Source organism: Saccopteryx bilineata, chromosome 6 (genome assembly GCF_036850765.1).
Source record: "Saccopteryx bilineata isolate mSacBil1 chromosome 6, mSacBil1_pri_phased_curated, whole genome shotgun sequence".
Lineage (NCBI taxonomy): Eukaryota > Metazoa > Chordata > Mammalia > Chiroptera > Emballonuridae > Saccopteryx > Saccopteryx bilineata.
Window position 1 is genome coordinate 201,662,612 of NC_089495.1, and position 285,014 is coordinate 201,947,625.

Here is a 285,014-nt window from a genome sequence, read left to right on the forward strand (position 1 = left end):
TTCTCCCCTCCATATGATTTCTGGCTCTTGTCCGACCATCTCAGCAGGGAGGCCAGTCCACAGCAGGACCCCAGTGTTGGGGGGGACAATGAGTCCTCAGGTACTCTGGACATAGAAGGGTCTAGAAGGGCTTTTAATGAAAACAAAGCCTGCTTGGGCCAGAGGTGTTGAACTCTGAGATGAGGAAGGACTGCGGGCAGCAGGAGCCTTAAGAGAAGAGGGTTCTGCGGAGTCAGGGGACCATACCGCCCCCAGGATTAGCAGGTGGCTCAGGCGGCCTTCCCAGCTCCAGAGTCAGGGGACCATACCGCCCCCAAGATTAGCAGGTGGCCCAGGCGGCCTTCCCAGCTCCACTCTGCTGTAGACCTGGCAGGCGTGACCCCGGGAAGGCCTTGCCCTCTGCATACACTCTGCACCTGCAGCTCCCATCTCGGTGGGGGACGGCATCTCGGTCAAGCCAATGTCGGGTCAGTTGGAGGGACCCACCCGTCACTATGCCCCGGGAATACTGCATCCTCTTTACAAGGGGATGACGCCGGGGAAATAATTGCGGACGGCAAGAGGCAATCAGTGGCAAGATCTCCTCCACCGCTCAAGTGGTGGGAAATTAGACAGGACGGCGCTCTGAGCAGCAGCAAGGGCTTGTCACGGGGACCGCGGAAGAGGTTGGAAAGTCACTACCTCTGCTGATTCTGTTAATAGGATAAAGCAGCCTCGCAAATAAGAGCCAGACCCCAGGAGGCCTGCATTTGAGTGGATTTAAAAATCAGGCCAGGTCCTGCCAATAAGCTTCCCTTTTAGATGTGTTAGAGCTGCAAGGGAGCTTAGAGATCAGCGAAGCCACTGGTTCTTTGGAAAGTTTCTGCTTTCCAAAAATACTGCAAGTGCTAGGTAATAATTAACTTGTTGTCACATTTTTAAAAAATTCATCAAAGACACATAAAGGACTGTCAGCTGGGGCAAGCGGGAGAAGACACAGGGCTGATGACACCCCAGTTCCAACCGAGAGACCTATTGTTTTCTGACAGCCCAGCCATCCCATCCTGTGGAAACGTCGCTTCCCTTTCGAAAACATTAAAAATAACATGAGGGTCCACTTTTAAATACCTGAGGGAGTCTGGAGTATCTATGTCAGAAACCCCAAATCCAAACCAACTCTCTTATTTATACAGAAGCAGACGGAGGCCTAGGGGATGTAAGGGGTCTGCTCCAGGTCACACAGGGGCTGTCAACAGGGTCGAGGCTAGTGTTGGGGAACAGGGAATGGGGCCGGCTGTCCTGGCTGTGCCAGGGCACAGAGGGAGCAAGTCACAGCAGTGCACGCAGTGGCTGAGCATGGGCTGTGCACAGCAGCGGGCCTGGGCTTGCCTCTCTTGTCCTTAATCCTTACCTGCTGTGGGATCCCTGCAGAATGGCCAGCGCTCTGAGCCCATTTTCCTATCAGTAGAACGGGGATAATAGACCTTACCACATATTGTTGTGAGGATTAAGTGAAGTAAGAGAACAGAGCACTTTGTAAGTAGTAGCAACTTTTCCTTAACCTGTGTGTGTGTGTGTGTGGTGTGGTGGTGGTGTGGTGGTGTGGTGGTGTGTGTGTGGTGTGGTGGTGGTGCTTGTGGTGTGTGTGTGTGTGTGGTGTGGTGGTGGTGTGGTGGTGTGTGTGTGTGGTGGTGTGTGTGTGGTGTGGTGGTGGTGCTGGTGGTGATGTGGTGGTGTGTGTGTGGTGTGGTGGTGGTGGTGCTGGTGGTGCTTGTGTGTGTGTGTGTGTGGTGTGGTGGTGGTGTGGTGGTGTGTGTGTGTGTGTGTGGTGTGGTGGTGTGGTGGTGTGTGTGTGGTGTGGTGGTGTGTGTGTGGTGTGGTGGTGGTGCTGGTGGTGTGTGTGTGTGTGTGTGTGTGGTGGTGTGGTGTGGTGGTGGTGGTGCTGGTGGTGTGTGTGTGTGTGGTGTAGTGGTGTGTGTGTGTGTGTGTGTGGTGGTGTGTGTGTGTGTGTGGTGTGTGTGTGTGTGGTGGTGTGCTGGTGGTGAACAATCTGTGTAGACCTAAGAGCAACAACCCTGAAGAACAAGGTCACATGACCCCACTCCCAGGTGCTGCCCTGACGATGCCGCTGGGAGACAAGTTCTGTCCCGACGCGGATCTGGGTACCAAACTGCAATGCTGCCACTTCTGGGCAGTTTCTCAGAACCGGGCCGTACCCAGACTCACTGCCTCTCCATCCCTGCAGGACGGGACTTGTGAATCTGCACTTTTAAAGATTATTGAGATACAATTTACATGCCATAAAACTTATACTTCACAGCGTACCCACTTCCAGTGGTTTTTAGTGTATTCGAAAGCCTGTGTAACTATCAACCCTCTCTCATCCCACAACCTCTCATCGCCTCAGAAACTCCGTCCCCACTGGTGTCACCCCTACTTCCCACTCCCCGTCCCTGGCAACCCCTAATCTCTCTATGGAAGTGTCTATTCTGGACAATTCAAATGAATGGAATCATATAACGTGTTCTTTTATGTCCGGTTTCCTTTGCTCAGCACAATCATTTCAAAGTTCATCTCCAGTGTGGCATAGAACAGGGCTTGGATCTCTTGGAACCTGCACTTATCAGGCGTTCCCCAGGTACTTCTGACGAGTGGGCTTTGGGAGGAAAAGAACAGCAAACTCACACAAGGTGAAACACTTGGTTATTAGACACGGGGCCTCGATCCTGGCAGCTGTGCCTGTATCAGCCCCACTGGCGACAGGAGGCAATACTGGCAGCTCGCCTCCTCCAGAGACTGCAGAGGTGGGGCGCCTGCGCACTGGTGCTGAGCGGGGGGGGGGAGGTGTGGTATGGACAGTGGCCTCACTGCCCTGGGAATTGGGCAGATGAACTGCAAAAGAGACTCACACAAGGGGATTTAGTCTTAACTCAAAGCCTTTAATGTACATTATGCTCTTGGATAAACATCTCCAAGGAAACAAGTGGAACCAAAAGTCTTTAACCAGCAGGAATTCTCATTTAGAAATGTGGTGTGAGCTGCAGCCTTAATCGAAGCATCACAGCTTGCAGTGTGTGTGTGTGGGGGGGGCGTGCCCTCAGGACTCCCAGGACACCCGGGCGTCATTCCTCTGTGGCTGACAGCTCCACAGCAGGACTAGAAAGGTCCAGGTCCAGAATAAAGGCACAGAACTCCAACGGGGCCAAACCATTCTGTTGTTGAATCTCCAGGTCACCGGCAGTCATGGTGGCTCTGGTGAGGAATGGGGCCACAGAGGAGGGTGGTCACGTCCCACCTCTGGGTCTGAGAGTCAGGACAGAACCAACAGGAGGTGTGGTGCTGGGGCCTGACAGCCTCAGGAAGGTTTCCCACGGGGGCTCCTGGACAGGAGACAGGAACTTGGACGGACAAGGCAGGGGCTGACGACTAGCCAGATCCAACCCGCTGTGACTCCCGCCTGCTGGCTTCCCCAGCCTGGTCACACGCCCTGTTGTCTCTGATGGACTACCGCTCAGCAGGACGCAGGCAGGAGTCCGGCTCGTTTCCCTGCTGCCCTCGATTGAACTTAAACGTCACCAATGGACATCTCAGACCCCCTGGCTGTGCAGGGTTTCCTGTTCTCTAGACACCCTGTGGAATGAGCGATCAGGCTCGTGGCTTTTGGCTCAATTTCTTCTTGTTCAGAAGGAGAAGGCTGCTGCCCAGGCAGGTCTGTCCCGAGAGCTTTCGTAAGAGTCTATCAGTCGGGCTGGCACCAAGGCCAGGCTGATGGGAGCCAACGATGAGCCTTCAGGGTGACACAGCCTCGGGGCCGCGGAAGGAACCTGTTTATTTATTGGTGAAGGAGGCTAGTCTGGCTCCATCTCTACAGAACTCGGTGGGGCCAGGCCCCGGCGCGCCCAGCGGAGGGGTGAGTGAAGAGGCCAGGGCTGTGGCGGCGGGAAGGGGCCTCCCTGGCTGAGCGGCCCCCAGCTAGCCGGTCTCCACACCCTCGGGGAGCTCCACCACCACCGGGGCGCAGTCCTCGGGCTCCGCTTCAAAGTCCCACCGGAACTTCTTGGTCAGATGAGCTTGGAACTTTTCAGCTTTCTGCCTCAGGGTGGCATTCACGGCAGCGCTGCAGGCAGAGGAAAAGAAAACCTACGGAGAACAGAGGGCAGGTCACTCCTGAGAACAAACACGGGCCGAGAGAGCTGTGGAAATTTCCTGGTGGTGCTCAGCTCTCCGGGGTAGGTAAGCTGCTGGTGGCACGGGCCCAGGACACCTGCTGTGCTCCCCGCAAACTGAGAAAGAAGGCCCAAACCTGCTGAGGAGCCAGGGCAGGACTAGAATGGAAAATTACTGCCCTGGGCAGAGATGCCCTGCCCACAGCAGGGCCACTGCGCCATCACTCCTGCCATGCCCCTGCGGAGACCTACTGGGCGCCTGGGCAGGAACTCGGAGAGGTGGTAGCCACACCAGCTGGTACTAGAAGGGCTTGGGGGTGCTCATAAACCCCTGGATCCCATAAAGTCAGGCCCTAAGCCAACAAGGCTGAATTGCTGCTCTGAATTAAATGGCCACAGGCTGCCAGTTTGAAGTCCCTATTCCCCTTAAAAGCTGTCTTTGATGTACTTTTTCTAAAATTGTGATAACATATACATAGTAACACAAATCTACCATTTTAACCATTTTTTACATTATCATTTAAAAAAACTGTTAAATACATATAACAAAATATTTACAAATTTAACCATTTTTAAGTGTACAGTTCAGTGGCATTAAGTATAGTTATTGGTATGCAACCATCACCACCATCCATTTCTTGACCTCTTTCTACCTTTCCAAATGAAACTCTGAATCCATTACATACCAACCCCCGGCCTTCCCCTCCCCAGGCCCCGGCAGCTGCCACGACGCTTTCTGTCTCGGAATCTGAGTATTTTAGGTCCCTCATATAAGCGGAAGCATAGAGTACTTATCTAGGAATCTGAGTACTTTAGGCCCCTCATATAAGCGGAAGCGTAGAGTACTTATCTAGGAATCTGAGTATTTTAGGTCCCTCATATAAGCGGAAGCATAGAGTACTTATCTAGGAATCTGAGTATTTTAGGTCCCTCATATAAGCGGAAGCATAGAGTACTTATCTAGGAATCTGAGTACTTTAGGCCCCTCATATAAGCGGAAGCATAGAGTACTTATCTAGGGATCTGAGTATTTTAGGTCCCTCATATAAGCGGAAGCATAGAGTACTTATCCTTTGGTGGCTGGCTTATTTCCCTTAGCACAATGTCCTCAAGGTTCATTCATGTTGTGGCCTGTGTCAGAGTTTCCTTCCTCCTGAGGCTGAATGACATTCCACTGTGTCTACACCACCTCTTGTCTTCCCTTTGCCTGTCAATGGCCGTCTGGGTTATTTCTGCCTTGTGGCTATTATCAGTAATACTGCTGAGAACATGGGTGTAAAAATCTCTCTTGAGAGTCCCTGCTTTCAGTTCTTCTGGGCATATACCCACAAGCAGAGTTCCTGGACCGTAAGAAAGTTCTGTTTAATGTCTGAAGGCTCGCTATACTGTCTCTCCCAGCGGGTCTGCCAGCTTACATGCCCCTCAGTAATGAACAAGGGCTGCAGTATCTCCACATCCTTGCCAACATGGTTTTCTGGGTTTTTTTTTTTGGATAATAGCCATCCAAATGGGTGTGAAGTGGCATCTCACTGTGGTTTTGATTTGCAGTGCCCTAATGATTACTGATGTTGAACATCTATTCATGTAGTTTTTTGGCCATTGGTACATATTCTTTGGAGAAATGTCTATTCAAGCCCTTTGCCCATACTTAGCCTGTTTTTGTTGTTATTGTTGAGTTATTGGAATTCTTATGTTTTGAATTGTAATCTCATTTTGATGTTCTTTTTAATTTGGTTTTATCTAATATAAATATGGGCAGGGGTCAGAACAGCGTAATTTTTTCTACATCTAGAACTCCATTCTAGACTGCCTAGATCCCAAACCCTTCTAAGAATAACAGCAAACCTATTAACTCCTTATTCTATTTTACTATTTCCAAAGAACTTTCAGTGTCCCAGTAGGTCCTGAAAGCGCCCGGGATGACACCCCAGAGTGCCTGCATCTTAGAAATGGCGGCTGAGAGGGATTAAAGGACGAGGTCAGAGCTGCATCCTGGGTCCTCTGCACCCCAGGCCAATGCTACAGAAAGAAAGAAGTTTTCCCAGACGACCCATCAGCTGCCCGCAGGACCCCCGCCCCCCAGACACAGGAACATGAGGGTGGAAGAGCTCTGATCCACACTGCCGTGTGCCACAGGGGCCCCAGACCATGGACGGAACCTGGGCTCCAGGGGCCCTGACCCGGCAAAGGGAACGGACACATGCGGAGCTGACCCCTGGGCGGGGCCCCTTCCACCTGCTGCCCCACCGCCTTCCTGTGAGCAGGAGCATGTCATTTTCAGGGGTCTTTGTTCGGAGCCATCTCGGAGTAGCAGGGTGAGTTATGCGGGTGGGGTGGAAGCAGAAGGGGGTTCCAGGATTTGGTTTCACTGACTGGGGAATCAACTAAATAGAGGAGCAGGAAGCAGAGCCACAACAAAGTACCAGATCCATAACTAGTTAGAGGGCCGTGGGAGCCGGCTGCCTGGCTGTAGGCAGCTAATGGAGCTGGCCATGGAGCGCTGAATATGGCACCCAGCGGGGACCTGGGGAAGGCCTGGTACGGGGAACAGAGGCCTCGTTTCAAACAGCATCAGCTCCGGAGGCCCCGCACACCCATGGGTCGGTCCCCAGAGGTCCAGGGGAACCTGCCCCCTAAGTTACTAACAGCCTCTCCCTGTTCCCCTCCTTACATGGTAAATTACACTCCTCTCTACACAGCCCTCTCTCCAACCACACTGAACAGTGCCCCCACTGTGCTCAACTGCGTACACACATGTGTACACACACACGCCATTTTGCCTGTAACACCCTTCCACGTGTTTCCTCCTCCCTCACCCAGCTCATTTCTACCAGGAACTTGGGCTCAGCTCACACCCCCTCTGGGGAGCCTTTCCAGATGGAACGGGCTCCTCTACGCTGCCCCAGCACCCAGGGTGACCTCGACTAGAGCCTCAGCCTTCGCTACGGAACAGTCCGTCTACAACTGAGCTCTCCCAAGAGACGAGGAGCAACACTCCAAAGCAGTGACTAGGGACTCACACCCGCATTCCACGCCCGCCACAGAGTCCGACACAGAAAAAGGACCCGTTAGATGTCTAATGAAAAGGATAAAGACTGCAGGTTCCATGAAAATCCATTTTTGGCTCACTTTTATACTATGCCTGGCGTCAAATAATTGCTCAATGATTATACGATGGCGCTGGACAGAGTAAGGGGCTCATACTGCGGAGAAGGCGGCGTCTCGATCAGGCCTCCGCATGCCGCCTCAGGCACGCCTCCTATAGAAGGCCAAGTGGAACCAAATGGCGCCACCCGTCCCCCGCCCTGTGCCGAGCTTCTCTTCTCACATTTCTTACTGTGTTTGTGTCACACTTATCCGTGATATATATATATATATTTTTTTTTTTTTTTTGACAGAGAGAGGGATAGGGACACACAGGGAGAGATAAGAATCATCAAAATTCTTTGTTGTGACACCTTAGTTGTTCATTGACTGCTTTCTCTTATGTGCCTTGACTGGGGGGGGGGGGCTCCAGTAGAGCAAGTGAACCCTTGCTCAAGCCAGCAACCATGGGGTCATATTTATGATCCCATGCTCAAGCCAGCGACCCTGTGCTCTCGCCAGATGAGCCCACACTCAAGCCAGCGATCTTGGGGTTTTGAACCTGGGTCCTCTGCATCCCAGGCCGATGCTCTATCCGCTATGCCACCGCCTGGTCAGGCCTAACCAAGATCTTCCTGTGCTGACATAGACTTCATACACCCTTCATGTTGTTAGCACTGCCCTGTGGGGAATCTGGGGGCTTGGAGACCAGGTGCTTCTGAAACTGTTCTCTCTGCAGTCTCTAGGATCCAAGACACAGCCCAGGCTGACTTTTTAAAACAATGACTAACCCCCCCACACACACACAACTTTATTATGATATAATTTACATACTATTAAATACCCTTTTTAAGTGTTTGATTTTTTGGCAAGTGTACACACCCATGGTATCATCAAGATGGCCAGGTACTCAGTTCCCCTTCTGGCACGCAGCTGTGAGTACAGAGGCTCATATACCATCGCCCTCAGGATATGGAATAGTGCCCTCAGGATATGGAATAGTGCCCTCAGAATATGGAATAGTGCCCTCAGAATATGGAATAGTGCCCTCACTCGAACACACTCACTCAAGCTGCGCTTCAGTGGTCAAACCCTCCCCTTTCCCCCGACACACAAGTTTGTTTTTATTTTTGTCCCTATCGTTTACAAACTTGATGATTTAAAAACTCACAATTCATAAAAGAAGATGGTTAGACAATACTTAGTTTTCAAGCACTAATTCACTTTGATTCTCTTCTTTTTAGATTAATTTAATGCTTTCTTCAGGAAACTGTAATGATCTGGTTATTTCCTTATCAAAATGAAATCAAGTAAACACGTTTTAGTGTCACTGGGAAATGAATCATCTAAATATAAGATTAATCCTGGTCCTTTAAAAATACTTTGAAATAGGATAACATTCACAAACAGCTGCATTTATTAAAAACTAAAAGCACTCACTGGGTATTTTTCTTTAAACACAAAAAAGGTAGTATTACTTTCATCGTTAAGTCTGTGAATTCTAGAATTACAAATAACTTCAGTCAGACATGTAAAAGCTTTCTCTTAAACCCAGTTAAATAGAGTTCAGTCAGGTCACCTTGAGAAATACATACACACATATAATATATATATATATTCTTTTTTTTTTACAGAGACAGAGAGTCAGAGAGGGATAGATAGGGACAGACAGGAACAGAGAGAGATGAGACGCATCAATCATCAGTTTTTTGTTGTGACACCTTAGTTGTTCATTGATTGCTCCTCCACATGTGCCTTCACCATGGGCCTTCAGCAGACCGAGTGACCCCTTGCTTGAGCCAGTGACCCCGGGTCCAAGCTGGTGAGCTTTGCTCAAACCAGAGGAACCCGCACTCAAGCCAGCGACCTCGGGGTCTCGAACCTGGGTCCTCCATCCCAGTCCAACACTCCATCCACTGCGCCACCGCCTGGTCAGGTTCACCTTGAGAAATTTAAAATATCAAGGTAGGTAGCTGAGTTACTTTCTTATCCTACTTTTTGGCTAAACAAAAAAGATGAAATTCCCTAATTTTTTCAATTCCCAAGTGATTATCCAACTTAGAATAAAACTAACCAGAGGTAGAACACTTTATTTCTATGTGCGGAAAAAGAAAGTGGAATTAAAAGCAAGACTATCGCTTCATAATGATTGCCAGGAAAATGAAAAGCAGTATGAGTAATCCTGAGGTCAGTTTAAATAATGTGGGATGTTTCCTCTGGGACTCTAATATATGAGAGCCCACCACAGGCTTCAGAACCAACTCTCAGCCTGGCCATCTCCTAGCCCTGCTGATCCTGGGCACAATTACCTGACCTTTCTGATCCTCGTGAATAAAATGGGATTATAGCTTCAATTTTGAGCTTTTATTTATTTATTTATTTATTTTGAAAGAGAGAGAGAGAGAGAGAGATAGGGGCAGACAGGAAGGGAGAGAGATGAAAAGCATCAATTCTCTATTGGAGCACCTTAGTTGTTCATTGATTGCTTTCTCATATGTGCCTTGACTGGGGCCAGCAACCTTGGGCTTCAAGCCAGCAACCTCTGGGCTCAAGCCGGCGACCACGGGTCATGTCTACGATCCCATGTTGAAGCCAGCGACCCCGCAAGCTCAAGCTGCTGAGTCCGCACTCAAGCCCGGGACCTCGGGGTTTTGAACCTGGATCCTCTGCATCCCAGTCCGGCGCTCTATCCACTGAGCCACCGCCTGGTCAGGCTTGAGTATTGTTTTGAAGGCTAAATGAGATAATGCACAGTAAGTGTGCAAAAGTAACAGACAGCTGATGGCAGAAGGTGTAGGAGTAGGTAGGTGAAATTTATCATAGCTGGTATGATAGTAAAAATACTTCAGACATCACTGTCAGCCAATATTTTCCCTCAAGAGTTAAAGATGGTCACTGGTATTTAGTGAACTCACCGGAAAGGAAGCTGGACAGCATATATGGCCCACTCTGACTAAAAGTATTAAAAAAAAAAGGTTACATAACTATACACCTAAATTACTTTCTAACATACTATTAAATTCAGATTACTCTTTCACTGGTTTTAAACAAATTGTGGTGACTCAAGTAGCTTTAAAACTGTATCTATTTTTATAAAACAAGTAATTTTTATTCCGGCTAAATCCATGAGATTTGTATTGTAAAAACCAGTGGCATCTACATATTCAAAGGGCCTCCACTGGCAGAGGCCATTACTTGGCTGGTTATACACCAGTTAATGTGGCCACCTTTAAGTGCTTACACACACAGTCTCCAGTCTCTCTCCACGGGTAGGAGCCATTTAAGTGCCTAAGTAGGAAAGCCAGCTCCACTTACTTGACTACCTGGGGAGAGGGCAGGCGGCCGCTGAGGAAGGCTTTTATAGGCTGATTCATTCAGTTATAAACACCCTGAGTGAGGGCCTCCGTGGGGGGGTGGGGGGGTGGCGGCTGGAGTCTCCTTGACAACATGGCATCAACTAACTCTCCATTGAAAAAAACACGTTTTGTAATATCCTTCCATACACTGTGCCTGTTGAAATGTTATCCCTCAAGCCAAGTGTCAAGGGTGCCCCTGTCTTGCCAAAAGCCATTACTGATCCTCTGTCCCCTCAAATCTCAACCCCAGTCTGAATTAACCCATCTCTCTCCAGTGCTCGTAATGCCCTTTGATCAGACCTCACCATTTACACCTATCCTATCAGGGTCATGTATTTCCAATGCCACAGGAATTATACATTCTACTCATCTAAAAACATCCAATAGCACAAAGTGAGATGTGTACCTGGCCTCGACTAGGTGTTCAAAATAACCAGATGAACAAAAGCCAGGCTTGGGGTGAAAGCTAAGGGCCCCGTGGGGCAGCCAGGCAGACAAGACACAGACACCAGCAAGCGTGGCCTGTGTGTGTGACTGTGACAGGTTCACCGCAGGGTAACAGGACGGGGCGGAGAGAGACCGCGGCCTCCCAGAGCGCTGCGCTTCCAGGGCGTCTCGCACAAGTACATGCCGGGCACAGGGACAGCCAGGCGCGGTTACGAAGGTATGGGACTTTATACCCATGTTTTCATCAGTCAAGCCAGATGAAAAGTTCTAGAAATCTGCCACGGTTACATGCTTGCAGTTAACAACACTGTTTTGTACACTGAAAAATCTGTTAAGAAGAGAGACCTCATGTTATGTGTCTTTTACTGCAATTTTTAATTTTTTTAAAAGAAGGCATGAAACAACACACAGCATGTCTGGGAACTTGGAAGGGGACCCCAGTCACATGGGGAAAACAGGGAGAGGAAGAAGCTTAGAGAACAGGCTAAGAACCTGAACAGAAAAGGGTCTTACGACCCATATTTGGGCTTTTAACTTTCTAGGAAACGAGGATCAGACATGCAGTTAGAGCAGCGACTCAGGCGGCAGCGCAGGAGCTGGACGGGCTGACAAGGGCAGGCACGGAGCCGACAGACTGACGCAGCCGACAGACTGACGCAGCCGACAGACTGACGCAGCCCGGGTGAGACCACAGCCCTGGCTTAGGGAAAGGCACCGGGGCAGGAAAGCTTTCTAAAACACTTTCTGCTTTCTGGAGCTATTTTGGTTAGTTCAGTTACTGACTTTCCCATCAAAACACAGGCTGCAAGCCAGGGACTCTGTCTGCCTTGCTCACAGCAGGTGCTCAGGAAATACCTGCTACATCAGTGAACCATGGAGGGCAGGAACCCTGGCTGGTCCTGCACTTTCAGGAGAATGTTGTGTTAAAGAAAGGATGCTCACAAACATGTGATTTATTATTTTCTTTGAAGGTACGTCTTAGATTTTTCCAAATAACATCAATTTTCTTGGTGAAAAGTCCACAGACAGAGTTCTTCCACCATCGTCTTTGCATGCCCACCTGGGCATCTAGCAATCCAGCCGGGCCCTTTCTGCTTCGTGAATCACTGCCGGCCACAAAGCCTCGGCAATTGGAGCTCAGGGGCTGGTTGTGCTGACAATGGTCAGCACAGCCAGCCACTCGGTGTGGCCCTCCTGTTTGTGTGACAGCATTAACGTCCACCAGGAGGGTCGCACGGATTCCTGTGGGCCGCAGCCCCTGCCAGAGGCGAGCGGGCAGGCAGCACGTCCTACTCCTCTGCAACCCACAGCCCAGTAACTGGTGGGGATTTTCCCTGCAGAGGAAGGATAAAAGGATTTAACTTTCCTGTTATATTAAGAGCCAATAAAAGGGCAGTTTTGTGACCCTTTCTGAAGTGAACACACAAGCTCAAGCCATCAGCCTGACTGGCCCACCGCATTGGACTGCCCAAGTCCGCACGCTGCCGGAGTGTCTGGCCAGCTGCCTGCTCACGGGGACTCCTCCAACTGTGTTGGTTTTAGAAAGGGCTCTGTGCCCCCGAGAAGCAGGCATGATGGGTCTCCTCTACTAGCAATCAACAACCCTTCGGGGGAACCTACACTGGATTTAGTACAGAGGCCTAGGAACAGGCCCTAAACCGACTCAGGCCTGGGTACAAACCTTGACTCTGTCCCGTACTTACCAGCTGTGTGACCTTACCTTCCTGAATCTCAGTGATCTCATCTGTAAAACAGAAGAATGCTCCCTCCTTCATGGCACTCCAGAGAGGAAATAAGGAAACGCACAGAGCATGACAAACGTGGTGATACTCAACAGGTGCTTGATGAGTGTTCATTCTGCCCCTTACCCTGGGTGGGGTGGCAGGTCAGAGACCAGCCACCTTGTAAGGAGCAGGCCTCGTGGGGGGTCTCATACACAGGGAGAAGAAAGCAGCTCTCGGAACAGAAAACACTAAACGGACAGCTTGCTGCTTGCCTCTCTCCTATACTTGAGAAAGTTACAAAATGTGCGTGACAGAGGCCGTCCCAAGAACACAGAGGAAGCCGATCCGTTTGCAAAGGGAGGAAGTAGCACAGGACTGCAAGTTGTTTGAAGCGTCTTCCCTAATTACCAGTCATAATGAAAATTTAATTGCCAAGTTAAAAGCAAATCTCATTTTTTCCGTCAGAGAGACTCTGCAGAAACTGGCACAGTTTGTTTGAACAAGGAAATCAAAGTTACTTTAATGCTGAAATGAGATCTAAGGAGCTGCAGCTGTTTCCCTGGGAGTAACAAGCTTCCAGATTCTGTCCTGCTGGGCTGCAGCTATGGCCACAGCGAGAAAACACTGCTTCGAGCTGAGTAACTCAAAGGGGTGCAGGGGATTCAGACTCCAGGTGCCGCAGTGCCAGGGACTCTGGGGACAAGCAGGGAGGGAGCGGTACAAAGAGGGTCTCTGGTATCAAGGATTTTATAATCGCGTAGGAGAGAGAGAGCGCCAGGAAACAGCCCAAGACCAGGAAACTAAAATTAAGAAAACTTTGGGTCACAAAAGAATGGCAAGGGACAAGGTAACCCTTCCGAGGGAGCAGAAGGCTGCTCACCTGTAAGGTGCTGGTGAGGAAGTTGTTCTGGGAGACGATGTCCACGAAGAAGTCGGCGGGGATCTCGCCCAGCTGGTGGTACAGGACGGAGATGAGGCCGACGTAGAGGGCGTGGTGCCGCGCCATGGCCGCCTCTGACCGGCACAGGAGGTTCAGGAGCCGCTGCCAGTGCTCAAACGCCTCGTACACGTTCCCCAGCAGGAAGCACACAAAGGCAAACTGAAGTTCACCTGAAAGGTACCGAGAGGAGAAACGGTCCCGACTCTGGAAGGCTGACAGTTCCATTGGGCCCCGGCAAGGGGGCCTTCTCCCTGCAATCCCCGCAGAGCCGAGCACGAGGTCTTGCACCACGCAGGTCCTCAATACAAGTTTGCTGAGCTGCTCTAAACCCGGACTGCTGTAAAATCGACTGCGAGAGAAGAGGTACACCTAGTATTTGCCTGGTATGTAAAGAGTTGACAAAATGCGCCCATGGATTTTATGCCAAGTGGATCCCAAACCTGGCTGCCTATCAGAATTACTGGGAGATCTTGCTAAAAATAAAGCTGCCTACGCCTCAGCCCCCGAGATCCTGGCTGAGGACAGGTGACGGGCCCTCGGTGTCTGCAGCTCTGATTCTGATGCAGAAGATCTGCTTCGGGTTCAGGGAAATGCTGTATTACCCCATGTAACCCTCTGCCCAACTCCACAGGTGGTCAGGGGAAGGTAGTGTTTGTCTCATTTTATTGATGACGCCAAGGGACTTGCCCAAGGCCACACATCTAACGCTTGGGGATGTGAACAACATAAATAAAAGAGATTTCCCATTGGGTGAGAACAGTTCTACAGTCTCCCAGAACAGGAAAATTCGTGAGCACTTGTTCCTGGGCTAGCCTGCCAGCCAGATTTCTGTTTGTTTAATCACAGGGCTCTGTGAGTTCATCTCCATGAGCAGGTCAGTGACAAAGAGCATGGGCTCTGGAGCCAGACTGCCCGTGTTCAAGTCTAAGCCCCGCGCTCAGCAGCTGTGTGCCCCGGGCAAGTTACTTAATCTGTTCAGGCTTCAATTTCCTCATTTAAAGGCTATAGTGGAGATTAAATGAATCAACATAAAGCATTTAAAACAGTGTATGACACACAGTAGCACTCATGAAATATGAGTCTTCGTTCCCACATTCCCACTGCATGGCTGTCTTAAACAAAGGGACCTCATGGTCCAGATGCCACTGTCCTTGGGTAAGCAACTGGGTCTCTGCTTACCAAGATGTACTGCTGCTGACCTCAAATTTCACAAGGGCTTCTGTGGACCTACACACAGGCCATAAAAACAACGGATGCACTCGACACCAAATACCTCTTGAAATGCATGGTGTCCGATCAGTCCCCTCCAGAGACCTGTCCGTAGGCCTACAGAACTAAGTATGGTCTGTGTGACTAGCTGGCTACCTGGTCTAGCTACGTAGGACATCTGATCTTAATTTCAAAACACATTTAGTCAGGTTTTCTTTGTGTGACAGGTTAATGATGTGCTTCTTCCGTTGGCTTTTCCTGGTTAGTTTGTGAAAATATGAGCTTATTCTCTGAATTTAGGGCATTTATTTAAATTCATGCATTTCTGGCCTAGTCTAAAATTATATTATGAGATCAGAAATAATTTCAAAGAGCTGTCAGGAAGATACAAAGTTATCTCTGCAACAGACCTTTTCAAAAGATTATTCTGAAGAACGGAAATGTTCCAGAGGTAGAAAACAGGATTTCTGTTCATTTTTAAGCCAGAATTTCAAGTGTTACTTATTAAATGAAAATACCATGTAATGCATTAAGATGCTCATTAAAATGTCCCTTTTTATTAGCTGAGCCAGTGATTTAAAAGTCCCTCTATTCAAGTTTTTCACTGATCGTCCAATAAAAAAACATGCAAATACCTAGACAACATGTAAAAATACATATAAATAGCTGCTGAAGATGTGATGAATGTTTGCTGTCACTAGTAATTAAAAAAATACACTGACCCTTAAACAATGTGGAGGTTGGGGAGCCGACACTCACTGTAAGTCAAAAATGTGCATATAACTTCGACTCCCCCAAAACTTAGTTGTCCCTCAGTATCAAAAGAGGATTGGTGTCAGGATAACCCCCCACCCCATACCAAAATCTGTGAATGCTCATGTCTCCCATATAAAATGGCATAGATCAATGAACATAGCAGGTCCTCTGTATTCGGGGATCCCAACTAGGGATAAAACCAGGACAGGTGCCTGACCAGGTGGTGGTGCAGTGGATAGAGTGTTGGCCTGGGACCCTGAGGGCCCAGGTTCAAACCTCACATCATTGGCTTGAGTACAGGTTTGCCAGCTTGAGTGGGGTCTCTGGCTTGAGCGTGGGATCATAGATATAACCCCATGGTTGCTGGCTTGAGCCCAAAGGTCGCTAGCTTCAAGCCCAAAATCACTGGCTCAGCTGGAGTCCCCCAGTCAAGGCACATATAAGAAGCAATCAATGAACAACTAAGCCACTATGAGCTGATGCTTCTCATCTCTCTCCCTTCCTGTCTGTCTGCCCCTGTCGTCCCTCTCTACTTCTCTCACTCTCTTTCACTCTACTAAACAAACAAACAGTACAGGTTGAAAAAAGATATCTGCAAATTAAGGGGACCCACGAAGTTCATATTCAGGGTCATCTGCAAATTGAAAGAAGACATCATTCTTCAACTATCCAGCTGGAAGCGGCCTCTGCTAAACTGCCATGTCAAAGGTGACAGGCAACAGCCCCCCACCAGCTGGGGAGGATATACAACCTTCTCCTGGCAACATGCACGCTCAGATCCAACAATTTCAACCCTAGACCTATGCAGAAATACACAAAGGATATGCACAAAACACTTATAACAGGGAAACAGGCATATCTCAAAGGTCCATCTTAAAGGTGAATCAGTTATTGAACTGTTCAGTAACTCTGGGACTTAATTAAGCAGCCACTAAACAGGAGTGACTGTTTCAGTGACATAGAAAAAACATTTAAAGATTACAAAATAATACACCACAATTCTGCTTCTGTAAAAATCACATATAGACAAGAACATATAACTGCATTAAAAAAGGACTAAAAGGAAATACACAGAAATTAATACAGTGAAAGAACTGAAATAAAGTAGATCCTATGGGCGCGCATGCGTGTGGTGTGCGTGCGTGTGCGCATGCGCGTGTATGTAAGCTGGAAAGCAAATACACCAAAATATAAAAATGGTTATTTCTAGGTTGTGGAAAATGGGAGTACATTTTATTATAGTTTTTTTCCCCCTATAATGAACATATATTATTTTTGTAATAAGAGGGGAAATAAAAACTGTAATAATTTTTTTAAACAGTCACTGTCCTGGTCTAAGTCAGTACAGACCAATACACTGAGAGTCGAGAGCACTGAGGAGGGAGGACGGAGGCCTGGGAACCAGGAGCCCAGGTCTCTGGTCTCGTCTCGACCCCAGCCAAATCCTATCCAGGCCCTGGCTGGTTGGCTCAGTGGTAGAGCGTCGGCCTAGCGTGCAGAGGACCCGGGTTCGATTCCCGGCCAGGGCACACAGGAGAAGCGCCCATTTGCTTCTCCACCCCTCCGCCACGCCTTCCTCTCTGTCTCTCTCTTCCCCTCCCGCAGCCAAGGCTCCATTGGAGCAAAGATGGCCCGGGCGCTGGGGATGGCTCTGTGGCCTCTGCCTCAGGCGCTGGAGTGGCTCTGGTCGCAACATGGTGACGCCCAGGATGGGCAGAGCATCGCCCCCTGGTGGGCAGAGCGTCGCCCCTGGTGGGCGTGCCGGGTGGATCCCGGTCGGGCGCATGCGGGAGTCTGTCTGACTGTCTCTCCCTGTTTCCAGCTTCAGAAAAATTTAAAAAAAAATAAAATAAATAAATAAATAAATAAAATCCTATCCCTCCATGGGTCTCATCTGTAAAATGAGGGGCTGGGCCATTTCAGTGATCCTCAAACAGGGCTGTCTGCATCAGGTGCAGCTGGGGTTCTTATTACAGATGCAGACAGGTGACTCGCGGGGGCCTACCCCAGAAACCTTGAGTCAGTCTGCAGGGTAAGGCTGAACCACTTTATCTTTGAAGACTGGACTGGGCATGACCGCCTCTTGCCAGGGTTAGGAACCACTAGACTAGATAACCCAAGATGTACCCCAGCCTAGTACTCCTCCCTTGGGCCGCTCCCAAAGAGCCTTGTCCCCCCTCACCGAGCATATCCTGGGGACTGCTGGGGAACTGCTTGCTGAGCACGGTCTCCAGGGCATAGCTCAGGTCCATGCTGTGCCTGGTGATCTCTGCTGGCGAGGCACCTGCCGGGAACATCTGTGTGGGCAGCTCCGAGAAGCGGATCTCGGTGCCGGCTTTGGGCTTCATCTCAGGCAGCCGGGCCAGGCCTTCCTGGTAGCTTTTGCACTCAGTGCCGCAGCTGGGTAGATTCTGCTCCACCCGGTCCTTGGTGTGCTTCAGGGAGAGCACTGGCAGCATCTCTGAGAAGGCACAGATGTGCCGGCTCTCGGGCTGCAGCCTCTCCATTGTGGCCTCGCTTATGAAGTTGGTGAGTGAGATCCACTTCTTGAGCGTGGCATACGGGTAAGGTCCCAGGAACTGGTCCAGCTCCTGGAGGTTGGCCCTCATGGCCTCCACCTCGGCCTCTGGGGCTGGGGAAAGGTCTACCTCTTCCTGGACTGCGTTCCAGCGCAGGACCACCAGCCCCCGCTGCTGCAGGCTAAGAAAGAAGCCCATACGAGGGCCCACATTCCTGGGATTGGCCTTGTCCACAGAGCTGTAGTGGAAGAAGTGGATGCCTGGTGGAATCATCTTCACTCCCCGAAACTTGGGCCCCACCTCCCATGAGTTGTAATCAATGCCAAACTCTGTCCCCTTGGGCATATTCAGGATGACCACAGTGGCCCCTTCAAAGAAGAGGGTCTTGGCAAGCTCAGGATCCATCTGCATGGCAGCCATGGGAACAGCGGTGGGTTACCCAAATGAGAACCCTTATCTTTCAGAACAGCTGAAAAAGAAAGCAGAGTTCATTAAAACTTGGGAAAGAAATGCCTCATTTGCTGAGCATTCTCTATCTACCAAATACTGAATCAGACCCGATATAATTATTTCCCTCAATCCTTACCACAACTTTGCCTCCATTCTACAGATGAGAAAAATGAGGTTCAGAGAGGAGAGGATTTTGTGTTTTAGTTTAATGAGCAAGACCACTCACTTCACAACTGGAAAGACATCCAAAAGAAGTGACATGTTCAAGGTCACACAAACTAGAACCCGGGTACCCTGCCCTCCAGGCCAGTGCTCCCCCACTGCCCACTCAGGATCTGCTCTCAGATCTCTCTCACAATGGAGGGGGAAAGTAGAGAAAATCCGAACGGTCCGTTCTAAACTCTTACTCTGCCAGAAGTATGCAGAAGGATGACTGAATCAAGCACACACCCAGTTTCCCATAAGCCTCAGAGAAGGCCCCCAAATGGACAGAGGTGAAAAGTGGGTGCTCAACATCTAAAATCCACAATAGATTTGGGAAGTGGAGAGCTTTTCAACTTCAAACACCACCTCCTCCTTTTATGCATAAAAACCTAAAGTCCAAGGAGTGAAACAACTTCCCAAAGGGCGGCAACTCGGGACCACTCGCCCAGAATGGAGTCAGGTGGTGTGGCTGGCCTAGGATCAGTATCTGGAATAGAGAGAGCTCAGAATACTTATTTTACCCACCTCTGAACTACCCATGGGAACACACTGTAAGACTTCTGCAGGCAGACAGACACTGTCCCTGTGGTATTCATAAGAATGGTTCTGACGTGAACTAATGTAAAACAATTATCTTACCTTCTAGCCCCAAGACACCTACTTGTTCAATTTAACAAATGATCACTGGATGCCTGTACTGTGCACTAAATGAAACCCCAGCGAGTAAGAGAGTCACTGCCCTCTAGGCGCTTCCAATCTAGCCAGGCATAAGAACAAGACTCTAAAATTTCACAAACAGAAGAACTCGTTTTCTGCTTAGTTCTTGACTCTTTGCATTTTAAACAAATAAAATAGTGAGGAAAGGAAGACCAACCCTTTTCTAAAAATGTTAAGGGGATATTTTACTGTCTTAACCCAAAAACACTACAAATGACTCTCCCTTTAAATCAGCATTTTTTTTTCAAACTTCAAATCACAACTCATAATGGGTTAAGGAACAATTTAGAGAGTCTCAACCAGCATGAATTTTTTTTTTAATAAAAAGAACACAAAAAAGAAATAAGAGTACATCAGGAGTAGTAAAGAAAATTGTTTTCTGAAGCTTTGTGTATCCACATACTCTTTGTTGTGACATAAAATGTATTTGTGACCCTGGACAGTTGACTCAGTGGTAGTGCATTGGCCTGATGTGTGGATGTCCCAGTTTCAATTCCCAGTCAGGACACACAGGAGACATGACCACCTGCTCCTCCACCCCACCCCCTTCTCTCTCTCTCTCGTCCCCTCCCGCAGCCATGGCTCAATTGGCTCAAGCGAGTTGGCTTCAGGTGCTGAGGATGGCTCCATGGCCTCTGCCTTAGGAGCTAAAAAATGGCTCCAGTTGCAACGGAGCAACACCCCAGAAGGGCAGAGCATCACCCTCAAGTGGGCTTGCTGAGTGGATCCTGGTTGGGGTGCACTCGGGAGTCTGTCTCTCTGCCTCCCCTCCTCTCACTAAAAAAAAAAAAAAAAAAAAAAAAGTATTTGTTACTGTAGGTCAGTCAAAAAAAGTATGAAAACCACTGCTCTAAATCACTTACATCATGATCTCCCTATTCCCAACCCTGAATTCAAAAGGTACTTAATAAATATTTGCTAAATGCACAGCAACTGCATTTAGAATAATTGCTCATCATTTAGCCACTTTCCCTAGTGGCAATCTGTGTGCTCCTCCTGAATAATGACATTCCTTTCAATCTAATCCCATTAGGTTGCAATTCTATTCATTGTATCTTCAGCAGCTGGCACGTGGCCTGACACAAAGAAAATGCCCTGGAACGCAGAAAGTCACATCCAAGCACGTCGGCATCCACACTTAAATAACCCCTGAATAGTTTTCCCGTGTGGCTCTTGGAAAACCAAAATCCTTACCATGACCTGCAACGTATGCAGGGTCTGGTACCCGGCAACTCCTCCTGCTCCTTCCAAACCATGCTCCCGACACACAAGCCCTCTGCTCCAGCCACACTGGCCTCTTTCAGACCCTCACACGGGAGGCTGGCTCCCCTGGCTTGGAAACGCTTCCCTCCCCTCTTTGTCAAATCATTTTTCTGATCTCAGCTTGATCCTCGGTGAAGCTTCCGAGGCCAGGTCTCCCGCGACACACCCTCACGGCGCCCCGTGCCTTTGCATTCCACCCAGAGGGCTGTCACCTGCACGAGGTCTGGGTCTTTTTGTACCTCCAGCACATACTAGACACCTGAAAAACATTTATGTAATAAAAACATGACACCCACTTTGTCGTTGAGAAACGAAGGCTCCTTTAGGGGAAAGACCTTATCAGAAAAGTTACAGAGAGTCGGACAGAACCAGGTCGGGCGCAGCTCAAGTCTCCCCAAGTTCTAAAGTTAGGATAAAAGCGAAGTGATCCTGGTGTGTCCCGGTCAGTATGGGGGAGGGGGTCTCCGGTGGTGGTTTCTGGGGAAGAAGGCCTGCAGAGACACCGGGGTCCCAGCGCCGCCCGCAGGCCCCAACGAGGCGCCCTAGTTCAGGGCACTCCGCGATGCCAAGCCGGGAACAGGGGTTCCCGCTGAACAGACAACGAAAGCCGAGGGATTCAAACGGGCCAGAAAGTCGCACTCACCAGCTCCCGGGTCGCCCCCAGCTCAGGCGCCACGGAAGCGCGCCGGAAGTGTTCCCGCTTTGGCGTCGGACAAGAGCAACGGAAACAGCGGCCCGGCAGATCTCTCGGTCGCAACAGGAGCGTTCCGCGCCTACGGGTTCCGCTCCTGCAGGTTCCGCCCATAAAATCTTTTGCTTTTAGTTTCTCGTTTTAGTTCCTGGACCGTGGGTATCATCTTTTGTGAAACTGTGCGTTTTCTATCCCGTTCCAGAAACATATCCACCAGCCATGGTTCTTTGTTCTCAATCAGTGATGGTCACTGAAGCTAGAGTCAAGGTTATGGCTGGTTAGTAGCCACTGTTAGATGCTCACCATGGTACTTACTGGTCAGCTAGTGTCTACCTGAGTAACAGTGTCACAGCTGGACCATTATCAACCCATCTTAGCTTCCAACCACACTCGGGCCAAAAAAGAGAGCCTCGGAAAGCCAGCTCCCAGCCCGGAGAGAACTAGTCTCAGTAGCAGTCATCACCACCTCGGTCAACCCAGCCATACTCATCCAGTGCCCTCCCGCAGGACCGGTCTAGTGTCACATCTCAACCAGGCTGTAACGTTCCCTTAAGGTGGGAACCTGCCTGTCTTGTTCTCTACTATTTCCTTGGAACCTAGCACAAAACCAGGCACAAAGGTTCTGCTCAGTACATATAGTATGCATTTAATTAATGACAATAATTTGAAATTAATAAATGGCTTCTATTTGGGGACCTAGTCCTGTGCTGGATGGTTGTACTAGTCAGGGTTCAACCAAGGAAGCAGATCAATAGAAGATGTATATTAAGAAATTTATTGCAAGGAATTGGCTTATGTGCTTGTGAGGGCTGGCTAGGTAAGTCCAAAATCCATAGGGCAGGCCATTCATGTATGATTTCTAAACCTTACATTACCCTAGAAAGTAGGTATTAGCATTCCTAATTGACAGAAGAGAAAACTGAGGCTCAGAGAGGATACACAGCCAGAGTGTATCCTCTGTAGGGTGCAAATCAAGGTCTGTTCTTGTTCCCATGCTGCTGCTCCTTAGCTTATCTGTCACATTTCCTCAGTGACAGCTGGACACACCAATCTGTCTCAGTCAAAATTCATCTCTTCATGGTTACAGACTAGACTGAGCCCTGCAGTCATGGTTAATCACAGTGGGCTGCTGCAGGATTCACCGGAGATGGCCTCCATCACAGTCATGCATGCCAATCTCAGCCTGTAATGTCAGTTCCATTTCCTGCATGAAGGAGCTCAGCTCTCTCCTCGCCCCTCCCTCTTCCCAGTCTTAGGTGCTGAGATTTGTGGTCTGGTCTCTGCGCTTCCTGTTCCAGCTGGGCTCACCATCTTCTCAGAGAGTCCCCGGCACTGAATTATGGGCACAGAAGCTGTAGGTGGCGGCCTGGGAATCCTACCTTGTGGGTCGCATGTCCATCCAGATCAGGCTTCTCAACTGTGGTACTATTGCCATGTGGGGCCAGATGGTTCTTCATTGTGGGATGCCCTGTGCACTGTAGAATATTCAACAGCATCCCTGGCCTCCACCCACTAGATTCCAATAGCACCTCTCTGTTGTGGTAACCAACAATGTCTCCAGACATTGCCAAATATTCCCTGAGGGGTAAAATACCCCCCCCCCATGTTGAGACACTTGTGCAGAGGACACAAGCTTGGGTTATTCCCAAGCAGCAAAGAGAATGACCCTATACTAATGGGAGATGGAGACATAGAGCCAAGGTGTGTGGAGACCCAATGTTTGCAAACTAAGCCCTTTTGCTGAACCCCAAAGGTGACAAATAGGCTAAAGAAAACCTAAAGGAAAGATTCAGGAAAGATGTCGCAAAGCTCCGGGAAGTAATTGCCTCTGGCAGCAGACAGGAGTCTGCAGAGGCTGAAGAATTGCTTTTCCCTGCATAGCATTTCGTATCATTTAATGAATTACCTTTAAAAAGAAAAGAAACGGTATTAGTATTTGAAATTATAGGCAAGTGTTTGGAATCTAAGTTTTAAAAAGTATTTAGAATGGTATGTACAAGGTAACTTCAACCCTGGAAAAATACATGTACGTGGAAAGTGGGGAAGAAAACGCACCAAATTATTAGCAGTAGTTCTTGCTTGTGAAATTTTGGCAACAAAGAAAGGTGATCTGGGGTAAGTCACTTAGTAGAATGAAAAGGAAAGTGCTGGTACCTGCACCTCAGGTGGTCCAGGGACTAGTTTAAGTTTTACATGGATTACGGGTTTTAAATTTTAATATGTTTGCATTTATTTTTATGAAGACCTTTCTTTGGCAAGTGACACTAGTTTTCCAATTGCGGAATCTAGTATCCTTTTTAATAAACTTGGTGGGGTTTTTGAGCCAATTAAAAAAAATGGTAAGTCAATAAAGAGACAGGCAGTACGGGTGGGGAGATGGTGGGCATGGTGAAGGTGGTGGGCAGAGGCTGAAGTCGGGGGTTGCTGACCACATTATCCATAGGCTCCCCTGGAGGGGGCTGCAGAAAGAGACCCAGATGGAGTCTGCTCTTAGTTCAGGAAGAGGTGGGATCATGCTGTCCCTCCACACACCAAGCCCCTCTGTGTCCTCCTGGGGCCCACATGCTTTCCAGTCTTGCCAAGCATGCTCTCGCCCAAGTGCTTCACCTTACTATTTATTTCCTTCATTCAGCTCCAAATATCCCCAGAGAAGCTACGATGGCCACCTTATTTAAGGTGGTCTTCTTCAGTGACTGGCCCTGCCCACTGTGTGCACTTCCTTCCTGGTGCTGATCACGGGGGAATTGTCTCTGACTGCTCATCTGTTTTGTTGTATGTTTCCTCCTCTAGCCTGTGAGTTCCTGGAGGGCAGGGCCTTCGTCTTACTTGTTTGTCGTTGTACCTGCAAAGCCTGATGCAAGACCTGGGCCACATTCGGAGCTGCGAATATTTGTTGAATGAAAGTGTTCTAGGTTGGGATCTCTCCACTCCAGCTTTAGCCCTTCTCGCAATGCCAAGTTGTACTGGTAGTCAAGGGGAGGGAGAGAGGATAGAGGACAGAGAGCGGGGAGAGAGAGAGAGAGAAAGAGAGCAAGAGAGAGAGATGCACCGAGGCAGCGTGTGGTTCAGCATCAAACACATTTATTTCACTTTTATTGAGTATACAAGAACAGAGAGCACACGCATACAGCACGGAGCACTGAGGTGGGGACAGCGGGGGCCAGAGAGGAGAGAGGGGTGTGAATAAAAAGGAACAGAACAGCTTTGCAGTTGGTTGGTAAGGTGCTTTTGGGGAAAAAAAAAAAAAAAGTTAGAGTGATGTTGCTCATGCAATTCCAGGCCAGTCTTGGAATGTGCTCGCAGGAATCAAAACCTGAAACAGGTCCTGGCACTTCCTGTTCCCTCAGGTGGAAAAAATCCTGAGAAGGCAAAATAAAACGAAAATCTGTAGGATGGCAGAACGGAAAAAGCCCCTGAGAGCATCTGGTTTACCCTCGCCGTCTTACAGGCACGGAAACTGAGGCCCCAAGGAGGGCACAGGACTAGCTCCGTGTCACATGGGGAGTTAGGCGCTGAGCCGGGATGGCCCCCGGCCCTCTGGGACTTTCCCACTATGCTACATGGTGTCGTGGGTGGAGAGGCAGCACAGAAAAGATGAGAAATATAAAAAAGAAAAGAGGAAAACTAGGTTGAAGACAGACAAGACAGACTCTATATTCTTTGTGCAGAGGAGGATGGGGAGGAAACCGTGCCCTAGATTTTAGTGTGGCAGCTCCCCTCCCCCCCACCCCCCGTGGCACTGCCCGACTCCCCGTGGAAGGGAGGTCAGAGCACCTGTGGGACAGAGGTCCCCACAAACCCTGGCTGGCCCATGAGCTCAGCCTGGTTACCTCCACCCCTCCACTGAAGCCGTGCACCCCGGGTCTGTAGACAGGGATAGAGGCCAGGAGAAGCAGTCTCCCTCTGAGGAGTGTTCGGGGTGCCTGGTTGCGGCAAAGATGGGGAACCTGAGCCAAATTCTGGGGGGCCCAGAGAGGGTGGAGCCCCTCCAGCCTTTGGCCCAGAAAGAGTGGAAACTCTCAGGTTGAGAAGGGTGACAAGAAGGTTCTGCGGCTTCTTTACAGCAACGTGAAAAGAAGCCGGGGCATGGAAAGTCTGCTGTCATATGCAGGGGGAACCGGGGTGGACCACCGCCCTGCTCCAGGGGTGTGTGGCTGACTCGGCCATCTGCTCCCCAGGTTCGGGGCTCCCTGCACCCCTCTCCATCCCATTTTCCCCACAGACTTATGCTATTCTGCTTCCTTGTTCTGCCTCAGGTCAGCATCAACTAAGCAGCTAAGCACAGTGCCCTTGGGGTAACTGATGAGGAAGCCTGGGCCCTCTGGAGCCTGGATGACGCGCAGTCATTGGAGAATGTGGAAATGCTCTCAGAGGGGCCAGCCATCGTTGGAAATGTAAGGCTGGTTGGTTCAGGGGGGCCCCTCCCCCATTCTCTCTCTCTCTCTCTCTCTCTCTCTCAGTCCCAGAATAGTGCCTGGTATAGTAGGCATTCAATTATTTGTGGAATGAATTTATCGACTTTTAGGAACAGGATTAGGGAGGGGGGTAAGAGGGACTGAGAAATGCAAGTGCAGTGGGGACACACGCCCTCAGGAGGGGACGCACTAGGCTCAGGGAAGCAGCTTGGGGCAGAAAAGCCCCGGGAAAGCCCCGTGTGCCAGAGGTCAATGCCAAGCTTCCGATGGGATTTTCCCAAGGGCTTCTGTGGTCTCGAGGCAATTTCTGGGATGCGGAGGGCACAGGCTCAAGAGCTCAGAAGCTGACTGGAGGGGAGGTCTCCAGAGCCAGGCTCTTACACGTGATGGAGACGTTGAGCAGCACCATCTTTCACCCCCAGCGGGTCCTGGGGCAGGCCACGCCCTCGGGAATGCACTTTTGACCAATCAGGGCCTACCCTGTCTCTACCGTGGCTGTCTTGGCCCAGCAAGAAGAGAATGAAGCAGACAGAATACGGAGGTGGGAAAGGAAAAGACAGAGCCGGGAATCTGCAGACAGCCAGCTTAAAGCCACCGTCCTCCGCAGTGGTGAAGGGCATCGCCTCCCAAGGGATGGTGCGTCAGCCATCATGATTAGGTCACGGAAAGGCAAGACGTGGCAAAAAATTTAAAAAAAAAAAAGAGGACTGAAAATGAGGCAAGCCCCCTAAGGTGGGAGGGGACTGAGCCAGGGAATCTGCAGCAAACTCCTAACTCTGGACCCCACATCTGAGCACATGCCAGGCACCGGCTGCTACTGCCCAGGGAAGAAGGCATCTCGGACTACTACATCTGCGTGGCTTCCTCCTTGCCTAACTCTTGCCTCTCCAGTTGGGGACCCCACGCCTCCCCACCGATCAACCAACAACAAACACCACACACGGTATTACTACACCGAACTGTCAGCTCCCACTGCGAAGAGTGGCCGTAGCCAGAGTCCAGGCCTCCTCCGCGGCACGGCCGGTTCAGTGAGATCGATCTAGGAACCTCGAGATACATCAATCACAGTCAGATAATTATAACTTTAAAATGTCAGCTTCATACTCACCAGCACGGTTTATTTTTAATATTTGTTTCCCGTTTATATGTAATATACATAACTTAAAAGCACATCCGTACAAATCTCCTACAAGCTGCACCTTTCATCATGAGAACCCATAAACGTGACACTGTCTCCTTTCCCTTCCTGCGGCTCGGGGGTTTCTGCACTGGCTTCCTTTCCTTGCTCTCGTCTGAAAGGCGAGTCCTCTGCAGTGGCCCTGACTCAGCAGGGCCAGGACGCAGAAGTCCGGAGAGAGGGAGGAGGGGCCTGGGACAGAAAATGACGGACGAGAGGTGTGAGGGGGAGGGAAAGCGGAAGAAAGGAAGGTGGATTCGGCAGCCCAGTGTCAAGACCCAGAAAGGAATAATCCAGTGTTCCTCCTCCTTCCCAAGCGGGGAATTTTCTCTCCTTCTCGGAAAAATGGTTGACAGTGCGCGTCTTGCTGCTGCTGCGCCTCATCCTGCTTTGCCGCAGGGGGGTTTTCCTTTGCACTGAAGTGGCCAACAGCCGCCGCAGGACCAAGGCGACGTCCATCCGCTGGCTGGATGTCACACGCGGGCAGTGCTGTCCGGCCCGCGACGTCGTCGTGGTCTGGCTCGCTTGCGTCGTTCCGCAGGGCTTTGAAGGGGGACAGCAAGGGATTGTTGGCATTATCATTTCTTTCCTTTCCTGAAAAAAATCCCACCAGTTCTTCAATTTGTCTGCAAAGAAAATGTAGGTGTTCTGATGTTGGTTGTTGCTGTCGACCGACTGCTCGGCCAGCCTCAGAAGCAGTGCAAGGATGCAGTGTTTCCTGTATATATATCTATATCTATATATATCTATATATATATATATATGCTTTTCCTTTCCCAGTCTCCCATCGGGGACAGTACGGCGCAGCTGGGATGTCGGTGTTGAGGCGGAGGATCCAGAATAGAAGGCCCCTTCTTAAAAGGTTCTCTGGCTCGGGTTGGACCAGAAACGCCAGCATCTCTTCACAGAGGTCAGGATTCCTGGAGCCAGAGTTGTGGGGGGTGGGGGGTGGGGGGAGAACACAAAGGAAGGAAGAGGACAAGAAAAGTTAGTAATTTTTTGTCATTCATCTTTAAATACCTAGCAAGAGGTCACTTTTAGCTAGCCTTGATCGTATGTCCTTTGTTACGGCTCAGGAAGACAGGGAGACTTGTCTAAAAGCAGACAGCTCGAAAGCGGCAGCTGAGAACTGAACCCACATCTGTCTGACTCCAAAGCCCGTATGTGTCTGCTCGTCTGTTTCCAGGAAGGTGGTATCACCTACTTGGGCTTGAAAAGTTGTCCAAGGTTCCTTTAACAGTGAGAAGCTACTAGCACACTTGCTTCAGCGTTTCCTCCTATCTCTCAGTTCTAAGAAACGTATGGTCGCGATTAACAGATGTCCATCTGTCTGTTTTTTCCTTTCTGTTCTCCATGAGCCTGTGGCGCCTTGGTGCTTTAAAGAAACTAGAAACTGGAGGCCCTGGACGGTTGGCTCAGCGGTAGAGCATCAGCCCGGTGTGTGAAAGTCCCAGGTTTGATTCCCAGTTAGGGCACACAGGAGAAACGCCCATCTGCTTCTCCACTCTTCCCCCACTCCTTTCTCTCTGTCTCTCTCTTCCCCTCACACAGCCAAGGCTACTTTGGAGCAAAGTTGGCCCGGGCACTGAGGATGGCTCCATAGCCTCTGCCTCAGGTACTACAATGGCTCCGGTTACAACAGAGCAACACCCCAGATGGGCAGAGCATCGCCCCCTGGTGGGCATGCTGGGTGGATCCCGGTTGGGCGCATGCATGAGTCTGTCTCTCTGCCTCCTGCTTCCCACTTCAGAAAAAAAATACAAAAAAAAAAAAGTGGAAAGTAGAAACTGGATCCCAACACAGGTTTGACTCCAAATTGTGGCGGTGAAGGGTGCGGGCTCTGTGATCCCGAGTCCGAAGTTCAGATCCCACTCTGCGGACCTGCTAGCTCTGGGCAGGTTTCTTAACCTCTTTATATCTCAGCTGCTTCCTCTGTAAAATGGGTCCTGCCTCCCGCAGTTACCAGGATTCAAAACAAGGATCAGCATATAGCAGGTGCTAAATATACTGCTCACACAAATTAAGGGATATTTCAAAATGAATATGAAGCGATAAAAAAAATAAGCATTTGATTTTTGGTTTTTTTTTTCTTCTTCTTCTTTTTTTTTTTTTTGGTATTTTTCTGAAGTTGGAAACGGGAAGAGACAGTCAGACAGACTCCCGCATGCGCCCGACCGGGATCCACCCGGCACGCCCACCAGGGGCGACGCTCTGCCCACCAGGGAGCGATGCTCTGCTCCTCCGGGGGGGTGGCTCTGCCGCGACCAGAGCCACTCTAGCGCCTGGGGCAGAGGCCAAGGAGCCATCCCCAGCGCCCGGGCCATCTTTGCTCCAATGGAGCCTTAGCTGCGGGAGGGGAAGAGAGAGACAGAGAGGAAGGGGGGGGGGTGGAGAAGCAAATGGGCGCTTCTCCTGTGTGCCCTGGCTGGGAATCGAACCCGGGTCCCCCGCACGCCAGGCCGACGCTCTACCGCTGAGCCAACCGGCCAGGGCTTGATTTTTGTTTTTTATTAAACAAGAACATCAGAAAAGCAAGCACCAAGTCAAAGACAGTTGTTTGATTATGCAAATGAGATGCAAAACCAACCTTTATTTCACTGGTGAAAATCCATTCTACAAAAGGCTGAAAGTACTGGAGTATCTGCACGTACCCTGACCCCTTAATTTTTGTGAGCAGTGTAAGACTGGCTGTTCTCGTGATTGCTGTTGTTGTGGCTGTGACCCCAGGCTATTCTGAACTCCTGGAGAGCAAGGACTGTCTTTTACTTTATCCCTGTCTTTCCAGTGCCTGTCACTATGCCCAGCACGCAGCAACTGCCCAAGCCTGTTGAACAGGTGGCAGCTCCTTCCTGCCTCTTTTCACGCCCAGACGGGCAAGTGCTAATCAAGTCACATCAACGCCTGAGGCGGAAAAGCTGAGGCCCGGGTTCAATGACTTAGCGTGTGGGTTAGAACCCTTGGCTCCCGCTTGGGAACAGGTCAACTGACAAGGCGACCTTTACAGAAGGGTGCAAGGAAGGGAGAAGGCGTGCCTGGTAGGACAATGGCATCAAAGAAAGGACTAAAAGGGGGGTGAGGAGGAGGGAGGGAGGGAAGGAGGGGGAGGCGAGGTGGGCAGACCTGGAAGACTGCGTGGGTGGGGGGGGGGCAGGCCAGGGAGCCCGGGACAGGAGCTCTGCGAGGCCAGGGCACACGGGAGGCAGAAGCCCGGGGGGCTGGCTGGGCATGCCCCGGGAAAGATGAGGAGGAGTGAGACAGGGAGTGGGTGCAGACATCCTAGGAAAACACAGGACAGAAGCTCTAGGAAAGCACAGAAACAGCCGGAGGACCGTCCGGAAAGGGGGCTGGCCCCTTCTGTTCATTGTGCAGAGGAGGAAACAGTCTCCCCGAGGGAAGACGCTGACCAGCGGTCACACATGCAGTCAGCGGAGTGGCCGGGGTTGGAGCCCGGGCCCCGGACTCCCAGCGCAGAGTTCTCTGTGCCAGTGGCTCCTCCACTGGGCTGCACAGACTTCCCCAGGGCCAAGGCGTGAATACAGGTGCCCAGGTCCTGCCCCAGGGCTTCTAAATCAGTCCTACACTGGGCTGCACAGACTTCCCCAGGGCCAAGGCGTGAATACAGGTGCCCAGGTCCTGCCCCAGGGCTTCTAAATCAGTCCTACACTGGGCTGCACAGACTTCCCCAGGGCCAAGGCGTGAATACCGGTGCCCAGGTCCTGCCCCAGGACTTCTAAATCAGTCCTACACTGGGCTACACACAGACTTCCCCAGGGCCAAGGCGTGAATACAGGTGCCCAGGTCCTGCCCCAGGGCTTCTAAATCAGTCCTCCACTGGGCTGCACAGACGTCCTCAGTACCAAGGCGTGAATACCGGTGCCCAGGTCCTGCCCCAGGGCTTCTAAATCAGTCCTCCACTGGGCTGCACAGACTTCCCCAGGGCCAAGGCATGAATACCGGTGCCCAGGTCCTGCCCCAGGGCTTCTAAATCAGTCCTACACTGGGCTGCACAGACTTCCCCAGGGCCAAGGCATGAATACCGGTGCCCAGGTCCTGCCCCAGGGCTTCTAAATCAGTCCTACACTGGGCTGCACAGACTTCTCCAGGGCCAAGGCGTGAATACAGGTGCCCAGGTCCTGCCCCAGGGCTTCTAAATCAGTCCTCCACTGGGCTGCACAGACTTCCCCAGGACCAAGGCGTGAATACCGGTGCCCAGGTCCTGCCCCAGGGCTTCTAAATCAGTCCTACACTGGGCTGCACAGACGTCCTCAGTACCAAGGCGTGAATACCGGTGCCCAGGTCCTGCCCCAGGGCTTCTAAATCAGTCCTCCACTGGGCTGCACAGACTTCCCCAGGGCCAAGGCATGAATACCGGTGCCCAGGTCCTGCCCCAGGGCTTCTAAATCAGTCCTCCACTGGGCTGCACAGACTTCCCCAGGGCCAAGGCATGAATACCGGTGCCCAGGTCCTGCCCCAGGGCTTCTAAATCAGACGCCACGGCCACGGTGGGCTAGCACCTGTACTTGCGTGGTACTGCTGGCTCAGCACCAGCTTGGCAAGTGACCCCCCGACCCCCACCTGCCCGCCGCTCTGAGATCTGGGGGACGGACAGCAATATTCACTGGGCAGCTGAGGAGACCGAAGTGACAGGTGCCTGCACGGAAGTCTGAGGGAAGCTGGGGGTGGGGGGCTCTCCCTACGACCTGCGCGCATGTCTGGACCAGCGCTGTCAACAGAAGTAGAACGAGAGCCGCGCAGGGAATTTTCAGTCATCGTCTAAATCTTCTAGAATTCTCTAGGTAAGTAGGAATTTTTATTTTCTAAATTGAAATCCTAAAATTTTTATTAAAAGCAGTAAAAAGCAGGGGAAATTAATTTTTAATATTTTATCTAATCCAGGGTACCCAAACATTATCATTTCAACATGTAATCAATATAAAAATCATTGAGATACTTCACATTTTTTAAAATATTAAATCAAAGCTGGGCCAGAGACCAAGCCAGAGGGTGGGTTCTCCGCCGGAAACGACACTCAGGGGACCTGGCCACAGTTCCCCCCTCGCTCAGGGGCTGCCAAGCCGCCTGAGCCTCACCTGTGGCTTCTTGTCCCTCTCCTCCGGGGATGGGTCTGTTTCTCTGTATACGACAGCTTTGGTTACCAGCATGTCAGGGTGCTGAAGTTTGGCCTCCTTGATTGCCAAAGCCAGGGCCTGGGGGAAAAGAACAGCAAAGTGAGGAACCACAGAACATCAACGGCGAGAGAGGCCACGAGAACCAACAGGCCGCTCAGTGCGGAGCTGGAGAAATGGAGGCCCGGGGAGGGGCAGTGGTCAAAGAGAGGAGAAGCCTAGAGCTTGGGCCTTCTGGCGCCTCCTGGCTCCCATGCAATGCCCCTTCCTTGGGGACCCCTTGTCCGGACAGGATGGACAGGAAATGGGCATCGTCTCCACCCACAAGGGCAACCATCCCTGGGTAACCCCATTCGGTGGGGGCTGGGGGCCAGGCAGTGCCCCTGGGGGTAACGCTCCTTATTCCCGTACCTGGTCTTGGTCAACATCTTCGTCCCCAGTAATAATGATTCGCTTCTCGATCCTCGTCTCAGAAAACCCTCCTTTCACAGTCTGCAGAAGAAGGGGAAAGGTCAGCCTGGGGTCCTGCTGGCCCAGCAGCGGTGACAGGGGACCTAGCCAAAGTCTCCCTCAAGGGCACAGCTGGCACCAGCGGTCACCTGAATCCTGGCTCCCTCCGATGGCTCCTCTTCTGATTTGGGGACTTCAGACTGCAGATCCTGGCTGGTGGCCACTACTCCCCCAACCACCAAACTGTCCCCTCTAGATCTTCTGAGCCCAGATCAAATGCTATCCCCGACCCGGGCTGGCGAGCCGTCCACCGTCCTGCCTCGGTACCTGCCGAATGCCAAATCCGTATCTCTTCCAGTTCTGGGTCTTTCTGCCCTTGGCCGACCTTTTGTGTGGAATCTGGCCTTGCTCACTAGGCTGGGGCTCTTGGGGACAGGGGCTGTCTTTTGTTCATCTCTGCATCCTTTCCTCCCTCACTTCCCTATCCAGCCTGTCCTGGGCAGGTGCTAAATGCAGATTTGTTGAATGAACACATGAATGAAATGTGAATGGTGACACGGTTCTACCTTGAATGACTTCAAACAACAGTATGAGAGAAATATCAAAGATACTGGTGACCACCACGGTTTCCTGAAGGGGCCAGGATGGGTGTAAGTTTAGAAGTAAAAACGGGGTGGGACTTAACTGCTTGTCATATTTAAGGAGGGCGGTGGCCGAGGGAGGACGCAGCTGGAGTCAGGAGAGGTCAGAGAGAAGAGGGGGCTCTGTATTCAGAGGGGTGTGTGATGGGAAACCTTCCCATAAAGCTTTCAGGGAAGTCAGCATTGTCTAGGGCTTGTGGTGAGAGTGGGTGCTTTCTGGGGGCTGTGCAGAGGTGCTGAGTCCTACACAGGCGGGGGCAGGGCTGGGACAGTGTGCACAGGGCCAGTGCCACCTACCAGACTTCTTGGGATGGCTTAGCAGAAACTGCAAACTCAACCTGGCTCTCTGGCATCTCTCCTCCAGGCCTCCATCCCTGGCCTGGAACTCGTCCTGCCTCCCCTCGGCCACTGGGGCATGGGCACGCCAGCCTGTCCTCAGCCCTCTGTCCTCAGCCCTCTGTCCCCAGCCCTCTGTCCTCAGCCCTCTGTCCCCAGCCCTCTGTCCCCAGCTCTCTGTCCTCAGCCCTCTGTCCTCAGCCCTCTGTCCTCCTCGGCCAAGTCACGGCTGATGCATCCAGAATGCCTCCCTCCTTGGCCCCTCCTCTTCCTTCCTCCACTCTGCTTCCCGCCCTGGCCCAGGCCCCCCAGCGTAGTCTCTCCATCACTCTCTCTCCTTCCTCCCATCCGCCTCCTGTCCTGATGGACCTAAACCCTTGTTCTTACACCCCTTTCCCCAGCTCACTCCCCAGTTACAAAACTGACGGCTTTCCGATGGCTCTCAGACCCGGGCCCTCCACCGTCACATCTGTCCTGGAATTGGTCATGTTTGCCTCTGTTCTGCTTCCCCCGGCCCCGGGGCAGCCTGACTTCCCGCTTACGTCCCTCCCTCCGTGCTGACTCTTGCTGGCCGAGGCCACTGCTCCTGTTTCCCCAACATGCATGGCTTGCAGCCCCTCCAACAGCCCCTCGCACGGAGTGACATTTGCGCAGTGCATGAACAAGCAAGCACACGGTTCCTGCCCCTGTCGTCTACATCGCAGAGCACACCTGCCTCCGCCTCCTCCCCCCTCACAAGTCCCCGCCTGGCTTTCCAAGACCCTGTGCAAACCTAGAAGACCCTTCCTCACTCTTTGAGCCTTCCTTACACTGCCCCTTCAAAATCCCCCCAGCACTTAAGGTCTACAAGACACAAATGCTATTGTCCACAGTTACTTCCAAGGAGATGGTCTCATCCCCCAAGCCTGGCCATCACTGTTGAAGAAGAGGTTGGTGGCCCAGGACGAACCGTAACACAGAACAAAGCTCACGGCCATCCAGAAACCGGAAATGCCACGGATCTTCTCTGTCCAGATTACAAGGCCGAGCCACGACAACGACCTTCCCGAGCCCCAGAGCCAGGCTGGGGGCGTTCGGCACCCTGCTGCTACTCACTTTGGTAACATGGGTGGTGGTGGAGGTGGAGAGGGTTTCCGCGGTGGCGCCGTAGGTGCTGGTGAGGACATCTTTCCCGATGATCTGCAGAATATAACCACCCCGCCCCCCGGGGACAGGTGAGGATGCTGGGCTCCACAGGGTGGGGTGCACCAGGGGGCGAGTGGGGGCGGGGGATTCCATGAAGGAAGCCAAGATCCTACAGATCACTAAATGTAAGAATTCAGGAATACTGGAATCTTCAGAATGCTAGACCCTTAAAATTCTCCAAGCCTGGAATCTAAGATTCCTAGAACCTGAGATTCCTAAGGCCCAGAGTTCTAACAAGACCCTAGAATTGAAGAATCCTGGCATCTCAGAAGAATGAACAGAGGGATCCAAGGTGGACCCAGAGCCCCCTCTCAGTCTCCCCCCCTGTCAGAGCCGGACCGTGTCCTCTCCAGGGCTAGATGATGAGAATGACCGATTGCGAGAATACAGGAGTTGCAGCAAGAGACAGACCCAGGCTCATGGGGCAGCTGCTGACAGAGCCAGGTCCAGAACCCAAGTCTCTGGACCCTGGTCCCCGGCTCCTCCCGGTCAGCAAGGAGAGCAGATGCCAGAGAGCTATCACATCACGAGCACCACCAAAGGGAGGAGCCGCCTCACCCCACACTGCCAACGTCCTGCTCAGCTGCTGGGGGAATGGAGGGCCATGGACGAGACTCTGGTGGGCACCAGGGAGCCCCGCAGGCCTCTGAAAACGATCCAGTTGCCTGGTGCCGCATTTAGAAGGGCAGCCTTCTGGGCTCCACGCTGCACTTGCTATGGGTCACCTGCGGACCCGGGTCCACACACCAGCGTGGAGCCCCCTAACCTGAGCTGGCCCTGCTCACTTACCGGAGAAAGAGAACGGATTTCCGTGGCCACCGTCTGTGGGCCTGGGATCGTGGCCGCTGCCCCCTTCCCGGACTTGAGACTGTTCTCCTGGGGAAACAACAGTGCTCAGAGGGCCAGGTCTCGGGTGGGCAGGCCCCCGGATGGCCGGAGCACGTGGGCCATGTAGCCCTCACGGCCACAAGGTTGAACAGAAGCAGAGAGCCGACGGCATCATTCAGCTCAGTCTCCATTCGCCCAGTCACACACTCACCCGCTCCTTCACTCAGCGAACATCTGCGGAGTGCCTGGCACAAGGGACACTGTGGTGAACAAGACATGGTGTTGCTCTCTGGAAGTACTAACCAGAGGGCTGAGACGCTCAGGCTCTCGTCCTGGCCCTGCCACGTTCTAGCCACGTGACCCGGGGCATAGCCACTTCCCCTCTATGGGCGTCACGAATGCACCTATAGAAAGGGACCCCTGCAGTGTAGGCTCATCAGTGGCAACGAATGTCCCACTCTGGTGGGGGATGTTGACAATGGGGGACACTCGGCGTGAGCAGGGACAGTGAAATCTCTGAGCCTTCCTCTCAGTCTAAAACTGCTCTAAAAAATAAAGTCTTATACAAACTTTTTTTTAAATGGGACCCCTCTCCCACTCCTACACAGACATTATGAGGCTAATAGAGGAGAAAGGGCTTTGCAAATGGAAATCTGTAGGATAAATACAGGAATATAGGCCAGCTATAAATAACATAATAACTACTATTTTCTGAGCACTTGATATGTACTAGATATCATCCTAAAGATGCATTATCTCATTTCATCCTCAGGACAAATCATTTTAACATTCCTGCTACACAGCTCAGAACCTGGAGGCACAGAGAATGTTAAGTGGCTTGTTCGAGTCTCCTGGCGAGTTAGCGATAGAGCCCCAATTTAGATCTCTGCTCGTCAGGCTCCAAGTCCAGCACGCTCCCCCACGACATCACTCTGCTCTCAGAATTCCTACCCGTGAGCCAGCTCTCCTGGTCCTGCACTGGGTTCTGAGGCCAGATAGTCCTGGAATCGGCCCCAGATGTACCGGCCCACATCTGGCAAGGGGCCTGGCTGCCCGACCCTACCTCCCAGTTTCTGCACCATCTCAGATCTAAGCCCTGTTGGTCCAGGAGCCCGGAGCTGTGTCCACTCTGCAGCTGCCCAAAGGGCTGATCCTGGCCCTGGTTTGCGCTTGGTGCTAGATCCGGACCTCTGCCCACCAGGGGGCGCATGAGGACAGAAGCCCTCCATCTGCCTCTGCCCTGCCTGCTCCCCATGTCTGCCTCCAGGGGCGGCTGTCAGTGACCCGGTCACCTGGCCCTCCATCCACAGCAACTCTGTCAGATAGAGTCCCAAAATGGCATTAGCGGCGGGCCTTCAAGGGACAGCCTTTTGGGTTCAACGCTTCCCTTCCTCGGGCTTAGGAAACCGACCGTAGCCACCTTGAGTCCTCCTCTGTCATGTCAGGCCCTTCTCCCCAAGCCTCTTGTCTGTCACGGCTTCCTCTGTCCCGGGCATAGCCTCACCTCCGCCTTTACACAGGAAACAGAGGCCACTAAGGGGGACACAGGTCGTTTAAAACAACCTGCTCCACCTGCCTCTCCTGTATCTCAGACGGGCGTCTGCTGAGCTGGGCGATGTCACCCTGTCCACTCTGGACCCTTCCTCCCGTGGACTCAGGGCTCTCCTCCTCGCAATCTTCTCTCTGGACCACTCAAGGCTTCCTCAAAGGCCTCTGTCTCCTATCCCTTTATCTGGTGCCCAGAACTTCCTGAACCCTAGACCTTTAAAACCAATTGCCTAACGGACGTTTTCCCGTGGAGATGTCTCACGGGTCCCATGGACTCATCAGGTCCAGAATGGAGTCCGCTGCCCCCTCGTGCTCCGGACACCTACCTACCTGCCACTAAAGAGCATCCCCTCCCTCCAGGGCTTCTTATCCTGGGGCTTCCCAGACTTGAGGGGCGCCCCCTGGAGGACCCGTGAGAGTACAGACTGCTGGGCCTCATCCGGGACTTTCTCCATCAGCCGGCCTGGAGTGGGCCCGAGAAGGAGCCTTTCTAACACGTTCCTGGGACCAGGCTTTGAGAACAGCTGGGCTAGTGGGCTGGCGACGCATTTCCTCCTGTTACCTGGACAGTCTATCGGTGACCAAATCCCGCATTCCCTCCTCCAGGCCTCCCTGAAGCCTGTCCCTCCTTGGCACCCACCTCTGGCCTGGCACCAGCCCCTAAAGCAGCTCCCTGCCTTTTCTCCCCTGGTCTCCCTGAGTGACACGTTGGCTAGGAGACACTGTTTCCTTCGGTGCCAGATACGCAGTGCCTGGCATGGCACTTCACACCCCGTGGGTGCTCAGTAAAGATTTACAGAAGGGAGGGAAGAAAGGGAGGAGGAGGGAAGGAAAGAAGAAAGGAGGGGGGAAGGAAGGAGGGGGGAGAGAAGAGAAGGAGGGAACATCAAGGGACCCATGCCCCAAGGGAAGGAAGTTTAGTTGCGGTCCTGCCCCATACAGGTTGCTAGAGAGTAATCTTTCTAAAACACCGAAACACATATTTTGACAACATCGAGCCCCTACTTAAAAAATTCCAGTGGTTCTCCATTGTGTCCAGATGAAGTCTGAACTTTCTTTGTGACACTCAAGGCCTTTCAAGCCCGGGCCCAGCCTTCTTTTCCAGCCTCTTCCCCGCCCCAGCTCCTCCCCATCACACTGGAGGCCTCGCTTCATGACCAAATGGCCTTTGCTGCTGTGCCCACTGGCTGGAGTAACCTCTCCTGTGACCGCACTTTGATTTATCCTTCGAGCGTAGCTCAGATGTCACCGCTTAGATAAAGCCTTTCCTGTCCCCTGTGGTATCACCCACACTCTTCTGCAGGAGCTCCCTGGGAAAGCATTGCGACACTGGTCCAAGAAGGCAGGAAAAAGACCTGCCTTCCTATGTACAGACCACTTCCTGTGCTGCCAAGCTCTCTCCTGCGGGCTCCACACAGACTAACTAACCTTAATTCATCCTCACATTGACCCTTTCGAGGGATGTGCTAGTAGGACCCCTCACCCCATTTTACAGAAGAGAAAACTGAGGTTGAAAGAGGTTCTGGGGCCCTGGCCGGTTGGCTCAGTGGTAGAGCATCGGCCTGGCGTGCAGGAGTCCCGGGTTCGATTCCCGGCCAGGGCACACAGGAGAATTACCCATCTGTGTCTCCACCTCTCCCCCTCTCCTTCCTGTCTCTCTCTTCCCCTCCCGCAGCTAAGGCTCCACTGGAGCAAAAGTTGGCCCGGGCGCTGAGAATGGCTCCATGGCCCCTGCCTCAGGTGCTAGAGTGGCCCTGGTTCCAACAGAACAACGCCCCAGATGGGCAGAGCATCGCCCCCTGGTGGGCATGCCAGGTAGATCCCGGTCGGGCGCATGCAGGAGTCTGTCTGACTGCCTCTCCGTTTCCAACTTCAGAAAAATACAAAAAATAAAAATAAAAAAGAAAGAGGTTCCAGTAACCTGCCCAAGGTCATCCAGCCAGAATGTGAGAGAGCGGGGCCTTGTTCACCACCGTGTGCCGGGGACCTAAACAGAGGGCACAGCACATTAAATGCACCCATAATTATTATTTGGATGGGTGAATTCTAGCAGGCACTATCTTTTCTTCAATTCTCTATCTCCATACTGGGAAGATATAGAGGCTAAAAAATGTTTTTGGAACAAATGAATGGATGGATGGGTGGATGGATGAGTATATGAATGATGTAACTGCCTGCTCGCCAGAGAACGAACTCGAATTTAGCCCTGTAAGCCCGATGCCATGAGGTGAGGAGTTGAGGGGAGAGGAAGAACTGAGTGACCGGAGAAAAGTGTGCAGGCTGGTAACTGATTTCGGTTTACTCGGCCCTGGCTGGGTTGCTCAGTAAATAGAGCACCGACCCAGGACATCAAGATCACAGGTTCGATCCCTGGTCAGGGCACTTGTGAGAAGCAATCAATGAGTGTACAACTAAATGGAACTAAGTGGAACAACGAATTGACTCCTCTCTCTCTCTTCTTCTTCTCCTCAACTTCCCCCCATCAATGGAAAAAAAATTTTTAAATATTTTTTTATTCAAAACTATATTAGTCTAACTATTATAATTCTCTACTTATGTGTATAGCAGGGGTTTGGCAAGAGAAAGCATTTTAAAACAATTTTTCAACAGCCCAGGCAATGAGCAAGAATAACCTCCCCAGCCCCCCCCCCCCCCCCCCCCCGCCTCAGCCCCGCCCCAGCCCCATGCGGCCAATGTTCACAACGGTCGGGATGGGGGCTTAGGGCAGAGTGGTTTGGTTGAGGTGGATAGCAGGGCTTCTGCAGTCAGAATGCCTGAGTGTGACCTGGCTCTACCACTTACTGGCTGTGTGCCCTCAGGTAAGTCACTTTACCTCTCTGAACGCCAGTTTCCTCATCTGTAAAAGGTAAAGAAAAGAAGCCCGTCCCCCTGACAGCTTTCGTGAAAACCTATGAGGGGATAGCCTGGCACCAAAACCCGTGTGCCGAATGCCATTTGTTTTGTGTCACTATTAAAGGACCCGATGTTACCAGACTCTCTCAAGAACCTGTGCACCAGGCGGAGCAGGGATTATCCCTGCTCATTTTACAGATGAGGACACCCGAGGCTAAGGACCCCCCTTCATGGGTCGGACAGCAAATAGGTAGGAGAACCACAGGGTCCCTCGGAAGACGGTCCAAAAATCCTGAGCTTCCAAGTTAGGGTCACTGCACGCCATCTACTGACCAAGGCAAGGAAGTGGCCGGAGACGCAGGAACCTGTGCAGTGGCCGCGAGCGCGGCTCCTCAGGAAGGACTTCCAGGCACAATCCCCAGGCGTTGCCAGGGATCAAACAGTACCACCCTCCCTTCACCCCTGCCGTGGCTGAGAAGGCCTGGATAACCGAGACCCAGGGAATCCATCTCTCACAATTTGGGAAACCGAGGCCTGACCAGACATCCTGCGGCAACTACGGTGCCAATTTGACTGTTATGTCCCAGGGTTGACGCAGGGACGGCAGGTGGGGACTTCCTGAAGCAGCTGCCGGTGTTAGTTTGTTATCTGGCCGTTTCTGGGGCGAGAGGGCTGGTCAGAGAGAGGTCTCCTGGGTCCTGCTTACCATGGTGGTTGATATGGTCTCCGTGGTGATGGAGGGAGCAGTTGCCAGGAATTCCTTCCCCCCTGGGGCAGATCCATCGACCTGCAGCCGGAGGAAGGGGTCATCAGAGGGGGACACAGAACGCCGGATACACCTGCAGCATCTGTCACCTGGACTCGTGGCATCCCTAGTCACAGAGTGACAGGCTGTGTGAGTGGCCAGGCCCTGGGGGACCGAGGGTGTCAACACCCAGACTGAACTACAGTCGGGGCCTCACAGGTCCTCTGGTTCATGTCAATCATCTTAGTTGATTGCCAAAGGAAAAATAATCCCCGATCTTTTTGACCCAATTCTATCCAAATTTCAATGCCTGTACCCTTGGATCTGATGACCCTGCTGCTAGGGATTCGCCCTTTGGGTCTAAACTTTGCCAAGAAGTACAGGCACGGAAGTGCGCCTGGCACTCCTTGTTAGCTGCAAGAAAGAAAGAACAAGCACAGGTCCATCGATAGAGACGAAGTGGAAAATCAGGGTCCACTCCTCAGTGGGACTCTGAAGAGTAAGGTGGGTCCACAGGCACCCGCAAAAAGGGATTATTAAGGTAGAGCGTCGGCCTGGTGTGCAGAAGTCCCGGGTTCGATTCCCGGCCAGGGCACACAGGAGAAGCACCCATCTGCCTCTCCACCCCTCCCCCTCTCCTTCCTCTCTGTCTCTCTCTTCCCCTCCTGCAGCGAGGCTCCATTGGAGCAAAGATGGCCCGGGCGCTGGGGATGGCTCCTTGGCCTCTGCCCCAGGCGCTAGAGTGGCTCTGGTCGCATCAGAGCGATGCCCCGGAGGGGCAGAGCATCGCCCCCTGGTGGGTGGAGCGTCGCCCCCTGGTGGGCGTGCTGGGTGGAACCCAGTCGGGCGCATGCGGGAGTCTGTTTGACTGTCTCTCCCCATTTCCAGCTTCAGGAAAAAAAAAAAAAAAAGGTAAGGTGGCCAGACCAGGCAGTGGCGCAGTGGATAGAGCATCGGACTGGGATGCAGAGGACCCAGGTTCGAGAGCCCGGGCTTGCCTGCTCAAGGCACATATGACAAGCAACCACTAGGAGTGGATGCTTTCCACTCCCCCCTTCTCGCTCTCTCCTCTCTCTAAAATCAATAAATCTCTCTCTCTCTCTCTCTCTCTCTCTCTCACACACACACACACACACACGCGATATGTATGTAAGGTATAAAAGAGAACAATCTCTTTTCTGTGAAAATTTTCAATACCTAGAGATGTAAGTATACATGTTGGTATATGCATACATATTTTTCTGGGAGGAATCACAAGAGAAATTCCATTTGGTTCTGTCTGAATCTCAAAATTGTGAGCATTTTGTTGTTTTGCTGTCAGTACGAATTACTGAGTTGTGGACTTTGGGGCCATATTTTGTTTTATGTATCTCTGTATGGAAACAAAACACGTGACTAAAACAAAACAGGCCAGGAGGGAGGGGCACGACACTTGAGATCACACAGCTCATCAGAACGCAAGAGTCTCGGCCTCCGCACTCGCGGGCTCACAGACCCCTGTGCCTGGGAGGAGAGGTCCTGGAAACGACAAGAGTTGCCCACGCTGTCTCGGTTTACGTCTCACTTCAGTTCTTAGGACAAAGACTGGTCTCTGGGGCCAGAAAGCAGGGAGAACCAAGACCCACGATCTCAATGCTCAAAGTGTGAAAACCACAAAGGGAGCTGAGGAACCACGTGTGTCAATTCATGACAGCCTTCTCCGGGGACCCCGTGCACGTCACTTCACTGAGAAAGTGATGCTGGGTCTCCTTTTTCCCATTGGACCACTCTCCCACTCTGACGTGAAGCCCCCACGCATAACAAGTGATCCGACGTGAGCCACTGTGACTGAAGCGGGCTTGGGATCTCACGCCTCCATTCCCAGGCAACCCCTGGGATACACCAAGAAATCTCTCTGACTCCTTCAAGCAACCTGGAAGCCAGAATCTGAACCACTAGCCACCGGTCCTTACCGCACTCCCAGGATAGGAGAGATATGATCATCCCCACTTAACCGATGGGGAAGTTGAGGCATTGAGAGGCGCAGTCTGCCCAAGGCAGGAGCCCATTCCAGCGCCCAGTCCCAGAGCTCAGGAAGGATAATAAAGCTCTCAAGAGCATCTGGGTGCGAACGAGGGCTCTAGAGGAGCCAAGGAGGACAGGGTCGGTCGAGGGGCTTGCTCATGGTGGGGCTCCCACCCCAAATGCCTAATACCTGTGCTCGGGGACACTGAAAGGCACAGGTTACCTGGCTGTCCACAGTGGTGACTCTGGTCTGCAGGACAGCCTCTGGCTCGATCTTCTTCCTGATGGCCAGGCTGCTGACAGTCATGGTTTCTGTCTTCACAGGCTGTAGAGAGATGGGGAAGAACACTCCGTGACTCAAGCCCCGGCACGACTACCGCTCACAGACAGCTGTGGTGGGTTATCTGGAAGGGTACACGGGTCGGGGCGAAAGAGCCATGGTATATGATGTGACAAACGGAGAGTCAGGACTACCAGCAGCACCTGCCTGTGACCCCAGAACCACACAACCTCACGGGGAGCCATATCCTGTATCTTAGGCTACCATTAAGAGAAGAACATCTACCATTCAATTAAAACGCCCTATGCCAGGCCCCATGCTAAGTATTTTCCCTGCAGACACGATGTCACTGAATCCTGGATCCAATGGTTATGCTACCACCTCATCTGAATTGTTCTTTTAAGCAGAAGTCACACACCTGGAGGCACCTGGGCACCAAGCAGGAGACAGAAACAGGGGCAGTGAAGTGGGCTTGTGGAGGGCCTGCGGCGAACCAGAAATAGAAAGCAGTGGGGCTCCACTCAGGTCTGACCACCTGCAGCTACGGCCCCCGACTGACCGCCTCATCTGAGTTTTTAAAAATGATCTCAAGAAATGTTATGCCATTTTTTTAACGATGTGGAAAAAAAAAAAAATCCCTGGATTTTATATTCAAGGTCCTGATTTTTAAATCAAGGTCAAAGAAAACATCTGCTAACCAGATCTGGCCCGAAGCACCAGTTTAGAGCCACTACTCTGAAAGTCGTCAGTTAGATGATCAGTCTCCTCTCCTCCGTCGGGCTAGTTCATGGCTATCCACACAGCAGGTAGTGACATACGTGAGCTGAATGAATGAATGAGAGCTAGCTTGTAATCTGGTTAGGAAGGGGGTAAGGGGATTCTTATAGATCAGGGGTCCCCAAACTTTTTACACAGGGGGCCAGTTCACTGTCACTCAGACCATTGGAGGGCCGGACTATAAAAAAAACTATGAACAAATCCCTATGCACACTGCACATATCTTATTTTAAAGTAAAAAAAAAAAAAAAAAAAAGGGAACAAATACAATATTTAAAATAAAGAACAAGTAAATTTAAATCAACAAACTGACCAGTATTTCAATGGGAACTATGCTCCTCTCACTGACCACCAATGAAAGAGGTGCCCCTTCCGGAAGTGCGGTGGGGGCCGGATAAATGGCCTCAGGGGGCCGCAGTTTGGGGACCCCTGTTATAGATGGTCGTCACCCGGAGATGGAGCCGTTCACTCAGTCAGTCATCTACGAGTGCCTGCTAGGCGCCAGCTTCCTGGAGCTGCCATCTGGTCGGGGGGCAGACCTGTCAGCCGCTGACCTTGGGATATACCGCTGGGACCAGAAGCATTACCAAGCAAGGGGGCCGTGGAGGGGACAATACTTCTGCTCGGGGTGGTCAGGAAAGCATCTGCTAGGTCCCTGGTCGGCAAACTGCGGCTCAGGAGCCACATGCGGCTCTTTGGCCCCTTGAGTGTGGCTCGTCCACAAAATACCACGTGCGGGTGCTACCTCGATAAGGAATGTATCTACCTATATAGTTTAAGTTTAAAAAAAAATTGGCTCTCAAAAGAAATTTCCATTGTGGTACTGTTGATGTTTGGCTCTGCTGACTCATGAGTTTGCCGACCGCTGTTAGGGAAGTGGCATCGGAACGCTGTCCTGGAATCTGACCCGTTTGCAGAGACAGGGAGGAAAACCTTCCACCCAGAGGGGACGGCACGAGCGAGAGCCCCTCAGGGATGAGCCCCGTTTCAGTGCCTGGCGGACGTGGAAAGGGGAGTGTGGTGGGAGGTGGGCTGGGGCAGGAGGACAGGAGGGGGCAAAGGGACAAGAACAGAAGACCCTCTGAAGGAAGGGGACAGAGAGGCCTAGGCACAGGGTCTCCCTGTGCCCCCCTCAGTGACGACGTCCCCTCGAGGGATCCACTGCTACCCTGGGGCCAGACGGATTCGGACCGCTGCCCCTGGCCCAGGAAGCCCAGGGCCCTGGGACGGGAGCCCGGGCCAGGATCAGGAGAAACCACCCGACTCTCCGGGCAGGTCGCAGGGGAGCGCGAGTCGCCCCAAGCACATGCTGTCCGCAGTGCCATGCATCACAGGCGGGGAGCGGAGGAGTCCGGTACGGGCTGGCCGCCGGTCACTGCCTGACCTCAGGCAAGTGATGGGGTCACAAGGTTAAAACGCCAAGGAGCGCGTGTTAGGGGCAAATCGCGATGGCACGCATGCGAGGACAGAACCATGCTGTTCTGCGGAGAGGCGGTCATGCAACACGAGACACAGCTTCAGGCTGAGGGGCTCTGGGCTGCAGGCTGGCGACTCAGTCTTCTCACAGGTGGCCCAGGGCCCTCTGAACATGCAGGGCGCGCTGGGCCCCATCTTGACGATGCTCCACTGTACCTCAAACTGGGGCATGTCTGGGGTGGAGCAGGCCCCCCGACCCGGGCTGTCCTCGACGCCCCCGGAGTCGTCGTCCTGGCTGGGGCCCCGCTTGCTGAGGTCCCGGGAGAACACCAGGCCCTCTGTCTCCGAGTCGCTCTTGTCCCGGTCCAGCTCGGGGAGGCTGCGGGAGAAGTCTTCGAAGGCGCTGCCGTGGTAGTCCCCAATGACCGTGAAGTCGACCTCAGCCTCCAGGCTGGACGTGGAGCTGACTGTGATGCTGGAGCACTTCCGCTCGATGGCCAGGTGGTTGTCCTTCAGGAACACCGCATCCCTCTCCTGGTCCTGGTCCTCATCTCCCGTGTCACTCTCGGGGGCCCTGGGGCGTGGCGGTTTGACTTTCTCCTCCGAGCCCTCCCTCAGCCCTGCTCTCTATGGCCAGATAAAATCAAAGGAATGGGAGCGTGGGGTGAGAGGGAGGAGAGAGAGAGGGAGGGAGGGAGAGGGAGAGAGAGAAATCAAGATGGTGAATGACAGAAGAAATCTTGGGGCCATGTCAATGTCCCAAATGGAAGAGCAGGTCAGGAAACAAACAAAATAAAACACCCCAGGAAAGGCTTCTTGACATCATAACAAGCTTAAAATAACCGGAAACCATCTCAAGAGTGGGGACGCTGCTTTCCGAGGGTCTCCTGATGATGGCAAAGCAACTACAAAGCAAATAAACACCCTGCCAGTCGGTCCTGGGCAGGAGGCTCCAGCCAGCGTGTGGATCTGGGAGCTTATTGGCAGCGGCACTACGCACAGGCAAGAATGGGAGCCCAGGCCCCAGGCCCATCCGTGGGGGCTGCCATTGAGAGACGGAAGCCCAGGAGGGACACCTGGGGCTCAGCAAACCCAGGCGGGGGAGGCGGAGAGGCTGGAGCCACGAGCTTTCAGGAACAAAGGAGGAAGCCAGCTCGGTTTGTCAATTCCACTGAGTCTCCACGGGCAGGGTCAGCATCATCTCGAGGGAGGAAGGGACAATACTGGGTCATCATTCCTGGGAGCTGGGCGCTACATCAGGTCACCCCTGAGCTCCACGAGAGGGCCGGCGGGTAGGCCGCGGGCTGGAGGGTCTGGTCCCATCAGTGCAATTGACAACGGCAGGCCAAGGAAATGCCGGAGGGGGACCAGCAACCCTTGTCTGACATACATACCTCTCAACTGGCCTGTCAGGGATTAAACACTACATACACATTTGGGGTTGATTCATGACACTCCTTTTTCAGAACAACCTAACACCCACCAAATATTTTTAAAGTACTCGTCTTCAGGGTCTAGAGATTCAGTGCACTTAAGAGATTCAGTTGCTTGCCAAGCATCCACTCAGCCCGTTTCTGGAAGGTTGAGAGGTGTGAGGACACATTCAGACAAGGCAGGGTGGAGCTGCCGCAGGGAGCACGACCAGCGGGTGGGGGTCTAAGGCAGCGATGCACCCTGGCCAGGCGGAGGTGACCGGGTCATCGGGGCACCGAGGGGCTGCAGAGACCTGAGGGCCCGAGGGGCTGGCGAATCTCAGGCGCCCCCCTCTCCCAGGGGGGTTGGCTGCTAAACGGGTGACGTGCTTCTTTTCCCTGACCGCATGTCCGGATTTGTTCTGGATTAGAGAAGACAGTTAGTCTCAAGGAGGCAGAAAGGCACGTGGCCCCCAAGAAGGAACCGGAAGCGCAGGATGGAAACCTCTGGACTGTCAGCTTCCCCAAGGCAGGGGAGGGGAGGGATGAAGGAAGGTCGCTGGACAAGCCAAGCAAACAGGTAGGAACCCGGCAGGTGGGAGCAGCAAGGCAAAGCAAGTGTGTCGTTGGCTGGCGGTGGTGCCACCTTCTCCACCGGGTCTGTGCGGCCCTCGGGGCGCCAGGTTACACCAAAAGCCAAGGGTCTTTGTGGTCAAGCTCACACGGGCCAAGCAGATGAACCTTGCATTCTGCTTGGGCGACACTCAGGCCCGCTTAGGGAAGAGACCTCACAGGGACGGACAAGCAGCCTCGGATTGCACGAATGACGAGGGCCACTGAGACATGCTTCTAAAAAGCTACACGCATGCGGTCAGCTCCCCTGGCCAGGGACAGCGGTGGGGGTGGGGGCTCACGTGGCCAGCTCCCCCAGTAGCTTCCTCCAGTGTGGTTTCGCAGCCCGAATCGGGGGACATGAGCTCGACTTCCACGCGTCCTTCCTGGCGGGATGTGGTAGAGACGCGCTCCCTGAAGTGTCTGGCAGCGGGTGAGGTCGCTGAGGAGGGCACAGCATCGGGGCCGGAGGCGCCCCCTGGGGGCTGGAGCTGGAAGGAGCCCAGGTCCAAAAGCTTATTCCACGGTTGCTCCACCTGCTGCAGGGAGGCCTCTGAAGATGACTCGTTCGGAAGGGTCCGTGTTTCACCCTGACTCGCTTGGCGACTTTCAGCGCCATGGGTTTCAAAGATCCAAATTTTGTTGGCCACGGAGGTCTTGCTAATATCTTCCAGGGATCCCTCTTGGCCCCCAGCCTGGAAAGGTGTCACCCTGGGCTTCCCTGAAGGGAACCCCGACCTCAGGGGTGCAGCCCCCTCAAGCTCGTCAAGGACAAGCCTGGGCTTCCTGCTGGCCACGGGAGGTGCCCTGCGCTCACCACGGTCCAGAGTCACGACAGGCTCTGCTCTGTCCTTGGGCTCCGGGCTCTGTCTGAGAAACACAGGGGGCAGTTCTACAGAGGGATCCCCATGAGGGGCTGGCCTCGGAGAAGCGTCCTCGGGAGGTGCCTGAGTCTGAAGGGGGCCGGGGGAGGGGGGGAGGGGACTGATCCCCTCCATCTGAAGAAACGCCATAGGAACCCTGCTCTCCTCCGTCCTAGGTCCTCCTGTTTGGGTGTGAACCGGTCCCCTGTCTTTGGGCAAGAAGTTGTCTCTGTCCGGTTTGGCTGGCTTCCGCGGAAGGGCCCAGGCGGGGAGGTCTGGGCACACGCCCTGTCCTCTGGGAGGTGAACGGTTCTTCCATCCCACTGGGGGACTCTTCTCAGCCTCTCCCATCAAATCTCGACTCCTCAGGGCCTCTGCCTCTGAGCCGACAGTGGAGGCTGGCTGGGGAGACTCTCCTTCCATCCCCCACCCAGCCGATCCCCAGTCCTCAGCCAATGTCTGTCCCGGCGGAGACCCGTGACCGAGCTGCTCAGCGAAGGCCTCCAGGTCACCGGGTTCCCCGTGGTCCCTGGGGGGCCCCAGCTCTTCCTCCAGGGGAGCTGTGTGGGCTTCCCCAGCTTCACCCCTGTCCCCCCTGGAAGCTGCTAGAGAGCCCCACAGGTCTGAGGGATCCGGCTCACAGCCCTCCACATGCTCCTCCGAGACCTGCAGCCTGGTCCCGTCTCCAGGAGGGGCCTCCAGGGGCTCGTCCCTCTCCTCCAGCAGCGGGGGGAGGACCTGGTCCTCAAACTCCTTCTCCCCGTAGTTGAGATAGAAGCTCCCCTCCGCAAAGGAAGCGTCGGTGTCATCCCCCGAGTCAGTTCCGGCTTCCGTGTGGGCGGGATCCAGCAGGAACGACTGAAGTCCTCCCTTGTCGGAGGCTGGAGAGGGGACATCCACCTCTGCTGGCCTGGTCCCTGGGGCCGTGGGTCTTCCACAAACCTGAAACTCCTCCAGCTCCATCCTCAGCTCCGTGTGGACCTCAGGCTGACCCGAGGCCCGGCGCTTCCTGATGGTGGCCCCCCCGACGCCCCCCCTGACCTGGGAGCCCTCCAGGGGTCTTCCCGCGGGCATGAAGCCTGCAGCCAGCGAGGCCCCGCCCGGGCCAGCCTTGACCCGGGGGCCTTCCTCCCACACCGACTCGAAGTCCTCGGGGCTGGCGATCATCCTTCCTTTCTGCTGGGGGTCTGCCCTGCTGGCTCCCACCATTTCCTCTGTGGCCACTTCCACTTTGAACTTGTCCACCAGGACGTCCACCTTGGAGGGTCGGCCATCAGCAAGGATATCTGCAGGGCCTGCCTCACTTCCTTCATGCTGCGTGGTGGCCACTGTGAGGAGGCTGAGTTCTTCTGGCCTAGTGTACTTCCTTTCTATAAATACCCAGTGCTCTGAACCCTGTGTTTCAATTGGAGCAAGAAGAGTTAACATGAAATGTCAGGCACCAGGAGAACGGGTCACCTTTTCCCACTACAAGAAGGGACAATCTACCATCAAAAGGTCAACACAGCCATCCCCAGAGCTGGCTGGGGAGAGGAAGGCATGACAATGCTAGTCCCCCTCATCAAGGCTCCCCTTCCCATCAAAGCACCCAACAAATTACATATCAACCCCCCTCAACCACCACCCCAACTTGGTAACATGGGATGGGCGCCTGCCTGCCCCGTGTTAACCGGGGGGAACGGCGGTCTACGGCTGGGCCAGGACTCTTCCCCTTCCAATAATATAACTGCTGCTGTCAGAGGGGTAATCAGCTGATGTTACATGCAATCTTTGAAAGTTAGAGCCAAAAGAACTCCTAAGACACCTTCGGTCCAATCTCCTCGTTGTGCGAGTGGGTAAACTGAAGCCCAGCGAGGGTCAGTGACTTACCCCAGGTCACGGTTACTTGATGGCAGAGTTGGGAAAAGAGTGTCTGACTTTTAATGACTGAGATCTCGGCTACCTGATCTTACGACCTATGGAATATGGGTCCCGACCTATGGAATATGGGTCCCAACTGTGATCTAACGACAAGTCGATGGGAAGCACCGAGTTAAGTTCCAAAAGCTACTGCCTGAAGTCTGACCTTTTCTTTTGCAAGAGCTTCTGGGAAGGAAAGAGATTAGGATGAAAAATACCAAATGGCCAGCTCGAGAGCTTAGTGCCAATCACCACGATGGCTTGAACAGCTTGACCTTTATGGGGTTTATTCCCAAAGAAACAGGTACGATGGCCTGTCCTCGGAAAATTCTAAGAACATCCACAGAACGAGTAGAAAAGGACAGACTGGGACACATCACAGAAGGAAACAATCTAAAGATCCCGGCATCGGCATCGTGTGGGTCAGAAGCCCCAGGAGGGCAGTGTTGTCAAGCCACTGACAGAACAGCCTCTCCCCCCACGAGGTTCCTTTGAGCAACGTTTAGGAAGAAATGATGGATTTCCAGAATCATTCGAAAAGCCAGAAGGCCATTGGGATTTTAATCTTACAGCCACAGAAAACTTTCTTCACACCGAACCTTAACGGAAGTGGAGTATGTAGCACAGATGCGGGGCTGCCCGTTGAAGTGGGAGGCCTGGGCTGTCCTAGTGCCCCGGGGTACCTCCCTCCTTTGAAATCACTGCTCTGAGTCAAGCCCCTCACGGTAGAAACGTGGAAACAGGGGCCTGGGCAAGGGGAGCACCACACCCAAGGTCAGACGGTGAGCTGGTGGCAGAGGCAGGCCTCGAACCAGTCGTGAGTCAGGTTCACTGAGCTGCACCCCACAGTTAAGATGTGCCCCAAACTACCCCCGACAACAGGCTCGGAGAGGTTGAATCTGACCCTGCGCTCCGATTCAGGTCCTGACTCGGCGAGGAGTCTGCCAGATCCCACGAGATCTGAAGGATTTGGAAGGATCCGGGGAACGCTGTCACCCTCTTCCCACCACTCCCGCGCTGCCTTTCAGCCACTTCTCCAGGACCGCCGGGGAGGCAGGCCGCATTGAGAACCTCGCCAACAGAAAAGAGAGGGAGAGGAAGGGAGAAGACCCAGACGGAGTCAGGCGCAGGCTGTGAGGTTTTACTGCGGGATGGGACGTCCGCCTTCAGGAAGCGGCCCCTGAACCACGCCGGAGAGAAGCGCTCCGAGAGCCTCCAGGCGCCGGATCTCCTTTCTCGGCTCCTCGGGAAGCAGGCGCCTTCCGCGGCTCCCCTCTCCGCTGGGACGGGCATCGCCAGCCTGGCAAGGGTGGCCAGAGGGTCCACGGGTTCCCTTCTGGAACATTCCTGACCCGAGTCTCACTAGAAACTGGTTTCTAGAAACTAGACGCTTACTAGGCTGAGCGGGGTCGGAGCGCAGCAGAACGGAAAGGTTGCGAGGGAAGGAGAGAGGGAAACGCACTTACACTCAGTTCCTTTGTGCCGGCAACAGCAGCCCTTTGTCTAAGTCAGCGACTTGCACCCTTTCTCATCTTATAAACTAATTACTGAAGTTCTGCAGCACTCCAGAAAATAACTATATATTCTTTGCCAATTTGACCAAAATAATAATAATAATGATAAAGATAAAATTTTGATTCATCCACACCGGATGGCTACTGTTGTATTGGCTCTTGTCATTTTTTAATTTGACAATCTAAGGGAAAGTAGGTCCGGTATTGCCATGTTTTAAAAATTCTTATGGTACACCAGTGTGCCACAGTTCACTAGCTAAAAACCACTGGTCTAAGCTATTAAATTTAATCTATATGGCGACCGGGGAAGCAGGCGCTGTTACCCTGACGTCAGAAGGGGAAACTGAGGCTCCCAGGTGACTGGCACCGATGATGGAGTGAGCACTGAGGGAAGAAGAGGCTTTGCTTCTAACAAGTGGAAGGAGACATGGAGGAAGGAAACTAAAGAGAAAAGAAAGACTGAACACCAAAGAGAAACGCTTCGCTGGCAGCAAGGCTCTGGCAGAGCCGCACCAAGCCCTGGGGAGTTGGTCTGAAAGTCCTTCTGACCAGATTTTAGGACGCTCGGTGCCTGCTCAGAGCGCCCCCTGCCACCAGATGGGGGCACTGCAGCAAGACTGCCAGGAAACAGAAGCTGGAGCGGAAGTGGAACCAATTCTGTTCCCACGTAAAACCACCCACAAGTAGAAAACGCCCAGGCAGGCAGCTCTGCCACCTCCGGCCCGTTCAGCACCCCCCCCCCCCCACCTCTGGGTTGCATTTTCAGCCCAGAGGAGGGGGTCCAGGATGAGGAGCCCTCTGAAAGCAATGAATGTCCTGGGAGAGACCGGGAGAAAGAGGGTTGGCTGGTGCTCGACTCTGAAGGGTCGGCCTTCCCGGAGGAGGGTGCAGTGCAGGTCTGTGGGCACCTGGGGACAGAGCGAGGCCCACAGACGGTCGATTCAGAAGGGCGGATAATTCAATACGAAACCTTCACAATGGCTGGCTGAAGACAAAAGATACTACTGAGAAGAACAGGCAGAGTCCCCTCCGTGGAAGGGACTGGAGGAAGGACGGATGTTTCAGGAACGCTGAGGAAGGACGCATGTTGTCGCCTCCCCCCAAGTTTGGGTACCCGTCCTTGGCTCAAGGCGCATCTCTGTCCCAGGCATCCCTGCTTCCCTAACCTTGGGATGCTGTTGGCTCCTGTCCAGCTCCTCTCTAGAGAGTGCTGGTAGCTTCTGTTTTTATTTTTACAACTGAGGAAAGATGCAGAGTAGAACCATGATTTATGTTTGGCCACTTTATGTAGCTGACTCATGTCTCTCTTAGGGTTCCAGCCGGTTTTCAGCAGCTACAGAATTTTCCTCTGGGAACTGGGGAAGGTGTACGCCCTCACACACTGCGCCAACAGAACAGAGTCATCTAGCAGGGAGAAGGGGAGTTTCCCCCAGGTGCTCGGTCAGTACCTTCCAATCCTGACAGTCCGTGAGGTGCTGGTGAGGGAGGAGGCAGCCCCTGCTCCCGGGCCTGGATTCCACCTGGCATCCATGCAGGGGAGGGGCCCAGCAGCTTCCCAGAGCCCCTGACCTCTTGCCTTCCTGGGCGCAGAAGCAATGCCCTCCTCACTGAGAACACCTGTCTGACCAATAACGCCAAGGATACTGCTCAGAGTAAGATGCCCGTTTTGTCTGTCCGGAGGTCCTGACTGCCCCAAGCTCCAGTGGGAGTTCAGAGAAGCTCGAGGTGGGGGGTGAATTGGAAGCCATCCCCTGACTAGGCACAGCTAGACCCTACTCAGGCTTCTACACATAAACAAAACCACAGGGCAAAGGCATTTAGGTGCCACGGTCCCCAGCCCAAGCTTAAAGAGGCAGAGCTGGCCTCTAGAGTCACCTGCCTCTAGAGGGCCTGGAGGGAGGTCATTTCTGCCTCCCTCTGAAGCCGGAGGTGACCCGGCCTGTCCTCCTTTCCCTGAATGGTTTCGGCCCTGATTCCTAGGAAACAATGAATGAGGGAGAGCCTGCCCTTTATGGATTCCTGGAACAGGGGCGCTCATTTGTCACAGCACAGAGACAACATGGGCTACCCACTGCGCCCGTGTGCAGGGCAGGGTCCGGTCCACCCCCTTCACCCCACAGAAAGGGTTTTTTTTAAGACCAGTAGGGTGGTTCTGGGTGGGCGGGGAGGTGGCGACAGTAACCTCAGGAGAAGCTGCCAGGCTTTTCTGAGTGAACACGTCCAAGCCTGTGGCCGTCCCCGGCTCAGGTGCCAAGTCCTGCAGAGAGGTGTCCTGGGTCCTCTGGGACTGCAGGGGAGGCCCAGGGCCAAAGGAAAGGGAGAGAGGGAGGAAGGGAAGGAGTGACAGAGAGGGAGAGAGAGAAAGCAGGAGAGACACACACACACACAGTCCGTAAATAGCCCCACACTGTAAATCCCACACCCTTAGAACGTGTAGACTAGGTCAGGGAGGGTCCCTGCCCGGGGCCGAATGGAAAGGAACAGCCCTTGTAAGCCGTTCAGGGCAGGAGGCCCTAGGTCAGCACTGCCCGGGGCGTGGCTCTGGGCCTCTCCTCATCGCCTGCCGTTCAGGGCAGGAGGCCCTGGGTCAGCACTGCCCGGGGCGTGGCTCTGGGCCTCTCCTCATCGCCTGCCGTTCAGGGCAGGAGGCCCTGGGTCAGCACTGCCCGGGGCGTGGCTCTGGGCCTCTCCTCATCGCCCGCCCATCCGCACCCAAGGGGTTTGGGAACCCTGTCACTGGAACTCAGGCTCCAAGACTTCTCTGGGTGTCTGACTGATGATGGCTCAATCCTCCCGTCTGGGTCTCAGCCCCTTTTGAAAAGTTATCTTTGACATGAAAACCTGGGCTTGGCAAATGGGAGCTCTTTTTTATAGTTTGGGGTCTCTATTTTGGTTTAAGTTCCTACCATTCCCTCCTGGACCCAAATGAAGCCCAACAATAAACGAGGAAGCTACCAGGAACTCTGGTGAGACGCCTTGCAGGATACCCTGGCCACGCCCCTAGCCGGATCGAGAACTCTCGTCCCCATCAGCAACAGCCCCGTGACTGTCCACACTTTCCAGTTTATTCTAAAAAGTGTGTTTCTATCCATTAGCTTGCTCCACCTTCTCAATAGCCCAACCCTATAGAGTGGCAATTTTGGTTCCCTTTAGATGGACAGACCAGCCAGTGAGGCTCAGAGAGGTGAGGCCATTCTCCCAAGGACTCAGACCAGTCTCTAGCCAAGGCTCCTCCCCATCTGCCAAATCTTCCAGGGCCTGTGAAGACCAATGGGGCCTGTAAGCCAGGTAAGTGGCCCATTGCTCTCGGGGAGTTCCTAGACCAGACTTCTTTCCAGCAGTGACTACACATCTTGGGAGGCCAAGATGTGGTTTAAGAAAAAAAGGAGGTGGGACCCACTCTGCCTTTTCATAACCCAGGTTCAAGCAGTTCCACCTGTCACCAGCAGGTGGGGCACCTCCCCAAGCCAGGCTGGGCTGAGACCACCCCGATGTTCCAAAGCCCAGCTCCCCAGGGCTCATCAGGCCCTTGTCCACTGGAGTCCCACCTTTCCGGAAGCCTCTGCATCCCACCTCACCCACTTCATGACTGAAGAGAGGCCACTCTGGTCCAGCGTCTCAGGGCAGGAGTGGGGTAGAGTAAGTGGATCACTACAGCCCCCATGCTCAGCGTCTTGACTGTGTCGAGGGTGACCACAGGCGCCCTCAGGGATGCCAAGGCTTGCCCTCCTTAGCCCCCATGCTCAGCGTCTTGACTGTGTCAAGGGTGACCACAGGCGCCCTCAGGGATGCCGAGGCTGGCCCTCCTTTCATGGCGCTGGGCTTAAAGGCCCCCAAGTCCCCCTGAACTGTGTGAACCCCCCACCAGGTTGCTGCCACAGCAGCCTCACTGGACGAGGCCCTCTGTCACCCCGGGGGTCAAGGCCATGGGCAGTGGTGAGTCAGTCCAATGCCCTGCTTATTAGAAGCTGCATCGCAACTGACCCTCCACCTCGTCCTCACACGATCAGGTCCTGCTTCCAGGCAGCTGTGATTTAACAGCAAACACAATGCCTGGGACCCCAGGAAACCAGGTTGCTGGCTCCTCTTCTGTCAACTACGACAGGGAAAAAATCCTCCCCCTCCTGGGCCCGAGGCCCCATCTGTGGAATGATGACCTTGGACCAAGCAGGTTCTGAGGACCCATCCAACTTTAAAAGGGAGTCTGCCTCAAAGTCAACCTTCTGTGTGAGAGGGCCCAGACAAGTGTCTCGGACTGAGCACCCGGGTCTCGGCTGGCCCCGCTGTGCTTTATCTCGTTGGATCCTCACGACATTCCTAAGAAGTGGGTGCTTTATTGCCTCTACCTAACGGAGGCTCGGAGAGGTTAAATCACAGGCCCACAGGCACCCAGCTAGCAGGCGGCAGATCAGGAGCTCAAACCCAGACAGTATAAGTCTAGGCCCCAGTTCAGCTTGAGCCCAACAAGCACAGCACTAGAGAGAAAACACCTAAGTATAGACAGGGGACGCCTGATTGCGGGTGGCTCAGTGGACTGAATATTGGCCCGGGACGCTGAGGGTCCTGGCTCAAAACCCTGAGGTTGCCAGCCTGAGCATGGGCTCATCAGCTTGAGCGCAGGGCTGCCAGGTCATCAACGTGAGCCCAAAGGCGGCTGGCTTGAGCAAGCGGTCACTGGCTCAGCTTGAGACCCCCAGGCAAGGCACATATCAGAAGCAATCAATAAACAACTAAAGTCAAGGAACTACCAGTTGATGCTTGTCATCTCTCTCCTCCCTCCTCCCTTCCTGTCTCTCTCTCTAAAAACAAACAAACAAGAGTAAACCTTGCCATGATTTAGCACTGCTAATGGTAAAAGGTTGGGATTATTATTATTATTATTATTATTTTTTTTTTTTTTGCATTTTTCTGAAGCTGGAAACAGGGAGAGACAGTCAGACAGACTCCCGCATGCGCCCGACCGGGATCCACCCGGCACGCCCACCAGGGGCGATGCTCTGCCCATCCTGGGTGTTGCCATGTTGCGACCAGAGCCACTCTAGCGCCTAAGGCAGAGGCCACAGAGCCATCCCCAGCGCCCGGGCCATCTTTGCTCCAATGGAGCCTTGGCTGCGGGAGGGGAAGAGAGAGACAGAGAGGAAGGCGCGGCGAAGGGGTGGAGAAGCAAACGGGCGCTTCTCCTGTGTGCCCTGGCTGGAATCGAACCCGGGTCCTCCGCACGCTAGGCCAACACTCTACCGCTGAGCCAACCAGCCAGGGCCAAGGTTGGGATTATTAACATAGGAATCCTCAAGGTTCTCTCTCTTTCTCAATTCCTTTCCACTCTGAAAGGGAGGTCATGTGGGATCCGTCTCTGAAGCAACAGGAGCAGCGCTGAGCCTCCTGGGGACCCAGTTCCCCTAGTGGGCTCTGTGGGTCCTTCTGGGAGGCAACATTCCCCAATCTGTGTTTTCCAATAGGCACAGAGGGCCTGGTTCCTGGACAGAACAACCCTGATTCTTAAACCGCAGCTTGCATGAGACTCGCTTAGGGCACTTCTTTCAAATGCTGATTCCAGGGCTTTGCCTCCACTGCTCTCATTCAGGAGGTCTGATGTGGGGCCCCAGAACTTGCATTCCTAACCAGCACCCCTTCCCCACTATGCACTGGCTGATGGAAGGGGAAGACACCAAGCTACTCTGAGTTTTCCAGGGAGGTCCCTGCGGTCCAGGGTTCCAGGACTGAGTGACTTTGCCTTCTCCAGCTCACCCGCCGCCCTGTCCCCATCATCACCACATGCAGCAACGGGGAGGGGCACGCAGGTCGTGGACGGTTGACAGGAAGTCAGCGCATTGCAACCTTCCTCACCTGCGTTACCCAAGGCCCCCACTGAGGGGCTGGGGGTGAGACCTACCTCGTTGGCTCTCTCAGGGGTGCCCCTGGGGGAGGGAGAGGCAGGCGAGGAGGGCAGCCTGCGCTCCCGCTCCCAGTCTCGGTCCCGGTGCACCAGTTTGCTGTTGGGTTCCTTCAGGGTCCTCTTGAGCTCGTTGATGCTGGCCTGGTGCTTCAGCAAGACGTCCTCCGGCTTGTCTAAGAACTAGGGTGGGTGGAGAGGACAGCCAGGCGTTAGAGGATCAGCCCCGGGACGGGCGCAGGGTGTGGTGAAGATGCCCGCCGTCACCATCGCTGCCCTACATCAGCAAGGTGATTCCCACCCGTGACACCCTGGGCCACCCCCACAGGACTTGGAAGCCGTGTGGGGCGGGGCTGTTAGCCCAGCAGGTGCACCGAGCACTTCAGCTTAAAAAGAGGAGACCTCTGGTCAAGCTCCACCTGTCCTTCTCCTCTGTCTGGCTCCTGGCCTTGGAGCCCAAACCCATCCAAATCCCACAGGTCTGGGTGAGTTCCCTTTGGTGCTGCGAGCCCGGTCTTAATCAGGGACAGAGGTGGCTGCCCTTTGTTCACACCGGTACAGTGAGAACTCGCCAACCCTGTCCCCTGGGCAGCTCTGGCCCCCTCCTTGGTCTGCCAGATCCTGGTCCCCACCTCAGACCAAGACATGGACCACTGTCCTTAGCAAAATCCCCAGTGTAGCGCCCTCCTGGCCCAACATATGCAGTTCATCAGGCCCAGTGGGGCCCTTCTAAAGCCAGGGACATCCAACAGTGGGCTCTGCTCCCACACCGAGGACCAGAGATCAGGAAAGATGGTGTTCAGTGTTCTCTGCTGACAGCCTCTACCTCCCCCAGCCCCCCAGGACCGTCCAGATACTTTGTGGGTACTGATTCTCCAACAGCAGACAGGTGAGACTCAGCCAGACAGAGAAACCAGGATGATGGGTTGTACTCAGGAGGATAAGGAGACTCTGAGACCAGGGAGAGGGCGGTAAGTCCAAGGCTGCACGCAAGAACTGAGCCAGGTGCAGCCGGAGTCAGAGGTGTGTCGCACATCCAACTGCCAAGTCTGAACTCTGGCCAGGGCATCGCGACAGAGCGATCTGCCCCAGGTCAGGTAAGGTGTCGCCTCTGGACAGGAGGTGGCAGTGACCTGCCAACGCTGCTGGTCTGCCTACCCCTGGGGGCTGGGCGGTAGGCTGGTCATCCAAGGACCCTTGTCTGCAAGGCTGTTTGAGAATGCCTGTCAACTCACTTCAGGGCAAGAAATGGACAAGCTCAGCATATTCTCAGGTCAGACCAGGTGCATCTGGAACTACATGGAAGGGAAGCTTGTCCTTGGACAAGCTCGACTCTTCCCCAGGGATTATCTCTGGCATCCAAGGACCCACAGGGGTTGACTCCTAGGTGACCTCAGGAAGGAAACCAATGTGACGGAGGCTTCTTTCTGCTTCGCCTCCAAACATCTGCCTGCACCTGCCCTCCTGAGCTGGCTGCCTCAGAACAGTGTCTGTCTGAGAAGTCAAGCCTGACAGCGTGCGTGGAGGATGGCTTTGGGCTGCAGTGGCCCCGAGATGGGGGCCCACTGTGTCCTGCAACCTGCCACTTCGGATCTGTGGGCGTGTGGTGTTCCCGAGGCCCCAGGGAGCAGTGGGACCCTGAGATCCCTGAAGGACCTTGAGGAAACCTGGTCCACCTTACCGTGCAGATGAGCTGCTGGGGCCCAAGGGGACGTCCCCAAGACCCTCCAAGTGTCCGTGGCAGAACTGGGGCTAAAACCCAGACCACGGGACTCCAAGGCCAGGCCCTTCTGACACCCTAGCCTCTGGCCCTTCCCCTCGGGCCCAACAAAAAATCCACTTTGCTTGCAGTGAGAGTTCAAATGAAGAGTTGGAGGCTGTGTGACAGGGAAGGAGAAGTGGGTGACACAGGAAGACACAAGGAGGGGAGAGGAAGAGGACAGAGAGGAGGAGAAAGGGGAGGAGGGTCTCCTGACAGAGCGAGCAGCAGCGGCCCCCACCTGGAGGGAGCCTGAGAAGGTGCAGATGTGCTCCGAGGCTCCTCCCGCCCACCCCTTCCACATCTGGTTGCCAAGAGATACAATAAGAAGCTTGGGGTGAGGGCACAGGGGACACAGATGAAGTGGAGGTAGAAGCAAACAGTGGTGTGGGGAGGAGATGAATCCAAGACAGGGCTTGGCGGGAGGGGGGAATGCAGAAGAGATGGGCTCAGTGAAAGCACAGAATGGCCCGGAAGGGCTGGGGACACACGTGGGCTGGTCGGCAGGGCCTGGGGGCAGGCGTGGGTGGTCTGGGGAGGCAGAGTGTGAATCTGGGTAGATGGGGCAGTAAGGAGGAAGGGGGACACTGTTGGGGGGTGCTGGAGAGATGCCTTTAGCGAGGGGGCTGAAGGGGTGGGTGGGGAAGGGACTGGGGGGGGGCGGAGGATGGCCAGGGGCAGAGAGGAAGCTAAAGCTGAGATGGCACCAGGATGTGAGCCGGGGACGGACTGAGGGATGGGGACAGATGAGGCGGGCGGGGAGGGATTGAGGGATGGGGACAGATGAGGCGGGCGGGGAGGGACTGAGGGATGGGGACAGATGAGGCGGGCGGGGAGGGACTGAGGGATGGGGACAGATGAGGCGGGCGGGGAGGGACTGAGGGATGGGGACAGGTGAGCTGGGCGGGGAGGGACTGAGGGATGGGGACAGATGAGGTGGGCGGGGAGGGACTGAGGGATGGGGACAGATGAGCTGGGCAGGGAGGGACAGGTCCCATGCAGTACCTCCTGCTTGTGTCTCGGCGTAGTTTCCTGCTCCGGCTAGCGGACGGGGAGGAGGGAAAGGAACCAGCGGGGTCAGTAGAGCCGACAGGTTAGAGACACCGCCACCAGCCTGGTCCCACAGGCCGCCCCGAGCGCTCCCACCCAAGCCACAGAGGCCAGGAACCCTGGGTGGGCCCCCAGGGAGCAGTGAGCAGTCTGAAGGTGCAGGCCATGAAGCAGGAGCCGGCCCAGGGCGGCAGGCAGAACGAGCAGTCACTCTCGGCAGATGGGAATGAGGATTCCAGTATTCCTGTTTCCGGCGGTTAGTGTGTGCGTTCAGGGACCCGTGCCCCCGAGGTGGGCCTGCATGATGGCCACACACTGTAGCCAGTGTGCACGTGCCCACGTGCATGGTGTGTGAAAATGTGGGCACGGAGCCCTGCGGGTGCGGGGTGTCCATCTGCGGATGAGCGCGTGCGAGTCTGAAGCCACGTGTGCCTGCCTGCACGAGTGTGTGCACGGGTGTGTGGGGAGTGAATGGGGTGGGCAACAGCAGAAGGACACACTTGTGAGGGCCGCAGAAACACCATCATGCTCTGGGGAAAGGGGGACTGCACATTCACATCGGAGCCCAAGGGGCAAATTCGGAGTGGGCGACAGGCTGGAGTCCCCCAGGGGACACAGTGCCCTCCGGGGAAGCAGGGCAGAAGGAGAGGAGGGTGATAGCGGGCAGCATGCCCCATACCTGGGCATGTCCAGGTATTGAGCTCGGCCCGGGGCAAGGCCCTGAGCATGGTGCACCCCAGAGCAAGGGTGCTAGGCCACAGCTGGGGGCGCCTGAAGGCCAAGGCCAAGGCTAAACACGGGAGATCAGCCTCCTGACCCCCACCTCAGACGGTAAGAGACAGCCAGACTCCTACCTTCAGCTCCTTGATCTTGGTGGGGGTCCTGACCTCCCCCTCCTCGGCCTCTGACCGCCGCCCTCCGGACTCGCCATCTTCCTCCCGCTTGTCCCCATCAGGCCCTGCGTCGTGGTTCTCGCTGACGGAGGCTGGGCGGGAGAACTCGGCTGAAGCAGGCAGACACAGCGAGGGGTCCGTGTGAGACATCTCCCAGGTGCACAGACAGGGAGCCAGCCCTGCCCCTGGCTCAACCGTGCTTGCAGTCGGGGACAGAGGAGCCGGTGCCCAGCTGGAGAGAAGCAGCCTCCTCCAGGTCACGTGGGCTGCCTCCCAGCCCTGGAGCTCCCTCCCAATTTCTCTGGTACGAAAGCACAGGCTCAAATCTCAATCCCTTTCTTCTTGGCTGTGTGACCTTGGGTAAGTTACACAATCTCTCTGGGCCTTAGTTTTCTTATCTATAAACAGTAGCTACGTCAGTCAGCGGGCAGGGAGGAACAAATAAGCTAATGTGTATCGTGTTTAGAACAGTGGCTGGCACAGAGCGAGCCAGTTCAATCAACCTTGGCCCACAAATGTTGGTTTTCTTGTTGCGGCACTTGTGGCAGAATACTGTACTCGCTTGACCACTATTTATCAACCTGCAGATAGTGTGAGATTAGCTTTTACCAGTGAAAGCAAAAGCCCTGAGGTTTACAAATGAGGTAGCTTCTTTAGAAATTAAGGAAAATTCAAGGGGACCTCTGCAATAGCACCCTTCTCACTTGCTGGCATTCCAAAGTACTTTCCTGAATAGGAAAGAAGAGCGGGGTGGGATTACACTCTTTACACCAGACACTGGCCATAACCCAGACTAGGCCTACAGACTGTGTCTTGGGGGTGGGGGTGGGAGTGGCCAGGAAACACTGAATTAAAATGACTAGAGCACAAATTATCCTTGGGATTGGCCTAAATTAAAAGAGAGAGAATAATTATCCTTTCTATTCATATATATTTACTCTGCAAAGTGCCCATTCATGCCCATTATTTCATTTGAGCCACACAACGTTCTGTGTTGATGGCGAGAATGGGAATTACCATCCCAGGCCTATTGGCTTAAGGTTCAGGCTTCTGGTCTCCTGTCGATGAGCCTCACCAAATCTGGGTCAGTCTGGGCTGCCTTGCACAGTTTGGGCTTCATTCGGCCCCTAGCATTAATAAGAGCTGCAGGGGAGGATAGAGAGACAGTACAGGCCCTCCCTTCCTTTTGCATACATCTTCACTCTCAGCCCTGTGCCCATTTGAGAAGAATAAGGAGCTTTCATCAGTCCCAAATGGACCCTTGCAAAATGGCATGCCCTTTGAAAATGGCTAGGGAGTCCCGGGACAGGCCTCACCTTCATACTACGGGAAAAGTGTCAGACTCCAGACTCCCCTGGTCACTTGGAAAACTCCTAGGTATCCTTCAAAACCCTGCCCAGTTGTCACCTTCTCTGCAAAACTATTTCTGCTCCTCCCAGGTAGTTAACCCCTCTGCTCTGTATTCCATACATACTTCTTCTATTTCCTGAATCATATTGAATGCTTAAAAAACCTACTATCCTAGGAGCTCCGCAAAGGCGAGGACCACACTTATTCAACACTCAGAAAATATTTGTTGAGTGGAATTAACTTGCCTAAAGGCCTGCCCCAGTGTGTTCTGGGAGTATCCACTGTTCCCCCCACTAAAGTCCCCAACTCCTATCTTTAAACCTCCCATCACAAACCTAAAAGCAATAATATACACTACTTATATAATAAACAATAACTTATTAGGGGGTAATATTTATTCATTAAGGTCCTACTATGTGCCAGGAATTGTTTCGGGTGTTGTAGAGGTTTTATCTCATAACCCAGTGAGGTAGGTATTCTTTCTTTTGCAGAAGAGGAAATAGACACAGGGAGTTAAGTTGCTCCAGGCCTCCCATCCGTTCATTCAGATATTAAAGGGCCACATTCTGTGTCCACAGAATAGCTACTGAGTGTTCAGGCTAGATTTGAGCTCAGCTCTGCCAAGCTCTGAGTCTCCCCAGTGCTCCCCAGGCTCGTGAATCTCTCCTACAAACTCCAGTGTGCGTACTGGGGGGAGCACCCGAGGGGTGCCGATTCAGTAGGTCTGGGCCAGGGCCTGGGAATCTGCAGGTTAGCAAACTCACAGGTGGTTCCCATGCACGTGGCCTACACACCACATTTTGAGAAGCCCTGGTCTGCATGATACGGGACAAGGTAGGGCCAATTCTTGTCGATAGTAAGGGCACCTGGCGGCCCACCAGAAGCGTGCCATGTGGTGAGCTGTCATTCAGTTCAGTGGAACCCAGAGAATGACTGGAAACAAGCCCTCCGCCTCCAGTCACGTCAGGCCTCACCAGCTCCACACTGCAGTCACATACAGCATGCTCCTGCTAGGATGACAGTCTGCGAATCATTAAGCATCTTGGGCACGGTGCCCAGAAAACCATATGGCTAAACCTGGGACCCCGAAAGGTTCAGAGAAGTCACAGGAAGTCCAGGAGTGTCAATGTCACATCCCAGTGACAGTGAGGCCAGTGACTGCGGGGGCGAAACCACCGCGAGCTGCCTGGACGCAGCAGTGCCCTCGGGCCACTGGGCCCGGTGCAAATCACCCTGGGATGTGTCTGCCACCTTCGCTGCTCGCCGGCACCTGGCACGCCCGGCACTCCCCTCTGAACACTACCTCCCCCACCTCCAACTGAGGGCGTACCTCCATCGAGGCTGCGGGACATGGTGTAGCGTTTGCTGGAGGACCGCTCGAAGAAGGGCGCGGGCCGGTCGATGAGCGCGCTGGCCTGGCGCGTCTGCGCCTGGGTCCTCCCACTATACCGGAACTTGGAGCCCATCACCAGGAAGCCCTTGGGTGGGGGTTCGGGGGACACCAGCCTGCAGTGGAAGGATGGAGGTGAGGAGGAGGGGACCGCACCTGCATTGCCAGGCCCAAGGCTGGACCACAGCTGGCCTTTCATCCGACTGTCCCACCAGCTCTAACTCCAAGTGGTCCAGGAGGGGAGAGGCTTGAGGGAAGAGGAGGGGACGGTCCTTCCCATGGTCCTCACTGGCCTCTCCTCCTGCTCTCTCCCCTCACAAAACACAGATGTTGCCCCCCCACACACTCATGGCCTCTGTCCCAGCCCGGCACCCCGCCCCAGGGTCTGGCTCACCGGAAGAACGTGTGGTGCTCGATGCAGACCTTCCACAGTCTCTTGGCCGACCGGTGGTTTGGGAGCTTAAAGCCAATCGTGCTCTCGAACTGCTCGTACTGCGAAACCAAGGAGTGGGTAAGAAGCGGGACCTGGGCCCCCCTCGCCATCCTTTCTGAACCTCTTCTTAGCAGGCATGACCCTGGGCTCTTCACTCACGTATTCATTCATTTACTCAGTGAGATGGATTGAGCCCTTATTCCGTGAAAGGTCCACCGCAAAGCGGCAGAGACACCGGGGCGGCCGAGACGGAAGGTCTGGGGAGGAGGGGGCTCTGATCACGAATAATAGTTAGACAAGATCATTTCAGCTACCGCGAAGGCCATAAAGGGAACGAACAGAGATGTGCGGTGTGACAGAGAATACCCGTGCGGGCGCGGGGTTTGGGTCCTATTATAGAAAGGGTGGTGAGGACATGTCCGCCAAACAGGTGATCTCTGAGCAGAGATCTGAAGGATGGGGAAGGAACCAGCTACCTGAGGAGGACGGGGGGGGGGGTGGAGGGGGGAATTTCAGGTAGAGGGGAGATCAAAAGCAGAGGGCTGTGGCGGGGAAGAGCTTGCTAATTCAAGGACTTCAGAGAAAGCCAAAGGGGCTGGATTGTGGTGGGCGTGGGGCAGTGGGGGGGGCAGAGACATGGGGGAGAGGCAGGTGGCCACAGACAGAGACTGGACGTTAGCCCAAAAGCTAGAGAGCTCTTGAAACATTTAAGCAAGGGGTGGGAATAGGGGGCGAGTCTGACATGACATGATAGAAGGGACTTTAAAGCTCCTTTTAGAGCTATGAGGTAAATGGCCCGGCGTGACAATGGGGGCAGGGGAACTGGTGAGAAGGACATAGTGACATGCAGGTGAGAGCTGGTGGCTGCTGGTCGCCAGTGCAGGAGAGGGGAAGACGCAGGTGGGTTCGCATTTGTTCCAGAGTAGAACCAAATGGACCTTTGGATGGGTAAACTGTGAGAGCTGGACACACACATGTTCACATATGTATAGTCGAGTGTCTTTGTGTGTCTTAGTATTTGTATGTACTTGAGTATCACATGTAAGTAAATACAGGGACATGAACATATATTCATCAGTATACATAGGGTTATCTTTTCTGTTGGTTGTTTTTATGTCCTTTTTTTTTTTTACAGAGACAGAGAGAGTCAGAGAAAGGGATAGATAGGGACAGACAGGAACAGAGAGAGATGAGAAGCATCAATCATCAGTTTTTTGTTGTGGCACTTTAGTTGTTCATTGATTAATTTCTCATATGTGCCTTGACCAGGGGGCTACAGCAGACTGAGTAACCCCTTGCTCGAGCCAGTGACCTTGGGTCCAAGCTGGTGAGCTTTTTGCTCAAAACAGATGAGCCTGCGCTCAAACTGACGACCTTGGGGTCTCGAACCTGGGTCCTCCACATCCCAGTCTGACGCTCTATCCACTGCGCCACCACCTGGTCAGGCTTTATCAGGCGTCCCCAAACTACGGCCCACGGGCCGCATGTGGCCCCCTGAGGCCATTTATCCGGCCCCCCACCGCACTTCCAGAAGGGCCACCTCTTTCATTGGTGGTCAGTGAGAGGAGCACTGTATGTGGCGGCCCTCCAATAGTCTGAGGAACAGTGAACTGGCCCTCTGTGTAAAAAGTTTGGGGACCCTGCTTATGTCTTTTTTTTAATGTGGGTATCATCTCGTGTGTGTGTGCGTGTGTAGGTACACACCTAAGCTGTGCAGTCTCTGAAGAGCACCCCAGCAGAAGATGGACCTCTCGTACCAGCACCCCAGCACCCCACCAGTATCCTGAGGTGGAAAACTTCCAGGCCCAGCTACCAGGATCCTCTCTGTTCTAGTCCATTCCACTATGGAGGTGGGGTTCCCAAGGCCGGCTCACCTCCCCAGGCCGGATCTTAATGTAGAAGTTACTCCTCTTGTAGGAGATCTTGAGAATCTTGGGCCAGGCGAAGCGGTTGATTCTCAGCCGGTCCCGGTAGATGAGCAGGCCGTTGGCACAGACTCCTAACATGATGTCGATGCCCTCAGAGTCCTGTGTGAGAAGGAACCGTGGAACAGCAGGCCTGGTGTCCTCGCCTGGGGGCAGCCTGCCGCCGACCCCCCAAGTTCCTCCCTGAGCTCTGCTTATAGAAGAGCCCCGAGGAGCAGGTGGACTCCGCCTCCACGCTGGGGGCCCCACCCAGTCCCTCGCACAGTCACTCAGCCACTCACTCTTTCATTTTGTCATTTATTCACCCATCCCCTTGTTCTATCATTTTCTCTGTCAATAACTTACTAACCCAACAAGTATTTAACGGTACCTATTCGGTGCCAGGACACGTGCTACCTGCTAGGGATAGAGAACTAAATTAAGGCCCTATCTTTTCCTCACGAAGCTCCCAGTCTAGGGGTGGCACAAACAGGTTCAAAAATACATAGAACACAAGGAGAAAAGGATAAAGATCATTTTGTGGGAAAATACAGGGCAATGGAAATTAGAGGAATGAGAAGAAAAGCCCTGGCCAGTTGTGGCTCAGTGGTAGAGCATCAGCCCGGAGTGTGGATGTCCTGGGTTTGATTCCTGGTCAGGGCACAAAGGAGAAGCACCCATCTTCTCCACCCCTCCCCCTCTTGTTTCTCTCTCTCTCTCTCTCTCTCTCTTCCCCTCCTGCAGCCATGGCTCGATTAGAGCGACGTGGCTCTGGGTGCTGAGGACGGATCCATGGCCTCCACCTCGGGGGCCAAGAAGAGCTTGGTTGCAGAGCAACAGAGCAACACCCCAGATGGGCAGAGCATCGCTCCCTAGTGGGCTTGCCGGGTGGATCCCGGTCAGGGAGCATGCGGGAGTCTGTCTCTCTGCCTGACCCCTCTCACTGAATTAAAAAAAAAAAAAAAGGAAGCGAGAAAAGAAAAGGCTTCAGGTTGGCAGGAACACAAAGCTTCCAGAAGAATGTGGTAGTTCAGTGCCGCCCCCCAGACACTAGGGGGCCCATGGAGCCAGCGTACCTTGGCATGGTGCAGGTCCACTCCATACATGGAGAGCTTCTTGGCGTTCTCCAGGAAGTGGATTTCCGCTTCCCCGGGGCTCATGCCCCTACGGGAAAGAAAGCCATCACAGGCGGCCACGGGAAAGACCCCGGCCTGAGTCCCGCAGCCTGCAGGCAGCCACAGTCGGCACCGGTGCCTCTGGGAAGGCAACCGTTCCGGAGTGGGTGCGTGGCGAGGCCTCTCCCTCTGCTCTCAGTGCAGGGCGATGCACCCCCAGACCCCTCTTCAGTCTACCCGGCCCCCATCTCCTGCCAAAGCCCGAGTCCAGTCTCGTTTCCTCCAGGAAGCACTCAGGGGCTGGGCTGGGAGTCAGGATTTTTGCCTCACTCTGCTGCCGAGTTAAGTGTGAGCCATAAATCCCACTTCTCCGTGACTGTGAGCCATTGTGGAAGACTTTGTCCATTATAATCATCCAGGGGCTCCTAAATCATGACCCACATAAGATATTTATCTTAGAATATTATATCAGAAACCACTCAACCTCCCCTGAGGATCAGGTGCCGTTCTCCTTCCTGAAAAGAAGAGTTATATATAGTTCTCAGGTTCTTTCTTTGCTTCAACTGCCAGGAAACCATCCATCTTACACTTAGTGACAGCTTACACGTGTTGAGAACTACATGTGGTTACATGCCTGAACTCACTGAATCCTCAAGACATTTCTATAAAGTAGGTATCATCACTATTTCCTTTTTACAGATGAGGACGCTCATCTGTGGCACAGAGAGGTTAAACAACTTGCCAAGGACACACAGCTCTTAAGTGCAAAGTCAGAATTTGAATCCAGACAGCGTGGCTCCAGGTGTGTGTGTTACTAACCACTCTATTTGTATCTGTCTCGTATCCTCCGGGCCTCAGTTTCCTCTGCTCTGTCCACCGCAGTGGGCCGCTGTGTGGGATATCTGGACACTAGATGTCAATGTGCTCTAAGTCAGAAGAGCTGTAAGGGGATGCCCATGAGCCTTTTTCCAGCCCGTGTTATTCTGAACCCTCTTTCTCTGATTCACAGACACACCTCGAAGTGACGGCAGGTTCACTTCCAGGCCACCAGAATGAAATGAGTATCGCAGTAAAGCCAGTCACACAGATTTGGCGGGGGGGGGGGGGGGGGGATATAAGAGTTATGTTCACACTGTACTTAGTCTATTACGTGTGCAAAAGTGTTGTGTATAAAAAATGGTCATAGCTTAATTTAAAAATACTATATTGCTTTAAAAAAAAATGCTGTTATCTGAGCCTTCAGCAATTCATAATCTATTTACTGATGAAGAGGATCTCACCTTCAACTTAAAAAAAAAAAACCCGCAGCATCTGTGAAGTGCAATAAATAAAACAAAGCAGGCCTACGTCCTGACTCTTGCAAACCCCTACCACATCTTACTACCTACGACAGGAATGGCAGAGATGGCAGGCAGGCCATCGCCCCTCTGCCTGAGCCAGGCAGCCACTGGTACCCAGCGGCATGGGTTTCAGGACCCTACTCCACACAAGGCGACAACAGCCCCACTAACCAGTCCGAGTTGGTGCGCCAGCCAGTCTAGGAGAGACACATTCCCACCCCAGCCAGCGGCTTTCTCCCTCAAGGGTGCACGATCCCTCCACGTAGCCCCTCTCCTGATGCAGCCCCCAGGACAGAACCTCCTCCTTCCCTCCATCCTTATTCGCGATGAGTCATCATACTGGCTCCCACGGGCACCGCACTTTACAGTTTGTAATGCATTTTCACATTGTTTACCATATTGGGTTCCCATAACAACCCTGGCCTTGGAGCCCAAAGCACTTTCAGCTTGGAAGTCTCCTAGAGACCCGGTTCAGTCTCAGCGGTTCCCCACAGGGCATGGTACCACCCTCACAGCGGGCATCTGGAAATGGAGGAGGGGCATTTGGGTTGTGACAATGATTGAGGGGCTAATACGAACATTTACTGGCTGGGGCCCGGGGATGCCAAACATCCTCCAGAATAGATTCTCCTACTCCAAATGCCAAGAGTTGCAAAACACTGATAATTTAAGTCCGTACAAATACAGGTAAGAAACGAGGCTGATAGGTTAAATGGCCAGCCCACAACCACACGTCTTGTTAATCACCTAACTTCTGCAACCAAGCGCTCTCCTCTGCACAATCAACCCCTCCAGTCACAGAGGGCCACAACAATGGCCGACACGCGGCGTGTCTTTCACACCTGCCACTCAGTCCTCCCAACAACCCCACAGGCAGGTTTCGTTAGCGCCCACACTGAACCGATGGGGAAACTGAGGCAGAGGGGAGGAAAACGACAAGCCCGAGATTCCCTTGCTAGTGGTAGAGCCAGAAGGTGACCCCAGGCAGAACGGCTTGAGAGTGCAAGCCCTTGAACTTGAGGGCACAATCAAGAAGACATCAGGGCACTTACTCAGGGACACACAATAGTTGTTATCATCTCCAGCTGGCAGATAAAGAGACTGATTGGCAGAAGCCAAGGGTGGGGAGTCATCACACTCATACAAGAGCTTACAACCTGAGGTCCCCAGAGGTCATTTAAGGGCACACAGCTCGTGACCACCATTCCCATTGGAGGAGATGGTTTGCCCTCAGATCCGCACCTCCGATTAGCAGCAGAGCCAGGTGGGGGTACTTGCCGCTCTGCATCTGGGGGCCTAGCGGGGAAGGCTCTCGGAGCCATGGGCGGCCCTGGGCGGAGGCCCCCTCACCTGTATGTCTTGTGCAGCTCCATGATCCTCTCCTCCAGCTCTCGGGTCTGGTTAGGGGCGAAGCGGAGCTCGCTGACATAGTTGCCCACATGCTCCTCAGCGTCGTAGTCACCCAGCTCGGCCTGCACGGCGTAGGAGCCCAGCAGGGCGTGTGTGACGAAGGAGCAGGGCAGCCGGCCCGTGATGATGTCCGCCCGCAGCTGCAGGCACAGGTAGTATCTGGAGATAGGGGAGAGTGGGCGTGGGCACGGGGCCCCTCCCTCCCGAGGTGCCCCGGGGCACGGCGGCCTGCTGAGCCACCGGAGCCAAGCAGATCACCCCCACTGAGCCACCGGAGCCAAGCAGGTCACCCCTCAGCTCACTTAGAAACGGAATGATCCTCGACACCGACTCTTCCTGTGCTGATCTTCTGGGTGGGTCTGATGAACTGGGTGTGTTCTGCACCGTTGTGTACGACTTTAAAAGCATGTGTGTTCACATCTAGGTCTGAAGGATTTTTCCTACCGTGGGAGCATTTTCAATTTCTAACTCATTTTTTAAGTTCAATTGGACTACTCTGACCATTGTCTTAACATGTCATGTATTTTTGTTTATACAATTAATGCATTCTTATTGTGGAAAAATAGAGGTGACTGTCAACTTCCTCTTGATGTCCCCTCCACCGGAGGTCACCCCTGTTATCCATGTTCTCAACCTTTTTCCTGCACGGACCTATAGAAATGCACGTGGTTTGGATTCATGAGTGTTTTTAACAGGTACGTGGTGGCAGATGACACCTCCGAGGCTACAGCTTGCCTTTGCAGACCCGACTCTGTACCTTAGCGCCCTTCCCAGGTCAGCACAGGAGCTGTGACCTCATTCATTCATTTTAACTTCTGCAAAAGCACATCCGCAGCCCGGCTGGGTCCGTTCGTTTGCCAATGTTTTCTCAACACTTTTTATTTTGCCTCTAGCGCTAAACGAATTGTCTAAAAATACTCTGGTTTAAAAGAAACATCTCCAACCACTAGGCCATGGTTTTTGATAACTTTTATGCATACTTCAATGATTTTACAATTTTTAGAGCCATTTAAAACCTTTTTTTTAAAGTTATTATTGCTTTCTCGTCATTGTGTGTTTTAAAAAAAAGAATGTTTCGGTCCATTCTCTACCAGCACTGCCTGTTTGCCCATTTTACTATGTTTCATCATTTTTTCACTATTTTTTTCAATTGCCTGTTTCTTTTCCTTTTAAATGGCTTCTACTTAATACGATTTTTACTGCGCGTGATGTTATACCGCAGTTTAAATGGGCGCCCCGGCAAAAAGTACGTGCAGCCTCAGTGTGTGCTCAGGGCCAAGGCGTAGGCTCAGGATGAGACGCAGCAGTGCAGACATCACAGGCACTGAGGGTGGACATATGGGCATTCTGTTCAAGCCTAAAGTTTCAGGAATCCTTCCCAAGCACTCTGATCAATATTTCATGTCAATCAATTTGTCATTTTGTCCAGTTTATTTTGGGCCTGAATATTTTTTACTAAATCACCCCATCCCTGGCATTATCCGTGGTAGACGAGGCTAACTTTTCCCCCCCCCCCAGGGTCCCTGAAAGCCCAATGGCTGGGGACTGGCACGAAGAGGAGAAAACACCAGTGGGCAAGACCAGGGGCATGGGGGCTGAGCTGGGTCAGCTGGTCTCAAGCTCTCGGCCCACCCAGGAATAGAATTCAGACCTGATGTTAAATCTTAGCCCCCAAGCTGGACCTCAGAGCTAATGAGGCCAAGGCCTCAGGCCAGATCTATTCCAGGGACAACTGTCTTATCTCCCAAGGCCAAAGTCAGCATCTTGACCTTGGCCCAGTGCCTGGCAAACAGTCAGCCACCATTATTAAGGAAGGACCCGACTGGGTGGGGGGGGGGAGCTGGCTCAATAGCCCTCTCTTGCTGGAAGAATAACTCCAAGCCCACATCTTATTGTTGGTAGGCGTGTAAGGGTCCAGCCCACAGAGGACACACCCCAGGACATCATGGAGTGAGACTATCTCTTTGGAAGGAGCTTAGATAAAGAGAAGGGCCTCTCCCTGTTCCGGTTTGCAGAGGCAGAACAAGCCCCACAGAAGCTCTCATCCTGAAAGATGCTTTGCAATCCCTTTCAGTCTTCCAGCCAAGTCATCTACTGGCCCTGAGGCACAATGAGAATTACACACGCAGCCCGCGCTTGCCTCCACAGGGGCGACCGCATGCTTCCGTCGACCCCTGCACGCGTGACGGGTGCACAGAACAGTACACGGCACCAAACTCCCGCGTGCAAGGACATCTGCACTCGACTCCCTCATCGTCCAAGTCGAAAACAGGTGTCCACCCAGCACATCAGACCTTCCGATGTGTCTGGCCGGTCCTACCCAGAGACGGCCCACACCAGGTTTCTTTAAAAACTTGAATTAGTTTCCAAAGTTTAAAAGTGTGGTTTTTACTCTCAAATCGGCCCGATTCCCTCAAGGCCGTGACTGCCCAAGCTGAACAGCAACTGTCTCAGATGGCGTGTGTCCTCTTGGATTCACACGGGTCCCCACGACTCCCTGTGACACCTGTCCCTCTGAAGTCAAGGGTCACCTGCCATTGACCACTGTGCTTGTATCAGTTTCTCTCGCGCTGAGTCAGCTGCCTCGGCCGGTGGGGTCTGCCTGGCCTGAGTAGCACCTGAGTGTGCAGCTGCCATCCTATATATACAGCCGTGTCTCCCCCCGGCCAGCGCGCCCGCCCCGCCCGCCAGGGCCCTCACCTCGTGATATCTTCTGTCAGCTGGGCAGGGTCAGGCGGGTAGAACTTGACTGTGAAGGCAAAATTCCAGGGGCTGCCTGAGAGAAGAAGAGGGGGCAGAGATCAGAGAGGCCCCATGACCACAGAGGGGCCCCGGCCAAACCATCCTGTATCTATAATCTCAGGACAATGCAACGAGGGAGTCTGGAACATTGTTCCCACTTGACAGGTGAGAAAAATGAGGCCCGGGTTAAGAGACTTGTGAACTAGCAGTAGGAAGGAAGGTAGAAAGAACACCCACGGTGCACACCATTAATTATAAACATCGCTTCGTTGACTGTCACAACAACCCTGCGAGTCAATCCTAGGATGATCCCCGTTTTGCACATGAGGATACTGAGGCCCAGCCCAAGGTCACCCAGCTAGGAAGTGGCAATGCTGGGGTTTGGACTGAGGCCACCTGGCTCCAGAACTCGTGCCTCTTTCTCTTCGGCAAAGTCTATGTCACAGGACATTAATGGGAAGAGGAAAAAAAAGTCCAGAAAGGACCGCATTAAACAGGTTTTCTAACTTTAGACTTCTCAGAGCCCTCACCCTGCCGTTATAAATTGTTGTACCTCTCTCAAGGAGACAGGCATTCAAGAGCTCCCAAAACTTACTGGACCTGCTGTATCCATTTTTTATAAGGCAGATTAATGTTCCCTGAGCCACACTTTGGAAAACTCTGCCCGATCTCATTTTAACTCTATCTCAAATGACAGAACTGCGTTATAAACAAGACCTAAAAGGCAAATATGATGGGCTAAAAGTAACAAAGGACATTTCACTGGGATAGATGGTAACCTCCACATTTGGGTATGAAAAATTAATGGTACCTCTAATAGAAGGCAGAGAAAATGAAGGCTGAGGTTTTATCTGGAAACTAGCTCAGTAAGCCAAGAGAAGGGATGACCACTTAAGAGAGGGAGAGAGGCTGGTGGCGAGGGAAGGGGACAGGGAGAGAGACAGAGAGGAGGTACTGATGAAAGTTTACAATACAGAACAATGGTTAGACCATCCCGGGACATTTTGGGCTCCATGATCTAAAAAGACCCCCTGACAAAGTGAGAAAGGGAGGCTCATCCATGAAGAGCTGGAGGTCATGCTGTCATCTCTATCCTTGTCCCTGTGGTCAGCATCATCTTCAGCACACAGGTGTCATGCCTCCAACACTTACTGAGTGCTGGTCACTTGGTTTGCTAAGAACATGGGTAGGAATTTAATCTTCACAGTGACCCCAAGGTTGACTTTCCTTTCCACAGAGGAAAATTTTCAGAGGTTCAGTCACTCTCCCAGGGTCACTCAGCTAGTCACTCAGGGGTCTAGCCTGACCAGTGGTGGCGCACTGGATAGTGTCAACCCACAACACTGAGGTTCTGGGTTCAAAACACCGAGGTCGCCAGCTTGAGTGCAGGATAATCAACATAATCCCATGGTCACTGGCTTGAGCTCAAGGTCGCCGGCTTGAGCAAGGGGTCACTGGCTCGGCCGGAGCCCTCCAGTCAAGGCACATATGAGAAAATGATCAATGAACAACTAAGGTGATGCAACAACAAATTAATGCCTTCTCATCTCACTTCTTCCCCATCTCTCTTTCCCTTCCTGTCTTTCTCTCTCTCTTGCTGTCTCTCTCTCTCTCTCTCTCTCTAAAAAGAGAAAGAAAACAGGGTTCTAACCTCGGGTCATCTGACCCCAGGACCCCGGTTCCTGACCATAGCTGACTCCTTGGCAAAAGAAGCCCCAAGGGGAACTGATACCTGTCTCAGAAATAATAATAATAATAATAACAACCAGCACATATTGGATGCTACTTGTACAGGTATTATGTTAGGTATTGAGTCCCTATAACTCATTTAACCTTCACGACAACCCTCTAAGGGTAGATCTGCCGTTATTCCCACTTTACAGATGAGGAAACTGCAACACAAAACAATTAATACAGGAAGTAGTGATGGAGTCAGGATTCAAACCCGGGCAGCCCAGCCCCACTCTCTCTCCTTTGACCATCACACCACAGTGCCTCAGAGAAGCCTCCACTATGTGCCAGGTCCTGTCCACCCATATGTCATTTAACTCTCGCCCGCCACTGTGGGAGGCAAGAATCACTAATCCACCCGCCAAGGAGAAACAGGAGCCCAGAAGGGTGGAGGAATTACCCCCGGGTGATGGATGCAGAGATCTGGGAGGAAACAGACCCCCTCTGAAGACGAAGATGCAAGGACTCAGGCCACCTTCAGGAGGTGGGGGGCTGTCTCAAAGAAAGGGGGTAGAAAAACGTTGCTCCATGGGGGCCTCAGAACACAGAGCTGGAGTGAGGGGTGAGTTACCCGGTAGGGACAGCCTGTGGCCCTACACAAGGAGGTGGCACTGCTCCTTGGTGACTTGAGGGCACTGACTCCTGCCTTGGGGGAGAGGGGGTGGCATTGAAACTCAGGATTGTCAGCTGCTCCCTCTTAAGCTTTGGGACTTTCTCAAACACTGCACACTGTATGTGTGCTGACTCTTCCCGGCAGGAGAGCCAGGCCTCCCAGCCAGGCTGGGGCTCCCAGGCAGCCTGAAGCCCAGGCCGAGGACCCAGGCGGCTCCAGAGGGGCGTGTTCTGTCTGTGTGCCCCTCTTTTTGTCCCCAACTGACAGGAGTCCACAGGAAGAATTCCCTGAGCCCCCTCCCACAGAGTCAGCTGGCATCCCTGGGCCCAGCTGCCTGCTGTCATGGCAACAGGCTCCGCTAGAGCCTTCTAACCCAGGGACCAGACAGTCCATGCAAGGGGGAGGGTTGTCTCTAGGCTCCAGGTCTCTGCCTACTGCACGGCCCCTGGCCGAGGCCACCGACCTCCCTCTTGCCATCTGAAGGCTGCCCTTCCCCTCTCGATGGGGAAGGGCACAAGTGGTCAGCCTGCTTGTCTGTCTTTGCCCCAGACCTTGAAAAGAGTGCAGGATGGTGTTGGGAGGCCAGGGCTGGCTCGAGGCTGGGCTCAGCCAGTACCCTGCTCTGTGACCTTGAGTAAATAACTGCCTCTCTCTGGGCCTTCGCCACTCATTGCAAAACACAGGAGATGCCGAGATCAGGGAGGGGCCTGGCTTTCTCCTGACACACCCACTCCTGTCGCTTGACAGTGGCCGGGAGTGCTGTGTGGGCAAGGGTTCTGAGCTGGGTCAGGGTCCCTGATCGCTGAAGCCTTCACTGGTTCTGGAAAGGACGGCGGCTGTTCTCAGGCCAGCAGTTTGCCCCCTTGTCCTAGAGGACTCCTTCTAGTGCCGACGTCCGAAGGCATCTGCAATTCGTCGGCTAATCTGCAGTGTGACTCTGACCAGCAATTTCCACCTGGTGTCCCCGGGACCTGTGCTGTGCCACAGAATGTTTACACGTGCAGGAGCTCACTATTTAGTCAGGGGCACTGCTCTCTCTTCCCTTGATGGTCAAATTAAAAATAAAAGATAACAGCCAACACAATGATAGCCATCTGGGATGAACGAATCAAAATTATACCCTTTTTTTTTTTTTTTTTGTCAGATTGGCAAGAAATGTAATATATTTTTCGGTATGCCGCAGACACTAATTTTAATCAGCTTGCATGCCATGAGATGAAAAGATTAAAAATTGCCGCTCCAGACAGTCATTTCTCTTGTCCAGGCCTCAGGCTCATCTATAAAACAATGTCTTCCCTGAGATCATCTAGGCGGAGCGAATGAAGTCCGGGGTCTGACTGCGCTTCCCAAGGTTTAGGGCCGAGCAGCCAGCACCACTGCGGCCCTGCAGCCCTGCGGGGGGGCCCGGAGCCCCTCCCCCTGCCCCCCCACGTCCCCAACCACAGCAGGCCACTCACTCCGGATCTGCTTCTTGATTTCCTTGGAGGGGTCCAGCCAGTTCTGCAAGAGAAGACAGAGTTCCTTAGAGAGAAGAAAGAGAAGAGGACCCAGACAGGTCCAGGAGAGAGAAGCATCCCGCAAAGGCCCACTGACAGACTCTGGGGGGCGGGGGGGACACCTTCCCTGGCTGAGCTCTCTGGGCCCTTGGCCCTGGGCCTGGATTCACCACAGAGTCGGGCTCAGGGCCCCGAGGCAGCACAGCGAGCAGGTAATTCAGCTGCAAGGGGGCTGGGGGGAAAGGAGGAACTCACACAGGAGCCTCCCGGGAGCGGGGGAAACGCCTCGGTTCCCCCGGGAAGCCGCGGACGGCTCTCCAGCTACCCATCTGGGGTGACGGTCAGGTCCCCAGGAAAGGACGGGGAGTGGCGTGGACACAGCAAGCAGAGGACGCTATAGGACTGGCAGGACTTGGGACCACACAAACAGAAAGTGCCTATTGAAGATCTGAGGACGGATGGGGGCCGTGGGACGCCACCAGGCCTCGGGGGCCTAGGGAAGCACTCCCCCCTCCCCCAGCAGGCCGCCCCCGCCAGCCCTGCTCCGCAGCCCCGGTACCTTCTGGCTGTCAGCGTCACAGAAAGTCAGGCCAAAGTAGTCCTTCTCCAGGAGGTTGAGGTGCTCACAGACCAGGTCAAACAGCACCTGGCCCCGGCCATGTTTCTGAAGAAGAGAGCAAAGCTTCTATGAGGGCAGGACACACCTCAGGGTGGGGAGGGGGGTACCCCAGGCTCCAGCAAGACAACATGAAAACCCCCAAGATCCTTCCAGCACGTGGGGAGATGTGAGCGCCGCTGCCACCCACCCGGCTCTGACCCCAATGCCCAGCTCATCAGCTGCCTTCTTCCAACCCCTGCTGGGGTCCTCCTAGACCTCAGACTAGCTCAGGGCGAGAAGGAAGCTGGAGTCAGGGTGGGTAGGGCTGATGAGTTCTCCTTCCTTTGCAGCGATTAACAGAAAGAGGCTAACCTGACTCAAGGAGCAGAGACGCCAAGTCTAAGCTCTGGGTGTGAGAAGAAGAGAAGGGTCCCCTGAACCACGGGGGACATGGACACTGGGGAAGGGGAGCGCCTGGGACTCGGGTCACAGTGTGACTCAGGGGGAGCGCCTGGGACTCGGGGTCACAGTGTGCCTCAGGGGGGGCGCCTGGGACTCGGGGTCACAGTGTGACTCAGAGGGAGCGCCTGGAACTAGGGGTCACAGTGTGACTCGAGGGGGGCGCCTGGGACTCGGGTCACGGTGTGACTCAGGGGAGCGCCTGGGACTCGGGGTCACAGTGTGACTCGAGGGGGGCGCCTGGGACTCGGGTCACAGTGTGACTCAGGGGCAGCGCCTGGGACTCGGGGTCACGGTGTGACTCAGGGGGAGCGCCTGGAACTCGGGGTCACAGTGTGACTCAGGGGGAGCGCCTGGGACTCGGGGTCACGGTGTGACTCAGGGGGAGCGCCTGGGACTCGGGGTCACGGTGTGACTCAGGGGGAGCGCCTGGGACTCGGGGTCACGGTGTGACTCAGGGGGAGCGCCTGGGACTCGGGGTCACGGTGTGACTCAGGGGGAGCGCCTGGGACTCGGGTCACGGTGTGACTCAGGGGGAGCGCCTGGGACTCAGGGTCACGGTGTGACTCAGGGGGAGCGCCTGGGACTCGGGGTCACGGTGTGACTCAGGGGGAGCGCCTGGGACTCGGGGTCACGGTGTGACTCACCCTCCCCAGTCCTTCTCCTCACATTGAGCCTGAGTGAAACCCAGGTGGCCCAGCCCAGCGGGCCAGCCCCCAGCCAGGCAGCAGGTGAGGTCTCACAGGGGCTCAGAGGGCCTGAACCCGCCCAAGCCGGAGGCAGCCCTGGTGGCGCCTTCTTTCCCCCGCAGCCCCCAACAGGCAGGCTCGGCACCTCTCTGAACACCATCTGGGCCTGACGATTCCCAAGTCCAAACCTCAGGACCTGGCTGGGTACCCCAAACCCACAGGGGTGAGGATGAGCACCAACAAAGGGACCGCGGGGCAGGGGGAGTGAGAGGCAGTCACTACTCAAAGAGGCGGGGCCCTCGGGAGAGAGGGTGAGGTCCCTGCCCGGTCCGGCTGGGTCGCGGGGACCGAGGCCAGGCCTGGCGACGGAGAGCACCTTCGGGAAGCCAAGAGACCCCCGAGCCTGGAGGAGTCCTGCAGGGAGAGTGGACCTGGCCTCAGCCAGACTCTCTCCGCTCTCCCGGGGCCAGTGTGGGCGGGAGAGAAGAGATAGAGGATATCCCTTTCTTTTGCCCAGAAGTAGGCAAGGTGTTTATTCTGAAACCCTTCTGTGGAAGGAAGAAATTAATTCATTCATTAAATTAAAAACCCCAACCCTGCACCAAAAGAAGGACCCAGCCTCCCGGGGCTCAGAGTAAGTCCCACCCTGTAAGCCCAGCACCCGGGGGAGAAGGGGTGGTAGCTCCTGGAACCCCCACAGTCAGACCACCCTCTGGACTCCTCTCCATGCGCGTGCAGAGGGCCGGGAACGGTGCCCGTACTAGGGGAGAACCTCTGGGGGCGGGGGGAGGCTGAGAGTTCAGAATTGGGGCAGGAGTCCTAGCCCACACAGGAAAAGAGAGACACTAAAAGTGGGACGGTAGGGCTGGTCCCAGAGAGGAGGGGTCCGCCCTGTCACCCAGGGTGGGACAGGACCATGCCGTGGGGTTGCCACATGGCCGGGGTGAGTATATCCTTCCATGGAACCCCCAAGTGGCCAGTCTGTCCCAGAGACTAGAGGTGGTGCCCTGGACAGCGTGGTTCACAAGGATGGACCTCTCTCCCCACCCAATCAATGCGTTAAAATGATTCTAGTTGAGACGCCGGTGCTGCTGGGTCATACTGAAGAGCCCGGTTCCTCGGCCTGCTGGGCCGCGGATCAGCCCTTAGATGGTGGCTCCTTGCCAAGGGACAGCCACCCTGAGAAGCCTTTTCCTGCGCCAGCCTGGTGCCTCGTCTAATTCTATTTGCAATCAAAACAGCCCTCTCCGGGCCTTGTTGCCACCATCTGTGCAAAGGAGGGCTGGCCAGGTCATCTCTCCGGGACACCGCAGTCGGTCCAGGACTCCACGAAGACTGGATGCCCTCCGGCTTGGCCCAGGCTCTATGCCCAGAGCAGCCAGCTCTGGCTCTGCGGCCAGATGGCCGGGGCCGGGGCCAGGGCCGGGGCGCACGGGGCTGGGTGCTCCCTACCTCCACCTCGCACTCGTACTCCGAGGCGTCGAGCAGAGTGACTCGGCAGACGGCGCTCTTGTATTTCTTGGCAATCTTCTGGGGCGATTTCTGGGCCTTGCTGGGCGTGGTCCTCTCTGACAGGCCGTCCGCCTCCCCGCTGTCCTTCTCCTCCATGTCTAGGCTCTGTGGGTCCAACCAGGGGAAGAGTGCAGTCAGCAGGCTCGACCCCAGGGTCCGTGGGGATATAGGCAGGAGAGCCAGGGCTTCCGTGAGCAGCAGGGTGTCTCGGTGAGGAGCCCAAGGCTTTCCTGCATGCCCCCCCCCCCGCCCCGGCGCTGTAGCCAGCCTCTGCCAGCGGGGCATCCCACAACACCTAACCTGGTGGCCAGAGCCACCCTGCCTCCCTAGAATAATAGTGCACGAGCGATCAGGATATCCCCAAGGTCTCCTCCTTCCGGGTCTGAGGCTGGGGACTTGTGGACTGACTTAATGGAAGAAAGGGCAGTCTGAGTCCTGCCCTCTAGCCCTAACTCTACCACTGACACTGTCAATGACCTTGGCCAAGTCCCCGCTTTGTCTGGGCCTGTCGGAATTAAGGAAGGGGTGACTTCAACGGCCAGGTGATTCCTTGAGTCTCTTGTAGCCTCAGGGTGATAAATTTTGCTTTAAAACCACACTGGGCGTGCCACGCTAGAATGGACAGGTGCAGGGGTTAGGAAAATAAGGCCGAAAGAACACAGGTTTTCGAAACTAGATCTAGATCTGACTTCCACCTCTGTCTCTTTATAGCAATGTGACGCCGGGTAACTCGCTTCATCCTGCCGAGCCTCAGTCTTCCCAAGTGTAACAACATGGGGAAATGAATAGCTACTCTCTTAGGTTTGGGAGAATTCAGTATGAAGACGAACACAATGTCCCCGGCCCTGAGCGGCGCTCGTCACTAGTCAGTAACAAAAGCTTACGTCCTCCTCAGCTCCCTGCCGAGAACCCGGCCCCGAGGACAGGACGAGCTGGGCAGGGACAGGGATGCCCGTGCTCCCGGGCACACACCTGTTCAGCCGGCCGCATGTCCTGCTGAGGCGGATGCTTTTCATTGGAGTTGGCCTCCAGGTGGCCGTGGCCTGCGGGGGTCACCGGGGTGTTCACGGCGGCGGCGGCGGCGGCGGCCTCGGGCTGCTGCGGGGCCTCCTCCTGAGCCTTCTTCACCTCAGAATCGGGGCCTGTCTCTGTTGTCATGGTGACCAGCACGCCTGCATTGGCATGAAGAAGAACATGTGACGGGGGAAGGGGCAGGAATGGCGTGACAGAACGGAGCAAGAGGGACAGGAACCGCATGTGGAGAGAGACAGATGGAGACGAGCGGACAAAGAGCCACAGAGCGAAGGGAGGGAAGGTGGGGGGGCGAGACAGGAAGTAGGGAGCGGGAGAGAGTCATGAGAGGTGATGGGTTAGTGGTGGCAGCTGAGGTCATGGGCTCCTCCCTCCCCACCTGTGTCCCTGCAGCTCCTCGGGGACTTCCACATCTTGTCCCAGGTCAGGAATGTGAGCGCTTCCTAGGGACGATGGGAGTCTCTCCAAGAAGCCCCACTCTGCCCAGAGCACAAGGGACAGTCGGTGACCACCTCCAGGCAGGGCCTCGGCCAGGCCGTCTGTCCCACGCCAGCAGGCCCGAGTGCCCCACTAGGCTGACTGGCACATGGCAACCCCTCAAGAAAGGCTGGAGATGCTGATCTCAACCCAAAGCGCCCTGGGCTCCAGGACCTCCCAGCGCCGACCGACCTTGGGCAAGGCTCTCCATGCCCTAAGCCTCAGTAATCCCTGCCCCGCCGACTTCACAGGGATGTTGTCAGGATGGAGCCAAAGGGTAAGACAGGGAGGCCCTCAACCAACGTACGGTCCTGCCGACGTAAGAGTCAGGGGAACTGGGCTCAGGCCCCAGGATGGCCACAAGTGGGGTCTCTCCACTCTACCTCTCTAGGACTCGCCCCAAAAGCAAAGGACTTAAGAGAAATTATCTGTGGGACAGGCTATTCTTATCATTTCCTTCCTGGAGCAAGATATGAGATTTCAAAGAATCAGGGACCTGTGCCCAGCTATTCTGTGGGATACGGGATCAGCAAACCGCAAAGACAGGAGAGGAGAGAGAATGGCACGGTCCCACTTTATATTTTAAAAAGCCAAGCAAGAGCCTCCACAATCCACCGTCTGTTTGTACACATGTAGAAGAGGTCTGAAAGGACACTCGGCAAACCGCTCAGCGAGGTTAATAACTCAGAAGTGGGCGAGGAAATGAGGACGTTCCATGAGGTAGAAGAGGGGAAACGTGATTTCTTACTTTATACACTTTGGAATTACTTGTATACTTTTAGATATACAGAGATATTTGTTTAACTTACAAGTTGGGTTTTTTAAGAGGGAGAAAGTACCCATTCTGACCCCAGTCAGTGGATCCTCAAAGAAAGATTTGGAACTAAAACCGACAGAGATATGGGCAGGAACTCTCACCCCTGAGCCTAGAGCAGGCGTGGCCAACAGTTTTTGACCCCGGGGCAGATTAGAAAGAAAACTTTTTTCACAGGCTGGACGAAATATTAAAATTAAAAAATGTTAAATATAAAAACGATTCATTTAAGTAAACAAAATTTTATTATGTAATTTGTTTATGAATAAATGTGAGTGAAAAAAATTTTAATATGCAATATTATTTTAACAAAAATATGTCTTAATAAAAATATAATTATATACCATATAAATATCCAAACTGTATTGCAATCAATCGAAATAATATTTAATTAATAGAATGAGCTTGAAGGGGTTATATCGCAAATAAAACAATTATTTCATTTTACAAACAGCCTGGACACGTTTTCAGTTATCAACTGCAGCTATTGTCTATGCTACAGTGCCACTTGATTCAGCACACGTGACCACAAAAATAACGAATTGTTTGACCTTGGGTGCGCACTGGCAAACTCCACCTAAAAGAATGTGGGTTTCACATCGCTGCTAAACATCAAACAGTTCATATCGAGTACAGACAGGTACAAAAGTTGTAAATCTTTATAACGAAATTTTTTTAAAAAATAAAGAAGTATCACGAATCCATTCGACCAATTATTGGAAGTTAACCCTAGATAAGTCACATGCAGAATTCTTTTCCATGTATCTTCTTAAATATCTCGATTTCCAATAATCAAAGATGCTTCCGCTTCTGAGTAGCTGAGATTTTAAAGTAACGGAGAATATTAAAAATCTAATCGCGAGCCACATAAACTCATTATGTGGGGCAATCTGGCCCACAGGCCGTATACTGGCCACGCCTGGGCCAGAGCCTTCCTCTAAATCAGGGGTAGTCAACCTTTTTATACCTACCGCCCACCTTTGTATCTCTGTTAGTAGTAAAATTTTCTAACCACCCACCGGTTCCACAGTAATGGTGATTTATAAAGTAGGGAAGTAACTTTACTTTATAAAATTTATAAAGTAGAGTTACAGCAAGTTAAAGCATATAATAATAATTACTTACCAAGTACTTTATGTCGGATTTTCGCTAAGTTTGGCAGAATAAATCTTTATAAAACAACTTACTAAAGTTAAATCTATCTTTTTATTTATATATACTTTGGTTGCTCCGCTACCGCCCACCATGAAAGCTGGAACGCCCACTAGGTGGCGGTAGGGACCAGGTTGACTACCACTGCTCTAAATCCACCTGTAGTGTATGTCAGTGGTCCCCAACCCCCGGGCCGCGGAACAGTATTGGTCTGTGAGCTATTTGGTACCGGTCCACAGAAGAAGAATAAATAACTTACATTATTTCCATTTTATTTATATTTAAGTCTGAATGATGTTTTATTTTTTAAAAATGACCAGATTCCCTCTGTTACATCTGTCTGTCTAAGACTCACTCTTGACGCTTGTCTCGGTCACATGATACATTTATCTGTCCCACCCTAAAGGCCGGTCTGTGAAAATATTTTCTGACATTAAACCGGTCCGGGGCCCAAAAAAGGTTGGGGACCACTGGTGTATGTGACACCAAGTGCCAACTCCGTGCCAGGACATAAATGAGATAGATCAAGACTAGACAAGACTAGACTAGACCTGGAAAGTCCCAACCTGACTCCGTCCACCATAGGAGGCCTCTAACAGGCAGACAGACAGACGGACGGGTGCAGGATCTACCCTTCAACACCGCAACTAGCTCCAGGGGCACGTACCCCTGCTGCACACTTCCTTTTGTTTTTCAGTTTCTCTCCTATGTTCCGGGGGAGGGGCACCAGCTCGGCCCAAACCAAAGGGCACGGGATAGTAAGTTGGGGCCCTGAGCACCCCACTGGGCCACCCCATGAGAGCCCCGGGGCCCCGGACAGATCACAAGCATCCTCTGGCCCCACTGAGTGGGTAATGAGTGACATGCTTTGTAAGCTGAAGCTCGTGGCACAAAGAGAAAGTTTGCTGCTGCCACTGATGCTGCTATGCAGGGGGGAAGATGAGGAGGGAGGGAAGGTCCTGGTCCACACACCCCCCAGAAACGCTCGCCACGTACGTCACCGCTGGGGGCTTTACAGGGATCACTGTACACTGGTGTGGAACAAAGGCCCTCCGCTACTCGAATAACACCAAGTGCCAGCTCCTTGCGGGACACAGAGCCACAGGAGCTGCTGCAGGGGAGGCCACAGCCCCAAATGGGACTCGTCTGCCTGGTTCTTCTCGGGACCCCTTCTCAGTCTGGGCTGGAGGGTAGCGGCCATTATGCTAGACGAGGCCTATGGGGAAGAGCCTACTTCAAATAAATGCCTACTTCATTTTGCTTAAAAAAAAACACACAAAAGAATCCACAGACTAGTCAGTCTGTTTTTGCTGTAGGAAGCAGAATCCACGGGACCCTCGTGGGCCCAGGCAGCCCAGAGGCCCTAATGCATCGACTCCTCCCCTCCGCTCCAGTCCGGTTTCAGCCCACTCTCTCGGAACCTCTGTTCAGGGCCAGAATCATCTGAGCTAGATACCCCGTCTCAGTGGCCCGGGCCTTCAGCAGGGCCCGCGGGCAGTGGTGGCCTGGTGCTGCAGCACCAAGAGGAGACGAGCTGGAGGTCTTAAAGATAATTCAATCTGCTCTTCTTTCACAGAGGAGACTTGAGGGACAGTCATTTCCTTGTATAGCTGTCCCCTCGTCCCTCCTGCCCACTCTCTTCCCCACCTGGCCACCTGCTTCCCCAGACCCTAGCTCAGGGGTCGGGAACCTATGGCTCCCGAGCCAGATGTGGCTCTTTTGATGGCTGCATCTGGCTTGCGGACAAATCTTTAATAAAAAAAATAATAACGTTAAAAATTTAAAACATGCTCATGTATTACAATCCATTCATTTCCTACCGCTCATGTTCATGGTTGCGGGTGGCTGGAGCCAATCACAGCTGTCCTCCAGGACAACACCAAATTTTTATTGAATAATGCGTAAAGTACACGGGTTGTTGTATGGCTCTCACGGAATTACATTTTAAAATATATGGTGTTTATGGCTCTCTCAGACAAAAAGGTTCCTGACCCTTGCCCTAGCTCCTTTAAGCAACCTCCAACCGAATCTCCTCAAAGGTCCAAGGTAGTGGCATAAGCCACCAATGAGCACCATGGCCAGGGCAGGTTAAAGAAATGATGGCTTATTCATTCTAAAGAGAGTTTAAAAAAGATCATGAAGACCTGGCCCAGTGGCTCAGTGGATAGAGAGTCATCCAGTGCACTGAGGTCATGGGTTCGATCCCCAGTCAGGACAGATGTGCGAACCAATGAGTGCACAACTAAATGAACAACTAAGTGGAACAACGAGTTGATGCTTCTCTCTCTCTCTTCTTCTCCTCATCCCTCTCTCTCAAATCAATGGGGAAAATTTTTTTTTTAATTACAAGAAAAAAAGATGATGGAAGATATCTGAATGAAAAAGTGGTCCTGGGCCCTGGCCGGTTGGCTCAGTGGTAGAGCGTTGGCCTGGCGTGCGGGGTTACCCGGGTTCGATTCCCGGCCAGGGCACACAGGAGAAGCGCCCATTTGCTTCTCCACCCCACCCCCTTCCTCTCTGTCTCTCTCTTCCCCTCCCGCAGCCAAGGCTCCATTGGAGCAAACATGGCCCAGGCGCTGGGGATGGCTCCTTGGCCTTTGCCCCAGGCGCTAGAGTGGCTCTGGTCGCGGCAGAGCAACGCCCTGGAGGGGCAGAGCATCGCCCCCTGGTGGGCAGAGCGTCGCCCCTGGTGGGCGTGCTGGGTGGATCCCGGTCAGGCACATGCAGGAGTCTGTCTGACTGTCTCTCTCCGTTTCCAGCTTCAGAAAAATACCAAAAAAAAAAAAAAAAGAAAAGGAAAAGTGGCCCTGGCCAGTTGGCTCAGAGGTAGAGCGTCAGCTCAGCATGTAGAAGTCCTGGGTTCGATTCCTGGCAAGGGCACACAAGAGAAGCGCCCATCTGCTTCTCCACCCTTCCCCCTCTCCTTCCTCTCTGTCTCTCTCTTCCCCTCCCACAGCCAAGGCTCCATTGGAGCAAAGTTGGCCTGGGCGCTGAGGATGGCTCCATAGCCTCTGCCTCAGGAGCTAGAATGGCTCCGGCCACAACGGAGCACCGCCCCAAATGGGCAGAGCATCGCCCCCTGGTGGGCATGCTGGGTGGATACCGGTCAGGCACATGCGAGTCTGTCTGCCTCCCTGCTTCTCACTTCAGAAAAAAAAAATAAAGCATGGGCCCTGGCTGGTTGGCTCAGCGGTAGAGCGTCGGCCTGGCGTGCAGAGGACCCGGGTTCGATTCCCGGCCAAGGCACACGGGAGAGGCGCCCATTTGCTTCTCCACCCCTCCGCCACACTTTCCTCTCTGTCTCTCTCTTACCCTCCTGCAGCCGGGGCTCCATTGGGGCGGGGATGGCCCGGGCGCTGGGGATGGCTCTGTGGCCTCTGCCTCAGGCGCTGGAGTGGCTCTGGTCGCGGTATGGCGACGCCCAGGATGGGCGGGGCATCGCCCCCTGGTGGGCAGAGCTTCGCCCCGGGTGGGTGTGCCGGGTGGATCCCGGTCGGGCGCATGCGGGAGTCTGTCTGACTGTCTCTCCCCGTTTCCAGCTTCAGAAAAATGAAAAAATGAAAAAATAAAAAAAAAAAATAAAGCATGACACACAATAGTTTGTACAGACAAACCCAAATACAATTAATATATAATATATACTATACACAGATATAGAAAATTCAGCAAAGTGTTAACTTTGTTGTTTCTAGATAGTGAGAGTACAGATTTCTATTTTCTCTTCTTTCTGCTTAACAGTAGGTCTCAATTTTTCTACTCTACTCAGAGATTTCTTCATTTAAAAACATTAGAGGTTAAAAAAAATTAAAATTTTCAATGCACATGGCTTGGTATGACAGGATGAGAAAAAGATACAGTCTGCTTAAAGTTAATTAAAAAGAAAAATAACATTCAAGATACTAACTTAAAAAAGAACCATTCAATGAGATCCTTCTTTATCTTACAGGTCCAGGCAATAACGGCATGGTTCTCTCACTAGGCCACAGAAAACGAGCCAAGAACCCGGCAGCCGTGTCAAACGGGCACCGTTCTGCCCGGGCCAGGTCAGCACGGACTAACGGAGCCCACGGGGCAGCCAGGAAGGCTGGGCACCGCAGGAGACCCCGAGAAGCATGTGCTGGTTCCTACGGCGCTCACTGCCACACGGGCGGATGAGGCTCACCTACAACGGTTAAGCACCAGGCACGGTGTGACTTAGATCTGCTATTGTATGTTCCAGCCCCCGGGAGATTCTGGAGGTCTGGTGACAGGGAACATGGCCTGGAGTTCTCCAAGAAGGGGTCGGAGTGGTAGGGAACGGAGGGCGAGGGGGAGTCAGGTTTCGAAAAAAGGGAGCATTTAGACAGGGGATGGCAAGGAGGGCATTTGGGCTGAGTCGCCGCCATCTGAGTGCACGCCCAGAGAGGGGAACAGGTAGCGCTGGGCAGAGGATGGAGTGGAGGAACGTGGCCTCCTGACTCCTGGAACAAGCCTGTAAAGGGGAGGTGGGGGCAGCCTGGCGGGAGGGGCGGGGAGAAGTCAGGGAGAAGGAAAGGAGATGGCCAGGTGCCAGGAGCCCTGCAGGAGTCAGAGGTGTGACTCTGCTGGGAAGGGCGGGGCTCCCAACACTGCCTGCTGCGGCCTGCCTGCCGGGCCAGGGCCCGACCGAGGTCAGACAGACCCAGACCAAAGCCTGGCTCCACCGCTAGCTCGTTCTGTGACCTTGAGCAAGTGAATTCACTTGACTGAGTCTGGGTGGCCTTGTCCAGAACACAGATACGCTTCCCTCCCTTAGGCCGATGATGGGGATTCAGGAGAACAAGGAGAGAGCACTCAGCACAGGGTGCACCTGGTAAAACGACCCTGAGAGGGCCCATCCTACGAGCAGCCCCGGAAGCCACCGGAGGGAGTGAGAGTGCCCATCTAGAAGAGATGAAGAAAGAGATGTTCTAAGTGACCGAGGGCGGCAAGGCCTGACCAGTGACCCTCAACATGAAAGCCGGAATGTATGGGATCAGCAGAGGGAGAGGCCAGCCAGAGAAGGAAACGCTGACGTGGCCCGCCAGCCCTGTCTGGCGGAGAGGGGCCCAGTGGGGCCGGGGACGCGTCCTCGGTGGGTCTGGGGCCAGCCCGGCAGGTGGTCAGCGTCTGATGCTCTGCGACGCTGCCACCACCTGCTGGCTCATCCTCCAGGGGTGCTAAGCAGCCTTCACACACTGTGGTTTTCCACCTGGGTGGCCTTCTTGGGAGAGGGTGTCCTAGCCCGGCAGAGGCAATAGCCACTTGGCCTGCTGCTATACGACTTATTAAAATGAATCGGCAGATTTATATGGATGAGGCCTTCCAACCTGGGTTAGCATGAGTCAGCATCCCTGAATCCAGGAACTTGGATTTGTTCTTTTTCTCTGTTCTCACAGCCACTGCTCAGGTGCAAGCCACTCTAACTCGTGCGGCCTGGCTTCCCCAGCCTCCGCCGTGGACTCCTGTGGCCGCTGGGGCCCTCCTACGGTATATTCTCCACAGAGGAGCCGCAAGGACCTTTACAGAACTCCAACCGGATGCCCTCTTTAAAATCTACAACGACTTCCCATCAAAAGAAAACACAAACTCTTTATCAAAGCTACAGGTCCCTGCATGTGGCGCCTGCCTCAGTTCCCGCCGCCGTCCCTGTGAGCCTGTCACACTGGCTTTCTGTCTGCTCCTCAACCACACCACACTTGCCAATGCTACAGGGCTGTGTCCTTAAACGACCCGCTGGGTGGACAGTGGCTGGTCCCCTGCCCCTTGGCCATGGCAGCTCTTCCCCTTCAGGTCCCAATCTGTGTACCCCTGGACCACCCTGTCTAAAGTGGATTCCTCCCCCAAGTTTTTTTGGCGATTGCATGCTGATTTTTTTGTTTTTGCTTTTGCCATTTTTAACTGTTTTTAAGTCTAATAACTCAGGGTCATTAATTACACTCACAATGTTGTACGACAATCCCCACTATCTCTTTCCAAAATATTTCATCACCCCCAAATGGAAACTCTGTACCCGTTTGGCAAGCATGCTGCATTTTTTTCCACAGTAACTATCACAAACAAAACTTGCATTTATTTATTGATTTATTTATTTGTTTCTACTCCTCCTCTAGAATATAAACTCTATAAAGACAAAATGCTATCTGTCTCATTCGCCATTATCCCCCGGGGCTTAACACAGTTTCAATAAACAGCAACAAGAAGCCAACATTTCTAGAGCTTTCTATTTGCCAGGCCCTGATCTAAGCACTTTACATCAATTAACTCACTTATAATCTTTATAGTAACCTTTAATAGATACTCTTATTATCTATATGTTACAAAAGGAGAGACCGGGAAGTACTTGCCCAAGATGGTACGGCTAGTAAATGACAGTGCCAGAAACCCAGGGGTCTAGTGTCAGATGGCCGGCTGGACAGACAAATGGACAAACACAGGGTGACGGGTGGATGGAATACCAACATGACATGGTGAAGTCTTCTCCACTGGGGACCGGAGACTGGGGCTGCATTCACCCCGGGAGCCTCTCTGGGTTCCAGCCAGCCTGTCCTGATGACTTATCAGCCTTAAGCTCCTGACAGGACCATGTGAATTCCTCTGATACTATCACCCTTCTTTTACTGCTGAGGACACACAGGCCCGGAGAGGCGCACCGATTTGCCCAAGGTCATAGGCTGTGCCAAGGCTCTCTGACTCCCAGGTCCACGCCCCTGCATGGCATTGCAGCAGCCACAGAGGGGCCCGTCCTGTACTAATCTCCGCCAGGGGTGAGGCTGGCTGTGGGGAGACTCCCCGAGATGGAACGACAAAGACATCGGGGAAAGCCGGACTCGGAGCAGGACCACCGCTTGCTCCAGTTCTGCCACTTCCCATCCGAGACGCCCTGGGCAAGTCACTTCCCCTTTCTGAACTTGTTTCCTCTCTTGTCACAGAGGGATGAGCGCCCCTGTCTGCCCACTGCAGAAGAGGACTATAGGGATCAAAGACATTACAGAGAAGTAAAGCACTTTGACGTACAAAAGCTCAAGTCGCCGTAAATACCAGGGGGCGCATGTTATAAAGATTTACAACGTGTGCACCAGAGGCATGACTTGGCAGGCAGACGCATCATAGCGGGACACCGCTGGGGCACGGACTGCCATGTGTGTCCCGGCCGTGAACAATTACTCACCAGACAATAAGGCTGTCTCTTCTAAATCTTGGACACTGATGATGTTTGCCCAGGCATTCCTGGGAATTCTGAACCAAGGAAGAAACTCAGAGTAGGAAGGAGCAGAAGGAGAGAGAGAAATGGACAAGATGCGGGAGACGCTGTAACACCAAGAGCATGAGAGACGGGAAGTGCAACTCTTCTGATGTTTCGGTAATCATGGTTACCAAGATAAATGTTCTTCTTTGGGGGGAAGTCAGGGGACACACCTCCCCCAACCCCTGATAGCTTCCTAGGCTCAGTCTCCACTTTCAGCCCCGGATCCACGCCTCACTCCAAGAAGCAGGAGGCTGACCTCTTGAATCGTCCCTTGAGCTCTCTTGTCTGCTGACTTCTGGCTGGGTTTGGCCAATAAGAGGTGCTGGCAGGAGGTCGGAGAGGTCGGGGTGTATCTTCCCAATTCCCCTCCCTGTGGATCTGGTGGTGGCTGAGCCCCTCTGTGACAGCTCCTTGACCAGCCCCAGACATCTCTGAATTCTGGGAACGCCATCCCCTCCCTCTGCTCATTCAGGCCAAGGGGAGGTACCAGCATGTCACTGTAATTGTCTCTGTCACTGTTAGTTTGTAGGCACCCCTTGTGGGTTCCCCTAAACTCGCCCATACCTTCATTACCAATTAACTTAGTTGAAGCATCTGATCCGTATACCAAAATGGAATTCTATTTTCTTCTGAAACCTGACAGGCACACCTCCCGACACTAAATATAACAGGAATTAGAGAGGAAGGGAAAGAGAAATTCAGGAAAGAGCAGTAAATAATTGAGCGGTTAAGGATTAAGGATAAAATGGGAAACAACTGAGACCTTGATCAAGCCTCTTACCCTCTCTCTGGGACTGTATCTTCCCCGTAAAATCCTCAGGACAGTCTTGCCTGCCTCCCCGGTTTCACTGTGAACACGGAATCAGATCGTGCCGGTAAGGCACGCTGGACATGCCAGAACCCACCCTGAGTGCTCAGGAGTATCAGGTACTCTCATCTTCAGTTTTAAGTCTAAAGGCTGAAACGTTAACAATAGCATTCCCTTGGAGAAGGAATTACTGACTCTGTAGGGGGTTCTCTCTGTGTTTTACAATGTCTCTACCATGAATATATATAACTTTTGGAGTTAGAAAAGAAAAAGAAAAGAATAGAAAAAACAGAGAGAGAGAGACTATTAAGACCTCGTCTTTCCCTCTGGAGATGATGTTACTTCCACTGGGATTTCCCCAGCACGGAACATTCACTTCCTGGAGTGAAGATCTCCGTGTGGATGTGAATGAAAAGGCAGCCTGGGATGAGGCAGGCGGGTGAGGGGAGAGAGCCACCTCTGGGGCTCGGGGCGCCCTCCCCGCCAGGCCCCCGCCAGGCCCCAGCCCGGCCCCAGCCCGGCCCCAGAGCTCCTGACGGATGCAGAGGGGCTGAAATGGGAGCTGAGCCACAGCGGTTCTGACTGCTGCTCGGGTGCCACGCGGCAAGGGGAGATGGCAATTTGTCAGAGGCTTGTGGTACCCATGGGCACCGCATTAAAAAAACCCAAGCAATGTGAAGAGCTGCCACCCGTTAGCACTGGCTTCTCGCCCAAAGGTTTCACGTGCCACCACAGAGCCACAAACCGTCGTGCAGTGGAGGACCAGGGACCACATGACAGGCCCAGAACTGCAGAGTAACAGCATCAGAAAGGAGGAATGCCTCCCGCTTGGACCACAGCGGTGACTGCAGAGGCAGACAGAGACCGCCCTGTAACCGGGTATCCTCCGAGAGCCGGGCTATGAGCTGGCTCTCCTCCAGGCTTGGTCTCACTGGAGCTGCACGTGGGCCAAACAGGCTAGGTGGGCTTATTCCCCAAGGTCACAGAGCTAGCCAGATGGGGTGGAGCCCGGGCTAGGACCCAGGTCTGCTGGCTCATGGTCCCGTGCCCTTCCCCCTCAATCCTGCTACATCCCACAACCTCCAGCTTGCTGTCAACCACGTAACCAAAGCTACCGTTGCTCTGGATGTAGAAATAATGAACAGCAATATCAACCCCTCCCACATGCAAGGCAGCTGACAATTTAAAGGATTCTTTTATAATCACTGACCAGCGGTTAGTGAGAGGAAGCCTAACACAGCAGTTAGGAACACAGGCTTTGGACCAGTTTGAATCCCGGCTCCACTGGCGTGGGGACCTTGGGCCGAGTTTCTAAACCTCTCTGAGAGCCAGTTTCAGTGTGTCAGGTGAGAATAATACCTTTAACACCTCAAAGGCAGGTAGTGATGATTCAATGAGCGATGGTTAAATGCACAAGGAGCTGATCGTGTTTGGCACAGCTGATACTCGATACGTGGCAGCGATGGCTCCCATCAGTACGGATTCTTGACCAGACAGACGGATAAACTGAGGTCCAGAGATGGTAACAAACCTGCCCAAGGACACTCAGGGCAAAGGCAGGCGCAGGCTCAGGCAGCCACTCACAGCGTCCAAAGAGACTACGGAAACTTCACAGGTGAGCTCCACACTGGGTGAGCGGAAGAGGGAGACAGACAGGGCCCCTCCCACGGGCCAGCCCTCCGTGTCCTTGCCGCCTCAGGCTCTGTTGGGCAGGGAAGAGAGGAGGGGAAAGGAGAAGACAGAGCAGCAGGCCTTCCCAGGCACCTCTCACGGTCTCGGAGTTTCTGATTCTTCCTCTCACTTGATTTTCTTTAATTGTTTAAACACTGGAAGAGTTCATTGTCAGCTTTATTTATTTTTTTTTTTTTAATTTTTTTTTTTTTTCTGAAGTGAGAAGCAGAGAGGCAGAGAGACAGAGACTCCTGCATGTGCCCGACTAGGATCCACCTGGCATGCCCACTAGGGGGCAATGCTCTGCCCATCTGGGCCGTTGCTCCATTGCCACCGGAGCCATTCTAGTGCCTGAGGCAGAGGCCATGGAGTCATTCTCAGCACCCAGGGCCAACTTTGCTTCAATGGAGCCTTGGCTATGGGAGGAGAAGAGAGAGAGAGGAAGGAGAGGGGGAAGGGTGGAGACACAGATGGGCACTTCTCCTGTGTGCCCTGGCCAGGAATCAAACCCGGAATATCCACACACCAGGCCAACACTCTACCACTGAGCCAACTCGCCAGGGCCTCTTTTATTTCTTTTAATTTTAATTTTTTTAATATTTTATTTTTAGCAAGAGAGAAAGAGGCAAGAAAGGAGAGAGATGAGAAGCGTCAACTCATAGTTGCGGCACTTTAGTTGTTCATTGATTGCTTCTCATACGTGCCTTGACTGGGGGGTGCCAGCTGAGCCACTGACCCCTTGCTCAAGCCAGCAATCTTGGGTTCAAGCCAGCGACCATGGGGTCATGTCTCTGATCTCACTCTCAAACCAGTGACCCTGAGCTCAAGCTGATGAGCCTGTGCTCAACCCAGATGTGCCCGCACTCAAGCCAGGAGACCTCAGGGTTTCGAACCTGGGACCTCAGTGTTCTAGGTCGACGCTCTATCCACTGTTGCCACCGCCTGGTCAGGCCATTGTCAGCTTTCTTCAGCACACAGTCAAATTGGAAGCAACTTTAAATGTCCAAATTAATGAAGATTGATTCATTACATTAATCACAAAAGTATTACATACCTATTGTGAACATTTTGAGATGGATTTTTATCTACACTGACATGGAAAGATGTTGATACACTGTTAAATGAAAAAGCGCAAGTTGTAAAACAATAATGCAATAAATGGCCCCGTCTTGGTGGGTGTGCTTACGTGGGCACAGAAAATACCCTGCAAGGGCACATGCCCCGTAACTAGCTGCTTCCAGAGAGAAGGATTTTGGCTGGGGAACCAAGGAGAGAAGACACATCTGAATTATTAGGACCTTTCACGTATTTCTTCTGTAATTAAAACTAAGAAAAAGTAAAAATAATATTTTTAAAAAGATTTATTTGGGCCAGTCTTATTTACATCCCACAGTACCTGCTCCAACTCCATTCCTGCCTGTGAGTGCAATCTCTATCTATGGTCCTACCTAATTTTACACCACTTTAATCTGAGTGCTCATCATGGTACGGTTGTTCGTTTGTTTGACATTGTTTTTATCAGAAATATTTCCACATTATTCTCTGATCACAGTTAACATTCATGGGTATTGGGCCATGTGCTACTTACCATGTTAACCGTGGTACATGTCTCGGGTACTTAGTCTTGATGACAATTCTACAAGGAAGTTCTAGGACCCTCCCCGTGACAGATGGGGAGACCGAGGCTTAAAAGAATGAATGGGCCCTGCAGGATAGCTCAGTTGGTTAGAGCAATGTCATAAAGTACAGAGGTTGCTGGTTCTATCCCCAGTCAGGGCACATGCAGGAACAGATCAATGTTCCTGTCTCTCTCTCTCCCTGCCTCTCTCATTAAAGTCAATAAATAAATAAATAATAAAATAAAAGGATAAATGGGTTTGCCAACACCTCACCATTAGGAAGGACGGAAACTAGACTTGAGCCTGGGTCTCTGTGCATCCCAAATCCTGGCTGGGACCCTCTCCACCCACTCCTCTCCTGGATACTGACTGGTGAGTGAGAAGAACGTGGCAAGTAGTGATGAGGAGACCTACTCTTACCATCTCCAAGACCTTGGACAAGTCACTTCCCCTCTGCTTTATTGACACAAATAATTCTTTGACCAAACACGCATCTGCAAATCACTGAGCTGCACGCTGAGGATACAGCAACAAGTAAGACACGGACCACGCCCTCACAGAGGTTAAAGCCTAGCTTGACTCTCTCCATATTGGGAAGGACCTGACGCCCATCCCACCCTGTCAAAGGGACGTATGAGGTGAAATGGATACAAGATGCTGAGGGGCCTCCCACGTGCACAGGTCCGTACGCTGCAAGATAAGTATGTCTGTGGCTATTCCCGGCTGCATATTATTTTATCCACTGTTTGTTCCAAAACGTTCTCAATCATCTTCCTATTGTCAGGCACTTAGTCCCAGTTTGCTGCTATTATGGAGGAAACTCTGATAGGGATTCATCCAAAGACATTTATTCAGAAGAGCGGGGGGGGGGGGGGAGGAAGATACACAAAGAAAATGCTGCAAAACCTTAGCATGGCTAAAGGAAGACAAGTCCTTCGTCTTAAACTCACGAGGCATCAAACTGAAGCCATGACCCTGGTGGTCTCCCCCCCCCAAGCATCTCTGAGTCACTCACCACCCAAGGGGACAGACATCTCACTGTGGTTTCAAACTTCCTCCTGCCCCAGCCCTTCAAGGCCACAGGGCCGGTTCTTTCCTGCAAGGCTGCAGTCCGCACCCCTCCTTGTGGTTCTTACAGTTACCAAAGGGACCTTCACAAACCCACTTCTGTCACGCCCCAGTGCGTGCTCTGCGCAGATCAAACACCTCCAAAGGTTCCCAAAGCCTCCAGGCTCCTGTCAAATAGAAACACCTTAGCCTGGCATTTAAGAGAGATGGAGGGCGGGAGAAGTAGTGTTCCCGAGTCTCGGTGGTGTGCCAGGACGGCGCTAGGTTCCCTCCATCGGTGTTTTTAAACTGCCGGTCTGCGGACCGGTCCGCCAGAAATTTCCTGCCGGTCCACAAAAGAGTTAACCACCCTGATGTTGTATGAAGATCACAGGCCCAGTGGTCTTAGTCGAACTCACTTATGCTCAGGGTGATTTCTGCCTTAACGGTCCCCGAAATGATTCTCCTATTTTCACTGGTCCCAAGTGTAAAAAAAAAAAGGGTTGAAAACCACTGCTCTACATAACAATTAAACATGGGCTTTATGAGATAGGAGTGTTCAGCCACATTTTAAAGATAAGAAAACTGAGGCTCAGAGCAGCTAAGGGACGTGCCCAAGGCCACGCAGCAAGTACACAGCAGAGCTGTGACTAGAACCTAGATCTGGTGGATTTCGGAGCTTTGCCAAAAGACCCAAACACAAGCTGACTTTCTGAGTCACCTCCCAGCACCCCCAGCCCCCTGTACCATCTGCTCCACACACCAGACATCTGCTCTTCTTCAAAGGCATCCCAGTTTCCTTCCCCTCTGACTTGGGGGAGTAGATGCCTTCCCCCAAAAAACTATCACAATTCAACTTGGTCTTTGGTGCCCAGAAGCCTTCTCTGATCATGAAAGTAGGAAGCCCTGCCTGGCATATGCCGTAGCTCACCCCTTCCCTTTCCCGTGTCATGTCTGTGCCTCCCGGCTAGACCATAAGCCCCTTTGCGAAGGAGCATGGCTCTGACACACACTGCCTCGATTTGAATCCCGGCTTCCTGGGGACCAAACCGTGTGACCTTGAGTAACAGTGTTCTTCTGGCCGAGCCTCAGTTCCCTCAATCTGTAAAATGTACAGAAGAACAATTCCTACCACACAGGGTTCTGTGAAGCTTGTATAAACCACACAGGTAAGCCGTTAAGACAGAGCCTGGCGTGTACTAAGTGCTCAATAAATGCCAGCTGCTACTAGTCGTATTCATCAGCCTCCCACCCACAAAGAAAGCAGTGCCAGCCTGCACGGCTCCCACGCCATCGCACAGGCTCAGGTCCCCTCCCTACCTGGCTCCTCGACACAGTCCTGGCTGCTGCTCTGCATGCCCACCTTTCTGTGTTCTATTCAACCAAATAGGACAGGGGGCGCGGGTCAGGGCAGCCAAGGCAGGGGGCGCGGGTCAGGGCCAGCCAAGGCAGGGGGCGCGGGTCAGGGCCAGCCAGTCTTCCCTGATGGCCAGTGGCAGCAGGGAGTCCAGAGCACCCCCACTTCTAGGAGAACTTGGCCAGGAAGCAAAAGGTCAAGGCCGACCCCTCTCTCGGGCATCCCAGCCAGTCCCCCTCTGACCTTACCCCTCAGGACCACAGGGGCACTCAGGCCACAGAACCAGCCCTGTCTCACAGGCCCGACACACAGGCCGCTCCACCTGGACAACCCTGGTGAATCGGTCGTCCGGCTCCGCTGGACCCCAGCACGTCCTCCCGGACACTGCCCGGATATAATGTCATGGTGGAAAGAGGCGGCTCGGGACTCGCACAGCCCCACCCTTTCCAGCTGTGTAACCTCAGGCAAGTTGCCACGATCTCTCTGCGCCTCAGTCTCCCACCTGTAAAGGTGGGTAATAATGGCATCTACCTGGCAGGGCTGCTGCGAGATATCGCAAAGCACGCGCGACACTGGAGGGTCTACAGTGAGTGCGCAACGTACGCCCGCTGTTTTATAATCCATACTCCACATAGAGAGCATCACCCGCTTTTAATAAGGGGGACACACCAGCCCAGAGAGGCCCACAGTGATGCCCCTGCTGGAGCGGACACAGAGGCGCTTCTCACCCGGGACCCTCTCCACGGCTCCTGCAGGCTCAGGCCCAGAGCATCCCTGGGCACCCAGCACCCTCTTGGCCCCGTACACTCCCGAGAGGGCCCAGTACTCCCAGCTACCCATTGCCTCAGCCCTGGCCTGTTATCTGTGAGGCAGCCTGGCCTCTTCCTCATATTTGGGGGGAAGGGTGGGTAGGGGGTAGGGGGGGTCAAGGTAAGGCCCGTACTAAGGCGTAGCTCTGGGCCATGTCCGAGTTCTGAATATGGGACAGCCACAACAACAGGGAAGCAGGCACTTGGGCTGCAAGAGCCCCAAACCTAGAGACAAAAGATCTGACACATTCGTGCTGGCTCTCCCACTCAGTTGCTATATGACCTTGGACAAGTCACTCTTCCCCTCTAGGCCTCTCTCAAACCTTTCAACATTTATCTAGTGGGAACTACAGGACCAAACATCGTTCTCACGTGAGTTCTGTGAAAGCAACCTTCCAGGAAGCTCACAGAGCTGGACCCAGGGAGCTGCCTGTCCTGTGGCCCAGGAAGGGTTTGAAGAGGAACAACGCCCCTGGCAACTGATCTCCTGCAGGACCCCCTCAGGCGCCCCTCAAGGGATCACACTCCGCACACTACAAATATTGTATACATGGTGTCACTGGACAGGATGGCCTCGACTGGCCAGCAGAAGCCAGCCCCATCCTTGTATGGAGCTGGCAGTGCCTCCCTGGGCCACGGTGGCTCAGAGAGGAGGCTGGCACAGGCTGCCTCTGCCGCAGGCTCCATCTGGAGGAATGGATGGACAGGCGGGCACACAGCCGCCTCTATTCCCCACACCCTAGCCCAAGACAGGCAGCACTGGGTCTTCCAGGAGCTTCCGAGGGCACCATCACAGTCCCTGGCTTTCAACCTGGCCCAGCTGCTGCTGCTGCTGCTGCTTCTGGAAGACTCCTAAGACTGGATGGAGGTGGGGGCCGGGAGGTGGAGCCGCTGGACCCCACACGGCCCCAGAGAGGTCCTAAATCCTGCCCTCTGGTACTCCCTCCCACCTCTGGGTGCAGAGCAGGTGCCTGAGGATCCAGAAGTCAAGGCAGGACACGTGGTAGTGACTCTCCCCCACCAATGTGTCCTCAGAGCTCCAGGGGAAAAGCAAGGACCATGGCCAGCAGCGGAGGGAGACCAGCACCCAGAACTCCTTCCTATTCCTTGTCCAGACCCTCAAGGTCCACCCTGGGCCATAGCTCTGCAGGACAGTGGCCTCAGCACCCAGTAAGTACCCTAATGGATGTAGTCACTGCCCCCACCAATCCCCAAGACCCTAGCCTCTTGAACCCTTGGACATCCCCAAGTGTGAAGGTGCCGGACACAACTGGGACCCACAAGTCCTCTCCCTCTAATCAGTGGGTACAACAGCTGCCCAAACAGTGCCAAGCCAGAACCACAGAGGTCTAGGGGCTCAGGCCCATCCCCCAGCTTTGGGGGGGGGCAGAAGTGAGCCCGGAGTGGGGAAATGTCTGCACGCAGGGAGTGAGGGCAAGGGCAGCAGCTCGTCAGCATCCCAGCCTCCAGCCAAGCCAAGAGACTGTCCTGCTGCATCTGAAGCCCAGCTGGAGGGACCCCGAGAGCCCTCGACCTCCACGGAGGCGGCAGAAGTGGTCTTCAAGAACGGAGTGGCCCAGCCAGGGCAGCCGGCAGCCTGTCCTCGCTACAGCAAGCAGCAGCCCACGGCCTCCGCGCCTCTCTCCGGGCCCCGGGGAGGCTGCAGAGCGGGAGATCGAGAGCAAGGCAAGGACCACTCCCACACAGGCCAGGGGGCCAGGAGCCTGAAAACTCACTTCCTCCGGGTCTGTCCCAGTCCCCCACCCACGGCTGGAGACTGGGCCTACAAGTGCAGAGCCGCCCCCTCCCGCCTGACCGCCCCCACGTGCCTACCTGCGCCCGGGGGTCCCCATCTCGGGCAGGCTGGGTACGGGGCGCCCCCTCAGCTTCTGCGGGAGGCAGGCCTCGAGCCGGCGGGCGCGCGGAGCCGGGGCCGCGGCGGCCTCTGCGGAGCAGCCTGTTTCGCGACACCCCCGCCCGCTGATGGATGCCGACTGCAGCAGCGGCGACGGCGGCTCGGCGTGCGCCGGGGGCTGGGCGCTGTGCCCACAGCCCCGGGCCTGGCGCCCGACGCGCGGCCAGCCCCCGCCCCCGCCCGGCCTCCGCGCCCAGCCCGGGAGCCGCGGCGCACGCCTGCCTGCTCCCTCCGCGGGGCGGGCGGCCCTGCCCCTGCCTCCGCCTCCCCGCTGCCTGCCTCCCTCTCCCTCCCGCTCTCCCCCTCTCGATCGTTCAGGCTCCCAGGCCACCTCCTCCCGGGGCTGCCACAGCGGCAGTTCCGGGCCACTGCGGGACCTGGCATCGGAAGCCAGCTCTTGGGTCTCTGCTGCTCCCACCCCGGCCCAGGCCAGCCTCGGCCATCCCGGCTGGGCCAGCCCCTCTTGGGGACTCAGCAGGGAGAGAGGAAGGGCGAGGGGAGAGGGGGGAGGGGAGGATCCCTGACTCAGAGGGGTGACTCAGTCTCAGCTGGCCTCCCAGCCCACCTGGTGGATACCCTCACCTCCTAGAGAGCACAGCAGGGCAGTCTCCCCGGGACGCAGGCCTCCACCCCGAACAGGGAGGAGGTATGTGCAGATGTCTCCTCCTGGGCTCCTGTGTGTCCCTGTGTGTGCGGACATTTGTCCCCACGTGCTTTGGTGACTATGACCATAAGTGTGACAGTGGGACTGGGTGGTGTGCAGCTGTGTATGAGCAGATAAGTGTGACAGTGGGGAGCTGGGTGTGTGCCCCGGCTCCAGGAAGGTGGTAGGGGCCAAGGGGCCTGGGGCACTGAAGTCCTGCCTCAAAACCAAGTGAAGCCCTGTTCCTCCCCTCCAGCAGCACTAACTTAAAAAGCTGGTGCCAACCACTGCGCCTCCACCTTCGTCACTCAACAGGCTAGAACCTCAAACAACAGAGAAGAGGACTCTGGGAGAAACAGGGCCTGAGTTCCAGTCCAGCTGGGCCATTGGCTCCACCGGGACCTGTGGGCACGTGGCTCTCCTCAGTTCACCAACAATGAGAGGCAGGGTTGGACGCACCCATCTCTAGAGGTCCTGGTTCTCTATGGGAAGGCCTGGTGAAGATCGGGCTAACCCACAGCATGATCTCCAAAACTTTCTGCCCGTGGGTCTGCACGTGCAGCCCGCATGACCACTTCTCCCTAACCATCCACAACCCCTGGCATACACATTTTTGCTTTCAGTTCTTCAAATAATTCCCGAGTACCTGCTATGTGCCAGCCGTAGTTGTAGGCTCCACAGAAACCCCCACCTGGAAACGCAGATGCCCAAAGCTGGGAAGATATGAGCTAAGCCGTCTGTGCCCCCCGCCCTGCGGCCGCGGGTGCTGCAATGCCCCCAGCGTCAGCCTCACCAGAATCCATCTCTACTCCCCCACTCTAGGGCAGGTGACTCCTGCCCTCCCTCCTCCCTCCCACGGTGGCTGCTCCATGGTGACATTCCACCCTAGGTCCTGGTACCCACACCAAGGCCTCCGCAAAATGAGGCTAGGCCCTCTCCCCAGCACCCCTCAAAGGACCCAAGATAGCAACTGTGTCCCTCCTCCCCGCCCCTGAACCAAACCTTCTCTTCTCCTACTCAAACACAATGAACTCCTTCTCCAGACGTTCCCAAGGCACAGCTTCCGGTCCCTTGACTCCCCCTCTGCCCACGAGCTCAGGACCAGGCAGAGAAGAAGGAAGCCACCCCTTCCAGTCGCAGAGAACAAGCCCTCCCTCTGGGCAGGAGGCAGGAAGATGGACAGACCAGCCAGGGCCCATTCACAGGAGAACACAGTCCTGCTGGGCAGGCTTCCTCCCAGATGTCCTCCTGTGCTTCAGAGTTTTCATTTCCCAGCTTCCCAAACTCGGTTCTTCCCAGGGACCCCCCCAGGCCCTCAGAGGTGTGGCCTTGGGCAAGTCACTTTGCCATTGGGGGGTCCTCTGAGTTCCCTTCACTCGACATTTATTCATATGAATGAGTGAAAGGCTCAGAAAACTCAGGCACTACACCAGATGAACTTACTGTTTCACATGCACGTCTGCTGAGAGATTCCTGACTGCCTGCCTTCAAGAATTTTTATTCCGAATGGGCTCTCGGCTTCCTCTGCTTGCGGGCCTTCCCGACTCTGGGCTCCTGGGGGCAGGACAGAGCTGCGTGGTCAGAGCCCTCTTTTCCTCCTACTTCAACTCTCCTTCCCTGGGCCCTCCTCCCCTCCCTTGCTTCCCTCAAGCAGGGACACCCCCACCTCCCCTGGGGCAGGGCCACTTTCCCATTCCCACCCTCCTCAGCTGGATGGAGCCTCTCACTTTCCCAGACCAATCCAGGCTGCATTCCAAAGACCGAGGCAGGACGTTCCCAGGCATCGTTCTGGGTTTAAACCCAAAGGGCCCGTTTTACTTCAGGTCAGCAGGACCACACAGAAAACTCAGGCTGCTTCTGTTATCATTATTCCTATTTCAATATATATTATTATTATTATTGACTAACATTTCCCTTAGCACTTTCCAGTTTGTAAAGTACTTTCAGGCAGTGGTGGGATTCAAATAATTTTACAACCGGTTCTCTACCCTAATGACCATTTTTAAGAATAAAAAAAATAGGCCCTGGCTGGTTGGCTCAGTGGTAGAGCATCGGCCTGGCGTGCGGGGGACCTGGGTTCGATTCCTGGCCAGGGCACATAGGAGAAGCGCCCATTTGCTTCTCCACCCCCCCCTTCCTCTCTGTTTCTCTCTTCCCCTCCCGCAGCCAAGGCTCCATTGGAGCAAAGATGGCCCGGGCGCTGGGGATGGCTCCTTGGCCTCTGCCCCAGGCGCTAGAGTGGCTCTGGTCGCGGCAGAGCAACGCCCCGGAGGGGCAGAGCATCGCCCCCTGGTGGGCAGAGCATTGCCCCTGGTGGGCGTGCCGGGTGGATCCCGGTCGGGCGCATGCGGGAGTCTGTCTGACTGTCTCTCCCCGTTTCCAGCTTCAGAAAAAGAATGAAAAAAGAATAAAAAAAATATATACCGAAAGATAGGTAGTTTATTATTTCATGCATTTAACACTTACGTAAGAAAATAAAAGAGGTACACAAAAATAGGCCACGTTATAAGAATTTTAAAATATTAATGAAAAAGCCTGACTGGGCAGTGGCGCAGTGGGGTAGGGCGTTGGGCTGGGATGCGGAGGACCCAAGTTCGAGACCCCCGAGGTCGCCAGCTTGAGCGCGGGCTCATCTGGTTTGAGCAAAAAGCTCACCAGCTTGAGCCCAAGGTCACTGGCTCAAGCAAGGGGTTGCTCGGTCTGCTGAAGGCCCACGGTCAAGGCACGTATGAGAAATCAATCAATGAACAACTAAGATGTTGCAACACGCAACAAAAAACTAATGATTGATGCTTCTCATCTCCCCGTTCTTGTCTGTCTGTCCCTGTCTATCCCTCTCTCTAACTCTCTCTCTCTGTCTCTGTAAAAAGAAAAAAATATATTAATGAAAAATATTAAATAATGCCTGACAAAAAAACAATGAAACTGTTATTTAAGATATTTCCATATTGCTTCTTTTTTTTTTTTTTTTTTCATTTTTCTGAAGCTGGAAACAGGGAGAGACAGTCAGACAGACTCCCGCATGCGCCCGACCGGGATCCACCCAGCACGCCCACCATGGGGCGACACTCTGCCCACCATGGGGCGATGCTCTGCCCATCCTGGGCGTCGCCATGTTGCGACCAGAGCCACTCTAGCGCCCGAGGCAGAGGCCACAGAGCCATCCCCAGCGCCCGGGCCATCTTTTTTTTTTGCTCCAATGGAGCCTCGGCTGCGGGAGGGGAAGAGAGAGACAGAGAGGAAAGCGCGGCGGAGGGGTGGAGAAGCAAATGGGCGCTTCTCCTGTGTGCCCTGGCCGGGAATCGAACCCGGGTCCTCCGCACGCTAGGCCGACGCTCTACCGCTGAGCCAACCGGCCAGGGCCATATTGCTTCTTGATTGGCGTCCTCACTTGCAATTTTTTTCACCTATGGATAGAATGAACATTACTACAGACGCTTAGAATACGCTGCTGAGCAGATGAACGTTAAAAAAGAGTAAGGGATAGGCTCTTGCTGGCTGGCTCAGTGGTAGAGCATCGGCCGGCCCGGAGTGTGGAAATCCCAGGTTCGATTCCCGGCCAGGGCACACAGGAGAAGCGCCCATCTGCTTCTCCACCTTTCTCCTCTCTCCTTCCTGTCTACCTTCCTTTCTGTCTCTCTCTTCCCCTCCCGCAGCCAAGGCTCCATTGGAACAAAGTTGGCCTGGGAACTGAGCATGGCTCCATGGCCTCCAGCTCAGTTGCTAGGATGGCTCCGGTGGCAACGGAGCATTGCCCCCTGGTGGGCATACTGAGTGGATCCCAGTTGGTGTGCATGCAGTAGTGTCTGCCTCCTCGCTTCTCACTTCAAAAAAAAAAAAAGAGTAAGGAATGTAAATTTGTGATTTCCACATTAGGCGGCTGCCCAGGAGCCCACCTTAGAGAGAACCCTAATTACAAGTGCCATTTTAACAACCGGTTTGCTGAACTCAACAAAAAACTAGGTATCGGTTCTGCCAAACCAGTGCGAACCAGCTGCACCCCACCACTGCTTTCATGGCAATCTTCACATCTTATGTGATGTGATCAACCCCCATTTTACAGATAGGCAGGCTGAAGCCCAGAGTGGTAAGTGACTTGTCCCAGGTCACAGGCTGGATGGAGCCAACACCTTCCTCTTTACCCTACAATAACTTTTTCTAGAGGAATCTGGTTGGGGAGGGAGGGGTGGTCTGGAGGCACTCTCTGAGATACACGTGACCCTGACAGACATCAGTGACAATCTAGTGATTTTAACTAGTGATTTTAACCCAGTTACTTGGCTGCCTTTATTTGCCAGGCAGGGAAACTGAGACATAAGAACGGCACGCAACATAGGGCCCTAACTCACGAGAGCCACCACAGACAAATGCAAGTAGGAAGAGGGGCTCCTTCCCCCAGTGGAGAAAGAGGGGCCCCTTCCCCCAATGAAGAGGGTCTCTCCGGTTCCCTTAGTCCTGAATTCTGCTTCCAGCCCTGGCTCCAGCATTTCATTCCGTGCTCCTCGGGCAAACGATCTGACCTCTCTGAGCCTCAGTTTTCTCCCCTATAATACTGGAGAAATTCCCTCTGCCCTACTTCTGTTACGGGGTTGCTGGGATGGGAGGTCAGCAAAGGCTGGCAAAAAGGGAGGGATAGGACCCCTCATTCCCTCTCTGGTCTGCCTACAAAGAGTAATCCTTTATGGTGCAAAAGCGCAGGACACAGGAAAGCCAGAAAAAGGTTGGAAATAATTCACTCCATCAGCTGGGCAGGCAAAGCACACAGCGTGCGCCATAGGCCCCCAAGGCCACCGGTGAGACCGAGACTAAACCAAACATTTCAGGCAATGCCCCTCCCACGCCCCTGTAGCTTCTCAGTGAGAAAGCCAAGGCCCTGAGCAGAGCAGAGACTTGCCAAGGTCACCCCATGTAGTCCGTGGTCTCTCTCAAGGTCAGCCCAGGAACTCAGTGAGTGGTCTCTGACTCCCAGTGATCGGGGCCCCCTGATTCCTGGGTAGGCAGGGTGGGTGGCGAGCACGCCCAGTCCAAGGATTTAATCTCTCATTCAGCAAGTAGTGATGTTCACGCTGACCACTGGCACCGAATAAGGAGAGAGAAATTGGGTGGCCTCCACCTTCGAATTCAGACTCAGTCCAGTGGGGAAGCAAGGCCTATAACCAGCACACGGGAGGCAACTGGAAGAATCACCATCATGCCCTGAGCTCTTACTCTGACGCCAACACACAGTCATCGGTTTCATCCTTACAGCGGTTCTCCAGCATCAAAATTATTAACTCCTTTCGCAGCTGGAACAACAGAGGCTCAGAAGGCTTAACGGCTTCCCAGAGTTCACCCAGCTAACAAATGGCAGGGCCCTGTCTACCTGATGCCAAACCCTGAGCTTCCGACCTTGATGCTTGTCCCCGACTCTAGAACGGAGCTGACCATGACAGCGGCCAGCGGCCACCAGCCACAAGCGGTGACGCAACACTTAGAATGTGGCACCCGCAAACTGAGATGCTCTGTCAGTGCCAAATTCACACTAGATTTTGAATAGGTGATAAAAGAAATGTAATACAGCTCATTAATAATTTTCACATTGAAATAATATTTCGGATGTATTGGATTAAGTAAATCATTAGAATAATTTTATGTTTCTTTTTGCTTTTTTTTTTTTTTTGGTAACTACTAGAAAATTTTAAATTATGTAACTGGCTGACACATATTCTATTTTTTTGGTCAGCACACGTATAGACAGACACTCTGAGGTCCTAACCCAGCCCTAGGCCTCAGAAAAGGCTTCCTGGAGGAAGGGACGCCTCCACTGAGCTGGGATAAAGGCAAGATCGTGCAAGGAGGGCATTCGAGGGCAACAGGGCCGCAGGGCATCTGGTTTTGGCCCCAGAGCATTGCAGGGCCTGGGTGGGCTGAGAGCTGGGCCAGCCTCCGGAGGAAGCTACTGGAGCCAAACTTTCCAGAGCAGCGTGACCCGCGGGCCTGGGGAGTTCTGCCAGGCCAGGCTGTTCTCACTAATCCTGGACGTTCTCTGGGAGGCACTGCAAGCAGCTGCCTCTGACGGGAGCAGGCAGGGCGGACAGGTGGTGACACCAGCCTGGCAGAGACCTCTCCCCGCCAGCGGCCCCTACCTCCTCTCCTGCGGTCTCCTCCAGGCAGCCTCCCAGAGAGCACTGCGGTCCCCAGGGAACTGCCAGCCCAGACCATGGGAACCACACTCGTGCGTTAGGTCAGGCTGTAGCCTAGAATGACGGCGAAGCTGCACAGGGGGTCACACAGTACAGGGCACGTGTCCCTATCTAGTCTGGTGGCGTTGAAGATCCTGAGGGCAACATTTACCTCTGGGGAGGGAGCGAGAGGTAGGGATGGGGAGGTTCAATAGTACCAGAGCTGTGTGACCTTGGGTAAGGCATGACCCTCTCTGAGCCTCAGTTCCCACCTCTGTGGAATGGGGAGAAATCAGCACCAAATCTTAGCGCTCCCAGAAGGAGGACATAAAACATTACCCACAAAGGGCTTAGCACGCAGTGCCCTCAATTGCTCCGAAGCCTCCCGAGGCTTCCTCCCCTCCAGGGAGCTCACTGTCTTGCCTCCTTCACCCGTGTTCCAACCAGCCTGACCTTGCTGGACCCCACTTCTCGTCTCCACTCCTGAATTTGGGGCTCAGCTGTCACGAAGCCCTCTGGCTTCTCCAACAAGACTGCTGTCTCTCAAAGGTGGGAACCTTGCCTTGCCCTCCCCTCCCTTCCATCTCTTCCTCCTCCTCCTCCCCTCCCCCTCCTCTTCTGTACCCACAGCCAGCCACCCACCCCCCATACCCTGCACAGGTCTGGGCACTCCAGAGGCTCTTAGAGCCCACCCCAGTGCTTGCACATTGGGCTGCCATCTTTGGGCAAAAAACACTGGGGGTCTGGAAGCTAGGCACATGTTGGTTTCCACTGACCAGCTCCTGAGGAGCTGGTCCTGCTCTGCTTTCCTAGAGGAAGAACCTTCAGTGGCTCCCCATTCTCCGACAATGCAAGTCAAACACCTCGGCTGCTCCTCCAGACCATTCACAGTCTGGTCTCACCAGACTCTTCCGCCTCGTCCTCAGGCTCTGTGTGCGGAGTTCTGTCAAACTGGGTGGCTCTGGGCCCCCAAAGGTATGGAACAGCTCTGCCTTTTTTTGCTTTTGAGCATGTCCCTTCCTCTGCCTGGAAGACCTTCTTTCCCTTCCCCAGGGTCATTCTTCCAGCCATTTTCCAGGAAGTCATTCCGGACCCCCTCCTCTTTGCAACGACCCCTCCCTGCTGGAAGGACCGTCCTGGCCTCTCCCCTCCTCCTTCTTGCCCTCTGCCCTCCAGCCCTGCCCAACTCAGTGCCCAACTCAAAATATGAGCACAGTGTGTGTGCCCTGGGAGACATCTGCACTCCCAGAGCCAGAGGCCAGGGGTCAGCCGGAGTCAGGAGTTCACGAGGCTCCCAGGATACGGCTCAGGTTGAGTTCTGTGACTCCTCCTCCATCTGAGCTATTCTACTCAGTAGCTGCACCACGCCCTGGCTGCCCCTGGGAAGTCAACCCTCCCCTAGGAGAGCTGGGAGCCATACTCCTGGGGCCTGAATAGGAGAGATCTGGCCAGGTGCCCACCGCATACAGACGTCCGCGCATCCTCCCGTCAGGTGCCGGGGATGTCAGCCGAGATTTGCATCAGCACCGCATCCCAGATTCCTTGCCATCAGAAGAGACCTTAGAGAGGCTCGTACAGAGGCCGGGAGCCGGGAGCAGCGAGAGGCAACAGGAGCAACACCGCGCGTGTCTGCCTGTGGTCCCCTGTGCCAGAGATTCTGCAGCAACACCATCCATCAACATCATCACCACGGAGCGCGTTTGAGACCCCACTACGTGCCAGTGCTGTGCCTACCAACTCGCATACATTTTCAGTTTTAAATTTCGTACTGCTCTGTAAGACAGAGATTGTATATATTCCACCTTGATTTTACAGGGGAGGAAACTGGAGCTCAGAGCAGTTAAGTCGCTAGTCCAAGTTCACACTGCTAGTGGGGGTGGGGGCAGGATTCAATTCCAGGCACACCTGACTGCAAAGCCTGTTTCGCTCCATGAACCCTACATGTAGTTATTTTAACACAAATTTACTATGGACATGCTTGGTCGTGTTTTAGTTTTTGTCAGGGTAGGGGGAAGTAAATTTATGAGCTGTATACTTTTCTGCATCTGTATTGTAATTTCAATTAAGTTTTTTTTTCTTTAAATATTTTTAGTGAGAAGAGGGGAGGCAGAGATACAGACTCCCACATGTGCCCCAACCGGGATCTACCCAGCATGCCCAATAGGGGGTGATGCTCCGCCCACCTGGGGCTGTTGCTCTATTGCTCAGTAACAGAGCCATATTTTAGCACCTGAGGCAGAGGCCACGGAGCCATCCTCAGCGCCCAGGCCAACTCTCTCGAACCAATAGAGCCATGGCTGCAGGAGGGGAAGAGAGAGAGAGAGAGAGAAAGAGAGAGAAGAGGGAAGGGTGGAGAAGCAGATGGGTGCTTCTCCGGTGTGCCCTGACTGGGAAACGAACCCGGGACATCCACACACTGGGCTGATGCTCTACCACTGAGCCAACTGGCCAGGGCTGGAAGCTTTCTTTTTTTAATGTTTTGTCCCAGAGATGAATTTATGCTAGAAGTTTATAGGAGTCTGAAGCCAGAAAGCTGTTTACTTTTTCTTCTCTCTCATCTTTCCAAGTCGGCAGAGACTGTTCTAAGAATTCATAAATCCCCAAGCCAGAGCAAAATTCCACCTGCTGTCTGCCCACTGCTGAGAACATAAACATTTTCCTGTTTGCATTCCCAGCCCAGGTGCCCCCTCGCCGAAACACTGTTTCCAGAAGCCTGCACTGCTCTGCGGCCTCTGCCATCCTCTCCTCGTCCATCCATCTGTGCGGACCAGACAGCCAGACCAAGGCGGCATCACTGCTTGATCCCCAACTTCACGAGGCGGCCGGGCAGCACCCCTGGGACGTCCCCATCCCCTCGCACCAGGCCAGGTGGGCAGGCAGAGAAGCCCTCTGTGTGTAAACACAGCCTTCTGCGTGGGTGGCTCCAGCCGGACTCCCCTCACCAGGCGAGCAGTCCCTCCGTGGCTTTTATCTTCCTGCCCAAATTAACCACTGGCTTCCACGGTTCTCTGGGCATGCATCAGGCCACTCTCGGGAGAGCCTGTGGCAGGAAGGACATGCTCTCCATCCCCGCTGCCCCAGCGCACAGCGGAGACAGAGGTCTGGGGGACTCACGGAGCTCCTCTGTGCGCCCGCCCGCCCGGAAGGCCCTGTGCTAGGACACCTGGAAAGCGGTCTCCCCCTCCGAAAGCTCCCGGTATAGGGGAGGAAATAAAACACCGCCACCAGGCAACTGCAGCAGAAGGACGAAGGTACTAACTGCTGTAAGAAAAGGATGAAGGGTTTGGGGAGTTCAGAGGAGAGAGATGATGGTTTGCTGCGCTGACTAGCGATTAGCTGCATGTGACTGTTTAAAGTTAAATTAATTAGTCCTGGGCGGGCAGCTTGGTTGGTTAGAGAATTGTCCCAAAGCCAGGAGGTGGCCGGTTCAATCCCCGGTCAGGGCACATATAGGAGCAGACTGACATTCCCTGTTTCTCTCACTCCCTGCCTTCCTCTCTCTAAAATCAATAAAATAAACATGAATAGTTAAGTTAGTTAAAGTGGAGAAAAGGTACTATTCCTAGCTACATGTGGTGAGTGGATGGGGCAGAAATTTCCATCCCCGCGGACAGTTCTAGAGAACAGCGCTCGTACACACGGCAGAGAATCCAGGAGACTTTCAGCAGAAGCGTAACATGATCAGAGCTGGGCTTTGGGAAGATTAATTTGTCCCCAGTGAAGAGTAGGTGACAGGAGAGTGGCCAAGGTCTGGACCCAGGGGGAACATTGCAATAAAACAAGAGAGATCAATGACCACGTCTGTTTCCTCTGTTCTCTCTTGCTATCAGTAAGCAGGAAAGCAGAGGGCAATGGTTCTCAAAGTGCGGTCCCTGAAATACGGCCGCTTCACCGGGGAGCCGTAGTGTGCCAGTCCTCAGGCCCCACCCCGGACCTGCTGAGTCAGAAACTAGGGGATTCAGAGCAGCAGCCTACGCCTTGCATTCTGATGCACGCTCAACCTCGAGACCCGCCAGCACAGAGGCGAGGCGCTTACGCTGGTTCCAGAGGGGCTGGAGTCAGCCGACTGGCCTTCACGCCCTGGCTCAGCCGTTGACGAGCTGTGTTTGATCTTGCTGGGCCTCAGTTTCCTTATAACCACTCCATGCAGTTATTATAAGGATTAAAGGAGTTAGTTAAGACACAAACAGTTCTTAGAAGAGTGCCCGGCATTTTAAACCCCCACGTGCCAGCCACTTCATCTACCCCCCCCCCAACACACACCGATACAAAGTTGAATTCCTCCCACTCACAGCCGACCAGCATCTGTCTCTCACCATTAGCTGTGACTTCCTGGCTGTCCACCATGTAATTTTTCGAAGCCCATTTCCCAACAGCGCCATTTACCTTTCTCCGGGCCCAGTGTCAGAAGGGGCAGGGGCACTTCCTGCCAGGGGAGAGGAGCAAGACACAGAGGCAGATTCAATGTGTTGAGCTGACGTGCCTTTCAGGGAGCGAGTCAGGAGACGGCCACGAGCCTCCCCTACAGGAAAACCCGGGCAGTGGGATGTCCAAGAGTGAGCTTCCAGCTGCCGCTGCCGTTGGAGGCCCCAGCCTCTCCTAGCCCACCGAGAGGAGGCACGGCCAACAGTAACCGTGGTCCTGCCGACTGCAGGTCGCTGGATCCCAATTCTGGGAACCACTCAGGGGTGGGCGGGGTCAAGAAACCTGGGTTTTGCTCTTGACTGTGAGATCAGTCAGATCAGGGGTACATTTTCCTCTCTGGGTCCAATTTCCTCACCTATAATGTGAGGAGCTGGACTAATGTGGTTCTTACCCATTTACAACATTTTGGGTTTTTTTTAAATACAATGAAAACTGTAGTGTCTCCCCAGAAAAATGCCCATGGAAACACACACACACACACACACACACACATTAAAATTGCAGGCAGCAAAAGATGGCATGAAGACCATGCATAGATCATCCTCTGCCTGGGTCCATGAACACTTGGTTAAGAAACTTTGGCTAGATGTTGTCTAATCATCCATAACGAGAAGTCAGCTGTATTTGGCCTGAACAGGCGGTGGTGCGGTGGCAAGTATATCAACCTGGGACACTGAGAACCCAGGTTCAAAACTCCAAGGTGGCCAGCTTGAGCATGGACTCACCAGCTTAAGCGCAGGGTCACCAGCTTGAGCGTGGGATCATAAATGTGACCCTGTGGTCTCTGGCTTGAGCCCAAAGGTCACTGGCTTGAGCAAGGGGTCACTGGCTCGGCTGGAGCCACCCAGTTAAGGCACATGTGAGAAGCAATCAATAAACAACTAAAGTGACACAACTAGGAGTTAATGCTTCTCATCTCTCTCTCTTCCTGTCTGTCTGCCTCTCTATCACTTAAAAAAAAAAAAGGCAGCTGTATTTGTATTTAATTTAAGGGAACCCTAACGAGATCTGAAATGGGCTTTTGAAGGATTCAGTTGTTGATCAGCTAAATGCTATGCAGTCCTCCCCGAGCCTGAGCCCCTTGTCAGAGAGCTTCCACAGTCTCCCTCTTCTTCCTGCTCTCCCCATTCACCAGGGAGGGATCCCATAGTCCTGAAAGACACGCCTGCCCCCACCAGCTGTCTCTGCCACTTCCCCAGTAGACAGATGACCCCCAGCTGACAGGGGGAGAAGAAGAGGAGCCTGGCCTGCCTCTCATTCCCCCACCCCTAGTCCCTGGCTTGGATACCACCCATCACCTCCAACACACACACACACGCACACATACCCACGTGCTTGCCCTCTCACTGAGCCACAGCTCAAGGGCTGTGCCTCCAGACACTTGGTGGTGCGGTCACTCGGAACAGGCAAGAGTTATTTTTAGACGTTGAGTGACAGGATGGGTGAGAGCACTTCCACCCTGTCAGAATCACTGCTGCCACCACCGGCTCTGATGAATCACTACCTACTCCGTGAGTGTACACGTCTGCCAGCATGGCCAGAGAGGCCGTGCCGGCTCACGAATGAGTGTCTTAGATTGGTGAGCATGCTGGTCACACCAGGCTGAGCCCAGGATCGCACCAGGGGCAAGGTTGCCCTGCCTGAGCCAGTGCAGCCTCCCCAGACCAATAGCCCAGCCCAGTCTCCCCTGACCAACACAGGTCAGCCCGGCGCAGCCCAGACAAGCACATCCTGTGCCGACTACGCCCCTCCACCAAGCCACCCAGGGCCTCTCTCTGCAGAAGTCCCTTTACAGCGACTGTTATTGCCTCTCCCCACTCCCCAGTCCACCTGAGTGGGCCTCCCTGCCCCCACAGTCTGCTAATCAAGACAATCATCTCCCAGTAAATCAGGCAGACTTGGACAGGGTCCACGCAGCTATCTGTCCGTTTCATCTTTCCGGAGGCTACTTTGGAAAAGTGTATGATAAGCCTTAAAAGTGTGCAGATCTCTTAACCCAGAAATTCCTCTTCTACAAATCTAACCTGCCGGAACAATGGGTATACATTAAGATTAAGCTATAAGAATATCTCTATGTTGTGTACAAGAGTCTTGTTTTGTATACCAAAATGGAATTAATATGAATGTCCAAAAATAGCAGCTACATTATATAAATAGTGATACATACATACTCTGACATATTAAGCAGGTGCTAAAATATAATCTCAGGGATCTATAGGTTTCTATGTGCTAATGTTCATAACGTAATGCAGAGTAAAAAACGCAGGTACAAAATAGTACGTAACATATGCTCCAATTTCTATAAAATATGTATATATATATATATATGAGCATAAGTATAAAACAGTAGCCTGACTGGTGGTGACTCAGTGGACAAAGCGTTGATCTGCGATGCTGAGGTCTCAGGTTCAAAACCCCAAGTTTGCCTGATTGAGTGTGCGATCAGACATGACCCCATGGTCACTGGCTTGAGCCCATGGTCGCTGGCTTGAGCCCAAGGTTGTTGGCTTGAGGAAGGGGGTCACTGTCTCAGCTGGAACCCCTGGTCAAGGCACATATGGAAAGCAATCAATGAACAACTCAAGTGATGCAACTACGAGTTGATGCTTCTCATCTCTCTCCCTTCCCATCTCTCTCTCTCTCTCTCTCTCTCTCTCTCTCTCTAAAAAAAAAGAAAAAGATAAAGTAAACTGGAATGAAATACGTCCCAAAATGTTCCCAGTGCTTTTATGACAATGGAATAATTTCTTTTGCGCTCCTTTGGGTTTTGTCTCACTGCTTATTTTTTGGTGTGTGTGTGTGTGTGTGTGTGTGCGTGTGTGCGCGCGCGCATGCACATATACTATTTATATAAAAAAGCCAGAAGAAAGACCCATTACCCTCATCTCACGGCTTCTGGCCTGAGCCATTCAAAAGTCTTCCTGGGGTCTCTCTAGAGTCCCCGCCCCAGCAGTCACCACTCTTATCAAGTCTCCCTCTGGCTCTGAACCTAGCTGCCCTTCTCAGTTGCCCCCTGGAGTTTCACTAATTGGAGGCCCCATCAGCCCTGTGCCTACTGTCCCCTGACACAGGCCTCTGCAGTGGAAGTCCCCTCCCCACAGGGCTCCCTGCCATGAAGCTCATCCAGATGGAGCGAGTCCAATCCCTCATTTTACCGTAAGGGAAATAAATAATTATTATAATAAAGATAAGAGTGGTAGTGAATCTATAGATTTATACTGTCTGCCTTTTCCTAGAGCACTTTATATATAAATTTCACTTAACTCTCACAGTGGCTTCTGAGGTGGGCATTATTTACCCGTTATACAGATGAAGAAACTGAGGCCCAGCCCGTATAGCAGCATGGCACTTGCCCAAAGGTCACAGTGAGCCAGGATTCAAATACAGGTATGACTTAGACACTGAAGGATTTAAATGAAAGAACTAAACAGGTTATCCTGAGCCCTCATTCTCGGGAGCCACAGTCTACAGAGCCCCTGCTCCCAGCTGAGCTCACAGTTGCTGCACCAGCATCTCCTGCCCAGAACCCCACAAAAGCCCACGTGGGGCCACGTGCTCTCCACCAGCCCGTCATCTGGCAACGGGTCCTCGCCACCTCCTGGGGTCTCCTAGCAACGAGACATCCTGCAGAGCCACTCTCTCCACCTCTGGGCTCTTCCAGCAGAGGCCAGTCTCACAGAGAGAGGGGGTCAGCCAGCAGGCTCCTCTCGCAGGGTGCCAGCACCCACACGGGGCGGGGGGAGGAGGAGAGGAGACGCATCTGCCTGCAGAGCCCCCCTCTGGGCCTGTTCCCAGCTCCACATTTGGGGCACTGGTTTTGGCTGCATTGTCCTTTTCTTGAGCTTCTATCTGCTGATCTGCTGACTGGGACAAAAAAAGAAGCTGAATCCAAGGGCTTGAATGCTAGTGAGTTCCAGTGCACTTGGGCGTTTGGAAACCCATGGAATCTTCCGATCAGAAAATTCACATTGAAAACAGCAATAATAAAAGCACCAGCAACAAAACAGCTACTTTACCTGCACTCGGTACTCACAACCACCCCTGAGAAGCAGGAACCGGTATCCCCATTTTATAGACGAGAAAACAGAGGTCACTTGCCTAAAGACACCTCGCTAATGAATGGCAGCACAAAGGTTTGAACACGTGTTTCTGGCATCCAAGTACGCGCTCTGACTGCCGGTCCGCACCGCACCTAGCAGAAGTCACATCCGTGGATCCAGGAGCCGGATGGCAACAGAACGAGAGGCCGTCAGCCGCTGGAAGAGAGGCGGCTATAAAGCCAGAGAGCCAGGATTGGGAAGCAAATTACAGGCCTCCCTCTGTCGCTTTTCCAGCTCACAAAAAACTTCCCTGCAGTCAGAGGGCTTTTATTCAAGTCGCTCCAAGTTTCCAGAGAGGGCAACGGCAGTTTCCAGAGACAGCAAACGCAGCACAAGGCAGGGGAGAGAAGGACAATGTGAGCATGAACAATAGTGACACAACACAACAGAGGCAGACAATGTTAATAGATGGGTGAGGACAGAGAGGCCACTGGGAGGCAGCACAGCCTGATGGTCCAGGACTTTGGCCGCAGGTCAGGGCTCCGATCCCGGCTCCAGGGATTTCCAGCGGAGAGACTTGGAGCAAATAACTTCACCTCTCTGAGCCTTTATTTTCTCAGCTGCAAATTGGGGATATTCAACGTATGATATAGAGAGGGTGAAGGGAGTGAATGAAGTCAATGTATGGCAAATACCTAACCCAGTTTCTGCAACATAGTGAGCACACAATAAATAGCACAATAAAAAGTGCTAACCATAGGACCCAGCAGTCCCACTTCTGGCTATATGCCCCCAAAACACTGAAAGCAGGGTCTAGAAGAGATATTGGAACACCCGTGTTCAAAGCATTATTCACAATAGCCAAGAGGTGGAAGCAACCCAAGTGTCCAATGACAGAGAAACGAATAAACAAACTATGGTATAGATCTACAGTGGAGTATTACTCAGCCTTGAAAAGGAAGGAACTTCTGACACAGGCTACAGCATGGATGAACCCTGAAGGCATTACACTAAGTGAAATAAACCAGGCGCAAAAGGACAAATGCCACATGGTTCCACTGATGTGAGGTATCTAGGGTAGTCAAATTCATAGAGACAGAAAGCCAGTTGCCAGGGAGGGAAATGGAGAGTTATTATTCAATGGGTATAGAGTTTCAATTTTGCAAGACAAAAAAGTTCTGAAAATAGATGTGGTCATGGTTACACAATAATGTGAATGTTCTGAACGCTCCTCATGGTACACTTAAAAATGGTTAGGATGATAAATTTTATGTTATGTGTATTTTTACCACAATAAAAATGTTTTTAGGCCCTGATCAGTTGGTTCAGTGGTAGAGCCAAACTGGCATGTGCAAGTTCCAGGTTCGATTCCTGATCAGAGTACACAGGAGAGGTGACCATCTGCTTCTCCCCCACCTCTTCTTCTTCTTCTTCTTCTTCTTCTTCCTTCTTTCTTCTTCTTCTTCTTCTTCTTCTTCTTCTTCTTCTTCTTCTTCTTCTTCTTCTTCTCTTCTTCTTCTTCTTCTTCTTCTTCTTCTTCTTCTCTTCTTCTTCTTCTTCTTCTTCTTCTCTTCTTCTTCTTCTTCTTCTTCTTCTTCTTTTCTTCTTCTTCTTCTTCTTCTTCTTCTTCTCTTCTTCTTCTTCTTCTTCTTCTTCTTCTTCTTCTCTTCCTCCTCCTCCTCCTCCTCCTCCTCCTCCTCCTTCTTCTTCTTCTTCTTCTTCTTCTTCTTCTTCTTCTTCTTTTCTCTCTCTCTCCCTCCCTCTCTCTCTCTCTCTCTCTCTCTCTCCCCTTTCTACAGCCATGGCTTGATTGATTTGAGTGCATTAGCCCCAGGCACTGATGAAGACTCTGTGGAGCCTCCGTCTCAGGCACTAAAAATAGCTTGGTTGCAAGCATCAACCCAAGATGGGGGTCATCGGGTAGATGCTGGCCGGGCACATGCAGGAGTCTGTCTCTGCCTCTTCGCCTCTCAATAATAATAACTTTTTTAAAAAAAGCTTTTTTTTTTTTTTTTTTCATTTTTTCGAAGCTGGAAACGGGGAGGCAGTCAGACAGACTCCCGCATGCGCCCGAACAGGATCCACCTGGCTGTCCACCAGGGGGCGATGCTCTGCCCATCTGGGGCACTGCTCCGTTGCAACCAGAGGCATTCTAGTGCCTGAGGCAGAGGCCACAGAGCCATCCTCAGCGCCCGGGCCATCTTTGCTCCAATGGAGCCTTGGCTGCGGGAGGGGAAGAGAGAGACAGAGAGGAAGGAGAGGGGGAGGGGTGGAGAAGCAGATGGGCACTTCTCCTGTGTGCCCTGGCCAGGATCGAACCCAGGACTCCTGCACGCCAGGCCGACGCTCTACCGCTGAGCCAACTGGCCAGGGCTCTGATAGTGTTTTAAATTAAAAGCTTTTTTTTTTTTTTGCCCTGGCTCTGATAGTGTTTTAAATTAAAAGCTTTTTTTTTTTTTTTTGCCCTGGCCGGTTGGCTCAAGCGTCGACCTGGCGTGCAGGAGTCCTGGGTTCGATCCTGGCCAGGACACACAGGAGAAGCGCCCATCTGCTTCTCCACCCCTCCCCCTCTCCTTCCCCTCTGTCTCTCTCTTCCCCTCCCGCAGCCAAGGCTCCATTGGAGCAAAGATGGCCCGGGCACTGAGGATGGCTCTGTGGCCTCTGCCTCAGGTGCTGGAATGGCTCTGGTTGCAACAGAGCAACGCCCCAGATGGGCAAAGCATCGCCCCCTGGTGGGCATGCCGGGTGGATCCCGTTCGGGTGCATATGGGAGTCTGACTGCCTCCCCGTTTCCAACTTTAGAAAAATACAAAAAAAAAAATTAAAAAATTAAAACACTATCAGATAGAAAACCAAAAGAGAAAGTTAAAGGCTAGAGAAATTGGAAACAGTAAGTCCATAATAAGATAGAAATGAAGTGATCCAAAGGGGAGATGCACACTTTGCAGGCACACCCTTTCCCAGCTATTGGGCACAGCTGAGTTTTCAGCAGGGACTGGCATTTCCAGGGCTCTCAGGCCTGCTCTCTACCCTTAATCCTGCCCCCACTGAGGGGCTGCTTTGATAATCACCGAAGCACAGGCCCATGGATGAACCTGGCCTCCCCTCTCTTCCCCATCCCAGAATGCTCATAGAAACAAGAAAGGATAAAACCCCAGAAGATAGTGCAAGAAGGAATGGCAGGTAGAAATGCAGAAATGGCAACTTCCAGACAAGCCTCAGAGCAGCACGTGCAAAGGCCCTGAGCTATGAGCCATGTGTGAGGAGCACGCCAGGGTGACTAGCCTCATGTATGTAGAGGGAAGTCAGAAGTTAGAAGAGGGGCAAATGCTGAAAGGCCCTTACTGACCATCTACCACATGCTGGACACTGTCCCACATCATATCTCAGCAATCTCTAAAATAATCCTAATAAGAAGGTATTCATATATCCATTTTTGTGCAGAAAGAAATGGAAATTCAGATAGATAAAGTAACTCACCTGACAAAACACAGATGGCAAGCAGTAGAGATTCAAAAGCCAGCTGACTCCTAACCTCATGCTTATTCCTTCAGTCCATGGGGTATCAACCTAAGGCCACACTGGGCTCTGGGGTCAGAATCCCACATCCCACTCAACCCTCACTAGCTGTGTGAGCTGGAGAAAAATCACCAAACCTTCTGAGTGTCCCTTTCCTCAGCTAGAAAGTGGGAATGGCCATAGCGCCTGCCTCGTGTGGTTTTAAGAGAATGAAGTATAACATTGCCAGGAAAGTGCATTGCCTGTGGTAACGCCAGGAAACAATGTCGCTTTTATTACTCCTTATGCTTAGGTCTCTAGGCACCTGTGACAGGTCCCCCGCTGACCCCCACAGACAGACTTACAGCCACTGCTTGTCCCTGGCTGAATCCAATGCAGTCTTTGGAGCAAGGCAGAACCCAGACCGAGCCCCTGAGAGGGCTGAGAGCTCGGGCTGGGCCGTGATCTTTCAGAAGCAGCAGGAAGATCCTGGAAATGACCTCCGCTCTGTGTTCTTGACTCCATGGCCTGGGAAAGTTGTGCTGCAGACACTCAGTGGGACATAGTCTAAGCAGTCTCTGTTCTCAGGAGGGTAAACATAACAGAAGCAACTATGGCTGCCAACTCAGCTACCCACTGGCCTCTACCGTGGGCTGGTCCCCTACCCCACAGCACCTTCAGGGACCAGGTGACCGACCACCACAGCACATCAACACCAGGGAGGCCCAGCGAGATCATCGAATCCCACTCCTCATACAGATGGGGATGGTGAGGCCTGGACATAAGTGGGGGCCTGCTGAAGGTCACACTGAGTCCATGGCAAAGTGAGAATGCATCCCTGGGCCACTCAACTCCCTGGTCTGCAGGGGTGTCCCATTTATTTAGCCATCCCTATTGGTTGTTGTATCAAGTTGAAGTTTACATATTCAAATCTCCGGAGGTTCAGTCATCCTCACAAGCCTAACTCCGGGAAAGCCAAGAACTCTGGGCAGCAGGTCAGGGCACAGGTTACAGACCTGGCTCTGCCACTCCCTGGTGGGCAGGTCACTTGCCCAAGCACTGCTGTTTCCTCTCCTGCACGGCCTGCCTCAGAGAATCATGTGAGTATAGAATGAGAAACATATTAAGGAGCTGGTACAACACTAGCGATGGAGTAAGCACTCAGGAAATGATGCCAACTGTTAGGACTGCTATCTTTAATGTGTTGATTAAGAGAATGTTGCCAGCAGGTTAAGCAAGAAGTTACCTCAGTCTCAAAGTTGTAGTTTTCTGACTACTTGTTATAGAATAATGAAGTGTTAAAGCTGGTGAAGCGCCCATTTCACAGAAAACAGCACTGAGACCCAGAGGGAAGTGACTTGCTCCCCTCGCTGGGCTCAGTTCCATAAGTATGAGCTCTTATTCTCCAGGCAGCTGTGTCTGTGCGTAAATTTGGGGGGAAGGGAGGATGATCGTTCAGACCCCAATACCAAGTGTAGCTGGCCTCAGCTAGAACGGAAGCCAAGGCCAAGGCCAGCAGCAAAGTGGGCTTCGTGCTGGCGGAGCAGGCCAATGGGCCAGCAGCCAAAGTGGCACCATAGGCACAGCTCGGGGCCCTCTCACTGGCTACATAATAAAGTAATTATGGGATTAGGGATAAAATTAGTCACTTGTGTAATTATTTTGCTTAGAACAAGAACAGAAAAGGCCTTTTAAAGAGTTGTTCCTTGGCCCTTCCCGAGAGTATTGCCGCAGAGACACAGATGAATGAACACACACACAAACACACATACACGCGGCCGGGATGACGGTGGACGGGCAGAGCCGCTCGGCTTCCTGTGGCCGTGCCTCAGCGACCAGCCCTAACCCTGAAGGCCAGGGGCTACATTCTCCGATACCTGCCCCGTGGAACACCCTTGTCACACTGTCACAGGGCGCACAGCCTCCCTCGGGGTCCTTTATCCTGGAGAAGTTGGCAGCACAGACTCCTGCCTCTCCCCGACCACAGCCCGTTAGACCTGGGTGGCCCTTGCCCCTTCGCGGAGTTTGGTGGTACAATTCCAGCAGGAGGACCTGGGGGTCCACTAATCCAGAGGGACCGCGAGTACTGGCCACTGTGGCAAGCAGAATAATGGCACTCCACATCATGTCCACGTCCTGATCCCTAGAATCTGTGAGCGTGTTACCTCTCTCGGCGTCAGGGACTTGGCACAAGTGATCAGGTTAAGAATTCGGAGACGGGAAGATTATCCTGGATTGGGCCATATGTATTCATTCAGTCAGCAGGTCCTGACAGGTGAAAGGGGGACGCAGGGGACTGAGTCAGGGAAGGAGGTGTGACGGCGGAAGCAGAGGTGGGAGCAACGCCCCGGCTGGAAAGGGACCGTGAGCCGAGGAATGGGGGCAGCCTCTCGAAGCGGGACAGGGCCGGGCGCAGGCTCTCCCTTGGAGGTTCCAGAAGGAACACAGCCCTGACCACACCTGGGTTTTAGCCCCATGAGGACCCCTTTCAGACTCCTGACCTCCAGAACCATGAGGTAGTGAATTTAGGTTGCTTTAAGCCACTGTGTGGGGATTTGCTACAAAAGCAATAGGCGATTATCGTAGTCACATATCCTTGGAGCCCACCTTCCCCTCCAGGATGGAAGCCCTTGATGAAACCCTTTCCTCAAGGGCCAGAATGCAGCCGGAATACACCTCTATAGAACAGACTTGCCCAAGGGGCCCATACTCTACCCCAGAGGGATACCTTTTGGGGAAAGAGTACCCTCCCCAAAGGGGACGGTTCTAGGAGGAAAGCAGAGCCCCCCCCCTTTACAACTCCACTCCAGTGACTCAGTTCCTTCGCCCTATTCTCCAACCAGGGACACCGACCCCTGTGAATCACACCCCCCCAGGGGTAAGCTGGCATCAAGGAAAGGAGGATGCCCAGAAGGTGGGCAGTCTGGGTTCTGGCCTCAGTTCGGCCCACGTCACCGGTTGGCGTCCTTTCTCTGGGCCTCGTCACTGTCATCGCGGCTCAGCATCTCTCAAGTGCCAGGCTGTGGGCTCCCAAGCGTTCCCCGGATGACAAAGCCCCTTGACAACCCGTTGGGGTGGTCACTCTCCTCATGCCCATTTCACAGCCAAGGAAATGGACTCAGGAAGTAGGGCTCAGGAAGAAGGGCTCCTGGCAGCCGTGCATCGCAGCCCCACCCTGCCACCCGTCCCAGAGTGAACGAGGGCCAGACAGGAGGTGGTCCCCAGCAGGGCTAACACACAAGACACAGGCTCTTCGGCCTTGAGAGGAATTCAAAACAGTCCCTGCCCCTTCGCCCCGAACGCCTGGGCCGTAAAGGGGCACAGCGGTCTGGCAAGACGCACCAAGAGCCTGACAGGCATCCGTAAGCCTTTGACCTGGGAGTCCCCTCCTGGAATCCCACCCTAAGAGGCAGCATCTGAAATACAGAAAAATCACTCTGTGCCCTGTTCACCGTGGTGTTGTTCCTCACAGCAAAAACCAGAGACGACCGGAACGCCCATCAGTGGGAAAAGGGGCGAGCGGCTCGCGGATGTGATGGAGTCCTCTGCAACGACGCGGAGGTGGCCCCACCCACACCGTGCGGTGAGAATCGCAGGGCAGCCCCGGGGACAGAGACGCAGAGACGCACGGGGAGCCCACGGCCACTGGAGGAGGAAAGGGCAAAGGGACCGAGGCGGAAGGAAGCACGCCAACCTCCCAACCCTCAGGGGTCACAGTTTTCCTCCTCTTTTCCAAAATCTCTGTACCGTGTTATTACTTTCAAAATTAAAAAACCCCAAAGTATTACTGAAAAAAACAAGAACAGGAATGCAGTGCGGCCCTGAGAAACCCACGCACTGAGCAGCTGAGCCGAGAAGGGGGAACAGCAAACGAGAGGCCACCAGGGGGAGAGCGGTGGGAGGGGGGGGCGGAAGGAAGGCTGCGGTGTCGCAGAGACCAAGGGAAAATAAGGGGGTGGGATCCGCAGGGTCAGTGTGCCCGGGAGGTGCTGGTGACCAGACACCTGGCCCCAAGCCCCCAAATGCATTTACAAGGCAGCCCAAGGTGCCAAGAGGATGGCGATGATTGACCCCCATACATTCCCCACTGAGAGTCAGAGTGTCCCCACCGTGACCAGCGTCCCCACTGTGACCAGTGTCCCCCAGAGAAGCATATCCCAGGCACCCAGAAGAAGCAATGGCGCGCTGCCTCATGGTCCATCCACGCCCGTCCCAGCCCAAGTCACACGATAGCAGCCCTCCACAGAAGAGCCTGGTCAGGGTTTCCTTGTGTCTTCGGGAAGAGCCTCTCCTGGTCTCTAATCACTCACGAATTCTACCACCCGTGTTTCCACAGGGACTCACACGCACACACACGTACACACACACACACACACACTTGCTATTGGGTCCTTCCTCAGCCTCTGTAGGACAAGTCCCTTAGATTCCATGCCTCTTTAATGTAAACAGAGACACAAGCAGCCCCAGAGTCACGTCCCCATTCACAGTTATTCCCCCACCATCCTGCTTTGTTCTCCTGAGGACCCCCTTCCTCCCACTCTACCCTCCCCATCACAGACCCCACACAAACCTGAGCGCAGCAGGGACGGTCCCCCAGCCGTTCCCATCCGACCTCACTGTCCCATCCCTGCCTCCCGCCACACCCATGGCGGGCAGTGGCCCCGTCTGGGCTGCTGCGCCCACAGCCCAGAGGTGGAGAGAGGCAGGGTCACAGAGCTGAAAGCTATACCAGGCTCTAAAGGCCAATGACCTAAGAAGCCACTTCTGGCCCTCCATCGAGTGAGTCACCAAGAAGCAGGGCCGAGTCACTAACAGAAAGCTCACGTCGGTTCCTCCCGTCCACAGCCCCAGTGCGGGGCCATGCTCCCAGTCAGCCTGCGGTAATGAGTGTGGCTGGGCCAGGACAAGGTCAGCACCAATTAGGCCGCCCCCTTTCCTGCCAGTGAGCTCAGCCTCAATACTTTGTTCCATTTTCAGCTCATCTGAAAAATCTTCATTTGAGATCCCTGGAGATCCTTAAAAGTGTTATTCAAACATTAACTCTGACATCCGCCTCCCCCGCTCAGACATTCCCCCACCCAAGACAACATTTTTCCCTCCCCGCCTTTGGCACTGGCAGGAATGAGCGGCATCCCCAGTTGGCCACGTGGCACCACAGGCCCTGCCACCTCAGACCCTTCCCGATCTGACCACTTTTAGGGGAGAGACCAGGGCAGGGGACTTGAAGCCTCCTGTGTGACAGGCACATTGTTTCATTCAACCTGGACAACAATCCCACGAGGTGGCATTTGAATTCCTGTGTCACAGATGTGGAGACCGAAGCTGAGCAGCCCTGCCGAGGTCACCCAGCCGGTGCATGGCCCAGTCGGGCTGGAGCCCAGGACTGCTGAGCTCCGGGGCTCTCCCGACGGCCCCGCCCGCCCCAGCAGACTGCTCTGCACGCTGCCCAACCCCCCTGAGCAGGGGTGGGGCATCCATCATTTGCTACCCGTGGCTTATGACCCTGAGCCTGGGTCCTGGTGGAAGGGCTGAGACCAGGGGGCTGCAGGATTTGGGGCTACTAGGAGAGGCTTCAGAGAACACAACTTTCCTAGGGGGGAAAAATTGCAAGTTGCAACTCCCTGTTCTCTCCTGAATCTTACAGGGGCACTTATAAGAGAGAACATGGTCAGAGCGCCCAGGCAAGAGGCCAAATGGGGGTAAGGAAAGTCATAAAAGAGACGGTGTGGGCTGTGCGGTCAGGGAAGTCCGAACTGCAAGGACCAGAGAGTTTGGCCCAATGCCTTTGTTTTCTCCTGGTAGGGAAACTGAGGCCCTGGGAGGGAAAGGGCCCAACCCAAAGCCAAGAGCGTGTCTGCGGCTGTGCCAGGATTCAAACGCAGGTCCTCTGACTCTTAGGTTAGCTTTCCTGGGTCTGGAAGGATAAAGGGCCTGGAGCAGCTGCCGCCTGGAATCACTGAATGAGCGACTAAACAAGGAGCCACATCACCTCTAGAGCTGAGTGAGAAGAGCACAGAAACCTGCACGGGCACCAGCGTCTCTCTCGTCTCTCAACCTGTGGAAGACGTAGGCAGAAAGGAGGCCCTTCCATTCACCAAAGCTCAAGCTCCACCAGGAGCCAATCAGAGCCCTGGAAGGAGGCAGAAACTTGGGTTCCCCTGGCAACGCAGACAAAGGCCTCTCCTCAGCACAGCAATCAGCTGGAGTAGGGATGTGGACTGCACTCCGCCCCATCCAGACAGGGCTCCCTCCTGTCTCCTCTCCTCTCCTCTCCTCTCCTCTCCTCTCCTCATCCGGAGGGAACCAACCCAACGCTTCTGGTTTTAGCCACCCCCTTCTAGCCACGACCAGGAGAAGGGGTACAGATGGCTTCTGAGAGGGGCCTTGGGACAACAGCCGAGTCCTGCCCAGTCTGTGGGGGTCCGCTCTCACCAGCTGTGTGACACTGAGCTGGAACAGGAACCTGGGTGGATGTCTGTCAGTTCGTCATCCTAACACTCCTCTAAGAGGCAGTGTCCACTGCAGAGCACAGGAGAGCCTGGAGCTGGGTGAGGGGGAGAGGTGAGGAATGGGGGGGTGCCTGGGGGGGGGGACGCCCACCCCAGCCCAGCTCTGACATTAATTCAAAGCTGGACCTGAGCAGGTCTCATCCGCTTTCTCTTGGTGCCTCATTCTCCCCACCTATAATGTGTAAAAGCAAAGATCTACTTCTCTGAAATAACAGCTCCTAGTCCCCAATCACCAAAATAAAAACGGGCAGAGGAGACAAAAGGGAGCTCACCTGACACCACTTCTGAAAGGCTCCCTCGCCCTGAGCCCAGCCTGGGGATACACAGCATGTGCCACCAATGGGCACTGCCTCTTCGTGCACACGTTAGGGAGACAGAAGGACATAGCAAGAAAACTGACGGCCTCTGAAAAACAGCTTCCAAATAAATCCCTAGCTTTGGCCACCTACAGGTCAAGCCGCCACCCCCTGGCCCTGGCGGGGCAGGGAAGAGGTACGCAGTGTCGTCACTAGAGAAAGAGTCAATCACTCAGATTGCAGAATGAATTTCCACACGGAGAGTTGAAACAAAAAAGAGCCTTCTCAGGAAGCTTCTCAGTTCCCAGAAAAGTCAAACTATTGACATCAAAACCCACAGGCACTGACCATGTTTTCAGTTCTACAATCCCCCCTCCCCCGGCCCCCCACCGCGGGCCCCCCTAGAGAGACACCACCCCCACCCCCACCCCACCCCCGCAGGCCGCCGCTTCCCCTCCCCTTCCCTTCCCCGTGGGGCCCCACACTCCGCCCACTCTCCCCCTTCACCCAAGCTCTGATCTGTTGCCTCCTCTCCACTTGCACGCGCCTGGGTTCAGGTCCATCACTTCTCAACAGGGCCACACCAACAGCTTGTCCATTGGTCTGCAGGCCTCCAGCCACGCCCCTCCAACCCATCCTCCTATGGACAGGAATCAGATCGTAGCACCCCTGACCTAACTCCCTGCGGTGGCCCTGGCTGCCCTGGGGATAAAGTTCCAGCTCCTGGCCCAGTGCGCACATGCACATACCCCTGGATCTGGGCCCACCTGCTGCGCCTCCTCCTCCTCCTCCTAGCCGGCAAACTCCCACCACTGCAAAGCGCCCTCCCCTGTCGTGCCTCTGCGCTTTTTTCTTTGTATGTATGGTTCCCTCTGCCTGGAATGCCCCTTCTGAACCCCTACTGCTGACTGGAGATGACGCTCACCCTCACTGAGTGCTGGGGCTGCTCCAGTCCGCTAAGCCCTGTGCACGCACTACGCCCTCCATTCATCTTCGCCAAGACCCTGTGAGGCAGGTACTAAACGCAGCCCGTTGACAGAGGAGGAAACGGAATCCGAGATGTGAATGAACCTGGCAGAAGTCACATGGGTGATCAGAGGAGGAGCCAAAACAGAAATCCAAACACCTGATTCTGGCAGCCACGATCCTCTGCCCGCCACCCCAGGAACAGCGTACTGATGACGGGGAATCAGAAAACACAGCACGCTCCCCACGGCGCCCCTTCCTTCTGGGCCTTCGGGAATAACCAGTCTGAGTTTGCCTCCAGAGAGGGCCCAGCTCTCTCCTGCTTGGGCCAGATAAGGGCAAGCCGACTATAGAAAGAAGAAACGTCCAGTGGAGGCTGGGTACTCGCTAGGATGTTAGCTGATCCTATCACCGTCCCCAAGAAGCAAGCAGGGTCTTGGCCTTCAATTTACCCGTTCAGGACCTGAGGCACCCAGAGCGCTATGACGTGCCCGGGTGGAGAGAAAACGTCAGTGCTCTGATGAACGTCACAGTGCGTGGTAGGCTGAGGATTAGTGAGCCCAAAGCCCCCCTGTACAGATGAAGTCACCGAGGCCCCAGAAGGGAAAGGGACTTGCCTATGGTCACATGCTGAGCAACAGGCAGACCCAGGCACAGGAGTCTGAGTGGCTTTGGCCTTCCACCGCCCCACGCAGCTTCCCTGGGACAGGTGGGAAAGGGGACCGCGGTGAGACTGGGACTGGGGGTGGGGAGGCCAGGACACGGGGCAGCACGGCCTCCTCAGGCCTGCCCCGCCCCAGCTCCCAGCTGCTCAGGAGTGTAACAGAACCTGTCAAACCAGTCCCCATGTCAGGGCCAAGTGGCAGAGCCTAGAGCCGCAGGGACATAAGTAGGCTGTAGTTACCAAGAGCTAGGGGACCGGGAGGGTACGAGTGGCTCCTCCTTGGCCTGCCAGCCAGCCAAATGGATAATGCCCCAGGGCCAGGATAGGTGCTCACAGCGAAACCACTCCTTCAGCTGGGATCAGGCACAGCCGGGACTCGCCGGGACTCCTGTCCCCCCTCCGGCACAGACCTGCTCTCTGCTGCCTTCCCTCCTCTGGACACTCAACAGATCAGCTGTCCGTGCTGTGCCGCGAGGGCCAGAGACCAAGGCGCTGGTCGGGGAAACGTGACAGGAGGCAGGGAAATCCAACCAAAATGACACACAGACACATCTCCCCTCCCAACCACGGCCACCAGGACGAAGTCCCACCACCCTAGGCCTTGGCGGGTACACGCCAGCTCCACGCCTGTGGTCCCCCCACCTCAATGACCAAAGCCCAGGAAAGATTCAACTGTGGGGGAAGGGGGCCGGGAGGTCTGTGTTCTCGGGTAGCTCTGTCACGGCCCCGCGACCCTCCACTCAGAGTGGACGCGGGAAAACCTGCCATCTCAGTCCGCAGAGCTGCCACGCTTCCTGCGCAGGGGCTGGGTCGACTCCCCCTCCACCCCCACCCCATCGCTCCCCGCCTCCTGGAAAGGAGAGCGCAAGAGGGGACAGACCCCGTGTGCGGGGGTCCCTGCTGGACAGGGCTGGCTCACGGGTCAGGGCTGCCTGGCCGGAACCTGCTGAGGAAGCTGGGTCCACAGGCTGGCAGGAGGCTTCTCAGGCCAGACTCGGGGGGTTGGGGCTGAGGAGCCCCGTTCTGAAACCACTTCCAGGGCACAGAGGGACCTTAGCATCAGCCTGGGTTCCGGTGAGCACAGGGCACGTGCACCGGGCAAGTGCCCCACAATAATCAGGGACTGTTCTCATATCTCAGCCAGTTCCCTCCTTTGATAGACAGGGCTGAGGACGCCCATTGAGAGGCAGGGACCGGCCTTCAGTCACACAGCAAGGCCGTGGCAGAGGTAGTGCCACCACCCAGGCCGGCCCCCCAGCCCAAGGCTCCCAGCACATGCCGCCTCCCACGGCAGAGATATTTTTCCGAATTCAAAATCATGCATCCCACAGCGGAACCGAAACAACTCCCTCGTTGCCCCCTGGGGGCTGCCAGAGACTGGTACAGAGTTCTGCTGCTCAACGCCGCTCATGTTTCTCCGCCACGGTCACCTCGGGACCCTAGCACGTGGGACAGAGCCTGGTGTGTGACAGGAACACTGGGAAACTTGGCCAACTAAACCAACACTTGGAGGCGGAATGGTTGGAGGTAGAATCCATTTCTAAGCCCAAGCACTGGGGCAGAGGGCTGGGGAGCAGGAACCCCTACAGAGGAAATGTGAATCTGGCTTTCCAGGACTCAGGATGCAGACAGACGGTACTGGATAAGCAGGGACGCTGTTACCCAAAGCTCCAGGAATTCGGGGCCCCAGAGTGAGACAGGTTGTCCTCAATCACACTGAAGGTATGGACTTCAAGGCCTGTCCTTGTGTTTCTGTGACTGGGCAAGGCCACTGAGCCAGACATCCTGTCATTTATTCAGTCGCTCACTCCCCAACACTTATAGGGTGGGAATCGGGGTGAGTCACAACCATCCCCCACCTTCTCTTCAGAGCTGGCTGACCCAGAGGCTGATCCACACAGCATCCCTGGCCAGGACTCGAGCTCCCAAAGCATCAAGACCTGAGCTGAGATCATGGACAAGCCGCTTCTCCTCTCTGAAGACTCACAACCACATTTGTAAAATGGAGATGGTGACGCCTTCCCACCTCCAAACTATTAATAACAGTAACATTGCCATCACTGGCCTCCAGAGAACCCCAGTCTCATTACGGTTGTCAACAACACAGAACCCCTACCAGTTACTGAGCACTCGGCTGTGTGCCCGGCACAGTGCAATGCACGGTCCCTGTGTTCGCATTCGGGCTCCATAACCTCCGAAATAAGAACTATTATTGTCTCCATTTCACAGATGGTGGAACTACAGCACCGAGAAATGAAGCCTCTCTGTCCAATGCACACAGCAGGTGCAGGGCAAGGTTTAGACCCAAGTCTGCCTGTGGCTGCAGCTCAGACTCTTCTCAAGTTCATTCCAGGGCCAGGGCGGCAGTGGAAAGTCGCCTTGTTGACATGACTCCCCAGCTGCTGAAGCCTGGCCTGGCCTGGCCCTGAAGTCCTGGGGTCGCTTCGCTGACCCCTCCAGTAGTGGCCCTCAGGTAGGTAGGACTAGCTGATTTTGTTGGCCCTGTGTGACCAATGAGGCAACGGAGCCCCTAGGCAACCTTGGCAACCATGAGTCTTAACTCATTGATAAGAACAGCACAAGACTGTAGAGGTGGATCCAGGGATCCGGAGGGGAATGGAGGCCCAGAGTGGGATAGGGAGCTGCTCGGGTCATTCACTCAGACCCTTCCTGAGACCTTCAGGAGCGCAAGCGAGAAGAAGGCAGCGTTTGCTATCCTAGTTTGGTGACGCTGCCCCCCCCCCCCAACCCTCCACCCCGCATCCAGGGCCGGGACAGCCTGCAACTGACCCCAGTGACTTTCCTGGCCTGAGCCTTCATTTCCCCGGGTACCACATGGGGAAACTAACCTTGGTCAGTGACAAGTCCTAGAAGCCAACGCCACGTCCACAGGCCAACAGCAGGCCCAGAAGGCCAGTCCTGGCGCCTTTCTTCCTGGCTGCCCCCAACTCCAGGGACATCTGGAGATAGAGAACAAGCCGAGGCCGTCTTCGTGGAGTTGTGCAACCACCACCACCGTCTAATTTCGGAATTCCCGTTGTTACGAGTCAGCACGGAGCGGCAGCCCTCGCTGCCCCCGAGGGTTCCAGGGCTCCTCCCTGGTCTGGCCCAGAGGCGCCTCTTCTGAGAAAGTCTAGAGTTGCCTCTAGGAAGGATTTCTCTGGGGCAGAAGTTGAGCAAAATGTAAACACTCAGTGGGCACTATGTTCTACTTTAGTGAAACAAAGTTGTGAATTTTCTGGGAAAGGGGCCACCGTATCAGCCCAGGCCAAGCCCAAGCCTCTTCCCCACCCGGCCTCTCTAGCGGTCCTGAATGCAACGACTGTACAAACCTTGCCCTCAGTTTCCCCGTCTGCTCCCTGGGCAGCAGGCTGAAACATGTGCTGCCTCCAACATCCCACACCGGGATCCTCCCCAACAAATAGTTAAGCACGTCCACCTTGTCCAAAGAAAACGGCCAGCCTGTTAGGCAGCCGAGATTGGCAGAAGCAGGAGGCTGGAGCTGGGCTGGAGGGCCGCCAGCATTTTTGTAGGGAGTGAAGAGTGGAGAAGGGCAGCGGAGTTCTTTTGCTGAGAGGCCGGCCCCTCACCCCCTGGCCCTTATCCCCTGGCTCACACCTGCACTAGAATCTAAATCCTTTTCTTTTTCCTACAGAGGGCCTTTCCTAGTCTTCATCTCATTCGATTTTACCCATAATCCTGAGAGGTAAGGCAGGGAGGGTACAATTATCCCCATTTTGTGGGTGGGCTGATTGAGGCTCAGAGAAGGTAAGTGACCTTTCCGAGGTCACACAGCTAAGGAACAGCAGAGCCAGGAGACAGAGATCAGTGTCCAGGCTTCATGCCGTTGGCCAATGCTAATGGCTATTGGGACAGCTTCTGGGACAGTCTTTGGTCCAGTAAGGAGGGCGGCAAGATTTGGAGTAAACTGCAGCCAATTCAACCACAGCAGTCCTGTTAAAAATGCTTCCTATAGGGCCCTGGCCGGTTGGCTCAGCGGTAGAGCGTCGGCCTAGCGTGCGGAGGACCCGGGTTCGATTCCCGGCCAGGGCACATAGGAGAAGCGCCCATTTGCTTCTCCATCCCTCCGCCGCGCCTTCCTCTCTGTCTCTCTCTTCCCCTCCCGCAGCCAAGGCTCCATTGGAGCAAAAAGATGGCCCGGGCGCTGGGGATGGCTCTGTGGCCTCTGCCCCAGGCGCTAGAGTGGCTCTGGTCGCAATATGGCGACACCCAGGAGGGTCGCAACATGGCGACGCCCAGGATGGGCAGAGCATCGCCCCCTGGTGGGCAGAGCATCGCCCCTGGTGGGCGTGCCGGGTGGATCCCGGTCGGGCGCATGCGGGAGTCTGTCTGACTGTCTCTCCCTGTTTCCAGCTTCAGAAAAATGAAAAAAAAAAAAAAAAATGCTTCCTATAGGGATCTGCTGCCCCAAAAGATTTCAAATACCCTATTCTAATGGATACTCGGAAGAGCATTCAGACATAGCCGAGGCTGACGTGTCCATCTCCAGTCTACAGACAAGGAAACTGCGGCCCAGAAAGGGGAAGTGATGAGGCCAAGGCCATACAGCATGTCAATTGTCAGAGCTGGGACCTGAATGTGGGGCTCTGGACTGGCAGGCCAAACGACTCCCACGACACCAGGCTGCCGGTGAAAGTCCACCCTCGCTCACATTTCCCGTCCGTCCCCGCCAGTACACGGATGGTGGGGAATACCTGGAGTCTCATCTTTCCAGGCTCTGACCCTTCCAGAGTCGCCTGGCTTCCTGGAGGAACTCGTGGGAATAAATGTAGGGACCATCCTCTACCTCCCCTGACCACACCCCCTCCCATTCCACCTACACGCACGCTTAGTTCCCCTTCTCCCCACCCATCTGCCCAAATGTCAGGGAAAGACCAATAGCCCCCTCCTGGGAACTCCTAATCCACCTCCTCTGTCCCGGCTGCGCTCGCTCGGCTGTGGACAGAGGATTCCTTGTTCCCAGTGCTTCCTGCCCAGAGATCTCCGTGGGGCCCATGCCCTGGCAGGAAGGAGCCAAATCACTCCTTTTAACCGGAGCTAACACCACCCTCCACCCCCACCCCCCAGGAGCAACATGCTCCCAGCTCTGTTTCACATTTATTCTACCTGCCCGAGCCTGGCTCAGCCCTGCCCATCTCGCATATCTCTGCTCCTTAGGCGCGCGCGCACACACGCACACGCACACACGCACATGAAGAATTCCCCTAGAGGTACAGAGGTGCCCCACATCTGATCAAAAATAAAAACCAGAGGTTCCCAGCACGACAACATCACCGCCCTGGCAGCTGGACCTTCCTCATAACCCCACAATGCCATTTGCATACGACTTCACAATTTCCCCATCATTGGCTCCGTTCCTGCCCCAGGCAGGCCCAGCCAGAGTCACAGAGCCTCAGAGTTAGAACGGGGGCTTGGACATGAGCCCGCCCAGTGGTTTACAAACTGTCCTGCACAGAGCCAAGGACAGTTCCATGTCGAGGGGCTGCTGGGGGCTGAGGAATTAGCGAGTTGGGGTCCCCTAGCCCTCCCTACCTTAACTTCAACCACTGCCGCAACCCCCTCAGCTGATTTGTACATTGACAGTCTCTCCAGTTCATTTGAAAAGGGAATTCCAAAGTTTGAAAACAACTCAGTTACTCTGACCCTACCTTCTCCAACCCCTGCCCTGACAGCGTACACCCCTGAGGCCAACGGAAGGACAGGTAGCTGCCTCAGTTGGCCGAGTCATCAGTGGCAAAACTGGAATGAAAACACCCTCAGCCCAATCCAGTCTGCAATCCAGAAGTGGTTAAGCAAAAAAAAAAAGGGTCCCAGGGTCAGCTGACACAGCGCCCAGGTCCAAGGCCACCCCTCGCCAGCCATGGTGGCAGGGGGGAAGCAATCTAGGCAAAGCATGCTGTCTAACAGAGTTGCTCAATAAGTGTGCGTTTCAGCCCCTTCCTCAAAATTAGCCAAAACCAGAGAGGACCCATAGTGCTGCCCCCCTTGTCAAGTCCCCCAGAAATCTGTGGCTGAGATAAATCCTCATGCCTCCACGGCAATAAAATATATCCAAACAGAGAGCCTGAGGACCTGGAAGACCGATCGGCCCAACCGGGCAGAAGAAAGAAGGGACGCTAGGCTGTGCCGGTGTAACACTCACCGGTCCTGGGTTCACACCAGTTCCCTGGGGGGGAGGACGTCAGTCACCACCTAGAAGGAGGAAACGGTGTTAGCGCTACCGAACTGAAATCGTGGGCCCAGCATGGAGCTGGAAATTGAGAGGCTGGCATTTGATTCTCCGAGGAACCTTGGGGAAGTTGCTGAACCTGTTAAACAGAAAGGCCCGGGGTGACTACGCAGAGAGCAAAAGGGAAAGTAACAAATTTGATGCTGGAGCAGCCAGCAGGGGCCAGGTGGGGAAGGGCCTTGGGGGCCAAGGTAAAGAGTTCAGTCTCGATTCCAAGAGCAGTGGGGAATGATTTATAAGGTGGAGAAGGGGTCGGAAATGGGCCCGAGTAGCTTTAGGTATATAGCTGGGCGGTTGTTGTGGTTGTCCAAAGAGACACGTATGGAGGCCCCAGACTGATGGTCGCGGTAGAGCTAGAAAGGGTGGCTGTGTCTGCAGAGCGTGGTGGCAGACTGGATTTAGGGATGAGGGCGAGCAGAGGCCTGCCTAACCCGTGGGCACTTCCTCCCGCGTCAGTGCCATGGCCGCCAGCATCCAGAAGGAGCCGTGTGCCTGGCGCTCTCGGCCCAGCCTGACCTTGCCTTGGTCTACTCTTCTGCAAACACCAACATGGTGCGACTCTGTGGTCCTAAGGTTTTTTAGCATTAATCTTCTGTTCTGGTATAATTTTTTAGTGAGAGAGAGACAAAGACAGACAGGAAGGGAGAGATAAGAAGCATCAACTCATAGTTGTGGCACCTTAGTTGTTCATTGATTGTTTTCTCATAAGTGCCTTGACCAGGGGGCTCCAGCCAAGCCAGTGACCCCTTGCTTAAGCCAGTGACCTTGGGGTCATATCTATGACCCCACGCTTAAGCCAGGAACCCTGCATTCAAGCCAGTGACCTCTGGGTTTCGCACCTGGGTCCTCAGCATCCTAGGTCGATGCTCTGTCCACTGCACCACCACCTGGTCAGTGTGCTCACAGAGTATTTAAGCCCTTTTTCAATTGTCTTTATCCCCCAGTGCCGGCCCGGCCTGATACACAATGGGGCAGGATTGTTGGAGGGAGGAACCCCAGGTCTCCCGGACTCACACACTCAGAACAGTAAATCTCCAGGGGGGTGGAGCCATTTCCACTTCACACACAGAGTGGGGCACAAGTAGCTTTACAATTGTGAGTGCGCAAAACAGAGTTTATTTTTGTATTATTATTTCTTAATTATCAAATTATTTCCCACAGGAACAACTGTGGATGTTCTTTCGCCCGATCCTATAGAACACAAGAATGAGGCAAATAGAAAGGTTGCGTGGGTTGAGGCTGGAACAGCAGGAACAGAAGTTGCATGCCCGAGCGCCTCTGGGCCTCAGGGCGCTGCAGCTCTGGCTGCATCCTCAGTCACCTGGTAACCTGCTTCCCCATCCACTGTTTCCTAGCAGGCGGGCTGATCCTGGGAGACAGTGTGGTACAGTGGTTATGAGCTTGGGCACTGCAGTCACACAGAGCTAGTTTGAATTCTGGCCCACCACTCTCTTGCTATGTGGCCTGGGGCAAGTCACTTCACTTCTCTGAGCGCTGGCTTCCTCATTTGGAGAATGGGAGTAACAGTGTCTGCTTCCAGGGCCAAAGAGCGCTAAGTGAGATGATTCAGGTGGAGAGCTCAGCACAGCGCCTTATCACAACAATGCGGCAGGTAGCGGTATCCCACACAGATGTGGAAACTGAGACTCACCAAGGTCAAATGTCGCACCGAAGACCAGCCTGGCAAATCAGTACAGGGGAGAGGCCCAGAGCCCGGGTTCTTCCCCACTAGGTTCTATGCATAGCATCTTGGTTCCTGCTTTCCAGATGAGGAAGTTGAGACTAAAACATTACCAGTGACTTGACCAAGGCCATGGAGAGAATTAACAGTAGAAGAGGGATTTAAACCCCAGCCTTCTTGATGCACCCAGAAAGTGGGTGTGTGTGACTTCAGATTCCAGGGCCCTTTAAACCTGCAGCAGGGACAAATGCAAATCTGGACAGACTGAGGGTGGGGGGAGCTACCTTGAGAGGAAACCAGAAGGAGCTGTGGAAAACAAAAGCCTCTTTCTCGGAAGCTATCCCTGGGGGCCAGGCAGGAGAGGAGGGGGCTGACAAGCAGGGCCATCCGTCCTGCCAGGGCTGAGCTGAGCACTGAATCTAAACAAACAGAAACAGTTCCAGCTTGGCCATCAACTAGCTGTGTGATCCCAGGCAGATCTCACACACACACACACACACGCACACACACACACACACGCACGCACACGCACACACACGCACGCACACACACGCACACACACACATAGCTCTCTGTTTCTTCAACTCAAGAATGAGACGGTTATACTGAATGGTGTTGAGTCCCTTCCAGTGATAGGAGACTAATCATAATCATTCCACATAAGCTCCTGAATCCTGATCAGGGCCTGATTCTACAACCCCATATGGTGGCCTCTTAACGCTGGCCCCACTGTCGCCATCACAAGGTTGCAAAATCCTGCATACAGGTACTGGATTTATAAGCCGGGTCACGTCCCTTCAACAGGCCTCAGCTTCCTTCTCTGTAAAATGGGTATATATCTTTGCCTGGTCACCTAGGAAGATCCAAGAAGCTACTTCAAAAGCAAGAAACCCCTTGAGGTAATGAACAAAGCATCCCCGAGTCCCCATCCCAAATACACCCTCAAGCTCTTTAAACTTCTCCTTTCCCTTTGGTCCACGTCCCCTTCAGACAAATGGAACAAGAGAATGCAAGCTGACAAATACCTGGGGAGTAGCAAACCCCCACAACTAACAGTAACAGCAACCTGACTATTCACACGGGCCGGCACTGGGCTAAGTGCTACACTTGGACTACATCTCAGGTAATCCCCTCAATCAACAAGGTAAACCCCATAATCAGTCTAGATTTACAGACAATAGACTAAGATTTAGCAAAGTGAAATGACTTGCCCAAGGTCACCACACACAGCATTTCTACCTAGACACAGGCTCTTGTTTTGACCTCAGAAGTCTTCATCTTATCCTTGAGGCTATGGAGTTTCTAGGGAACATTCCACCGTGGGGGATGGCCCAGATCTAGGGGGGCCATGAGTGGGGAATATCAGATCTTCACCCCCCCAACCTCCCCCAAATAACTACTCCTTATAGATGTGTATTATTAATGTGTCCAACCCAGCTCTGTAACTAGAACAATGCTGTCCACTAGGAATATAGTACAAGCCACACATGCAATTTAAAATGTAGCCATTCTTTAAAAAGTACAAGGGCATGGGTGAAATTCATTTCAGTAGCCTGTTTACTTAACCCAATATATCAATTTCAACATGAAATCAATGTAGAAATATTATTGAGGTATTTACATTGTTTTTCTTTTTTCATACTGGGTCTTCTAAATCTAGTGTATATCTTACACTTAGAGACAATAACCAAATTTAATATATACATATGTATGGGGACCCCACCTACACAAGGAAGTCAGAGGCCACCCATGCAGAATTTTCCAGCACATCTCAATTCTGACACTAAATTTTCATCATATATTTAGATTCTCTTAGCCTTTACAATTGAAAATGAATAATCACAAATCTAAGTTCTAGATCTGGCCAGTTGGCTCAGCGGTAGAGCGTCGGCCTGGCGTGCAGGAGTCCCGGGTTCAATTCCCGGCCAGGACACACAGGAGAAGCGCCCATCTGCTTCTCCACCCCTCCCTGTTTCCTTCCTCTCTGTCTCTCTTCCCCTCCCGCAGCCAAGGCTCCATTGGAGCAAAGTTGGCCCGGGCACTGAGGATGGCTCTATGGCCTCTGCCTCAGGCACTGGAATGACTCTGGTTGCAACAGAGCAACGCTCCGGAGGGGCAGAGCATCACCCCCTGGTGAGCATGCTGGGTGGATCCCGGTCGGGCACATGCGGGGGGGTCTGTCTGACTGCCTCCCCGTTTCCAACTTCAGAAAAATATAAAAAACAAAATAAAACAAAAAAAACAAAAACAAATCTACGTTCTCAAACATGTAGATGGTTTTCTTTTTTTTTTTTTAGAGAAAGAGAAACAAAATGGGAGAGAGAGGGGAAAGAGAGATAAGGAGCATCAACTCATAGTTGCTTCACTTTAGTTGTTCAGAAGCTGGAAACGGGGAGGCAGTCAGACTCCCGCATGCGCCCAACCGGGATCCACCCAGCATGCCCACCAGGGGGCGATGCTCTGCCCCTCTGGGGCGTAGCTCTGTTGCATCCAGACCCACTCTAGCGCCTGAGGCAGAGGCCACAGAGCCATCCCCAGTGCCCGGGCCATCTTTGCTCCAATGGAGCCTCGGCTGCAGGAGGGGAAGAGAGAGACAGAGAGGAAGGAAAGGGGGAGGGGTGGAGAAGCAGATAGGCACTTCTCCTGTGTGCCCTGGCCGGGAATTGAACCCAGGACTCCTGCACGCCAGGCCGACGCTCTACCGCTGAGCCAACCGGCCAGGGCCCATTGATTGCTTTCCATACGTGCCTTGACCAGGGGGTTGCAGCAGAGCTAGTGACCCCTTGTTCAAGCCAACAACCTTTGGGCTCAAGCCAACCACCTTGGGATCATACTGATGACCCTGCACTCAATCCAGTGACCCCACGCTCAAGCTAGCGACCCTGTGCTCACCCTGCTGAGCGTGCACTCCAGCCCATGAGCCCAGGCTCTAACCCGAGACCTCAGGGCTTCAAACTGGCAGAGGCAGGCGGATTAAGGTCAGTTGAGGCCCAGGGCGCTTAAGAAAATATTGGGTCCCTTAAAAAAAAGAGACAGGGAAAATAAAAATACATGTTAACCATATTTTTAAATAAATAAAAAAAATATTATGTACTATTCATGTTAAAATTACACATATGAAACCAAACTTGGTGTCATTAGAAAAATGTGTCAAGTTAGGGTTTTGTGGGGCCCTTCAGAAGTCGGGGCCCAGGGCGTGCACCCAACGCACCTGCCGTTAAATCCGCCTCTGCAAACCGGGGCCCTCAGGATCCCAGGCCGATGCTCTAGCCACTGCACCACCACCGACCAGGTTGTAAACGTTTCTTCGGTAACTGAATGGAGTATTCTTTTTAAATCTTAAGTTAATCAAATCAAATGGGCTTAAAGATTCAGTTCAAATGGCCACCTTTTAATTGCTCAATAGCCACCTGTGGCTGGTGGCTACTGTCAGGGCAGCAGAGCTCTAGACAGTCGAGTCCTGGAGGGCAGGATGGTGGCCTCCAAGGTCCTAAGCCAGAGAGAGCCAGGCCTCCTAAGGTAAAGATGAGTCTGAAGAGAAGGGCATCTTAACTCATTCAACAAATCTCTTCTCAGCCTAATATCCACATTACATCTACCTACAGCCTAAAAACTCAGATAGAAGCCTAATTTCTTTCCCAGCAAGTAAAGGAAGAATTTACTGGCCGTACAGGAAGAAAGTTAGAGGAGAGGGGGCCTTGGAGACAGGAGCAGGGGGTTGACTCGGGACAAGCAGCCGCTGCCCACTGCTTCCCTGGTTGCAAGTCTCTGGGGTCCCTTAGAGCTTAGGAGAAAGAGAGGCAAAGAAAACACACCCGGGGGAAGAAGGAGAAGGGGGAAGGGGGAAGGGGGAAGGGAAAGGATCCAACTTACTCCTCAAAGGGAGAGCAAGGAGCCTAATCTTAATAGCTACATCTGGGGCCTATTATATTCACAGTGATGGTAACAAAGAGATCACCTCAACCATTGTTCAGAGGATGTCACTTGGCTCAGAGAGGTGTGCCCTCTACCCAAGGTCACCCAGCTTTGACCCCAGGCCTGTGTGACTTGGAAGCCTGAGCTCTGTCCCAAAAGCTTGGCAGGGGTCCCACTGGGGGTTCAGCCTTCTCAAAGAAGAAACAGGCCTTTGCCACGATACTCAGCCATCCCCCCACCCCCAGGCTAGTGGCAGGGAATGGCCTAGAACAAGACCCTCGACGAAGAGCAGCAGAAAGGCATGCATGGCATGGCCTACACTGGATGACGGTCCCATGTACAGGGCTTAGGCTGCTGTGACACCATCCCCACCGTCCCCGTCCCTACCAGGCAGGAAGCAAAGCCAGCAAGGTCCACTGGCTGCCTGCCTTCTGGGTGGGTCCCCGGGTTAGGCACCATGCCCTTCCCCAAACCTCCTCCCAGAGCACTCACCCAGAGGCCGCTGGACTGGGGCCAGAGCCAGCCCTCACCTCCCAGGGTCACCTCAGCTGGAGTCCAGGGAAGGGGTCCAAGAGGCCGCCCTCCCGCTGGAGCGAAGGGAGGAGCAGGCTCTGGAGGCAGATTCCAGAGTAGGGAAAAGGTGGCAGGTACAGGCCAGAAAAACCTGGGCGGCTCCACCCCTGCCCTGGGGAGCACAGCCAGCACTTGGCCAGGCAGGCTCCCTGAAGCCCTCGCCAGCCATTAGGTTTAACAATTAACTCCGCGTTCCATCCCAGCAGGAAGCAGCTCCCGCAAAGTCTCATGGGGGTAGGGGGCAGAAAGGGAAAGGGGCAGAAGGTGTGAAGGGAGAGAGCGGTGGTTAATAAACCGCCTCCCCCTCCTCCCCAGCACATCCTTCCAACGTGGGAAGGCCCCCATGCTAAGGAGTGAGCTCTATAGGGTTAGGGGCCGTGACCCAGCACATAATAGATACTCAGTAAATAGTTTCAGTGAACACACAGGGGACAGAGTGAACTAGAACAAACCAGGGCAGGGAGATACGCAGACCAATGGAGAAGGAACTCGGGAAGGTAAAGGCCGCCTGCCCTGGGCTGGGCACCTCCCAGACCCTTTTGCCGAGCAGAGAGGGCTGGGGGAGATCTGTAGCCCCAGACCTCTGCGGGCTTGCAGTGGCATCCGCTCCACGGTAACAGGGCAGCCTGCTCCCTGGCCAAGGTGGAGATCTGAGCGCCGACCAAGCTGGACGGAGAACTGGGATGGCAGCCATCCAAGGTGAGCCAGGAGCATGGCTCTGCATCCCCCACCCCTGGCTCTGTTCTCCCTAGCCCTCATTTCTTCTCCCATAAAACGGGGCGATATCACTGCGGCACCAGGATCAAGGCTTCACAGGGCCAGGCTTCCAGATGCTGAGATGCTCTTTGCCGTTGTAACGCCGTTGTGGCTCTGGCTGCTTGGCAACAGCCTCCTCTTCTCAGGCCACCCCTCGAATCCCTCCACATCCTAGTATTCCCCTGGCTCCCACCTATGAGGCCCTTTTTCCTTTCTGGGAAGGAAAGCCTGGAATAATGATGACTCCAGCCCACTCACATCCCACTCACCTGGGACCACACACACACACACACACACACACACACACACACACCCCTGGCAACAGACTGTTTGTTCTGAATCTAACATTTGCTTGTCGTTTACCTCCCTCCTCTGGTCCCCTGGCCCCCTCCTCACCCATTTCCCCCAAACCCGAATGCAGGCCTCGGCCCATAGCCCACTGGGGCCGGTGCTGAACTCACTGTGGACGGTTAGGTGGGCTCGGGCAGGGCCCTCCGCTCTGGGCCTCTGCCTCCCGGCTCCGTAATGCGGGGTAAGGAGGGTGGAATCAGAAGGTGGCTTCTCTCACCGGCCAGCTCTGATATTTAGATACTGACATTTCTGGGATCGATGTGCATTTTAACTTCGGACGGGTCGGCGCTCAGATCTCCACCTTGGCCAGGGAGCAGGCTGCCCTGTTACCGTGGAGCGGATGCCACTGCAAGCCCGCAGAGGTCTGGGGCTACAGACCTCCCCCAGCCCTCTCTGCTCAGCTCAAGCCTGGGCAGAGGGACCAAGGCCGTCCCTGCTCACTGCTCCCTGCCATCTCCACAGAGCTGTGACGCTTCTGCCCTGCCACTCCAGTCCTCTCTCTCTTGTTCTCATGAGTGGCATCATGAGCCATCAATCCGCCAAACTCTCAGCAAAATAAAGCTTGCCGCTCCCCCTCCATCTGGGGTGCTGACCCTAAGCCCCGGCGATGTGGGTGTGTCCGGGGCTGCCTCTGCTTCTCCCGGCATCCTTCCTACACCTCTCCAAGAATATGCCCCCCTCCCCATCTCCAGGGAACTTCACCTCCTTCACCTGATCTTCTTCACCTGCACAGGGTATACCTGTCTTCCTGACTCAGCTCAGCCACGTCACGCCAGAGGCTACTCCCTGTAGTAGATGTTTTTATTAGTAGTATTGATTTTAAAGAGGGAGGGAAGACAGACAGAGGGGGAGAGAGAGAGAGAGAGAGAGAGATTGAAAGGCGGGAGGAGAGGGAAGTATCAACTCACAGTAGTTGCTTCTCGTATGTGCCTTGCCCAGGCAAGCCCAGGGTTTCAAACTGGTGACCTCAGCGTTCCAGGTTGATGCTTTATCCACCGTGCCACCACAGGTCAGGCCCTGTAGTAGGCTCTTACAGCCCCTACTTGACCTTAAGACTCCTGCAACAACTTTTCTCTGTCTCTCATTCTTATCCCCTAACCCCAACACGACAACGCTCGAAACACAGCAGGTGTCTGCTGAAACACCAATAATATCCATTAACTAAAAGTAATGTATTATAACCATTTCCTTACCATTTGGTCTTTACAATGCCCTGATCTCAGCATTTTACAAATATCATTTCAGTCAATCTTCCCAGGTCCACCCCCAGATTTCTCAGCCTGACAATTGAGGTTCAAAGCGGTGGTGACTTGCCCAAGGTCACATAGGCAGGAAATGGCAGAGTCAAGACTGGAATTTAGTCTGACCAGGAGGTGGCGCAGTGGATACAGCGGCGGACTGGGATGCAGAGGACCCAGGATTGAGATCCCACGGTTGCCAGCTTGAGCGCAGGCTCATTTGGCTTAAGCCAAAAGCTCACCAGCTTGGACCCAAGATCGCTGGCTAGAGCAAGGGGTTACTCGGTCTGCTGAAGGCCCATGGTCAAGGCACATATGGGAAAGCAATCAATGAACAACTAAGGTGTCGCAACAAAAAACTGATGATTGGTGCTTCTCATCTCTCCGTTCCTGTCTGTCTGTCCCTATCTATCCCTTTCTCTGACTCTCTCTGTCCCTGAAAAAAAAAAAAAAAAAAAGATCAGAATTTAAGTTTGGTTGTTTTTTATTTAAGGTTTTATTGATGTTACAGAGAAAGGAGCGGGTAGAGCAAGAAGTATCAACTCACAGTTGCTTCACTTTAGTTGTTCATTGGTTGCTTCTCATATGTGCCTTGACCAGGCAAGCCCAGGGTTTCGAACCAGCGATCTCTGCATTCCAGACCAATGCTCTACCCACCGCACCACCACAGGCCAGGCAGGAACTTGAGTTCTTACCCACTGCCCTACTTGGCCTCCTCCAATCCACAAATAAAGGAGAGGATATGTGAGGAGTCGTGGCCAGCCAGTGAGGGGCCGTGGGGGCTCTGGAAAAACCAGCCCGGCCCAGGGCCAGAGGGCAGATTCTGCAAATAGAACTTAACAACTTTCTATTAAGCACCTGTTCTGTGCAAAGCCCTGTACTAGGTGCTGGGGAGCAAAGAAAGAGTGTATGAGACATCCTAGGGTTCACAGTCTAGCCAGAGAGACCAACTGTGTCCCAGGACAAAGTGAAGACCAAGCAGAACTTGTCCCCAGAAAAGAACAGATAAGGCGCTCAGGGATTGCAGAGGAGGGGAAGACAGAGTCTCATTGTAGGGGTGGGGGTGGGAGGGCTCACAGGGCTTTGTAGGTCAGAGGTTGGTACCTGAGCTGGGCCTTGGAAATCAGACAGGATTTCAACAGAGAGCGGGGAAGCGGGGTGGCATTCTTGGCAGGGAGGAACCCAGGGACCCACGGCAAAGACACCGGTAAGCACTGGGCATATCCCAGGAACCTCAGGAGACACATTCTCCAAACCCTTCCCCTTGGCATTGGCCCCCAGTGTCCAGCTCTGGAGAGAGGGGGGTGTGGGGACGGAAAGAAACTTTGCTTGGGGTGATAGGCACATGAGGCAGTGTACAGATGATCTTTTATTGAGTTGTACACTTGAAACATATATCCCCCCCCCTTAAATTCAGTTTAAAAAATAAATAAATAAATAAATGAAACAATCCTGAATGTGGTGGTTCCAAACTTCTATGGGTCATAACTCAAAGACTCAGATGATGTCTGTCTGTCTGTGGATCTTGTCCCGAGATCAAAGCATACTCTCAAAGGTATATGTGTCATTTCAGAAGTTCATAAACATTTGAGGTCAGCATTCTCCAAGGGCAATCGGAGACCACTGCCTCCCAAGTCACCTCAACAAGGAATCTATTAAAATGGGCTGATTCATGGGCTCCACCACAGATCCCACCCTCCTGGGGAACAGCTGAATTTGAATCTCTGGGCAAGGGCCCTGGCCAGTTGGTTCAGTGGTAGAGCATCAGCTCAGCGTGTGGAAGTACCAGGTTTGATTCCCAATCAGGGCACACAAGAGAAGGGACCATCTGTTTCTCCACCCCTCTCCCTCCCTTTCTCTCTTACTCTCTCTCTCTCTCTCTCTCTCTTTCTTCCCCTCCCGCAGCCATGGCTCAATTGGTTCAAGCAAGTTAGCCCCAGGCACTGAGGATGGCTCCAGGGCCTCGCCACAAGGGCTAAAATAGCTTGGTTGCCAAGAAATGGAGCGATGGCCCCAGATGGGCAAAGCATTGCCCGGCAGGGGGCTTGCTGGGTGGATCCTGGTCGGAGAGAATGTAGGAGTCTGTCTCTCTGTCACCCCACCTCTCACTTAATTAAAAAAAATCTCTGGGCCAGTCCTGGAAGAGTGTTTTCCAGCAAGCTGCTCTTGGGGGATCCCGGCCTTAGGGAACCCTCGGGGGGGGGGGACTGCTGGGTGCTCTCCCTTTAGCTGTTTCACATATTGAATTTATGCTTCCTTGCCTAAGGAGAGAAGGCTGTGTGGCTGAAAGTTTTAAAGCCACTGCTCATTAATCAAGGTCCCTTCTGGTGGAGCCATCTGCTCAAGCTGACCATGGTCACGGTCACAGTCACGGTCATGGTCATGGTCACGGCCATGGTGGGACTGGGTGGAGGCCCAGCAAGCCGGCTGCAGCTGCCCAGGCTCTGAAGTGGCATTCTGAGGTGAGCAGCCTGGGAGTCAAACTCCTGGGATGAATGTGTGATGAGAGAAGGTTTCTAATCAAGCCCAGCCTCGAGGCTCCTTTCCGCTCCCCAGACTGTCTCAGGCTGGCCCTCGGCCAGCTCCGGGCTTCCTTCCCTCTTTCTTTCTAGCACAAGCATCCTCCCGAACCCGGGTCTCCCAGCTCCGGCACCGCCTCTACCCGGCCCGGAGCCTGAGAGAGGGCCACCGAGCTCCAAACTCCCAAGCCACCTTCTGAGACAAAACTATCCATCTCTGCAGAGGATAAACTTATTTAACTGAAAGACTTGGCCCTGGCCAGTTGGCTCAGCGGTAGAGCGTCGGCCTGGCGTGCGGGGGACCTGGGTTCGATTCCCGGCCAGGGCACATAGGAGAAGCGCCCATTTGCTTCTCCACCCCTCCTCCTTCCTCTCTGTCTCTCTGTTCCCCTCCCGCAGCCAAGGCTCCATTGGAGCAAAGATGGCCCGGGCGCTGGGGATGGCTCCTTGGCCTCTGCCCCAGGCGCTAGTGTGGCTCTGGTCGCAACAGAGAGACGCCCCGGCGGGGCAGAGCATAGCCCCCTGGTGGGCGTGCCAGGTGGATCCCGGTTGGGCGCATGCGGGAGTCTGTCTGACTGCTCTCCCCGTTTCCATCTTCAGAAAAATACAAAAATAAAAAATAAATAAAATTTAAAAATAATAATAATTAAAAAAAAGACTCAAGACAATCTGAAAAACTAAGGTGGCCAGTGACAAACAATATTTAGGAAATAAACCAAGCGCCTCCAGACCTACTCTGTCACCTGACCCTGATGCCACGTCTCTCCCACAGGTGGCCAGCTGCCTACAACCAGAAGGACTCAGAGCCGTGGCCAGCCCCGGGGTGGACACTTCAGTGTCCATCTCTAGGTGGGGACAGCACAGGCCTAGGAGACAGGAGACCTGCTTTCTGAGCCCAGAATTTGTCCTCTGAGTCTGAGCAAATGCATGTCCCCCTGTGGACCCCTGAACGTTCTCCGAGGCCCCTCCTGAGGTGGCATAGGAATGACTCCAGAGCACCCACTGGTTAGATGAATCTAGATTTCAATCCCAGCTGTGCTGCCTGCTGGCTGAGGACTGGGTAGGCCTTGGGTGAAGTCTTTAGCCTCCTTTAATAAAATGGGGGTCGCCTGACCTGTGGTGGCGCAGTGGATAAAGTATTGACCTGCAATGCTAAGGTCACCGGTTCGAAACCCTGGGCTTGCCGGGTCAAGGCACATACAACTACTATGAGTTGATGTTTTCCGCTCCTCCCCGCCTTCTCTCTCTCTAAAATCAGTAAAGTAAAATCTTTTTTTTTTTTTTTTTTTTTTACAGAGACAGAGAGAGAGTCAGAGAGAGGGATAGACAGACAGGAACGGAGAGAGATGAGAAGTATCAATCATTAGTTTTTCATTGTGACACCTTAGTTGTTCATTGATTGCTTTCTCATATGTGCCTTGACCATGAGGCTATAGCAGACCGAGCAACCCCGTGCTCGAGCCAGCGACCTTGGGTCCAAGCTGGTGAGCTTTGCTCAAACCTGATGAGCCCGCCCGCGCTCAAGCTGGTGACCTCGAGGTCTCGAACCTGGGTCCTCCGCATCCCAGTCCGACGCTCTATCCACTGCACCACCGCCTGGTCAGGCAGTTAAGTAAAATCTTTAATAAAATGGGGGTCTAATTTCTGCCTTGCTGGGTAGGTGCAAGGATTAGAAGACACGGGTGTGAAAAGTGCTTAGCACGAGGCCTGGCACATGGTAAGCAGTTGTTTATCAGCTATCAGAGCGAGCCCCTGACGAGGAAAACTGGGCTTTCTCATCCTTAGTGGCCCCAAGCAACCCCAAAACCACCCACCTGAACTGGATCTGGACGCTTTATCTTTAGACCTTGAATCTGGACAGAAGACGGGGAGAGGGAGAAGGGGAAGGCCAGAGAAGAGAATGAAAGAAAACTGAGAAGAGGAAAGAGGAAAGCAAGGGAAAGTCAGGGGCTGAGGAGGGGCCTGGCTCCCCTGGCCTGGGGAAAGGAAGACGACCTCAGGGAAACTGCCAAGACAAGATAAGCCTTCTCTCCTTTCCAGAGCCTTCCCCAGGCCCGCCCAGGCAAGGCTCAGAGGGATGCGGCCTGCGGAGAGCACCGCCCTGGCTGTCAATAGGGACATTGAAGCTTTGGGTTACTTCCAGCTCCACCTGCCCCCGGTGGCCTCCTCCGGCTGGAGCAAGCAGAGAGGGCCAGAGCCAGGCTGAGAACAGAACTACCTGTCTGTCCAGCCAGGGGCGGGGCACTGCCTGCTAGACCCCCTTGCTCGGGATTCTGATCCTGACTCAGCAGGACTCTTCCCCAGTGGGTCCCCACCGCCGGGCCACCTGCAGGCCTCTCCCTGCCCCAAGCTCCTGCTTCCGGGGCTACCAATGCCACTGGGGGAAAAGCACTGTGCAGTCTGTCAACAGGAGCCACAGACAAGGCGATCCTGTCACTGACTGGCTGTGTGACCTTCTAGGTGTCACTTCTCTGAGCACGTTTCCCCCTCTGGCTAATGAGGGCGGGGGGGGGGGGGCAGGACCATGTCGAGGGTTTTCCCAACCCTGACAGCAGCAATGCTTCGTAGGACACCTCCGAGGACAAAGTGGCAAAGAGGACTCGCCTTGGGAGAGGAACAGGCCGGCTGGGCTCTGCTAAGAAGGCAGTAGATGTGGCAATGGCCAAGGATTATGATGATGATGATGATGATTAAAAATCACAGCAACAAACTCTTAAGCACTTTACAGAGAGCTTTCCCGTTGTCCCCCAGGAATCACAATCTGGCGAGAGAGGTAGAACAGGACAGTAATGTCACATCTGGCAGATGAGGACAGGGAAGCAAGACGGAAGGGACTCGTCCCGGCTACCAAGTGCAGAGGAGGGGGAGCCGAAGAGGAAGCAGTGAGTGCTGTGTGCCTACCACGTGCCAGCTCCCCAGGCTCGCTCCCATCTGTTATCACGCCCGCCCGAGGCTCACCACCACCACAGCACAGCACGGCATTGCAGGCGCTGCCATCCCTATCGCACAGAAGAGGAGACTGAGGCTGAGGAAAGGAACTGACTGACACCCGAAGGCTCGTGGCTGTCCGCTGCACGGCCTGGGTTTGGACCTGGGCTTGTGGGACTCCAAGACCGGCACTTGCTTCATCTTCCTGTGTGTACTGAGTTCCGTAGTGTCTCCGCCCCACCCCACCTCACCTCCCAAATCCATGTCTACCCAGAACCTCCAAATGTGACCTTATTTGGAAAGAGTCTTTGCCAAGGTAATTAGTGACATAAAATAAGGTTATACTGGATCAAGGGGGTCCTAAATCCAATATGACCGGTGTCCCTTTTAAGAAGAGGAGGCAACACAGAGGCATGCAGGGAGAAAGAGGAGAAAGTCATCTGACAACAGAGGCAGAGGCTGCTGCGAGCCAAGGAGCCCCTGGGGTGGCCGGCGACCACCGGAAGCTAGGAGAGAAGCCAGAAACAGACCCCACTCAGAGCCTTCAGGGGGAACCAACCTTGCCGACACCTTGATTTCTGACTTCTAGCTCCAGAACCGTGAAAGAATAAATCCCTACTTTTTCAAGCCACTTGGATTGTGGTATTTAGTTAAGCAGCCCTAGGAAATTAAGGCACTGTGAGTCCGTTGAGTAGCTGACCTAGGATTCAAATTACAGTTTTCAGATTCCCACTCATTGGCCTTGAGGTTAATGGAAGCCTGGGGGGGGGGGGGGGGCTGTGAGAAGTCATGCTCATCTCTCCTTCACCTCCCTGGCCCAGGCTGGCCTGAAGTCCATCAGCTGTCTTTATTCCAAGGTCTAGGACTCTCTCCACTCCACTGAGCCCTCCCACCATGCAGATTAGCACACACTGAGCCCAGTTTCCTGGTCAATAATCCCCACTGCCCTCCTCCCAGGTCATCCTCTCACACCAGCTAGAAAGCTGGGGGGGGGGGGGGTTTGTTTGTTTGTTTAGTGGCAGAGACAGAGAGAATCAGAGAGAAGGACAGATAGGAATGGACAGACAAACAGGAAGAGAGAGAGATGAGAAACATCAATTCTTTGTTGCGGTTCCTTAGTTGTTCATTGATTGATTTCTCATATGTGCCTTGACCATAGGGCTATAGCAAACCAAGTGACCCCTTGCTCGAACCAGCGACCTTGGGCTCCAGCTAGTGAGCCTTGCTCAAACCAGACGAGCCCGTGCTCAAGCTGGCGACCTTGGGGTCTCAAACCTGGGTCCTCCGCATCCCAGTCCGACGCTCTATCCACTGTGCCACCGCCTGGTCAGGCTGGAGAGCTGGTTTTGAAATTCAAATTTGATCCTTCCTGGCTGGCTTTACCCTCTTCCCTTATTCTGCACCACCTGTAGGTTAAGCCACCTGGGAACCTTTTTTATTTTCTGAGGCCACGGGGAAACCCCTTTTGCTTAAACAAGTGGGGACTTGCTGTGTAAAACCAGTGTTTCCATGTTTCAATGGAGGTGTCCCCAAACCCAATACATTATGTAAACTTAATTTATAGCCCTAAAGCAAGATCAGGTTTCCGAGATTTCCCAAGAATGGGCTCCCCACCAAAAAAAAAAAAAAAAAAAAGAAAAGAAAAAAGAAAAAAAGAATTTCAGTCTGTGCCAGGTCTGGCCCCAACCTTCCTCTCAGGCGCTATCTCCACCCCACCACTCACCGCCTTCTGATCCAACCACATGGAACTATTTGGAGTGACCCCAGCAAGCCATAGTGCCTTTGCATATGTTGCTCCAACTACCTGGAAGATAAAATCCAGCCCCAAACACCAACCCTCTCCTCCAGGAAGCCTTTTCCTCCATGACCAGCTACATCCTGGCGCCTTGTACGCCACACACATCTTTGCGGGTCTGTGCCCATGCCTCGCCTGTGAACTCAGTTGTATTCATTTCTCTTTCTGTAGAGACCCATGCCTCGCCTGTGAACTCGGTTGTGTTCATTTCTCTTTCTGTAGGCTCGGGGTTGGCAAAAGGCATTCAAGTATGTTGCACTGAATTGTGGAGTGGCCATAATAGTAATGATCGCTGACATTTACCAAATGTTACTGTGTGCTTAGTTTTAGCACTGTGCAAAGCATTCCATGTGTCTTACCTCATTTTGTTCTCAAAACAGTCCTACAAAACAGAGAGTATCATTGGTCCTGGTTCACATGCAAGGAAATAAAGAGATAAAGTCATTTGCCCAAGACCATCCAATTAGTATGTTGCAAAGCCCAAATGACTCTAAAGCCAGGGCTAGTAAACAACACTAGATATACAGTCCATTCCAACACCCTCATTTTACAAAAGAGGAAACAAGCAAGAAAGGGAAGGTGACTTGTCCACAGTCAGTAAAAAGGCATGGACTCTGATCTTTAGAGTCCCTATTCAATGCTCTTCCTCTTCTTATTCTTACAGGATTCTAACCCAGGAGTACACAGAAAACAAGCTAGGTGGTGTCTCCCGAAGAACTTGCTCCTGCACCCAGCATGGGCCTGGGCACGGTGTGGAAATGCGGCAGTCAAAAAGACACATAAACCTACTTTTAAAAAGCCAAGGCCTGCTTAGATATTACAACATTAGGGCTTGAGAAAAGAACTTTAGGTATCATTTTGTATCATCTCCCATTTTATACAGTTATTCATTCAAGGAATTTATTGAACACCAATCATAAGCCAGGCACTGAGTGGCGGCACTAGGAAGACAGATAATAAAGTTCCTGTTCAGGTGGTATTTGTAACCAAATGAGGAGAGACAAACAATTAACAAGTTCATGTATAATTACAAACTCTTATAAGCACTAGAAATACAGGGAGCTCTAAAAATGTCTAACAGGGAAAACTGACTTAGCCTAAGGGGTTGGTAAAGCCCTCCCACACCCCAGGAAAGTGACTCTTGAAATCTGAGGAGTGAAGAATTAACCAAGATAAGAAGCAGGGGAAGAGTGTGCTGGACAAGGGCAACAGCATGTGCAAAGTCTTAGAGGCAAAAGAGTTCCTGCAGCTTGGTGAACTAAAAGAAGGCTGGAGTGGCTGGTTTCCAGAGGGGTGGATGGACTTCATCCTGCAGATCTTGTAGGTGGAGGTAAGGAATGGAAAAACTGAGCAGAGTGGGAAACCCCTTGCTCGAAACCTGGCCCAGAGTAGACATTGTCAATGAGTCATTGTGTTATTCCGTGTCCAAGATCACAAGAAAGACATGGGACTTAAAAGCAGTACCGCTACCTGCCAGGTTAGGGCTGTAGGCTACTTCAGGTATGTGTGTGTGGGAGGGAGCAGGGGAGGCTTTTCAGGTGTTCCAACCTATAGGAGGTTCTGGCTCTCTGTCTGCACTTCTCTTGAGCTCTAGAGTACACCAGAATTGCCTGGATTTGTTAAAGCAGACCGCTGAGCTCCAACTCCACAGTTATTGATTGGGTAAGTCTGGCTCGAGGCCCAAGAATTTGCATTTCTAAACGGAAAGATACCAGCTGATCCTGCTGCTTGCTGCTGGTGGGGTAAGCACACTCGGAGAACCACTGCTCTAGATGAGATTATGTGGGGGCTGGGTGTATGGGGAGTGGGGACCATGGCCAGGGTCCTTGGGGACTAGAAGGGTAGAATCCTAAATCTAGGTGATGATGAGACAAACTCTAGCACTCTGCGAAAGGGAAGGGGTCTCAAAGTTCCAGAATCCAACCCCCTAGTTTCTCAGCCAGGGAAACTGAGATGGAGGGGCTTTACACTGACATAAGAGAAGCGTGTTGAGTGAACAGGTAAACACATAAAGGGTTTGACCCAAGTTAAAAGGAGATGACCCACGGACCAGATTCCAGGCTTTTCTTGTCTGGAGAAAGGAATTCAGGGAAGGGGACAGCAAGCTCAGCTTTCCCCGGCTTCTGCTGTCTCGGCCAGGGAAACATTTTAAGAATTGCAGAAATCTGCTGTTGGCCTCCAATCCTATCACCCATCCACCCTCCTTCCTTTCACACTCTCAGCTCTTTCCCTTTACACTCCAAAGCCTGTGCACTTGATCCTGGCAAACCAGGCAGCAGAGGGGAAAGCAAAGTTATAGGGAAAAAGAACTAACTGGAAGTGAAGGGAGAATTCGCACTTGGATATCCTTCTTCCAGAACAACTCCTTCCTTCCGGAAAAGTCTCAGTTTCTCTCCATCCTTGCAGTCAGTCTTACCCCAAATCTACCTACATTTCACTACTAGCACCTGAAACCGGGTGCTCCATTTCCAAACCACCTATTTGCCCAGTTGTTCTAAAATACAGTAGCCCTGAACAAAAATTTTCTATCCTATTTCACTTGGCAGAAATATGCCACTTCTCTCGCAAACCCACATGCACAGTCTCGTTAATATACAATCAGCTATACCTACATAAAAACAAATACACCAGAATTTATAAAAACACATAGAGATTATTCACTGTTCACTGATAAAACATACCTTTGCACCCAAATGCATAACTCACAGGCAGAACGCACACAGACTATAGATCTAGAAATGCATGCACTGCATTCATAAATGAGGAAAGGGGTACTTACACACCCAGAGAACTCAAAGTAGAGGTCTCCTGAGGGAGGAATCGAGGGGGATGGAGGCGCTGGCACACCAAGAGAGTGGTTCTCCCTCCTCCTTTCACAGTACCTAAAATGTGGCTCTACTCTGAGTGCAGGTGTGAGGGGGGAGTGGGGTTGACCTGGCCAAGCCGGGTCTGGCTCTGGGCCACGGTCCTAGCACCGCGACAGCAAATGGATTCCTGAATCGACTGGGACACCAGCCTGGGGACAGCTGTCGCGGCCACCACCCCACACCCACAACCCACACACACACCGGGCTTCAGGCGTGACACGCCCTCCGCTCCAGCTCAACCGGGTACGCGGGCTTCGTTGTCAGCCCGGCTCTTTCATGCCCCCTGGGTGTGGCCGCCCACCTGCCAGCAGGGCGTCTCCACCCCGCGAGGACTAAGACGCCGCCGCCACCCATTGCCCCGGCCAGGTGCCCAGCTCCCGCCGATGGCAGCGTCTCGGCCGCCGCCCCCACCCCTTCCTCGCGGCAGTACGGAGACAAAGCCGCGCACACGCACACGGGGGCTACGCGGGTGCACACCCGCCCTCGCCGCGCACACACGGGGAGTCACACTGGCTCTCACACAGCGACACACACACACACACACACACACACACACCCCGCCACAGGCTCCGGCCACAAGCAAAGCCACTGGCACACACTCTTATCAAGCTGTACACTCAGCTACACATTCGGACACACCCTCTCATAGACACATTCACCGATAGACACACACCCTCACCCAGTCCAGTCGGCGGAGACATACAGGGTACATACAGTGAGATGCACACACAGATGCACACCCGGCGCACACGCGCGCGCGCACACACCGAGCATCCACTTGCACTGACCCACGGACACACGCACGCTCACACACAACACACACACGGCGACGTGGACCCCGACACACATACCGAACGAACCGAAGCCGGGCTCCTGCCTGGGGCCTCCGCCCGGGTGATGTCCAGAACCCTGGAGCCTGCCCGCCCGCCTGTCAGTGTTCGAAGACCCGGGCCGAGCCCTAGCCCTCCGTGGTCACCTCCACCATACACACACTCACACACACACTCACACACACACATTCACACTCTCTCTCTCTCTCTCTCTCTCTCTCTCTCACACACACACACACACACACTCACGCACGCACGCGCGAGCTGGGACGCGGCGGGGTCCTGGCGGCCCGGAGGAGGGCGGCGGGGACGGCTAACCTGGAGGTGGCGGCGCGGCTTCCGGGCGCTGTCTGTCCTCGATCCCTGCGTCCGGCGGCCGCCGGCCGGGCTCCGAGCTGCGCAGAAAAGCCCCGCTCGCTCGCTCCCTCTCTCGCTCGCTCGCTCCCTCTCTCCCTCCCACGGCGCTCAGCCCCCTCCCCGCCCGCCCCCCACACCCGGTCTCCCCGCTCTGCCCCGCCCCGGCCGGCTCCCCCGAGGAGGCGGCGGCGATCCCGGCTGCCCAGGCAGCCGCGGGCGGGCGGGCGGGCGAGGAGCGGCCGCGGCGAGCAGCGAACAGATGGGGGAGCGCCGGAGACGCCGGAGCCGCGCGTCGGGAGGAGCCGCGTCGCCCCGGGGAGGGGCGGGAGGAAGGGGTTGAGCCCCGTGAGCTCGCCCGGCGCTCGTGGCCCGCCGCCCGCTTCCCCACGTGGGCCCCACGCCCGGCGCCTACCTTGAGCCACCGCGGGGCTCTCAGGCCGGGAGCAATCAGCGGAGCAAGGAAGTGGGGACCCCGACCTCGGGCCTCGTCGTCCTCCAGGTCCCAGCCCGGTGGGCATGGGCCCCGCCCCTGCCGCCTCCCGGGACCCCGCCTGCGCGGACCTCGGTCTTCCCTAGCTGGGACGCCTCGGCTCGCGGCCCGGTGCCCCGGGCTAACCCTGCGGCCCGGCGCCAAGCTCGCGGTTCTCGTCCACCTCCAGCCCAGACCTGGCCGACGCCCACCAGCTTCCCCGCCGCCCTCCCATTGTTCCCGTAGCGGGAGCTCTCGGAAGATAACGCCGCGCATTCCAGCCCCTCTTGGGCAGTAATACCTCCGGACTGTCTGGGGACTCCCTGGGCGCGGGCCCCTGGCTCCAGGGCCCCGATGCCCACCCTCCACAGGCGCTGGCACACCCAAGTAAAGAGCTTTGCTAAATAACCACCACAACCCTTTAGGCGCTTCTTCAGGGAGGGAGGAACTAACCGAAGTTCAGCAAGCTCGAGAGCGAGAGCGCAGCTGGGAGAAGGTGGGGCACCGATTAGGTGTCTTCATTCCATAGATGAGGAAACGGAGAGGACTCCTGCCACAGAGCTCCTGCGAAGTGCAAGGCCCTCCAGAAATACAGGGAATAGTGCGTCTGGCCTCCTTTGTTGAACACTAAAGCACAGAGACGTGGGGCAAGAAGTAAGGGTCATACTCGTACCTGGGTTTTTCTGGAAGTTGGGAGGTAAGAAAAGGCCTACTAAGTGCAAGAACTCTCAACTACTTTGTCTCACTTAGTCCTGACCACAGGTCTATGTGGCAGCTGTAATCACCCCCACTTTCCATATGAGAAACTGGTCTTGGGTCCCCCCACCAGACAGCACAGAGGCAATATCAAGTCCAACAATTACTGAGGTTGACTGCACTCCTCCCTCCCGTATAGGTATGAAGTGCCAAGTGAGCTGCCAGAAACGTAAGAGTTCAAGGAGGGACTTTTACAAACTAGAGCTGAGGGAACTGAGGCCCCAAAACAGGACTGAGCAGCATGGCTTGGGGAGAGGTTATAATTAAGAATAAAACTAAAGTGTTTGGAGCACTTACTATATTCCAGGCACTGTTGTAAGAGACTTACTTGCACTAACTCATTTAATCCCACGATAACACTGTGGAAAAGAAGTTATTCTTATCCTCGCTTTATACGTCAAGAAACTAAAACACAAAGACATTACATAGCTTGTAAACCAGCAAAGCCAAGATCCAAACCCAGGAAGCTGATTCCCGAGCCTGTACTTTTAACTACCACAGGCCAGACAGAGCAGCCCTGAATTCGAGGCAAACATTTAAATGTCTAGAATACGCACCACAGCAGGACTCTACTTGCTGCCTTCTGTCTCCCTGTGTGTAACTGGTGTCCAGCACACAGGGCCTGGTATGCACCCTAATTGGTTAAGCTACAGCATGACTGCCACATGGGGCTGTAGTGCCACATGGAGGGCTGGGTTACAGCCCTCTCTGCCCCGCTGGGCATTTTTATCAGTGGTTGTGGATGAAGCAGAGAAAGGCATGAAATGCTAATCAAATCTACAGCTGTCATGAAGTTGGGATGGACAGCAAACCCTCCGGAAACCAAAATTCATTTTCTAAAAGATTTCAGCAGCCTTGGGGCTGAGCTGAAACTAACAAGATAAAAGTGCCACAAAAAATAAACGTAAACTCCTGCTCTTCAGTCCAAGCCAAAGCAGTCCCATAGAACTTTCTATGATGCTGGAAAGTGTCCTGAATATGCATTGTCTGATATAGTAGCCACTGGTCACCTGTGGCTGGTGAGCACTTGAAATGAGACTAGCGGAACCGAGAAACTATCATTTTAATTGTATTTCATTTTAAGCACTTTAAATGTAAATTGACACATGGGGCTTGTGGCTGCCATATTGGACAGTGCAGTTCTAAATGATCAAACGCCCAAAATAAAGGACAGAAAGAATCTAGATGAAGTTTCAGAGAAAATGACTAAAAGGTTTGAGTTGACCTCAAGCTCAACCGTGCAATGTGGCTGGAGGAAAAAAAAGAGAGAGAGAGAGAAAAGGAAGGAAGGGAGGTTAAGAGGAAAGGAAAAAAGGAAGGAAGAGAGGGGGAAGTAAACATGATATGCTGTAGCAACAGAAACCAGGGGGCAGGCTGCCATGGTTAGCCTCACGTGAGGCTCTGGGCTGCTCTAGGCTGATCACAGCTGGACTACAGACGTCAGCTCTGGGTTCCGCAGTCTGATGGGGACACTGTCACGCCAGAGCAAGTCTAGAGGAGGGGACCAGAATGCTGAGGACCTGGATGCCATCTTGGTGGTGAATGATTTAAACAGCTTGGAGATGGGAAAGCACAAGGGGGATATAACGTGTCTCCAAACATTGGAAGGACTGTCATATAAAATATGTGATTTGTTTCTTATTATTTAGGTCTACTGAAACAAAAAATTCTGCAAACCCCTCAGCCATGCTCTGTTTCCCTCAGCACCTTATCCACCCAAGATCTGACCCCATATTCAAAATTGACTACAAATTTGCTAACAAATGGATATGAAAGAATTCTACTCGTCCCCAGTGGGTGGACATCTAGGAGGACAATTTCAGCTTACAATAAAGAACTCTCTAACAGTCAAAGCTGTCCAAGAATAGAGTGGACCGCCTTGAGAGTGATGAGCTCCCTGCCAATAGATGTATTTAAAGAAAGCTTGGTCTTCATTTGGAGGCTGAACCAGGAACCAGATGACCTTTCAAGTTGAAAAATGAGGGGAAACACAAGATCAAGGCCGTGCTTCCAGACAATTATCTGGCTGGATGTGTAGAACACATTGACGTGGAGGGAGCAGAGGCAGGGTGAGACCTGCTGCAGGGATCCAGCAGGTAAGAGAATAGGCTGGGTAGCAGTGGCCAGGGAAAACCAAGGACAGGTACATGGCAACAGGAGCACTGCTACCGGCTGCGAGCCAGGGGCTGCAGGTTCTAGCCCTACCTCTGCCATTAGGTCATTGTATATTCTCAGACAAATCCCTTCCGTTCTCCAGTTTTCAGTTTCCCCATCTGTGAATAATCCAGAGAGCTTGCAGAATAATCTCCAAGTCTCTTCTAACTCTGGATTCTGTTTACGGGAGAGATATTACGAAGGATAACTGGGATAATGTACTAGACAGACTTTCATATATAGCTTCAAAGTAACAATATCATTAGTGTCATTTTTTATTATTATTACCAAGACCACCTCCCTAAGACTTGGTAACTAGATTGGTAGGAGGGGACAAGAAGGGGTCAATGGACTGCATCTGTAGGGGAGGGAGTAGGGGCAAAGGACCTCTGATCTTTTGGGAGAGTCAGCTAGCCTCTCTACCCCTCCCTTAAGTTCTGTGAGGACAAACAGTGTTCTGTGTGCTGTCACCTTGTGAACTGCTTCCTCATTCCTTTGACCCACACCCATACTTGGCTAAAGGAAGCAACCCCTTCAAGGAAAGTTAGACACCCCCCCACCTCCTTTTGATAGTCACAAATGACACCTGGTGTTGTCTTGTCTTATATAAGTATCATCCTCTCATATAAAAATAGCCAATATTATTGCACACTATATGCTAAGCACTTTCCTTACGTAATTTTCTCACCCTGGGAGGTCACTATACTTCTAATCCCCATTTTCTAAATGAGAACACTGTGGCTCATGAAGATGCACAATCTTCCCACAATCACAAAGCTTACGAGGGGGGATTCCAATACAAAAGTGTGTGCTTTCAAGGCTGCATTCCCAGAGGCTTCCAGCATTTTATGATGTAGTTTGCAACAGCTTAGGGAGGAGGGCAAGGTTGGTATGGTATCCAATTTATAGCCGGTAGACTAAAGCTCAGAGAGGTCAAAGCAAATCACTTGGACAAGTTAGTGAAGTCTTTCAGTGTGCAGTTCAGCACTGTTTCCAGTTCTCTGCTGCTCTCCTGCACCCCAGCAGTGCTTTCTTCCTTCCCCAGAACCTTCCAGGACCTCCCCAGTCCTCCAAGTCTGATGCCCAGCCCACTTAAGAAAAGGACTTTTACTTGTTCTTGTTCTGGGACAGAGTAAGGAAAGGATTTCTGAAAGGCAAATGTTAACTCCTACCCCTCACCACCACCACCGGGTGCACACACATTGCAGCCCAAGGTGATAGAACTGAAGGCTTACAGAGTGAGTCACTGGGAGCCGACCTGCCTGTCACCTGAGCACAGGTGCTAAGCTTAGTTTAGAGGGCTGGAAAAGTAGGCCAAGTGTTCTCATCCCCAGGAGTACAGCCCAAATGCACCCCAAGCCCCCTACTCATCTCATCCCAAAATTCTGCAAACATTTAGGGAAGACTGTGCAAGGCCTTGGGGGCAGAGGGGACACATGGCATACCAGAGTGAGCCCTCACCCTTCAGAGGGAATAAGACAGTGAGTACAAAGCTATTCTTATGAAGAGTAACAGAAGTACATGGTGACTAATTTCAAGGAGAGACAGTCCACTAAGGAGTTGAAGTCAGAGTTGAGTCTTAAAAAGTAAGCTGAGCATGAAGAGGCAGGAGAGGGGCCCTTGGGCTGCAGGAATGTACATGCAGAGGCCCTAAAGCTTAAATATATTTGGACTCCATTTAGCAGGCCATAGGGAGCCATGGAGGGCACGATGGCTCTGGAGAAAGACTTGTCTGGGTTTGAATCCTGGCTCTCTCCCTTCTCGCTGTTTGACCTTGTGCAAGTGACTTAACCCCTGTGGTAGAGATATTCTTGTTCCCCATTATTTGCTCTCCCCCTTCCCAGGAAGAGTATACATTCTAGCCAGTTGCCATGTGACTTGAGTACACTCCAAAGGAGTTTGCTTCCCCAGCCCAGTGTCAGGTCAATGAAATTGGGCCAGAGAGATATATACCGGGTCTAAGCAGAAACTTGAGGAACCATCGTATGTTTGGGTCTAAAATCATATTCTTTTACCTCTGCCACTGGAATGGCATGTCCTAGACAGGAGCTATGTCTTCAGCCTGGATCCTGGAGTGAAAAGATATATAAAACAGAACTGCAGCTGATCCTAAACTGTCCCACAGTGATTGATGGGTAAGAGGAGGGAGAAAACTTTGTTGTTGTAAGCCACTGAGAATTGGGGGTTGTTTATTATATCACAATTTAGCACAGCTTAGTGATTTTAGTAGTACCTACCTCATAGAACTGTTGTGAGGATTAAAGATGATTATCTCATGAAATAAGCATTTCATTAGGGATTTGCATTATAAAATGATCATTTGGCCTACACATCTATGAAAATTTGATAGATGACAGAAATGACATTTGTCAAAGAATACCAAAGGAAGGTGTAATATGTTGAATAGTTTGTCCTACCAAAAATTCACGTCCACCAAAGAGCCTCAGAATATGACCTTATTTGGACATAGGGTCTTTGCAGACATAATTCATCAAGGATCTCAAGATTAACTCATCCTGGATTTACAGAAGGCGCTACATCCAATGACTGGTGTCCTTATAAAAAAAAAAAAAGACAAGGCCCACGGAGACACAGAGAAGGTCTGTGAAGGTGATGAGGTGATGTGAGACAGAGGCAGAGACTAGAGTGATGTATCTACAAGCCCAAGAACTCCAAGGACTGCTGGTGACCACCAGAAGCCAGGAGAGGAGTATGGACTGTGAACCAATTCCTCCAACACCTTGATTTTGGACTTCTGGCCTCCTGAACTGTGAGAGAATAAATTTCTGTTGTTTTAAGCCACCAAGTTTGTGGTAATTTGTTATGACAGCCCTAGAAAACTAATACGGATGGATTATTTTCAAAATGATACTGAACAATTGGTTATTCATTCGGAAAAAAATAAAATTAGATTCCTACCTCATAGCACACACAAAAAATAACCTTAGGTTGGATTAAAGACCTAAATTCAAAAAGCAAAACTTTAAAATCTTTAGAGGGAACTAACTCTTTAGAGGGAAGGATTTTTTAAACAGAACACAAGAATCACAACTTGTATTAGTCTGGGCTCCAGAGAAAGAGAACCAATAGGAAATTATATAAATAGTAGGTTTATTTTTTGTTTGTTTGTTTGTTTGGGGTTTTTTTTTTTTGGTATTTTTCTGAAGATGGAAACGGGGAGAGACAGTCAGACAGACTCCCGCATGCGCCCGACCGGGATTCACCCGGCACGCCCACCAGGGGGCGAGCTCTGCCCACCAGGGGGCGATGCTCTGCCCCTCCGGGGCGTCGCTCTGTTGCGACCAGAGCCACTCTAGTGCCTGGGGCAGAGGCCAAGGAGCCATCCCCAGCGCCCAGGCCATCTTTGCTCCAATGGAGCCTTGGCTGCGGGAGGGGAAGAGAGAGACAGAGAGGAAGGAGAGGGGGAGGGGTGGAGAAGCAGATGCGCGCTTCTCCTGTGTGCCCTGGCCAGGAATCAAACCCGGGACTTCTGCACACCAGGCCAATGCTCTACCACTGAGCAAACCGGCCAGGGCAATAGTAGGTTTATTATAAGGAATTGGCTCACGTGGCTATGGAGGCTAGGAAGTCCCATGATCTGCAGTCTTTAAGCTGGAGGCTCAGTAGAGCTGATGGTGTAAGTTCTAGTCCAAGTCTGAGTCAGAAGACAGAAGAAGGAAGGCCTGTGTCCCCACTGGAAGTCAGGCAGACAGCAAATTCTCCCTCACTCTGCTTTTGTGTTCCGTTCAGGCCTTCCGAGGATTCAATGCGGCCCTCTCGCATCGGGCGGGCAATTCGCTTTACTTGGTTTCCCACTTCAAATGTGAGTCTCCTCCGGGAACATTCTCACAGATACACCTAGAATATTGCTTATCCAAATATCTGAACACTCCATGGCCCAAAGTGATGCATCATCATTGAGGCAACTTGGAAATCTATATAAAATCGGTCACTGTTTTTATCCCCTGTATTTTGAACTTTGACAATAAAACAAAACTTTTTGAATCCTGAAAAAAAAATCGATGCATAAAATTAACCACCACACAAATTAAAAAATGAAAAGAACTGATATAAATTGTACACCTGAAACCTGTATAATTTTGTTAACCAGAGTCACCTCAGCAAACTCAATAGAAAAGGGGGAAAAAGAACTGATATAGTCAATTACATTAAATGCAGAACTTCTGTCCTTCAAAAGGTGCCATAGCCTGACCAGGTGGTGGCGCAGTGGATAGAGCATCAGCCTGGGATGCAGAGGACCCAAGTTTGAAACCCTGATGTTACCGGCTTGAGTGTGGGATCATAGACATGACCCCATGGTCGCTGGCTTGAGCCCAAAGGTCACTGGCTCTTTCTTTGAAAGATTTTATTTATTCATTTTGGAGAGAAGAGAGAGAGAAGGGTGGGGGAAGAGCAGGAAGCATCAACTTCTGTATATGCCTTGACCAGGCAAGCCCAGGGTTCCAAACCGGTGACCTCAGCATTCCAGGTCAATGTCAATGCTCTATCCACTGCACCACCACAGGTCAGGCCAAAGGCACTGGCTTGAAGCCCAATGTTGCTGGCTTGAGCATGATTTAACCTAAAAATGGTTAAAATATTAAATTTTGTTATGTATATTTTGCCATAATAAAAAAATTATATTACTAAAAAGAATTAAGCAGGGTGAAAAGAAATATGCATTGTTGTATTTATTTCTTAGCTTACCCAAAAATAATGGTGACCAATGTATTTCAGATATTCCAGGATTGCTGGATTTGTTTAGGATTTGCCTACAAGCCTCCCACATATTTCTGATTATTTTGGATATGGTACACTAATTGATCATACCTTTGACAGAGCAAAGAGGAAATGATGGGCAAAATGTTCTTGGGGAAAAAAAATGGAGGAGTCAAAGTATCCTTTAATGGATGTGTTTAGAACTCTTACAGGATCTGTGTAACTAAGAACAGAGGAGGGATTTCAGAACCAGCAGATATTGCAACAGGAGAGACATGTAAATTAGATATTGGGAGTCCTCTCATCACTGTAGAATGAGAAGATTGAGCCAGTAATTTCTAAGACCCCTCCAACTCTAACAGTACATAGCTCTGTTATTAAAAAATGAAAACTAATTCACATTTGCCCTGTGCCTGCGGCTTGTATGGCTCTGTGCCAAGTGCTTTTTAGCATTAGTTTATTCAACCCTCAGTGGCTCTATGTGGTTGGTATTATGGCCCTTATTTTCAGATGAAGAAATAAGGGCTCCAATAACTTACATAACTTACGCAAAGTCCCAGAGCTAGGAGGCAGCATGGCTAAGAACCGAGGCCAGGGATGTCTGACTCCAAAGTCTTATGCTCCCCACTAAGCCATGCAATGGGCCTTCCTTTACGGAGCCATTTGAGACAAGGAGAGAGCTGACTCGGCTGCAGGCCTGGGCCACCCCCTGCTCAAAAGCAAGAGCCTGAAGCCTCCTCTCTCCTCTTGTCATGTCAGGGAGCTGTCGATACTGCCACAATCCAGAAGTTCAGCTAGAAACTGCCCAACAAGCTTCAGATATTGAACACTGACAGGTGTTCACCTCCCCTTACAAATGGAGCACTTGTTGCCCAGGTGAAGTGGTTGAGGCCCTGGCAGAGGGGCTATATCTGACTATATCTGTCCTTCTCTCACCTAGAATGGGCAAAACAAAAAACAAACCAAGTTATGATAATGCACCCCGAGTGGATAAAGAATATTGTGCGTGGGTTTTATCAGACAACATGCTGGAATAATTTCTCATCAGTGCCGGGTCTTCTAGCCTCCTGCTCATTCTATACCTGCGCGGCCTGATCAAGTCTCCTAAAGCACAGCTCCAACAAGGGCCCTCTCTAGCTCAAGAGGCAAGTCCAAAGTCCTTGGCTTGGTATTTGCGGCCTCTGGGGGGCACCTCTATCTCCATTTCCAAGTGCTACCAATCTTTTACAGACCCCTGTCCTACCCACCCCCACCCCGCTCCCTGTACGTGCTTCCTCTTTTCCCACTATAGTGGGCTGTGACAGCCACACCTGGTTCTAATTTCCCTTCTCTGGTAATAACACCCCCACACTTTTTTTTTTCTTTTTAGCAAGAGAGACAGGAAGGGAGAGAGAGAGATGAGAAGTACAGTGTGTCTGTAAAATCATGGTGCACTTTTGACCGGTCACAGGAAAGCAACAAAAGATGACAGAAATGTGAAATCTGCACCAAATAAAAGGAAAACCCTCCCAGTTTCTGTAGGATGATGTGGCAGCATGTGCGCATGCGCAGATGATGATGTAACACCGTGTATACAGCGGAGCAGCCCACGGCCATGCCAGTTGAGATGTGGACGGTACAAAGGAAAGTTCAGTGTGTTCTGTGGCTCGCTAAATTCAAATCCGTGACCAAAGTGCAATGTGAATATCGGCGCATTTATAACGAAGTGCCACCACTTAGGAATAACATTACTCAGTGGGATAAGCAGTTGAAGGAAACCGGCAGTTTGGTGGAGAAACCCCGTTCTGGTAGGCCATCAGTCAGTGACGAGTTTGTAGAGGCTATACGGGATAGCTACCTAAGGAGCCCTAAAAAATCTGTGCATGAGCCCACATCAAACTGCACTGAATAGGTATGAAACCGGGAGAGTTTTCCTTTTATTTGGTGCAGATTTCACATTTCTATCGTCTTTTATTGCTTTCCTGTGACCAGTCAAAAGTGCACCATGACTTTACGGACACACTGTATATCAACTCATAGTTGCAGCACTCTAGTTGTTCATTCCCTGTTTCTCATACATGCCTTGACAGGGGGCTCCCTTCAAGCCAATGACCCCTTGCTCAAGCCAGCAACCCGGGGACTTAAGCCAGTGACCTTGGGTTGAAACCAGTGACCATGACTCATGTCTATGATCCCATGCTCAAGCTGGCAACCTCTGGGTTTTGAACCTGGATCCTCAGCGTCCCAGATCAACGCTCTTTCCACTGCGCCTCCACCTGGTCAGACACTTTGGAGAACTCCTTGCTCATCACTAATTCACAGAATCCTGTATTGCCCAATGGGATCTATCTTCCTGGCCACATGGATTAATTCAAAGTTGGGTACTGTATATGATCTAAGTTGACTCCCTTACAACCTACTCTGGGACTTTCCTGTTCTAGGTAGCAGGGAGGGCTGTCTCACTTTCCTCTGGTCTCCCATAATTCTGATCTAAACTTTTCTTAGGGTGTCTAGTGCTTTCTAGCTTGTACTACAGTTATTCTTATCTTCTCTGTGCAATTCTCGGCTCCTACTTTCTCCGACTGCTCTGCTTTTTTTCAAGTACTTGATTTTTTTTTTTTTTCATTTTTTCATTTTTCTGAAGCTGGAAACGGGGAGAGACAGTCAGACAGACTCCCGCATGCGCCCGACCGGGATCCACCCGGCACGCCCACCAGGGGCGATGCTCTGCCCACCAGGGGGCGATGCTCTGCCCATCCTGGGCGTCGCCATATTGCGACCAGAGCCACTCTAGCGCCTGAGGCAGAGGCCACAGAGCCATCCCCAGCGCCCGGGCCATCTCTGCTCCAATGGAGCCTTGGCTGCGGGAGGGGAAGAGAGAGACAGAGAGGAAAGCGCGGCGGAGGGGTGGAGAAGCAAATGGGCGCTTCTCCTGTGTGCCCTGGCCGGGAATCGAACCCGGGTCCTCCGCACGCTAGGCCGACGCTCTACCGCTGAGCCAACCGGCCAGGGCCCTCAAGTACTTGATTTTTAACAGGCATTTCCTGACTACCTCTTATGTGCAGACATTGTGTTATGCTCTGGGGATACAGAGTTGGATGAGAGGTAGTCCCTTGCTGAATGGATGGATTGATGAATGAAAATGTTCCTCCGGGACTCACTCAGCTTATCACAGGGGATTTGAGCAGCAGAAAATAGTAGACACAAAGTCCAAAGTTGTTAGCCTGGCATTTGAGACCTTCTACAATCCGGTTTTTTTGGTTTTTTCCTTTTTAAGTGATAGAGACAAAGACAGAGAGAGGGACATATAGGGACAGACAGGAATGGAGAGAGATGACAAACATCAATTCTTCATTGCGGCACCTTAGTTATTCATTGATTGCTTTTCTCATATGTGCCTTGACTGGGGGGCTTCAGCCAAGCCAGTGATCTTGGGCTCAAACCAGCGACCTTTGGGCTCAAGCCAGTGGCCATGGGGTCACGTCTATGATCTCACACTCAAGCCAACGACCCCATGCTCAAGCCAGCGACCTCAGGGTTTCCAACCTGGGTCTTCAGCATCCCAGGCTGACACTCTATCCACTGAGCCACCACCTGGTCATGCCACAATTCATCCAGTTCTAATTTTGTTTCCCCTACACACAGTCTTACCTCCAGCCAAACTGAACTGTTTGTTGTCCTAGAATATCCCAAGATGTCCCTATCCGTGGGTGTTTGCCCAGGCTGTGGTCTTTTCTCATAGTCTGTCTTCCTGTTTTTCTCTCTCATTCATACCTCCCTCTTTCCACATCTAATTTTACCCTCACACTTTCCTCCTCTCCCTTCTACTCCCCCTCTACCACTGTCTCCCCTTTCCCTTTTCCCTCCTCTAAGCTCTCCTTGAGCTCTTTCTACAGTTCCCTCCACCCCACCCACCTCCTAACTTTCCTCTCATTTCGTGATCGCCTTCCTGCTCTGTGCACAGTCCTTTCCCACTGGGGGCAAAATATGTAATAAGACAACCTCAATGAAACAGCTTCTAGATCTCATCAGAAGAAGCCCTCGGAGTAGGATGGAAAGGAAAGAGGGAGAAACGGAGGTGGGAGGGGATCCTGGAGGCAGAGCAGAGGCTGCCTAGCGACTGCCTAGAGGCTGGTGAATCAACAGCGCACCGTGTCAGTTATCTGCCTCCAACCAACATCCAACTTCTCCCTTTCCTCCCTGTGATCACAGAATTATGAAAAATCAGAACTGCAAAAATCTTTCACATTCATCTACTCTGCCTCCATAATTTTGCAGCTGGGAAAGTGAGACACAGCTAGGGAAACAGAGGCCCAATAAAAGGCAGCAACTATACTGCTCACAAAATTAGGGGATATTTCAAAATGAATATGAAGCGATAAAAAAAGCATTTGATTTTTTTTTCTTAAATAAGAACATCAGAAAAGCAAATGACAAGTCAAAGAAAGTTGTTTAATTATGCAAAGGAGACAAAAAACCAACTTTTATTTCATCGATGAAAATGTACTATACAAAAGGCTGAAAGTACTGGAGTATCTGCACGTTCCCTGATCCTCTAATTTTTGTGAGCAGTGTAGCTGATGTCACCCAGCAAGTCAGTGGCTCAGCAAGAGCTGGAGTCCTAAGCCTCCTGACCCCCTGACCCTGTGAATGTCCTTTCACCTATGACACAATGCCTTCCCCCTGATTCCTACCCCACCAGGCTTGGGATTATATCTAAAAATTCCCAACATCTCCCCACTCCCCACCCCAAATAAGTGTATAATTCACTATTTAGTGGGCAGAAGGGATCAACCACATCAGAAGGTCCAGCCCTAAATCCTAAGGGCATATTTGATGGTGGTGGGATGGTGAAAGTGTCAGTCTGGCCTGTAGGGGGACCAGTCAGTCTCCGTTATAAGCGGCTTCTCTTGAGATAAGGGATGCTCTGTTTCAGCAAGCCACCTTGGCAGGACCCCTCCTCACTCTCTTAGCCTATCTGGCTGCCTGAAGTCTTTCCCTCACTCCTCCAGCCACCAGCCTTCAGCCATGGACTTAAAACAGAAGCCACCCAGGCACAGGACTGTCCGTGGCTGCTGGTGAAGGCAGCTGGAGGCGGGGGGGGGGGGGGGGGGGGGGGGGGGGACGGGACGGGGGGGACGGGACCGGATGGGCTTCCAGCAGCTCCACTTTCAGGCCTGCTCCTCCACTCCACAAAGGGCCACTGTCTGAGCACAGAGGGACCCTGAAGGGAGGCCTCCCAAGGTGCTCGGCAACAGGGCCAGGTTTCATCACACTGGGCCTTCAGGCCAAGTAAACATCGGGGAGAAACAGGCCCAGCAGTTTTGCAGACAGGCTCCTGGCTCCAGGCAAGCTCAATGGCATCGTCATCCAAGGCTACCCAAGGCTTCCCTGAGACAATAAGGAGAATCAGGGTCATTTGTCCAATTTTCTCCAGAAACAGAGAGTCAGGATGAGAAACTGGTTCTCTCCTAGTCCACTTCCCATTTGTTCAAGGAGCAGAGACCCATCCTATTCTCCTCTTAAAGAGCAAAAGTTTTACAGAAAATTTTAATTAGTTCAGAGGAAAGAGAGAACTCTGAGCTTGAGTAATCAAGGAAGACTTCCTGGAAGAAGTGTGATTTAGCCTGACCAGGCGGTGGCACAGTGGATAGAGCGTTGGACTGGGATGCAGAGGACCCAGGTTCGAGACCCCGAGGTCGCCAGCTTGAGTGCGGGCTCATCTGGTTTGAGCAAAGCTCATCAGCTTGAACCCAAGGTCACTGGCTCCAGCAAGGGGCTACTTGGTCTGCTGAAGGCCCGCGGTCAAGGCACATATGAGAAATCAATCAATGAACAACTAAGGTGTTGCAATGCGCAATGAAAAACTAATGATTGATGCTTCTCATCTCTCTCCGTTCCTGTCTGTCTGTCCCTGTCTATCCCTCTCTCTGACTCACTCTCTGTCTCTGTAAAAAAAAAGAGAAGTGTCATTTAAATGTGATTTCCCATATCCCTGTGTTTAGATAGAATCTCCACAATGGACAGGAAGAAAAAAGGCATTTTAGGCAGAGAGCATGGCACTGACAAGTTGCAGCATATGGAAAGCAAGAACATTTGGCATTAATGAAGAAAATTTTCTGGCTAGGGTAAAGAATTCATATAGGAGAAGGAAGATAATAAGACCAGACAGTTTGGTAGGGAGTTAAACCATGACCAGTCTTAACAGGCAGATTGAGGAGTCATTACAGTTTCTGAGCAGAGCAGTAATGGGAGGAAAGCTTAGTCTTAGGATGTTATGAAAAAGCCCCTACATTGAGCCCCAAACCTCTGAATAACCTTAGACTGGTTATGGCCTATCTCTGGGGCTTGGTTTCTTCATTTTTAAAATAAAAGGGTTACACCAGAGAATCTTGAAGTCCTTTTGCATCTCTAAAATGCAAGGATTCTCTGATGGAGCAACATGGACCCTATAGAATGATGAGGCTGTGGCCACCCCCCAAATCTCCCTGAGCTGCATTTCTGCAATAAATCATTTGCTTACGGCTGTGGAACGCCACGACCACTACCGCTGTCACCTGGCACTCTCCCCCTCTTTTTAAAATTTTCATTGATTTGAGAGGAGAGAGAGAGAAAAGAAAAAGGGGAGAGAGAGTGTGAGAGAGAAGCATCAACTTGTTTCACTTAGTTGTGCACTCACTGATTGCTTCTCATACATCCCCTGACTGGGGATCAAACCTGCAGCCTCAATGCACTGGGAGGACACTTTATCCACTGAGCCAGCTGGCCAGCCCGGCCTCCCCCTCCCCCCTATTTTAAGACTTTATTTTTGTGAATAGGAAATACATACACATACTGCAAGTTTTAAGTCATAAAAAGATATATGTATGGTAAAAATAAGCTTCTTCCATCCCCTATTTCCAGCCTCCGATGTCTTCTTCCACTATGACCAATTTCTTGAGTATCCTTTCATTTATATATATCCTTTGAGTACCCTTTCATATATATATATATATATATATAAAGATTCTATAAAGATTCCTTTTCTTGGGAGCACACTAGACACACACCTTGTTTTTTTAACTTGGAAATTCTGGAGATCTTTTCATATGAGTATATAAAGAACTGTCTCATTCTTTGTAAAGCAGAACTGTGACTTATTAAACCAGTCCCCTAGAAAGAAATATTTAAGGTGCTTCTTTGTGTGTGTGTGTGTGGCAGAGATAGAGAGAGTCAGAGAGAGGAACAGATAGGGACAGACAGGAAGGGAGAGAGATGAGAAACATCAATTCTTCGTTTCGGCTCCTTAGTTGTTCATTGATTGATTTCTCATATGTGCCTTGACGTGGGGACTACAGCAGACCGAGTAACCCCTTGCTTGAGCCAGTGACTTTGGGCTCAAGCTGGTGAGCCTTGCTCAAACCAGATGAGACCACACTCAAGCTGGCGACTTCAGGGTCTCGAAACTGGGTCCTCCACATCCCAGTCCAACGCTCTAACCACTGCGCCACCGCCTGGTCAGGCAAGGTGCTTCTTTTCTATTACAAACAATGCATCAATGAATATCCTAAACATGCACCATTCAGCATATGCTGGAATAGGTCTACAGGAGACACTGCAGAATTACTGAATACTCACAATAGTTAAAAACAATGATAATTATACTGATTATGTAAATGAGAAAACTGAAGCACTGAGAAAAATTCATTCACTTGCTCAAAGTCACACAGCTCTTATGTAATAGAGTTGTCATTTCAATATGGATAATCTGAAACCAGAGCCAAGACATCCAATCGTTTGTTTCCCTGGTGGCTTCTAAACTGTAGCACACAGCAGCATCACCTGGAGGACTAGTTCATGCATAGATTACTGTGCCTACCATAAAGGTTTCTCATTCAATTCATCCATGGAAGGGTCCAAGAATTTCCACCTCTAACAAGTTTCTGGGTGATTACTCTTTGAGAACCACTGCTCTATACTAGTTCTCCCACCTTCAGCTGCGCACATTGTCCAAAAAGAAAGCAGTTGATTCTCAGCACCTGGCTTTGACTGGACAGAGTTGAGGAGCACAGGAAATGTTTCCTGGAGCCTGTAAGTCTAAGCTCCATGAGGGTAGGGTGAGAGCATGGCACAGTGCTGGTATGTAGTACTCAATAAATACTGATTGATTGAACGAATGAATGAATAAATAAAAGAGGTATGAGTGCTCAGTACTGCCTCTTTCCCCAGCCCCCTGGGAGTCCCTGCCCTGGTGAAGAAGCCACATTGGCTGTGATTCAACTTCATGTTGTAAGAGCCTGTTATGTTATAGACTGAATATTTGTTCCCCCCCAAATTTATATTTTGAAACCCTAACTGCCAGTGTGATGGTATTTGGAGGTGGGGCCTTTGAGAGGTAACTGAGTTTAGAAGAGGTTATACGGGCAAGGCCTCCATGATGGGATTAGTGTCCTTATATAAAGAGGGAGTGACCAGAGCTTTCTCTCTGCACCATGTGAAGATATAGTGAGACTGTGACGGTCTGCAGGCCAGGAAGGAGACCTCACCAGAAACCAAACTGGGCTATACTTTGATCTTGGACTTTCCAGCCTCCAAAACTTTGAGAAATAAATGCCTGCTGTTTAAGTCCCCTCAATGTAATGTTATAGCATCCCAAGCTGACTAAGAGCCCTTGGGAGTGGAGCTGTTTATTCTCTCCCATCCCTCCCTTGGCTTATAATGAAATCAATGAGGCAGCCAGGCCTCTGTTATTAATGGAGAGACAGCATTTCAGAATGCTAGAGCTCGATCAAGATAAGTTACTCCAATGTGCTCATGTATTATTATTAATAGCAATAGCTATAATTCATTGCACAGCCATTCAACTGACATGCTTACTTTGTTTTTGTTTTTTGCTTTTTTAATTCCCTCTAATCAGTATTTCCTTCCCCTTATTGTGGTACACAGCCTGTCTTTCCTGAGGGTGTCATTCATTGTGGTTGTTGTGGCCAGTCCACACATGTACACACGTCAACTATGGAAAAGATTGAAATTCAGGAGCTCTACGGTCTGTGGAATGCCCCTTTTGCAGGGCAGCAGGGCACGGACAGAGATGTCCCCTACACACAGAGGAACAAAGTCTTCGGGGTCATGCATTCTCGTCGTGGGGCACCTGCGGACCCCGTAACTCCTCAAGGTGCTGTGTTACAATCGTAGCTCCCGGAGCTCAGGAGCCTTGCGGACCCCCGCAGCTCCTTCTAGCTGCTCCCACGTGGCCCGAGTCCTGCTGTTGCTGTGGACACCCCACTCCCAGACCTCCCTCCTGGGCTCCTTTCCCTGTGGGTGCCCTTTGTGTGGACGCCCCTCCCCAAGGCCCAGACCTGTGACTAAGGACGTCCAGGTCCCCGGCCGCTAGACACGCAACCTCTCAGAAGCCCCTGGTTGATTAGCTGCAGCGAGAGAGGCCCTCAGTCAGGGGGAGGCTGTGAGGGACGAGCCAGGAGGACTCCGCCGCCCAGCTGCGGTTCCAGCAGGATCGGACTCAGCCAGGCGGCCGAGTGCAGCGGCTGGCGGCCACCGCGGTGGGCACGCGGCCATTACGGTGGGCAGGCGGCCGTCGCGGTGGGCAGGCGGCCACCATGGCAGTGAGGAAGCCACCATGGTGAACAGGCGGCCATCACGGCAGGGAGGAGGCCACCATGGTGGACAGGCGGCCATCACGGCGGTGAGGAAGCCACCTTGGCGGGCAGGTGGCCTCGTCAGACACAGATACAGCGGGTCAAGCTGAGTCGGACAAAGGCGACGTGGTGGGGTGGTGGGGCTGACCCCGTCACTGAAAAACCCAGTCCCTGAGACAGGTCACCCAGAGTCGGGCTGCCATGCGGATTCGGCCAGAGGGCCTGGCCGATGGGCCCGTCAGACGCCCAGTCGGTGGGCCCCGGGCAGAACGGTACGGGGAGGCCAGCTCAGGCAGGTCAGCGAGTGTCCGGGAGCCGGCCGGGTCAGCCAGCCGGCCGGCGGGGGGCCCGAGCCACGACGCCCAGGCCCAGGGAGCGGGAGCAGCTGGCTGGGAGGCCCAGTCCGCTCCGCCCCGTCCAGTCTGCTCCGCTCTGCCCGGCGGCAGAGACGGGTCCGGCCGCCGCCACAGGGGCAGCCGTCATTACAACGGTCAGTCGGACACAGAATGGCGGTCAGTCAGATACAGCTTGTCGAGCACAGATGGAGTCTGGTCAGTTAGATGAAGTTACAGTCACTCGGTCACTCTGTCCGGCCCAGATGCCAGCTATGGGCAGTCAGGCGCACAGATTGCCGGTCTCGGTCCGTCAGGCGCCCATGAAAGCTGTGTTCAGACACAGCCGGGACAAGCTCGAGTTGCCTGGCGGTGATGGTGCGTGGGGTCAGGCAGACAGAGCCGCTCGCTCACATGCAGCCCGTCGGGCAGTCAGGAATCCAGTCAGAGCGACGCAGTCGCCTCGGAATCCAGAGGCCTCGCTCTGGGCGGAGCCTCCACTGGGGGCGGGGCCTCGCGAAGGGCCGGCCCCGCCCCTCGGCTCCCGGCAGCCTCTGGGCATTGCTGTGGCTGCTGCAAAGGCAGCCGGGCCGGGCCGCTCCCTTCCCCGCCCCCATCCCCGGAGCGGAACGCGGGTGGGTTGGGCCTGCCGCGCTCCACACAGCCTCAGGGCCCCCGCTCCGCTGCTGGCTCGGCACTTTTGTCAGCTCCTGGTACAGATGGCGATGATTGGAAGACTGGGAATGACTCACGTCGGGCTGCACAGCAAGACAGCGACAGAGACCCAGAACCTCTGGATCCCTCCCGAGGTCCTCGCCGCCGAGGAATCGCATTTCTCTAGGCAGAGGGGGCGTGTCAGGAGGAAAGAACGGCCCATGCGATGCTGTGTTCAAGGTTCTCTGGATGACTAGGGCGAGCACTCCCTCGTACCGAGCGCAATAATAAAAGCTTCATATACAATAATTCACTGAGCCTGACACAATTTTCCTTTGAGGTTCAATAATTACCTTTTTTACATATGAAGAAACAGAAGCACAAAAGGGTTTGGTGACTTGCCCAGGGGCAGGGGTCTGTGAGATGTGGAGCCGGGGTCAGAAACCAGGCGGTTTAACTCCTGACATTGGCACGTGGGCCTCTAACATACCCTGTACCCTTCTCCTTGTGAACTCGGAAGGCAAAGCATGAATCCCCTTCAGCAGGCATTGCTGGTCCGTGATGGGCCCTGCAGCGTCAGGGTCCTGTTAGTCTCTGCTTCAAGGACTCAGAATAAGGAGCTATCAAAACCTGGAAACTGGCAAACTATCGAGGACAGACCAGGGGTCTAGCTCACAGGGTTTAGAGAAGGGGAGAGCTGCGAGGTCAGAGAAGCCAGGATCAAGAGGCCACTGAAAGCTGTCGCTGAGGAACCTCATGATCATGGCTTCAAGTCCAAACATCTGTGATCCAGCTCCGGCAATATGAGCCCAGAATTAGGATCACAGCATGGAGCATAACCTCAAACACCTATAGGGAACAGAAAGGTAATGAAAATTATTCAAGCAATCAGACTGGCATCTGTCTCTGCTCCTGCCCCTTGTGTTGTCATATACCCCCCGTCTTCTAGTCTTCTAGTTGGGTGACACTGTCAAGGTCAATGAACACAGTCTCAGTTTCTCCATCTGTATAATGGAAAGGAAAATTCGGTTTTATCTCATAGGTTGAAATTTGGGGGGGATCAGTCGTGTCACTAAATGTAGAAAATATTTTGTAAAGTGTAACATACAAAGAGGGCTGAGAGAACATCTGCTACATGGTCTGTGAGTTCTGTGTTCTTCTGTGGCAGGTCTCCTCCTATACAGAAGAGAATACCATTCAAGCATTATTCTGACTTACCCAGGCCCACAAGCTTATATGTGGTGGATCCTGATTTGAAGTTTAGGATTGTATGATTTCTAAGACCAGTCTCTTGTATTAGTGTTTTTCAAAGTGTGGTTTGGGTCCCACTTCAGGTGAAACCCAGATGAACATTTTCTTAATAGTTATATAATTTTTGTTATTTTCAATTTTAGAAGAGGCTTACTGATACTCCCAAAGTGCTAACTTCCACACAGCCAGACTGTGGTAGGCTGTATAATGGCCACCCAAAAATACAGAGACATAATCCCTGGAAACTGAAGATATTACTTTATTTGGGAAAAGGATCTTTGTTGACATGATTAAGTTAAGGGTGTTGAGATGGGATCATCTAGGATTATCATAGTGGGCACTGAATGCCATCATAAATATCCTTACAAGAGGGGCAGAGGGAGGTTAAACAGACACACAGAGAATAGGAGGGGGCAATATGACTGCAGAGGTGGAGACTTAAATAATGTGGCCACAATCCAAAGGCTGACAGCAGCCACCACAAGTTGGAAGACACAGGACAGATTCTTCCTTAGAGCCTCCGGAGGAAGCATGGGACTGTCAGCCTCTTGACTTCAGCCCCGTAAGATTAATGCTGAACTTCTGGCCCTGGGAACAATTTAAAAAATAAATTTATACTGTTTTAAGCTACTGGATTTGTGGTAATTTGTTTCAAAGCCACAGGGGGAAAAAAAAATAGATCTACATGGCTTCAAAATTCATGTGTACCACTAGTATACAAACCCCTCTTTTAAAGAAAATAAACGTATTATTGAAAAAGAATTCTGTATTTACAGAAAATAAATGCAAATCTCTAATTTAAAGAGTACAGAGATTTCCCAAAGCACAGAGAGTTCCCATATTCCCCACCCCCACCCCCACCCCCGTTCCCTTACTGCTAACATCTTACATGGATGGCTAAGGTGTATGTGTCACGACTGAGAAACCAACCTTGGTACATTCCTATTAGCTCAGCTCTTCAGTATTTTTATTTCACTAGTTTTCCCACTAACATCTATTCTCTGTTCCAGCATCCCATCCAAGATATTCCATTCCATTTAGTCATCATGTCTTTTTAGTCTTCTCTGGCTGGGACAGTTTCTCAGACTTTCCTTGTTTTTCATGACTTTGACAGTTTTGAAGAGTACTGGTCAGGTATTTTACAGAATGTCCCTCAATTTGGTTTCCTCTGATGTTTTTTCATGCTTAGAATGGAGTTATGGGTTTTGGTGAAGGAAACCACAGAGATAGTGCCCCCTTTCTCACGACATCAGATCAGGGTTACACACTATCAACATGACTTGATCGCCTTGAGTACCTGGCCAAGGTAATGTCCGCCAGGTTTCTCCCCTGTGAAGTTATGCGGTTTTGCTCCCTTTCTGCTATTTGGAAGCAAGTCACTAAGTGCAGCCCATACTCAAGGGGGATTAAGCTCTGTATCTTGGAGGGGATATATTATTTGGAATTCTTCTGTAAGGAAAATTAGTCTCTTCTCCATTTATTTATTTATTCAGTCATTTATTTATATCAGTTTGGACTCACAGATGTTTAGTTTATACTTAGAGCTATCATCTAATAACTATGGTATTTATTTTCTGTTCAAATTGTTCCAGCTTTGGTCAGTGGGAACTCTTATAGGTTGTCTCTTGTGTCACTTTGACACCAATTGTTTTGCACTACGGTTGCACCAAGATAATTTTAAGCGGAGCTCAGATGAACATTTTTTAAGAGTTGTATATTTACTTTAATAGACATAAGGAAACCATAACATTAGGAAAGCATGTCAAATTGATCATTTCAATACTGCTGAGGACAAGGCTAATATAGTGACTCTTTTACTTAACACCTCTCTGTCAATTCACAGAGAGATATTAAGTAAAACCTGGTCCTGCCAGTATATAGATATGGAGGGGGTTGTTAAGCTGAATGGGGAACAATTCAAGTTTGAGAAACTCTGTACAGGGCATAACTACTCCCAAATTCAAGCAATGAGGAGAAGGAGGATTATAAGCAGTCTGTCTGGGACACGCTCATGCAATCCATTTCCAGGACCCCTGCAGCCACCCAGACCTCCCTCCATGCAGCTGCGTGGTGATGTTAGTAACAGCGGAACCACGCGGGCCCAGGCCTGGGAGGGATGGTGATAGGCTGGGTTTGTTTCCTAAGCAAGCTGCATAGGTGGCTTGCAGCTTAGCACCATTCTGCCTAATGAGCTTGAAGCCTTTGGCCTAACAAACACCGTTCAGTGTCACAGGCCTGCATGTGACGTTTCCTGAGAAGAAGTGCCAGGAAGGCTCATTATTTTTATTTTCCTGTCTCAGCCTTGATCTGAGATAGGCAAAAACACACAGTGACATCAGTGGTCAGAGTGGCCCTGACTCAGAGTCTTGTCTGGGGTCTCCAGGCCTTCTCCCCTAGGCCCACTGAGGATACTTAGAATTGGACTGGAGCATCTAGCTCAACTCACTCTGCACAATCCTGAGACCTGGAGGACTGCCTCCGCGTTGATGAGTGACACCCCAGAACCTCCAGGCTGATCTGAAATGTAAAGTCCTTCAAAAATGAAGATTTTTAGTTTTTCCACTTCTAGTCTGAGCTGTGGGTGGCTGCAGGCTGGTGTGTTCTCAGGCCTCTAAACCCTCTATAGTACCTTTCCAGGGAGCTCCAGAGTCAGATGACTTGGATTAGAATCCTAGTTTTTCTTAAGAACTAGACAAGTTACATAGCCTCTCATCTACAAAAGCAAGATAGTAACAGTATCTACATCACAGAATCACAGTGCAAATTAAATGAGACGATATATATGAGGTGCTTAGTGCAGTGACTTGCCCATAGTAAGTGCTCAATAAATTTGTTCTTATTTTTTTTTAACAATTATTAATGTCTATTGTATGACAGACACTGTACCAGGTATTAGGGACATAGGGGAAAACAAGAAGAAAACAAACCAGTAAATTAATAAATAAGATAAAGTATATAAAGCAAGTCCTTTGCACATAAGAAGTACATAGAAATATGTACAAATAATGAAATATTATTGATTAATGAAGGAAGGAAATAAGTAGGGTGATGTGATAATAACTGGAAGAAACCTCCTTGAGACAGGTACGTCAGTAAAGGCCCTCTAAAAATGTAATACTGTAACTGAGGCATAAGATGAGAAGAAAGCCTTGCCAATAGCTAGGTAAAGAGCCATCCAGGTAGAGGAAACAGCATGTGCAAAGGCCTTGAGGTTGAAAAAAGCTCAGAGAGTGGAAGGAATAGCCAGGTAGCCAGTGTGGCTGGGATGTAATGACAGAGGGCAGTAGGCCATAGTAACAAGTTTGGTTTTTGTTCAAAGAGTGATAAAAAGTCACAACCAGATCTGATTTTTGATTAAAAGTAGGAGAATGGATTAGAAGGGAAGAGTAGTAGAAACAGAATAACAGTGAAGAGGCTATTAGAGTCATCCAGATTAGAGATGTTGCTTGTTTGGACTGGGTTATAGATCAGCACTGCCCTGTGATTTAATGAGATGATGGAAATGCTCAATCTCTGTGCTAACAGGGCAGCCGCTTAACCACCTGCGGCTCTTGAACGCTTGGAGTGTGACCAGTGCAGATGAGGAACTAAAATTCTTAATTTCAGGTCATTATAATTAAAATTTAAATAGTTTCTTGTAGCAAATGGCTACTGTATTAGACAGCATGAGAAACTGGCTGTATTTTAAGTATATTGAGGAGGCAAATAGGATTTACGATGGTTGGGGGATAGGGGATGAGAGAGCGTGGAAACGAGAAAGATGTCCCATTTTTTTATTTGGGAACTGGGTGAATGATACTACCATTTACTAATTGGGGAAGAACAGACTTTGGGGAGATATCAAGAGTTTTGTTCTGCCTGACCTGTGGTGGCGCAGTGGATAAAGCATCGACCTGGAAATGCTGAGGTCGCCGGTTCAAAACCCTGGGCTTGCCTGGTCAAGGCACATATGGGAGTTGATGCTTCCAGCTCCTCCCCCCCCCCCTTCTCTCTCTCTGTCTCTCCTCTGTCTCTCCCTCTCCTCTCTAAAATGAATAAATAAAAAATTTTAAAAAAAGAGAGTTTTGTTCTGCACAAGAGGAGTTTATGATACTGCTGGAACACTCAAGTGGCTGTATCAATTAGAAGGTGGTTGTATACATGTTCGTCGACATTGTCATCTTTAGGTTCCAGAGATACCAGCAGAAGGCTCTTCCACCCAACATTACCTCCTTCAGATAGCTGCTCAAAGTTTAAAACGTGCTACTTTTTATTTTTCCATAGCACTTTCACTATCTGCCCTTTTATGCATTTTAAGGATTGTCTGTTTTCCCTACTAGAATATAAATTTCAGGAGAGCAGAAATTTTCCTGTTTTTTTTTTTCCTTTGTTGCTGCATTCCCCAGCTTAAGTGGCACAAAGTAGGTTCTCAGTAGACAAGTGGTGAATGAGTAAGGTGACCAATTGTCCTCCTTTAGGAAGGACAGTCCTTCTTTTGTAAGTTTCATCCCCTCTCAAAAAGTGTCCTCCTACACGTCCTCCTTTTTCATATTGGAAAACTAATCTGTAAATGTCTGGATTCGATCGATGCAGAGTCGATCCATTACGTGTGATGTGACATATTTGTATCTAAATGAGTACTTTTTTCTTAAATTATTATTAAGAATTAATAGACATGTAAGCATAATTACAACATAAAATATTACAGATGTTTGCCTGAACAGGTGGTGGCACAGTGGAAAGAACGTCGGACTGGGATTCAGAGGACCCAGGTTCAAGACCCCGAGGTCGCCAGCTTGAGCACGGGCTCATCTGGTTTGAGCAAAAGCCCACCAGCTTGAACCCAAGGTTGCTGGCTCCAACAAGGGGCTACTTGGTCTGCTGAAGGCCCGTGGTCAAGGCACATATGAGAAAGCAATCAATGAACAACTAAGGTGTTGCAACGTGCAATGAAAAACTAATGACTGATGCTTCTCATCTCTCTCCATTCCTGTCTGTCTGTCCCTGTCTATCCCTCTCTCTGACTCACTCTCTGTCTCTGTAAAAAATAAAATAAAAAAAAATTAGATATGCATTTATCATATTTTAGAGTATTATTGTTGCAATGAATAAAATGTTTTTTATTTACGATATTGTTTTCTTCCATTTATTTTTGTCCTCCTTTTCACTGCAAAAAAGTTGGTCACCTTATGAACGAGTGAATGAAAGATCGGAAAGTGCCTCCTTGTTTAAGAGTGGGAGTGAAGGAACCGAGAAATACTCCTTTTCGGGTATTCTAAGGCCAGTAACAATTACGGTTGCAGAAAAGGCAGGAGGGCATCCAGATCCCACGTGACACCTCTCTAGCCCTTCCCCCCACCGGAACGTTTCAATCCCGGAACCTTGGCTCTTGGGTCCAGGCGTAGGGCACTTCCGGTGCCCCTCCTTTCTAACCAGCGTAGAGAACTGCCAAGTCAGTTCCGGCAGAGAGCGCGGTAAGAAGCAGATCGCGGCCTTCTCCTCCTTACCCCTTCGGGCCCCTCTAGGCCCCCCGGCCTCCGGCTGGCGGGTGGCCTGGGGGGCCCGGGGGCAGGCAGCAGACTCGGTTCTGCAGAGAGACGCAGAGCCCTCCTGCGGTTGCCACTGGCCCGGCCTAGGCTTTGAAGCAGCAACGAACCTCTCCCCCCGCCCCCACCTTCATCTCCGCGACCTGATGGCGGTGGCCTCTCCCAGCCGCATCCCAGGTCTCCAGGCCCAACCCTCCGAGGCCTCCGCGAAGCCCCTGCTGAGCCACGGAGGATGCAGACGCGTTGCCCTTGAGCATAGGGTGTGGCAGGCATGGCGGGCGAGAAGAATGGCGGCTCCTGGAATGCGGCAAGGCCGCTAGGGCCTTCCAGGGCACGAGGAGGCGGGTCTACGTGCACACGAGCTCGCTCCCCCTGCGGCCTTGGAGCCGCGCGGGTGCGGCACCTCCGGACAACGGTGGACAAAGGCCTTGCCGGCCAGAAGGTGAGCAGAGCCCCAGTGGACGACGGGTGGAATGGTTAGCGGGCCATCGGGCGGCTGGTCTAAGTTCTGCCATAGACTTTGATTTCGCAAGAGAGAAACGGCAGGATAACAGACCACGTTTGGCTAATAGGAAGTGCCCACCACCCATTGGGAAGATTTACTGGCCATTTATAGGCCTGTGTATATAATATGAAAAAGCTGCTCTCAACTTTCCCCCCAACCTTTCAAAAGAGAACTTTGCTACATCTAGGCCTTCTAGATGTAAAGAGGTTGCCAACGTATGATAAAGTAGAGTTAGAAAATCACACGTCTTGCAAATGCTCATTTAAAAATAAATAAAAAGAAATGTCTTCTGGAAATGACTTTTAGAAAAGGAACTGTTAGACTACCTCGATTTAGAAACGACAATGCGACGTAAGGAGCGACACGTCCACATTCGTTAAGTGGGTTAGGACATGGAGTAGAAGACCTTCCGGAAGAAGAAAAGAAAGTTCTATACTAGACTGGTCATATTTAGAAGACATTTTCATACCATAACCATTGTTTTTATGTGTGCGTTTTGTTTCTCACTACTGTGTAATAGTTCATACTAAGTACTTTTTTGAAATATCTTTCTATATGTTCTGAAGTGCCTGATAAAATTAGAGTTAGTAAATATCTTGTTAAAATTCATATCAAATAGTTATTTTGGGAATGGCCAAACCACCTCTTTGAACAATAGCCATTGTATTTGTGCCCTGGTTCAAGGGAGAAGAAAGTGCAAAGAGCTCTGTGCTGGTGTGTTTCTAAGTGAGGCAAGATGAAGGAACCATTTTCCCTTATTGTCATGCATTTTGTTTTACTTCGCTGTGTATATAGTGTATATAATGGACAAATGAGTCCTAATTTACAACATCTAGTCTTTCTAGATGTTAAAGAGGTTGCCAGTGTATGACAAAAATAGTAGGCTAATCATTTTTGTACATTTGTGTTAAAATTCCTAGCAAAGATTGTCTTCTGGAAATTTGAGCATTATAGCCCACATGGTTGGTGGAGGAGGGGGAGAGGGGAAGGGTGGTCTTAGGCTACAATGTTCATATTTTGAAGACACCTTCAGATTATAACTGTTAATATGTGCGTAGTTCTTTCAAAACTGCTGTGTATATAGTGGACAAATTAAGTCCTTATCTGAAACATCTAGTCCATCTAGATGTTTAGAAGTGCCCAAGGTATGTTAAATGTAGAGGTAGTAAATATCACTTTTGTAGATATCTTTTTGCCTAAAATTCATAGGAAATAATTATCTTTATAAACCACCTCTGTGAGCAGTATACTATAGTCTATACTTGTTCAGTGGATTGGAGGAGGTGGGAGGGAAAGAATTGCAAAACGTAATAAGCTAGTGTGTTCATATTTGGACATTTTCAGATAAAACCATTTTTGTATGTTATGTGCATTTTGTTTTGCTGTGTAGATAGTATATATGATGGACAAATAAGTCCTAAAATTGCCATGTCTAGTCTAGATGTTAAAGAGGTTGTGGTGTATGACAACGTAGTTAGTAAAAATAGCATATTTTGTACACTTTGTATTGAAATTCATAGGAAAGGCTTGTCTTGTATAAGTAACTTTTGGATATGAATTTGTTCAGCCACCTCTAGGTGTTACACATGCCTGTACTTGTCCACTGGATTGGGGGTGGAGAGAGGGGGGGAGAGGGAGTGGTTCAGACCAACACGGTCATATTTAGAAGATACCTCAGATCATAACCATTGTTATGCGTGCAATTTTGACAGTGCTGTGTACATAGTGGACAAGTAAGCTCTTATATGAAATAACTAGTCTTTTTAGACATTTAGAATTGCTTGATGTATTTAAAAGTAGAAATAGAATAACACTTTTTGTAAATATCTTCTAAAATCTGATAGGAAATACTGCCTTTAGACATATAATTGTTAAACAGCCTCTCTGAACAGTGTATTCTATGGACTTGTTCACTGGGTTGAGGGAAGTGGGTGGGAAGAAATTGCAAAAAGATGTTTTGCTAGTGTGTAATAGAAAATTTTAGTTTAATCTTTGCCCTATATGTAATGTGCAAGTTCATTTAACTTGACTGTATATATTGTGAATATACTGGACAAACAAGTCCTAATTTTATAATATCTAGTCTCTAGATATTAAAGAGGTTGCCAATGTATGACAAAAGTAGAGTTAGTAAACTAACACATTGTGTACATTTGTGTTAAAATTCATCGAAAGGCCGTCTTCTGGAAAGGACTTTTGGAAATGACATTGAGAAGTCATCTGAGTGACACATGTGCCTACTCAACCCACTGGGCTGACGGGGAACAGGAGCTGGGAGAAAGAAGGGGTTCCAGACGGGAGTGTTCCTGTGGAGAAGACACTTTCAGATGTAACCATTGTTACATGTGTGTAGTTTATTCAACACTACTGTGTATATAGTGGACAAACTTAAGTCCTTATTTGAAACATCTAGTCTTTCTAGATGTTTAGAAGTGCACAAAGTATGTTAAAAGTAGAGGTAGTAAAATAATACATTTTGTAGATGTACTTTTGTTACAATTCATATGAACTTTTGTTTTTTGGAAATTGGATAATCAAAATGATCAAACCACCTCTCTGAGCAGTACACGTTGTTGTATTTGTGCTGGTTCAGGGAAGAAGAAGAAAGTGCAAAGGGTTTTGAATTAGGCAGGATTAACCATCTTCCTGTGTTCCTGTGTGTTTTGTTTTACTTAACTGTGTATATAGTGTGTCTGAAGGACAAACGTCCTATTTACAACGTGTAGTCTTTCTAGATGTTCCAGGGGTTGCCAGTGTATGACAGAAGTAGTTAGTAAACAAATATATTGTAGTTTGTGTTAAATGCCAAGGAAATAACTTCTGAAAACAACGTGAAGTGAAATTGTTAAAATCCCCTCTTAGCATGACAGATGCTTATTCTACTTGTTCACTGGGTTGATAGGATGGGAAAGGGAAGCGGTCAACGTTCCTTCCTATTTAGAAGACATGTTCAGACTACAGCCTCTGCGGTTTGTTCAGCGCTGTTCTGTATAATGAACAAACTTAAATCCTTATTTGAAACATCTAATCTTAGATATTTGAAGGTGCACAGCATATGGTAAAAGGAGAGTTAAAGTAATACCCTTTAAGTATTTTTTTCTGTTACTTCACAGGAATGGTTCTATTGGGGAACGGGATTTTTAAACGATGTCTTGGAGAGCAGGCTGACTGTTCGCGGGAGTACAGAGAGCAGGCTTCTGTGCCCACGAGTCTTTAGACAAATTCAGCTTGTCTAGCCATTGTTAACATGTTTATGTTTTAGTTAATAGTGCTATGTATTCAAGGGTAAACAAGTCTTAATGCCCAAAGGATATTAAAAGCAGAGGTAGTAAAATAATCCCTTTATGAATGCCCTTTTGTTCCTTCTTAGGAAGGAGGACTCTCCTGGGAGTGTCTTTGTTAGTCCACCTCTTGGAGCTTCTGTCCTGTATTTAGTCACTGAAATGGCGGAGGGAGAAGAGGAAGGGTGAAGGGAAGGGCTCTTTGCTAGTATCTCCGTATCTAGAAGGAAGTTTTAGGTTATAACTAGGTCTACATGTGCATTACCGTGGACACGGTTCATTATTTTGCAGCATCAGAGTTTTTTAGATGTCCTGTGGTAACACTGATAACAAGTAGAGCTAGTGAATTAACCAGTTTGTAAATAGATCTTTGTTATAATTGATAGAAAAGAGGCATCTTGGGCGTGGAATTGTTAAACCATCTCAGAAGTGGACGGCAGGACGTGTTCATGAGGCTGGCAGCAGGGGAAGGACGGTGAGATGGGTGTGGACTTGTTCGTATTGACATTGTGGTGAGAACCTTGATGTGTGTGTCTCTTTGGGCTGCACTGTCGGACCACACTGTTAAGTGTTAAGTGGAAACTTGCCTCCTTGCTAGAAGTAGATCATAATTCTCTTAGAAGCATTATACTTTGTGTACTCTGCTGCTTTGTGTCATATTTTTAATTGAACATTAAGGGAATGCAGTACAGTAACTTTGCCAGTATCTTTATCTAGAGATCTGTTGCTATTTTTGTCCTTTATGAAATTTTTATTGCCAAAAAAGGCAAGATTACATTTTCTCTTTTTTAAAATTTTTTTTTTCTTCCAGATTGAGTTGGTGTAGTGTATTCTTGGTTATCAGAATACTCATATTTTGGGACTTTGAAGTGGTAAATATTCAGATGTGTGAAAAAGCATGACACATAACTACAATCTTAATAAAAATGTAAGCTTAAATGTATAGATACACGGGACATAGAAGGATACGTCAGACTAAACTGCTTGGGATTATAGATGGCTTGGTTCTTTGTTTCTTGTGCTTTTCAGTTTCCTATTATATACATATGTTAACTTTTAAGGAATAAATATTTTAAAAACCTACCTGAAGTCCTCATTACTTGTAAAGTCTACATGCTCCGTAGAAGCACGGTGTTCACACCCTTCATGCTGGGCCCTGCGGTACCCCCGAGAGTTCTGGTCTTCAAGGTAACTGCTCTTCGGTGGTTCCGACTTTGCTCAAGCTATTCCTTTGGCCTCTAACGCCCTTTCTACACTTTTCACTTAGCAAGTCAAGTTGCCCAACTCTTTTTTTTTTTTTTGTATCTTTCTGAAGCTGGAAATGGGGAGGCAATCGGACTCCCGCATGCGACCGACCCGGATCCACTGGGCACACCCACCAGGGGGCAATGCTCTGCCCCTCCGGGGCGCCGCTCTGTTGTGACCAGAGCCGCTCTAGCGCCTGAGGCAGAGGCCATGGAGCCATCCCCAGCGCCCGGGCCATCTTTGCTCCAATGGAGCCTCGACTGCAGGAGGGGGAGGGGTGGAGAAGCAGATGGGCGCTTCTCCTGTGCCCCAGCCGGGAATCAAAACCTGGACTTCCGCATGCCAGGTCGATGCTCTACCACTGAGCCAACTGGCCAGGGCCTTACCCAACTCATTTTAATGTATATACATCTTCTCTATGAAAACCGAACACCTGAGAAAGCACCAGAACAAAATGTCTGAGGTTCCGCTCTCCCTTGCAGACCCTGTCTGTGCCTGCCTTTTAGGGGACCTGCTTGTACAATCGTGGTTACTTGAAAGTCTTCTGGACTGAGCTCAGGCTTAAACTCCGCACTGCAGGTTGCCATGTGATGCCAGACACCGCCAGAGCTCAGGAAATGTCTTGAATGCAGAGACAAATGTTGAACTTTTTCAACTGACTTGTCTGGCATTGCAGTTACCAGCACTGGTTGAACAGCTGGCTTCCCAAGCTGGAAGTTGATTCCACAGCTGAGCAACCCAGAGGGTGCGGGTCAGGTGCAGCACTGCCTACCCCAAGGCAGGTATAGAAAACGCCAGAGGGTGCGGGTCAAGTGCAGCACTGCCTACCCCAAGGCAGGTATAGAAAACGCCAGAGGGTGCGGGTCAGGTGCAGCACTGCCTACCCCAAGGCAGGTATAGAAAACGCCAGAGGGTGTGGGTCAGGTGCAGCACTGCCTACCCCAAGGCAGGTATAGAAAACGCCAGAGGGTGTGGGTCAGGTGCAGCACTGCCTACCCCAAGGCAGGTATAGAAAACGCCAGAGGGTGCGGGTCAGGTGCAGCACTGCCTACCCCAAGGCAGGTATAGAAAACGGGTTCTTACTCCAAGCTTGGAGGTGATGCTCAAGATACACCTCCAAATGTGGGGAGGGAGCATTTCTCACGTCCCCTGGGTGCTGTCAGTATAGCCTGGGAGGGCTGGGGAGCCAGTGCGAGCAGGCAGAGGAGGCCTTCCCCATCACCTCAACCCCATTGGTTGATGCCCCTCAGAGATGGGTGTCGGCTGGGATGGGCCTCAGGGAGGCGCATAGGCCTTGAACCCCTGGTCTGGAGGGGAAGAAGCAGGTGCACTTGGGATAGCTCATCCCAGGCTGGGACCAGTCTGCACGCCCAGATCAGCCAGAGCTGCAGATAGAGGCAGAAGTGCGCGCTCCTCTGGGGTTTAAGGTGGTCACACCCATCCAGGTCTGCAGGGGAAGGCAAGGCTCATGAAGAGCTAAGAGGCTGGGTTAGCTCTCAGAAAAGCTTAGACCCCCAAGGCAAAGCGAGTCCTCTGTGGACAGAAGAGGAAAGAGGTCCAGAGAGGGGCAGCCTCCCGGGGGTCATACCTCAGCTAGCAATATATATTGCCAGGGAAAGAATGCTGGACAGATAGGCAGTCGGGGCCTCAGCGCTCATCTGGGCTGTCTTCACACACCGGGAACTGCCAAGTGCTCCCATCTGGGCCTCAGTCTCAGTGGTGAGTGAGGGGTTTGTTCTGGCTGGCTGAGGAGGCTTGCCTCTCCAGTTCAGAGGCAGGGCCTCTCCAAACCACAAATTCCATCAGTGGCAGAGCCAGGGCCAGAATCCTCTAAATACTGTTCTCTAGTAAAAGGAACCGGGGTCCTTAGAGAAATGGCGAATTCCAGGGCAGCAACAGGAAAAGCACAAGATGTCCTAGACCTCAAACATCACGTTGTGGCAGAAAACAAGGAAGTGCTCAGACAACAACAGGAGCATGTGGAAAGGACCAGGCGGCTCGGAGTGGCTTCCACTGGCCAAATCCGACCATGTTTGCATCGAAATATAGAATGATAATAACATAACACATTAAATAAAATAGGAAACCGTAAGTCCGATGCTGATAAAAACAAATGAAAAGTATGATAAGCAAAGGAATACTCAAACAACCTCTTCACAAAAATACTTATTAAAAGGCAATAGACACAGTCAACAGAGTGAAAAAGCAACCAATGGGAGAAAATATTTGTAAATCATATCTGATAAGGGGTTAACATCCAGAAGACATAAAGAACTCAAAAAAAAAAAAAATCAATCCAATATAAAGATGGACAAAGGACCATCTGCACAACAGACATTTTTCCAAAGATGATATACAAATGACCAGCCAGCATATGAAATGATGCTCTACCTCACTAATAATTAGGGAAATGCAAATCAAAATCACAATGAGGTGTCACCTCGTGTCCATTTGGATGGCTACTTACAGAAACAGTAACCAGTGTTGACAAGGCTGTGGAGAAAGGATCCCTTGTGTACTGTTGGTGGGATTGTAAAATGGTGTCACTGCTATGGAAAATAGGATGACAGTCTCTAAAACAATCAGAACTAAGAACTGCTGTATGATCCAGCTACCACCTGCCCATTCCCGCACGTCCTGTACTCGCCAATATCATCCTGCAGAAGCCTTCCCTTTACAAAGCCACCCTTTACAAAGTAGTAACCTCTAACCTACCTGCACCCCACACACTTACCTAGATTTTTCTTGTGCATTTTTTTTGTGTTCCTTGACTACTGATCCAGAACGTAAGTTTCTTGATACCAAGGACATTGGCTGGTGCTGTATCTCCAAACCCTGACCAAACTCCCTCTCCCCACAGCCTATCTGCTGATGGGAGATAGGCTGACTGAGTTCATGTAGATTTCAGTTCAGCCCTGTCAGCTCCCAAACGCCTCCCTAGCTAATGGAGATGCTCACGAGCCTAGAGGCTGAGGGCAGAAGACAAACCCTAGAAGAGGAGGACGAAGTAGCAGGCAGCCAACAGACAAGCTTTGAGATCTCTCAAAGAGGCAGAGGACCCCATGAGCTGGTGATCACTGGATGGTAATGGAACAATGTGTAAATGCAGAATGCCTCGCTGGGGAGAGCTCTTCACGAGTGCAAATCCCTCAGCTGCTGTGATCTGTTAAACCGAGAAATCTGACCCGTAGGACGCTTCCGCTTCACCTGCGTGGGCAGGGCCACCTCCCTGTCGGTCTGCAGGGCTTGTGGACCTAGTATCCGGACCATGTCGTCCCTGCCTGCCCCTTTTTCTCCCACCCCAGGCATCTGCTTTCTGAGAGTCGAACTCTGAATTTAGTGTTCTACATGCACTACTGAAGTTAACTTTCCTGACTTTATAAAACAGATGGGTTTCTTATTCCCATATTACCAGTGGGGAAACTGAGGCAAAGAGCAATCACTTACCTAATGTCATGCAGCTGGTCTGGCAGAGCGGCTGAAATCCAGAACTCCTGCTCATAACCTGCTCTGCAATGTCAGCAAAATCAGGCAGACAGGCCGGAAACGCTCTGGCTTAATTAGGGGGAGGCTTCCAGAAGAGTGGTGAGCGATCCCCCTCCCTCTCCACCTGACACGAAACAAGAGAAAGTCTGTGACAGCAGCATGTGTCTTAAGTTATGACAGGAAGAAGGACTTCCTGACACTCTCTTTCAATATAAAAACCTGCTCTTAGGAAAAGATACGGTGTCGGTTTTTATTCATTAAAATCATAGATGATCAGTGTTGTTAGGGGCTTAAAGGCCGAGAGTCCACTGCCGCCTTCCCTGTGATCAGCTTTCAGTAAGGGATGAGGGGGGAACGGCCCCATCTGCGGCCAGCCTCACTACAAACCATCTTTGTGGTATCAGAGGGCACCTGAGGCTGAGAAGTCTAGAGTCTAGCGTCAAGTAGAAATAGGCAGACCCCTAATTTAAGGTACCCCCAAGGAATGGAACCCTCAGTAAATTGAGTAGAAAGCACATATGAAAAAAGAGAGTGAGGATAAGCTTCCCCAAACTCCTTGGTTGAGAAAACTTCATTACTCTATTGAGGGGCTGAGCAGATTCTTCCTTTCAAATACCATGTTTAATAATAAAATACCATGTTTCTCTTTTTGCCTTGGCCAACAGGGAGCTCAAAACCAGGTTTTATAATCACCATGGCTAATGCTTATACAAAAATCCATACTGACTTTTTCCATTTCCTTCTTGATCATAATTATGTAATTGCTAGTGAAATAACATACTTCCCTTCATCTTGGATATCATGGAACTTATGGTCAGATTTTTTTTTTAATTTTATTTTATTTATTCATTTTAGAGAGGAGAGAGAAAGGAAGAGAGAGAGACAGAGAGGGAGAGAGAGAGGAGAGAGAGACAGAGAGAGAAGGTGGGGAGGAGCTGGAAGCATCAACTCCCATATGTGCCTTGACCAGGCAAGCCCAGGGTTTCAAACCGGCGACCTCAGCATTTCCAGGTCGACGCTTTATCCACTGCGCCACCACAGGTCAGGCCTATGGTCAGATTTTAAAATCTATTATCACCTAATTATAAAGCCAGTTAGAGCTAATATGTATGCATATCTGTATTGGTTTCTCCCTTTTTTTATTTCAATTGTGACTTTTATTTTGAAATAATGTCACACTAAAATTGCACGAATGATATAGCTGCTACAGAAAACAGTATGATGGTTCCTAAAAAAATAAAAAATTGAGTTACACACATGACACAGCAATTCCATTTTTGATTAGATACCAGAATTAAAAGGAGGGTCTTGAAGGCCCTGGCCAGTTGGCTCAGCAGTAGAGCGTCAGCCTGGCGTGTGGAAGTCCCGGGTTTGATTTCCAGCCAGGGCACACAGGAGAAGCGCCCATCTGCTTCTCCACCCTTCCCCCTCTCCTTTCTCTCTTTCTCTCTCTTCCCCTCCTGCAGCCAAGGCTCCATTGGAGCAAAGTTGGTCCAGGCTCTGAGGATGGCTCCATGGCCTCTGCCTCAGGCACTAGAATGGCTCCGGTTGCAACAGAGTAATGCCCCAGATGGGCAGAGCATCACCCCCTGGTGGGCATGCCGGGTGGATCCCGGTCGGGCGCATCTGGGTCGGCCACATGCGGGAGTCTGTCTGCCTGCCCCCGACCCCGCCTTCTCACTTCAGAAGAAGAAAAAAGGAGGGTCTTGAAGACATTTGTACACTGTGTTCTTTACAGCATTATTCACAATAGCCAAAGAGTGGAAGCAACCCAAGTATCCAGAAGCAGGTGAATGGATAAACAAAAGGTGGTGTGTGCATACAATGGAATGTTTAGCCTTAAATAAAAGAAGGAAATTCTGCTACAACATGGACAACCCTTTAGAACATTATGCTAAGTGAAATCAGACATTTATAAAGAGACAAATACTGTATAATTCCATTTATGGAAGGTACCTAAAGTAATCAAATGGTAGCTGCCAGGGGCTAGGAGAAGAGGGAGAGGGGTTTTTGTTCAATGGTACAGACTTCCAGGTCTGCAAGACGAAAAGGCTCTGCAGATGGTTGCACGGTGGGATGGTTACAGAACAAGGTGAATGTACTTAATTGCCACTGAACTAAGTATACACTTCAAAATGGTTGAGAGGGTACATTTTATGCATACTGTACGATTAAAAAATTGCAGACATGGTTTAAAGAACTCCTAAGTCCCTTCACCCAGATTGACCAGTTATTACTCTGCTGTATTTGCTTTGCCATTCTAAATAGACAAATATATTTCAAATCGTTGGAAAGTTGAAGAGATCATCTCCCTTAATCAAGTATTGAAGTGCGTGTTCCTTAAGAACAAGGAGGCCCTCCTACATAGACACCAGGCGATCACCAACGTTGGGCATTTGACATGAACATAATACTATCAAGTCATCCAGCATTTTCACACTTCACCAAGGGTCTCAATAATCCATTTTTCTTCTGGATTCCGACTTTCTGGTGGGCGTGGGGAGGCTTTGGAGGTAGGAGAGTAGGTGAGGCAAAAGCAGAGGGTCCGAGGCCCTGCAGGCTTTTGTGGGGAAGCCTGAAGAACACCACCCGGACCCTCAAACTTTACGAATGATAGTAGCGAGGCTCCAGAAAGGGAAGGAGCCTGGCTGAATGGCACTGTCACTCCGCACATACCCAACAGGCCACCGTCCCACTGCCCCCAGCGCTCTCCCCAGGGCTAAAGCCCCCAGCCTGCCACAGCCTAGAAAACCCTTGTTTCAGCTTTCTGCTGCTTCTCAGCACCTAGAAACTACTCGACCTCAGGGCTGGCTCCAAACCAGTGATTGCGGATTTTGCAACTCAGCACTGTTGTGGTTAAACCCCTTAAATCCCCAAATAGCAGAAAAGCATCCCAGCAAAACGACCTCCGGGAGTTGCAACGTGACCCATCTCACCTTTAGGCTTCCTGTAACTGGGAGGTAAGATTTTACCTCGAGTTATATAACAGGAATAGAGGATTTAAAGAATGCTTTTCCTTCCAACCCCAAGATGGGATCTTAAACACTCCTACACTGGCAACATCTCCCATGTTTATTTTTCAAATGGATTTTTCATTTTCCCCAAACAGTGGAAGCTGTTAGTGCTGGGGGCTATATTTTTGGCTCAAGTGGCCTGGGTGTGCCTCTCTAAGTATGACTGCATTTATTTACATACGGAAAATCATTCCAGAGGGTGATTATATTCTCTCCAGCACAGCTCCCAGGTTGTGTGTGTAGAACTTTTTTGGAACAGGTGGTGCGTGTGGGATAGATGAGTAAGGTGGTGCGACAGCACATACCCTGTGATGCTCACCGCCACGGGAGGGCACCGGGGCGCAGAGAGAGCACATGGACTTCCCGGAACCACCACCTGACTGCCCAGTGAGCATAGACAGGCTTTTGTCTCTCTGGGCCTCTTCATCTGTCAACTGGGGAGAGTGCCACGTAGTTAGTTGCCAGGAAATATTTTCTGGGTAAGTGATGGCCTCTGTTGAGTGCCTCACATAATGCCTGGCACACACTGGGCACTCAGTGCCTGAGCCTGGGCCCCTCTCCCTCATGGCAAATCCTGGTGGGCTTCCTGACCGCTGGGTCTGTGCTCAGGTGAGCAGTGGACGACTTTCATAGCACTGACAACATAGTTTGTTTCTAACACTTGTGCCAAGGGGTATCCTATTTGCTCCTTCTGAACGAGCAAATAAATCCTCATCTGTCCTCCCCCCCACACCTGATTCCCGATCCCTGCTCCATGTTGCTGAGGGTCTGTGGGGGAGGAGGAGGTGGCCTTGGGAACCACTGCTCCTTCCAGAGCGCACGGCCTGGAAGCTGGGAGACTCTCACACACTTACAAGCAGCCACAAGCCCCCTCACACTGTCCCCACCAGCCTTCTTGTAACTGTGCCCTCATCTACAGTGCATGCTGATGCTCTGGTGACTTGTCTCTGCTCTCTCCCTTCAAGGCTGCCCCTGAATGCCGACAGTAACCATTTCACTTAGTGAAGAGTGTGGCGGCTGGGCAAGATGCCAGCCAGCACCGCCTCCCCCCAGTCTCTTGAGGATGTCCTTTATCACCAATTACAAAGGGTTAGTGCCTGCGTTTCCTACTGCACTGAAAGGGGCAAAGAGTTTCTGGATGGCCAAAGTGATCTTGGTCAAATAGGTGCTAATAACATCTCATGTGTATTGAGCACCAAGGACTGTACGTGTGTAACCCAGAACTGGGCCCTCCTGCTGCCCTGCTCTGCTTGGTCACCGAAGTCCAAGAAACCACAGCACTGCATACAACCCAATTTAGAGCTATTCAAAGGTTGACTTGGTTTCTGAAGAAAACGCCAAAGGAGAAACACATTCTCAATGCATAGAGAAGCTCCTTGAAGTCCTCTTTAGACAGTTCTCCTTCTCTGGTTCTTCTGTTCCATCAGGACTTCAGAAAAAGCTCTGCTCTTTCTCTGCCCCCTCAAGACTTCCCAAGCTAGCCCCACTGGGCCTCTCCACACGCGGTGCCTTCACTCCCCAGTGGCCCTTCTAGCCTGTTTGGTCACTCACCACTCTCCTAAGAAACATGATCAGCCTCCTGGCCTGAAAGTTCTTTCTCTTTCCAGGGAGCAGGACCCAGGGTCTTGGTGAAGGCAATCTTCCACCTTACTGATGCCACGGAAGTCGTCACTGCCCACCTGGGCCCAGACCCAGGGGTCTGGAAGCCCACACAAGACGATGTGCCAACTCTTTGAATCCTCAGCAGCCGTGAACGGGCAGAGCTGGGATGTTAGCCCAGAGGTCATCAGATTCCATGGTCAGATGCATAGCAAGATGTCTGTCATAGAACAAGTGCTCAATAATAAGCTGCTCTCCCCACATTGTATCTGCTCAAGAAACTTTAAGGGCTCCCTATGGCCTGGAACCAGCTGGGGCAAGCAAATTATGGCCCGCAGGCCAGATCTGGCCTGCCACCTGTTTTTGTAAATAAAGTTTTACTGGAACACTAAAGCTGCTTTCACCATGCAAAGTTGAGAAGTTACAACAGAGACTGTATGGCTGGCAAAACCTAAAGTATTTCTTATTTGGCTCTTTACTGAAAGGGTGTGCTGACCCCTGGCCTAGAGAATAAGAAGCAACAGAGACTGCCTCTTAATCCTCCTTTGAATCTGCTATGAAACATGTGTTTAATAAATAAATTGCAAGTGAATGAACAAGATGTCCACACCATCATCTGGGAGCCACAGGCTTATGTGCAAAGAGATCCCAAATAAAGTCCAACACTCCCACTTACCTGGCTCCAAAACAGTGCCCCCTTCTCGTAGGTTGCAGACAGCCTTCCAGGACTACCGTGGATGTCTCAGACTCCTTGACCTTCTGGAGCGATCAGGGAAGTCGAAGCGATTAAATCTACCCTTATACACCCATTCTCCCTTCTGACAGGAAAATTCCATACTCCTCCCCCTGGACTGTGCAACATAAAATATTCTCTTTTAAATTCAACATACAAAAATATAACGTTGAATATGCTTTTCAAATTATGCTCACCCTTCACTCATGAAAACCACGGGTCTTGTCCACCCTGCTCCTTTTGCCCCTGGGGAAACCGGGTGCAGGTGAAGGACTCAGGGTGCTCCAGGGGGCCCAGTGAGATGGAAACAGCCAGGTTCTCCAGAGGCCCTGCTCAGCACTCAGCTGTCCCTCAGACGCCACTCCCTGTCAGGGCAGGTAGGGGAGAGTTCTAGTGGGTAGGGTGGGGGAGGGCTCACATCTCTCCTGGCGGCCCCAGGCCAGGCTCTTGTGCCATCATGGCCTCCACCAGGCGCCTTGGCACTGTCAAAGCTAAACTTTGGGGTTTCCCAGGGGCGGGAGGTGACTGGGCACTGGGTCTGCGGTGCTGAGGCTGGCAGGAGACAGGAACCCCGAGTTCTAGGGCTAGGGCCACCAACAGGAGAGCTGGCCCAGTCAGTGACAGGTGACGGCAGATTCAGGACCCCTCCTCAGAAGGTCTGAGGAGCCATCATTAAGTCCAACCAACGGCCTCTTTGTCTCTGGCTCACCTCCTCTCTCCCAGGCGGCTTGGTCCTCGCCATGACCCGCGATGCCGCTCCTGTCACACAGCCGGCTGTCTCCCTCTGGCTCCTTACGCCCCTCCCCCCCACAGTCACGCCTCCCTCCAGTCTCTGGCGACACCGTCAGTCTGACAGAGGTCTCTGATGAGTACTGGCAGCACAGCATTTTGTAGGCCCAACACAGCCCACGTATGTGTTTTGTTTGCCTAACACAATATTTCAAAAACAATTTGAACTAGTTGCTCACACTTAAAAATCAGTAGGAATCTTTTTTTTTTTTTTTTTCATTTTTCTGAAGCTGGAAACAGGGAGAGACAGTCAGACAGACTCCCGCATACGCCCAACCGGGATCCACCCAGCACGCCCACCAGGGGCAACGCTCTGCCCACCAGGGGGCGATGCTCTGCCCATCCTGGGCGTCGCCATGTTGCGACCAGAGCCACTCTAGCGCCTGAGGCAGAGGCCACAGAGCCATCCCCAGCGCCCGGGCCATCCTCGCTCCAATGGAGCCTTGGCTGCGGGAGGGGACGAGAGAGACAGAGAGGAAAGCGCGGCGGAGGGGTGGAGAAGCAAATGGGCGCCTCTCCTGTGTGCCCTGGCCGGGAATCGAACCCGGGTCCTCCGCACGCTAGGCCGACGCTCTACCGCTGAGCCAACCGGCCAGGGCCAGTAGGAATCTTTTTAAACATGGGATTTCTTCATTCCCTTGAAAACAGACCAGCAGTACCGGGCCTGCATTATCCCCGGCATGGCATCATGGACTGGGCCAGAGGGGCAGCTGCCATCTGGGTGGGCACGCGTGTCCCAGTCCCCACCATGCCCTGTCGCTTTCCCAGTCCTTTGGCCGTGCTCCTTTAGATGGATGACTTGTCTGGCCTTGGAAGGCATTTGAGTTCTCAACCCCAGTCTGCTTGCTTTGGTCTGAGCTCCTCGGGGCCTCCCATCCACCTTGTCAGGTAAGACCTTCCCACCATGAGACCATCCGCCTCATGGAGACGAACCCCTCCACACCCAGCCTCCTGACCATTCGCTCACTCAGCCCCACAGGTGTCAAGGGTGACAGTGCCCCAGTTGCTACCCACAAACATCTCTTCAGACCCCCAGCTCAGCCCCCAGCACCCCTCATTCCAAGCCCCACAGCTCCCAAGGTGGTCATTTAGGAAACACAGAGGCCAAACATCCATCCTTTATTGGGTCTAATCAAGGACCCCTGCGTTCTTGTACTGAGGCAGGAGCTCTTGGATTTTATACCGAGGTGCTGTGATAGCTTGGACAACCCTCAATGGGGGGAGGCCCTTCTGGGGTGCCATAAAAATGGGATAATGAGGTTTAGTCTTCTTGTTGAGACTATACATGTCCAGAGTCAGAGACTTGGGGTTGTAGACCCCTTTCCTGCTAGGCCGGACGGGCGTGAGCGGTGAGCGCTGGCGAGGCTTCACCAGCAGCTGCATCAGGTCCTTCCGAAAGACATTCCAGCTGTTCTCCATGAGGAACCTCTGGCACATGGCTTCATCGCTGGAGGCAGGACACAGATGCTGAGGTCCCCGCGCCAGCTCCTCGCTGACCCCCCGTCCCTGGTCTCTCACCACTCTGCAACCCCTCAACACAATGTGCTCTTTCCCTCCTCTGGGCCTTTTCCCAGACTCCTCTCTGCCTCCTTCACCTTCCCACACTTCCTTCCCCTGAGCTGTGCTGTTCTACACAGTGTCCACAGGCCACAGGTGGCTACTGAGCACCTGGAGTGTGGCCAGTCTGAATCAGAGATGTGCTGTGAGTATAAAACATATGCCCAAGTTCAAAGACTTAGAACAGAAAAAGGATGTAGAGTATCTAATTAATCATTGTTATATTGATTACATGTTGAAATGATGATATTTTAGATATACTGAATTTAATAAAATATATTATTAAAATTAATTTCACCCATTTCTTTTTACTTCTTTAATGTGGAAATTTTTAATTATGTATGTTACCATCAGCCATCGGGGAAATGTAAATCAAAGCCACAGTGAGATAGCACACATACCCACTAGGATGGCTATAATTAAAGAGACAGATAATAAGTGTTGATGAGGATGTGAAAATATTGGAACAAGGGTTCCAATATATTACTAATGGGAATGTAAACTGCAGCCACTTTGGAAAACAGTCTGGCAGCTCCTCAAAGGTTAAACAGTTAACTGATGATCCAGGAAGTCTACTCCTACCCAAGAGAAATGGAAACAAATGTCCACACAAACACTTGCACAAGAATGTTCATAGCAGCATCATTCATAATAGCCAAAAAGAAACAGCCCGAATGTCTATCATCTGATGAATCAATAAAGTATGGTATATGTGTGCAATGGAATGTTATTTGAGAATAAAAAGGAATGAAGTATTGACACATGCTGCAACAAGGATGAATCTTGAAAATATTATGGCCCTGTCTGGTTAGCTCAATGATAGAGCATCGGCCTGGCATGTGGAAGTCCCGGGTTTGATTCCTGCTCGAGCACACAGGAGAAGTGACCATCTGTTTCTCTACCCCGCCCCTTCCTCATTCTCTCTCTTTCTCTCTTCTCCTCCTGCAGCCATGGCTCAAGTGGTTCAAGCAAGTTGGCCCCACGTGCTGAGATGGCTCCATGGCCTCGCCTCAGGTGCTGAAATAGCTCGGTTGCCGAGCAACGGAGCAGCAGCCCCAGATGGACAGAGCATCGCCCTGTAGGGCTTGCTGGGTGAATCCCAGTTGGGCACATGCGGGAGTCTGTCTCTCCATCTCCCTGCCTCCCTGCCTTTCACTTAATAATAATTTTTTTTAAAAGGGAGAAAATATGCTAAGGAGCAAGTAACAAAAGACCACATATTATAGGATGCCACTTATATGAACTATCCAGAAAAGGCATAGCTATAAAGACAGAAAGCAGGACTGGTAGCTGCCTTGGACTGGCCTTGGTTCCCTGGCTTTACTCCACCCTTTGCCCTCCTGGCATGAGGGTGGGGACAGTGGAAGAGGGTGGCAGGGGCTCAGCACTCACTGGCGTATTTCCATCTGAGACCACAGGAAGGGAAGGACAGGTTCAATTTCCATCGACTCACCTGTACTCTCACCTAAGGAGGCAAGCCTAATAAATCACGAACAGACGAGAACATCTCCTGGCTACATTATTCGACCAGAACTGAGTCCACTTTGATCCACAGAGATCGACTTAGTAAAAAATCCAGAGGTCAGAGGAGGCTAGAAGTTAGTCCTGTGGTCTCAGGAGTGTGTCAAAGGCAGCTCCCACCAGCTCATGAGAGCGGACTGTGTGCCTTTCAACGCCGTGTCAGTGACATCAGGGTGGCAGCTTGAAACTGGACATGGTAGGAGTGTGCACACCATAGAAATTGGCAAACACTTCAAACCAGGTTACTTCCGACCTCCCAGAGAGTTTGTTGTTAAACATTCACAAGCAGAGCACTAGAAAGTCTTCACTTAAAAATTTCCATTAACTTCCCATTTCTTACATAATAAATAACACCACCATCTAACTCTGACTTAGCACTTACCAAATGCCAAGTACTTTACACTTGTTAATTTAACCCTTATAACCACCCCAATTCACAAATATGGCAACTGGGGCCAGAGGCTAAGGGACTCACCAAACCCTGAGGGGGCAAGCAGGCAATTACAATTTCTTCCTTTTTGTGTGTGTGTGTGTGTGTGTGTGTGTATTTTTCCAAAGTGAGAAGCGGTGCTTGACCAGGATCCACCTGACAAACCCACTAGGGGGCGATGCTCCACTGCCATCGGAGCCATTCTAGTGCCTGAGGTGGAGGCCGTGGAGCCATCCTCAGCGCTCGGGCCAACTCTGCTCCAGTGGAGCCTTGGCTGCGGGAGGGAGAGAGACAGAGAGAAAGCAGAGGGGGAAGAGTGGAGAAGCAGATGGGCGCTTCTCCTGTGTGCCATGGCCGAGAATCAAACCCGGGACTTCCACACGCCGGGCTAACACTCTACTGCTGAGCCAACCAGCCAGGACGGCAATTACAATTTCTTAGGGGATCTTCTCTTTCCAAGTTAAGACAGATAAGACTCCACGTTACCTCCTGATGCTGGTGGTCATGCCAATTTCTAGTCATTTTTCACTAACCAGGGTAGCTCCTCTAGAGGCCTCAGCTTCATGCAGCAGTTTTAGTCCCCTCCTGTGTCACTTGATATGAGTTTCATCTGTCCTTGCAGGCTGTACAATTGCAACCCATGATTCCCTGAAAACCCCTCTTCACTGGGCAATCCCAACACTACATTCCTCTCTGTGCTTTAGTTTTGTAGGGAGGGGAGAGAGGTTTCAGGTTATCTAACCTGTAGCATTCACAAGACAGGTGTCTTGACCAGTGACTCTGTGACCTACAGGCCGTCACGGCCCCTTTCCTGGTCCTCACGGTCCTCAAGGAAAACATGGAGGATTTGAGCTGGGTAACGGCTATGATTTCTGCCTGCTCTAGCAGTCTAGAAAACCATGAGTCCAACAATTAATGAATAAGCCAGAACTCCATCTGTCAGCATTATAGACGACCGCAGCGAAGTGCTGACTGGGCAGCCCAGACATCTGCCACCGCTGAGTCTACGTAAACATTTTTGAATTTCAACTCAACAGACATTAACTGACACCCATCATGTGCCAGGCATTATGCAAGGAGCTAATGTTTCTTAAATCGTTCCTTGGGTAGGTGGCTCTAAATAGCTATTTCCTATATTAGTAATACACGAACCAGAGAACTGTGGCCTCTTTGAGGTACCAGGAACCACCACTGTCTCCCAACTTGCTTTTCTCACAAAACTGCCCCAGTTTGGGCCATACCTACATATTATTCTGTTCTTTAATTTACTAATGATTTTTTTCTTAAATCTACTGAGTTTCTTTCACTTAAATAATTACTTTGGCTTTGTTCTAAGCAACAAAGTCTGTCAGCTCACAGGTTTAGTGAGTGAGTCGTTATTTTCGAATTCACTAGAATACATACATAGTTGTTAAAACTAACACTGTCAGTTGGTATGCCACTTAAACTCATCTTGTAAACACTTCCATGTGTTCCACACTTTAGGAAACACTGCTCTAGTCTCATTTTCTTCTTTTGCAGATTGGAGCCTGAAGCCTAGGGAAGGGAAAACGACTCAGTTAAGGTCACAGAGATCCCATAGCAAATCCCACACGTGTCAGCAAACCAAGTCTGATCGCAGTATCGCCACAAGAGAAGGAAAAGGAGAAAGCCAAGTGTGTAATTCATGATTCCCACTATAAAACTGTGGGTGTGTGCACGATAAATGCACATTCGGCACATATCTATGCAGTAAAAAGAAATACGCACAATGCTAATTGGGACAGCTGGAGGAATGCAAACGATTTTGGTATTTGCCTTTTTTTTTTTTTTTTTTTGGTATTTTTCCGAAGCTGGAAACGGGGAGGCAGTCAGACAGACTCCCGCATGCGCCCGACCGGGATCCACCCGGCACGCCCACCAGGGGGCAATGCTCTGCCCATCTTGGGGCGTCGCTCTGCCGCAATCAGAGCCATTCTACCACCTGAGGCAGAGGCCACAGAGCCATCCTCAGTGCCCGGGCAAACTTTGCTCCAGTGGAGCCTTGGCTGTGGGAGGGGAAGAGAGAGACAGAGAGGAAGGAGAGGGGGAGGGGTGGAGAAGCAGATAGGTGCTTCTCCTGTGTGCCCTGGCCGGGAATCGAACCCGGGACTCCTGCACGCCAGGCCGATGCTCTACCACTGAGCCAACTGGCCAGGGCCGGTATTCACCTTTTTAAACGTTCAGCATTGTCTGGTTTCCTGCAGTGAGTATGCCTGATGCGTTTATTCAGTATTTCCTGAGCACCGACCAGGACCAGGTGCTGCACGGGCGCCAGAGACAAAAGACAGATGAAGCCCAGCCGCTGCCTTTGTGAAGCCATCAATCCAGTGGTGGAGAAAGAGCTGTGCCCACTACACGGCGCTCACAGCCATAACGCAACGTGCGTGGTTTGTGACCGAGCCGCGGCAGGAGCGCGATGCGTAAAGAAAAAGGGGAACTAACCCCAACCAGGGGTGCATCCGGAAAGGTTTTCTGGAGAAGATCGATCTCGAAGAATGCGCAGGAAATTTATCAGAAGAGGAGGGCCAGGAGCAGGGGACGGCATCTCAGGCAGAGGGGCCTGCAGTGGCAAAGGCGGGTACGTGCAGGGCTTGTGAGGCGACCTGCCTGGGCTGCTGGAGTGGGGGTGAGGGGGCAGGAGGCGCCGCAGGGCCGCTGAGGGGTCAGGCTGTGCAGAGCCATGTATGTGGCACTATATTGGACAGGCTCACTGAGGATGTCCCCACCGTGACACAACTTTTACCAAGTCTACCTTTCCTCCTCATTAGAAAAGCAATGCAGACTCATCGCAAAAACAAACATGAGCGGGCCATAGAACTATAACGAGAAAGTCCCTGTTAGTTCTATCTGCCAGAGAGAATGACAGTTACAAATTTGGCAATACCACCGCAATGATCAATTTTGCTATTTCCTCCTAGATTTTTCTCTTGTGTTTTACAAAAGCATAGTCATAGCATCCCCGCAATTTTGTGCCCTGTCTTTTCATTGTCATTTACCTTCCTGCTATTACAGCTGTTAAACCTGTCACTTTACTGTAACAGTTATGTTCTATCAAGGGAATGGACCACAATTTTCTAAACTATCCCCTTAGTGTAACATGTGTGGGTGGTGGTGGTGTTTTTTCTCTCTATTACAAATATGACTGCTTTGAACATCCTAATACATAAAGCTTTCCCCATAACTTAGTTACAGAAAGATAAATTCACAGACGGGCCGCTGCTTCCAAGGGTAGGCACAGTTTTACGGCCCTTGAAATATAATGCTAAAATTATTAACCAAAGGATTGAGCCAATTTATAGTGTAGCGGCCACACCCTTGCCAGCACTAGGTATTGTCATTTTCTTTCTTTTGCTAAAATAATGGGTGAAAATGTATCTGTTTGCTCTGGCGGGAGACACACATACCCAGCACTGACCTGGGGTACTCAACCTTGAATCCGCACAGCTTGTCTTTTACCTCAGTGTCAATCAGCTCACAAAATTTTTCTTTCCTCACCGCTATCAACTCAGCTCCCAGGCTCACGAGGATCAAGGGCCGCGTGTCTTGTTCCTTTTCTGGGAGGAGGATCTGGTGAAGGCCCTAGAGAAGACACATCCCAGAAAGTTTGACCTCAGAGACCACCACGTCTACCTGCAGGCATTCTAGACGGGAAACATGAAGCCCCAAACAGGAAGGGAGTCCAGCGCGGTCATCTGACCAACGATGGGGGCAAGTCCTGGCCTTGTCTCCCTTGGTAAGACTGGAATGGTGACATGTTATCTTCCTTACGAGGCTGTTGAAGGTCCAAACGAGACGGTGTGTGTAGGACATTCTGGGAGACACAGAGCACCTCGCAGCTGTTATACTCCGTGCAGTGGGCAGGAGGCCCTTGCGCAGAAGCCAGAACGGCTGCCCTTTAACCAGCTCCTACTGTCTGTAGGTATATATATTCTGTTACATGCGGAATGGAAACCAAGACAGCATTCTTGAAATGCCTAGGGGCCATCACATGGCAAGGAAACTGAGTTCTTCTGTTTTGTTCTTGGGGGATGGTCTATGCTGCGGGGGCAGGTGGACAGGCAGCTAATTCAAGTTGCAGGAAGCAGAGTTTTACTGAATAAAAGAAAGAGATTGCTAGGAGCTCAAAAATATTCAACCAGCTTGGATCAAAGGCCCTGGTATAGCCCTGGGCTCCCAGACAGTACTGGGCTGACCTTCCTGCCTCCAAAGACACACAGTCAGGCAGAGCAAAAGCATTAAGAGCCCACCACAACCCGGGGGAGAAGGGTGAAGGGCCTGAGGCTGGGGGACCGCAGGAAGAGCTCAGGCCGGGTGCAGCTGCCCAGACTGAGGTGACCACACACAGGGCTCCAGAAGAGGACCACAGAGATCAAGTGCCACTTTTTATATCATATCGAGGGGACATACTATTGACATGACTTATAACCACCGATGTTGGCCCTGACCGCCTGGCTGTGGTCGTGTTTACCAGGCTTCACTGTGGTCGAGGTATTCCCTTTCCCCCGCTCCACATGGTTCTCTTGGGAAGGAAACGACTCTGTGCAGCCCACACCTGAGGAGCAGGGGGCGAGCTGCATCCGCTCCTGTAGGGCAGAGTATCTACAGAAAGCACTTGGAATTCTTCTGTGTGGAGGTTTGTCTCTTCTCTTTTTATTAATTTATTCATTGTTTGAACATCGCATCAGTATGTATTCATTGATGTTTACTTTATAATTTGAGTTATAATCGATGCTAGTTTATTTTCTTTTGCAAATTGTTCAAATTATCCCAACTTTGGCCATTGGGAGCTCTTTTAATTTGCCACTGTGTCCCTTTGATATGACCCCATAAATGTAGTTTCTTCTCCTTACTCGCTGACACTACCAAATACTCTCAGCTCATCTTGAATATTTCCCGCCTGAGTCCTAGAATCAACCATTTCCCAAGGAGCCCTTTGTTTTTGTTCTTTTATGAAGAATGGTATTGGACACAAGAGCTGGGTGCTAGGGTGCTCATTGCTAAAGGGGTGTCATTTCCTTTAGGCCCTGTCAGCTGACAAGGCAAAAGATATAATGTTTATACATATGCTTATAAAATATTTCTATATGTAACCATCTGTATCAAAATTAAGCTAGACATGAGTACATGCTGCTGTCTTCCACTCTAATCCATTACCACAGAGGTCACTGCAGCCCCTGCCCCAGCTGACCTGTCAGTTTCCACCCCATGGTGAGAGGTGAGACCCCTGGCCCTACCGTCCGCCATTCACCTACTCCATCCACCCCTTCCAGTACACAGGGACTGCAGTATCAACTGCTAACCCACACACTGGTGGGAAACAACCTTATCAACTAGAGCAGTGGTCCCCAACCTTTTTTGGGCCACGGACCGGTTTAATGTCAGAAAATATTTTCACGGACCGGCCTTTAGGGTGGGATGGATAAATGCACAAAATAAAATTATGCAACCGGCGTAAAAACTGTGGTATTTTTAAATATAATTGTCGAACTTACGAGATAAGCGTCAAGAGTGAGTCTTAGACGGATGTAACAGAGGGAATCTGGTCATTTTTTAAAAATAAAACATCGTTCAGACTTAAATATAAATAAAACGGAAATAATGTAAGTTATTTATTCTTTCTCTGCGGACCGGTACCAAATGGCCCACGGACCGGAACCGGTCCGCAGCCCAAGGGTTGGGGACCACTGAACTAGAGCACAACGCTCGTGTGCTTTTAGTCTTACAGACTCCAGTATCTCCAGACACTAAGGTCATCGGCACTATCTTCTCTGGCCTCCTTCCCGGAGGTGGTTTCACGCATTTGTAACATTATTAGATTCTCCTGTCATAGTCTGTATTCCTTCCTGGGACGCCCTGACCTCCTCGGTAATTCTTTTCGTTCGTTCGTTTTTACAAGTTGTCTACATTAGGGTTCACCCTCGTGCACTAGAGTTCAGTGGGTTTTGATAAAGGCTTACTGTTTTGACTCCACCGTGACAGTACCGAACAGAGAACGTTACTGTCCTGAAACTCCCCTGTGCTTTACCCACTCACCCTCCCCGAGCTCCGCACCGCTGGCGACCACTGATCACTTCATAATCTCGATAGTTTTGCCTTTTCCAGAATGTCACAGAATTGTAATCATATGATCCGTAAAGAGAGACTATTTCCCATTTATTTAAATCTTCTTTGAATTCTTTCATTATACTTAGTAGTTTTCTGCATATGGATCCTGAACACATTTTTGTTAGATTTACATCTAAGTGTTTCACTTTTTGGTGCTACTGTAAATGGTATTGCATTTTTCATTTCAAATTCCAATGGTTCATGGCCTTATCCTTGCAACTTTGCTATCATCATTTATTAGCTTCACGAGATTTTTGAGTTTGTTTCTTTTCGTTTTTTTAATTGTCTACATAGACAGTCATGTCATCTGCAAACAAAGACAGCTTTATTTCTTCCTCCACGATCAGTATATGTTTTATCTCCTCTCCTTGTCTTAATGCTCTGGCTAGGACTCCCAATGCAATGTTGAATAGGAATGGTGACAGGGGACAGCCTTGCCTTATTCCTAAATTACTCTAAAGCAACTCCCAGATGTCATATGTTATCTGTAAGTATTTGACTTGTATCTCCTAAATATAAAAGCTCCTAAAAATGAGCACAATATGGTAATTTTAGATCATCATATCTAAAAACAATCAATAATGTTCCTTTTGTATCACCACATACAGAGTGGGATGTTTCAAAACCTTTACTGTCATGTTACACAGGACATCGTAAACAAGGCTCTCCGTACACTTACAATGACGTCTCCTTCCTCCATGGTGTGGATCTTCATGTAGGCCCCCACCAAAGCCTCCTTCGGGAGAACGCCATACTTGGTATTGATCATAGGACACTGGAGCACATGAGGATGCCTGGATCTGAAATTGGACAGCTTGTTATAAAGAACTCATTTGTAACACAGCCCGTTCATGAGGCCATAGATAATCAGCTTCAACTCTACTGCATATGGATTTCGTCTCCCCTTTCCCAGAAGTGAGAAAACTCAAAATCAAGTCCTGGGAGGGACTGGGGCAGGAACTGGAGAAGTTTAACAGGGGAGAGATTTGGAAGAGAAGAAGATAGGTGTTAGATATAGTTATCATTATCTCATTTAATTGCTGACTTGCAACAAGCCCGAGACTTAGACACTATTATCTACAGACAAGGAGGCTAAGGCTTACAGAGGTCAAGTTCCCTGCCAAGGGACATGGAGCTAAAATATTAGTGGCCAAGCCAGGATTTGAACCTGGGTTGAACAGACTCCAAAATCCAGGCTCTTACCTACTGCCTCCTTTGGATGGTTAGAATTTTCTGAAGAGGCTTAAGGCTCAGCAACACGCAGAGTGTCAGAGCTGTAAGGTCTGTCCTCTCCTTTTCCTCAAACGGGTGCCCTGAGATAGGAATTACTGGGCCACCTAAAGCGGCCTGAGAGGTGGAGGCAGACCGTGCAGCTCCTGGGGATCACACCTAGGACCTCTCGGGCTGCCTTCCCCACGCACCCCAATCTTTAGGGTTGAACTGCGCCTGCTACCTGCACCCACCTCCCAGCATCCCTGACGTTTGGCCCTGTAAGTTATATATATCATCCTTTTCAACCAGAATCTGAACCCTTCTATCTGCCAAGAGCTAGCGTACTTGATCTTTGGGCCCAAGGTCTTCGGGAGACTATTTTCTGAGGTATTAATCTTCCTACTGGAGCTGGTCCCCTGTTGCTCCCAGGCTTTCTGGAGATGCAGAAGTTTTAGAGAGCTAAAACCCTGTACAGGGTATGACCCGACCTGGAATTCCTTAAATCTCTGCGTAGGAGAAAGCTCTGTAAGAGAAAGCACAGGACAACACATTAGTGGGTCTTGGCATAGCCGAGAACTGTGGCACTGGTGGCTGGAGGTGCGTTATAGTCACCTGCCTGGCAAGTCTGGTGCATGGGGAAATTAAGAAAAATAGAAGGGGAAAAAAACACTGTAGTGTCCACGTACTGCCCCTCTGCGCTGGGCCCTGAGCTACAGCACTGCATCCAGACAAGTGCCACTGGCCTCATTTAAGAGATAAAATGAACAGCGGAGAGGTTGAGTCACCCAGGTAAAGGCAGAAGCTTGAATCTGAATTCAAGTCTATCTGATTCAAAGCTTATGCCTTTTAGCAGATCACATTTATCTGAGCTTTCAAAGGGACTGGGGGTAGAGGTAACAATGAAAGATAAATGAGTGACTAGCCATATAATCTTGAGCAAGTCACAGAATCTCTTGGATAACTAAGAATTATAGATACAGTGGTACCTTGAGATGACCAACATACAAATTTTTTAAGATATGAGCTGTGACTCGGTCCTTATTTTTCTTTGAGATCCAAGCGAAATTCTGAGATACGAGTTGTGATTTGGGAAGCTGCCACTAGTTGGCGCGTTGGCACACGGGCCCAGTATCAGCAGCACAACACCAGCATCTCCTTCTTTCTCACGTGTTACCCACAGAATCAAGTCAAATCTTGTGCGCTATACTCGTTCTTGCATCATTTTGGCATTTTTTACTAACTTTTTTGTGTGCTATCATGGGGCCAAAGAAAGTGAGTGTAGAGGACAGTGGTGAGAAGAAAAAGAGAATGATGTCTATAGAAGTAAAGCAAGAACTAATAGAAAAACATGAGCGTGGCATACGAGTGATTGAACTGACAAGGCTGTATGACTGCAATGCATCTACAATTTGTACCATCCTTAACAAAAGGATGCCATCAAAAGTGCGAATCCAGAGAAAGGAACTACAATTCTGTCCCAATTAAGGACAAATATCCATGAAGAAATGAAGAAGTTTCTGCTGGTGTGGGTGAAAGAGAAAGAGCTGGCAGGAGATACAGTGACAGAGACTGTAATATGCGAAAAGGCACGTATTATTTATGGCACTTGAAGAAGAAAGAACTGTCAACCTCAAAAGAGGCAGCAGAAGATACGTTTAAAGCAAGTCACGGCTGGTTTGAAAATTTCAAGAAGAGATCTGGCATCCACTTGGTAGTGAGGCATGGTGATGCTGCAAGTGCTGACGTTAAGGCAGCTGAGGAGTACATCGCATGTTTTGCTGCGCTTATTGCAAAGAAGGCTACATCCCCCAACAAGTGTTCAACTGTGACGAAACAGGATTGTTTTGGGAAAAAATGCCCCGGAGGCAGAGAAGAAGCTGCCAGGCCATAAACCCATGAAGGAATGTCTGACCCTTGCATTGTATGCAAATGCTAGCGGTGACTGTAAAGTAAAGCCACTGCTAGTGTATCATTCCAAGAATCTTTGAGCCTTTAAGACTCATAAGATACTTAAAGAAAAACTGCAGGTTATGTGGTGCATCAATCGTAGGGCATGGGTTACGCGGCAGTTTTTATTGAGCAAGTAAATCTCGTCTTCAGCCTGCAGTGAAGAAATATCTTCAAGAAAATAAACTCCCGATGAAAGCATTACTAATCCTTGAAAATGCTCCAGCCCACCTACCTGGTCTTAAAGATGACATTCTCGATGAGTTCAAATTCATGGACCTATACCTATATCTCCCATCCAACACAACTTCAATCTTGCAACCTATGGATTAGCAGATCATTTCCAACTTTAAAAAGCTTTACACCAAATACTTGTACCAATGCTGCTTTGAGGTGACTGAGAAGACAAATCTAACCCTTCGAGAGTTTTGGAAAGATCACTACAACATCGTGATATGTTTATGCATTATTGACTTGGCATGGCAAGAGGTTACAAGAAGAACCTTGAACTCGGCATGAAAAAAATTATGGCCTGATGTTGTTGCAGACAGGGACTTTGAAGGATTCGAACCAGAGACCGAGACTGAGGTAGAAGCGTTGGAGGAGATTGAGTCCCTCGGAAAGTCAATGGGTCTGAAGGTAGATGAGGGTGACGTAAACGAGCTCATCAAGGAACATGAGGAGGAACTCTCAACTGAGGAGTTGAAGGAGCTACAGATGATGCAACATACAGAACTTCTGCAAGAGATTAGTAGTGAGGAGGAGGCAGAGTCGGAGGAAGTGATTTCTACAAGTGAAATTAGAGACATGCTGGCAATGTGGGAGAAGCTTTCAAGTTTCATTGAAAATAAACACCCAGAAAAAGTTTCAACTGGTCGTGCTTAGCACTTTTTAATGACACTTGTTTGTCACATTTCCATAACATTTTAAAAGGCAGGCAAAAGCAAACCTCTTTGGATAGATTTCTATTCACAAGTCCTGCAAGTGAAAGTGCCGAAAGTGCAGCCAAAAAGGCAAAAACAGGTGATGATTAAATGAAAAACACATAATGTTAAACTTACGTTAAGTTTAAAGTTAAGAAAGTTCATTCTTTTACAATTAAGTTTTTGTGGTTTCATTTTAAGTAAAGAAAGTGCAGTTTTAGTTTTGTTTAAAGCAGGGGTCCCCAAACTTTTTACACAGGGGGCCAGTTCACTGTCCCTCAGACCGTTGAAGGGCCAGATTATAAAAAACCCTGAACAAATCCCTATGCACACTGCACATAACTTAAAGTAAAAAAACAAAACGGGAACAAATACAATATTTAAAATAAAGAACAAGTAAATTTAATCAACAAACTGACCAGTATTTCAATGGGAACTATAGGCCTGCTTTTGGCTAATGAGATGGTCAATGTCCGGTTCCATATTTGTCACTGCTAGCCGTACAAGTGATATGACGTGCTTCCGGGGCTGTGACGCATGCATCCCGCGTCATCGGAAGTAGTACTATACGTGAGCAATGCTACGCTTTGCGGTGCCACCACATACAGTACTCCAGCATACATGCATCCTGTGCTCCTCTCACTGACCACCAATGAAAGAGGTGCCCCTTCGGGAAGTGCAGCGGGGCCCGGATAAATGGCCTCAGGGGGCCGCATGCGGCCCGTGGGCCATAGTTTGGGGACCCCTGGTTTAAAGCAGGGGTAGTCAACCTTTTTATACCTACCGCCCACTTTTGTATCTCTGTTAGTAGTAAAATTTTCTAACCACCCACCGGTTCCACAGTAATGGTGATTTATAAAGTAGGGAAGTAACTTTGCTTTGTAAAATTTATAAAGCAGAGTTACAGCAAGTTAAAACATATAATAATAATTACTTACCAAATACTTTATGTTGGATTTTCGCTAAGTTTGGCAGAATAAATCTTTATAAAACAACTTACTAAAGTGAAATCTATCTTTTTATTTATACTTTGGTTACTCCGCTACTGCCCACCATGAAAGCTGGAATGTCCACTAGTGGGCAGTAGGGATCAAGTTGACTACCCTGATTTCTACCAGGTTTAAAGTAAAGAAAATGCAGTTTTAGTTTACATTTAGTGTTAAGAAAGTGCAGTTTTAGTTTACATGTCTACAGTGCCTGCATCCCTTCCTTCTTCCCTCCTCCTCCACCATTCACCTCCGTTACCCGCACTCGTCTGTCTCCAAGGTAAGAATAAAGTACTAAATAACAGTTTTTTCTTTTATTTCATGTTTTGTTATGCATTGGTAAAGTATACATGTGTGTTTCTTAATTGAAAACGTCTTTTTTCATAATTTAGGATGGTTTGGGGATGTTTCACAGGGCTGGAACAAATTAAATCTATTTCAGTTATTTTAAATGGGAGAAATTTGTTTGATATACGAGTTGACTGACTTACGAGCTCGGTTACAGAATGAATTAAACTTGTATCTCAAGGTACCATTGTAAAAGCATGTTTTATGCACCACGCACAGTGCCCAACACATAATAAGACTTATTAACAAGTTCTCCAAGAGAATACTACTCAGGAATAAAAAGGGAGTAAACCAACTACTCAAAAACACTATATTGAGTGAAAGGAGCCAGGTGCAAAATAGTTCATACGGTAAGATTCCATTTACATAAACCCTAGGAAAGACCAATGTAACCTACATGGATAGAAAACAGATTGCTGGTTGCCTAGGACCAGGGTGAAGGGTAGGGATTGACTGGGAACAAGTCAAACTTTTGGGGGTGATGGATAGATCCTTTCACTTGATTCTGGTGGTTACAAGAGATACACGTTTCTCAACATTCACTGAACTACACATTTTAAATATGGGTTGTTGTTTTTTATTTACAGAGACAGAGAGAGAGTCAGAGAGAAGAACAGACAGATAGGAAGAGAGAGAGATGAGAAGCATCAATTCTTCATTGCAGCACCTTAGTTGTTCATTGATTGCTTTCTCATATGTGTCTTGACTGGGAGGCTACAGCAGAGCCCCTTGCTCAAGCCAGTGACCTTGGGCTCAAGCCAGCGACCTTTAGGCTCAAGCCAGCGACCTTTGGGCTCAAGCCAGCGACCTTTAGGCTCAAGCCAGCGACCTTTGGGCTCAAGCCAGTGACCTTTAGGATCAAGACAGCGACCTTTGGGCTCAAGCCAGCGACCATGGGGTCATGTCTATGGTCCCAAGCTCAAGCCAGAGACCCTGTGCTCAAGCTGGTGAGCCCACGCTTAAGTCAGATGAGCCCATGCTCAATCCGGCAACCTCAGGGTTTTGAACCTAGGTCCTCTGTGTCCCAGTCCAATAATCTATCCACTGTGCCATCGCCTGGTTAGGCTTAAATGTGTACATTTTATTGTATGAAAACTAAACCTCAATAATGATGATTTTAAAAATAGATCTCCAAGTGTCCCAATCAACTATTAAAGTTAATGTTAAAAGAAATAAGTCCAAACTGTACAAGGAGGGCCTGAATTAATAGAATACATATAAAAAGGCCTGAGTATAACCTCTTTGGAAGTTATTTTGGCAATATCTATCAATATTTTATTTTTTGAAGATTTTATTAATTGATTTTAGAGAAAGGAGAGAGAGAGTAAGAGGAGGGGAAGGCATGGGAAGCATCAACTTATAGTAGTTGCTTCTCAAATGTGCCTTGATCGGGCAAGCCCGGGGTATCAAGCTGGCGACCTCAGCATTCCAGGTGGACACTTTATCCACTGTACTCCCACAGGTCAGCCCTCTATCAATATTTTAAATGTGCATAGCCAGTATACACTGGACCAATGCCTTGATTCACTGTTCTAAGAATTTATCCTATATGTTTCCTTGTACAAGTATGCAAAGATAAACACACCAGGAAATTCACCACAGTAGGGTAAAAGTGAAAAATTGGAAGTAGCCCTGGCTGGTTGGCTCAGCGGTAGAGCGTCAGCCTAGCGTGCGGAGGACCCGGGTTCGATTCCCGGCCAGGGCACACAGGAGAAGCGCCCATTTGCTTCTCCACCCCTCCGCCGCGCTTTCCTCTCTGTCTCTCTCGTCCCCTCCCGCAGCCAAGGCTCCATTGGAGCAAAGATGGCCCGGGCGCTGGGGATGGCTCTGTGGCCTCTGCCTCAGGCGCTAGAGTTGCTCTGGTCGCAACATGGCGACGCCCAGGATGGGCAGAGCATCGCCCCCTGGTGGGCAGAGCTTCGCCCCTGGTGGGCGTGCCGGGTGGATCCCGGTCGGGCGCATGCGGGAGTCTGTCTGACTGTCTCTCCCTGTTTCCAGCTTCAGAAAAATGAAAAAAAATAAAAATAAAAATAAAATTTAAAAAAAAAAAAAAAAAAAAAAAAATTGGAAGTAACCCAATATATCTATAAAAGGTAACTGATTAACTGTTATATAGCCACACAACAGAATAAAACTCATCTATTAAGAAACATAGATCTAGCCTGACCAGGCGGTGGCGCAGTAGATAGAGCGCCAAACTGGGATGCAGAGGACCCAGGTTCGAGACCCCAAGGTTGCCAGCTTGAGAGCGGGCTCATCTAGTTTGAGCAAAAAGCTCACCGGCTTGGACCCAAGGTCGCTGGCTCCAGCAAGGGGTTACTCGGTCTGCTGAAGGCCCACGGTCAAGGCACATATGAGAAAGCAATCAATGAACAACTAAGAAGTCGCAACGCGCAACGAGAAACTAATGATTGATGCTTCTCATCTCTCTCCGTTCCTGTCTGTCTGTCCCTGTCTATCTCTGCCTCTGTAAAAAAAAAAAAAAGAAAGAAAGAAAGAAAGAAAGAAAGAAAGAAAGAAAGAAAGAAACATAGATCTAGGCCTGGCTGGTTGGCTCAGTGGTAGAGCATCAGTCCAGCGTGTGGAAGTCCCAGGTTCAATTCCCGGCCAGGGCACATAGGAGAGGTGCCCATCTGCTTCTCTATCCTTCCCCCCTCTCCTTTTTCTCTATCTCTCTCTTCCCCTCCCATAGCCAAGGCTCCACTGGAATAAAGTTGGCCCAGGCGCTGAGGATGGCTCCGTGGCCTCTGCCTCAGGTGCTAGAATGGCTAGGGTTGCAAAGGAGCAATGGCCAGATGGGCAGAACATCGCCCCCTGGTGGATATGCTGGGTGGATCCCGGTTGGGCACATGCGGGAGGCTGTGTCTCTGCCTCCGTGCTTCTCACTTAAGAAAAATACAAAAAAAGAAAAAGAAACATAGATCTAGGCTTCTGATTCCAGCCAAATGGACTAACAGAGACTAGGTTTATTCTACCATGTGAACTACTAAAACATCAAGCTAAACATATGAAGAAATGGTTTTCAAGATATTGGCCATCTGGCCATGGTCTTGAAAGACAGAAAACAAAGGGGTGCCCCAGCTTACTGCCTGGACATTTTCTGGGACATGGTGCAGGGCAGGGAAACCCAAGTGATCTCTCTGAGTTGATGAGACACAACTGCAACCCTGGGGAGGACAAAGCAGCTAGAGTTCACGGGCCGAGTCCCAGGGAGGAGAGAGCTGCCAAAGAGAGAACTCTGAAGATCTCCAGAGGTCCCTCCTTCAGTCTCAGCTGAGCCCTGAACAGCATTCATATCATGTTAGGGAACCAACAGCTGTGGGCAGCCTCTAAGATTGCCCGCCCCAGTCCCCACACTGCCCGGGATCCACACGTTGTGTAATATACTCCCCGTAAGTGAGGGTTGCACTTGATTCTAGCAAACGAAATATAGCAAGTGATGGGGTGTCACTTTGGATTGGGTTTGAAAGAGTGAAGCTTCTGCCTCAGGCTCACTCTGTGTTGCTCTCTCTCTCTCTCACTCCTAGGAAGCCAGCTGCCACGTCACAAAATAGCTCTGCAGAGACATTCGGGAGGTGAGGGGCTAATAGCCATGTAAGTGAGCTTGGAAGTGGCTCCCTCCCAGCTGAGGTTGCAGATGAGACCACAACCCTGGCAGGCAGCTGCAACCTTAGCAGAGAACTTGAGTCAAAGGCACCCGGCTAAGCCATGCTCCAATTTCTGACCCACAGAAACGGAGGAAAGGAGACTCTGACACATGCCACAACATAGATGAAACTTGAGGGCATTATACAGAGTAGATAAGCCAGTCACAAAAAGACAAATACTGTACGATTCCACTTACATGAGGTACTTAGAGCAGTCAAATTCATAGACACAGAATGTGGAATGGTAGTTGCCAGGGGCTGGGGAAAGAGGAAATGAGAGCTGCTGTTTAATGGGTACAGTGTTTTAGTTTTACAAGATGAAAAGGATTATGAAAATGGATGGTGGTGATAGTTGCACAACATTATGAATGTATTTAATACCACTGAACTGAATGCTTAAAATGGTTAAGATAGTACATTTTGTTATGTGTATTTTGCTTCAATAAAATAAATGGAGGAAGGGGAATTCACAGAATACTGCTTTTTCTCTGGTGAACTAGTAGTGAAAAAAAGGAAAGCCTGACCAGGCAGTGGCGCAGTGGATAGAGCATTGAACTGGCATGTGGAGGACCCAGGTTCAAGATCCCGAGGTCACCAGCTTGAGTGCGGGCTCATCTGGCTTGAGCAAAAAGCTCACCAGCTTGGACCCAAGATCGCTGGCTTGAGCAAGGGATTACTCGGTCTGCTGAAGGCCCATGGTCAAGGCACATATGAGAAAGCAATCAATGAACAACTAAGGTGTCGCAAGGAAAAACTGATGATTGATGCTTCGCATCTTGCTCCATTCCTGTCTGTCCCTATCCCTCTCTCTGATTCTCTCTCTGTCTCTGTAAAAAAAAAAAAAAAAAAAGGAAAAAGAATTGACATAAGAGAATTGACATTTATTGAGCATCTATCGGGCCCTGTGCATACGTGACCTCACTCAGCCTTCCTTAGTAACCTGTGAGATAAAGACAATGAACATCTACTCTATACTAATATATCCAACGAGTGTTCTGAGAGCTTTATATAGTCATCTGCTTAATCTCCTTACCAGTCTATGAAGTAGGGACCACTATTCACACTTCACAGATGGAGGGTGTGGATACACACAGGGACACAGTGTAACTTGTGTAGAACCACACAGCTGGTAAGAGACAGATCCTGTATTCAAACACAAGCAGTTTCGCTGCTGGGCCTATGCTCTTAACCACAACACTACTGTGACATGCAAAGAAATCAGACCCAAAGGCTTAAATACTCACCAAAGTCACCCAGCTATCTGTAGGGTTCAAACTTGACTCTGTCTAACTCTAAGCTCTTTCCCCCCCCTCCCCTGGGGGAACCTGAAACAAAGAGGGAAGACTGAAAGGGAGACTGGGAGCGGTAGGCTGTGTAGGCAAAAGCGGTAGGCTTTTACCAGGTTTTCACAACTGGTAAAAGAAGGAATCAAACCAGACATCCTGCCAGGCCTTTCTAGCTTGAGATTTTATTATTATTATTATTATTAATTGAGAGGAGGGGAGGCAAAGAGACAGACTCCCACATGTGCCTGACTGGGATCCACCTGGCAACCCCTGCCTAGGGTCAATGTTTTGCCCATCTGGGGCTTTTGCTCTGTTGCTTGGAAACTGAGCTATTTTTAGCACCTGAGGTGGAGGCTCCATGAGCCACTGGCAGCACTGCAGCCAACTTGCTTGAACCAATCAGGCTATGGCTGTGGGAGGGGGAAGAGAGAAAGAGAGAGAGGAGAGGAGGAGGGGTGGAGAAGCAGATGGGCACTTCTCCTATGTGCCCTGAGCAGGAATCAAAGCCAGGACACACACTTGACCACTGAGCCAACCGGCCAGGGCCTACCTTGAGATTTCTCAGACTCTATGGGCTGGGAACTGGAAACAGGACAGGACTAGGTGCTCCTTGCCATGCTGCCGGGCTGCCAGATGTGGACAGCAGCTTACCTTTCAGGTTGGTCTTCAGAGCTCTGTCATCTATCAGCTCCAGATGCTGCCAGATCCACTTGTGGTAGGAAGGCGAAGCTGCAAGGTCTAATAGCCGCAGGACTTCACAGCTGCCCTGGACACACCAAAGGGACACAAAACTAAAGGCTTAACCCAAGGGCCCCAGGCAGGCCTCACTGTAAAAATAAGCTCTCTGTATTATGTCTCATCCCATTTTTTCCACTTCATTTTGTTTTACTTGCTCAATACAAGTAGTTTGGGGTCCTTTTTTTTTCCTGCGAGACACAGAGAGAGAGAGAGAGAGAGACAGGGACATACAGACAGGAAAGGAGAGAGATGAGAAGCATCAATTCTTTGTGGCTCCTTAGTTGTTCATTGATTGCTTCTCATGTGTGCCTTGACCAAGGAGCCACAACAGAGCGAGTGACCCCTTGCTCAAGCCAGTGACCTTGGGCTCCAAGCCAGCAACTTCTGAGCTCAAGCCAACGACCCTGCGCTCAGGCTACTGAGCCGTACTCAAGCCGGACAAACCTACACTCAAGCTGGTGATCTCAGGGTTTTGAACCTGGGTCCTCTGCATCCCAAGCTGATGCTCTATCCACTGCGCCACTGCCTGGTCAGGCTGGTCTTTTTATTCTTTTTTCTTTTCTTTTTTTTTTTAAATTTATTTTTATTTAAGAGAGGAGAGATAGAGAAGGGGAGAGGAGCAGGAAGCATCAACTCCCATATGTGCCCTGACCAGGCAAGCCCAGGGTTCTGAACCGGCGACCCCAGCATTCCAAGTCGAAGCCCCTTCCACCGTGCCACCACAGGTCAGGCATTTTTTTCTTTTTCTTAATAAAAATGTTATATATGTATCATAAAAAATTCAAATAGCTAAAGAGGCATGAGAAATAAATTCAGTGCTAGCACTGAAAAAGATCATTGAGGATGTTATTAGAACATTTGGTGAAATTGATTGTAGACTAAAAATTATATATTATATCAATGTGAAATTTGCAGATTTTGATAACTATTCTATGGTTAATTTCTGATCTTAGAAAATAATTGTGTAAGAATACAGGGGTAAATAAATATGATGAAGAATATTTAACTCTCAAATGATTCAGTCGGGGAAAAAAGCATATATATTAAAGCAAATGTGGCAAATGTTAACAATTGATGAATCCAGGTTAAGGTTCTAAAGGAGTTCTTGGTCCTGTTCTTGCAACTTTTCTATACATTTAAAATCATTCAGCCCTGGCTGGTTGGCTCAGTGGTAGAGTGTTGGCCTGGCGTGCAGAAGTCCCGGGTTCAATTCCCGGCCAGGGCACACAGGAGAAGCGCCCATCTGCTTCTCCACCCCTCCCCCTCTCCTTCCTCTCTGTCTCTCTCTTCCCCTCCTGCAGCCAAGGCTCCATTGGAGCAAAGATGGCCCGGGCGCTGGGGATGGCTCCTTGGCCTCTGCCCCAGGCGCTAGAGTGGCTCTGGTCGCAATAGAGTGACGCCCCGGAGGGGCAGTGCATCGCCCCCTGGTGGGCAGAGCGTCGCCCCCTGGTGGGTGTGCCGAGTGGATCCCGGTCAGGCGCATGCGGGACTGTCTCTCCCCGTTTCCAGCTTCAGGAAAAAAAAATCATTCCAAATTCAAAGTTTAAAAAATATTCAAACCAAACAGAACAGAGAGGTAGTCAAACCTATGCTATTTTTTTGTGTGTGTTTGACAGAGACAGGGAGAGGGACAGATAGAGACAGACAGACAGGAAGGGAGAGAGATGAGAAGCATCAATTCTTTGTTGCGGCACCTTAGTTGTTCATTGATTGCTTTCTCATATGTGCCTTGACAGGGGGAGCTACAGCAGAGCGAGGGTCCCCTCGCTCACAGACTTTTGTAATCCTTTTTAAAACTCTATATATCAAGGAAGTATTTTTATGCCAAGCAATATGGTTCCAAACTATTTCTTCTAATAATTGCATATTATCCTATGTATACCAGAATTTGAATAAAATTGAAAATAAATATTCAGATGAGCAAAAGAAGTCAGACACAAAGAGTGCATCTCATATTGAACATGAAGTTCAAGAACGAGTAAAAGTAATCTGTGGTGGCAGAAGTCAGCAGAGTGGTTACCACAGGGGAGTCTGTCTGGGAAAGGCACAAGGAGCCTTCGGAGGGGCTGGAAATGTGTTCCGTCTTGATTTGGGTGATGCTTACACAGGTGAATACCTTTGTGAAAATTCACCAAGCTGTAAAGTTTACACTTGAGTTCTTTATTGCATGTATGTTACTCTTCAACTAAAGATTTTTTTTGAAGATTAGTATTTAGTTTGTTTCTAATTTGCCAGTGTTGTGCATGACTCTGATTTTGTTCAGAACAGCAAAACCTCCAGTTAAAAAAACTTGCCTCCTTCTCAAACTCTCTAGCAGTGGGCGTGGCAGCAGCCCAGTCCGGCTAACGAGACGTGTGAAAGCCTGACAAATAAACTAGGAAAGCCATGCCTGACCAGGCAGTGGCACAGTGGATAGAGCATTGGACTGGGACGCGGAGGACCGGGGTTTGAGACCCTGAGGTCGCCAGCTTGAGCGCGGGCTCATCTGGTTTGAGCAAGGCTCACTGGCTTGAGCCCAAGGTCGCTGGCTCGAGCAAGGGGTCACTTGGGTCTGCTGTAGCCTCCCCACCATCAAGGCACATATGAGAAATCAATCAATAGACAACTAAGGAACCGCAACGAAGAATTGATGTTTCCAATCTCTCTTCCTTCCTGTCTGTCTGTCCCTATCTATCCCTTTCTCTGACTCTGTCTCTGCCACACACACAAAAAAATAAAAATAAAAAAAATAGGAAAGCCATGACTGTCCTCCCTTTCCTCTGCTTGAAACTCGGATGTGATGGCCAGAGGACCATTGGGATGAAAGCCATAAGCAACGGATGATGAAGGGAGAGAGCTAGGAGGGGCCTGGGTTCTGGAAGGCTTCCTAGAACAGCTCTTCTACCCCCGGATTGCTTAAATCTAGACTTTATTAAACGAGAAAAAAAATACTATTAATTAGGCCACTGCAGGTGGGTTTCTGTGACTTGCTGTGGTCAGCAACTTTAACTGACAATCGTGTCCATGTATCTTAGTGCCGAGAGTGGTCATTAAGGCACTTCACAAGTACTTGAGTTCTCCTCTCAGACACATGGCAGGATTGTACTTTTCCACACTTTAAATCAGGCATGGCCTTCTTACCTGCTTTGGCCAATTTCTGTTAGCAAAGTGACTTGTGATCCTCTGGGTGGAAACTTTAAAAGCCAGTGCTTGATTCTCTCAACACAGCTTTCCCCTGTCCTATTGATCATGGGTCAAGATAGAGTCTCCAGAGGCCTGGGTCCCTGAGTGACCATAGGAAGCAAGACCGGCTGGCCTGCTGTGATCGAGTAATGGGTTGAAGAGATAAATCTCTGTTAGTTAATCCATTGAGATTTGAGGATTGCTTATAATTTCAGTAGAATCTAGTTTATCTAGTAGAACAGCCATGTCTGATTATCTCCTTGGGATTCATTCCTGAAGGTACGCGTGTTTTCAGCGCACATTGCCAAATTGCCCTCCAGAAACGTTAGATCAGTTTACACCATCGTTGATAGTTCATAACAGAGCCCCTTGTGATCCATCTTTGTGTTACACTGACAACTAGGTTTGCCCAATTTTTTTCATCTTTCCTAGTCTGATAGGATCTGTCATTTTTAAATTTCATGTCTTTAAAAAATCTCACCCTTTCTGAGTAGGAACTCTACGAGACCCATTAGGAAAGGAAGGGTTAAGGTTCAAGACAGATTACTGTTGAAGAGAAAGAAGAAAAAGAAGGGATCAAACGTTTAGTAAGCCCTTGTTACATGCCAGGTATTGTGCATAGAGCTCTACTCAACATTCATTCGACAAACATTCATAAATCCGGAACTGCAGGTGCTAGAGAAACCTCCAACAGTTTCTTCTTAGAAAGCCTCCCCTGGGGATTTAACCACCTCTGTGTTCATGGAGAAAACAATTTTACCGCGTGTGTCCCCAAACGATAAACTGTTCAAAACGAGCTGATTATGGGCGCTAATTATGTTTGATGCCAACAGGAAATCGGGCGCTCTTACTTCCTTGGGCCTCAAGGACTCCCCGCCACCAGCTGCTGATTTTGCCCCCTGGTGGCAATGAGTAGAACCTCAGGAGTCGGGACAACCCGGTCTCCTTAGCAGATGAACACTCTCAAGAGGCTGGCCCCGGCAGGAAATAAAAATGAGGAAAAAAGGGCAACCCCTTCAGAGGGACAGGTTCCCCTCAACTCCAGCTAGAGGGCACCACACCAGTGTTACCTGATCTCCTGAATATTCAAAAGAAGCCAGGAATCAGAATTTTTATGTACAATCTTCACCTTAGCGATTAAATCAGTTTTTAATAGAACATTGCAAGGGGCAAAACAAACTTAACTGTTAGCCAGGATGAGTTGTGACATCTGTGACATTTTTCTCAGAATGATGTTTAAGCACCTCTGCATCAGAACCACCTGCAACACTTAGTCCTTATTCAGAGTGCTTGTGAATCGAATCTCTGTGGTGGGGCAGGAATCTGGCTTTTGAAGGAGCACCCTAAATGTTCCTATGCTTACCGAACTCTGAGAATGCCTCCCTTACATACATCACAGGTTCTCCTGCATTAATGTGCACCAGGATCCCCTGAAAGGCTTGTGAAAACAGGTTACTGAGTGCCCCTCCTCCCAGAGTTCTGGCTGTAATAGCTTTCGGGTGGGTCCAAGAAGTTGCACTTTTTTTGTTTTTGTATTTTTCCGAAGTTGGAAACGGGGAGGCAGTCAGACAGACTCCTGCGTGCGCCCGACCGGGATCCACCTGGCATGCCCACCAGGGGGTGATGCTCTGCCCATCTGGGGCGTCGCTCTGTTGCAACCAGAGCCATTCTAGCACCTGAGGCAGAGGGCACGGAGCCATCCTCAGCACCCGGGCCAACTTTGCTCCAATGGAGCCTTGGCTGCGGGAGGGGAAGAAAGAGATAGAGAAGAAGGAGGGGGGTGGGGTGGAGAAGCAGATGGGCGCTTCTCCTGTGTGCCCTGGCCGGGAATTGAACCCAGGACTCCTGCATGCCAGGCCGACGCTCTACCACTGAGCCAACCGGCCAGGGCAAGAAGTTGCACTTTTAATGAGTTCCCAGGTGATTCTGATGCTGCTGATCCAGTGACAACACTCTGAGAACTCCTGGATTGGGGAATGAATGTTAACTGAGTAGGTATGGGCTAAACTCTCATCCTTACAGACTTTATGAGGTGAATTGGTCCCATTTCACAGATGAAGAAGTGGAGGCCAAAAGAGATTAAGAAGCATACCCTGCTTTCTGCTGGTCAGGATGTAATCATCCTGCTGATTTAAGGGAAGTCTTAGGCCCTGGCCGGTTTGCCCAGTGGTAGAGCATAGGCCCAGCATGTGGATGTCCCAGGTTTGATTGCCAGTCACGGCACACAGGAGAAGTGTCCATCTGCTTCTCCACCCCTCCCTTTATCTTCCCCTCCTACAGCCATGCCTCAATTGGAGCAAGTTGGCCCCAGGAGCTGGGGATGGCTCCATGGCCTCTACCTCAGGTGCTAAAAAGAGCTCAGTTGCTGAGCAACATAGCAGCAGCCCTAGGTGGGCATAGCATCACCCCCTAGTGGGCTTGCCAGGTAGATCCCAGTCAGGGCGCATGTAAGAGTCTGTCTCTGCCTCTCCTCCTCCACTGAATTTTTAAAATAAATATATAAAAGAAGTCTTGAACTTATAGCCCTCACTACTCGTCTCCCTCAATCATTTTAGGAAAAAAACAATTTTTAGGAAAGTTGAAGCAGATACCAGGGAGGAGAAGAAATTGCAAATTATTCAGGTTGGGCTTTAGGCTCTCCACCACCAGCTCTAGGCTCTCTCCCATGCCTTCCCACATGACCATCAGGATTCTCCAAACTTGTGTAAACCCCAGGCACACCCTACCACAAGCTTGGCTTCACACTATTCCCCTCAGCCGGCCAGGGCCCCGTCCTCATCCCCACCCTCGACCGGGCCAGATCCTGTGCATCCAATTCCCATTTATGTGTAGAGATCGGGAGCCAGACACTGCATTTCCTAAGCCCCGTTGCAGCTAAGGCTCCGTCGTGGTTTGCGCTCTGCCAATCCAATGCACTTGGGCAGGCTTGGTTTTGGAACTGCCAGACAACCTCTTTGTCAGTGGGGGTGGTGGCTACAGAAGTGGCTTCCTGAACATGGCAGGGGCAGCGGCAGCAGCAGCCTCTGTGGCAGTCTAGGTCTATTTCTGCAGGCCTCTCTCTCCCCATCCCAGTAAATCTGTTTATCCTGCGATAACTCCCTTTCTGCTTATGTTAGCTAGACTTGACTCTGTTCCCTAGGACTGAATGCAGAGTAATAACACAAACATGTCCTGAGTGGTGCTGCTAGGTTTGACAATCGGCTCTCAAGGAAAATGTACACAAATCTATAAAGTTTACTGTTATAAAGGGTGTGTTATATATAATTTAAAAATAACAAAATATATCACCCTCTTATGGCACAAGAGCAAAGAGCCTAAAAGAAAAAAAAGGTGGCTCATAAGAGGATAATGATGATTAAGTTACTTAGGGCTTGAGCAGTATCAACAATTGACAAAAAGGTCGACTTAAAATTCTAAATCCCAGGTCCTGAGAAGGAGAGCTTTGGAGTCAGACCTGGGGTGAACCCTGCCTCTGCCCCTCAGCAATTGCATGACCCTGGCCAAGCCACTGAGCCTTCCTGTGCCTCTGTAAAATGGGAACAAGGACACACCGGCCTCCTCTGCACTGCCGAGGCTGAAATGAAATAAAGCATGCCGCCTGGTACACAGGAAGCACTCGATAGAAGTTAGATTTTTTTTTTTTTGGTACTTTTCTGAAGCTGGAAATGGGGAGAGACAGTCAGACAGACTCTCGCATGCGCCCGACCGGGATCCACCCGGCACGCCCACCAGGGGCGACGCTCTGCCAACCAGGGGGCGATGCTCTGCCCCTCTGGGGCGTCGCTCTGCCGCGACCAGAGCCACTCTAGCGCCTGGGGCAGAGGCCAAGGAGCCATCCCCAGCGCCCGGGCCATCTTTGCTCCAATGGAGCCTTGGCTGCAGGAGGGGAAGAGAGAGACAGAGAGGAAGGAGGGGGTGGGGTGGAGAAGCAAATGGGCACTTCTCCTATGTGCCCTGGCCGGGAATCGAACCCAGGTCCCCCGCACGCCAGGCCGACACTCTACCGCTGAGCTAACTGGCCAGGGCGATAGAAGTTAGATTTTCCTTTCCCTATCAGCCAACAGAGAAGTTGGCAAAGACAATGCAAATCGCAAAAGAAAAAATTTAGATAATAAACAAATGATTAGTCTTACCAGTAATCAGAAAAAATATATAAATTGAATCCTCAATGAGGCAGCCACTGCCACCTATTAAATTAGAAAACTTCTGAAGCAATGACTCAGAAGCCTGGCAGAGGTGTGGCGGCATTGGCACAGGTGACATTGCTGGGAGCTACTAAAAGTAGACCCCTCTTTTTGGAAATCGGTTTGTTTCACGAGCCATAAAAATGATGATAGCGGCCCTGGCCTGTTAGCTTAGTAGTAGAGCGTCGGCCTGGTGTGCAGGAGTCCTGGGTTCTATTCCCGGCCAGGGCACACAGGAGAAGTGCCCATCTGCTTCTCCACCCTCCCCCCTCTCCTTCCTCTCTGTCTCTCTCTTCCCCTCCCGCAGCCAGGGCTCCAATGGAGCAAAGTTTGCCCGGGCGCTGAGGATGGCTCTGTGGCTCTGCCTCAGGTGCTAGAATGGCTCTGATTGCAGCAGAGCGACGCCCCAAATGGGCAGAGCATCGCCCCCTGGTGGGCGTGCCAGGTGGATCCCGGTTGGGCACATACGGGAGTCTATCTGACTGCCTCCCCGTTTCCAACTTCAGAAAAATACAGGCCCTGGCCGGTTGGCTCAGCGGTAGAGCGTCGGCCTAGCGTGCGGAGGACCTGGGTTCGATTCCCAGCCAGGGCACACAGGAGAAGTGCCCATTTGCTTCTCCACCCCTCCGCCGCATTTTCCTCTCTGTCTCTCCACAGCCAAGGCTCCATTGGAGCAAAGATGGCCCGGGCGCTGGGGATGGTTCTGTGGCCTCTGCCTCAGGCGCTAGAGTGGCTCTGGTCACAACATGGCGACGCCCAGGATGGGCAGAGCATCGCCCCCTGGTGGGCAGAGTGTTGCCCCATGGCGGGCGTGCCGGGTGGATCCCGGTCGGGCGCATGCGGGAGTCTGTCTGACTGTCTCTCCCTGTTTCCAGCTTCAGAAAAATGAAAAAATGAAAAAAAAAAAAAAAAAAAAAGAAAAATACAAAAAAAAAAAAAAAATGACAGCAAGCAATCTCCCCCCCCCCCCCCGTTTTTTTGTATTTTTCCAAAGTTAGAAGCCGGGAGGCAGTCAGACAGACTCCTGCATGTGCCTGACTGGGATCCACCCGGCATGCCCACTAGGGGGTGATGCTTGGCCCCTCTGGGGCATTGCTCCACTGCAATTGGAGCCATTAGAGCACCTGAGGCAGAGGTTGTGGAGCCATCCTCAGTGCCTGGGCCAACTTTGCTTCACCGGAGCCTTGGCTGTAGGAGGGGAAGAGAGAGACAGAGAGGAAAGATAGGGGGAGGGGTGGAGAAGCAGATGGGTGCTTCTCCTATGTGCCCTGACTGGGAATCGAACCTGGGACTTCCACACACTGGGCCAACGCTCTACTGCTGACCCAACTGGCTAGGGCCAGCAATTTCCCTTTTGAAAATCTGCTCGGCCTGACCAGTCGGTGGCACAGTGGATAGAGCCTCAGACTGGGATGTGGAGGACCCAGGTTCGAGACCCTGAGGTCACCAGCTTGAGCGCGGGCTCATGTGGTTTGAGCAAAGCTCACCAGCTTGGACTCAAGGTCGCTGGCTCGAGCAAGGGGTTACTCGGTCTGCTGAAGGCCCGCGGTCAAGGCACATATGAGAAAGCAATCAATCAACAACGAAGGTGTCGCACTGCGCAATGAAAAACTAATGATTAATGCTTCTCGTCTCTCTGTTCCTGTCTGTCTGTCCCTATCTATCCCTCTCTCTGACTCTCTCTCTGTCTCTGTCAAAAAAAAAAAAAAAATCTGCTTGGAGGTGATGAGCTTATGGGTGATTTCTTTCCTTTTTCCAGAAAGTTTTATAATGTGGTCCTATCACTTTAATAATTATAATTTTTAAAAGTGAGCTGGCATTCTTAAGATTCAAGAGCCAAAGGCATAATTTAAATATGGATCTGTATATAAACAAACACGTATTATGAGCTCAAGGTGTGGGTACTCCACTGGCTCTCTTTCTAATACCAGCTTCGTATCTTCAGGTTCACAGCAACCCCCTGGGGAGGGGGTGTCGTTTACCTTTCGCAGCTAGAACATGCAAGCTGAGGAGAGGCAGTCAATTATGAGTGCTGTAAAACAGTGCTCAGACCCCAGCTGTCTGGCCATCAGTGTTATGTTAGGCACACATGCTCTTCCCAGCTTCACCCCCCAAACCAGACCTCTTACCCTGCAGACAAACATGATGAAGGAGGAGGCAACAACGTCCTTCGAGATCAGCTGCCCATAGGAGTACTTCTCCACCTTCCCCAGGGTTAACAGCTTCCAGAGCTGCTCATTAGACCACGAATGTAACAGATCCATCTCCCTGGGGGAAAAGCCTGTTAGAGTTCATCGCCCTCCATCACAGAAGGTGCCAAGCTCTTAGCAAGTTCCAGAAAGAGAGCATGTTCTCTGCACTTGCAAATAAATGCCTGAGTTGGAAGATTTCACACGCCTTCTAGTCACCTAGCCATAGCCAGTCTCCGTCACATATCACATATTCCCTGGCTCCCTCCGCCCTCTCCCAGCAGCCCTCCCCCAGCCACGCCCCTCCGCTGCTCAAATACGCCTGCGTGAAGCACCACCCATGATGCTCTCGCTCCTGCTCCTCCCTCCAGGACACCTGCCCAGCCCCACGCCCACAACCTGTGGCTCAGTCAGCTCTTCCCGTTCCAAGAAACCACCTGAGAGGGCCTCCCTTCAGCTCACTGGCTCTCTGCCCCCAGCCCGGCCGTCCTGGCCCTGCTCTGGTTTGGGCCCCGCATGCCTCCCCATCTCCTATGGCCCTCTGGCTTCAAACAGCCCTGGGGAAACGTCTGGACTCAACTCTTTTTGCCAGATTGCACCCTGTGGTGAAGGCCACCGCAGTGACCACCCTCCAGCCGACCTCCACATACGCATGGTCTGCTTCCCTCGTACGTGGTCCCAAGGCTCTTAGGTTTCCTCAGCCCCAACAGATCAGGAGCTCAGAACTCAGTGACTCGGGCCTCAGTGGGGGCACTGCGCTCCATCCAGAGCGCCACAGGGGGACAGGGTGGGTGCCATGTCCAGAGGAGGAGAAGGACCTGGAGACACTGGAAGGAAAGCGGGGGCCCCACAGAAGGAGCGCCTGCTCTGCGCCACGCACTTCCCATGATCATCTCATCAGATCCGTACACTGCCCTTGGGAGCGAGGAATCACTGTCTCCATTTCACAGAGCAGGAGACCAACCTGCTCGGAGAAGTGAAGTGGCCCATCTGGGGTCACGTGGCCAACAGGCCTCAGCACTGAGACTGGAAGGAACCTAGCCCTATTGTTTCCACTGTGCGAACCAATGAACTGCTCCTCCCCCGGAGACTCACTCCCCCCTTGTCAGGCCGCAGCCCCCTTAAGAAGCTCTCTGGCAGCTCGAGTCCACTGGGATGCTCCACCTATCACGATTCCCCATAGCTCCCACCTACAAGCTGTACTTTCAGTGCCAGTGCATAGACTTCACTGGCCTTTTTCTTTCTTTTTTTTAAACAGGTGCCCTGACCAGGGATCACACTTGTAACCATGGCATATCAGGATGTCTCTAACCAACTGAGCTACCCAGCCAGGGCTTGACTCTTTGCCTAACTAAAGGAGCACCTGCACATGCCTGGCACAATGACAACACAGAGAAAACAATGGTGAACGGGCACCTATGCCCTTGCCACCTTCCTGCTTACTGTTTGATGGGGCAACTAAACTGTAAAGCAAGTATTGTGCAGTCAGGAGTTACAGTGTGGATGGGCTTTTAGGGAAACATAGTGTGATAGAAGCGTTGAGCGGGCCCCCTATCTATTCTGAGGGGAGGGTGGAGAGGGGGTTGGTTAGTGAGGTGAGGTGGTGAGGCCTAGAGACTTCTGAGTCAGATATTCTGGGACATCCCCATCCTGAGCCTTACTTCTGTCACCCATAAACTGGGCAGAATAAGAGAAACGCCCTCACAGGACTGAATGTGAAATTAGACAAGGCGGGTAGTACAAGGGTCTGAGACCCTGCCAAGCCAGCAAGCACTCAGCACAAGTTAGCCACTGTCGGATTACTGTCCCACAAGGCAGGGATATTTGAGCTGAGACCCAACAGTACAGTAGGAGTTTAACAGTGAAGCTGGGCGGGAGGTGGGCACTGAGGACATTTCAGGCAGAGAGGAAAGCACCTGGAATTTCCCAATGGGCTTGGGACCAAGTCAGGCACCCAATAAACACCTGGGGGGACGATGCTGGCTGATGCTGGAGTTACCTAAAAAATTCAAACCGATACTGAGAATCCTTCTTAACTTCCTGGTCCAGCTTATAAGCAAGGAAATCCTCCCGGTCGACAACCAAGAACTCTGTTTCTTCCATACAGACCACGGTGGCCCTCCGTACCGAAGAGCTCAGAAGACCCATCTCCTGTTGGGTAGACGGGGCAAAGCAAGCGAGAGGCCACGTCTGGCTTCCGGCCTGCAGCCTTGCACCCCTTGCTCCTGCTTCTGTCTCCCCTCTTCCTTGGCAATCTCTCCCCCCGCCAGTCTACGGGTTCCCCGGCCAGCCCCGTGCTCCTGCTCCTCACCCTTCAGTGGGCTCACTCCTCCCTCTTAATATGCTGCCCGTGGGAAAAGAGGCAACAGGCTCGGCCAGGCCTTAGCGAGGAGTCCCTGTGTCTCTAAGGCAGGGGTCCCCAAACTTTTTACACAGGGGGTCAGTTCACTGTCCCTCAGACCTTTGGAGGGCCGGACTATAAAAAAAACTATGAACAAATCCCTATGCACACTGCACATATCTTATTTTAAAGTAAAAAAACAAAATGGGAACAAATATAATATTTAAAATAAAGAGGAAGTAAATTTAAATCAACAAACTGACCAGTATTTCAATGGGAACTATGGGCCTGCTTTTGGCTAACGAGATGGTCAATGTCGGGTTCCATATCTGTCACTGCTAGCCGTAACAAGTGATATGATGCGCTTCCAGAGCCGTGAGGCATGCGTCCCACGTCACCGGAAGTAGTACTGAACGTGAGCAACGCTGCGCTCTTTGCAGCACCACCACATACAGTACTCTAGCTCCTCTCTGACCACCAGTGAAAGAGGTGCCCCTTCCAGAAGTGCGGCAGGGGCTGGATAAATGGCCTCAGGGGGCCGCATGCAGCCCGTGGGCCATAGTTTGGGGACCCCTGCTCTAAGGAGTCACATAGGGAACATAGTCCTCAAACATCGCAAATGAAGAGGCCGGTCTTGGACATCATTTGGTCCAACTCAATCAGCATTTGACAGGTAAGGGTGCTGGGACCCACGGCAGGGCAATGGGTTGCACAGAGCATAAGGCAGGACTGGGTCTGGCCAGCAGGTTCTAAACAGGAATCCTCTCACCCCCCAACCCCAGTCCAGGGAGCCAGGCCCCTCCTCCATTACCCCAAAACAGTCGCCCTTGCTCAGCAACATCGGGTGTGGGTCCTGGAAGGCGCTACTGCCATCTTCGTCGTCGGTCACCGCGACTTTGCCCAGGTAGACGAAATAAAAGCTGTGGTTCTTCCGCCCCTTCTTTATGATCACACGCCTGCGACCAAACCTGGGAAGAGACCATGTGATCTGGTAGCAACACAGAGCCCGGTCATGCTGAGGGGAGAGCTGGACTGGCTGTGCTCTTTGCTCCGGAGTATGACAGCACAGACGGGGACTAGAAGGGACCTCCGAGGAGCCCAGTCCCAGCCTCAAGCTCCACTTCTTCACTAGCGCGTACCTAGTCACCCACCTCTGTCAAACTGAATCTTCCTCAGAGCAGTCTGCGTGGTCAATGCTCAACGAACAGTTGTGAGATAAATGAATGAACAAATGCCAGAAGCAATGAATGAGTAGCTAAATAATTAGGAGCGCTGGCTTTGGAGTCAAACCAGGATCCCAGTCCTGGTTCTGCCCCTAACTATGTACCACTGGGCAACTCAGAGCCCCTTCTGAGCTTCAGTTTCTTTTGTCTGTAAACTACAGATGAGTATGCCCAGAAAGAGACAGATACATGGTCTCACTATGATTTGTAAGAACTCACTACCCAACTGGGAACCCTTCGAGTAGAAGCACCCAGGCCAAGAGAACACTGGGAGTTAGTGCTTTAGCTCACAGGGGAATTCCTCTACTTCAAATTCAAGCTCAAATCTCACTTCTTTCAATATCTGTTCATTTCCTTCATTTATTCAGCTAAATAAATGTCAGCTAAATTAAGCTAAATAAATGTCAGCTGTGCCAGGCACAGTGGACAAAGGACACAGATTTCACTCTCAAAATTACAGTCAAGTAAAAAGGTAAATAAGATTTTAAAATGCTTAAAGAGAGGTAAGTACAGACTAATTCAGAAGCATGGAGAAGGGCATTTAACCCAGCTTAGGAAGGCCAGAGAAAGCTCTAGGATGGTGTCTGCAGCCATCAACGTGGACAGAGAGAAGGAAGAACACCCAGGCAGAGGGACCACCATGTCCAAAGGCACAAAGGTGGCTGGAAGCTGGTACATTCAAAGAAATAACCGTAAGCTCCATTGGAGAGGAAAACGGAAGAAGGGAAGGAAGGCAGGGGAGCAGTGGGAGAGAATTCTGGCTCCATCCCATCGCGAGGACTTCAAAAGCTGGGCTAAGCTTGGATTTTACCCAGAAGGCCATGGGGAGCTCAAAGTCTGCCCTTTAGCCTCTGCCAAGGCCAGGCTGCCATTTCCCTCAACTCTAACCTCCCTGCACTGCCCTCAGCAGGTCCTCCTCGTCCTCCTTCCCATCCTCACTGAGCCACCAGCCGCAGGAGAGCCCACCCTCTGCACAGGCCAAGTGTAACTTCCTTTGTTCCATCAATTTGTTCACACTGCTCCTCATGCTGGAATGGCTTTTCCTCTCTTAACCACCTATTCAAATTTTTTCAAGGCACTCCAGGTCCAGCTCAGAGCCTACCTCCTCCAGGAAGACCTCCCTGACTCAGCCCATAGCAACATCTCCCCTTCTGAGTTTCCAGGGTATCCACTGGCCTCATGACCCTGTGACAACTTCTGAGAGGCAGGAATCAGAGAACAGATGGACTGAGGACATTAGCCTAGAACAGTGGTCCCCAACCCCCGGGCCGCAGACCAGTACCGGTCCCTGGGCCATTTGGTACCGGTCCGCAGAGAAAGAATAAATAACTTACATTATTTCCGTTGTATTTATATTTAAGTCTGAAAGATGTTTTATTTTAAAAAAATGACCGGATTCCTTCTGTTACATTTGTCTAAGACTCACTCTTGATGCTTGTCTCGGTCACATGATACATTTATCCGTCCCACCCTAAAGGCCGGTCCGTGAAAATATTTTCTGACATTAAACCGGTCTGTGGCCCAAAAAAGGTTGGGAACCACTGGCCTAGAGTCAGTAGATTCAGACTCTCCTCTGGCTATGGGCTTGTTCAGAGACAAATCAGAGGCTATGTCAACATAGGAAAGACAATGACAATGACTAGATGGGAGGAGGTGGGCACATTCAGCCAGGAAATAAGACTTTGGGGACAAAAGAGCACAGCCAGTGTTCACTCAAGTGTAGACTTCTAGAGCTGGAGCCAGAAGGAGCCTCAGAGACCATGGAGCTTAATCTACATTTTCAGGAGGAGGAAAGTGGGGCTTAGGGAGCCCACAACTTGCTGCAGGTCACAGGGTGAATCCCACTGGAGTCAGCACTAGAACCTGAATTTCCTACAGTAGACATCTATTGCTTTTGCTCAAGCATCTGGTCACAATTTTCTACCAACTAAACCCTGATTTTTTTGGGGGGGGGAATACCCTCAGACCATCAGAGCATCACTGCCCACTGATGAGTCGAGACAAGCCAATCTGGTTCAGAAAGAACTAATCCCAAGGCTCTGACTTCAGGGACTGGGGGGAGTTATTCTCTCTTTTCCAAAAGGATGGAAGTTTAGAGCTGGGGCTGGAGCAACCACTCACTACCGTGAGAAGTCTGGCTGAGGAGGTGGATTGTATTATGAAGTCCCAAGAGATGGAGACAGCCAGGCAGACGGACCCTGGGTCCTGGTGACACTGAACCCCTGAATCCAGCTGAGCCGGAAACTGGAGAACTATCCCAGGACTTTTCAGATACACGAGCCCCCAGGGCATTCCCGTGGGCTGCATTTTCTGTTACTTGCAACTGGAAGAACCCTGTCTAATCAGCTCATTCTGAGTCTTGGCAATAATCAGCAAGTAGCTTTAACAATCACCATCTCTGGGTCTGTACAAAAGCCATATTATCCCCACTTCACTGGTGAGGATACTAGGCTCAGAAAGGTTAAGTGGCTTGTCTGAGGTCACAGTGGGGCAGACAGGGCATTAAGTTCCAGAGCTTCCCAAATTTGGGACACAGCACTACGTGGCCTCTTTATTAAGGCACCGAATAATAACAGCAGCATCTCTAATAACTACCACATTTTCAAAGATGTGATAAACGATTTTTCAAAAAATCTGCAACAACTTATATATGATGTGAAAATATCTGTTATTTCTTTTGGTGAAAAAGTCACAGGAATGTCTAATCTGAGAGTGGTTTGTTATCTGCAACCATGATTGAAGAAAATGATCAATTTCAGTTAGAGATAAATGAAAATACAGATATAATATTTTTCTCATCCAAGTTCAAGACCCTTGCCCTGGTTCCTATCTGGATGTAGTATAACCACCTGCGATCCCTTCTGGCTTTTTGGGCTCTGCTACTTATTATCTGAGTGACCTAGGTTGAGTCATTCCCCCCTTCTGAGCCTCAGTTTTCTCAACTGGAAAATGAAGGGCTTGGACCAGATCCTTTCTGAGATTCCTACCAGAGTCTCTCCAGATTCGGTGGCTCCTTAATTCTGGGTAGACTCTCAATAAAGAGATGGGATCAGTTGTGCTGCAACCGTAACAGCAAGCACCAAGGTGAACAGATGACTTTGTACGGCTGACACCCTCACAGAGAGGCTGGCGCCCCTGCCCAGCCCGGCTCCAGCCCAGGGGCCAAGGAGTATGCCCCCCACTGACCGTTCAAAGCGAAGGACTTTGGCCAGCAGCAGCTGCAGGGGCTCTGAGTAATTCCGGTAGCAAGCCAGAGACTGCAAGAGGTTCAGGAGGACCTGGATCTCGGGCTCCGTCCTCCACGAAGGCTTCTTCTGTGTGATCTCAATGGCCCTTGGAGGGAAGAAACCCTGGGGAGAGAGAACCAGAGTGACATGCAGGACCCCGCAGTTTTCCCCATGGGCCAGTGGCCAGCTCCTCACACTCCTGCTCTTACACTTCCCCACTCCCCACCCAACAGTGGCTGGCATGCAGTAAGTGCTCACTGTGCGCCATGCACCAGGAAACACATCTTATACACACCATCTCACTGCACCTTCGTCCAGCCCAAGAATCGAAGTGTGATTATTATTCCCATCTGACAGACGAGGACGCTCGGGCAGAATCAGGACCTAGATCTGCTACGTACCAAGGCATATCCCCAACTACTGAGCACAGTGCTGCTGCTGTTCATTGACCTCCCACCCCAGGCAATATGGGAGCCGGCAGGACATGCACACTGCAGTCAGAGGAGACCTCCCCTGCCCCAGCCTACACTTCGGCGTGCTACAGGGGACTAAGGAACAGAGGACCTACAGGGCCTATCAGCTAGCCCTTATGCACTAGGCTCGTGGACCATTGGTGAGCAGATCCAGCCATTCACCCACTAGCCCCGCCTGCTGGGAAAATGGTACTTGAGTTATTAACACCCCCACTGGCTGCCCATTGCACTTAGAATAAACCCTTAACTTCATACCACAGCCTCGTGGCCCATGTGGCCTGACGCCCTGTCTCCCTAATGCCCTCCCACCTCACCTCCTGCCTCTCCCCCTCATTCTCTAGCCTCAAGCCTTCTACCTGTCTTTGGGAGGTGCCAAACTTGCTTCTATCTTGCGGTCTTTGCTTGGGCTCTTTCCTCTGCCTGGAATGTTCTTTCCCCACAGAGAAGGCTGACCCTCCTCCCCATTCTGATCTCAACTCCCGTGTCCTCAGGGGGACCCTATTGGATCAACTGAGCTAACATAGCAGGGCCCCCTTCCCAGCACCCTGTAAGCTCTGAATCCTCTTCCTCAAAGCACTTAATTCTTTTTTGTTAATTACGCTTTTTCATATTCTATCTGTTGTTTCCCCAATACCTCCACACACACAAACACACAATCTACAACTGCGCTGTCCAATATGGCAGCCAATAACCACATGCGGCTATTTAAATTTAAATTAGATATAAAAATAATTTCTTCAGTCACACAAGGGCTCAATAGCTACACTTGTCTGCTGACTATGAGACTATTGAACACCTGCATTATCGCAAAAGATTCTGTAGGACAAGGCTGCTCTAGAATATAAGCCCCAATGTAAACACAATTGTGGCCTTGTCTATCTTGTTTACCGCTCTAGAATAATGTCTCACGTGTAGAGGACACTCACTACCCCCTCCCCCAATCCTTAGGAACCCCCTTTTAAGTTTAGTTTTTGGTCACAGTCCAAATGCTGTCCTGAGGGACAGGCTGTGTGTGTGTGTGCGCGTGCGCGTATATCAGCTTGATTGCAATATATTCACATACCATAGGATTCACTATTTAAGTATACCATTCAATGATTTTTAGTGTCATTACAGAGTTGTGTAACTATCACCACAATGGATTTTACATCTTTTCATCACCCTAAAAGAAACCAATACCCATTAGCAGTCACTCAAGGGCCAGGTTTTTACATTGGGTCTCTACTCCTGTGCCCGTGTTGGAGCCAGAGCCAAACAGGAGGCTAAGAGGCCTTGCCGACACAACAGCTATGTCCTGTGTCCCCTCTGCTCTCCTCACCCTGCTATACACAGAATTGTCTTGTCTCTAGAGTGCTGTGACCCTCAGAGAGGCCCGCAGTCTCTCCTGTCTGAAGGGCCGAATCTGAGTCAATTTCAGTGCCCAGTGTCAGACACTGGCCAGTCTGAAAGTTGAAAAAACAACAACAGAATGTGGATGACTTAACTGTGCTTCATGCATAATGGGGCATGAGAAATTAAGATTATGCCCAGGAAGGGCAGACAGCAGAAGCCACACCTGGGCTCCCAAGGGGGCAGGGTGGCACAGGTCCTCCTGGTAACAGTGACAGAGCTCAACCTGGCCTCCTCTCCCTGAGGAAAACCAATGTCACTCCAGGCCAGGGTCGAGTTGAGTCTTCCCTGGTGAAAATTTCAGATCTCAGCTCCCTTTCAAATTTACATTGAATTTTACATTCTGATGAAAATCCAGCATTTGGTAGAGAGAAGCTGGGAAAGTAGCCATGATTCTTGCAATTCAGAGAACAGGTCACGCAGTGCAACGCCTCATCCAGACGTGAGGCATGTCCGCATCAGAATGGCCATCCTATATTCCAGTGTCTCTCGGGAGCCAGAACTCACACAGGCCACTGCTTTTCCCACCACCCTGCTCTCTCTCCTCTGGCTGGGGCTCCCACCCCCTCCGCTGGGCCTTCTGCTGTTTCCCACGGGTCCAAGTGCAGGAGCGCCCCCGGCTGGTGGTTCTGCTCAGCTATAAACAACGAGGAGCTGGGGTGGCGAGGGGCTCAGTGTTGGAATGCCAGGACTGGAAGGGATCACTGAGATGGCCTGTTTCACAGGTGAGGAAACCAAGTGGCTAGCGCAGGGTGACACGCAGGGCTGGTGGCAGAACCTGGACTGAACCCAGCAGTCCTGATGCCCAGCCCACAGCTCCTTACAGGCCACGATGCAGAAAGAAAATCCCCAGCATCAAGGTCAGAGCTCTGCGTACCGACTCTGCCACGAAGTCCATGGTATTAAATGTGATTCGTCTGTGTTTCCTTATCTGGAAGAAAAGAAAAAGAAAAAGGAAAGGGGAGAGAAAAGAGAATCCATTAAGACTGCTTCTAGAATTCTGCACTGAGACCCTGCCGCACACCTGGACCACCACAGCGGGCAGGAAGCCCTGGGAAAGCGACCAGCTGGGCTTCTCGGTCCACTTCCGCTCACGGCCCCAACTCAGCCCAGGACCCGGGCCCAGCGGCGACAGTGAGTCATTGTCAAGAGAGGGAGAGACAGGGGTGAGGAGGGGGAGAGGGGAATAAGAGAGGAAGGAGAGAGAAAAGGAAGAAGGAAAAGAAGCAAACAGATGGGAAAGTACAGCGGGAAAGAAAAGAATAAAAAGGAGGGATAAAAGGAAGGAGCAGATGAAGCCAACCTCTGTTGAGTACCGATAAGAGGCCAGGCACGGCACGCCTCCCTTGTCTTACCCCTTCTCGCCTTCAGAACAAAGCAGGTATTAAGCCCATTCTGGACTTGGGTGGAACGAAGGAACTTGTCCAAGGATTACACAGCAAGTAAATGGCTCTCGTCTAGCGGGCGGCCAGGAGGAGAAGGTATAGAGGTTTTGGAGATGAATTAACCCAACTCCATCCTCACAGGGGTAGTCAACCTTTTTATACCTGCCGCCCACTTTTGTATCTCTCTTAGTAGTAAAATTTCCTAACCGCCCACCGGTTCCACAGTAATAGTGATTTATAAAGTAGGGAAGTAACTTTACTTTATAAAATTTATAAAGCAGAGTTAAAGCATATAATAATTATTTACGCCTGACCAGGCGGTGGTGCAGTGGATAAAGCATCGAACTGGGATACGGAAGGACCCAGGTTTGAGACCCCAAGCTCGCCAGTTTGAGCACGGGCTCATCTGGCTTGAGCAAAGCTCACCAGCTTGGACTCAAGGTCGCTGGCTCAAGCAAGGGGTTACTCAGTCTGCTGAAGGCCTGCGGTCACATATGAGAAAGCAATCAATGAACAACTAAGGAGTCCCAACGAAAAACTGATGATTGATGCTTCTCATCTCTCTCTGTTACTGTCTGTCCCTATCTATCCCTTTCTCTGACTCTCTCTCTGTCCCTGAAAAAAAAAAATTATTATTATTTACCAAGTACTTGATGTCAGATTTTCACTAAGTTTGGCAGAATCAATCTTTTTTTTTTTTTTTTTTTTCATTTTTCTGAAGCTGGAAACGGGGAGAGACAGTCAGACAGACTCCCGCATGCGCCCGACCGGGATCCACCCGGCACGCCCACCATGGGGCGATGCTCTGCCCACCAGGGGGCGATGCTCTGCCCCTCTGGGGCGTCGCCATGTTGCGACCAGAGCCACTCTAGCGCCTGAGGCAGAGGCCACAGAGCCATCCCCAGCGCCCGGGCCATCTTTGCTCCAATGGAGCCTTAGCTGCGGGAGGGGAAGAGAGAGACAGAGAGGAAAGCGCGGCGGAGGGGTGGAGAAGCAAATGGGCGCTTCTCCTGTGTGCCCTGGCCGGGAATCGAACCCGGGTCCTCCGCACGCTAGGCCGACGCTCTACTGCTGAGCCAACCGGCCAGGGCCAGACTCAATCTTTATAAAACAACTTACTAAAGTTAAATCTATCTTTTTATTTATACTTTGGTTGCTCCGCTACCGCCCACCATGAAAGTTGGAACGCCCCCTAGTGGGCGGTAGGGACCAGGTTGACTACCACTGCCAGATGCAGAGAAGGTGTGGGAAGAGTATAGAAGGGGGCAGAGAGAGAAAAATACGTGGGGGGAGGTGGGGGTGAAAGAGAAGGACAAACAAGGCCCTGACCACCATCTCTGTAGCTATTTCTTGTCCTTCCCAGAGCCCCCTCAGAGCCCTGTCCTCTGCGCCATTTAGAGTTGGGGTGTCCATGTGGTGCTGCTCAGGGAGGCCAGGGAAGGGAAAGGGCAGTGCTCGGAAGGCCCCGGGCTCACATACTGCATGGTGAGCTGGTCTCCGGGTCCCTCCACCCGCCCGTTTGCCCAGCCGTCCAGCTGTCTGCCGGGCAGCGCTGTGACACCCTAGACCACCCTGAGAGCCTTCTGCTCAAGGCCACACTGACTGGCTAATGTCAGGGTTAGCTTCACACTCCCTTGATGACAAACCTGACTCTGATCGCCAGCTTCCTACTGCGCAGGCGTCCACCCGGCTCTGCTGGTAACCAGACTCCTGGTCTCCAGGGCCCTTCCCTTCAACACCTAATGACCTCCTGAGTCAGAACGTCCTTCCTGAAGGCTAATCTCAGTCTCTCAGGTTACACTTCTACTCCCTCCCTTCCCATTTCACGGCTGCGGACTTGCTTAGTTTGCCTGCACAGTGTTTTCAAACTATATGAATGTGACGGTCTTTGGATGGGACTGCCCTTCCTCTCCAGCTGGCCACAGGCCCCTTCTCCCTGCTACATCTTAAACTCGGCCACACACACGCAGTTACATCATCTCCTGGCCCCCTAGAAACCCACTGAAGACCACCTTCTTGTGCCCCCACCACCACCATCCCCCCTCTTGGCCCCTTTCCTTCAGAAACCATTTGGGAAGTTTCCTGGCGTGAATCGCAGAGTCAGGGGACACTACCCAGCCCTGGGTAGGAACAAAGACAGCTTTGGGGAACCAGAAGAAGCTGACACATGGTGATAAACTTTTCTGAGAGAAAAAAGGGCTTTCCAACAGCCATTGGGATAAAGTATCTGAAACGGGGATCTTCTGAGACATCTAGAAAGCATGGTCACCGGAATGAACAGGGCCCTGCAAATGCTCCCTTCCGTTTAAGGCAGGAGGCGGGAAAGAAGGGAGAGGAGAAACCGCCAGCTGGACTTCTGGCTCTTACGGTCTCTGCTGGCGGGGAGAGGGCCTTCCCCACTGTCGAGGTACCACGCGGAGGGAGTTGCACTAGTTGCACACTACCAGCCCCTCCTTCCACCCCGAGAGGGAGTGACCAAACCCCTTGGTGGATACGGCAGGAGAAACCAGACATGGTCCCTTCCTTCTCCTTCCCTCTGAGCCCACACTCCCTCCGCCGCTCTCTGCTGGGGATTCGAGGCAGGAGGCCCAGTGCAGCAGCGGCCCCTGAGGCCCAGTGCAGCCTGCGACTGGCTGTGCCGGGCTGTCCAGTCCGGGGGCTCAGCACCAGGTGTCCCTCTCGTTTGATGATCAAAAGTCACCTTCTCCAATATAAACTTCACCATTAGTAAAAGAGACAGTTGGGGTCTCTCTTCTGCTTGACCCTTTGCCATTTCTCTCAGCTGGTAGAGGACTAGGAAGTGGGGTGCTGTTTAAAGGACCCCCTTAAGCCCTGCTGCTAATCCCACTGAGCCCAGCACTTACATCCCAGAAGGAGAAGACGGGGTGCCTTCTGTAAGCAGTCTCAGTGACCTGATACTCCCGGAACCCCCCGAGGCCTTTGCGGAACATTTTACACACTCGGATCATCATGATGACATTCAGGACGATCTGGTACAGCCCCTGTGGAAACCAGAGCAATGGAAACCGTCTGTTTTCAACCATCAACAGCAGGCAGGCTAGTGCTGAAGCTGGTGAAATGCAATAGGATTATATGCGGTGGTGTGCTACAGTGATGGTTACATCTTCAAGAAGTTTTCAAGACTGTTAAAACCATGTTGCCTGACCAGCGTGGCGCAGTGGATAGAGCACCGGCCTGGATCCTGAAGACCCAGGTTTGAAACCCTGAGGTCACCAGCTTAAGTGTGGGCTTATCCAGCTTGAATGCGGGCTTGCTGGCCTGAGTGTGGAATCATAGACATGATCCCATGGTCACTGGCTTAAGTCCAAAGGTCACTGCTTTGATTCTAGAGTTTGCTGGCTTGAGCAAGGGGTTACTCACTCTGCTGGAGCCCCCTGGGTCAAGGCACATATGAGAAAAGCAATCAATGAACAACTAAGGTGCCACAACGAATTGATGCTTCTCATCTCCCTTCCTGTCTACTCCTATCTGTCCCTCTCTTTGTCTCTCTCTGTCTCTGTCACACACACACAAAAAAGTCTTCATACTCCTTACCAGTTCCTTCTTCAGGACCTGCCAGGAATTAACCCTCAAAAATCTCCTTGTGGTTCCTGATTTGGCAAATGGCACAAGCCGCTTTGCCTTTCAAGGGTAGGACCACAAATTCTTCCGCAACAATCCAGTTATATCAGAAATAAATAGTAGCATTCATTACTATTTATTACTATTCACTAATATTCATTACAAAGGAATAGAAATTCCCTTAGTAGCACAATAAGTATTCCCCTCCACTCCTCATACCCTATCAACAGCTTCCAGAAGCCTTGTTCTGAGGAAATCTCATCCTAGAAATCTCCTTGTCACAATGAAGGATTCTGGAAGGAAGAGAACCAAGAAGCTAACATTTATTGAACATTCACAGACAGGCTCTTAGTTCATCTTCATAACTAACACAAGATGAGAGACCCTACGCCCAGTCCACACACGAGGAGACTGAGGCTCCATGACAAAATGACTGTCAGAGCCAGGGGTCTATAGAAAAGAAAGTAGGACATTGCTGGACTGGGGCCCAGGGCATCTAACACCTCAGTCTGGGAACCACTCTGAGTCTCAGAACTTGGACACCCTGAAATGTAGGCGTATGACACTGTCCTATAAATATTTTTTTTTATTTTTTATTTATTCATTTTAGAGAGGAGAGGGAGAGACAGAGAGAGAGAGAGAGAGAGAGAGAGAGAGAGGAGAGACAGAGAGAGAGAAGGGGGGAGGAGCTGGAAGCATCAACTCCCATATGTGCCTTGACCAGGCAAGCCCAGGGTTTTGAACCGGCAACCTCAGCATTTCCAGGTCGATGCTTTATCCACTGTGCCACCACAGGTCAGGCTGTCCTATAAATCTTGTTAAATCAGTAAATCAGGAACACTCAGCAAATTGGAACTCCTCTAGGGCACCAAATGTTGAAAGAAATTTGGTGACTGGAACTGAATGACTCTGGGGTCCTTTCAAAAGTAGAGAAGAATACAGGGTCTAAATTATTTTTTCCTCTTAGACTAAAGATGGTGGTTGACTATCCCAATTTGCTCTTGTATAAGGACCCTCAGTGAAAAACTGTGATGTGTATTGCTTGATTTGCCATTCCTACCCCACTACGCCTATCTGCCAACTCTCCCCCAACTGACAGCCAAATGAAAGGGCATTGAACACAGTGAAGACAGCTGGACAGCTGGGAACAAAGACCCAGGCTCTGAATTACTAAATTCAAAGGCCACCATTCCTGATGCCAGACACTAACCACTTACAGAGATGAAAAGAGAGAGAGTTGGTTTTTTACCCCTTAGCTGGAGAAAAGATGGAAAAGACTCAGCAATAGAAGAAGAGAAGATTTCAGAAAGAAAGAGTGAGGCCCTGGCCAGTTGGCTCAGTGGTGGAGCGTCGGCCTGATGTGCAGAAGTCCTGGGTTCAATTCCCGGCCAGGGCACACAGGAGAAGCGCCCATCTGCTTCTCCACCCCTCTCCTTCTCCTTCCTCTCTGTCTCTCTCTTCCCCTCCCACAGCCAAGGCTCCATTGGAGCAAAGATGGCCCGGGCGCTGGGGATGGCTCCTTGGCCTCTGCCCCAGGCGCTAGAGTGGCTCTGGTCTCAACAGAGCAACGCCCCGGAGGGGCAGAGCATCGCCCCCTGGTGGGCAGAGCGTCGCCCCCTGGTGGGCATGCCCGGTGGATCCCGGTCGGGCGCATGCGGTAGTCTGACTGTCTCTCCCCATTTCCAGCTTCAGAAAAATACAAAAAAAAAAAAAGAGAAAGAAAGAGTGAGAAAGAGATCAGTATGGAGTTTTTGCCTCCCCTGCCACAGATCTGGTCTTGAAGAAAATAAGAGAAGATCCCCTATGAAAGTTTAGGGGGACCCTGATCTGGTAGCTCCGTTAGAGCGTCGTTTTGATATGCCAAGGTTGCAGGTTCAATCCCCGGGATAAGGGCACATACAAGAATCAACGAATGAATGCAGAAATAAGTGGAACAACAGATCTCTCTCTCTCTCTCTCTTTCCCTCCCTTTCTCTCTCTCTGAAATAAATAAACATATATTTCAAAGGTTTAGGGGGGTTCTGAGAGAAACTCCTGGGCACGGGGAAAGCACAAGAGATAATGGGAGGTGGCTGTGGAAAGGCAGGTGGTCCCATCAGTTCTCCAAGTTGCCTGAGTATCCAAGTGACATAGAGAGGACCCACACTAGTGAGGGGCATCAGAAGATGCCAATAAGTAGGACCAAGAACTTGATAAGACCCCAAAAGTAGAAACTCCCAACCTCGCCTCCTGCGAGCTGTGGCTGTAATTTCCCTGAGAACTGGATCAGTGCTGGGAAGGAAGAGGCAGGAAGTCTGGAAAGCTCTGAACTGACCTAAGGCGAATCAATAAGCCTGAAATTACATTCCCTCGAAATTACTGAATCTCCATTTTTCTAAAGACATCTAAACTGTCTGCAAGGAGGCAGGCTAGGAACTCCGTCAGACATTAAAGTCAGTTCTAGAAATTAAGAAAGTACTATTTCTGTCCCAGGTCCTCATCCCATAACCGAGGAAAATGTCATAAAGAGCACTGGTCCTACTCCTATGTGATCTTGGGTAAATTAGCCATATGGGGCCTCATTTTCCTCCTTATAAGATGGAGTTAAGAGTTAATTCCACAAATAACTTCTTTTTAAGATAAGATCATTATTGTTTTGCTAATTATAAAAGTTATGGAACAAATGTTTATAGAGCTCCAACTACGTATAAAGGAGGAAAAGGTGAGTAAGACATGGTCTCTCCTCATGAGTTCACAATACGACAGGGAAGAAAAATGCTACCACCATCATAAGACAAGGTCACACTATAATAAAGTTATAAACATACATGAAGGGAGGGCAGGGCCTGTCCAGAGAGCAGAAGACGTGAGATGCCCAGGAGGTGTGGCCAGAAGTGAGGCTGGGATTGCAGAGGACCCAAACTAGCCACCCAGGGGCCAAAGTGAGCTTGAGACTACTTTATTTGACCTAAGTTTTTGTTAAAATATTGTTAAAACTAAATTTGCTTCTATTTAATTGGGAAATGAGCTCTCTTTATTTAAAGGAAAGTTATAGTAAAAAAATAAATAGCACCCAGACCTATATAAATATATTCTTCAAAAGTGGGAGAGGGAGGCCCTGGCCGGTTGGCTCAGTGGTAGAGTGTCGGCCTGGCATTGGGGGGACCCGGGTTCGATTCCCGGCCAGGGCACATAGGAGAAGCGCCCATTTGCTTCTCCACCCCCCCCCTCCTTCCTCTCTGTCTCTCTCTTCCCCTCCCGCAGCCAAGGCTCCATTGGAGCAAAGATGGCCCGGGCGCTGGGGATGGCTCCTTGGCCTCTGCCCCAAGCGCTCGAGTGGCTCTGGTCGCGGCAGAGCGACGCCCCGGAGGGGCAGAGCATCGCCCCCTGGTGGGCAGAGCATCGCCCCTGGTGGGCGTGCCAGGTGGATCCCAGTCAGGCGCATGCGGGAGTCTGTCTGACTGTCTCTCCCCGTTTCCAGCTTCAGAAAAATACAAAAAAAAAAAAAAAAAAAGAAAGAAAAAGAAAAAGAAAAAAAAAGTGGGAGGGAGGCAGAGAGCAAGAAAAGCAAATGGCAGAAGAAAGGTACTCGCCAGAAAAGTTAACATGAAACAGATGAAAATTATGAACAACAAAGAACTGAGAGAGTCGAGTGAATTTTAAAACAAGAGATCAAAGCAAAGATGCCATAATTCAAAGAAGAGATGAGAGGACCAGTGGAGGAAATAGCATTCACTGGCAGAGCTCAGGGAAAAAGTGGTTGGTTTTTTTTTTTAAATCTCAGAAGTGAAGGTCATTTCTGAAACATCAAAAAGGGAAGTTAGCCTTGCTGAATACAGAGGATTAGATTGCAAAAAGCGGCCCTGGTCAGATAGCTCGGTTGGTTAGAGCATCGTCCCCAAGTACAGAGGTTGCTGGTTTGATCCCTAATCAGGGCACAAACAGGAGCAGGTCCAATGTTCCTGTCTCTCTCTCTCTCCCTCCCTTCCTCTCTCACTAAAATCAATAATTAAAAACAAAAACAAAAAAAGAGTGCAAAAAGCAAATGAAGGAGTTGAAAATAAATATTTAAAAAGGAACCAGCCCTGGCCAGGTGGCTCAATGGATAGGGCAACATCCTGGCACACCGAGGTCCCAGGTTCAATCCTGGGTCAGGGCACATACCAGAAACAAATAATGGAGTGCACAACTAAGTGGAATAACGAGTTGATGCTTCTCTCTTTCTCTCTCTCTCACACAAATCAATGGGGGGAAAAAAGATTAAAAAGAAAGGAACTGGAAAATAATATAGATAACAAGTATGGAGATAATAGAGGATGTAAGGCAGTGTAAGTACATGGATTTCTTCAACTTTTATAGCTGTAAATCGTTTTGTTTATTGCAATATAATTGTGTTAAAGGTGTGCTACATGATTTGAGATATATATAGATATATGTCTCTGACTAACATATATGTATGTATACTACAAAATACCATAATTCCCCATGTATAAGATGCACCCTTTCCCGAAAATTTTGGAGTCTAAAAACTGGGTGCATCTTATACAGTGGTTGTAGATTTTTTTTTACTTGCATTTCCCGCTTTTCTGCGCTTGTTTTTGCACTCATTGTTGTAGACAGTGGTTCATCATCAGACAGAGATGAGGACAAGCTAATAGATGGGAGTTTTGACAGTGATGAAGAGTTGTATGAATTTTATGATGAATAAAACTTGAGCTCAATAACTTTATGTAATACATTTCTTTCAAAATTCGGGCCTCAAAATTAAGGTGCATCTTATACATGGGAGCTTCTTATATATGGGGAAATACAGTAATTGTCACAATAAATTTGGTTAATATCCATCACCTCACAAAGTTAAATTTTTCTTCTTGTGATGAGAACTTTTAAGAACTATAAATCTTAATACACCTTTTAAACTTGATAAAGGAAGAATCAGATGTGTGAGCATATTTAAAGATATAAAGAGAACTAACAATAGGCTGGACAGAAAAGAATGAAAAGTATAACGATTACTCTTTTTGACTTTTATACCACATATATATGATATATATGATATATGATATATATATTATATGATATATATATATGATCTATATATCACCTATTGAGGGAAAGAATGAATTCTTAAAATTTCTATGAGGTAAGTTCTATTACATCCATGTTTTACAGACATAAAACTATGACTAGAGATAGCAAACAATTTACCTAATGAAGACAACAGCAAACATTTTAAAAAGCCCTTTCTTTCCAAGGGCTTTAATGGTTTAATCCTGTCAACAACTCTGGCGAAAGGCAAATAAATCCTGCAATGGGGATTCCAACCAAGGCAGCCTAGCCTAGCACTGTGCTATTCAATTAAACACACACACACACACACACACACACACACACACACACTCACACAGTAAATTATATATGTATCAAAATGTAAAACTTCCTAGTAGCTACATTTAAAAAGTAAAATGACACAAGGGCAATTAACTTTAATATTTTATTTGACCCAATACATGCAAAATATCATTCCAACACATAATCAACATAAAAAATTATTGAGATATTTTGCATTTTGGGGGTACTACGTCCCTTGTGTATTTTAGATGCTAGTAGGGCTTAATTCCCACTAGCCATCTCTCAAAGGCTCGGTGAGCACATGTGGTTAGTGACCACCGCACGGAGCAACGCATTTAGTGTCTTCACTAACCCTAAAGTTAAAAGCCCAACCCACAGAGCCACCTGTCCCTTGGTTTCAGTGGGCACGGAAGAAATAATGGTGGCAAAGAGTCCTTGAGCATTTACTTGGTGACATGGGAAACGCAAGTTTTACTGTTTGTTGAGGATCTTACACACGTTACAGTCCGTCTTCCTCGCAATAAAGCAGGGATGCCCTCCCCTCTTCACAGAGCGAGAGAACTTTCTCGAGCGCAGCCCTCCCTCTCTGCCCCGCCGCCGTTCCGCTGGCCAGTTCCCGCCAGCTCGTGACTCGCCATCATCCTAATCAGGATCAAGTGAGCAGCTGCGCAAGCGGGGGACTGCGCCGGTCACCTGCGAGCTGCGACGACCACAGGAAACGAGAACAGCTCTGGACTGCGGCTCCTCCTTTTCCTCCGGCCCCTCCTCCTTCTTCTCCTGCCCCTCCTCCGACTCCTCCCCATCCACTGACTTGGACTCTATCGATCTGGTCCTTGGAGGCGCCATCACCCTTAGGGAGCCACGGCACTGTCGCAGTCGCCGCCGCCGCCTGACGCAACTCGCGGACGCAAGGGGGCGCCGCTTTTTGTAACCGGAACTTGTCTTCCTGGCGCTCGCGCCCCGAGCTGATCATCGAGACGCCAGGGGAGACTTCCGCTTCCGTCCGCCGAGGCGCGCGGTGTTGTCGGTGAGCTTGGCGCCCTCTCCTTGTTCCCCCGCGACCGCCTGCTTTCGGGGTGCGCGGGCTCTGCCCTGTAGCGGAAAGCGTCTGCTTTCTTACTCGGCCCCGGCGCAGACGCAGGGCTGAGCGCACAGTTGCAGGACAAGGGTGACGTCTAGAGCCGGAGTCATGGCGGCGACCGAACCAGGCTTGGCGGCCACTGGGAGCCCCGCGCCGCCGCGGGAGAAAGAGGAAGAACCCGACCAGAACTCAGGCCCGGAGCGTAACTCTGCGGACTCCTTGTCGACCCCTGAGGCGCCACCGCCTGTCTCCGAACCATCCGGCCTCCACGCCCCTGTCCCCGAAGCGATTCCTCCGCGTCCTGCGGCGGCCCCCGCGGCCCTGCAGCTGCCCCTTGGAGCCGCAGTTCTGGGGTCCGCAGCGTTGGCTGAAGCCGCTCCGCGCTCCCCTCCAGGCCCCGGCGCCTCCCAGCCTGGCCCGGAGACGTTCCGCCAGCGTTTCCGACAGTTCCGTTACCAAGACGCGGCGGGCCCGCGAGAGGCGTTCCGGCAGCTGCGGGAACTCTCTCGCCAGTGGCTGCGACCCGATATCCGCACAAAAGAGCAGATCGTGGAGATGCTGGTGCAAGAGCAGCTGCTCGCCATCATGCCCGAGGCGGCGCGGGCCAGGCGGCTTCGCCGCCGTACGGATGTTCGCATCACCGGCTGAGCGGCCTCGTTAGGTCGCTCTCGGGACTGGAGCCATGATCAGGTCCGGGGGCTTGAGCATGGCTCCCCACTCCGCGTTAATGAAAAACGAGCTTTGGCAGCCCCTGTAGTCTTATGGGTTCCTTTTCGTTTGTTCTTTACTGGGTTTACTTTTCCGGACGTATTTCCAACCTTTTTGGCTAGTGGCGCACCCAGGTTGGGAGCCATGAGAATAAAGCCTTTGTTTCCTATTCACTGGCTTTCGTTGGTTTTTGTATGATCATTTCGTGTTGCCTAGGCCTAGGCATTCGCCACATCTGGGAAATTTTCTTCTGCATTCTTCCCAGGACCCCACTTGGGTGTCCTTTGTTGAGTCTGTAATGAGGGTTCCATATTCCTTCCCGTCTACCTCTCACTAGCTGAGAAGCTGAATTTGTTTTCCTACCTGAAAAAATAGCGACACGTCTTGCCTTATAGGTAGGTAGGTGATTGTGGCATCGTGCAGAAAATAGCTGGCTCTGTTACATAATTGCTTAACTTTTTACGTCTGTACCGACACTGCCACCAACCTGCTCCACGACCCTGCCTTTTAGGCACAGAATCCCACACCTATTTTAGTAAGTTTCAGTGCAGGTCCTTCTAGCGATAGGCTAATTTTTGTTAGCTATGGTTTAAGCCTCCAGACTCACCTTCCTTGCGAACTTTTAGGCATCTAAAAAGATTTAGGCAGAACTAGTGTGAACCAATCGATTATATTGCTGGAGCTATATGCATTTTAATCTCTCCAGGTGCCTCCATTTCTTTAATTGCATAATTGTTTAGAAAGGGATGAATTTGGGAATGGGGAAGCTGTGCTATGAAATCCAAAGCCCGCTCTGTTCTTTGAGTCTTCAGCCCAACAAGGAAGGAGATAATTGGGGTCCACAGGCAGTTTGGGTTAGTCTCTGAAGGGTCCTAAATGCAGTGGGTGCCATCTCTTATCGGGAAGCCCAAACATGTCTGCAAGGCTTGCAATAATCAAAATCTAGTAAGCCTTCAGTTCACACCACAAAACATGAGCCAGACTGGGCTAGAGGCTGTTGGAAGACATATTACTATTGACTTACAGCTGGTTAAATAAATTCAAAGGTGTTTTTATATACTTTCTTAAGAGTTAGTGCCCCCCTGCAGAAGATAAATGTTTAAAATGTAGTGGCCCTGGCCAGTTGGCTCAGCAGAGAGCGTCAGTGGGGTGGAAGTCCCGGGTTAGATTCCTGGCCAGGGCACACAGGGGAAACACCCATTTGCTTCTCTGCCCTTCCCTCTCTCCTTTCTCTGCTCTCTCTTCCCCTCCCACAGCCAAGGCTCCACTGCAGCAAGGTTGGCCTGGGGACTGAGGATGGCTCCATGGCTTCCACCTCAGGCGCTAAAATGGCTCCAATTGCAGCGCAGCAACGCCCCCCTGGTGGACATGCCCGGTGGATCCCGGTCCGGTAGGGCACCGCCTGGAGTCTGTCTGCCTTTCCCCCCAATCCCCTTCTCACTTTGGAAAAATACCAAAAAAAAAAAAGTTGTAAAAGCAGACCTTTTAATCGCTTCTTGGCCTTCTCAGCTAAGATCAAGTATCTGTTTTTATCAGTTTAAAAGCAGATTTCCTTTACAAGATAAAAAAAATAGTATGTTTATAGAAAAATAATGCATATTAAGGATTTTAAGTTCAATAACATGACAAACATAGCAACAAAAACCTGTTTTATTTTTTCCAAATACAGATACAGAAGTTTGCATGTTTTGCAAATATTGCTTCAAAGCAACATTTCTATATACAGCGCCTTCTGTTCTAATAGCGCGTAAACATAGATATGTATCCACAGTGCAATGTTGGCTCATCAAGGGTCCACCTTGCATATACTCTTGTTATTTAAAGAAACAAAATGATTAGTTAAACCAAAACTTTTTATCAAGGCAATTTTTTAAAGGTGGATAGTTTTACTCAAGAAAACTTAGGTAGTGTACATATTTCTAAATGGTAACAGTAATATTTGCAAATAACAGTTTCCAGTGCTCCAACTTGGGGTTTATTCAACTTGACCCAGGAATGAGGATGGAGCCCCTCAACATGGCTTTAAGTTAGGGACGCACACTGAGGTTATCAAAATTTGGAGTAATCTCTGCTTCCCTAAGGATAAAAGTCACAATGAGTGAAATGGAATTGATTATTTCTTTACAGAACCTAATAAGCCCAATGAGTGGACAAAATTAAGGTAGTTCAGTTTCTGGTATCTTTGAAAAAGACGAGATTGACTACCTTAAAAGTTACAGCTTCCCCAAATGTGACGCTCAGATTTATTTTCAGGGGGAAAAAAAAAGTAATCTAATACAAGTCATCACAGTTGTGGCTACAGAGAACCATCCTGTTCCCGTTTCAGACAAGCATCACACAATTCTTAAAATGTGGCTCTCTGATAAATTATGCAAAACATAGATGCCATACACACTCCTTGAGCGTTTCTTCCCATACCAGAAACTCCGTTAGCAACAGAATACAGCCTCTTGTAGAGGAACTGTAGGAGCTCTATTACAGATGGCAGAGCTACATGTGTTCCTTCTGATGGATGAGTTACCGCAGGTTAACTTGTCCTGGATTCATTTTATATCACATGGTGAACAATTACTGGACAGCATTCCCTGAAACAGATCTTGATGTAGAGGCCTTCATGACCACAAAGACCTGTGCCTTAAAGCCTAACCATTCCAGATTGCTGGAGATACTGTCATTGCTAATGGGATATTGGCTACTTCACGTTTACATAGTAAATATTTGCAGCATATAACATTACAGATTTATTAACCCATAATTAACTTGTGAGTGTTAATGGACAGCTGTGCTTTGCTTTTTGCCTTTAGTGATAAGAAAACTAAACAGTGAATCGGGTCACTCCTCAAAACATGGAACATTTTTAACTGCCTCTTAAGAAAAACACAATTAACAGCAATTACACGTGGAATCGTAACCTGTGAGAGTAACAAATATTGTCTCAAAAGGTACAAACTGTACCTGGACCTTAAGCAGCATAATCACCTTGATCTCAAAAAATAATACAAGCAAGAAATTTAAAGTGTTAAAGTATATTAAAACAATTCTGAAAATGCTACTACTGAACATATACCCTTCAGGTAAGGAGGAAAGCGGCACATGTAGAACCTAAAGTTTGTTTACAACAATATAAAATAAGGTAATTCCCAAACCACATTCTTTTTAACAAATCTTTACAGTGAAAGAGTTCAAAATTTTGGGAAACACTTTTTGGACATTAAATAGAACTGGGAAGCTGTTAATATTAAGAAGTGGGTAGAAAACGCTGTCCTTTGGGTTCCAGACCCTGCCTGCTTCGGTTTGGAATTCTTCCTAGATTCTTAGTACAGAGAGATTCTAGTCCCTCCACAGGCTGTACGGGCTCTGCTATGGAAGACACAACCCAGCCAACTCTGGGGGGAAAAGCATTCAAAACTTGTCCCTGGTACCATGAAGTCATGCAAGAGATGGGGTGAGAAAAGTGACGAGTCCCATGGAGAAGGCTGGGCAGCCAAGGCCCTTGCTCCTCCCAATCACAACAGAATGAAGTCACGACATTCCCATGAAGCTGGAAAAATGAAAATGATGCCTGCTGTCTAAATCCACGCCAGGCAGAAACCAGAAGGCTTGGCATGTGCCCCAACCTGACAGAAAAGTCAATTAAATAAGCTGCAAGTTGAATTTACAACTGTTTCCGACGAAACGTTTTTGGCTCTCATTCCATTTATCATCAGTGGCACGATTTCAAGTGAAGTTTGTGCAAAAAGACTCACTCTCTATCCAACGCTGTGCACAGAAGAAGGGAATCCCAAGAGTCTATTTGCTACCTTCTTGGTAGGCTCTGAGGTCAGAGCGCCCCTGCCCTACAGCAGCCAAAATGGCCTCTTTGTCCAATGTCCATCACACCCCCTCTGCCCAGATCCCTGACGTCAGTCGGTGTCACGTGCATTCGGCATGCTAGATTTATTTAAAAATGCAAAGTTCCTCCTGCAGGCCTCCCAGATTGTGCCCCCGTCAGTTCTGGGTGCCCAGTTTCATGTTGAGCAGCAGAGGGCAATCTGCTGCACCTTCCCCAGGTCCGTCAGCAGCTGCTTAATGCAATGCTTGAGCTGCGGAAGCCTGGCCAGAGGCTGTGGGGGCTCCAGCTCCCCAGTGTAGTCCAGCCAGCTCTCCAACACTGTGGGCAGAAGAGAGAGAAGACCAAGTAAGTTCCCAACACTTGATGTGCAAGACTGTGAACAAGAATTTCAGCACCATATCCCATTTGATCACTCATGGGGGATGGGAAGGGAGGGCCAGTTCAGGCCACAGTGGCTCATCACCCTCTCTACAAATTATTACTCCTAGGACTGCCTGCTCAAAGAACTACAATCTAACAGAGCTTTCTGCAACGATGGAAATGGTCTATATCTGTGCTAATATAGTAGCCACTGGCTATATGTAGATACAAAGCTCTTAAAAAGTGGCTGAAGCCCTGGCCGGTTGGCTCAGCGGTAGAGCGTCGGCCTAGCATGCGGAGGACCCGGGTTCGATTCCCGGCCAGGGCACATAGGAGAAGCGCCCATTTGCTTCTCCACCCCTCCGCCGCGCCTTCCTCTCTGTCTCTCTCTTCCCCTCCCGCAGCCAAGGCTCCATTGGAGCAAAGATGGCCCGGGCGCTGGGGATGGCTCTGTGGCCTCTGCCCCAGGCGCTAGAGTGGCTCTGGTCGCAACATGGCGACACCCAGGAGGGTCGCAACATGGCGACACCCAGGAGGGTCGCAACATGGCGACGCCCAGGATGGGCAGAGCATCGCCCCCTGGTGGACAGAGCGTCGCCCCTGGTGGGCGTGCCGGGTGGATCCCGGTCGGGTGCATGCGGGAGTCTGTCTGACTGTCTCTCCCTGTTTCCAGCTTCAGAAAAATGCAAAAAAAAAAAAAAAGTGGCTGATACAAAGGTGCTGAATTTAAATTGTACTCAATTTTTTTAATTTTATTTATTTATTTTGTGACAGAGACAGAGTCAGAGAGAGGGACAGATAGGAAGATGAGAGAGATGAGAAGCATCAATTCTTCGTTGCAGCACCTTAGTTGTTCATTGATTGCTTTCTCATATGTGCCTTGATGGGGGGGGGGGGGGCACAGCAGACTGAGTGAGCCAGCGACCTTGGGTCCAAGCTGGTGAGTCTTGCTCAAGCCAGATGAGCCCGCGCTCAAGCTCGCAACCTTGGGGTCTTGAACCTGGGTCCTCCACATCCCAATCCGACCCTTTATCCACTGCACCACTGCCCGGTCAGGCAAATTGTATTCGATTTTAATTAAACAGCCACATATAGCAAGTGACTGCTACTGTATCAGTGCAGCTCCAGAGTCTAGAAGGCTTTCTCAGGCAGCCTGCAGCCTCACAGTCCTCTGCCCTCAAACCCAACTCTCACCTTCCTTCCCCCCTTTCTAAGTCCTTCGTTTCCTGCAAGTTACTTTTCAGGGAAACCTTTCCCAATTCTGCACCCTAAGTCTGGTTTCTGTGTTATGGGTGCTATGCTATCTCATATCCTCCTCCTTTGGAGGACCTACCACAATTTGTTTTATATATATTTATATATATATATAATGGGATGATTTAATTGAGATCAAGCTCCATAAAGGCAGAGGCCAAATGTGCCTTGCTCACCATTCTATCTCTAATACTCAGTTGTGCCTGGAACACACAGGCACTCAGTAAAGGCAGTGAGAAATGTGGGCGTGGTCTGGCGAAATGCCCCGCTGACTGCTCAGGCTCACAGAGCTCACCTTCCTCGCACTATCAGATTTCTTGTTACTACTTGAGGACTCCAAGGAGGAGGGGGAACCAGTCCCTCCTCCTGATCCCAACAAGTACAGGACTTGGGGAAAAAAAAAAAGTTAAGGTCTGTCTTCTCAGACCTTAACTTGAAACCAAGACTTAAGGATCAAAGTCACATGAGCAAGAAAAACTCCATAGTGACCAGTTTCAATATATTGGTAAGTCTTAAAAAGAAAAGAAAACTAGAAAAAGACAGGGTACCACTCAGCAAAAGGGAGAAAAGACCCCAAATCAATGCTAGAAGAGCCTGTCTGGGTGAGCCTGAAAAAGAGACAGTCAGGGCTGACTGGGTGGATCCCACGAGAGAGAGACAGAGACCGTCCCTGACAAGATGACCCTACAATTACTGGGAGGAACCTCTCTCAATGTCATTGTAACCACCTCAGATATAATTCCAAGTTCACCAAAGATATCCCTCAACACTGTGGTGACCCAGGAGGCATGCACAGGCAGAAAGAGCACCAGTGTGCAGACTAGAAGAATCTGAGCGTGGTTGTATAGGAGCCCTAAGGATGAAGCTTTCTCTAAATCTGTAGGGCTGAAGACCAATGCAGAACTACGAGAGCCAATAGCATCTTCCCTGGATCCCAGCATCCAGCAGGCCAGCCTTTTCTCCACTCCATATGCTAGACCATCGCACTAAGGTTTTCTTTAAAAAGCTCAACAGCCTCTCAGGAGTAAACTGATTACAAGAAAGGCACGTTTTATTTCAAATACACTCAGACCAACTGGTTGGAGGGCAGTGGTCTTCTAAAGTAACGTATTTTTTTAAAATAATATTTTAATGAGTCATTTTTTTTTAAAGAGATAGAAAGTCAGAGAGAGGGATAGATAGGGACAGACAGGAACGGAGAGAGATGAGAAGCATCAATCACCAGTCTTTCGTTGCGACACCTTAGTTGTTCATTGATTGCTTTCTCATATGTGCCTTGACCGCGGGGCTACAGCAGAGCGAGCAACCCCTTGCTTGAGCCAGCGACCTTGGGTCCAAGCTGGTGAGCTTTGCTCAAACCAGATGAGCCTGCACTCAAGCTGGCGACCTCGGGGTCTCGAACCTGAGTCCTCCACATCCCAGTCCGTTGCTCTATCCACTGTGCCACCGCCTGGTCAGGCAAGTCAATATTTCTTAAAATAATATTTCTAATGCTAAAAGAGTCAAAATTTCCATGGTCATTAAACAGCTTTTTAAATTTTATAGTATTGTTCTCACAACTACATAAATTATTAAATAATAATCAATATTAAAACAATGAAATTTTAAAACATATCTACAGTCAATATAACAGCTTACTGGGTTTTTTTTTTATTCATTTTTAGAGAGGAGAGAGGGAGAGAGAGAGACAGAGAGGAGAGAGAGACAGAGAGAGAGAGAAGGGGGGAGGAGCTGGAAGCATCAACTCCCATATGTGCCTTGACCAGGCAAGCCCATGGTTTCGAACCGGCAACCTCAGCATTCCAGGTCGACGCTTTATCCACTGCACCACCACAGGTCAGGCTTACTGGGGATTTTTAAAATGGTTTTTCTTTTCCTTTTTTTAGACAGACACAGGAAGGGAGAGAGATGAGAAGCATTAACTTGTAGTTACATCATTTTAATTGTTCATTGATTGGTTCTCATCCGTGCCTTGTGGGGAGCTCCAGTTGAGCCAGTGATCCCTTGCTCAAGCCAGTGACCTTAGGCTCAAACCAGCAATCTTTGGGCTCAAGCCACAACCATGGGGTCATGTCTATGATCTCATGCTCAAGCTGGATGAGCCTGCGATCAAGCTGGTGACCTCGGGCTTCGAACCTGGGTCCTCAGCATCCCAGGCCATCGCTTTATCCACTGCGCCACCGCCTTGTCACGCAAAGCTTAGCTTAGCTTATCTTGATGGGATTTAGATTAACTGAAGGGTTCATTACCTACTACACTAGAAATAAAACAGGATTCTGATAAATCAATTAAAAACAATGTAGTGCGGAGGACCCGGGTTCGATTCCTGGCCAGGGCACACAGGAGAAGCGCCCATTTGCTTCTCCACCCCTCCGCCACGCTTTCCCTCTCTGTCTCTCTCTTCCCCTCCCGCAGCCAAGGCTCCATTGGAGCAAAGATGGCCCGGGTGCTGGGGATGGCTCTGTGGCCTCTGCCCCAGGCACTAGAGTGGCTCTGGTCGCAACATGGCGACGCCCAGGATGGGCAGAGCATCGCCCCCTGGTGGGCAGAGCGTCGCCCCTGGTGGGCGTGCCAGGTGGATCCCGGTCGGGCGCATGCGGGAGTCTGACTGACTGTCTCTCCCTGTTTCCAGCTTCAGAAAAATACAAAAAAAAAAAAAAGTTGTAAAGGTCTGTTTATCTAAATAAAACCTTTAAACTTTATAATTGATTTTCACGCTTCCTTGATACCTCTCAGGGACTGGAGTATTAGAACACCAACACAGGATGTGGCCCCAAATCAACAGGACACATAAGAAGTCCTCTGAGGGCCAGAGCCATACTGCCCAAGCTGCACAGGAGGCTTGTCAGTGAGCAAGAAGTTGGTAAGCTCTGAGTTCTCCAAGAGCAAGTGTCTCTGACAGCAGAATGTGTTCACCGTTTCCATGGTGCTAAGCCTCCTCTCAGGGTCCCAGAGCCACTCCTACTGCCATTCTCCCCAAATCTACAAAACTCAGCCTGACATTCAATCCTCTTTCAACTATCTAATAGGGTTTTTACAGACAGTGGCATCAGTTATAATTCTAAATAGACCAAGTAAACCTCTTCGGAGTAAAAGAGACAGAAATACTCCCTATTCCAGAAATGCCCTCATATTGGAACCTGGATTAGTCTCCCAGCCCCCAGTTCTGCAGGTTTGCCTCAGGGACAAGATATAAGCATGAGGGCTTGTAGGTCCACCTCTCCCTGTCCTCCAACAGGGCAACCCGCTTTCCAGCAGAGCCATCCTGTTCTCCACTGAGTCACCTCCTCTCCAGCAGAGGGCAGCACTCTCCTCAATGATACGCCTCAGTCCCAGGAGTGCCAGGAAGCCTCCCCTGGCATGGCCTCAGCCATACACATGTCCTGGCCACACTTCGTGATCCCAGCTTGTGTAACATATGGCATTTTCTGAGCTATTTCATATAAGTATGTTTTATATCTCCAATAAAGTATATTTTTTGCTCCATAAGATGAACTTTTTTCCCCAAAAAGTAGAGGGGGAAATGCTCGTGCGTCTTATGGAGCGAATGTTCCTTTTTTTTAGCTGCTGCGGGTTCCCAGACTAGAAAAGTATTTGAATATTAAAGCCTCTTCTCATTTATTAATAACAGTGCTAACGGTTGTTAATACTGCTGTTGAGTTTACACTGTTGAAATATTATTGTGGTATATATTTTATTAAATATTTTAACAAACCATTTGGTTCAGATTTTTTTTTTCTTATTTTCCTCCTTAAAACCCTATGTGCGTTCTATGGTCAGGTGCATCTTATGGAGTGAAAAATACAGTAATAATATCTTGACTGTACTTAGAATCCTTAAACAGAACCTTTAAATAAAAGGTTACTTCTTAAATGGGTTCCATTTTAAGGATGAAAACAAATAATTAGAAAATAAGTGAACAATCAGGAAGGAACTCTGTCTTCAAAAACCAAATTGGCAACTTGCTGGGAATGAAAAGAAACTGATCGTGATCAGGCCCATCATCACAAGTTCTGGCCTCCAGCCTGTTTCCACTAACACCTGGGAGAGGTGCACAAATGACTCAGGCAACTTCTTACATCTCTACTGATAAAGAGAAGGCGGCTTCATTTTAGATTTTAGCAAGGGATGAAATACGTTTTTGTTTTCAGATGAATCCTCAGATATCCTAAAAACTCAATTAAGAACTTGGTTAGTAAAGATTCTTTCATTTGCGCCCTCAGGGCCCCGTGTTCTTCTGCAGAAGGCACGGGCAAGTGAGACAGGACCCGACACCACACAGACCTTAGAAGTGCCTGATAAATACTGAAAGGTAGGCCGGTCCCTCTTGAGGGGATAATGGAGGTGAGTGACACTGAAAAAAGGAGGCAAGAATGCAGTTGTCTCTGGAGAGCCAGACAGGGGAGATCAGAAAGCAGCTCGTCCTGGCAAGCACACAGGCCGGCCGCCAGGTCTGCAGCCAGGGAGGGGCCCTACCATCCAGCTCCTTCTCAATGGAGTCCATCCTGTGCGTGACTTCGTCCTGTAGAGATTCCACGTGGGTCAGCAGATTGAACTGCCACTGGTGCTGGGAGCTCAGCAGCCCCTCTCCGCCTCTGTCCAGCAGCTTCCGCGCAGGGGCTTCCTCTGGTAGGACCTTTTTGAAGACATACTCCTTCACCTAGGGATGCAACAACATCTAAGTTACTGAGTGGAGACAGCTCCCAGCCCCTCCTCCAACCAGCCAGTGTTTGAAACCATCTGAAAAACCAGTTGCAGTTTGAATATTCCAAACCTCTATCTCCCTTCCCTCCCTTCTCTTGGGCACTGGCCAGAAACATGCCTGCTGCACCAGCTGCAAACACCTCAGGGCAGCACAGACCTCTGGCTCAGAGGACCCCACAGCTGCTTCTCAGTGACTGGCCCAAAGCCCTAGGCCTGATGTGGGCCTCACAAAATGGCTTTCCGAGCTTTGAGATCAGAGTACAGCAGGGCAAGTGCAGACAAGGACTAGTATGTGGGAATCAGACAAGTGAGTTATAAGTCCTAACTCGGTGTCTTGCTGAATAAGTAAGTTATTTCACCTCTTCGAGCATCTGTTCCCTTAAGGGAAAGACAGAAGTAGTAAATCTACTTTAAGTGTTCATGAGGATGGAACAGGATAAAATTTATAAACCACAGAGCTGAAATAGATTCTGGCTAATGTTCATTTAGAACTTACTATGTGTAAAGCCATGATGCCAGAGGAGGTGAAAAGACCTGTTCAGAACCACACAGTCAGCAGGGCCTAGTCCAGACTTGAAACTGGGTCTGTCTCCAAAGATTGTGTCCTTACCAGCTTTGCCCAGCACTGCTCTGACACTGGCAAGGGCAAAGGCTGAATGAGATACAAGGCCCGCCCTTGAAGGGCTTGTAATTGAGGATGCTCCTCTTGGCAATAAGCAGCGACATACGGCCTGCAACTCTGTGAAAGTAAGGATGACAAGGGTGGAGAAGGAGAAGCTCTCAAATCACAAAAAGCGTCACTGACAACTGACGACAGGGTAGAACAAGACCAGCGAACAGCTGAAGACGACACCTTTAGCAAGAGGATGACATGGGGGGTTCCGGAAGAGAATGATTTGAAAAACAAAAACTGAAGAGTGGCGCTTGGGAAAACTGATGAAACTTAGAAATATTTTGACAAAACAGACTGTTCTTATGTCAGGGATTCAAAGTTAAAAGCCCAGGAAAAGCTATCATAGAACTGTACTGAAAAACGGATGCCTAACACACAACACCTGACTCATTCTCTGCTCACACTAAGAATTAGCACCCAGGTACAATTATAACATAAATTGCATTAAAGAAAAGCATTTTCCCAACTTAGCTCCATTTATCAAGTCCCAATCAACCCTTTCTCCTTGCTACTTCCCCTTCTCTGCCCCCACCCCAACCCCATCCCCACGGACTATGCCACTTTGTGGGTGTTTCCCAGCACCAATGCTCTTTGGTTTAAGTGGACTCTCCTGACTTTGTACCAATTTTAACAGAAAAAAACCACACAAAACACCTGTGATAAGCAAATCTAAGTACAATTTTACAATAAATATAATCTTATAATAAATATCTTCCACAGATTATTTATCCCTAGAAGGAAAACTTTCAAGCACTCAGACACTGAATGAAAAACAAGAACAAACAAGCCACACACCTTTGGGGAGCTGGGTTTGGGGTCACTGTCCCCCCTGCTCCTGTCTGGGTCCAGAGGCCAGCCCAGGCGCGGGGACAGGGGATCGTCGCCGTTCTCATGGAGGGGGTTAACCGCATCGTCGAGGGTGGAGCCCCGGGTCTCCACCACCAGCTTCTGCTCCACAGCCGGGTAATAGGCGCGGGGCTTCTGGTAGCAGTGCTCGCTGGTGATGTAGGACTCCTCCACAGACCGCGGCAGGGGCAGGGCTTTCTCCACTGCCCCGTTCAAAGTTCTATAGCTTGTAGCTTCCTCCTTGCCCTTGGCTTCGGCAACCTGGACGTGCCTGGAATGAGGCCTCCCGTCCCCTGAGTGCTGCTTCCAGGGCTGACACCACAGCTGCAGGTCAGGATGCTCCCTGCTTCTGTGGGAGGGAAAACACAGGAAGGGCTTTGGAGTAGGTGGAACCACTGTGGGGGCCTCTCAGTTCCCACACGGTATCCCAACAGGGAGAAGAGTCCCCACCTGGGCCAAACCCACAGTCTCTGAGGAGATCACCTCCAGGCAAGCTCCCGTGTGTACCCACACAGTGAGCAGGAAGACAGACCGCTGCTACTCACATTTGGTTCACAGGAGTGTAGAAATGTGTGGGGGCCTTCTGACTGTCATAGTGTTGGAGGGTACCACTGGCATTTAGTTCATAGAATCCAAGGATGCTAAATACCCTGTAATACTCAGGACAATCCCACACAGAGAGCTAGCCCACGGCAAAGCTGTCAACAGTGCCTTCCCAGCCCCAGCTAAGAAGCACTGAGCAGCAGGAAGCACAGCTTAACTCACCAGTAACTCACACACACACACACACACACACACACCGCCACATACACACTGGACTGAAGCCTGCAGAAACGGAATAGAACCTAAATATGAAGGTGTCAAGTGAGCTTACAGAACCTGATTCCGCCCCCAAGGGGCTGCAACTCTCCTTTTCAGCCCCCACCCCAGAACCCCGAACACCAACACCACTGACCCACTGCAGAAGGAGAGGAAGCAACCAGCTCTGAGGCAGCGTGCCCTGGGCCACCGCCAACAGGGCATCACGACCTACACCAGGAACCCCATTCCCAATACACCTCCAAAATCTTAACTGCATCAGAAGTGGGAGTCACTTAACTTTCAGGTCCACTGCACTCTGAAATCTGTTAACATGGAACACAGAAGCCACAGAATAGACCTTCTACTGCACGAAAATCTTTGCTTCCTCCCTCTTATAAGTCTCACCCTCCCAGCTAAGATCTGAAGCCCCAACTACTACTCCACACAAGGATGACCCTGGCCTTTCCTTGTAAGCCCTATCAATCATGAAGAAGGTATGCACAGCCAGGCAAGCTACTTTTTTTTTTTTTTTTTTTCTGAAGCTGGAATCGAGGAGAGACAGTCAGACAGACTCCCACATGCACCCCGACCGGGATCCACCCGGCACGCCCACCAGGGGCGACGCAGGCAAGCTACTTTTTAAATGACAACAGATGCTCAAAAGTTATATTGTTTGCCTTTGAAAATCAATCAGCCAGGCCACTTAAGGAACAATATCTTTGAGAATAAAGATCTACATACAGCCTGTGACAAGAGAGGCCACTTGTACACAGACATATTGGGACCACCTCCCACGATCTTTAATCCATATATAATGACTAAAAATATTTCCCTAACCCTCTTCTGAATTGTTTGGAGAAATCAGATTTAATTCCAGTACAAAGTCACTGCTATAAAGATGAAAGATCTAAACAGAGACTCAGAAAGGAAAAGGTTCCTGAATATGGAACAGGTACCAAGCACTGACATTTCAGTGGAAAGAAGCAGAACACCCTCTGACCAACTTGCAGATGAAAAAAAATAGAGCAAAGTTCACAATCGAGATCATTACCCAAATAGAATATTCTTTAGGCTCTCACATGGGCCACCTTCTACCTGCCTCAATTTCTGACATCTCTTTAAGAAGAAATTCACTTGGTTAAAATGCGATCAAGTGTTCCAAATCACCCAGCAACTAGCCTCCCCTTCTCCATACCCACCTCCACTCTCACTCCTGAGTTTCAGCAGGGCACATGACCACCTGACTAGTTTCCCCTGCAGTTAGGTATATCTATGAAACTGCCTGCACCCCTTTCTTCTACTTTCCCCATCCTGGGGTTTGGAGCCGAGCTGAGGTACAGACGAGACTCCTTGCACCACGGAGATGAGGGTAATGCTAATGGAATGCCAGAGGGATAGGACAGAAAGAACCCAGGTCTCCAAACCCCCAGACCGAATCCTGAAGGAAGGTCACAGACCAGGCCTGGCCCCTACCTATCCCTGAATCATGCATTATATGAGAAAGAACATTTCCCTTTGTTTTAGTCTCTATTTTGAAGGTCTTTATTACAGCGGCGTAGCCTTCCCCAAACCAATACATATTCTTGCTGAATGTCCCCTGCTGCATCACTCCCCACGCCAGGACCTCAAGCCAGGCCTACCTGTGCCACAATGCAAGAGAAAGCAGGTCTTCCTTCCGCCACAGCACAGATCTGACACTCTACTCTGCCTGATGCCACGAGGCCTCCAGGACTTACCAGCACAAAGGCAACATGGTGGGAGGAGCAGCCTGTCACATCTAATTCACTTGCGGCACAAATTTGTCATTGTTGATGACTTAACTAAAATGGCAGCCTACAGGAAAGCTCAAGGGAGAACTTAAGGAGAGATTTTTAAGAAGCTGTCCCTACCACAGATTGTGCTAATAATACCAAAAGATAATTCATGGAACTGCTGAGGGGAGGCAAAAGGTTAGAACAGGGGTCCCCAAACTTTTTACACAAGGGCCAGTTCACTGTCCCTCAGACCGTTGGAGGGCCAGACTATAAAAAAAACTATGAACAAATCCCTATGCACACTGCACATATCTTATTTTAAAGTAAAAATACAAAACAAGAACAAATACACTATTTAAAATAAAGAACAAGTAAATTTAAATCAACAAACTGACCAGTATTTCAATGGGAACTATGCTCCTCTCACTGACCACCAATGAAAGAGGTGTCCCTTGCGGAAGTGCGGCAGAGACCGGATAAATGGCCTCAGGGGGCCGCATGCGGCCCAAGGGCCGTAGTTTGGGGACCCCTGGGTTAGAACAAGTACTTGATGGGAGCCAGGACCAGAACTCATGGACCCCAGAAACCACGGGAGAGTGGCTGCCCCACTCAAGGGCAGCTGCCCTATTTGGTAAAGAGGGGGTCGGGCCTGACCAGGCAGTGGCGCAGTGAATGGAGCGTTGGACTGGGATGCAGAGACCCAGGTTCGAGACCCCAAGGTCGCCAGTTTGAGTGCGGGCTCACCTGGTTTGAGCAAGGCTCACCAGTTTGCACCCAAGGTTGCTGGCTCGAGCAAGGGGTTACTTGGTCTGCTGTAGCCCCGCAGTCAAGGCACATATGAGAAAGCAATCAATGAACAACTAAGGTGTCACACGAAAAACTAATGATTGATGCTTCTCATCTCTCTCCGTTCCTATCTGTCTGTCCCTATCTATCCCTCTCTCTCTGACTCTGTGTCTCTGTTAAAAAAGAAAAAAAGAAAAAGACCAGATTCCTTCTGTTACATCTGTCTAAGACTCACTCTTGGCACTTGTCTCGGTCACGTGATACATTTATCTGTCCCATCCTAAAGGCCGGTCCGTGAAAATATTTTCTGACATTAAACCGGTCTGTGGCCCAAAAAAGGTTGGGGACCACTGGGCTAGAGCATAGGCTCACCAGCTTGAGCATCAGGTCACTGCTTTGAGCCCAAGGTTGCTGGCTTGAGCAAGGGGTCACTGACTCGGCCTGAGACCCCACCCTAGTCAAGGCACATATGAGAAGCAATTGATGAACACCTAAAGTGATGCAACTATGAGTTTATGCTTCTCATCTCTCTCCCTTCTTCTTCTCTCTCTCTTTCTCTCTCTCTCTCAAGGAAAACAAAAATAACACCCATGACCATTTAAAATGAGTGAATTTATGAAAATATACCTCAATAAAGTTGATTTGTAAAAACTGTTTTAGAACTGAGAATCTGATTTTGTAGCTTTCTAGTTTCTCAAAGTTATCCTCCCCCCAGACCACGCCAGACAGACACATCCCCAAAGCTGCAGGTGCCCCACTTACTGCAAGATGCTCATCTTGAGCTGCAGGCCGTGCAAAACCTCAATCACTCTCTGCACATCTCCAAGAAGCTGGTGGGTGGCCACAATCTTCTTGGCATTCTGGTGGGAGTAGTTCTCTTCTAAAAATGCCAGGCCATGCATATGTCCCCTGGTTAACCACTCCTTGTCATACCAGTACTTTAAGCTAGGCCTCTGACCTAAAATAGTAACGAGAGGTTATTTTATCATTGCACAATTAACACATAAAAACTATCAGAAGGACATATTGGTATGTTCATTTTGTTCATCTATTCATCCAATAAGCACTTACTTATTAGCACATACTGTATTCTGGGCTCTCTACTAGTTGTTGGGGATAAGGTAGTAAGAAATGTAAATTTCCTAATCTAGAAATGGCCAGAGGTACAGTGGGAATCTAGATATCTCTTTAAATTTAAATCATTGTCAGCCCTGGCTGGATAGCTCAGTTAGAGCATAGTCCCAATACACTAAGATGGTTGGGGGTTTGATCCCCGGTCCATACAAGAATCAAACAATGACTCCAGAAATAAGTGGAACAACAGACTGATGTTTCTCTGTCTCAAAATCAGTAAACAAAAAAACTTTTTTAATAAATAAAATAAATCACATCATCCGCTCTCCTGCTTAAACCTGCAGACTGCCCTCTGCACACAGTAGAAACCCAAAGCCCTCACTGACGCTGGCCTACGGAGGCTCGCAGGACAGGCTCCTTTCTGCCCTCCTGGCCCCACCCTTACAGAGGTCTCCTCTTAGTTTACAGAACGCAACAAGTTCTTTCTGGTCTTCGGGTCTCTGCTTTAGCACCCTACTCTATCTAGAGCACTAGTCCCCAAGGTCATTGCAGGACTGGCTTCTTACCACCTCTCCTCAGAGAGGCCTTTGTCACCCCCAAAATGAGAGCCTCTTCAGTGCCTCCTAGCCATCTCCATCTGATCACTTCTGCCCCCTCACCGCTGTCATCCCTATCTACAAGTTATAGTTTACTTGACTTACTCTGACATCTGTTTCTGGCCCCAACTCCACTAAGAGCCAAAAGAATAGAAACCATCTTATTCACAGCTGTATTCCCAGGGTTTGGGGAAAGTAATCGTGAATGAATTTACCAAATGAAAAGAAACCCCTAGTGCCCCTCCAATTGCCAACTACCAGCTTTCTCTTCTTTTCTTTTTAACAACTTTCAATCAGACTGTTCACCCCCCAATATCTAAACACCCTGAAATAACCCAGGTAATTCCTATCAAGGTCCCTGGGCTCTTTCTGTCTTTACCAAGATATGTGGTAGAGATGCACCTTAATTCTGTTAAAAACTTTTTTCTTTTCCAAGTAAGAGGAGAAAAGATAGAGACAGACTCCCGCATGCACCTTTGACAGGGATCCACCCAGCAACCCCTGTCTGGGCCAATGCTCTGCCCATCTGGGGCCATGCCTGTAACCAAGCTATTTTTAGCACCTGAGGCAGAGGCTCCACGGAGCCATCCACAGCATCTGGAACTGATGTACTCGAACCAATCAAAACATGGCTGTGGGAGAGGAAGAGAGTGAGAAAGAGAAGGGGGAGAGGAAGGAATGAGGTGGAGAAGCAGATAGTCGCTCCTCCTACATGCCATGACCAGGAATTGAACCCGGAACATCCACACACCAGGCCAACACTCTACCACTGAGCAAACTGGCCAGGGCCTAAAAATAACTTTAAGTAACCTTTAAAGCTGTGTTCTGGCCAACACACTGCCTAGTAACTAGTTCAACTGAATCTACAAATGTGACTGACACCAAGTGTCCAATTCAAGGAGGAACCTATTCAGTCTTAGAAATTAGTGTTATTAAAGTTCAGATATTTTGTAGGAATTGATGAAGATGGCATATATGATTTCTAAAGAGAAAAGTGGAGGGGAAGAGACAGTGAAGCAGACAGAAGAGATTTTTAAACAGCGCCTTAACAAGCCCAGAGGATGATACATGGGATCTCAGAGGCAGCTGCTGCAGGGGCCCCCTGAACAGGATTCAAAGCAGCACCACCAGTCTTACAAGACAAACATCAGAGACACTGGTTCTCATCTTCCCTCATGTCCCTTCTGGGCCTGTATTTGCTCGTCTGTCAAATGCTGGGACTGAACTAAGTGGTCTCTAAGATCATACCCATCATACCCATCAATATTCTATGACTCACAGACTATTCTCTGACCATATTCTTTCCTTGAGATAAAGGGGGGAAAAAGGGCAGACTCCTCTTGGTATATGGCCTAACCTAGCACAAGGAGACGCAATGTCACAACAGCTATTAGGCCCTGAGGGTACCTACCTGCTGGAAAATGGACTGTGGTGGCCAGCCCCGTCCCACACAACCAGCGAAATCAAGAGATTTGGCCCCACAAGCCAGTTCTATCTCCAGCTTGCTTTATGAGATTAGAAAAGTCATTCATATCCATTGGCATCAGTTTCTTTCTCATAAGCAAAAACAGGAGTAGGGGTTCCTACCAGGCCCTCATGGGACTAAAAGGAATAACAGAAACGAGGTTCTTAAGTATTGTCCAGCTGTACGGGGATCATGGGACTGCAGCTGAGCGGAGATCCTACAGGTGGGAAGGGAGATATCACCATCCTACTGACAGCAAAACAAGAACGACAAATTTATAATCTACCCCCAGACTTCTAGAAGGGGCACCAACAGCCACAGGCCAGCCCATGGCCATGAACAACTGAAACTAACAGATTTGCTAAGTCAGTGGTCTCCAATCCTTTTTGGGCCACGGACTGGTTTAATGTCAGAAAATATTTTCACAGAACGGCCTTTAGGGTGGGACGGATAAATGTATCACGTGATTGAGACAAGCATCAAGAGTGAGTCTCAGACGGATGTAACAGAGGGAATCTAGTCATTTTTAAAAAATAAAACATTGTGCCTGACCTGTGGTGGCGCAGTGGATAAAGCGTCGACCTGGAACCCTGAGGTCGCCGGTTCGAAACCCCGGGCTTGCCTGGTCAAGGCACATATGGGAGTTGATGCTTCCTGCTCCTCCTCTGTTCTATCTCTTACCCCTCCTCTCTCTAATAATAAAAATGAAAAAATAAAAATAAAAAAATAGGCCCTGGCCGGTTGGCTCAGTGGTAGAGCGTCGGCCTGGCGTGCAAGGGGTCCCGGGTTCGATTCCCGGCCAGGGCACATAGGAGAAGCGCCCATCTGCTTCTCCACCCCTCCCCCTCTCCTTCCTCTCTCTCTCTTCCCCTCCCACAGCGAGGCTCCATCGGAGCAAAGATGGCCCGGGCGCTGGGGATGGCTCCACGGCCTCTGCCCCAGGCGCTGGAGTGGCTCTGGTCGCAACAGAGCAATGCCCCAGAGGGGCAGAGCAACGCCCCCTGGTGGGCAGAGCATCGCCCCCTGGTGGGCGTGCCGGGTGGATCCCGGTCAGGCGCATGCGGGAGTCTGACTGTCTCTCCAGTTTCCAGCTTCAGAAAAATACAAAAAAAAATAAAAATAAAAAAAATAATAAAAAATAGAAAAATAAAACGTCGTTCAGACTTAAATATAAATAAAACAGAAATAATGTAAGTTATTTATTCTTTCTCTGCGGACCGGTACGAAATGGTCCATGGACCAGTACCAGTCCGTGACCTGGGGGTTGGGAACCACTGTGCTAAGTAATTAACTCACCGCTTTGGGTGGCAGACAGGCTATTCAAAACCACACATCCCCTCCCCCAAGGGCGTGTCTCCCTTCCTGTTGGCAATGAAGCAATGGAGGGCCGAGGCCACCAGAGGGAGTAGAGACAGAATCTTACGATTCTGCAACAGCCCCTAAAGGCCCACATCCTCATGACCTCTCAAGAAAAAAAGAGTTCTACAATGAGAACGATACAGGGAAGATTAGCATGGTCCCTCCACAAGGATGACACGCAAATCTGTACAGCATTCCACAGTTTTTACGGAGTTCAGTCACGCAAGATGAGTAAGTTCTGGAGATCCACTATACAAACACTCTGCTCATTTATAAACAACACTGTGCTATACACTCAAAACGGTGAGAGGGTAGATATCATGTTACATGATTTTTACAATAAAAAAGGAAGAAATTCTAACTCAAGGCCAGCTCTTCCACTGAACCTCTGCACACATGGTCTTGTTTGTACTGCTAAAAAAAAAAAAAAAGGCTGGCCACCAGGTGGGTGAGCGACAAAGGCAAGCAGAGTCCAGTGGACACTGAGAGATGAGCCTCGGGACCAGGCCGTTACCATCCCTGCCTCCCGAAAGCTCTACCTGGAGGGTCTTGGCAAACGTAACAGGTGTATTTCTCAGGCACATTCTCTTCCAGCAGTCCCATGCAGACCCCATGCTGCCAGCACTGGCACTCTTCACACTGTCAGAATTGGAGAAGCAATAAAAATTAAACGCAGAAGGCATCCTCCGTGCAAAAGAAGACCTGCCTGCGGGGTGGGGCAGTGGGAAGTGGGAGAGGGGAGAGAGCAACCACACCGGCTTACACAGGCGCTGGGCTGCGGCCATTTATCCAGGACTGCACTAGCCAGCACGGCAGCCGCTAGCCACTGCGGCTCTTCACATTTACACGAACAAATTCAGCTTAAAACTTCAGTTCCTTACTCTCACTAGTGACATCTTAAGAACTTAATAGCCACGAGGCTAGCAACTACTAAACAGCACAGATAAAGAGCACTTAGTTTTATTAAACAGTGCTAGTCTCAGAAAATGGCTTTCACTCCCATTTCTAGCAGCATGAACTTTTCTGATCTTTATGACAAAGGAAAAACTGTTCAAGTACTTAGGGGAAGATTAACTTGTAAAGACAGAAATCTGTTTGCATTCTGCCTCAGACATGCATTAACCGGGTGACCTTATAGAGGTCACTTCTCTACCCTGAGATTCAGTTTCCCCATCTGCAAAATGGGATATTAACCCTACCAAACCATGTGGGGCTGTTTATGAGAATCACTGGGTCATATATAAAAAGCTCCTATCTTACAACTCGAATGCATTAAGAGCCTATTACACTACTAATGGGTAATCTAATCCACTGTGACACCTCCTGCAGTAACCATGGACTGGCACTCTGCATGTCTTCTCTCTAAACCTTACCAAAGGTCACATAGCTGAAGAGAACCAAAGGTGGATCAGAACACAAGCCAGGCAAATTGCAAAGGTAGTTCTTTTAACCCCTAAACCCCACTGTCTTCCCTGGTTGAGGAAAGGGGGGTGAGGGAGGAGAGGCAGGGAGAGACGGGGAGGGGTAGGTAGAGGAGGGGAGGGGTCGGGAGAAGGAGAGGCAGAAGTTATGAAGGGAAAGAAAGAAGTAGACAACGGGGGCAGCACTGGGAGACCTGAGGATAACCGGCAAGAGGACTAAGGGCCCAGAGGAGGCCATGGAGAGGAAAAGCAGACGTCAATAGAGATACTAAGATACCAGGACCTGAAACCTCTATGTACATATAACTACATGGACAGCTCTGGAAAGCAGACAGGGAGCTTCCTCACAGGGCCTTGAGGGTGGGCCACCAGCCAGGGCACAAGGGACTAAAACTCCAAAATTCAGACACTCTTCAGCCATCTGGAGTCAGATAGCCCCCAGCTTGAAGAGGGCTTATCTGGGCTTATATAAACCCTCTAAGAAGCTGATCACTTCAGAATTAACAGGGACAGAACTGGAAGAGAGACTTCAAATAAGACCTGATCCAGATTCTTCCATCTCCAATGAGGAAACTAAAGCTCAAAGAGCTAGTAAAGAGTGCACAGTGATAAAGATAGCAGAAAAGAGACTAATAATAAGAATGAAAGTTTCTCACCAATGAGTTTCTAAGTGTCTTTAGAATTAGAATTCACCACAATTGAATCAAATACAGCCCAGCTGAAAATTTCAAAGTAACATTCTTCTTGTGAGTCTGGCTAAAATACATTATTCATTTTTTAAAAGTTTAAATTTAGAGGTGAACAAGAATAACAGAAAAGATAAAATATCTAAGAATAAATCTAAGACTATTTAAGACTATACCTAAAACTATCAAAGAATAAAACATGTGGCCCTGGCCAGTTGGCTCAGTGGTAGAGCATCGGCCTGGCGTGCAGAAGTCCCGGGTTTGATTCCCGGCCAGTCTGCTTCTCCACCCCTCCCCCTCTCCTTCCTCTCTGTCTCTCTCTTCCCCTCCCGCAGCGAGGCTCCATTGGAGCAAAGATGGCCCGGGCGCTGGGGATGGCTCCTTGGCCTCTGCCCCAGGCACTAGAGTGGCTCTGGTCGCAACAGAGCATCGCCCCCTGGTGGGCAGAGCATCGCCCCCTGGTGGGCGTGCCGGGTGGATCCCGGTCGGGCGCATGCAGGAGTCTGTCTGACTGTCTCTCCCCATTTCCAGCTTCAGAAAAATAAAAAAATAAAAAATAAATTAAAAAAAAAGAATAAAACATGCAAGAGCTCTATGAAGAAAATTGTAAAATACTATTTGAAGGACACAGAGAGACTTCGCTCAATGGCAAGGTGCACCTTATGTCTGGATAGCAACAGTCATTATCATAAAAATGTCATTTCTCCTTGGATTAATTTATAAAAATAACATACTGCCAATAAAATAATAAAGAGCTCTGAAACTAGATATAAGCAGATTCTAAAATTAATAGCCAGGAAATCTGTACAAAAGAACAAAAGAGGTGTACTAGCCCTGTCAGGTATTTAAAGAATATTATAAAGATATAATAATTAAAATTGTATAAGCAACTATATAAAAAGATGGAATAATGGAAAAGAAGAGAAATTCCAGAAAGAGATCCAAATATATACAGAAATAGAGTAAATAAAGGCGACATTTCAATAATGGGGTACTGTGTTGGGACAAATAGGTAGCTATAGCCTTCACCTTATACCAGGATAAATTCCAGACATATCAACTATTTTTTTTTTTTTTTGTATTTTTCCGAAGCTGGAAACGGGGAGAAACAGTCAGACAGACTCCTGCATGCGCCGGACCGGGATCTACCCGGCACGCCCTCTGGGGTGTCGCTCTGTCGCAACAAGAGCCACTCTAGCGCCTGGTACAGAGGCCAAGGAGCCATCCCCAGCGCCCGGGCCATCTTTGCTCCAATGGAGCCTCGCTGCGGGAGGGAAAGAGAGAGACAGAGAGGAAGGAGAGGGGGAGGGGTGGAGAAGCAGATGGGCGCTTCTCCTGTGCGCCCTGGCCGGGAATCAAACCCGGGACCCCTTGCACGCCAGGCCAACGCTCTACCACTGAGCCAACCGGCCAGGGCAATATCAACTATTTTTATGGTTTTAAAAAAATAAATGAGGCCCTGGCCGGTTGGCTCAGCGGTAGAGCGTCGGCCTGGCATGCGGGGGACCCGGGTTCGATTCCCGGCCAGGGCACATAGGAGAAGCGCCCATTTGCTTCTGCACCCCCGCCCCCCCTCCTTCCTCTCTGTCTCTCTCTTCCCCTCCCGCAGCCAAGGCTCCATTGGAGCAAAGATGGCCCGGGCCCTGGGGATGGCTCCTTGGCCTCTGCCCCAGGCGCTAGAGTGGCTCTGGTCGTGGCAGAGCAATGCCCCGGAGGGGCAGAGCATCGCTCCCTGGTGGGCAGAGCGTCTCCCCTGGTGGGCGTGCTGGGTGGATCCCGGTCGGGCGCATGCGGGAGTCTGTCTGACTGTCTCTCCCCATTTCCAGCTTCAGGAAAAAAAATAAAATAAAATAAATGAGCCTGACCAGGTGGTGGTGCAGTGGATAGTGTTGGACTGGGATGCAGAGGACCCAGGTTCGAGACCCCGAGGTCGCCAGCTTGAGCGCGGGCTCATCTGGCTTGAGCAAAAAGCTCACCAGCTTGAACCCAAGGTCGCTGGCTCCAGCAAGGGGTTACTCAGTCTGCTGAAGGCCCGTGGTCAAGGCACATATGAGAAAGCAATCAATGAACAAAGGTGTTGCAACGCGCAATGTAAAACTAATGATTGATGCTTCTCATCTCTCTCCATTCCTGTCGTTCCTGTCTGTCTGTCCCTGTCTATCCCTCTCTCTGACTCACTCTCTGTCTCTGTAAAAATAAATAAATAAATAAATGAGCCTGACCAGGTGGTTGGCGCAGTAAATAGAGTGTTGGACTGGGACGCAGCGCACCCAGGTTCGAGGCCCCAAGGTCGCCAGCTTGAGTGCGGGGTCACTGGCTTGAGCAAGGGGTCAATGGGTCTGCTGTAGCCCCCAGCCAAGGCACATATGAGAAAGCAATCAATGAACAACTAAGGTGAATGAAGAACTGATGCTTCTCATCTCTCTCCCTTCCTGTCTGTCCCTATCTGTCCCTCTCTCTCTGTCTCACACACACACAAAAGATGAAACCTCAGAAGTATCCAAAGAAACCATGAGAACTCTTTTATTAACATTTCTATAAACTTTTAAGAACTTCCAATGAGAAAGCAATTGTTATTCAAATCTCAGTTAAAAAGTTCTTTTAAGCCATTAAAGAAAAGTTTAATATATTTGATCTCACAAAAACAAAAAATCGTTAGGGCATTACAGGAGCAGGTTTAAAACCCCAATGTTGCCAGCTTGAGCACAGGCTCACCAACTTGAGTGTGAGGTCACCAGCTTGAATGTGAAATCATAAACATGACTAATAGGCTATTTTTTTCACTTAAAGAACAAACGTAAAAAAAAGTTTGACAGGGCCCTGGCTGGTTGGCTCAGTAGTAGAGCGTCGATCCAGTGTGTAGAAGTCCCAGGTTCAATTTCTGACCAGGGCACACAGGAGAAGCGTCCATCTGCTTCTCCACCCCTCCCCCTCTCCTTTCTCTCTATCTCTCTTCCCCTCCCATAGCCAAGGCTCAATTGGAGCAAAGTTGGCCTGGGCGCTGAGGATGGCCCCATGGCCTCCGCTTCAGGTGCTAGAATGGCTCTGATGGCAGGGAAGCAACACCCCAGAAGAGCCAAGAATCGCCCCCTGGTGGGCATGCCAGGTGGGTGGATCACGGTCAGGCACAGGCAGGAGTCTGTTTGCCTCCCCCCTGCTTCTCACTTTGGAAAAATACCAAAAAATAAGTTTGATAGTACCTTGTACACTTACAAGGGTGCTGGTGAGACTTCTTTGGTACTGCCGCTAGGAAGGGTTTATATAATATTGCTATGACAATATTATGTAAGGCATACTCACACAAAATTGTTCATTACATCAGTTTTTTCTTTCTTTTTCAAAGCGAGAAGAGGGGAGATAGAGAGACAGACTCCCACACACACACTCCAACTGACATCCACCCAGCAATCCCCATCTGGGGCTGATGCTCTGCCCATCTGGGGCCATACTCACAACTGGCTATTTTCTTAGTGCCTGAGGCAGAGGCTTCACAGAGCTATCTTCAGTGCCAGGGGCCAATGCTCTCAAACCAATGGAGCCATGGCTGCAGGAGAGGGAGAGAAAGGGGGGGAGAAAGACGAGTAGGGGAAGAGAGAGAAGAGCAAGAGGGAGGGGTAGAGAAGCAGATGGTTGCTTCTCCTGTGTGCCATGACCAGGAATCAAACCCAGGACATCCACATGCCAGGCCAATGCTCTACCACTGAGCCAATGAGCCAGGACATGTAACTGTGATTAGAAACAATCTAAATGTCTGTCAGTAGGGGAAGGGTTAAATAAATTATCTATCCATTATGCATCCATAAAGAAGAATGGGGAAGACTTTCATGTTTGAAAATGAAGCAATCTTTAACTTATTCGTTGTTACATGGGAGAAAAAAATGATCTTGAAAATACTACATAAAAAATAACATTTGTGTTTTAAAAAAAAGGTTGAACAGCAATGTGAATGTATTCAATGCCTAATCACTTAATGCCACATACTTACAAATGGTTACAATGGTCAATTTTGTTATGTACATTTTACCACAAGATAAGAAAAAAAAAGAGAGAGAGAAAATGGAAAGAATATATTTGTTATTGCTTATTTAGCCACAGAACAATGTTTATGGAAAGATACACAAAATGGGAAGGGCTGCCTTTAGGGAAGGGTAGTTGACAAATGGAAGTGGGATGAGGGTAAGATTTTTCTCTGTATACCTTTTAGACTTTGAATTATGTGAATATATTAGCTAGCAACAAATAAATATAAATTTTATTTTAAAATTTATTTGTATTGCTTTTTGAGAAACAGAAAGTGAGTGAGAAAGAGAGAGACATTAATTTGTCCTTCCACTTATTTATGCATTCATTGGTTGTTTCTTTTATGTGCAGGGACCAGGGATTGAACCATGACCTGGGCGTATTGGGATGATACTCTAATCAACTGAGCAAAACAGCCAGCCCTTAAAAATTTTTAAACAAAGAAAACTTTAAAAATGGGGTTCTTGTTAAAACTGCTACCCAATTTTTACTGAGGTTTGGCACCTAATATACATTTGTTGCTCTAGGGCAAAGGCCAGCAAACCACAGCTTGCAAGCTAAATCCAGCTGGAGTCCTGTTTTTATAAATAAAGTATTATATGAACACGCTCATTCATTCTGCATATTGTCCATGGCTGCTTGGGGCGGAGTTGAGTAGTTGCAACAAAGACCATATGGTCCTGTAAGCCTAAAATATGTGTCACCTGGTCCAATTAGAAATATACTTGGACTAGAATAATTAAAAATTTTTAAATATCAAATTGGCTTTCTGATGCTCATTTTTAATGTGGTAACTGTATTTCTCTAACATTCATATTTATCAAGCAGAATTTTAACATCCCAGTGATTTAATTAGCACTGGTAAATAAAATCAAGCCCTAGTCGGATAGCTCAGTTGGTTAGAGCATCATCCAGATATGCAAGGTGGCAAGTTTGATCCCCAGTCAGGGCACACAGAGAAATCAACCATAAACGGAACAACAAATTAATGTTTTTCTCTCTCTCTCTCTTCCTCTCTCTAAATCAATCAATAAAAATAAATACTATATTTGAGTAATATTGATATTGATGAAATAAAGAAAATTATTTCTCTAAAATAATGTATTTCATAGAAAATGAACTCTAAATGTAGTCTAGTATTATACAAATTATCAATGTAAGTTACACATTTATTTTAAGAATAACTTATTTGAACTGTCCTAGATGATGAACACACTTAAAACTAGAAGATGACCCTGACCTGTGGTGGCGCAGTGGATAAAGCAACGACCTGGTATGCTGAGGTCGCCAGTTCAAAACCCCAGGCTTGCCTGGTCAAGGCACATGTGGGAGTTGATGCTTCTTGCTCCCCCCTTCTCTCTCTCTCCTCTCTCTAAAATGAAAAAAATAAAAATCTAAAACAAAACAAAAAAACTGGATGATGAATACATTTTAGAAGCTTAAAATGTATTTGTTCCAGTTAGCTCCCTCTAAATTTATGTATGTCTTTTGCTAAAAGTTCCTAAGTGGAAAGGTACATCACTTATAATGACTGAAAGTCAGAAACTGTCCCTCTGTGACACAAAGCTAGCTGGATACCCAGGGGGGTTCTGAAGGGCTCTGAAGTGAGCTTATAGTCACCACAATGCCAGACAGGAAGCCACAGTGCTGAGCTGGGGGGGTGGGGGGGGGTGTCATGTAAAGCTTGGGAAGCAGGGGACGGAAGTTAGTTCCGGACTCTGCATTATAACAGCTGGTGTGCCTCAATAGCTCCGAATTTAGTTTCTTCAAATAGCACAGAATGGCACATCAACCTCTACCCCCCAAACACCTCATAATCCTTGTTACTCATAGAAAAATCAGTGGAGAAAGGATTACAGTGGAGCAGTACTATGTTGCATACTGATTAGTTAGAACAGCCTTGCCAGAGGAGCCTTCATTACTCATCCACTAGAGATTCAATGAACAAATGAGGACCAAATCAGACTTCGAAGGCCCGGAACTGGCACACATCCAGAGAAATGAGATAAAAACCAACAATCAATACCATCCTTTTAAAATCAAACTTTTTAAAAAAATGGATACTCAAATATGTTTCAAGCTTAATGTTAGGACAACAAAGCCCAACAGTACACATAATTCTGTACTGCTAGGCTAGCTCAGTATTTATGATGTTGTTCTTGGAACAAAGCTTTTCTTCTCATCTCTGATTAAGCAAACTGACTACACAGCATGTAGTTCAGGAAAAGTCACCCATATAAAAGACCACGTGCATCAGACTTGTCTCACAAAAGAGAAAAACAATTGAGCCACTAAAATGCTCCAAGTCAGCAACTGTCACTTACAACCCTGAGTGCATATCAGATTTAATGGGAAGAGGCCCATCATTCACATTTCTGAACTTAAAAGTGAAGATTATCCATTTTGAACTTTCTAAACTATTGCTTTTAACTTACATATTTTGGGATTCTGTGAGAGAGTTCATTAGGAAAAGGGGTTCTGTTGCCTAAAAAGTTTGAAAACCACTGACCCAAGACATACTTAAGGTCATAAATATCAGGCAGTATTTGAAAGCATCGGTGTGTCCTGAATTCCCAGAGATTATCATAAAGACTATTCGAAAGGGAAGAAACTCCCAAAGAATACTAACCAAAATAACCATGACCAATTTAGAAACACTCAGGTTCCCTGGACAGCCAGGCAGCTGCCAAGCCATGCAAGTGTTTATGACAGCCTTTGGAGTCAGCCAGACAGGAGCCATCTCTCCCAGCACTGTAATTAAGAGCAAGAGAAGGACCAGAGGCAAGCAGGTGCTGGCCAGTGATGGTCTCCCCAAGCAGGCAGGGAGGCACCCCACAGGCATACCAGAGATGAAAATGACAGAAGTGTCAGGAAAATAAAGAACAAGAAACAGACAAGCTATAGAACTGGCCTCCATTTCTCAGGCCATAAAGAAAATTTATCTCAGAGAGGAGATATGGGTCCACAGGAAGATTAACTACCATTTCAGAAATCTGGGTCCCTGCTGCTCAAATCCTCAGTGTGACCACAGGAAGGCCCTTTCCATTTGTGGGTCCCAGCTGCCCCAAGCAGATCATGAGAGGTTTACACACAACGAGCCCTCAACTCCTGGCTTCTCCTATGAACAGGCTATCTACACCAGCCCACAATTCAGGAAGCTAAACCAGAAGGCAAAGCTCGATCTGCTGCTGATACTGCCCAGCTGGGGCTTCAGTCATGACTTATTTTGCCGGCCTCTAGCTGTAGTCCCTCAAAATTCCCTTCAAAGACCAGCTTGTGCTTCTCTATACCTGTCTCCTGAGAGCACTACCCACCTGAATCATAAAGTCATTTTCTTCCTGAACCTCACAGATGCAGCGGACCACTTCAAAATCATAGCGGTCATCCCCATCGAGTTCCTCATCTGGGTTGGTGGTCACATCGATGTCTTGACCATACTCCTCATCGCTCCACAGAAAGCTCTCAGAAGAGGACTCACTCAAATTATCCTCCTCTGAGAGGAAAGGGAAAACAATAGTCACTGTTTTAAATTGCTATACAATTTTTTAAAAACTAGATTGTCAAGAGTAACAGCCCAAATGATGTAAGCTGCCTAGCAGTGAACTAAACACCATTTCCTCATTTTACTGAGAGAAAGGCCCAAGGTAAATGGCTGCCCAAGGTCACAGACCTCATTGGTGGAGAAGCTGTAACTCCGCATGAACCACAACCGTCCCTAATGAGTCACACGTGTTCCTCACCTCACCCCATCCAGCTAGGACCTGGCTTACAGTAAAGCCTGGATCCAGAGCCACCTTTAAAACTCTGTAGACAGTAGGAAACGAAGAAGGGGCAGATTCCAGGGATAATCAGAACTAAAATCACTAGGTCTCGGAGCCTAATTATGACTAATAATAATTAGTTCTAATCACAGCTAACCTTTACCAATCACTCCAGACATGTTCTAAGTACTTTCAACATATTAACTCCTTTTAAATCACAATCACCCTACAAGTTGGAGAAGGGGAACCTTCAAGGTTGACTCAGTTTCCCTGAGCAGCCAGGTTAGATGTAGAGGCCATCAAATGGAGGAATGGCCCTGACCAGTTAGCTCAGTTGGTTAGAGCATCATCCTGGTATGTCAAGGCTGTGGGTTCAATTCCCGGTCGGCACAAACAAGAATCCACCAAAGAATTCTTAAGTGAAAAAACAAATCAGTTTCTCTCTCTCTCTCTCTCTCTCTCTAAAATCAATTTACAGCCTGACTGGGCGGTGGCGCAGTGGATAGAGCGTCAGACTGGGATGCGGAGGACCCAGGTTCAAGACCCCGAGGTCACCAGCTTAAGCACAGGCTCATCTGGTTTGAGCAAAGCTCACCAGCTTGGACCCAAGGTCGCTGGCTCAAGCAAGGGGTTACTTGGTCTGCTGTAGCCCCCTCATAAAGGCACATATAAGAAAGCAATCAGTGAACAACTAAGGTGCCGCAACAAAGAATTGATGCTTCTCATCTCTCTCCCTTCCTATCTGTCCCTCTTTCTGATTCTCTTTGTCACAAAATAAATAAATAAAATTAAAATGCTTAAAAAATAATAAATAAATAAATAAAATAATAAATAAAACCAATTACAAAAAACTTTTTAAAATAGATTCTAAGAAAAGTAGTTAAAACTATAGGTATTTTACAATAAGAATGATATTGGCTTGCACAAAGTAGGAACTCAATAAATATTCATTAAATAGTTGAATAAGCCTGACCAGGCGGTGGCGCAGTGGATAGAGAGTCAGACTGGGATGCGGAAGGACCCAGGTTCGAGACCCCAAGGATGCCAGCTTGAGCGTGGGCTCATCTGGTTTGAGCAAAGCTCACCAGCTTGGACCCAAGGTCGCTGGCTCAAGCAAGGGGTTACTTGGTCTGCTGAAGGCCCAAGGTCAAGGCACATATGAGAAAGCAATCAATGAACAACTAAGGTTTAAAAACAAAAAACTGATGATTGACGCTTCTCATCTCTCTCCATTCCTGTCTGTCTGTCACTGTCTATCCCTCTCTCTGACTCTCTGTCTCTGTAAAAAAATAAAAAAAAAAGTTGAATAAATTAATGAAATATTAGAAGTGAGGAGAATATGTTGCTTTAAAGCACAACTAAAATATTATCCAATTTTCCACTTTTAAAGTATATCTTTAGTGAAAATATTCAGTATATTTTCTGATGTGATCATTCTCTTAAAGTGTGAAATAAATATCTAGATTGAAAAAAACAGATTCAGATTCAGAAATATAATTTCCTCCAAGTCTTAGTCAGTTTGGGCTGCTATAACAAAGTATCGTGGACTTGGTGGTTTCTAAACAACAGAAAAAAATAAATTCATGGAGGCATGCAGGGCAGGGACGCAAGGGGATGGGGGACAACGGGTTGGGTTATAGCACACTGGCTTGGAGGCACCTGAGAGACATCAACTAGACCGAAGTTGGAAAGAAGGGAAGTTCAAGGAAGACACAACCAATGGCCTTTGCTTCATATAATGTATATACTTATTTTAAAAATACAGGAGATTATACTTGCAGAGGGCCTGGGGAGCAGATTATAGTATCACATAAATCCAGCCTTCTCAGACTACAGTGCTACACAAATGGCCAAGCCAGCTGAGAGCCTCCTTACCAGATACTTTCACTTTCCCTTTGTGGTTTCCAGATTCTGAGCCAGGGAGCTGTGGGCTCATGTGGACCCCAGGCTTGTGTGAGGACCCACATCTGGTGACAGCAAATGTCTTGGGTGGAGAAGGTTCCTGGGAGGTGTCACTGATCTCCTCACCGCAGGGGCATTCTGAAAGAATAAGGTCAATCAGCATCCCCAGACATCATCAGGGCATTCCAGAATGAACCCCATCCACCCAACAGCTCTACTGTCCAAATAACTGAAAGGCTCGGGAGCAAGTCCACTACAAAGGGGTGTGGAGGAGAGATGCAGGGATTAATTCCTCTGCCCACCTCTGAGAACCTCAAAACCAACAGCTTCCTTGTCATTATCGCCCTTCTTCCCTGAGCGTTTCCTGTGTGTGTGTGTGTGTGTGTCTCTCTCTCTCTCTCTCTCTCTCTCTCTCTCTCTGAGACAGAGAGTCAGAGAGAGGAACAGATAGGGACAGACAGGAAGCGAGAAAGATGAGAAACATCCCTGAGCATTTCTGACATGATTGTTTTTCCTAAACCAGAAGATACCACTGAAAATAAAATGTGGCAGCACTTTAGCTCCCAACACTGATTTTCTTTTAAAAATTAACATTTTTGTGAGGGCTAGACATATACTTTTCAAGAAGTGAATGTTTTTCTGAAAGGGTTGAGAAATGTTTCGAGTTGTGTCTAAAAACAAAGTCCTTTAACCGCATGTCCTCTGCTACTATGATGCGTTCTGATGCCCCACCCTGTGGCTGGGCACACTGGCCAATGAAGCAAGGGGGAGGGCCTTCCTAAAGGCCACTGTAGCCCCGTACCTCCCAGGGGAGTGGGCTCCCTCCCTGGCCCCTCCTCTCCTCGGGCTGGCTCCAAGGCCAGGGGAGGCGAGATAGCATCCCCTCAGCACACACAGTGTAAAGAAACCCAAGTGAAACAGCCCACAGGAAAAATTACCAGGTTTGGTTTTCTTTTTCTTTTTCTTTTTCTTCTTTGGTTTCACTCTCACAAACTCTTTGAATTTCTTCTCTTTGTTCTTTTCCTTGTCTTTTGCAGCTAGAATTAAATATAAGTGTAAGTATCGACATCCTAACATTCTGGTTTCAACTCTGGGATGTTTATTCTTAAGTTAGTAAGCACGCCCACTGTGAAGAACTGAAGTGGGTGGTAGAACAGAATTCTGGGTCTGCTCTGCCCAGGCGGTCACCTTCCACCCCTCAGGGTTCTGGAGTACCTTCCCCAACAGTAAGCCTTTTGCCCTGGGGCCAGCAAACCACAGGCCTCTGTTATTGTAAGTAAGTTTTATTAAAGCACATCATGCTTATTCATTACATGTTGACCATGGCCGCTTTCATGCTTCAACAACCCGGCTCACAGAAACCTTTGGCCCCTAAAGCTGAAAATATTTATTGTCGGTCCTTTCCAGAAAAAAGTTAATTGACCTTACTTAGATCAATGCTCCTCAACACTGGCTACATACTGCAATCACCAGGGAAAATAAAAGTGAATGCCCAGGTCCCACCCACACAGATTCTGATTTTACTGGCTTGAGGAGTGACCTGGGTGACAGGATGACAGGATTTTGTTTGATACTTTTTTTTCCTTTTATAATTGAGGTACAATTCACAAAACATAAAATTTGCATAAAGTGAACAATGTAATTGCTTCTCAGTCTTTTGGCTAAGACAGGGATCCCCAAACTGCGGCCCCCTGAGGCCATTTATCCGGCCCCCACCGCACTTCCGGAAGGGGCACTTCTTTCATTGATGGTCAGTGAGAGGAGCATAGTTCCCATTGAAATACTGGTCAGTTTGTTGATTTAAATTTACTTGTTCTTTATTTTAAATATTGTATTTGTTCCCGTTTTGTTTTTTTACTTTAAAATAAGATATGTGCAGTGTGCATAGGGATTTGTTCATAGTATTTTTTATAGTCCGGCCCTCCAATGGTCTGAGTGACAGTGAACTGGCCCCCTGTGTAAAAAGTTTGGGGACCCCTGGGCTAAGATCAAGTGTAAAAATAAAGAACTCACACCTTCCAAATACTACAACTTCATTCTTGGTTACTCTTCACAGCAAAACTCCTTTTCAAGCATGACTGGCGGTGGCACAGTGAATTGAGCACAGGCCTGGGACACTGAGGGCCCTGGTTCAGAACCCCAGGGTGGCCAGCTAGAACATGGGCTCATCGGCTTGAATGTGGGCTTGCCACCTTAAGCACAGGGTCATGGGTCTCTGGCTAGAGCCCAAAGGTCACTGGCTTGGCTTAAGCCTCTCGGTCAAGGCACATATGAGAGACAATAAAAAAAGACAAAAAAGACTAAACTGAAGCAACTAGGAGTTGATGCTTCTGATCTCTCTCCCTTTTTGTCTTTGTCTCTCTCTAAAAACAAACAAAAATTTCTTTTTGATAATCCTTGTCCAAACTTTTTATCCCCACTCAACACTCCTACTCAACATCGTATCAGACATCTTAGACAATACAATAAGGAAATAAAATACAGATTGAAAAGGGAAGAAATAAAACTATGTTTGCAGAGACATCATTGTCTATATAGAAAATCCCAAAGAACTGACAAAAGACCAAAAAACACAAAACAAAACATAACAGTGAGGATAGCAAAGTTGCAAAAGACAAGGTTAATATACAAAAGTCCACTGCTTTCCCATACATTAAAAATGAACAACTAGAATTAGAAACCAGTAAATAGCACGGAGGTCTGTATGTCTCCACTGGAGTTGAAATTAGAATTACAATAGGTTGAGGGAACAGTGATGATGCAGGCTAGCGGTAGATCATGAACACGCCCGATCTTGGCTGGTCTCAGAAGCTGAGCAGGGTCAGGTCTGGTTAGTACTTGGACAAGAAGAAGCTGGCCTTTACCATGAGTGACTTAGGAGGCTATTGAAAGGAAGGAATACTATGATTGGATGTACCTTCACCCACACACATATAGAACTGTTGCCCAATTCAGTTTTTAATTTGTAAATTCTGGTTAAAATGACCTCCAAACTGAAGTAAACATAATTATTAGTTTAGTGAAATGGCAACAGCAATATCCCCAATCAGCAGCAGAATTGGCTGAAGAAGAGGTATTACCTAGGTACTAGATCCTTGACATAGACAGGTCAAGATGCAGGGTGTAAACTGCCAAAATCCCGGGCATACTCAGTTAGTACCCAAGTACCAGAGTTCCTCTTTTGGGATTCAACCAGACCAGACCAACATCTGCTTTCTGTGTCAGAAATGCAAGCACTGTGACCTCCATGTTACAGACCCACACACAATGATAACACTTACTTGGAGAACTGGCAGAGACGCGCTTCCTGGTCAGGCCCTCCTGGCTGGTCTTGTCTGAGGCTGAAGAGCCCCTTGTTTGGACATGCCTCTTCCCTGGGCTCTCCTCCGGCTCTGGGGACTTCTCCATTCCATGGAAATACTTCATGTGATAGTGCAGCAGTTTGGCTTTGCGGAAAAATTTTAAACAATCCACAACCTTGCACCTAAATTTGTGGTCTAGGTCGACAGTCAGTGCTTTAGATGTCACGAAATCTTCTGTTTTCTTAAAAGTATTTGTTACTAAAAAAAAACAAAGACAACAAAGCTGTGCTTATCCTAGTTGTTACAATATACACATGAACACATGGCAATGGAACAAGAAAGAGTAGAATGCATCTGTAGCTGGAAACCTAGATCAGACTGCCATCACCTCCCAAAGATCCTTGTTTAGAGAGAAGGAATACACCTTTAGGGTAAACAACAGAGTACTCAATGGTGATTCACCTTCTGAAAGAAGAAATCAACATGTTTGTTTGTTTTTCTGAAGCTGCCCTAGAAGTTCTCAGGATTTCAGACTTTGGGGAAATCCTAAAAACAAAAATCAGGATTCCAACCCAGCATTTGTTATTCATAATTTGGACCAGATTCAAACTCCTCACCATTCCAGTAGCTCTGTGTGTGGACAGAACTAGGGATATTTTCATGGGATCTCTTTACAAACCAAAGGGATCTTAAAACAATTTTAGCACAAGAAGAATATAACTGCTACAAAGGTTTTAGTTTTGATCATTTCTGAGATTTCACTACTATGTACTTGGTTTCATCAAAAGGACTCTTACAGACTATAAAAAGAAAAAACAACCAACTGAATGGGGCTGGAAGGCATGAAGAGAACTTGGGTTTGAAACTTCCAGAACCAAACAAAAGGCAATGGTCTGTCATTTATCAATGACAAAAAGTAAAGCTGTCACAAGGCCTTCATGTGTGTTAGAAAATCAGTTTCGTGAAGACTCCCTTCACAGTGCCCTCACTCGAATGAGAGCAATAACCTTAAATTCAAGTCACTCCTCTACAGAATGGGGAACCCACAAATATGCTTTCTTGAGTAAATCAAAGTTTTCCTAAATGTAATGATACAAGTTTCATTAGAGGCAGGTAGTGTGCTGAAACTTTGGTAAATATTATGATTACTTTTTGAAGTACTTTCTATACTCAAAATAATACTAGGGTATGACTGCAAAAGTAGTAGGCTTAGAGAGAGAGTAAGGGAGACAGAGAGACAAGAAGGGAGAGAGATGAGAAGCATCAACTCATATACAGTGGCAGCACCTTAGTTGTTTATTGCTTTTTCATATGTACCTTGACCAGGGGGCTCCAGCCAAGCCAGTGACCCCTTACTCAAGCCAGCGACCTTGGGCTCAAGCCAAAGACCTTGGGCTCAAGCCAAAGACCTTGGGCTTCAAGACAGTGACCTTTGGGCTCAAGCCAGTGACCATGGAGTCATGTCTATAATCCCATGCTCAAGCCGGCAACCCCATGCTCAAGCCAGATGAGCCCACACTCAGCCAGCGGCCTTAGAGTTTCAAACCTGGGTCCTCAGCGTCCCAGGCCAACATTATCCACTGCACCACTGCCTGGTCAGGCAAAAATAGTAGGCTCGAGCCTGGCCTGTGGTGGTGCAGTGGATAAAGCATTGACCTAGAATGCTGAGGTCACCAGTTTAAAATCCCCGGGAGCAACTAAGGTTAATGCTTTCCAGGCTTCCCTCCCTTTCTCTCTCTCTCTCTCTCCAAAAAACTCAATAAATAAAACCTCAAAAAAAATAATAGTAGGCTTGATGATGTGATGGATGCTGTTATATAAACAATTTAAACAAGTACAAAATTACACACACACCCAAACGCAGAATACCTTAAAATCTTAAAATCACTTTCTATCCCTAACAAGCGAGGTAAGAAAGAATTCCAATCAGTTGAATGCAGTTAAAAGAAGAAAAAGTAATGTAAGATAAAATGAAATATGTCTCAGACTAATACTATGGGACAGCAACTTTCAACCAATGTGCCACAAGCATTTTTAAAACATGCAATACTTGATTATTTAGTAAGGGGAACTCACCTCGTTTCTTAGATTGTCAAATTAAAAAAATGAAAAAACCAACACAACAAAAGTCATCTGGTGTGAACGAGTCAAAATTATACCTATTTTTTTTGTCAGATTAGCAAAAATATATACATAACATCTTTTGGTGTGCTGAAGAACTTTAAAGCTCACCAGCTTACTCGGTCTGCTGAAGGCTCGCAGTCAAGGCACATATGAGAAAGCAATCAATGAACTAAAGTGTCACAACGAAAAACTGATGATTGATGCTTCTCATCTCTCTCCTTTCCTGTCTGTCTGTCCCTATCTATCCCTCTTTCTGTTCCTATAAAAAAAAAAAAAGGAGATATTTACAGTGTCAAAGTATCCTCACAAAAAAATTTTTAATTATAAAAGGAAAAATAGCTTTACAGTAGAGAAACCTGGTAGCTACTACCTTAAGCAAGTGACTAAAGTTAACATCACCAATAAATGAAACAAACAGATCCTTTGTTTTTCCTGATATAAGCCGTTTGAAAAGGACATATTTCTGCTAAAAGTGTATAACCTAAATCTAATCATAATGACACATCAGAAAATACTAAATTGAGGAATATCATACCTTCAGAAATGTCAAGGTCATAAAAGACAAAGACTGAAGAATTGTTTCAGATGAAAGGAGACTAAAAGAAATGACAATTAAATCGAATGAGTCATCCAGAATTAGATCCTGATCAGAAATATTTTTCCCACTTTTACTATAAAGGACATTATAATAACAATTGATAATGTTTGAATAAGGTCCTGATTTTGATAACTGCATTGTAGTAATATAAAAGAACATCCTTATTTTTAGAAAATATGTACTGAGGTACTCAGGGGTAAAGGACTGTAACTTCTTTGCAAACAATTCAGAAAAAAAACACTTTAAAAAAAAGAATACTAAAGCAAATGTAATAAATTGCTAACAAGTGGGGAATCTGGCTGAAGACACACACACATACTTACTACATACTTCGTCTTATTGAGCTTTGCTTTATTGCATATCACAGATGTAATTTTTCTAAGAAACTGAAGACAAGACCCTTCACAAGCAAAGATCACAACTCACTTTATTGCTATACCTGCTGTATTTCAGTGGCCTGTAACCAAACCTCAATATCTCCAAGGTATGCCTATATAGAAATTCTTTGTACAGGGATTGGTTAGAGCAGTGGTCCCCAACCCCTGGGCCGCAGACCGGTACTGGTCCCTGGGCCATTTGGTATCGGTCCGCAGAGAAAGAATAAATAATTTACATTATTTCTGTTTTATTTATATTTAAGTCTGAATGATGTTTAATTTTTTAAAAATGACCAGATTCCCTCTGTTACATCCATCTAAGACTCACTCCTGACGCTTGTTTCGGTCACATGATACATTTATCCGTCCCACCCTAAAGGCCGGTCTGTGAAAATATTTTCTGACATTAAACCAGTCCGTGGCCCAAAAAAGGTTGGGGACTACTGGGTTAGAGCGTCACCCAAAAAAACCAAGGTTGCATGTTTCGTTCCCAGTCAGGGCACATAAAGGAAGCCACCAATAAATGCACAACTAAGTGGAACAAGAAATCAATCAATAATAATTTTTAATGGAGGACCTGGGTTCGATTCCCGGCCAGGGCACACAGGAGAAGCGCCCATTTGCTTCTCCACCCCTCCGCCGCGCTTTCCTCTCTGTCTCTCTCTTCCCCTCCAGCAGCCGAGGCTCCATTGGAGCAAAGATGGCCCGGGCGCTGGGGATGGCTCTGTGGCCTCTGCCTCAGGTGCTAGAGTGGCTCTGGTCGCAACATGGCGACGCCCAGGATGGGCAGAGCATCGCCCCCTGGTGGGCAGAGCGTCGCCCCATGGTGGGCGTGCCGGGTGGATCCCGGTCGGGCGCATGCGGGAGTCTGTCTGACTGTCTCTCCCTGTTTCCAGCTTCAGAAAAAAAAAAATGAAAAAAAAATAATAATAGTAATTTTTAAAATATTTTTTAAAACTGAAAGCAGGGAAAATATATATGCACAAATAATACTTTGAGGCCACAGAATATGTAAATAGGAGTAAAGTAATTTTGCCAAGCCTATCCCCTGGACTGCAAATCTTCACACTTAGCCTTCACCAAAATCACTGAGCATTTATTCCACAAGATGGCAGAGCTGCCCCAAATGCCAGAGCTGAATTGGGAGCAGCTAATCCGCTCTTCTGCTCTGGACTAGACTCATTGCCTTCCCCAGCTCCTCCTTCAGCTGCCCAAGAGCCTCCTTCACACTGACTTCTCAGACTATGACTCTCTCCCAGGTTAGAAATTCCAAGACTGGCACCAGCCCAGGACAACATTCACTAAACAATGACTAACAACAGCAGCATCTTGGCCTTAAGGGACCTTGCTAGATGTTTCTTTTTTTTTTTTTAACAGAGACAGACAGACAGGAATAGAGAGAGATGAGAAGCATCAATCATCAGTTTTTTGTTGCGGCACTTTAGTTGTTCATTGCTTGCTTTCTCATATGTGCCTTGACCATGGGCTTTCAGCAGACCAAGTAACCCCTTGCTCAAGCCAGCGACCTTGGGTCCAAGCTGGTGAGCTTTGCTCAAACCAGATGAGCCCGCGCTTAAGCCGGCAACCTCGGGGTCTCAAACCTGGGTCCTCTGCATCCCAGTTTGATGCTCCATCCACTGCGCCACTACCTGGTCAGGCTAGATGTTTCTGATAATGATACTGCCCTCCTTCCTGCTTACTTACATAACATATTCTTGGTGAATGAGTTCTAAACAACTCCCCCTCTCTCTGAGCAATCTTTCTGGATTGTTCTGTACTCACCACTAAGCCCTGTTCCAAAAGGAACACCAGGAACACCATTCACTTTCCAGATCAAATTAAAGAACAGCTCCCTCAAAGCATTCCAAAGGTACCACCGTGTCTGGAGCTTTCATCACTTATACCACATACTGCTCTTCAAGGCTGTCCCCCCTACTAATAAGTCTCTTATCCAGAGTATACACACTGCTTTAATGAGCACCCTCAAGAGCAGTGGGTGCTGCATCACACACTGTGCAACTTCCCTAAGGCAAGAGCTTAATTCACACAGTAGCTAGCATCTCATCAGATGGCATTAGGCACTCATTTGGAAGATGAGAGTCACAGACTACGTATCACACCAGCCACCTGGGAAGTGTACAACTTTGCTAAGTCATTCCTTGGCAAATATTAGGCTCTTTGCCTATAAAACAGGGAGAATAAATAATGAAAAATTAGAAACAACTTAAACATTTTTCAGCAGAAAACAGTTAAATAAATTATTAAATAGCTATACAATAAAATAAATTATGTGCAATTATGAATAGAGATATGAACTAATACGGAAGCATACTATAAATAAAATAGGCAAGTAGGCCCTGGCCAGTTGGCTCAGTGGTAGAGCGTTGGCCTGGCGTGTAGAAGTCCCAGGTTCGATTCCCGGCCAGGGCACACAGGAGAAGCGCCCATCTGCTTCTCCACCCCTCCCCCTCTCCTTCTTCTCTGTCTCTCTCTTCCCCTCCCGCAGCCAAGGCTCCACTGGAGCAGGGATGGCCCGGGCGCTGGGGATGGCTCCTCGGCCTCTGCCCCAGGCCCTAGAGTGTCTCTGGTCGCAACAGAGTGTCACCCCGGAGGGGCAGAGCATCGCCCCCTGGTGGACGTGCCGGGTGGATCCGAGTCGGGTGCATGCAGGAGTCTGTCTGACTGTCTCTGCCCGTTTCTGGCTTCAGAAAAATACAGAAAAAAATAATAATAATAATAAAATAAAATAGGCAAGTCACTGAATAACACAAGTATATGATTCTATAATTGTGTTTGTTTAAAGCTACATGTGTATATACATGTTTGTATGTGCACAGAACTGTGTCTGGAAGGATGGAAAGCCACACACCAAATTGTACCACAGTTCTTTCTAAAGTGGGACAGCTATAAAGGAAGGGCATATTTTTCTTTTACTTGGTTTTAATATATCGGGTTTGAAATTTATAGAAAAATAAAACAAAATGACTAAAAAGCACTTTTTAAAAGAGGTTCAACATGCCTTAAT

The 285,014-nt window shown here is 50.5% G+C and overlaps 5 protein-coding genes, 1 long non-coding RNA gene and 2 other non-coding genes across 23 annotated transcripts in view; 4 read left to right on the top strand and 4 right to left on the bottom strand.

Annotated features, from left to right (window-relative positions):
- Window positions 1-2,897: 2,897 nt before the first annotated feature.
- AAR2 (AAR2 splicing factor) lies at window positions 2,898-21,528 on the bottom strand. 2 transcript variants are annotated; one of them, XM_066236451.1, is made up of 4 exons: window positions 21,458-21,528; window positions 17,844-18,649; window positions 13,637-13,866; window positions 2,898-4,119 (listed from the first exon to the last, which is right to left on the bottom strand). In XM_066236451.1, the coding sequence occupies exons 2-4, from the start codon at window positions 18,598-18,600 to the stop codon at window positions 3,952-3,954; spliced, it is 1,155 nt and encodes a 384-aa protein (XP_066092548.1). In that variant the 5' UTR covers window positions 18,601-18,649; window positions 21,458-21,528; the 3' UTR covers window positions 2,898-3,951. The 2 variants fall into 2 exon arrangements, with proteins under 2 accessions (XP_066092548.1, XP_066092550.1); XM_066236453.1 differs by lacking the exon at window positions 21,458-21,528 and adding an exon at window positions 20,746-20,765.
- A 3,036-nt stretch (window positions 21,529-24,564) lies between these two features.
- Window positions 24,565-187,277, bottom strand: EPB41L1 (erythrocyte membrane protein band 4.1 like 1). Of its 11 annotated transcripts, XM_066234035.1 has the most exons (27): window positions 153,134-153,299; window positions 133,276-133,325; window positions 129,962-130,072; window positions 80,936-81,135; window positions 79,904-80,068; window positions 77,265-77,369; window positions 76,667-76,709; window positions 72,824-72,899; window positions 70,064-70,282; window positions 67,335-67,422; window positions 66,229-66,381; window positions 64,316-64,413; window positions 63,862-64,037; window positions 61,143-61,291; window positions 60,244-60,279; window positions 57,480-57,662; window positions 53,769-53,873; window positions 47,613-49,568; window positions 47,013-47,120; window positions 45,503-45,913; window positions 43,037-43,138; window positions 40,771-40,851; window positions 35,625-35,711; window positions 34,746-34,829; window positions 32,635-32,715; window positions 32,188-32,304; window positions 24,565-28,017 (listed from the first exon to the last, which is right to left on the bottom strand). In XM_066234035.1, exons 4-27 carry the CDS (start codon window positions 81,119-81,121, stop codon window positions 28,009-28,011), a joined length of 4,818 nt encoding a protein of 1,605 aa, XP_066090132.1. In that variant the 5' UTR covers window positions 81,122-81,135; window positions 129,962-130,072; window positions 133,276-133,325; window positions 153,134-153,299; the 3' UTR covers window positions 24,565-28,008. The 11 variants fall into 11 exon arrangements, with proteins under 11 accessions (XP_066090132.1, XP_066090133.1, XP_066090134.1 ...); XM_066234036.1 differs by lacking the exons at window positions 129,962-130,072; window positions 153,134-153,299 and adding an exon at window positions 187,125-187,265; XM_066234037.1 differs by lacking the exons at window positions 129,962-130,072; window positions 153,134-153,299 and adding an exon at window positions 153,943-154,035.
- LOC136307600 (uncharacterized) lies at window positions 178,517-183,515 on the top strand. The gene is made up of 2 exons (XR_010725961.1): window positions 178,517-180,030; window positions 180,626-183,515. It is a non-coding gene; the product is annotated as an uncharacterized lncRNA (long non-coding RNA).
- A 6,445-nt stretch (window positions 187,278-193,722) lies between the features above and the next one.
- CNBD2 (cyclic nucleotide binding domain containing 2) lies at window positions 193,723-243,374 on the bottom strand. 3 transcript variants are annotated; one of them, XM_066236641.1, is made up of 12 exons: window positions 243,199-243,374; window positions 236,457-236,594; window positions 233,085-233,138; window positions 230,305-230,468; window positions 226,707-226,863; window positions 225,554-225,705; window positions 223,495-223,633; window positions 213,933-214,047; window positions 204,490-204,667; window positions 203,612-203,732; window positions 200,243-200,406; window positions 193,723-194,745 (listed from the first exon to the last, which is right to left on the bottom strand). In XM_066236641.1, the coding sequence occupies exons 1-12, from the start codon at window positions 243,349-243,351 to the stop codon at window positions 194,427-194,429; spliced, it is 1,854 nt and encodes a 617-aa protein (XP_066092738.1). In that variant the 5' UTR covers window positions 243,352-243,374; the 3' UTR covers window positions 193,723-194,426. The 3 variants fall into 3 exon arrangements, 2 of the variants coding, with proteins under 2 accessions (XP_066092738.1, XP_066092739.1); XM_066236642.1 differs by lacking the exon at window positions 243,199-243,374 and adding an exon at window positions 243,000-243,149; XR_010726182.1 differs by lacking the exons at window positions 200,243-200,406; window positions 203,612-203,732; window positions 204,490-204,667; ... (6 more) ...; window positions 236,457-236,594; window positions 243,199-243,374 and adding an exon at window positions 196,309-196,573 and having other exon boundaries at window positions 194,610-194,745.
- On the top strand, window positions 238,495-238,570 carry TRNAI-GAU (transfer RNA isoleucine (anticodon GAU)). The gene has a single exon. It is a non-coding gene; the product is annotated as a tRNA-Ile (tRNA).
- Window positions 243,375-243,501: 127 nt separating the features above from the next.
- Window positions 243,502-244,467, top strand: SCAND1 (SCAN domain containing 1). Its single transcript, XM_066236643.1, has one exon. It carries the CDS (start codon window positions 243,695-243,697, stop codon window positions 244,232-244,234), a length of 540 nt encoding a protein of 179 aa, XP_066092740.1. The 5' UTR covers window positions 243,502-243,694; the 3' UTR covers window positions 244,235-244,467.
- A 1,459-nt stretch (window positions 244,468-245,926) lies between these two features.
- PHF20 (PHD finger protein 20) overlaps window positions 245,927-285,014 on the bottom strand; it is an 87,281-nt gene continuing 48,193 nt past the window's right edge. For 2 of the 3 annotated variants that reach the window (XM_066234661.1, XM_066234660.1), the window contains exons 9-17: window positions 278,870-279,148; window positions 276,527-276,625; window positions 275,562-275,726; window positions 273,240-273,418; window positions 264,338-264,437; window positions 260,067-260,262; window positions 255,913-256,312; window positions 254,217-254,400; window positions 245,927-248,444 (exon numbers count right to left, since the gene is read on the bottom strand). In XM_066234661.1, coding sequence (XP_066090758.1) covers window positions 248,302-248,444; window positions 254,217-254,400; window positions 255,913-256,312; window positions 260,067-260,262; window positions 264,338-264,437; window positions 273,240-273,418; window positions 275,562-275,726; window positions 276,527-276,625; window positions 278,870-279,148 — 1,745 coding nt within the window. In that variant the 3' untranslated portion in view covers window positions 245,927-248,301. The remainder of the gene's footprint in view (window positions 248,445-254,216; window positions 254,401-255,912; window positions 256,313-260,066; window positions 260,263-264,337; window positions 264,438-273,239; window positions 273,419-275,561; window positions 275,727-276,526; window positions 276,626-278,869; window positions 279,149-285,014) is intronic. The other variant, XM_066234662.1, reaches the window with a different exon arrangement.
- LOC136309758 (U6 spliceosomal RNA) lies at window positions 263,902-264,004 on the top strand. Its single transcript, XR_010726407.1, has one exon. It is a non-coding gene; the product is annotated as a U6 spliceosomal RNA (small nuclear RNA).

Excerpts from the sequence above, each read along its gene's own strand:
- AAR2 (XM_066236451.1), bottom strand. The coding sequence starts at position 18,600 with ATGGCTGCCATGCAGATGGATCCTGAGCTTGCCAAGACCCTCTTCTTT. Across the intron at positions 13,867-17,843 it reads CAGTCCCCAGGATATGCTCG|GTGAACTTCAGTTTGCCTTT; the intron begins GTGAGGGGGGAC and ends GGTACCTTTCAG. Across the intron at positions 4,120-13,636 it reads TCCTCACCAGCACCTTACAG|GTTTTCTTTTCCTCTGCCTG; the intron begins GTGAGCAGCCTT and ends TGTTCTCCGTAG.
- EPB41L1 (XM_066234033.1), bottom strand. The coding sequence starts at position 187,179 with ATGAGCAGGAGTTCTGGATTTCAGCCGCTCTGCCAGACCAGCTGCATG. Across the intron at positions 72,900-76,666 it reads AATCAAGAAGCAGATCCGGA|GCAGCCCCTGGAATTTTGCC; the intron begins GTGAGTGGCCTG and ends TTCTTCTCTCAG. Across the intron at positions 40,852-43,036 it reads TCACCACTGTGGACAGCCAG|GTCGATGGATCTGCCCCAGG; the intron begins GTAACCTGTGCC and ends CTCCGGCTGCAG.
- CNBD2 (XM_066236641.1), bottom strand. The coding sequence starts at position 243,351 with ATGGCGCCTCCAAGGACCAGATCGATAGAGTCCAAGTCAGTGGATGGG. Across the intron at positions 233,139-236,456 it reads CCGTCTTCTCCTTCTGGGAT|ATAAGGAAACACAGACGAAT; the intron begins GTAAGTGCTGGG and ends CTTTTCTTCCAG. Across the intron at positions 226,864-230,304 it reads AAAGTCCTTCGCTTTGAACG|GTTTGGTCGCAGGCGTGTGA; the intron begins GTCAGTGGGGGG and ends GTCTCTTCCCAG.
- SCAND1 (XM_066236643.1), top strand. The coding sequence starts at position 243,695 with ATGGCGGCGACCGAACCAGGCTTGGCGGCCACTGGGAGCCCCGCGCCG.